The following is a 288,358-nucleotide window of genomic DNA, read 5'->3' as shown; positions in this document are numbered from 1 at the left end:
TGCAACCAGCCAGCAAACTTTTGGCCTTATTGATTTATTCTATTATTTGTAATATATAGCCCATTGATCTGTAATTTTTCTATTTATTATTACTTTTCTTCTGTGTTCTCTCTGTTTTATTTGCTAATTTTTTTAGCTTGATATGAAAGTGTAGATAATTGATGTTGAATCTCTATTTTAAGCATATAATCTTATACATATCTCCTCTAAACACAGCTTTATCTGCACCCCACAAATGTGTTGTAATTTCATTAATGTTCAGTCCAAATTAGGTTTCAATTTCTCTTGTGTTTTGTTTTTTATCCCATAGATGATTTAAAATTGCATGTTTTCCAAATGTTTTGACATTTTCTAGATTTATTTTGGTTATTTAGTTCTAATTTACATCTAAGATGCTCATAAAAGACACTTTGTGTGACTTCAAGACTTAACAATTAATTGAGTCCTGTTCTATGAGAAAATACATTATCTATCTTGGTAAATATATCACGGTTACTGGAAAAAAATGTGTATTCTGGAATTTTTTATATGTGTTGGTCTTTAAATGTCAATTAATTCAAATTGCTTAAAGGTTGTTCAAATTTTCTATATAATTACTGATTTTTTTCCATCAATCAATGAGAGAGAATTAACAAAATCTACAATTTGTGAATCTCTATTTCTCTACGTGAACCTGACAATCTTTATTTCATTCACTTTGAAGTACCAATAAATCACATATTCATTTAGAATTATTATATTTTAATAACAACACTTGCATTAATATACAACCAACTTCGTTATCTCTGCATAAAGAATCTACTTTGGAGTCTTTTTTCTGACATTAGTGTAGTCATTTCAGCTATCCAATGATGACTTTTGCATGATATTTTGGTTTTCATCCTGTTATTAATAAAATGATTGTTTTTAGATGTTACTTGCATTCCTTATAAACAATATTAAGTCAGATATTTCTATTTAATCTAGTTAGTCTCAATGGTCAATATGGTTGAATTTATGTCCATTATTTTGCAGTTTTCTATTTGTCCCTACTGTCTATTTATCTTTTCTTCCTTTTCTTTTTTTTCTTGGTAAAGTCAATAACTTACTGTTTTAGTCTAACTCACATTTTGACTTTAAATTTACATCTCGATAGTTTTAAGTAGTTTCTCTAGAGATTTTCTGTGATATAACTTATTGCATACTGTCTTGATTTCATGTAATTTTACATAATATGTAACAAACTGGTTACTCTATAATTACATATCTAGCTATACCCACACTTTGTGCTACTGTTATGTACTTTACACCTACATACCTTACATACTTCACATTTATTTGTTATGACTCTTGCTTTAAGTAATTTAAAGTTTTTAAAGATAGAAAACTTGTCTAATATATTTATCCATATATTTAACATTTCAAGTACTATTCCTTTTTTTCTGGGGAATTTACTTTCCATGTGGTGTCATTTTCTTTCAGCCAATAGAGTATTCTTTTGTTTTTGTTCTGGGGTGTGTGTGTGTGTGTGTGTGTGTGTGTGTGTGCATTTGTGCATGTTTGTGTGTGTTTGATAGTACAGGTCTGCTTGTGAAAAATTCTTTCAGCTCTCAGTCTATCCAAAAATGTCCTTATTTTGTATGTATTTTGAAGAAAAATTTTACAGGATATAGAGTTCTACATGAAAATAATTCTTTCAACACTTTAAAGTTGTTACGCCATATTCTTCTGGCTTTCATTACTGATGGAAATTCAGCTTTCAACAATATTAATGTTTTATCATACATTTTTTTTCCTCCTCTTGCTTTTAATGGTTTTTTTCTTCTAAAATTTGATTATGATATTCCAAGGTAAAATCTGTTTTGAACTTCCATGGTGTTTGCTGAACTTCTTGGATATGTAATCTCCCCTTTTTGATCATACCTGGGAATGTTTTAGCCAGTATTTATTCAAAAACTTATTACACTAATCTTCTCTTTTGATATTTCAAATATGTATTTATTAACTCATTTGATAGTGTCTCACCAACCAATAAGCTTTCTTGATTTTCCCCCTCTAGATTTATTTTTACCTGTTTCCTGGTTCACTAATATGCTCACCTACTGTTTATAATTTGCTACTCTTTTTTTAGATTTTGCAATTTCTTCATTTCTAATATTTCCTTACAGGTAATGTTTATAATTTTTAGCTTTGTAAATTTATAGTTTTATAGTTGTTATAATTTCCAAATACTTTCTGAAAACTTTACTTTCATTTATCTTTTTATACAGATTCTTTCATATATTTATTATAGTTATTCTAAAGCACATGTCTGCTCATTACAACATCTAGATTGTTAGTACATCTACTTCTCTTTCATAAATTTTCTGACAATGAATCAAACTTTTTCTGTTTTTTTTAATCCTATATTTATTGTATTCCAGAAATAATGGATGACACGTTATATAGACCTCCCATATTTTCTTATCTTCCCCTAAAGAATGTTAAGTATTGTTGTATTAAGCAGTTGAATTACTGATAAGTCACTTTCAACCATTCATAATTTAGTTTTATGTTTGTTAGGGTAAGTCTACTTTGCTTTTGCTGTTAATTTTAAGATGAACGTATTAGTTTTGGCTTTGTGCCTAATGTCTTCCTAGAATTTACTCAAAAGGTTGGCTTTTTCTTGGTGGGGGTGGGGGCATTTTAGTGGAAAGTCTAATACACTTTGAAGTCCTGCTAATTTTATGGGACTTGAACTCCAAACTCTTTTATCCCTGTAGTGGACAGCAGCTGTAATCTATGCTCACTTATTTCAGTCTTTTAGTTATTGTCTCTTTCTAATATGCTTATAATCTCAGCTGCACATGCCTAAGTGTCAGCCAATGATTTAAAGATAACTTATTTTCATTTTGAGGCCTTTCCTTCTTGAAGATTCTTCCTACATATATTGCCCTGAAATTGCCAGCTTTTCTGGTTTTTATATTTCCGTCATTTGACTTCTAAGTCCACAAACACTACAACCCTCTGCTTGAATTCTGGCTGCCTCATGTTATATCTTGAGGTGCTGCCCTTGGGGGGAAGCTATATACAGATTGATTTCATCAATGTGGTTTTCTTTCAAAGGACGCATTCCTTGTAGATTCTTTCTGCTTTAGTCACTTACCTGTGCCTTCACACAGTTTGTTTTTAATACTTTTCCCAGGATTTATGTGTTATGACTGGGGGGGGGGGGGGTTAATTCAATTAAACTATTCTGTCATCACCAAAACCAAATCAGAATCACCTTCTTCATGTTGTCTAGTTGTGTCTCTTTTTGTCTTCATTTGTGTGTGCATGTATGTGTGTATTAACTTCTGTTTCTTTCCTCTCCCTGACTCGCTTTCTCTCTCTCAATAATAGTTGCTGAATTCATGTATACAGAAGGACTTTTGTTGTTATTTTCAAAAAATTCTCTTAGAAACCAAAAGATATGGAGCAGCATAAGATCTATTTCCTGTTATTAGATTTTTTAATTTATATAATCATACCACAAAAGTCTCTTGTGTGACTACTATATAGAGAATTATGCTAAGTAATAGAAATATTAAAGAGATACAGATGTAAATGAATAAATCAAAATTTTACAGAGTAATATATTAAATATCTGAATTCATATATATAAGATTTCAAACATCATTTGAATGTGTAATATGTTATTTAATGTACAATGACTTTTTGTATAACCAAGATGTCTGTATTTTATAACTATGACTTATACTTGTTACTCCTTTTACTCTCTAAGAAATATTTACAAAATCAGTTTCCAGGGCCCTACCCTGTAAGATTTTAGATTATGATAATATTTATTTATTAAGCTCCCTGAGAGATTCTGATGTATAATTAGATTGGTGAATCACTTTTCTTGATTATATATACATATCAAGATACTTTTGCCCCAAAACCTAAGAAAATTTTATTACCCAAGTATTGTAATCAAATAAACATATTCTATTTTCATCTTTCATGTGTGTGTTGAAAAATATCTCCACACTTGAGCTAACAGTCTGATATCCCTAGCTCTAATATTTTGCAAAGTTATATGCCACAGTAATGGCTTAAAATTATTCTAGGCCGGGCACGGTGGCTCAAGCCTGTAATCCCAGCACTTTGGGAGGCCGAGACGGGCGGATCACAAGGTCAGGAGATCTAGACCATCCTGGCTAACACGGTGAAACCCCGTCTCTACTAAAAAAAAAAAATACAAAAAACTAACCGGGCGAGGTGGCGGGCGCCTGTAGTCCCAGCTACTCGGGAGGTTGAGGCAGGAGAATGGCGTAAACCCGGGAGGCGGAGCTTGCAGTGAGCTGAGATCCGGCCAATGCACTCCAGCCTGGGCAACAGAGCAAGACTCCGTCTCAAAAAAAAAAAAAAAAAAAAAAAAAATTATTCTAAAAGACTCAATAGAGGAAAAGTGGATTAAAAAATAATGTTCATAAATTAAAAGTGTTTTTGTTTTCACTATTTTGGTCTATACCATGGTGGAAAAAATCTCTTTCCTACCTATCTGTATATTTCATTGCTAGAATCAAAATAATGTTAAAATAACTATTATCAGAGGAAACCAAAATATTACTCTCTAAAATACTGGAGATTGTTTAGCTAAAAAGAAAGACTAAAATGCAGGGACACACTCTGACACGCTTCTCTGTCTTTCCCACCTAAATGTAAGTCCATTTACAACACTTGCTGATGAGCTCAGAAACAGAGCTCAGAGACAATGGCACCAGAGGATCTAAGAACAGACTTTAGTCTTCCCCTAAATTTACCTTCACACATTTTCTTGCCATTGAAAAGCCTCAAGATACTCTCTTCTTTGTCACTATATATGAGTTATGACTCTTTACTAAACCGCTACTTAAACAAGGCCCCTAACTACTGCCTTAAGAGAAAAATACTTTTAAGCTGAGGCTTCTCCCACATGACCGGTACAGCACACATTAATGAACTTCTGGGGTGTTGCTGTTATTGTTGGTAATCTGACTTTTGTTTTCAGGAAAGTGTTTCAACTAAAATCCTAAAAGGAAAGAAAAAATATTTTTTCTTCTCTACAGTTTGGTGACCCATATGGCACTAACAGGTTCACTTTACTCACCCTGAGACCCATAGATGGAATCGAACTGGGAGAAGCCTGCAGAGAAAGGCAAAATTTCTCACCAAAGTAAGCTTCTCGAGGCTTCTATCTGTGGTACCTGGTCAAGAAAGGAAGGTAAAAAGTGTTTCTTGTCTCTTCCTTTCTAGTTTCTGATTGGCGAAAACACATTTATAATCATTATCTGTTTGGGGTACCTATTTTGTTATTGATTTTTAGTTTTCCAAGGATCTTTGTTTTCCTTGTCTCTGTCTCTTTTTCGTGGTTTGTCGTGAGGAATAAAATCATAATAAGGTTCTATGTTCATTTTGTTTTGTTTCTTGAGAAACTTGGCTTGGTAATAAGTGAATTAATTCTCTGATTTCTACCACCCTGGAGGACATAAATTGTCAGGTTCATGTCAGTTAGCCAGCTGGGAGGCGAGCTGGGAGTCTGAAATGTCTGTTTGTCCAAATGCACCAACTCTCAGAAATATGCTTTAATTGTCTCAACCTTCATTGCCTTGTTAATAATGAGGGTCTTTACTTAGGGCCCCTAAGCTACTGCCTTAAAAGGAAAATACTTTTAAACTGAGGCCTATCCTGTATGATGTATTTAAAATACTTTTAAACTGAGGCCTATCCTGTATAGCACACAATTATAGCTTTTCTTTATTTTTATTTTTAAATTAACCTGACTTTTGTTTTCAGGAGCATATATTAAGTATAAACCAAAAAGGGAAAAAATATGTTTCCTTTCCTACAATATTTGAGGTGAATGTCTTATCTAATTTTCAGCATTTTATAAATAAACTAGACGATGATCATGGCAGGTATTGCTTTTCCTGAACTCATTCTGCCACAATTGACATCTTCTCCTGGGACTGAGAGAAAGAAGTGTTGTTTGATTGATTGCTGGCTAAAGAACTTTGAAGTAAGAGCCTGGTAGTGGGTAAAGAAATTATATTAGACAAATTGTGATAGGAGTCTCAAAAAAAGAATGCAGAAATGCATGCCTGAATATAATAGGTACTCTACAAAAATAATTAAATAAGACCCCTTTCTTAACAGAAGCTAATCAAGAATTTAGCCACATTCTGGAATTTCATTTACTTCCTGCAAAAGTGCCACAGTCATATTGATGTCCCCTCTGTGGGATTAAATTATAAAGATGTACATATAAAGGATTTCGAATGATAAATATAGGATGAAGCTGTCAAATATTACTATTTTTCAAATTGTGTTGATTTGGTGTATCTTAAGAAACAGATTACCTAATGGTAGGTAATATGCAAGTTTTCTCTAACCATCTTTTTTTTTTTTTTTTCTTTTCAGAGAAATTTTAAGAATGTTAAAATTCTAATGATAGATTCAATGAAAAAATAGGCTAGTAGATCTCAGTTATGGCCTCGGTCATGAAGTTTCTAGTAATAAGTTGGAAGTTTCAAGTCTCTCTTTGTAAAAGAAATAAACACTCTGAGACAGCTGGTCCTTTATAGTGTTTCAGTGATGATGTGTGACCTTCTATACTACATTACACTTTAAAATACTAATGCCAATATTATTTAATGAAGGTGTGATACTTACATTTCCATGATAAACTAAAACAAAAATCTAAACAGTAATTTATATAATTTTTCATGAAAAAACAATCAATTTTCATGAATAAGTTTTATTCTCTAAATGGAACTCAAAAGTATGGGTTGTTTATATCCTCTGGAAAAAAAAAATTCATTATAAAAATAAAAATAGGGGGCGGAGCAAGATGGCCGAATAGGAACAGCTCCAGTCTCCAACTCCCAGCGCGAGCGACACAGAAGACCAGTGATTTCTGCATTTTCAACTGAGGTACTGGGTTCATCTCACTGGGGAGTGCCGGACGATCGGTGCTGGTCAGCTGCTGCAGCCCGACCAGCGAGAGCTGAAGCAGGGCGAGGCATTGCCTCACCTGGGAAGCTCAAGGGAGAAGGGAATCCCTTTACCTAGCCAGGGGAACTGAGACACACAACACCTGGAAAATCGGGTAACTCCCACCCCAATACTGTGCTTTAAGCAAACAGGCACACCAGGAGATCATATCCCACACCTGGCCGGGAGGGTCCCACACCCACGGAGCCTCCCTCATTGCTAGCACAGCAGTCTGTGATCTACCAGCAAGGCAGCAGGAGGCTGGGGGAGGGGCACCCGCCATTGCTGAGGCTTAAGTAGGTAAACAAAGCTGCTGGGAAGCTCGAACTGGGTGGAGCTCATAGCACCTCAAGGAAACCTGCCTGTCTCTGTAGACTCCACCTCTGGGGACAGGGCGATAACAAACATAGCCGAAACCTCTGCAGACGCAAACGACTCTGTCTGACAGCTTTGAAGAGAGCAGTGGATCTCCCAACACGGAGGTTGAGATCTGAGAAGGGACAGACTCCCTGCTCAAGTGGGTCCCTGAACCCTGAGTAGCCTAACTGGGAGACATCCCCCACTAGGGGCAGTCTGACACCCCACACCTCACAGGGTGGGGTACACCCCTGAGAGGAAGCTTCCAAAGCAAGAATCAGACAGGTACACTCGCTGTTCAGAAATATTCTATCTTCTGCAGCCTCTGCTGCTGATACCCAGGCAAACAGGGTCTGGAGTGGACCTCAAGCAATCTCCAACAGACCTACAGCTGAGGGTCCTGACTGTTAGAAGGAAAACTATCAAACATGAAGGACACCTACACCAAAACCCCAACAGTACATCACCATCATCAAAGACCAGAGGCAGATAAAACCACAAAGATGGGGAAAAAGCAGGGCAGAAAAGCTGGAAATTCAAAAAATAAGAGCGCATCTCCCCCGGCAAAGGAGCGCAGCTCATCGCCAGCAACGGATCAAAGCTGGACGGACAATGACTTTGACGAGATGAGAGAAGAAGGCTTCAGTCCATCAAATTTCTCAGAGCTAAAGGAGGAATTACGTACCCAGCACAAAGAAACTAAAAATCTTGAAAAAAAAGTGGAAGAATTGATGGCTAGAGTAATTAATGCAGAGAAGGTCCTAAACGAAATGAAAGAGATGAAAACCATGACACGAGAAATACGTGACAAATGCACAAGCTTCAGTAACTGACTCGATCAACTGGAAGAAAGAGTATCTGCGATTGAGGATCAAATGAATGAAATGAAGCGAGAAGAGAAACCAAAAGAAAAAAGAAGAAAAAGAAATGAACAAAGCCTGCAAGAAGTATGGGATTATGTAAAAAGACCAAATCTACGTCTGATTGGGGTGCCTGAAAGTGAGGAGGAAAATGGAACCAAGTTGGAAAACACTCTTCAGGATATCATCCAGGAGAACTTCCCCAACCTAGTAGGGCAGGCCAACATTCAAATCCAGGAAATACAGAGAACGCCACAAAGATACTCCTCGAGAAGAGCAACTCCAAGACACATAATTGCCAGATTCACCAAAGTTGAAATGAAGGAAAAAATCTTAAGGGCAGCCAGAGAGAAAGGTCGGGTTACCCACAAAGGGAAGCCCATCACACTAACAGCAGATCTCTCGGCAGAAACTCTCCAAGCCAGAAGAGAGTGGGGGCCAATATTCAACATTCTTAAAGAAAAGAATTTTCAACCCAGAATTTCATATCCAGCCAAACTAAGTTTCATAAGTGAAGGAGAAATAAAATCCTTTACAGATAAGCAAATGCTTAGAGATTTTGTCACCACTAGGCCTGCCTTACAAGAGACCCTGAAGGAAGCACTCAACATGGAAAGGAACAACCGGTACCAGCCATTGCAAAAACATGCCAAAATGTAAAGACCATCGAGGCTAGGAAGAAACTGCATCAACTAATGAGCAAAATAACCAGTTAATATCATAATGGCAGGATCAAGTTCACACATAACAATCTTAACCTTAAATGTAAATGGACTAAATGCTCCAATTAAAAGACACAGACTGGCAAACTGGATAAAGAGTCAAGACCCATCAGTCTGCTGTATTCAGGAGACCCATCTCACACGCCGAGACATACATAGGCTCAAATAAAGGGATGGAGGAAGATTTACCAAGCAAATGGAAAACAAAAAAAAAGCGGGGGTTGCAATACTAGTCTCTCATAAAACAGACTTTAAACCATCAAAGATCAAAAGAGACAAAGAAGGCCATTACATAATGGTAAAGGGATCAATTCAACAGGAAGAGCTAACTGTCCTAAATATATATGCACCCAATACAGGAGCACCCAGATTCATAAAGCAAGTCCTTAGAGACTTACAAAGAGACTAAGACTCCCATACAATAATAATGGGAGACTTCAACACTCCACTGTCAACATTAGACAGATCAACGAGACAGAAAGTTAACAAGGATATCCAGGAATTGAACTCATCTCTGCAGCAAGCAGACCTAATAGACATCTATAGAACTCTCCACCCCAAATCAACAGAATATACATTCTTCTCAGCACCACATCGTACTTACTCCAAAATCGACCATGTAATTGGAAGTAAAGCACTCCTCAGCAAATGTACAAGAACAGAAATTATAACAAACTGTCTCTCAGACCACAGTGCAATCAAACTAGAACTCAGGACTAAGAAACTCAATCAAAACCGCTCAACTACATGGAAACTGAACAACCTGCTCCTGAATGACTACTGGGTACATAACGAAATGAAGGCAGAAATAAAGATGTTCTTTGAAACCAATGAGAACAAAGATACAACATACCAGAATCTCTGGGACACATTTAAAGCAGTGTGTAGAGGGAAATTTATAGCACTAAATGCCCACAAGAGAAAGCAGGAAAGATCTAAAATTGACACTCTAACATCGCAATTAAAAGAACTAGAGAAGCAAGAGCAAACATATTCGAAAGCTAGCAGAAGGCAAGAAATAACTAAGATCAGAGCAGAACTGAAGGAGATAGAGACACAAAAAACTCTCCAAAAAATCAATGAATCCAGGAGTTGGTTTTTTGAAAAGATCAACAAAATTGAAAGACCGCTAGCAAGACTAATAAAGAAGAAAAGAGAGAAGAATCAAATTGACGCAATTAAAAATGATAAAGGGGATATCACCACCGACCCCACAGAAATACAAACTACCATCAGAGAATACTATAAACACCTCTACGCAAATAAACTGGAAAATCTAGAAGAAATGGATAATTTCCTGGACACTTACACTCTTCCAAGACTAAACCAGGAAGAAGTTGAATCCCTGAATAGACCAATAGCAGGCTCTGAAATTGAGGCAATAATTAATAGCCTACCAACCAAAAAAAGTCCAGGACCAGATGGATTCACAGCTGAATTCTACCAGAGGTACAAGGAGGAGTTGGTACCATTCCTTCTGAAACTATTCCAATCAATAGAAAAAGAGGGAATCCTCCCTAACTCATTTTATGAGGCCAACATCATCCTGATACCAAAGCCTGGCAGAGACACAACAAAAAAAGAGAATTTTAGACCAATATCCCTGATGAACATCGATGCAAAAATCCTCAATAAAATACTGGCAAACCGGATTCAGCAACACATCAAAAAGCTTATCCACCATGATCAAGTGGGCTTCATCCCTGGGATGCAAGGCTGGTTCAACATTTGCAAATCAATAAACATAATCCAGCATATAAACAGAACCAAAGACAAGAACCACATGATTATCTCAATAGATGCAGAAAAGGCTTTTGACAAAATTCAACAGCCCTTCATGCTAAAAACGCTCAATAAATTCGGTATTGATGGAACGTACCTCCAAATAATAAGAGCTATTTATGACAAACCCACAGCCAATATCATACTGAATGGGCAAAAACTGGAAAAATTCCCTTTGAAAACTGGCACAAGACAGGGATGCCCTCTCTCACCACTCCTATTCAACATAGTGTTGGAAGTTCTGGCTAGGGCAATTAGGCAAGAGAAAGAAATCAAGGGTATTCAGTTAGGAAAAGAAGAAGTCAAACTGTCCCTGTTTGCTGATGACATGATTGTATATTTAGAAAACCCCATTGTCTCAGCCCAAAATCTCCTTAAGCTGATAAGCAACTTCAGCAAAGTCTCAGGATACAAAATTAATGTGCAAAAATCACAAGCATTCTTATACACCAGTAACAGACAAACAGAGAGCCAAATCAGGAATGAACTTCCATTCACAATTGCTTCAAAGAGAATAAAATACCTAGGAATCCAACTTACAAGGGATGTAAAGGACCTCTTCAAGGAGAACTACAAACCACTGCTCAATGAAATAAAAGAGGACACAAACAAATGGAAGAACATACCATGCTCATGGATAGGAAGAATCAATATCGTGAAAATGGCCATACTGCCCAAGGTAATTTATAGATTCAATGCCATCCCCATCAAGCTACCAATGAGTTTCTTCACAGAATTGGAAAAAACTGCTTTAAAGTTCATATGGAACCAAAAAAGAGCCCGCATCTCCAAGACAATCCTAAGTCAAAAGAACAAAGCTGGAGGCATCACTCTACCTGACTTCAAACTATACTACAAGGCTACAGTAACCAAAACAGCATGGTACTGGTACCAAAACAGAGATCTAGACCAATGGAACAGAACAGAGTCCTCAGAAATAATACCACACATCTACAGCCATCTGATCTTTGACAAACCTGAGAGAAACAAGAAATGGGGAAAGGATTCCCTATTTAATAAATGGTGCTGGGAAAATTGGCTAGCCATAAGTAGAAAGCTGAAACTGGATCCTTTCCTTACTCCTTATACGAAAATTAATTCAAGATGGATTAGAGACTTAAATGTTAGACCTAATACCATAAAAATCCTAGAGGAAAACCTAGGTAGTACCATTCAGGACATAGGCATGGGCAAAGACTTCATGTCTAAAACACCAAAAGCAACGGCAGCAAAAGCCAAAATTGACAAATGGGATCTCATTAAAGTAAAGAGCTTCTGCACAGCAAAAGAAACTACCATCAGAGTGAACAGGCAACCTACAGAATGGGAGAAAATTTTTGCAATCTACTCATCTGACAAAGGGCTAATCTCCAGAACCTACGAAGAACTCAAACAAATTTACAAGAAAAAAACAAACAACCCCATCAAAAAGTGGGCAAAGGATATGAACAGACATTTCTCAAAAGAAGACATTCATGCAGCCAACAGACACATGAAAAAATGCTCATCATCACTGGCCATCAGAGAAATGCAAATCAAAACCACAATGAGATACCATCTCACACCAGTTAGAATGGCGATCATTAAAAAGTCAGGAAACAACAGGTGCTGGAGAGGATGTGGAGAAATAGGAACACTTTTACACTGTTGGTGGGATTGTAAACTAGTTCAACCATTATGGAAAACAGTATGGCGATTCCTCAAGGATCTAGAACTAGATGTACCATATATGACCCAGCCATCCCATTACTGGGTATATACCCAAAGGATTATAAATTATGCTGCTATAAAGACACATGCACACGTATGTTTATTGCAGCACTATTCACAATAGCAAAGACTTGGAATCAACCCAAATGTCCATCAGTGACAGATTGGATTAAGAAAATGTGGCACATATACACCATGGAATACTATGCAGCCATCAAAAAGGATGAGTTTGCCTCCTTTGTAGGGACATGGATGCAGCTGGAAACCATCATTCTTAGCAAACTATCACAAGAACAGAAAACCAAACACCGCATGTTCTCACTCATAGGTGGGAACTGAACAATGAGATCACTTGGACTCAGGAAAGGGAACATCACACACAGGGGCCTATCATGGGGAGGGGGGAGGGGGGAGGGATTGCATTGGGAGTTATACCTGATGTAAATGATGAGTTGATGGGTGCAGCACACCAACATGGCACAAGTATACATATGTAACAAACCTGCACGTTATGCACATGTACCCTACAACTTAAAGTATAATAATAATAAATTAATTAAAAAAAAATAAATAAAATAAAAAAAATAAAATCAAAGCTGATAAAAAAAGTAAATAAATAACTCACCCATGAATGGAGAGCCAGTCTCTGCCTGCAAAGGCTAGAGTGTAAAAAATGGCCAGATGGCCTATAATGAGGCAGATTTTGATAATTATATAACGATTAAGGGTTTGAAATAAAGATTATGGAATTGCAAATAAATAAATAAATAAATAAATAAATTTAAAGATTCAAAGTCTAAAGCTAAGCAATAAATTAAATAAATATAAAAGTTAAAATAAGTAATTTTAAACATACTAAAAATGTCCAGATTTGAACAGAAAAATGTATCTGTCTTAATACTTACTGTGACATTTGACTTTATAATGGGACATAATATTGAACAAAACACAAAATTATTGCCACATAAGATAATATGGTGTCAAGAGAGAAATGACCACTTTGACTTTTATTAGTATTATCGATCACTAATGTCAGGCACAAAGCTGTGATTTGGCACATGTTGATTATCTAAATATTGCTGAACGAATGAATATTTAATGGAAGTCAATTGGCAAAGCAGATTAGGAAATGTCTCTTTTAACCACTAAGGTTATTTTAATGAAGTGTTTTCTGCCCTAGGAAATCTGTGAAACAAATAGTAAGCAAGGGATTATTAAAACCAATAGTTTAGATTCATTCAGGCAGTTCATCATTCTGATTAAAGGGATTTCTTCATAAGAGAGGAATTTATTTGTGCTTTGGATTTTTTTCTTTTATTTCTTTTCTTTTCTTTTCTTTTGAGAGAGGGTCTCACTCTGTCACCCAGACTGAAGTGCAGTGGCATGATCTCGGCTCACTGCAGTCTCTCCTGGGCTCAAGGGATCCCCAAACTCAGCCTCCCAAGCAGCTGGGACCACAGGTGTGCTCTGCCATGCCTGGCCTGGCTATTTTTTATTTTTGTAGAGATGAGATTTTTCTATGTTGCCCAGGCTGGTCTTGAACTCCTGGGCTCAAGAGATCCACCCACTACCTCGGCCTCCCAAAGTAGTGGGATTACAAGCATCCAGCCAAATTTTCTATCATCTTAATTTTTTTTTTTTCATAAGAAGCTTAGTCTGTCTGAATGACAATGAAAATTCCAGTCCAGGTCAAATTATCTAGCATTATTCTAGAAGTCTGATTAGATATTTTAGAAGTTTATAGTTCTATCCGTTCTAGCTGCCTTCACAGGATATCATTATACTTCATGTAATCAACAAGTGTTTTTTGAATAAATAAATGCAAATTCCTGTCAATTCCTTCCCCACAATATATCTTAGATTAGTCTATTTCTCTTTATATCTACTACACTATCCTGATCCAATGAAATAGCTTCCTAAACGGTCTCTTTATAAGCACCTTTAACCTATAAAGCAGGCAAGCTTCCTCTGAAAACACATCAGATCACATTACCCTTTCTTCAATTGTTTCCCTTTGCACTGATAAAATTGAAAATCTTTACTGTTACTCAAAAAGTCACTTAGAATTCTAACTGTGTCACCACATGTCACATGTAAGCTTCAATCACGTTGATCTTTTATTTTTTAAATTTCCTCAAAGAAACACTGCCCTTTCCAAAGTTATGGTTTGGATTTTTGTTGTATTTTCTTCCTAGAAAACTCTTTCCCTGTGATAACATGGCTGAATTTGCTTTCTGCTCTGTTTATAAACTCCCTGTCAGGCCTCTGAGCCCAAGCCAAGCCATCACATCCCCTGTGACTTGCAGGTATATGCCCAAATGGCCTGAAGTAACTGAAGAATCACAAAAGAAGTGCAAATGCCCTGCCCCGCCTTAACTGATGACATTCCACCACAAAAGAAGTGAAAATGGCCAGTCCTTGCCTTAAGTGATGATATTACCTTGTGAAAGTCCTTTTCCAGACTCATCCTGGCTCAAAAAGCTCCCCCACTGAGCAACTTGTGACCCCCACTGCTGCCCACCAGAGAACAACCCCCCTTTGACTGTAATTTTCCTTTACCTACCCAAATCCTATGTAATGGCCCCACCCTTGTCTCCCTTCGCTGACTCTCTTTTCGGACTCAGCCCACCTGCATCCAGGTGATTAAAAATCTTTATTGCTCACACAAAGCCTGTTTGATGCTCTCTTCACAGGGACGCTCATGACACTCCCCCAAAGCGCCTTTCCTGACTACCATATGCATTTCTCTCTTCTCACGTTTTCCCTTTCTCCCTATCCCCCATCACATTATTATTTTCCGTCACTGTATGAAGAACATCCCGCTACCAGCACCAGACATACTGATCCCCTTGAATTCTCTGTGAATGACCCCTTTGGATCAGAGTATGTATGTACAACAAAAAGGACATGTATCTTCCTTTTATATATACAGCTCATGCTATACTGCTGAAAGAGTAAATGGTGTGCCATCCCAAAATGCACCAAATTAGTATATTGATTATTTTGAGTTAAAAAATTGGAAACAATGTAGTTTCAAAATAGATTAGCTGACTGCATGCATACTGCATGCAACAAGTTATAAAGATCCCTTTGGGAGGGATATCCTCTTCATACCAGGGTGGGAAAATAGCCCTTATCACCAGAGACTGGGAATTAGTGGCTGCAATGAAGCTGAACAAATATGCATAATGAAGGAACTTTTATCTTCCACTGGATCTGCACCCCCACCAATATATTTCCTACTGACTCTTCTAGACATTTACTGTCCCAGTCAGCTTTTCTTTGTTCCATTATTTCCTCTCAAATGTATCATTCTTTGTCTAAGTGTATAAAAGCATCTTGCCTTGGCCAATTCTTTGGAGTTCATTCTCTTGTGAAGATCCCTATGTACATGTAAAACCAAAAAAATTTGTATGCCTTTCTCTCGCTAATCTGCCTGGAGTCAGTTTGGTTTCTAGATACACCCAAAGAGCCCACATAAGAGCTAGAAGATTGGCGATGATCTCTGTCTCCCCTACACTGTGGGAGGAACAATACAGTTGGCTCCCGGAACTAAAGCCGGGACAAACTGGTTAGGAAAATCCCTGCCAGAGGTCATAAACATGTCAGAAGAGTAACTGAAATAGCACGGATGGCGGGAGATGGCGGGAACCAATCAAGAACAGCCAACTCGCACTGTTCAAATATCAACCAATCCCAAGCCTGCGCCGTTCAAAAAGACCCCTATGACTCTGTACTTGTTTACTGCTGACTATAAAAGACAGTTCCTGACCCTCCTGTGGGCTCTCACCGGACATTCGGCCGGGGGTCCAGGTTCGAAGCTGCAATAAAGATCCTTGCCGCTTGGCTTTGACTGCAGTCTCTGGTGGTCTTCTTTGGGGAATAAACGGACTAGGTACAACACCACCATGCCTCTTCTGTTATCTCTGCTTATATAATAATTGGTTACATTTTAAATCCATGCTATTTCTTCATTTATGTGTTTACTCTGGCTCCTCTTTTAGCCTGGAAACTTCCTAAGAACAAGAATCATGCTTGTTTACGTTTGCATAAATAGGACTTGGATGTAGAAATCCCTCAATAAGTATTTGTTAAATAGATAAATGAAAAAATATAATTTGATAGAGTTAAGATACAGAACAGAGCAAAATGCAAAATTTCTAAATTATTTGTAAGAAATGACAGGTTTTTCTTTATTTTTGCAAAAATAAATGTAAAGTTTCTTCAGAGCTTATCAGAGACTTCACTAAACCACTGTTTAAGAACTTGGACTTTGGTCTTACCTCTTCAACACTATATTAAAAATCCAAAGTGTTTTAAATTATGTAGATTCACATTCATTTGAGTTATTTTAGGTAAAATTTTTAACAGGAAAGTCATCCAAAAAAGAAATGTTAAATTAAAATTTAATTCAGTGTAATTATATTTTTCAAGCTCTGATTTTAATTCTGGAAATGTTGCCTTCAACCTGCCATGTGAAAATTTTTGATAAATTGTAAAATAATTAGATTTAGAGAACACTTTTTATGGAGAAACAATCACTCTCCACATATACTCACAACTATTACCTGACTAAGCCAAAAGAATAATGGTATTACTAATGGCTAGGTAAATATCTTTCCAATAATGTGTTTTCATTAGCACCATATTTTTGATGTTTTTACTCTTTTAATTGTGTGGAGCACTGATGCTTTTTGAATTAGCTCTCAATGTCTGAAAAAGGTTACTTTGGTTATACAATTTTAACTACTGCAAAGCAGTTTAAGCAGTTAACAGTGGGGCAGGGGAGCAAGAAAAATAATAGGATATCTCCTTACAATAACAAATTTGGATTTTATTTCAGTTTTTAGTTTGATCATTTATATTCCTGTCTGCAGAATTTTGACAAAGCTTAACAAATTATAAGTGGATACGTTACAAAGTAAACAAAATACTATATATCACAGACTATCTTAAGTGAGTTTGACTGATTCATCTGGGTGGGCAAAGTAGAAGTTTTACATTGGAAACATCTTAGGCATAGACTACACGACAGGAAAAAATGATAAAACAAATTTAATTTCAAATTAATTTACTAAGCAATTAAGAACTGCCAATTGAATAGTCCAAAGTTACTAAACTACAGCCTGTGGATCAAATTCAGCTCACCTACCATTTTTGTAAACAAATTTTTATTGGAAAAAGCCATATTCATTTGTTTGTGCCTTGCACAGGGCTGCTTTTGGCTACAATGGCAGTACTGGATAGTTGTAAGGAAGACGACCTGGCCTACAAAGCCAAAAATGTTTACTATGGAGTCCTTCAGTGAAAAGTCTGCCAACTTATAACAATTAAATGGTCTCACTTTATGGCAAATGGCACTGTGTGCTTAGATAATATATTCTGTTAAGATATTTTTTCTGGGATCCCCATAATGATTACAGGGCTCAAAAGAGAAATTAATTTTTCCATTTGTTGCGCTAAGAAAGCCATCAGCTAAATGGTACCTAAACAAACTGAAAGAATGAGTCATCTTTCACAAGTCCTATTGTAACCTCCCTGTATATGTGACAGCACTTGAGCCAGGACAGGGATAAAGAATAAATAATTGGGTAAGAGGTAGTCGACTAGGAGAAATTCTGTGCTAGGTGGGAGTTCAGCAAACACATAGAAACTTAGGCTTTCACAGATCCTATACTCAAAAGTTCAGTTTGGAGAGAGCAATCCATCAGGCACATGTGGATACCGGAAGCTGAGATAAAACGCACCTCAGGAATGCAATCCAGATGAGAATAGAAAGGCCTAAAGGGAAGGCAATGTAAGGGACCAGCATTCACACAGGTGATCAAGAAGCGAGAGGCCCACAGAAACGAAGTGCAGGAGAGAATAGAAGAAGACATAAATGGAAGCACCAAAGGAGGGCAATCTAATTACTCAGGCTTCCATTATGAACAGGTGTAATAGCCTGGCCGGAGCTTAGCAGAAAAACCCTCTGTGCTGAGCAGAAATCCAAACACCATTCTAGCCTTGCCTTCACCACTGATTGTACCCTCACCCACTCAGCTGGCAGCTCCTTTAGACCCTGGCTGTTTTAATCGTTACTCACTTTCTTCTTTCCACATTCTTAGAACGAACGCCCTTTGAATTAACCAGCCAGCCACTTGAAACCGCTTCTGCCACCTGACTCCAGTTGAGTCAGAAAGCCATTTTTTCTCTTTTTCAGTTTTTGCCCTTTAGTTTTCCATAATTGCTTCATTTATAATAGAACAATGATTCTTAATCCTTGCTGGCCTGTGTCCTTCTTTAATAACTTTATGATACAAAGCCCTCTTTAGCATTCTAATGGAATTTACAAAGAATATTAAATACTTATTCATATTACTTAAAAATCAATATAATATCCTAACAGTAATCTAGCAATCTATAAAAGAAATCTAAAAATAATTTATCATAATTTGTATTCAATATGTAAATGCTGTGTCATGGCTACTAGAAAACATAATGGAATGATCATATGCTTGCTTCTGTATATAGGATTATTAATGAACCACACATAAATGCAAATTGAAAGTTATATTGATGACTCAAATATCCCAAAGTGACCTTTCTACTCATGTGATTTTCTCTAAATGGTAAACCACTCCTGTTGAAATTTCGAGCAATAGAAAATATAATATTCTATCTATTTACATGCTATTTTTCCTGGAAAATTTAATGAATAAATGATGAAAACTACTATAATTTTAACAGTTATATGAAGACATGTTTTAAGATTATATTTCTACAGACATGACTTTCACACTAATAGGCACAAATATATTTAGAAGTTCCATGGAATGATGTACCATGTTTTTGATAGGTTGAGTATTCCAGAACACTGCAAGAATACTAGCATATTCCCTATTTCCTCATATCTTGAGAGCAGTACTCCCCTAACTGTGACAACAAAAAAATACCCTGAGGACATTATGCCCCATTGAGATAGAGTAAGTAGTGAGGAACATGGATTCCTGGCTCAGCCCTCCTGTTGTCTACTCCTATCCTCTTGTTACGGTTTTGAGCTCTAACTCAAAGATTTCACACTGTGGGAAATAAAAGTACTGAGGAAATTTCAGAAACAAGCCAATTTTCCTGTTATAATATTCTGTTTCTTGACTAGGAATTAAATTTAGAAACGGGGGAGGGGTTAATAATGACAGGAAGGAGCACAGTGAAAAACAAGGTAAGTCCAGCATAAAGGGTGGCAAGGCCATGTGGATATACAATTATTTCACTCACAAAAAACTGCATTGACAATAGGCTTAAAGTAGGACCTCAGTAAGTACTCATTGATAATTTATATCAGAAATTCTAGGTAAAGGAAACAGACCTGTTGTTGATAACTTCATTGGTTTGTACTTAGTTTCTGTTCAACATACTGGTAATGACACTGAAAGACTAAGAGCCACAAATGCACTTTTCAGGAGATGATAAAAGTCACATTTGTGAATTTGCCTTCTGTTTAAATTCTAATTAGAAAGCAAATGTTAATAAGTTTATTTCTGCTTTATGCCTGAAGCACAGGTGTTATCAGTAAAAAAGCATGACTTCCTGAGGTGAATACAAAATGGTGAAATTCCAACATACTTGTAAAACCCAAGATGATTTTATTTATTAATCTACTTCTGAAGCCTGAAATAAAATCATAACATATACAATATAGAAAAAAGGAAAGGGTATGTGAGTTAGAAATGGGAACACAGGATAATTCATGTATTTGTAATGTCCTTATCCATAGAGATATCTGCCAGAAAAATTGATCAACCTTCAAAAATCACTTCCCTTCTATTTTACTCCTACTTTTAGCCTTACCCTTACGATACATGCTAAATTCTAAATATTCTCCCTTTTTTCTGGGTTTTGGTGAGAAAAGAAAGTTTAAAAATTCACTAGCCCTGCAATCAACTTTAGCATTTCTAATTTCTCTCACAGTATGAAATAAGGTCAAAATATCTCATTTTAAAATTTCAAATATCAGTATATCATACTGAAATCTTAGAATGAGCAGAAATTGTGAACTTTAGTTTTCAATACCACATGTCCACTCTTCTTAAAAGTAAAAAAAAGGAATACTCAAGAGAACGTGGCAGGTTACCATGTGAAACGGACAGGCATCGTGGGAGCCCATGTGGTGGACATCTGCCCACACCTCCTCTATATATGCCATGGGGTACCACCTGAGGGTTAGGCAAAAAATAGACATAAGCAAAAATAGAAGCTAATTCTGCATCTTTCAGTCAGACCTGGGATAAATCACTTAACACACACATCCATTTCCTTGTTTTAAAATGACAAAATGCTTTTTCCCCCAGAAAAAAGTAACTAGAGGTCTTTCAATGAAAGACTGTGAGTCCTATTTTATTAATAAAGTATTATTTTTCTTCTAAGAATAATGATTCTGAGGCACTTATCCCCCAAGCCATCATCCATCAGGGAAGGATAAAGCATTCATAGTGGTTGCCTGTATTTCAAATGATTTATTGTTAATGCTGAATATATATCTTAATGACTTCAAGCTTGAGCAGTGCTGTGAAACCACAAAACTTGATGTTTGAGATTTATTTTTCTGTTCAGATAAAATTTCAAGTGTGTTACAAGCAATTAAAGTATGGGGAAAACCTTTGTTTCCATTTAGACCTTTTACAAACTTTTAAAATTATATCACCATCTCTCCAACATGAAATAGTCTCCAGCTGGGAACCTATGTTAGAGTAAAACAGTGGTGTCTGTGTCAGGTTGAAAAGCTTGCCTGCAGAGATCACCTACCAACTTTATAAGGCAAAGCACAGGAAAAACATCAACATCACAACATTCTGGCCTTTGGATATAACTAAGTATTATTAGGCAGGATGACATCAGCCTTGGATATGAGAAGGACAGAAACTACAATGCTCATTAAAATTGTCTGCAAATAAAAATGCTAATAAAAGAGGGTAGAAAAAGTTTTACAACCAGAAGTGATATCTGAACATTTGTATGTCTAAATACATAATTGACGGGCTACTGGGCATTCTTTACTTATAAAACATTTTATCGTGTTTCAGGGATATTAGGGACCAGGTAAGAATCCCAGGCTGTGCATGCTGCATTTATATCTTCTCTAGCCCAAGAGTTCAACTCTCTCTAGCTTGTTCAAATCACATGAAGTGCCTTCTTATGTTTTGCAAAGCAGTAAATTAAATTAACATGTTTGCACAAAGATTTCTCAAGTGGTTCTTCTATTACATCATTCTATCATTTTATTGTTTTCCTCCCCTGTACACATACACACATACTGTTCTTTACATTTGGTCTCATTTGAATCAATGCTAAAAGCCAAAAATATATTATGCAAATGTAGGAGAAGTAGAAGGACAATATACCTTTAAGAAAATTTAGAGATAACAATTGGAATTTAATTTTTCATTGCTATTTTGACACAACATAAAAGGGAGCAAAACATATTTATTCTTCTTAAAATGTAAATTTATGGACGTGTCAGATATAAAAACATTTGAAAATCATCATTATGAAGACCAATGTTACTGGCTTTTAGGACTGGTGATATGTATTAGTATTAATCTAGGTTTCATGTCCCCAACAGGAGACTAAACTGAAAATTACAAAATATGCATTAGTTAATATTCAACAGCAACCTTTTCTTCTATACAAAATTATGCATTAAAAAAGTGATGAATTAAAACTATATGTGGGCTCTGTACCTTGCTCTATCAGAAAATAACAAAGCAACATAGAACTACTCAGTTTCCCTGACTGGCTGACCTAACTTTACCCTGCTTCATCACTGATTATAACTTATTTTATGTACATAAACATATTTCTGTGTAATACAGGTGACCTGTTTTACATTGGAAGATCTAAGAACTAGAGTCATGTGTTCTCTGAGAGTGGATAATTAATCACATAAAGAAATGCAGAAATTAGGTAATGTCAGGGAAAGTGGCAGGGAATTCTGGGGGTTCATTTCTCCTCATAAAAACACTAAAAACTCTAACAGAAACTATCAAAATCAATTCTACTAGAAGTCAGGGAGCTAGTCAAAGATTTAGAGCAACCAAGTAAACACTTAACCAGAAGAAAGGCAACTTAAGCATGGGATATGATCTTTGTAGCATTTAACTAACCTTAGCTTCCTCTCCTTCCAAACACAGCAGTCTTGGAGACTGTATTAGTCCATTTTTATGCTGCTGATGAAGACATACCTGAGAATGGGCAATTTCCAAAAGAAAGAGGTTTATTGGACTTAATAGTTTAACGTGGCTAGGAGGTCCCATAATAATGGTGGAAGGTGAAAGGCACGCTCACATGGCGGCAGACAAGAGAAGAGAGTTTGTGCAGGGGAACTCCCCTTTTTAATACCAACAGATCTCATGAGACTTATTCACTATCATGATAACAGCATGAGAAAGACCTGCCCCGTGATTCAATTATCTCTCACAAGTCCCTCCAACAACACGTTGGAATTTAAGATGAGATCTGGGTGGGGACACAGTCAAACCATATAAGAGACTGTAGCCTACGTTCCCAGTGTGAATACTTGATTTCTGAATGAGCAGAGCAGCCCTGTTTCCAAGAAATATTGGGGGTTTGTTTGTTTGTCTTACCTGACAATTTCCCCGAAGTATTAACATGAGGAAATTTTTTGTTTTTGTAAGAATTTTATCAGGCAGGAAAGGCTATGAAAACATTTAAAGACAAATGAAAAGGTGCTGCCACCTGGAGCAAAAAGTAACAGATGGGGCAAATATCTGACATACTGAAAGGCTTGAAGGAAAATCTGGGAAGTGAGAGTTTTGAGGAATAAGTTTGTGAATAATAAGTTTGAGGAATAAGTTTGTGAAAAGTTCCTACATATACCAAGTTAACTAAAAGGCCATACACATGAACAGGGTAAGATACTCAGAAAAGACTTGAAGAGATCATAAGTTTGACCTCAGCTAAACTTTAAGCTCCACACTAGCAAGAGGTAAAGGCTAAGACAGAGTCAAAAATGGGCAGGCTAAGCCCCCAAACAGACACAATTTACAAGGACCGAGGGAATTTTTTTTCCGGCTTCCTTCTTTCTTTCCCTTCCTTCCTACATTTCTTCCTGCCTGCCTTCCCACCTTCCTTTCTCTCTCTCTCTCTTTCTCTCTTTCTCTTCACCCCCCTCCCCACCCCGCCTTCTCTCTTTCTTTCTGTCACTCCAAGCATTTAAAGAAAGTCACTGACTAACTGGTGAGCTAATGGAACAGACAGTTTAGTAACCACATACAAAAAGAAATACAATATTTGCAAAAACAGTCTGAAAAAGCCACTTGAAAACATAGACAACTGCAATCTACTATAAGCAACAAGAACTAACCCTGAAGAGTGGGGAGAATCTGATTTGCACAGTTACCACATTTTAAAATTCAAAATAAAAGATGACTAGCTGAGCACTAAAAGAACAGAGACCACAAATGCCAAATGCAACAAAGAATGTAGTATCTACCAAAATACTAAAAATGGAAAGTTTCATAAAATAAATATGAGGCTTTCAAAGAAATTTCAAAGAAATTTTCTTTCTTTGAAAAAAAAATTTCAAATAAGAAAATATAGTTCAATCAAATAAAAAAATAAACTAATATAAACTGACTCTGAGGAATCAACATCATAGGACATACTGGACAAGAACTTTAAATCAACTATCTTAAGTATGTTTAAATAGACAAAAAAAACTCATAGATGGATAACTAAAGGAAAAGAGGAAAATTATAGCTCAACAAATAGAGAATACAAACAAAGATGAAAATTATAAAAGAAACCAAATAAAAATTTTGAAGCCAAAAAGTACAATAAATGAAATGAAAATTTCACTGAAGAAGTTCAACAGAAGACTTCAGTAAGAAGAAGAAAAATGAGCAGATTTAAAGAAAGGTCAAGTGAAATTATTCAGTGTGTGGAGCAGAAGGAAAAAATAATATTGTAAAATAAGTAGAGCCTAAGAGACATGTGGGAGACCATAGACATAAGGGAAATTCAAGAAAGAGAGAAAGGGCAAAAATATATTTGAAGGTATTATGATCAACAACACTCAAATCTGATAAAACATCTAAGAATCTCGACAAAAGTTTATAGATAGATAGAACCAGAGTGACACACACTATAATAAAACTGTTGAAATCCAAGAACAAAGAGAATCTTAAAATCAGCAAGAGACAAATGACTCATCTTATTTAAGAGATCCTCAATAAGATAAACTGTAGATTTCTTATCAGAAACTATGGAAGCCAGAAGGGAATGTGATGACATTTTTAAAGTACTGAAAGAAAAGCACAGTGAATAAAGAGTTTTATATTCTACAAAACTATGTTTCACAAGATATATTAAGATGGTATCATATAAATAAAAGCTCAAGGAGTTTTCTACTAATACACCTGTTCTACAAGAAATGCTAAAGGAAGTCTTTCAGGCTGAAATGAAAAGACATTAGACAGAAATTTAACATCACATGAACAAAGAGAACTATGGTTTAGATAAATGTAGATGTTGGTATTATTGTATTTATGTTTTGTAATGCTATATTTTCTATATTATATAAAAGAAAAATAAATTGAAAAATAATTATAAATCTATACTAATGGTCACACAATGTATAAAGATGTAATTTGTGACAATAAAAACATAGGAGTGAGATGTATAGGAGTAGAAATTTTGAATACTATTGAAGTTAAGTTGTTATTAATTCAAATGAGGTTTTTATATGGTTAAAAGGTTCATTGTAATTTTTAAGGTAGCCACAATAAAATAAGTAAAACCTATATACGTAAAGCTAATATAATGGAATCAAAATGATATACTATAATAAGTCAACTAAACATATAAGTATGCAGTTTTGGAGGAATTCAGTAACCAAAAACACATAAGACATATAGAAAGCAACAGCAAAATGGCAGAATTCCTTCCTTATTGGTAATTACTTTAAATGGAAATTAATTAAACTCTCTACTTAAAATGTAGGGATTGGAAGAATGTAATTTTTTTAAAAAAGATACATCTCTGTGCTGGATAGGAAAGATTCACTCTTTATTCAAAGACACAAATAGGTTGAATGTGAAAGGATGGAAAAAGATATTCTCTCCAAGTCATAAGCAAAAGAAAACTGGAATAGCCAAATATCACATAAAAGAAAAATGAAGTCAAAACTGTTACTAGAGATAAAGGGCATTATATATTAAGAAAAGTATGAATTATTCAAGAGCACGTAACAATTATAAACACATATTCATTTAACAGCAGAGTCTGAAAATACATGAAGAAAAAATGAAATTAGACAATAGACAATAAGACAATTAGACAATAATATTGAACATTTCAATAGCTTGTTCTAATAATGGATAGAACAACTATATGCAAGATCTACAACGAAATAGAGAACTTGTGCAATGCTGATACATAGCACTTCACTCCAAGCAACCAGAACGTACATTCTTCCCAAATGCACATGGAATATTCTTTAGCATAAATCATATTCATTCACCAAATGAGTCATTTTTTGATTTGAGCTTAATTTATCTAGCTACTGGTTAACTAGCTATTAATCATCTATCTAACAAGCCAAACATATAATTTTATTTTTTCAACTTTATTGATATGTATTAGATATATAAAGTTATATACATTTAAAGTGTATAATATGATTTATGTATACATTATAAAATGATTTTCATGTTAATTACATCGATTACCTCGCAGTTATTATTTTTTGCTTGTTTATAGTGAGAACAGTCAAAATCTACTCTATTACCAAATTTCAAGTATTATTAACTATAATCACCATGCTGTACATTAGCTCTACAGAAGATATCCTTCTAAGAACTTAAAGTTTTCTCTTTTTGACTAGCATCTCCTCAATTCCTCCACTTCCCAGCTCCTGGTGACCACTATTCCACTCTCTGTTTCTATGAGTTAAACTTTCTTAGATACTACATTTAAGTGAGATCATGCAACATTTGTCTTTGTCTGGCTTATTTCTCTTAGGATAATGCACTTCCCATCCATCAATGCTGCTGAAGATGGCAAGATTTTTGGTTTTTTATGGCTGAATAATATTTCATTACATGCATAAACACCACATCTTCTTTATCTATCCACCTGTTGAGAGAAGCTAGGTTGTTTCTATATGGTGGCTACTGTGAATAGTGCTACAATAAAAATGGGAGTTCATATATCTCTTTGACATACTGATTTGATTTCCTTTGGATATGTAACAGAAGTGGGAGTGGTTAAAGTTTACTCACTATCACCTTGTCTGAATTTCAGTATAAAAAAGAGGAAAGGGAGGAAGCAAAAAATAAGCAACTTCCTTTTCAAATTTTATTTTTATTATTACTTTCTTTAGAGACAGGGTCTTGCTGTGTCATCCAGGCTGCAGTGCAATGGCGTGATCATAGCTCACTGCAGCCTCAAACTCCAGGGCTCAAACAATCCTCCCCTCTCAACCTCCAGAGTAGCTGGGCTTGTGGGTATGAACCACTATATCTGGCTATATTTTTAAAGGATATGACCTGGAAAATAAAAACATAACTTTCTTTTACCTTCTAATGTCCTGAATGTAGTCACATGGCCACACCTAGTCAGATAAAAACAATTCCTAACCTCTATCACACATGCTTTTGCACATGTTGTACTCTATTTCTGAAATTCTGTATTTCCTCTTCTTTGTGCCCATAGCAGCTGTAAGTGCCTTCTATTCTGAGAAATCTTTCTGAACTTCTCCTTGGAGACTTATTTAATAGCTGCTACATTTTAGAAATTTAACACTTCCACTTTAGAATTTATCATTTACTATGCATCTCCTTGAAGACCAGAAACATATAGTGCTTATACATATTTTTATTTTCAGAGGGTAGGTCAGTGCATTTTTTATTTAAAATATCAACATCGTAAGAGTGTATTTTCACTCCAATTTACTATCAGATCACAGAATATATATCATGCTCATTAGTAAGATGGAGGCATATTGAAAAGCATTTGTTAGGAAAGGAAGCTGCTGCACAAAGAATTTTGCCTTCATCTCCTGTCTCTTAAATGGGTTTATTGAAGCTTAACAAAGAAAATTGGTTTTCCAAAGACACCTCTGGATGCAAATTTTCTTTTATAAGAAAGTTTTGGCATTCTGTATTAAAACCTATACTGCGCATGGGTGTATTGTTAGGAGACATCCAAACACAGAAGTTTTCTAATGAGGGCTTTGCACATGTGTAAAGAATATTTAAGGGACAACGCCGCAATAAGTCAGCATGCAAGCAATATATTTCTTCTGTTACTGGTTATGTTCCAAAGCACAGCTGAAAGCAAAGACAGCTGATAATTGAAAAAGCCATTCTGTGCATTTGTACTTCAATATGGTGAATGCAATTTCTATTAAACATAATATTTTTCCTTCACAACAAACAATAACAAGTAAAATCAGTCACTACTTGGCCTTTCAAAACTTCATAGTTGTTTTTTGTCTAATGCAGTTTGCTGCTGTTAAACTACTATTTAATGATTGAAACAGCTCCCGGGGTAAAAATAATAATAATAATAATATATAATTAATACAATAAAACAGGTGCAAGTTGACATAAATAGTTTCCTCATACCAGCTTAACTAATTTTGCTCAATCAGTTAAAACAGGCAGAAAAGGAATTTAAAAAAACCCAGCAATTTTCATGAAACTTGGAGACTAGTTTTGTGTTCCTTAGGTAAGACCTGAGAATATCTGGATAGAAATTAAAAATTCAGTCAAACTACTAACTTGGTTTCATATAGGCCACAAAAATATTGTTGGACTAAGTAGTCATGGGATCTATTTATTTTTTGTAATTCTGAATTCATGTAAAAATTATAAGTAAAGACTCATCTAGATGTTTTAGAGAAAAAGCTCAGTTACTCATCTTTGTGTGTCTGTCTTCCTCAGTACAACTGAACTTCTGAAAAAAATAATGTGTTTTACTGATTTTTGAACCTATGATAATCTTTCTAGTATCTTTTTGCTGGTCTTCAGGCTCATGAAGACCTCCTCTTTTTTATAGAACTAAGTGGACAGTCCATGTCTTTTCAACGAAACTTGAAAACTGTCACCAGGACCCTGGATTGAAAAGAAAAACAAAAAAAAAATTTTTGAAAAGTGCTGTGCTGCCCAATCTAGTTAGAAATGTTGCACTATAGCTAAAGAGAATGTCCTAGTGTTAATAACAAAAGACTCAGTGTTCTAGAAAATCCTAATAGATATTCACAAATATTAAAACATTTTATATATCCATACATACATTTTCTGGGCAACACATTTAATAACTCACTTGTTTCATATCTCAGTAAGAGTTCAACAATAATATTTTTAAAAGCAATATATAATTATCTAAGATTAAACATTGGTTTTAGAAGATATTTTAAAGACTCTTGCAGGTAAGTGTGCCTGTGACTTGCTAGATGCTCAATTAAAAAGGTTTATTGGTAACTGTCTTCTTTAGGGTTGAGCCGATTATTGTATAAAATGAAGTAAAATGTAAGCCCCATCTCAAAATATTTTCCAAACTCATTCTAGTGCTTGATTTTACCCATATTTTATATCACATTCTTCAAATTTAATTGAAGTTAATTGAAGATTTCATTCAAAATGTCTTTTTGATTAAACCTACAGTGCTTTATCTTCTTAAGTTCAATATTCTTTCTTTTTAATGCTTTTTGATGTTCCTAGTTTCACTTTCACAGAATTTGGACTTCCAAGTGCATTTGGTCTCACTATGTATCAATGAGGACTCAATCAGTACTATTAATACTGTGAGTCTTACAGAATAAGGAATTCGTCATGCAAATTTAACAATAGGGGAAGGAACTATAAAAATAAAGTCATCAAAAGGAATTGGAAGGATCAGAGAAAAACCCCTACCCAGCTTTGGCACAGTCAGTTTGTAACGAAGTTAGAAAGAATAGGCACATCCAGCTGCTAGAGTGGAACTATGAAGAGGGGTTGAAGGCAGACTCTTGGTTCTATAGAGTTTGCACATCTAAGTTTCTAGAATTGTGTAGTGGTTAGCCTCAGGTCACTGTTGGTCGTAGGGGTGGCACTCTCACAGGAAAGCTGGATACAGACCAGACAGGAGCAAGTAAACATTACAGTCCTCTGGAAACTAAATTTGAAGTTTACTACTTCTAACCAACAACCTGCAAAACATAAAGGTTCTGTTCTTTTATCTGCCAAATCTCACACAACTGCGACTTTTGTTAATTCTAACCTGAAACCACAGAGTTAAGGGGATTCTGGAAAATATTTTCCCCAACATAATGCAGCTGACAATTAAACAGTCCAGTTCAGCTCATCCTTTGTCAAACTGACATTAACACATACCTTTTTTTTTTTTTTTTTACCATATTTAACTTCCAAATAAACGCAATAGTAAAGTCATGCTTCTTCCTAATGTGAACCAATAATCCTTGCTTTCACACAATTCCAAACACTATGACACTCTCCCTAAACATAACACCTCAAAGTTCCATTTATCTATCTGTTGATGATGTTCATTTCTTTTCTAGTAATCACACTATTTCTCCCAACATTCTACAACTTAATAATGAGATATAAAGTTAACCACTCTAATATATCCTATGCTTGATATGTGTGTGTGTGTATGTGTGTGCATGTGCACACATGTGATATGATTTAGCTCTGTGGCCCCACCCAAATCTCTTCTCTAATTGTAATCCCCACATGTTAAGGGAGGGACTTAGTAGGAGGTGAATGGATTATGGAAGTGGTTTCCCTTATGCTGTTTTCATAATAGTGAGTGAGTTCTCCCAAGATCTGATGGTGTAAAGCTATTTGGCAGCTCCCCCTTTGCTCTCTCTCTCTCTCCTGCCACCATGTAAGACATGCCTTGCTTCCCCTTCACCTTATGCCATGATTGCAATTTTCCTGAGGACTCCCCAGCACTGCAGAACCATCAGTCCATTAAACCTCTTTTGTTTATAAATTACCCAGTCTCAGGTAGTTCTTTATAGCCACGTGAAAATGGACTAATATTCTGTGTGTGTGTGTGTGTGTGTGTGTGTGTGTGTGTGTGTGTGTATGTGTCTCATAAGTATTATAGATCTTGTTTCTGGTCATATCTGCTATTTACTTCCTTCTTCCACTACCCTATGCAAAATTAACTCATTTCAAGATAAACTTATTGTCTTAAGGAGATTGAATTCTGCTGCATGTTAAGGAAAAGATTTGCTAATTTAAAAAATCTACAAATATATTGTCATAACTGATAATCAAACCTCTTGTATAAATTTTTAGAGAAGGTCTCCTCGGTTGAGTGTGGTTCTTCAATCAACAGCATACATGGGGCTATTTTGAACAAAGTTTTCCTAGTGTTCTAAGCCAGTATTTCTTAACCATGGCTGCATATTAGAATCACCGTAGGGAGTTTTGACACTATTAATGCATTGGCCCTGTTGCTTATAGATTCTATTTAATTAATCTGGGATGGGGCCTGGGCATGAATATAATCTGAAAGTGCAAAGGTGACTATAAAATACAGTCTGGGTGGAGAACTAGCCACAGCTCTATACCCATCCTGAAATATCAAAATATACTTTACTCTGTCAGAGAAGAGTAGTTGGGCAAACTGGTTCAATTATTTGAATTTTAATTAAAGTATTCTAATACTTCAAAAGTAAAATTGTCATTTCTTCACTGATTTTTCACTTCATTTGATCCTTCACCAAGATATTTGGGGGAAAAAAAACACTACTATTTAGTAATATCATTTCCTGCTTTTTTCCCAATAAATCATCAAATTCATCACCTTGTAATATGTTCCATTTTCTCGTATCTGATTGGGTGCATTACTGAAAAACCATCATTAAACTCTGTATGGGCAAAACCCAAACATCTTTCCAATATGAGATTCTTCATTTTTCATCTTTTGGTTGTCTTTGAAACACAATTTAATCCCTTTGATTCTGACACACTTGCTTTGGACTCATTGCAAGTTGTATTGAGGTAATAGATTTGGATAGTCAAAATGCTTTTTTCAATTATTAAAAAGTGCCTTTGAATTCTCTTAATTAGGAACCCCAGCTGGATTGCTCTCTCTCTTTTTTAATCTGTACTGAGTCCTGACAAATAATTAAATAATTAATGGTAAGTGCCAGAGAATTCCAAGTGAGTTTTCCACTTTTCCACTTACTAGAAACCTTGCTAGAAGGTTTTATTTATTTATTTATTTATTTTCTGACAATGAAAAGACAGAGGATTCTGTTTTGTTTGGTTTGGTTGTTTTGCCAGATAGATAGATAGATAGATAGATAGATAGATAGATAGATAGATAGATAGATAGATAGATAGATAGATGATAGATACTAAGGGTGTGATTTCTGAAGAAAGGCTAGTTGGTAATTTATCCTTTCTAAGTTTAGTAATTTCTCCAAAAGCTCCTCCCCAATGCTCTTTTATTTTGTAAGCAGAGATATTTTCAGTGAATTATGAGTATTGACTATAACTTAAAAACCCTTCCTTTGCAATAAATATCTTCAAATGAAGATATTCACCTCCAAAATATGACCAATAAGCCTGCAAAAGGCAGTGACCATAATATAATTGCACTACTCCTTATTAAAATGCTCAACCATTTGCTACAGATGCACAGTTCATGGTTACAGAAAGGGGTAATTTGTTTAATAATATATTCACTCAGTTACACATAATGTAATTTAATCAGCACATTATATGCAGGCTTCAAATATAAAGTATCTCAAATGATCAAAATGAATTATTAACAGTTTACAGTCATCAAGTCCTCTTGTGGGGAGGGAGACATGGAGATTTATCTTATCCCCTTATAAATCTTTTTACCTTTCAGCAGCATCTAAAGACAAGTATTCTGAAAATTACCTGCTATATAAATATATAAAAAAAAAAAACAGAATAACTGGTCTTATGATTTGATATCAGTTTGTTCACACTGTAAGTTCATTTCATTTAAGAATAATGTATCAGTCACTTATTTTTCAGGCCCAAAACTTCCCTTCCTTTATACCCCATATTGAATCTATTATACATTCTTTAGCCCTACCTGCAAAATGTAATCACAAACTGACCATTTTTCTATTGCTGTTACACTGAACCAGGACACCATCTTTTCTTACTTGGGTCATTGCTACAGACTCCTGGTTTATCTTTCTACTTTTGCCCTTGTCTCTTTTAAGTACATTTTCAATTCAAGATTCAGAATGATGCTATTAAAATGAAAGCCAATTCCTGACATTCCTTTACTAGAAATTCTCCAGCAGCTCCCCATTTAAATAAGAATAAAAATCAAAGCCTTAGAATGACCTGAAAACTCTTCTTGTTATCAGACCCCTACTATTTCTCCGACCTTATATCCTATTACTCTCCCCATGGTTCATACGGTGCTCTTCTAACTGGCCTCCTCTAAGTTTCTTCAACATATCAGACATCTTTCCACGTTCAGTCTTGCACAGACTTTGCATCGGTATGGGATATCCTTCCCTCAGATATCCTAATGCTTTACTCCCTCATCTCCTGCAGGCATTTATGAAATGTGGCCTCCTTAAAGAGGCCTTCCCTAATGGCTCCATTCAAAATTGAAAGTCCTTGGCTTTCCCATTTCACCCTGCCTTATTTTTTTCTCAGTGCATATCACTTTCTGCTTTTACTTATATATCTAAGGTATATATTCTTATTTAAATATTTTGGTGTTATATCTCTGGCATGTGGCACAGATTTAGTAACTGTACTGGATTAGAAACTTATTGAATTCATGACTGTGCTGGAAACAGTGAACATCAGCAACAAACTACCTCTAGACCTATGGCTTGAATGTGCCCACAAATATGACTGTTTTCTTTTGACATGATGGCAATAGTGACAGAATTGTCCCCAGATTTGAATCACCAGTTAAGAATTCCACTATGCTATATTAGTTATCAATTGTTGAATTAAAAATTACCCTTAAAACTCCATAGTTAAAACAATAAGCATGTATTTAGCTTTTCCTTGCTGGACTTGGGATTAGTTGAATAGTTCTACGGGTTTATGCCAGGTTCACCTGATCTTGACTAGCGTCACTCATGGGTCTATGGTCAGCTGGTTGGTTGATTGTGAGAACTGACTGATCTAAGACAGTGTGAACTGGGATGATTTGGTATCACACCACATAATTTTTAATCCTACAGCAGGCTAATCTCGGTATGTTCACATGGTGTTCTCATGGGGCAAAGCGAAAGAGTAAAGCTCACCCAGCCTCTTGGTCTAAGTTCGGTCTAAATTTGGAGTAGGCACATCTTAATTTCATGCACATTCTATTAGCCAGTGCAAGTCACAAGGAAGCCCAGATTCAAGGGCATGAGAAAAGAGATTTTTCATTGATGGAAAAGCTGCAAAGCCACATTATAAAGAGCATCTACCACATAAAGATTTCAACAATATCACTCAGGGTCATGAATCATTAAATCCTTACAGTAATGTAGAAAGTTTGGGAGATGATCTCTTTGCATACCACATAATGGTAAAATTGTTTTTACCCATTCTTAATGGAATATGTATACATATCCCCATTGTGACCAAGATCTGGTTATACTGGTATATATACAAAATTTTCTTGTTTTATTTTCATACTCTTAATAGAATCAGTATATATAATATTTTCTTAAAGAAGGGTAATTAGCTTAAGTCTTTTATTACTAATATGGAAAGATACAGTGAATGAAAGTATTTATATGCAACTTTAGCAGGGACTTTGCAAAAATATCTTGAATGAAGCACACATCAAAATCATACAAGAGAACTTGGCATTGTTTGCTAATTATACATCAGAATATTTTAATGGGGGGAGCAGTGGTCTTGAAAAAAAGGTGTAATTGTTCTGTAACTCTTGCCAGAGTAAGCAGTTAGATGTGAATAAAAAATATGTATTCTATTTGTCTTTATATACATTTAAGTATATGTATTTTGGTTATTGATATTTCCTGGGTTTTGTTGTTTTTTTGTTTGTTTGTTTTTTGACATGGAGTCTCACTCTGTCACCCAGGCTGGAATGCAGTGGCAACATCTTGGCTCACTGCAAACTCCGCCTCCCGGGTTCACACCATTCTCCTGCCTCAGCCTCCCGAGTAGCTGGGACTACAGGCGCGCACCACCAAGCCTAGCTAATTTTTTGTATTTTTTTTTAGCAGAGACTGGGTTTCACTGTGTTAGCCAGGATGGTCTCCATCTCCTGACCTCGTGATCCACCCTCCTCAGTCTCCCGAAGTGCTGGGATTACAGGTGTGAGCCACCATGCCCAGCCTATTTTTTTATTTTTCACTGATTATCTATTCTTTTCTTGTTTGATTTTTCTGCCTTTTCTCTATGGTGAACCATAATTCTTTTTTCTTCTCACTTTTCTGATCTTGGAATAGGGTTACTCTTTTCTTTCTATCGTATTCCCTTTTTAACTGGGTTGGAAACTTGAGTTTGAAGGAAAGGCTGATTTTTGCCGTATTCTGAAGATATTTAAAGTATCCTAGGGGGTGAGGCCAAGATGGCCCACTAGAAGCAGCAGCCATCAGAGGCTGTCATGGAAAAAAAACATAATAAGCTTGTGAATCCTTCATTGGCAACCATGGTATCCAGGTTCTCTCATCAAAACTGACTAGAAGGTTGGCATAACCCACAGAGAGAAAGAAGAGAAGTGTGGTGCTACTGAGAGAGGAGACCACTCCTCATATTGTCTTATACTTAATTTCTTATTTGCTGAAAAAGGAGAAGTTAAAAGAGTAGGCAGAAGTGAAAAACATAGTCAGACAACCAGGTGCCACATTTCAGGCCTGGTAGTTAAAATTCAACCCCTGACCTCACTGCTGTGCTATCTATAGATTCCAGACATTGTATGAAAAATCATTATGAAACTCCCTGTTCTGTTGTTTCATTATGATGACTGGTGCATGCAGCCCCCAGTCACATACCCCTCACTTGCTCAATTGATCATGACCTCCCCCTCACACAGCCCCTTTAGAGTTGTAAGCCCTTAAAAGGGACAGGAATTACTTATTCAGAGAGCTCGGTTTCTAAGACATGAGTCTGCCGATGCTCCCAGCAGAATAAAGCTCTTTCCTTCCACAATCCGGTGTCTGAGGGAGTTTGTCTACGATTCCTCCTGCTACACTATGGCCTACATGACAGCCACGAGGGGAAGGAGAACCTCTGCTCCCAGCCAAGGGAGGCAGTGTGTGAGCTCGCTACGCAGCCAGGGAAACTGTGCTTTTTCCATTGAACTGGATAATATCCTGAAGTGCAAGCCAAAGATCAGAAGATCCCATTCACGATCTCACACCACCGAGGCCTAGCGTCCCAACCCTGGAACTGGCAAATTCTTGCAGCCTCTCAGCTAGAATCTGCTTAAGCCTACTGAACCCCCTGAGGGAGCGGCAGCCAACACAGGCTGCAGCTGCCCTCTGTCTAAGCTGTTTGAGCTCCTTGCGGGAGGGGCAGCAGCCAGCACTGGGGCTAGCAACTGCCTAACACACTAAGCTCCCTGGGCAGAAGGTGGGGGGCACCCATTTCTATAGCTCCAGGCTGTGCTTTTCCCCTACTAGAGCCAGGGAGGCTGGACGGCTTGGTCCTAAGACTTGTCCCCACAGGTGAATACACCAGCTGTGGCAATCTGCAACCAGAGTGCCTCTTCAGATCTAACCCTTTCCTCAGTGGGTGAGGCTTCCCTGCAGGCTCTCCAATAACTCCAGCCAGAGGCTCCGGGACAGAATTCAGATATACCTGGGCCTGAACCCCTAGAGGGGAGGGATGGCCACAATCTACAAAGCAGCAGACTTACCCTCTCCTCCTGGTAGTTCTGAGGAATCCAGGCATCCCAGATGAGTGGGTTTCCCCTCAGTGAAACATACCCTCTCCACCATGGGACAAAATGCTTCGTTAATCGGATCCTACTTCTCATGCCACCCAACTGAGTGAGACCCTCCAGTAGGGGTTGTCAGACACCCTACACAAGAGAGATCCTACTGGCATCAGGTTGGTGCTCCTTGAGGTCAGACGTCCCAGAAGAAGAAGCAGGCACCCAGTTTTGCTGCTCTCCAGTTTACTTGAGGGATATCTCCAGGCATGGGAGCGAATCAGATGCATAGGGCCTTAAGTGAACCCCCAGCAAACTGCAACAGCCCCAAAGAAGAAGGCCCTGACTATTGCAGGAAAAATAAATAAGCAGAAAATGACAACAGCATCATCAACAACATCATCAAAAAGTCCTCCACAAAAACCCCATCCAAGGGTCAGCAGCCTCAAAGATAAACTCATGAAGCCACTAGACAAACTCATGAAGATGAGAAAGAATCAAGGTAAAAGTACTGAAAACCCAAAAGGCCAGAGTGCCTCTTCTCCTGCAAATGATCTCAACGTCTCTCCATCAAGGGCAAAAAATTGAGCGGAGGATCTTATGGACATATTGACAGAAGCAGGCTTCAGAAGATGGGTAACAAAAACTATGATAAGCTAAACATGTTCTAACCCAATGTAAAGAAGCTAAGAACCTTGATAAAAGGTTAGAGGAATTGTTAACTAGAACCTGTTTAGAGAGGAAGATAAATGACCTGATAGAGCTGGAAAACGCAGTACAAGAACTTGGTGAAGAATAAACGAGTATCAACAGCAGAATCAATGAAGTAGAAGAAAGGATGTTGGGGTTTGAAGACCACCTTACTGAGATAAGACATATAAACAAGAATAGAGAAAAATGATTAAAAAGGAACGAATGAAGTCTCTGAGAAATATGGGACTTCATAAAAAGACCAAACCTACGATTGACTGGAGTACCAGAAGGAAACAGGGAGAATGAAAACAAGCTGCAAAAGACACTTCAGGATATTATCCAGAACTTCCCCAACCTAGCAAGACAGGCCAACATGCACATTCAGGAAATACAGAGAACACCATTAAGACACTCCATGAGAAGATCAACCCAAGACACACATTCCTCAGAATCTCCAAGGTTAAAATGAAGGAAAAACTGTAACGGGCAGCCAGAGAGAAAGGCCAGGTCACCTACAAAGGAAGTCCATCAGACTAATAGCAGACCTCTCAGCAGAAACTCTACAAGCCAGTAGAGATTGGGGGACACTATTTAACATTACTAAAGAGAAGAATTTCCAACTTAGAATTTCATATTCAGCCAAACTAAGCTTCATTAGTGAAGGAGAAATACAATTCTTTCCAGACAAGCAAATGCTAAGGGATTTCATTACCACCAGGCCTGTCCGCAAGAGCTCCTAAAAAAAGCACTAAATATGGAAAGCAAAACCTGGTACCAGCCACTGCAAAAGCAATAGAAAGACCAATGACACTATGAAGGAACTGCATCAACCAATGTGCAAAATAACCAAATAGTAGCATGATGACAGGATCAAATTCACACATAACAATACTAACCTTAAATGTAAATGAGTTAAATGTCCCAATTAAAAGACACAGATTGGCAAATTGAATAAGGAGTCAAGACCTATTGGTTGCTGTATTCAGGAGACCCATCTTACCTGAAAAGACACACATAGGCTCAAAATAAAGGGAGGAATGAAAATGTACCAGGCAAATAGAAAGGAAAAACAAACAAACAAACAGCAGTACAGCAGTTGCCATCCTAGTCTTTGACAAAACAGACTTTAAACCAGTAAAGATCAAGACAGACAAAGAAGGGCATTATATAACGGTAAAGGGATCAATTCAACAAGAGTTAACTATTCTAAATATATATGCATCTAATATAGGAGCATCCAAATTCATAAAATAGGTTCTTAGAGACCTACAAAGAGACTTAGACTCCCACACAATAATAGTCGGAGACTTTAACACCTACTGTCAGTATTAGACAGAGCAACGAGACAGAAGACTAACAAGGATAAATAGCATTTCATTGTGTGTATATACCACACTTTCTTTATCCATTCATCTTTTTATGAACACAGGTTGACTCTGTATTTTGGCTATTGTAAATAGTGCTGCAACACATGGGGTGCAGCTCTCTCTTTGATACAGTGATTTTCTTTCCTGTAATATTGTAAATACACAGTAGTGGGTTTGCTGGATCATATGGTACTTCCATCTTTAGTTTTATGAGAAGCTCCATGCTTTTTTTCTTAATGACTGTACTAATTTACATTTCCATTAACGACGTATAAGAATTTCCTTTTCTCTTCATCCAGGATAGTGAGATTATATCTCATTGTCATTTTGATTTGCATTTCTTTGAATAATTAGTGACATTGAACATTTTTTCTTATACCTGTTTGTCATTTCTTTTTTTAAGAAATGTATATTCAGCTCCTTTGCTGAATTTTTAAATCAGATTTCTTTTTTTAACTGTTGAATTGTTTGTTCCTTGTGTATTATGGATATTAGTCCCTTGTGGAAAGACTAGTTTATAAATATTTTCTCCCATTCTACAGATTGTCTCTTCATTCTGTGGACAGATTTTATTGCTGTATGAAGACTTTTATATTTTAAATAATACCATTTGTCAAATTTTGGTTTTGATGACTGTATTTTTGAGATCTTTACCCAGACCAATGTCCTGAAGCACTTTCCCTACTTTTTAAAAATATTAGTTTTATAGTTCCGCGTCTTACATTTAAGTCTTTAATCTCTTTTGAGCTGATTTTTGCAAATGAGGAGAGAACAGGGTCTAGCATCATTCCTCTGCAAATAGACATCCAGTGTTCCCAGAACCATTTATTGAAGAAATCTTCTTTACCCAATGTATGCTCTTAGTTCTTGACAGTCTTGTCAAAAATTAGTTGGCTGTGAGCATGTGGATTTATGTCTGGGTTATCTATCTCATTCCATTGGTCTATGTGTCTACTTTTATCCTAATAGCATGCTATTTGGTTACGATTACATTGCAGTGTATTTTGATGTGTATTTGCAGTGTATTTTGATGTGATGTGTAGTGTATTTTGCAGTGTAATGTGATGCCTCCAGTCTTGTTCTTTTTGTCCAGTGTTCCGTTAGCAATTAAGGGACTTTGTGGTTCCTTACTAATTTTAGAATTTTATTTTTTCTATTTATGTGAAGAATGTCATTGGTATTTTGATAGGTATTGCATTGAATCTACAGATTGCTTTAGATAGTATGGTCATTTTATGAACATAAATTCTTCTAATAGATGATCATGGGATGTCTTCCCAATTTTATTATGCTCTTTATTTATTATCTTTATTATATCCTTTATTATGTTCTTTTCTATTTTTTCATCAATGTTTTATAGTTTTTATCATAGAGATTTTTCACTTCCTTGATTACTTTTATTCCTATGGAGTTTTTTGTTGGTATAATAAACAAAATTGCTTTATTTCTCAGGTATTCGTATTGGTATATAGAAATGGTACTGATTTTGGTATATGTATTTTGTAACCAGCAACTTTACTGAATTTATTTATCAGTTCTAAGAGTTTTTTTTTTGTCAAAGTCTTTAAGTTTTCTATATATAAGACTGTATCATGTGCAAAGAGGGACAATTTGACTTTCTCTTTTCTAATTTGAATGCTCTTTCTTTCCCATGCCTATTTTCCTGTCTAGGACTTTTTGTACTGCATTGAATAACTGGGGTAGAGGAACACATCTTTGTTTTGTTCTGGTTGTTGGAGAAAAATCTTTTAGCATTTCTTTATTCAGTTTGATGTTATCCGTGGGTTTGTTATATAACCCTCACTGTGTTGAGGTATGTTCCTTCTATATCTAATTTGTTGAGAGATTTTATCATAAAGGAATGTTGAATGGTGTAATTTTTTTCTTTATCTATAGAGAGAGTTATCATATCTCACAACAACAGAATAAAAGACAAAAACCATATGTGTATGTTGAAGCATCCTTGCATTTCTGGGATAAAATCTGTGTGATCATGGTATGTCACATTTTTGATGTGGTGTTGGATTTAGCTTGCTAATATTTTGTTGAGGATTATTGCGTCTATGTACATTAGGGATATTGGCCCATAGTTTTTTGTTGTTGTGTCCTTGTCTGGTTTTGGAATCAGGGTAATGCTGGCCTTGTAGAATGAGTTTAGAAGTATTCCCTTTGAGTCTGTTTCTTGAAAAGGTTTGAGAAAAATTGCTACCAGTTCTTTAAATGTTTGGTAGAATTCAGCAGTGAAGCCATCACGTCCTGGACCAGGTGAACAGTCCTCCAGCTGTTGCTCAGCAAACCTGAGCTTCAATGGTGGCTGTGGCAGGTCCCATGTGGGCTGGTTCTCAGTCTTTAGGCAACAGGCAGGTGCACAACAGCCAGCTGCTATAGCAGATGGAGTCTTTGGTAGCCCTGAGAAGGTGGCTCTTAGGTTTTTATAAGCAGATACTATGGCTCCTTTCGTCTTGATGACAGCTTCCCCTATGTACTGGACAGCGTCTTCTCTGGGGTATAGAGTACAGTATGGGCTGGGATGGTGGGAAGGTAACTGCACTGCTGGGCCCATCTGGTGTTGCAACGCTTCCAGCCCTTTTGGTGTCTGTGGGGAAATGGTGGAGTTCCAGGGATTTGGAGATGCAGATGCTATTGTGCCTCAGGGCTAGAGGTAGTCTGATGTTTGCTCATCTCTCAAAACGGTGCTACAAAGCAGCAGCCTGGGTCTCAAGGGTAAGGAAGGCCTAGCATGAATTTTTCTCTCTGGGACAATGCAGTCACAGGGACTCCAGGCAGTTGAGGGCCTGTGAGGGCAATAGGGCTCTCCTGTATCAGGAATGCGGGTATCCATTGTGGGAATGTGGCAGGCGGCTTGGCTTCCCTCTTTACGCTGCCATATGAAGTTTCCATGCTTCATGGGATCGGGATCTTTGCTATTTCCTTGATTTCCAGTGTTTTTTTCTCAGAAGCTCTACTGGACATGTGGTTATCAATTTGTTGCTTTGGTTCTTCTTTGTGGAGGACATGAATGTTGAATGCCTCTACTCAGCCATCTTGATAATGCCTCCTAAAAAAGATCTCTTTCAAAAATTCTGACAGCTTGCCACTTAGTGTTGCTACTAAGAAACAGAGAGTGTGAGCCTATTATACTTATCTCATCTCAAATGAGGTAATGAAATTTGATTGGATATCATAAATGCAGTAACAGGTGCTCTTTGAGAGATGAGGAAATTGGTTAGAACGCCTCTACATTTGAAGCGGCTTCCCTGTGTGTGTAAAATCCCCGGGGTATGTCTCTGAAAAATGTATGGTGATTTATATAGGCTTAAACGCATAACACATAAATGGATCTTAAAAGCAAAAGACTGAAAAAATGTGTTATTTCATCTGAATGGTGTGCAGTACTGTGCTGAGTAGTGAACAAAGGGGCTGATCTGTAAGTCTTTTACATTCCTCACATTTAACTAATTGTTTATGAGTATTATATTAGGCAGTAGATACTGCTTATGATGACTCTGAGACATATAATATTATAAAAATGTAGTAAATAGTTTCAATAATTTGCAAACATTTCCTATTAATCTATAATTGCAATTTAGGCTCCCACTAGATCAGTACATTTCCAGAACAGCTATCAATTCTACTTGATGATGCTGGGTCACAGTATCCAAAAGTCAGAGGTCACAGCCACTTTAAAATTTCACCCCAGACCCAGTCAAGCTCCATCCTACTTGGAGAGTCCGGCTTTATCTGGAAATCATACATAAAAAGAACCATCCTAGAAGTCTTGACTTTACTGGAATGTAGGAACAGGGGAACTATTAGCTGTATCTTCCCATGCTTAATTAGCTTCTGGGCACCCCATTTCTATGTTTCCTCTCTGGTACTTTAATGTTCCAGACAGTCACTGGGCAATAATTCCTAGTAGGCTATGTTTGTATGCCTTGGGAGCAGGAACCCATTTTCTGTTCTTGCTAATATTCTTCTCGTTCTACTTCATGCACCCAATAAACTGGTTCTGTGCCCTCTTTTGGACCTGAAGGGCCTATTATCCCTTCCTCATTTATGGTGCCTGGGTATATAAATTATTTCAGAACGTGCTTATCCAAATTTCCTATTCTAACCCACCTGTTCTTCAACTTTTCTTTTCATGCTACAAATTTCAAGATCCAATTCAATAGTGATTAGTAGGCTTTACTGAAGCTTTCAGTTGTAACTGTGTGCTTCAACTCAACCTGCTTTACCTTGGCCTACTAACTCACATATTAATAAAATACTGTTTGATTTATCTACATTCTGCTGTTTCATGTGTGCTTAATATGGGTTAATACATGTGGGGAGACACTGTGAGTTACGTTTTATTCGTCTCTGTGTCTATATCTATACATTAAATACAATCAAATCCAGTTAGCAGAATTAAGGAGAGTAGTAGGGAAGTGGCTTGATATTTGAATATGCAGGCAGAGCACACAGAAATAGTTCTTGTGTTTGTATTGAAGCTTTCTCTAACTCTCAAAGTTCTCTTTATAGGACAATGCCATTCCCAAAGTCTGGGCAAAATTTTCCACACCTCACCAGTAGTATATTGAGACTATTGAGGGTAGAATTCAGATCTAGGAAAGGAAAATGTTTTCTTCTCTAGCCAGGATACTCAAAGGTCTAGCAAAGTAAAACGAGGCATAAATGTATATTAAGCAGTAATAAATCTATAATGTACATTTAATTCAAACTAGACATAGCTCCCAGAAACACAGGGAACTAGCTGGCAATTTTGGATTGCTGTTTAAAAACCAATTCCTTAGTCTTTGTTTGTTTTTTGGCTTTGTTTTCCTGTTCATATATTTATTTACGTTTTTAATGTTGAAGAACAAAGCCATGAATCAAAATTCCAGAGTGACAATTCAGACATATAGGCATGTAATTCTTCACCTTAGGATACTCAACCAATGTAACTCTTTCTGCCACAGTGGCCTTGCCTTCTTCCAACTCCTCCTTTCTCTTTGTTTTCCCTTTCCTTTCCTCTCCATTTCATTCTTTTATCCTTCTTCTTTATCTTCTTCCTCCTTCTCTCCCTCTTCCTATTCTCCCTCCCTCTCTTCCCTACATGAATTCTTCCCCTTTTTTCCTCTTGTTCATTCTCTGCTCTTTCCCCATTGTTTTCAATTTTCTTGGATTTTCTTTATATGCTTCTTCCTCTTTTCATCATTTTCCCCTTTCTCTTTTTTCCTATGTGTGCTCCTTCTGCTCTCTGCATTTCTCCAGAAGAATCACTCTGCTCTTGCTGTTCTAACACTTTAGTCTCGTTCAAAATGAATTAGAATGTCTGTCTTTAAAAAAAAAATTCAACATATGCATATAAATTATTTAATATTCTCTAGTAGTTTTGATCAGTGAAATTTACCTGAAGCAGACGCTAATGGACTTTAAGGTTTTAATATATGCTTTATTATGCTTTCATATAACATTTTCCTATTATCTGTTACAGATGAAAAATCTCTAGACATTTTTACCAGCTTAATGAAGCAATAGAAATGAATAAGAATCATACAATTAGCTGATAAAATTAAGAAAATATGGAAGAACCATAAACCTTTTTATGGATTATGTTTCTATAAACCTCTAGGTGTAATAAATCTTATTTAACTGTAAAATACATTTACCAAAAAAGTCTTCTTTTTGTTAAAAATAATGAAGCCTAATAATAACTTAGCATAATTGTAAAACTATAATAAAACATTCATATACGATTTTTATTAATCTTTCCTTTTGCGACACAGCATTTCACTGTAAAATATTGAGATAATTTCCAAAAGATCTCAGCCTATATGCACTTTTAAAGGATAAAAGATAGTTAAACAAGTTGCCAGAAAGTCAGTAAGATGATAACATGCTAAACAGCAACCTAGACTCTTTAAAGAATTTCCCATTTAATAATAAATACTCAGAATTGGTTTAAATATTGTCAATGAGTGAAATTTTAGATGATTTGTGTAGTTAGAGTCCACCAATGAAACTGTTGCCTCCAAATTAAATTACACATGAATAATACAATTAAACAATTAAATTGAAGCTAAACAATAATTATGATATCTCAATAACTCAAATTTACCACATGAATTATCTACTCCAAATGCTTCAGATAATTATAGATTAAGCACATTGTTTCCTAATAAACAGTTCCTATACAACTAATAATAACCCAAATTATACCGGAACATTTAACAATCTTCACTACTTTTCAGTGAGGCTTCTGGGCCCTTCTGTTTTGAGTATGCTATAAAACATGCGTATTTACCAAAACGTAATGAGAAAAGGGTAAGGAGAAAATAAAGGAATGTTTTGCAGGCACACAGCTCCTAAGTGCTTCTCTGTGTCTGACCACACTTTGTGTGGCAGGAAGTGCTGCTGGCATGAGAATGTATACGTGAGTCTCAATGAAGAAAGACCTACTTGTGAATTCCAGACTTAGCTTTATTCACCATTTGTGCCAAAATAAATTGCTACCTAATTTTATCTAGCAGCTGAGACAAGTGACAAGACATAGATGTTCCATATGTGAATACAGCTATGAAAGCACAACATAATCTTATGAATCACAAGCAGCAATATTTACATATTGCGACAAATGCCAGTGTAGATTAGTTGAAAACATCTCAGTGACTGCTTTTCCAATATCTTCTATTCTCCATTTCTGTCTTTGTGAGTGTGTCTGACTTTCCAATTGGTTTCATCTCTTATTTGTTGTTGTCCCATTTTTTATCATTTCTATTCTCCTTTATTTTCTTTAAAATCTCTACCTTTAAATTTGAAAGAATATACTAACAAAATAGATTATTGTTTTAACTTGAAAAATAGAAGAGTATAAACATCTAGGAGTCACTCGGTACTTCTAAAGTTTCTATTTATACACATAAACAGCTAGAAGTACAGAATCTGCCAAATATTTAACAAATCAAATATGAATTTATTTATCTAAGGAAATATTCCCTGTGAGACTTTATTTTCCTTCCCAGTGGATCTGTTGCTTTCAAATAAATAACTAACTAAATAAATTATTTTTTTAAAAAAATATGCAGGTATATGAAATATAATTATTTTTACACAGAGGTATAAAGTGCAATGATGAGGCATTAAGTCCTGTTCTACTTCTTAGATTTAAAAAGTACAATTTGCAGCACACATTTGTTGATTCATTTTTTTAGTGGAGTTAACTTTATATGGCACATTTCTTATGTTATTGGTCTCAGTTTATGATACTACGTAAAATTTTTTCTCATAACTTCTTGAAACACATATTCTAAAAATGTAGGTCTTTAAATAGCTACACCTTGTTATGTTTCTATTAACATTAACTTTATTTGAATTTGTTAGCAATTTACTATTATAAAAAGTAAACATATTATTAGCATTTTAATAAAAATAAAATACATCTACATGTGAGATCTCAATGAACTTCAATTTGATGGAGTATCAATATTTTCCCATCAAATTTTTTAAGGGTGTTTCCTAATACAATCCTCATGCTTTGGTATTCTTTCATCATTTCAAGCATTAATGTTTAACAGAAGAGTACTTACCATATTCCAGGTAATCTGTTAAAGAGTTTACATTCATTTTTTCCTAGTTCCCAAAACAATCCTAGACAGAGATCCTACTATTTCCACTTACAGCTGAAAAATCTGAGGCTCTGTGAAATTAAGTAGCCTAATGAAATTCACAGAATCATAACTTGAATCTAACTCTGTTTGGCTCAGAAGTTCTTCCCTCTTTACTTCCCTAATTTTACAACTTTTAAAAGTTGATTTTGACTTAGATACGTTTTATTATTTCTAAATCAATCACTGAGGAGTAAAATGCAATAGCTATAATTGTCTGAGACAGTTGTTTTTAACTCGGGGACAATCTTGCCTCCAAAAGTACATTTGACAAATTTGGTTAGGACAATTTGGTTGTGACAATTAGCTGGGGCTGGGATTCTGGGGAGAAGGCTACTAGTATCTAGTGAATGGAGGTCAAGCATGCTGCTAAACAAACTACAATGCACAGAACATGCCCCTTCCCCCACCAGAATAGCTCATAATGTCAATAGTAACATTGTTGAACAACCATGCTTAAGGGCTTCGATAAATGTGCTGTCATATCACTTCCTAATCAAATACCAACTGACTTCCTCAACATGCCACAGTATATCCACAAAGCAGACTATAAGGAGATAAATTATTAAGAAACAGAAGTCAAAGCGACTGAAAGAGCAAGCTTCAACTATTGATTTTTTTCAAGAGTGTATATTAATCAGCCAGGTATCTTATTTTCTGCCCTGCCTTCTCAGAGATACCTGTAGTATGTTAATACATGTGACCTTTCAGGAATTATACTCCATATTAATTTCATAAAATGTTTATGGTTAGTATGCTATTTTATTTCATAGCATTACTTAGAATACCTGAAATACAAAATAAGCATTTTTCTGAAAAAGTTTTGTAAGTACATGTAAGTAATAGAAAATATAATACAGATATTACGCATTAAGTTTTTAGGCTATACATAGGCATTAAGTTTCCAGGGTGCCTTCAGTATAAAAAGTCATTCAAATGAAACGTAAACATGGAATAGTTTCTTACAGGGGTGAAAAAAATATCAAGATTTCAGGGTTCATTTTCTTCAACATCCAGCCTCCTAGAATTTCATACTTAATGAACATTTTATATCCTGAAAGCAGCAAAGAATTTTCTTTCAGCTCTGTATCAAACTGCCATTTTTCCTTCTACTATTGTTATTTCTACTGCATTGTTGTATTTGATTTGTGATCCCTTTGTTTCCTGTGATCCAAAAGACAAAATCCAGGCAGTAGCAAGTGACTTTCTAGACTTACACTCCAGAGGCCCTTAAATTATACGAGGAACAGAGGTATTGCGACCTTCTCTGGGACCCAAGGACAAGGAAGGGCAGAATCGTGATCTTTCTGCTGGTAGTTGCCAACTTACTTTTTCTCTCTTCCTTACCTTTTCTGTCTTAACCGGAGAATTCTTTTCTACTCACAGTTTAATCTCTGATGAACTATTTAATTTTCCAATATTCCTATATATTATACCCCATATTATTGTTTTCATATGCTGCAGTAACAAAGGCTTATATCATGGGTCTAATTAATAAAATATTTTGTCTAGGAAATTAACACTAAAACCTAGGGAGAAAGTACAAAGCAAAACATTCAGATATATAATTTATTACTCATCAGTAATAAATTGGAAGATCTCGGAACATTATCTCTAAAACATAAGCACAATTTGTATATTTAAAAAAACAGCTCCTTCAGCTAGGTGTAGTGGCTCAAAGCCACAGTCCCAGCATTTTCGGGGACCAAGGTGGGAGGACCGCTTGATGTCAGGAGTTTGAGACTAGCGTGGGCAACAAAGTGAGACCCTGTCTCTACGATAAATAAATAAACCCCAGCCCCACCTATAATGAGTGTAAACACTATCAAAAATGAAGTGTGCTGATATTGCTGAATGAGTGCTAAGAATTATACAAATGAAGCTTCAGGACCTGATTTCCTAGTATTTTACATCAACACACATGCCAAATATAGAACTAACAGTATAAGTGATGGTGGTTATTCCAGTAGAAAATAGATGCAATGTTTAACCAACCACATCTATTAGCTGAATCATTTAATGCATGAAGTAGAGTGGTAATTGTAAACTAATGCTATTTCCAAGACATATAATAAAAATGAATTTTAAGAAAAAATCATTTGATTAAAAACATTTCAAACCCTATTTCACTAATGTGATTTTATCTGTTAAATAAGCTTCTGTGTACCATCAGTCTTCAAAGAAATATATATTAAACTATTATTTTTTACAATGCTGTTTATTCTAACATTTTCAGAAATTTCTCTACAAGTAGTAATGAAATTGCCCACATTAAGTTTATTTTATCCACATTTCAAATTTTATATTTATGCCTGAAATTCTTAACTGTTCTGTTTTTCTCTGCTAGTCACTCAGCTTGAAAAGCTTATATAGATTAGTCTTGCTGAGCTAGTATCTTTTCCACACAAAAGGAAGGAATTATCCAAAAGAATGAACAATGAAAATAGGCCTTTATTAAAATCTTTGAGTATATTGAAGCTGGGATATTTAGATTTAATGAGATGTATGTTATTTAGGTATAAATAGCATACATCACATTATTTGAGAAAATCACTACACTCAATTTCCATGTGCCTTAGTTTTCTAATTGCTAGATTACAAAATATTTACAATATTGTCCCTTTTTCTTTAATTCATGTGAAAAAGGAAAAATATACCTGATATAAAAAATTTCTTCACTGAATTCAAGCAAATATTTTCTTGTTGATTCGGATTTAGTTTACTAAGCCTGTAACGACTAATTTAATGGCGCCTAAAATTGCAGTTTATTCCAACAACGGTAAATAGTCAAATAATTTTTTTAACTGGTAAATTAAATTGTAAAATGCCTTTCTTATATACCCTTATTTTGCTTCTCCTTTACTAGTTGCAATCAACAGCATATGCAAATAACAATAACTAACCTGTACAATCCAGGGGCTGCTGCTATGAACATTACAGATGAGGTTATCACTACTTATATGCCTGGGAATAGGCAATAATATAAAAACAACATTTCTTGTTGGAAAAATCATATGAGAAAAACTCATACATTGAAACATGAATCAACTTTAATGAAAAGACTCAGTTGTGATCCATCTAAACCAACATTTACTGGTTGAATATTGTATATCGAACATTAAACTAGTTACTAGAAATACAGAGATACAGATAACACATTTTCAATCTTCTAAGACTTTAAAAATCAGAGAAAGAGAAAAATTGCTAATATTTATTGAGTGTTTACTAAGTAGTTTGTGTCCTTGTAGGCAGAGAGCTTTATTAATAAAAAGAATAGAGTACATTGGCTAAGTGTAAGTCGTTTGCCACAGCTGAAGCAAATGGAATTATTAACTTCATTTGAATAGTCATGAGTCAACGGCACTTAAAAAAGTAGATGCTGATACAAGCACTAATGCATATGCAGATATCACATACACCTAACAGACACATGCCACCATAGGATAGTCATGTTTTCAGTCACTATCTCTACCACCTGTTTATATTAGTGACTTCTTTTAAGTCAAACCAAAAGAACTGAAAGTTGATATCCAGGATCATCAACCTAGCCTTCAATGTTTTGTGGTATTGATTAGATTTAGAAATTAGATTTAGAAATAAAACATGTAAACAACTAAACATATATTAATGCATGTTCTAAATAATACTTTGTATATTAACGAGTGTTCAAATTCTAAATTGAGCCTGAGTCTTATACGTATGCAAAATGAAGGGCTAATCAGTCACTGCCACCCACCAAGTAGTTCATTTTGTTTTTTTGTTTTGTTTTGTTTTGTTTTATAATTTATGTTCTACGGTACGTAGGGAGGAGGGAAGTAGTTCATTTTGAGCTTTCCTCTTGGGTATACAATTCTGCTTTAATGTTCTATGTTAATTTATGTAATCATGCCTTTGTTCAAAGTTCCACCAAGTCTTCATTGCATCCTTTCTCTGAATATGCTTCAGTATTCAGTTTGACAACTGAAAGAGAAATTTTTGAAAGAAATTTATTTTAACAAATTTCTTAACAAAACTCTGATTCAGAATACAAACGGAACCAGTCAATGAGGGAAGGATATTATCTGAAAGGAGCAAGGACACAGCTTGTAGGAATAGTTAGAAATGGCAGTGACCAGAAAAAAAGAGCAACAGTGTGGTCTTTGCGGAAAAGCACAGAGATAAAATAAAAAGAGAATGAAGGAATGAGAGCTCTGGACCAAAGAAAAACTCCCCCACTTCAGTTCTAAGCAGACACACCACATCTGGCCCTTATTAATGAGAAAATGCTGCTATAAAGTCAGTATATTTGCTTTAGAAAGGCCTAAGTTGCTTTAGACGTTAAGCCACTGCACTCCAGCCTGGGTGACAGAGCGAGACTCCGTCTCAAAAAAAAAAAAAAAAAAAAAAAAAAAATAGGAATTACACCCACTTAAAGTTCAGAGATGATACTTTTGTATCATACCATATGTGTGAGAACTAAATTGTTTGAAAATTGTAACATGGCGTAAATGAAAGTTTTATTGACCTAAAACCTCAGGGGAAAAACGTTATCTTCTTTTACTTCAATTTTGCTGACAGAATTTGTATAAACTTTTTATTCTGAAAGAGATGCACAGGAAGTTCCAACGGTAATATAGCCCATGTACACTCCCTCAGTTGTTCCCACTGGTTGCATCTTATATAACTAAAGTACAATAGCAAAACCAAAAAATCAAGTCTGATAATAGGGCTGTGTAATTTAATCACATGTGTAGACTCATGTAACCTCCACTGCAATCAAAGTACAGAATTACTCCATTACCAGAAAGATTTATCTTACACTGACCTTTGCATAATTTTCTGTGGCTGCTATAACAAATTGACATAAATTTGGTGGCTTAAACCAGTAGACATTTATTTTCTTTCAATTCTGGAGGCTAAAATTCCAAAGGTGTCTGCAAGGCTGCACTTCTGTGGAAGCTATAGGGAAAAATCAGTCCTTCCTTGCTTCTTTCTGCATCTATCAGATATCAGCATACCTTGTCTTGTGGCCATATCTCTCTCTGCTTCATTTTCCCATCTCCTTCTACTCGGCGTGTCTTCCCTCTGTGTGTATATCTTATGATATTTGTGGCTGCCTTTAGGGTCCACCCACAGAATAAATTCTTCATCTCAAGATCCTTAACTAATTCTATCCTTTGTCATAAAAGATAATATACACAGGTTTCAGGATAAGGATGTGGACATACATTTCTGCAGGTCACCATTCAACTCACCAGTCCCTTTATAGCTATATATATCCCCATCTGTCCCGCTTCTAATCTCTAGGATAGCTAAGCCCTGACAAAAACTAACTATGTAACATCTCTAAAATAGCATCATTTTATTAATGTTAAGTAATGGATTTGCACAGTACCTTATCTTTTGATATTCAGTGCTTTCATTTAGTATAATGTCCTTGAGCTCTTTTCAAGTTGTGTGCATCAATATTTGTTTCTTTTTACTGATGAGTAACATTCAATGCTATGATGTGCCAGTTTGTGCAACCATCAACCTACTTTAGAGGGTTTCCAGGTTTGGGTTTCTATAAATAAAGCTGTTATGAGCAATTATGTAAAGGTATTCGTGTGAACATATATTTTCATTTCTCTAGGATAAATATCCAGGAGTGTGATTTCTGAGTCACATACTAAGTGTATATTTAGTATTTACAAAATCATCCAACTATTTTTCAGAGTGGCTGTAACATCTCACATTCCCACCAAGAATATATGAGTGATCCAGTTTCTGTATGTCCTTGCCAGTATTTGATACTGCCAAAACTTTACATTTTACCTGTTCTAAATAGATGTATAGTGGTAGATCTTCATTTCCCTAGTGGCTAGTGATGATGGACATCTTTCATATGCTTATCTACTATTGGTATATCTTTTGGATGAGATGTCTCAATGTCGTTTGTTGATTTTTTAATTGAAGTATTTTATTTGTTTTGTTTTGCTTTTTATTTTTCCTAAATTTTGAGAGTGTATTAGATATGTTGTTTGAAAATCTTGTCTCCTAGTTGCTAGCTTTCTTTTTCATTCTCTTATAGCATTTTTTTTTCTTACAAAGCAAAGGCTTTTAATTTTAGTAAAGTCCAGTATATTATTATTATTTTATGAATCATGCTTTTGGTATCATGTCAAGGAACTCTTCACAAAGCCCTAGGTTCTAAAGATTTCTTCCTATGCTTTCTTTTAAGTTCTTATGGTATAATTATTATATTTAAATTTATGACCCATTTTGAGTTATTTTTTGTATAAAGTATGAGGTTTAGGTTGAAGTTCCTTTTTTTGCCTATCAATATCCAATAATTGTTCCAGTACTATTTGTTGAAGTTATCTTTTCTCTATTGAATTGCTTTTGCAATTTTGTTTTAAAAAATTGACAGGTTGTACCCACATGCAGCTAGATATGTGTTCTCTATTCTGTTCTGTTGATCTATATATATCCATTCTTCTGCCAACACTATGTAGTGCTAATGACTAGTTACATAAATAAGTTTAAAATTGGGTACAATGATTTCTTTCACTTTACCCTTCTTTTTCAGAATTTTCCTAATTCTAATCCCATATAAATTTTAGAATAATCTTTCCTATATCAATAACAAGTATTGCTGGAATAGAAATTTGGCAAGAATTGACATCTTTACTGTATTCAATTTTCCTTACCCCCAATTTCCCTTTTCATTTTCCTTACCCCGAATTTTTAGCCTTGAGCAATTTCAAAGTTCATACTCCACTCAACCCCAAGATGTACAGAATCACTGATCTCCTTTCTGTAACTAAAATTTTAATTATTTTTTTCTAGAATTTCTGATAAATTGAATCATACAATATGTATTTTTGTGCTTCAATTGTTTGGGTAAGCACAATATTTATAAAATTAATCTTTCATATTTCTGAGTAGGATACCTTTGTGTGTATAAACCACAGTCTATTTATCTACTCACCTGTTGATGGCCATTTGGGATGCTTCCAGTAATTTGGGCCATCATAAGCAAAGGTGAGTAGACATGTGTTTTTATTTTACTTGAATAAATATGTAAGAATTGAGTTGCTGCATTGTATGATAAATGTGTGCCTAATTTTATAAAGCATTGCCAAAATGTTTTCCAAAGTGGTTATATCAATTTACATCAACAGCAGCAATGCATATGAGTTCCAAAAAATAAAAATCTTCTTACTCTAAAAGAAGTTATCTTCTGCTCTGCTCTGCTTAGGAATTTCTTCCTAACTGTATTATTCCTATCATTGTTAAACCCTTTATATTGGTTATTAGGTTATTTCTTAATCCTTTTTTAAATATCTGGATACCGCCAGTCTCACAACCATTAGTCAATGGAAATTAACATTAGTCAATGGGTCAAAAGCTGGTCAACAAAATGAATTTCTGTCCTTGCTCTCCATGTCATTTCTATAGGATATAACTCTTTTTTCTTGATAGCATCTTCTCCAATGTCTTTCATTACAAAACTTATGAATCAACAATTGATTAGATGGCATAATATGAGGGATGAACATAACTTTTTTTCCCAATAATTACTTGCATTGAGCTTAGAGAACCATTTTGAATCTTAAACTCTTTTACATTTAAGTGGTTCCATAATAGAATACAGATAATTTTGAGGGACATTACTAAGATGAATTAGAATAAAATTTAAAGAGACAGATTTGATTCAATATAATTGTATTAGGATGTAGTCTTTCTTAGCTTGTGCTGGTATAATAAAATAGTATAGACTGGGTAGCTTAAGCAAGAGATAACACTTCTTGATGTTATAAATGAATAGTTCTTAACTTTCTAAGTTCTGGAGTCTGTGAGGTTCAAGATCAAGTTGCCAGCTGGAGGATCCCACTCTCAAGACTCCATCAAAATCTCATTACCTACCAAAGACTCCACCTTCACATATCATTGCTTAGGGAGCTGTGGCTGAGCATATGAATTTTGAGGAGACACAAGAATTCAGTCTATAACAGGATATATCTTAATATTAACTCCCTCTCCTCTTTCTGCTTTTGACAGACACATATTTCCAGAACTTGTCGCAAATCAAGATATTTTTTCAAAATGAGCCACTTGAAATATTATTTAAGCAAGGAAAATATATGTAAAGCCTTTTAACATACAACATTTAACATTCAAGTGTTATTCCAGTTTGACCAGTTATCATGTGGGTCAAGAGAGCTAGATGACAAAAAGTCAGGAATATTTTCCTTTGGCATCATGAGACACTTGTTCTCAGCAGAAAAGTGAAGTTCCTTTTAATTTCAACCAGGAATACCCCAAAACTGAATTTCTAGAACCTGGCCAGAGGGTCAAGGTGAAGAGAAATCTTGATAATTTGGGAGAGCCAAGGCATTAAAGAGACACAGGGGCTCAGGAGGGAATAATGAAGCAGCATTCCTCTAGGAAAATGCTCCCCTATCCAAAATAAAGATTAAAGGAAGTACAAGTAAGATACAAGTGAGACAAGCTAAACAAAGTAAAAGTGCCTCTCCTAAACCCTCTCAAAAGATATGTTTTGCACGAACTGCAGTTCTCAACCAAAGTCTGAAGTAAGGAATTGCATTTCTATCCTTATTGATTGTCTCTTGTGTGTTGGTTTGGCTAACAGTAACATTTTTATTTTTTGATGTAAGACTATATTAAGAACTCAGTCTCTAGATATGAACATAGTTAAGTGCTTTCAGGAGAAGCATGATTTCAACTTTTACAGCTGTTGGTGAGATTGTGAATTATTTGACAGTAGATGTATTTGTTTTCAAGCAATGGGAATTGACATGCACTAGTAGAATGAAAAACTTACATATTTGGAAACTGCCTCCAACAAAGAGAAATAATTCTGAACAGAGAAAGTATAATACAGATAAATATTAATAATAATAGCAGAATAACCATAAAGGTATAAGAAAAACACAAAAGATTAGGCTAGAGTTGAGGAGGCATAACCAAAGAATGAACCACACAGGTGGAGAGGAGCCCTCCTACAAGACTGGAAATCAGACCTCATTGGAAAATGCATGCTATGGACAACTTGATGGTGGAGATGTTCACTGGGATGCCCATGCCAGAGCTGGTCCACAGACACTAGGTAAGGAGGAAACACTTCTGGAATGTCAGTGGGCAAGGTTAGTGAGCCAGCATGCAGAGAAAGTTGGCACATTGGGAGCATACAGGGCAGTAGTGCCCAGCCTGGGATGTGCAGTCTTCACATCAGAAGGGCTACAAGAAGCAACCTGCAGGCTGGAGGCAGGCAGAAGCTAAGGGGAGACACACAAAAAGGATCATTGTGTCAGACACACAAAAAGAATCATTGTGTCAGAAGCTCACTCACTGGAAGCATCGCACTAAGCCTGGATTAGTGTCCACTTCAAAATAATTGCAGTAACGTGATCAATGGGGTGTGACCAGATGTCCAAGCTTAGAGAGGGTGTGTACTCTGGTTTCACAGCTGAAGCAAAATGCCTCTGGTTTTGGCATACCAATGTGAAGAAGAAGAAGAAGGAGAAGGAAGAGGAGGAGGAGGAGGAGGAGGAGGAGGAGGAGGAGGAGGAGGAGGAGGAGGAGAAGAAAAAAAAAAAAAAAAAAAAAAAAACAGACATACAGCAACAAAGAGAAAACCCCTTTTCCTAGAAAGCCCTCTGGCAACCTCAACTGACACCATGCTTACTGCAAAGAAAACGTACCTAAAAGGTCCCAACCAATAATTACAAAGCAAATGATGAAAGTGTGAACTTGGAGCTGAAAGGCAATAAATTGACAGCTGGCACAAAATTTAAATGCAGTTCACCTTTGACTAGGCATGTGGTCTTTTGGCTCTGTAAGGGGTACTTACAAAGAAAATGAAAATATATAAAATGTGATTCACACAGAGTAGTGTGCATGTCTCTCTTTAACTACTTTTAATCAGATATTGGCCTGCATATTAATCAATTGCAGTATTCTAATATAAAATTAGACAAAATATCATCTTTAAGATATTAAAGTAAACTATAGATGACTATAACTCATGAAAATTAGATGCAGAGTTCTAAAAAATAGCAAATCAAACCAATGATATAGAGAAAACACCATAAATAATAATCAAGTAAGCTGTATCCCAGGAAGATTAATGTAACCCTAGAAAAAATGACCACTATAATTCACCATATTAACAGACTGAAAACAAAAACAATATGTTTTTTTAATAAACACATAAAAATATTTGACAAAATCCACCATTGTCATCTTATAAAAACTCTCAGCAAACTAAAATTGAAGGAAACTTCCTGACCTTGGTAAAGGGCATTTACAAAAAAAAAATAATAATCTCCATCTCACACCATACTTAATGGTAAGAGACTGAATTCTACTAAGACTGGGCACAAGAGAGCATATCTGCTCTTACCACTTTCATTCAAACTTGGACTAGAGTTTCTAGCCAGTGCAATCATGCACCAAAATAAATAAATAAAATGCGATGTGGAAAGGAAGTAAAATAGTCTTTATTGTCAGAGAACATGATTTTCTGTATGTAAAATTTTATAAAATCTCCCAAAAAAGCTACTAGAATTAAAAAGTGAATTTGGCAAGGTGGTAGGACACAAGAACAATATAAAAACATCAAATGTATTTCTATATATGAGAAACAATTAGAAATTGAAATGTAACAAAATTCAATTAATCACAAAAATATGATGTTTCCTTAAAATATGTGCATATGAATATTCATAGGCGCTTCATTTGTAATTGCAGTAACTGGAAACAACGCAAATATCTATTAACAAGCTAATGAGTAAACAAACAGCAGTATATCCAAATAACTGAATACTACTCAGCAATAAAGAAAAGAATGACTATGACATTACCAAATCTTAAAATAATTATCCTGAGCTTAAAAGGTAGATAGAGTATATACTCTATGACTCATAAATATTATAGAAAATAGGAACTAATATTTAGTACCAGAAAACAGATAAGTGGCTGCTTGGGAAAGTGAGGAAGTAGTTGAAGACTGATATTATACAGAGCCACAAGGAAACTTTTAGGGAATGGATATGTTCGTTATCTTGATTGAGGCCACAGTTTTACAGACCTAGAAATGCATCAAAATCATCAAATTATGTATACCTTAAACATATGTGGCTTAATATATGTCAAACTTATAAAACTTAAAAACAAAGAAGAATATCTTTACAGCTCTCAGAAACACTCTTATTCCCTCTCACTCTTCAAGTCAATCATTTATACTTACTTGAGAATCTTTTCCCAAATTTCCTGGGTGAAGTTAAATCCTTCTATGTCATGCTTTACTACTGTTTGTATCTACCTGGAGCATCGCAGCAGTCTGTAACCTGGTCTCTCCAGTGCCTCTTGCTCTCCCTACAATATATTTCCATAGAGCACCCAGGGTGATAAAATCAGATTACATCACTCTTCTGTTTCAAAACTGTCAATGATTTTCTTAGCTAATGATTTAGAATACAATTAAATTCCTTAACATAGTCTACAATAATGCACATGTTGTCTATCTTTCTGAGCTGATTTCTTATATTTTTGCAGTGTTTATTTAGTATACAACTCTCATTTGGTTCTTCAAATGCTCCAAGTTTATAAAGCTTATATTGTCTTTAATGAATAGTTCTTAAGAGCACTGCAAATTAATAAATTACTCTGAATAAAAATTATTTAATTACGAGACAGGCACTATTCACAATAGCAAAGACTTGGAATCAACCCAAATGTCCATCAGTGACAGATTGGATTAAGAAAATGTGGCACATATACACCATGGAATACTATGCAGCCATCAAAAAGGATGAGTTTGTGTCCTTTGTAGGGACATGGATGCAGCTGGAAACCATCATTCTTAGCAAACTATCACAAGAACAGAAAACCAAACACCGCATGTTCTCACTCATAGGTGGGAACTGAACAATGAGTCACTTGGACTCAGGAAGGGGAACATCACACACCGGGGCCTATCATGGGGAGGGGGGAGGGGGGAGGGATTGCATTGGGAGTTATACCTGATGTAAATGACGAGTTGATGGGTGCAGCACACCAAGATGGCACAAGTATACATATGTAACAAACCTGCATGTTATGCACATGTACCCTACAACTTAAAGTATAATAATAATAAATAAATTTTAAAAAAAAATTATTTAATTGTATGGTGATTATTTGTGTAACTTTCTGTCTTGCAGATTCAAAGTGCCTAAAAATACTCCTTTTGTCTTTGTAGCTATGACCTTAGCAGTATGTCTACTAGAGATACTATTGATGAATGCTTGAAGAATTATACTATGATTAACGTTGATTCTGTCACTTGTTATCATTAAAACTCTTCAGCATCTTGAGAATTACCTTATTGCTGGAATGATAATACAAATGTCCAAATATGAACCAATGCTCTCATTGTTTCTCGATATTCTTATAATTCAGTTTCACAATTTCCTCAAACACAGGTCTTTCCTTCTTAATTGATAATTTTATTGCCTAATAGTCATCATAGGTTTCTCTTCAACATAATGCTGTATCTCTGAGATCTTCATTTTTATGGTTTTAGAGATACATTTTAAAAATATGTTTTAGAATTGTGTATTTTATTTCTTCTGCATGTAGTAACATTTACATCTAGAAATATGGACCAGCATAAGTATTTCATTTTCCATTAATGTATCTGTAAAAGTGAAATAAAATTATTTAAAATTTTTGGCTAACAAAAAACCCAATTCTTCCTCTCCAGATTTCAGCATACTTTTCTGACTTCATTATATTTTTCTTCACTTTCGCTCTTGCCAGCAAGAGGTATGTGATTTTTAATGCCACTTTTAGTTTGCATTGGGGATAATTATTTTTCTGTGATATGATAGGCATGCAATTCTACTATTGGAAAAGCTGTTATTTTTTTTTTCTTTTCCAATGTTGTTCTCTTGCCATCAAAATCCAGGGGTGGAGAATGTAGCAAATTTCTAAACTGAACTCACATCAAGTGTGGTTCCTGTTATTTTGGGAGCTTAATACAATTTCCAACTCTTATCTCAGACCCGGATCAGCTTGATAACTATATTTTCCTCCTGACTTTCCTCCTCTGATCTGTAATTATTGTCTGCCACGCTCACTGGTGTGCAATTGTAACTTCTCAGATGTTTTCTCTCTGACTTCTTTGCATACTGAAGCTGACGTTTACCAGTCTACTTTCCTTGATAAGTCACAATTCTACTTAATTTTATTTAGCTCTTGCAAATTTGTTATAAAATAACAAATCATACCAAAAATACAAATAATAATTTAATTTATATAATTATCAGCAAGGTCTCAAGCTTAGTATTTCCCACATTTTGGTCTACTTTTAAAAAAATGTTTTAAATTGACTTTCAAACACAATGATAATTGCCTTTAAATATTTCACTATTTTTCAAAATATAAAACATTTAATTGAAATGTCGCTATATAAACATAATTTTATTACCACACAACGGAAAATTAAGAATAGTTCTTATCATAATCTAATAACAGTTCCTTACTTAAATTTCTCCAAATTTTTCCAATGAATCACTTACAAATGATTTGACTTTGGTTACACTTTTTAAAAATAATTAATATAAAATAGACCCACATGTTTCATAGCATTGATTTGTTGAAAATCAGGTCATTTTTTCCCACAGAATTTTCCAGCTTTATGATTTTGATGACTGCTTTCTCGTAGTGCCGTTGCATTTGTTCCTGTATCCTACATTTCTCGTCAATTGAAATTAGATCTAAAGATGTGATTAGTTTCAGATTAGACAATTTTGGCAAGAATAGTTAATAGCAATTCTATATAGTTGTTTTGTGTCATTGCAGTCAGGTGAAATGTGGCTGTTCTACATTGTTTATACTGATGAGTGGGTTCAAATTACAGCTGTTTTACTTATTTTTGTTTTTGTAACTTTATTTTTTATACATTTTCAAGCTTCAGACAAGTTGTGAGAATAAAACAAGTAACACACATACATACTCTTTACCCAGAATCATCAACTGATTACATTCTGCCTTTTTTGTCTTATCTTTCTCTTTCTTTACACATACATACATACACACACACATATGCGCACACTTAGATATTTAAAACTTTGATCTGAGTAATTTGAGGGTAAGTTGGCTCTAAGTGCTTTATTCCTAAGTACATTACTGTGTACTTATTAACCAGGACATTCTCTTTCATATTCTACAGTAATTACAATCAGTCAATCTAACTTTAAAGTAATATTATTAGTATTTATTCCAGAAACTAATTTCAATTTTTGTCAATTATCTCTATATCCTTTGCCTGTATATATTTTCTAGTCCAGAATCCAGTTAAGTATTATGCATTGTAAATGGTCGTGAAGCTTTTTATTCTCTTTTAGTCTAGAATGGTTTTTCTGCTTTCCTTTATGCTTTATGATGTTGGTATCTTTAAAAATCCTAGGCAATTAATTTTCAGGATATCCAGTAAGTTGGGTTTGTCTAATGTTTTCTAATAAATGTATAAATTCAGAAAGTCAGATTCACTCTTAAAAATGCAGATTGGTTTAACAATCAACTAAAACCCAGATTAGAAAATGCTTAGCACACTTCATTTCTTCTTTTCTACTCCATGAAAGATAATGCTAACAAGCAAAGGCTCTCTTTTCTACACAACTAAATTTGAATTCAGAATACTTCCTAAAACAGCGCTTCCTAAAGCCAAAATAACTCAAAAAGAAATACCTATTTGACACTTTTTTTTCTCAGACTTTTTCTGCTACTCAACATATATGGTTACTTTTCTCTATTTTGCCTATTTCACCGTATTCTACAGCCACTGAATGCAAGATGTCCCATAAGAAAGTAGTAGTGCAATAAGCATTGCTTAAATGGCATAATAGGGAAACAGTATGATTTGGGATGTAAACAAGCACTAGAACTTAATTTTACTGGGAGATTCTATCCCAGTTAGGGCATTGTCATTGTAGGGAAATGACTTATTTGTTTTTAATCTCAATGTTTTCATCTGTGAAATAAATGGTATTGCTTATCTTTTAAGGTTAATGTGAAGAACAGCGATATTGAATATATACCTTAAGTATTGTAGGGATTGGGCAATTTATAATTACTATTGTTAGTTTTATTATGTGCTAGACTAAGCTCTAGAAGTTATTTTGAATTCTATCTTAATATTTTCTACTAACTGGGATTGAGAGATAATGCTAATGAAGTCATATCAAAAAGCACATGGAAAACAATCATGCACAATTAGCTACGGAGATTGTGTAAACAATCAGAAAAATGCGGAAAATATCCTGGGAGCCCTTAAACTTTGATGCTGTCTAGATCTTCATTGCAGTAGCTTAAAAGTTTATATTGATAGAGAGAATAATGTTAAGCAATGTGGTATGATTAAAATAATACATAAATTGAAGTTAAACTTGTATTTGAATCTTATTTTGGTTACTTATTGGCTTTTAACTATACACAAAAATTGTCTTTTACCCTTAATTTTATCATTTATAAAATACAATTATTGCTAAAATTAAGTGATATTTTATATTTTTGCAAAGGATCTTACATATAGTGATCCTTCACTAATACATAAGTATTATTTATGGTTACTGAAAAGATTAAATTTATAAAATTTCTTAGGGCATATATTTAGCATTTTTATGAAGATGTCTAGGATCATATGTCTTTTAATACTTATACCATTTATATATCACATAATCCAAACCTCAATTTGTAAGCAAAGCAAGAAATAATCATACCAAAATTTTAATAGCTTTCATATCTTTATAGATATATCTGACAAAGTGAACTTGAAAACTTAGTTTGTACCTTGGCATTTCTACCTCTCTGAATGAATCTTGAAATACTAAATTAATATTTAAAATGTATCCTATTGTTCTGCTTCCTGTGAGATAACATTTATTCTAGGATTTTTCAGTGTAATTTAATAGGCAAAACACAACAAGAGGCAAAACATATACTACATATGAAAACGGAGATAGAAATTTACTAGCCATACTCAATTTGATGACAACAGATTATCTAATTACCTGAAGACAATTAGAAGATTCTTTCAAATTGTGTGTGCTAATCACATTGTATCTTCTGTTTTCCTGTGACCTATCTTCCCAAGTAGAAGCTTATGGATGTCCTCAAAACAGGTAGAGCCATATCAGTCCTTTCCTCAAGACCAACATGCTTTGACTATTCATTGTCTTTCCAGCTACTAACTGGCTATCTATCCGAAATTCATTCACTCTCCCCACAGGTCTTTGCTAAGCAATCACACTGCAGTGTTCAATGCTGTTTCTAACTTTCCAAGAGCAATAGTCCTACTTTTCTTTTTATTTTCAGCATCTTACTCTTTTTTTAAACCTCTACCACCTGAATTTTCTTGAATACACCAATCATGTTGATTTCCTAACACTGAACTAAACACAGAAAAAAATAAATAAATAAATAAACTCAATCAGTGATAAAACTGTTGCTAATATTAGGAGCTTAATGTTCCATTTCGTAGTACACTCTTGCTTTGTACCAGGATTAATAAACTTTACTGATCCCAATATCAATGACGAAATGTTGTGTCTACTAAGGACCCTACACTTCACAGAACTCTTTCAAAGACTATTTCATTTTATCTTCAAAGACAGTTCACTGTTGTGCTCAAGGCGTAAATTATTGTATACATCTTAAAGATAAATAATCTCAACCTAGGAAATTTCAATGAATCCAAAGTATCAGAGCTAGTAAATTGATCAGGCCACAAACTGGTCTTTTGAACTCCATACACTGTGCTATTTCCACTATATAATTTTAGTTGATCACTTTATGGTTGCTTTCGGGTTTCCTGAAGTCCCTAAAAAGAATCTGATGTCTATGAAGCATAAGAGAAAGTTAGACTCAGACATGCCATTTGTGTGGATACAATGAAGAATTTGGGATCTTTACTCCTAATTCTTCTATCCTTAGCAGTAGTGGATACTTATCTGTATTGCGGCTTCTTTCACACATCAATTTTCTCTATGCATGACTCTTTGAACTAAATTCCTTGGATCCCTTATCCTCAGCTTGAGATAATTTGGAAGGTAGAAAGGAACTAATGACAGAAATCTCTCAGGTTAAACAGAAATCAACTCTAATTTTTTAAAGCAAGAAGAAAATAAATTATCTTACCTACTTTCACTAACCACCTAAATTACCATGTCAGGTCCCATGGCTTTAAATACCTTCTCTATGATGAAGCATATTTCTAGCCCCACCACCCAACAACTCCAGACTTGTATGCCCAACTGCCTACATGACATTGCTAACTGTATGTTTAAATAACATCTCAAAATTAACATGCCTCAAAACCAAACTCTTGGAATATATTCACCTCTAAAAATATCCTCCTCTCCTAACCACATTTTTCCACATCTCAGTAAACACCAACTCCATGTTTCCACCTACTCAGATAAAAGTCTTGGATTGATCCTTAACTCCAATCTCACACCTCATATACAATTTACCAACAGGCTCTGTATGTCCTGTCATTAAAAAAAAAAAAAAAAAAATCTGTTACAGAATCTGTTTCTCCACCACACCAAGGGCACCCAGGTGCAAGCCATCATCATTTCACACTTTAAATGTTGAAATAATCTTCTAAAATGTCTCTTGCTTCTACCCTTGTCCCCATGTCTAGTCCATTGGCAATGCAAAAACCAAACTGATCCTTTTATAATAAAAGATGTCACTTCTATCATCAGCACCCCCCAGTAGCTTCTCCTTTCATTTAGAGTAAAAGCCAAAGTTTTATAAATGGCTGACAAATTTCTCATAAATCTGCTCCCATCCTAACCCTGTTACCTTACCTCCTACAACTTTTATCCTGACTGATTCTCTTATGTTTATCAAATATACCAAGCACATTCCTGTCTCAGGACACTTGAACTTGCTGTAACTTTTGCCTGGACTACCTATTTCCCAGATATGGTTAAGACTCACATCCTCACCTCCATCAAATCTGTGTTCAAATGCCACCTTATCTGTGAAGGCTTCCTTAATTGCCCTATTTAAGATGGCTAATCCTTCTTCCCCAACTCTCCTTATTCTTATTATGTAGCTATTTATCTCACAGCACTTTTCACTACCTGATAAACAATATATTTTACTTATTTGTTGGTCAATGGTTTACACCAGCAGAGCTGAAGCTCCTTGAAGGAATATTTGTTATTCAATGTATTCCTAGAACCTAGAATAGTATCTAGTCCATAGTAAGCACTCAGTACATTTCAACTTAATTTAATATAATTTTTTGTTATGAATTTACCTTATGATAAAACAGATCAGTGATAATAGGTAACTTATTCAAGGGGATACAGTATAATGACCGACAGTGACAAGACTGATAGGGAAGAATGAAAACCCTAGTTCACAAGGACTGCTAGCTGACTAGGCTTAGGTGTCCCCAGCAAACATAAACTGCTCAGACTTGATTCAATCATGAAGGTCAGTGGTTAAATGTCTACTCTCATCACTTCTATTGAGTTTTTTATGAGCTGTGCTAAATTAACATTGAGTGGTACAATGGCAATAAAAATGTTATTTGAGTTTAGAAGAAGAGAGTTGCATATTAAAGCATATAATAGTTACAATGTTTCAAATCAGACAATGCTTACTCAAAGCTGACCACTAATCAGAGAATTTATTAGTTTAACATTATTTAACCTTGATGACATACTAGTAGAAGAGAATGATACATTTGGTTTAATGACTTGGAAGAATATATGAGAAAAAAAAAAAACCTCGAAGCAGGAGAGTGACTACAAATGCTTTCTTCTGAAAAATAGGAAAATTTAAATTTCAAAAATAATTTGGTTGCTACGAGGAAAAAAGTATTATAATGACCTGTATGGTAAAATACTCAGACAATATAGGCATTTCAAGTAAGAAATAGTGTTCCCTTTCTGCCAGAACTTAGTAGGCAAAGCCACAGCGACAGCCACAGAACTCATAGCTAATCAGAAAAATATGCAAATCATTTGTACATTATAGTTAACTTGTCAGTTACCTTTGGTGTAAAATATTAACTTAGGAGAATAAAAAAGGAAGTAGCTATAAATAAATACAAAGTGTTTGAAAATAGTTTATCCAGTAAAAACTTATTAAATCCTAGGACTTGGCAGATATAAAGCTAAAAGATAATTCAAGCTATTGGGTTAAGATTGATACATAAGCTTATATACTTTTCTCTTTTTTTAATCTTTAAATTGACAGTGATGAATTTTTAAGGCAGTAAATCTATAAAAGAAAATAAATGAGAGTGGGACCATCAGGAAATAAGACATTTTACTACATGTTTTAAAATTGAGGCAAAAGGCAGAATGTTGTCAGGTGAAATAGCAACTCCACCCAAATTTGCCCAATATGTACTAATTGAAGAAAGAAGGATCTCAAAACTCTGGACTTGGAATCTACTTGTGTGATGAAAGATAAAAGGGAGATGGGCTAAAACAGGATAATTCAGTATCAACATAACAATAAATCAGAGGTTAAAGAATAGAACTTAATTAATATTATGTCATTTGGAAAGTTGAATAAAGAGTGTAATATAATCTTTATTAGGTCATTTTAAGTAGAAAAGGCATTTGTAGGAAGAGCCCCATGTAGCTCACAGAATTTCTGGGAAGGCTGGAAAAAACAGAAATTAGAAAGAAAAAAAAAAATTGCACAATGCGATTCCAGGCAAGCAAACTACATTTCAAATTATCTTTTAGAATAAGCCTGTGTGTAGCAGCACCACTGAGTATTGAATTTGTAGCTGTACTGCTGCTGGAGAGAGTTGATAATGACTCTCCAAGAATGAATTATCCACTTTTAAAATCTTTCTTACATCACTAACTCTACAATGAAACTCCAAGACAACACATTGGGTACAGTGTACACTGCTCAGGTGATGGGTGCACCAAAATCTCAGAAATCACCACTAAAGAACTTATTCATGTTACCAAACACCACCTGTTCCCCAAAAACCTATTGAAACTTTTTTTAAATGCAGTATTCAAAGAAAAAAAAAAAAACTCCAGGACTTTACAGCTATATAGCTGAACCCAGTTCATATGTGAATGCCCTGACTATGGGAATTATAAGGTAGTAGGATCTGAGGGTCTGTTTTCAATAGAGATGAGGCAATTTCTGCTGCCAACACTTCTTTAGTGAGTTTCAACATTAGGTAAACAAATGAATATAAAACTTAAACATTGAAAAACAACCAGTAATTGCTAGCACTATTCACAATAGCAAAGCCATAGAATCAACCTAAATGTCCATCAATGATAGATTGGATAAAGAAAATGTTGTACATATACATCATGGAATACTATGCAGCCATAAAAAGTAACAAGATGATGTCCTTTGCAGGGGCATGGATGGAGTTGGAGGGCATTATGCTTAGCAAACTAATGCAGGTATAGAAAACCAAATACTATATGTTCTCACTTATACATGTGAGCTAAATGGTGAGAATACATGGACACTTAGAGGGAAACAACCCACATTGGGGCCTATCAGAGGGTGAAGGGTGGGAGGAAGAGGAGGGTCAGGAAAAATAATTAATGGATACTAAGCTTAATATGTGGGTGATGAAATAATCTGTATTAAAAACCTCCATGACACACACATACCTGTGTAACAAACCTGCACATCCTGCACACGTACCCCTGAACTTAAATAAAATTTAAAAAAATTGGGGAGAGGTAAATGAGAGAGTCTGTGTGTGTGTGTGTGCGTGTGTATTAATATTTTACATGCAGTAAGAAATAATTTAATCTATGTTTATGTCTTTGTACAAAAAGTTAGACATAGATGAACTTGGTTTGGTTTGTTAGTCTAAGATAGAGAAGACAAGGAGGGAATATCTGGCTGCTTCTTATTAAAAGTTTTGCTTTTCTACTTGATTTTGTTTTTATTGCATCCATATATGTGACAAATAAGTGAATTTAAATATAATGCATTTGATCAATAAATGGTGAGTTTTCACAAAATTAAGAGAGATTGAACTAAAGATTGCCCACTTCCAAGACTCTGACTTGGTTTTCCATGATTCTGTGGAATTATGATTCCAAATCACAAGTCTAGAACCCCTTGCAGTTTCTGGCAGCCCTGCCTTCTTATCTGAGGCTGCTGCCACTGGGGATTTTAGAAATATCTGCCCTGCAAAACACAGAAGGAAAATTGTTTCATTTTTAAAGGGAAAACAAGTTCTATTTCTGGCAAGAAAGCATGAGGAGCTCTCCAGATTCACACGCAACTAAAACTGGTGAAAATTGCTAAAAAATAAAAATAAATAAACTATTTAAACTGACACAAAATACCCCAAAACCTAAAATAAAAAAGCAAAAAATTAAGATAAAAAAATTAAAGGCAAATTTAAAAAATAAATGATTTAAAGTTTCTGGAAATATACCTAAGGTCATGCAGCAAATGAAGGAACATTTACTCAAAAAAATGACCAAAATTCCATAAACACAGCAAGAGCCACCTACCTTTCATTTTTTGTCTCAGAGATCTGGACACTATCCTCCAGATGGATATAGTCAAGAGCACAGGACTCCCTTTCCCCTAACTTCTCAAAGGACTATCATTCCAGGAGGGCCTTATATCAGTATTTCTCATTCTGCTCCCAGATAACTGTTGCTCAGACTAAGTTCTGGGCAAATGTACCTGGGAGAAAAGAGGGCTCCCTTCTCCTGCCCAGCCACTACCTATGCAACAGAGATTCCACTTTGAGTGCAATGCCATTAAGAATACTGGGGCCTGGATCACTCATATGCAGGCTGAAGTGGTGAAGATTTCATAGTGAGAGGGGCAAGCTGAGGGGACCTAGAACTACTGCTTTCCCCATCCACAGAGCACTCAGCTTCTAAAGCAGGAGTGTCACTCAGAGAAACTTGATGTCATTTTCCCTGCCTACAGCACCAGGCCTATTGCTCAGAGATTTTATCTGATGGAAAAGTAGATCATAAAACCATATTTAAAATTTCTCCCCTAAGCAACTGACTTTATTTACAACAGAGTATGGAGAAGTTTAAACCTATGAGCATTCTCAACAACAGTGGAGTTTGTAGTAAAAGACAATGTGAAGGAGATTAATATATCCACTGAAGATATCAGCTAAACTATGAGCCAGCTAGTTTGCTTGAGAGAAAAGTGGGAGACAGATGGAAGTAGCCCTCCTTGGATCAGAACAAATTTCAAAGACTGACTTCAGAAATTATTTCTTCAAGCAAATCTAACTTTGGTTAATATGGGAAGCAACTTATGCTTCCAGATATTGTCAAAACAATAAAAAAAAGCTGAAAATTCATGGACCTTGACAGTTGGGTGTAATCAGGGAATGAGACAGACAAACGGAGCTCTGGCAAAACCACTGACAACAGAGTGACTATTTACTTATTGAAGTCTTTGCCACTGAGAAGCAATCTCAGAGACGTCACACTGCTGGTGAGGGTGGGGTGAGGGTCATAGCCTTTACTACAATAATCCAGTTAATAACTAAACAAGTAAAAACTCAAATAAAAATAACAAGCCTGGCATGAGAGGGAGTACCAGTACCCAGATAATATATTGCTGCAATATATTATTTAAAGAGTTCAGTTAACAACAAAAATTATGAGACACACATAGAATTTGAAATATAACTCATTCACCAGAAGTTAGGCAACAGAAAATGCCTGTGAAAGTAATCATATGTCTTATATAACAGACTAAAGCTTAAAAGTAGCTATTATAAATATATTGAAAGACCTAAAGGAAATGATAATTAAGAAAGTAAATAAAGGTATGACAATGGTATTGCATCAAACAGAGAATATCAACAAAAACATAGAATGTATTAAAAAAGAAATTTCCAGATGGAAAACCTGGAGCTAAAAAGTACAACTTAAATAAAAAAAAATTAATAGAGGGAAACAACAGTCAATTTGAACTGGCAGAAGAAAGAATTGTTGCACTTGAAGATAGATTAATTCATACTATGTAACCTAAAGAACAGACAGAAAGAGGAATAGAGAAAAAAATAACAGAGCCTAAGAGAAATATGGGACACCATTAAACTCATCAACATAAACATAATGAAAGTATCTAAGAGGAGAAAAAGACAAGATAAATATTTGAGGAACTATTGGCTAAAAACTTCCAAATTTATTGAAAAGCATTAATGTATACATACAGGAAGCTCAGAAAGTTCCACGTATAATAAATTAAAAGGGTTTCACAAACAGATACATCATAATAAAAATGCTGAAAGCCAATCACAAGGAGAAAATCTTGAAAATGGCAAAGAAAAATGTTTCTTTATTTAAAAGTGAACCAAAATAAAATTAACAGTTGATCTGTAAGTAGAAACAATGACGGCTGAAAGGCACTGGGAATGAAGAAACAATGAAGGCTTAAAGACCTGTAAGTAGAAACAATGAAGGCTGAAAGGCTCTGTTATTTTTTGAAGTGCTCAAAGAAACAAAAGTGCCAATCAAGAATACTACATCCATCAAAGCTATCTTTGAAAATAAAGGTAAAATAAAGAGGTTCCCTTATGAACAAAAACTGTGAAAATTTTGTTACTAGCAGACCCACTTTAAAAGAAATACTAAAGAATGCTTCAGGCAAAAAGCAAATGCAATAATTCAATGTTTGAAATCATTAATCATCAGGAAAATGCAAATCAAACCTACAATGAGATACCATTTCACACCTACTAGGTATAATAAAAAAGTTGGATAATAGTATGTATTGATGAGGATGTAGAGAAATGAAACATATGCAAACTGCTGGTGAGAAGGTAAAATGATTGTATTAGTCCATTTTCACATTACTATAAAAACTTCCCTGAGACTGGGTAATTTATGAAAGAAAGAGATTTAATTGACTCAGAGTTCCACACAGCTGGGGGGGGGGTGGTCCTCAGGAAACTTACAATGATGGCGGAAGGGGAAGCAGTTACCTTCTTCACAAAGTAGCAGGAAAGAGCATGAACATGTGAAGGAGGAACTGTCAAACAGTTATAAAACCATCAGATATTATGATAACTCACTGTCACAAGAACAGCATGGTGAAAACCACCTCTATGATCCAATCGTCTCCCACCAGGTCCCTTCCTTGACACATGAAGATAATGGGGATTACAATTCAAGATAAGATTTGCATGGGGACACAGAGCCAAACCATATCATTCTGCCCCTGACCCCTTTCAAATCTCATGTCTTCACATTTCAAAATGCAATCATGTCTTCCCACAGTCCCCAAAAGTCTTAACTCATTTCAGCTTTAACCCAAAAGTCCAAGTCCAAAGTATCATCAGAAATAAGGGAAGTTCCTTCTGCCTAGCAGTCTGTTAGATAAAAAACGAGTTAGTTACTTCCAAGATACAATGAAGATTCAGGCATTGGATAATTGCTCCCATTCCAAATGGGAGAAATTGGCCAAAACAAAAGGACTACAGGCCCCATGCAAGTCTTAAATTGAGCGGAGTAGTCATTAAATCTTAAAGCTCTGAAATAATCTGCTTTGACTCCATGTATCACATCCAGTGCACAGTGATGCAAGAGGTGGGCTTGCATAGCCTTGGGCAGCTGTGCTCCTGTGGCTTTTCAGGGTATGCCCTCCTGGCTGCTGTTACAGCTGGCATTGAGTATCTGAGGCTTTTCCAGGAGCATGGTGCAAGTTGTCAGTGGATACACCATTCTCATATCTGGAGGACAATAGCTCTCTTCTCACAGCTCCCATAAGCAATGCTCCAGTGGGGACATTGTGTGGGGGCTCCAACCCCACATTTTTCTTCCATGCTGTCCTAGCAGAGATTCTCCATGAGGGCTCCACTCCTGCAGCAGACTTCTGCCTAGACATCCAGGCATTTCCACACATTCTCAGAAATCTAGGCAGAGGTTCCCAAAGTTCAACTCTTCTGCGCACCCTAAGGCCCAGCATCACATAGAAGCCATCAAGACTTGGGCTCACACCCTCTGAATCAATGGCCCAAGCTATACCTTGGGCCCTTTTTGGCACACTGGAGTGACTAGAATGCAGGACACCAAGTCCCTAGGTTGCACACAGCAGAGGGAGCTTGGACCTGGCCCACGAAACAATTTTTTCCTCCTAGGCCTCCATGCTTAGATGGGAGGGACAGTCATGAAGGTTTCTGACATGCCCTAAAGACATTTTCCCCGTTGTCTTGGTAATTAACATTCCCAGCTCCTTGTTACTTATGCAAATTTCTACAGCTGGCTTTAAATTTTCCTCAGAAATAGGTTTTTCTTTCCTAACACATGGTCAGGCTGCAAATTTTCCAAACCTTTATACTCTCTCACCTCTTAAACACTTTTCTGTTAAGAAATTTCTTTTGCCAGGTGGTACTGAATAAATGCTCCCATTCCAAATGCCAAGTGGCATAAGAAATCCACTTCTGTGAGGTGGCAGAAGGAATTTCTTAGCAACAAAGTGTTCAAGAGGTGACAGAGTATATTCTGGAATAAATAATCTCTTTTTATTTTATGTTGGAATAAATGTATATTTAAATATATATATTTAAATTATCTTTTTTATTTTATTTTGGAATAAATCATCTCTTTCAAGTCCAAAGTTTCACAGATCTCTAGGGCAGGGGAAAAACTCTGCCAGTCTCTTTGCTAAAGCATAGCATGAGTGACCTTTGCTGAAGTTCCCTCAGCCTAAACCTCCTTGTCTATATCACTATTGGCATTTTGGTCAAAATTATTCAACATCTCTCTAGAAAGTTCTAAACATTCCCAGATCTTTCTGTCTTCTTCCAAGCCCTCCAAACCATATCAGTGGTAAGGCCACTTTGGAAAACAGTCAGACAATTCTTCAAATGTTTCAACAGAGTTATCATATGACCCAGAAATTCTACTTCTGGGTATATAACCAACAAAATAACAACACATGTCCACACAAAAACTTGTACAATAATGATACTATGCATGATGGCCAACCAAAAAGTGGAAATAATCCAAATGTCCATTGACTGAAAAACAGATAGATAAATTTGTGGTATCCTCATATAATTGAATATGTTTATACTACAAAGGGGAACAAAATCTTGATATATGCTACAACACGGATGAACCTTGAAAACATTATGCCAAGTTGAAGAAGCCAGACACAAAAGATTACATTTGATATGATTCATTATATAAAAAACATCTAGAATAGTCAAATCTATAAGCCAGAGAGTAGATTTGTAGTTTCTTAGAGGTTGCAGGGTTGGAGACTAGGGAGTTTGACATCTAAAAGGTATGGGGCTTCTTTTCGCTATAATAAAATATTCTAAAATTGAGAGTGATGGCCATTGTATACAATTATATAAATACATTACAAACCATCACATTTTATATTGGGATAATGAGAATTATTTCTCAATAAAGATGTTATTAATAACAAAAAAATTAAAAGAAAGAAGAACACACAACTGTCTGATGGTGAGTTATATAAAATAACTTGTAGAGAAGAAGGAGATCAACCTTCAGTCCTTGTACTTGAAAAAATAGTTCAATATATATTACAGACATGGAAAAAGCAATCTGGGGAAATAATTAAGCAGTGGTTTGACTCAAATGCACTTCTGGTTAAAGTTATAAAGAGAATAGTCATTGAGCCCTTCTTAGCGTGAAGGAGTTTCAAAATACTGTCTGCCATTGCTCAGGGGTTCTGGTTAAAAGATACAAATGTAAAGAAACCTACAGAGTTTTGTGGTCCAGATGGGTGCCAAACTTTGGGAATAATAAAAATAGAAACAGATTTTTTCTTCTTATAACTAAATGAACTGATTTTCAGGTTTATTTTTTTAAAAATCAAGTATAGCCAAGGGAAAATGTAATGACAATATTATTATTCTTATAAGATACTGAAATGCTTAGAAAATTTATAACAAATAAAACAGTATAGTACTGGCTCATAAATAGATATGTTAATGGAACTAAAAAAACTCAAGAAAAACTCAGTATATAGGGATATTTAGATTTTTTTAATATTTCAAATCAGTGGGGAAAATTTGGACTATTCAACAAGTGATATTCAAACAATTTGGTAGTTATCTAGAAAAGGAAATAAGGTTGAATCAATTTCTCAAAATTTCGATTCTATAAATTCCAGTTTTCATAAAAAAATTAAATGCAAAAATATAAATATATGAAAGTACAAGGTGATATAATAAAACACATTTAATTTCTCTAAATTTGGAGAGAACTTTATACATGTGACACAACTCCAAAAGAAAAGATTGACAAATTAAATCTCAAATATATCCTGAATAACAGAAATCATCACCCCTAGAGGAGTTACAACAAACTGGGCACAATACTTGTAATTATACTATATACTATATTACACATTATATAATACACATGTGCACACACGCACACTTTATATTAAATGATTAATTAAAAAGTTATCTAATGCATAGTTTCCTAAAGAATAAGTAGAGACTAAATCAACAGAGACAAAGGAGTGAACATAGATACAGGCAGCTCAAGTGGAAGGAGAACACTGAAGACTTTTGATGAGTTGAAAGAGAATGACATTGGTTTACAATTAGAGTATGAGCATTATATGGAAGAGCAATAAGGACTCTTCAATTATTCTTATGAAAAGGCTTATTCTTTCTAAGGCAATGGCTCTGATCTTACTTTGCCCCTTAGGAGATACAATCAATCTCAACCTGACTCAACCATTCCTAAGCAAAAGAGAGATTTTTGAGGATTTGGATTATATTAGGAATATTACAATTTCAAGAATATTTCTATTTATATATTTTCATTACCTGTAAATACGGGGGAGATACACATATATCTTATTTTTGTATTTGTACAAATTTATGCTTATATATTTGAGTGTATTTAATGTTACCCATAAGTTTCATTTTCCCCAATAACACACGATAAAAATCTGCTAAGTAAATTACCCTAATTTAAAGTTTTTTGACCTATATTCACTCTTTTTCCCTAACAGCTATACTTTAATACATGTCTGTGAAACATCTAAATGGTGAAAAACACTACATGAATTTAATTAAAATGAAAATGTTGCTTATGAAAGGAGCAATGTATGATTTTAGAAAGTCATGTATATTCAATATGTTAGCTGTTATATCTCCACATGCATTTCTGTATTCCTAATACTGGAGCTGTTATCTGGTGGTACATTTAACAACTTCATGCCCTGTGTTTATGCTATTTTCTTGCCTGCTTTTACAGATTTAGCACCTATTTATGTTCAAGCAGACGGGGTCTGTGAAATGCTACCATTGCAAACAAAAGGAGACTGTGGGAGACACCATTTCACATCGTTAGTGATAGCAATATGGCAGGGGTCAGTAGACACAATTCTCTGAAGACACAGGTAAATCTTCAGAAGCTGATAAGCCAGACTCTGGCTAACAGCTCTTCCCTTGCTGATTTCTACTATTAGAGATACTGACCAGTTGAACTTTTCTAGAATGTAAGGTCTATGTATGTGAAGATAGACTGACCAGCTTGAAAACTGCTAGTTATTTGACTTTGAGCATGTTATTTAACCTCACTATGCCTCAGCTGCATCATTTTCAAAATGGTGCTAGTAAGTTTCTTGTCATGATTAACTATCTTCATGAATCTAAAATACCTACAATGGTGTCTATAAATTACACAAAATCAATCTTATGAACCATTTACATAAAAGAAAATGATGAGGCACTTAGCACCAGAAGAGCAAATCTGAACATACAGATTAGATTGAGTATATAGGAAAGTCTCCATTTGCATGGTCTGTAGCATAAGTTTAAATTAAATAATTGACATCTTGAGAGATAGCATACTATTTAAATACAAATGATCTTAGAAATCAGACTCTCCTGACTTTCAGTTATAATTCTGAATTTTTTCAGCTCTGTGGCTTTTGGTGAGTGTTTTTTATTCAATTAACAAGTATTAACTTAGTGGTCATTATATTCATAGTATAGTAACAGGTGCTGGGGATAGAGAAGTCAACACAACTGTGAGAAACTTAGGATTATAATCAGCTTTTGGCTTGACGTTTATAATCTCAGACTCAAAACTCAGGCACATTCATAAATCACTGACATGCTTCCTGTGTACATTAATCTGCATGAGGATGCTGGCTAACTCTTACCTTTGCACAATTGTGGAAGAAACTACTTGCCTAACATAATAAGATCCAAAAATATATAAAGGATAGCAAAAGAAAAACCAGAACCCAGGAAGAAATATACTCATACAATGATCATCAAGAAAAGAGAAAGACCCTACCCAAACAAAATAATCTTATTACAATAATTCATGTTCTATTGAACATATTGGGGAACCGATATGCACAGAGATGGACAGGGCAAGGTCTTTGCCTTCAGGGAACTCAGAGACTAGACAAGGTAGTCAAAATGTGAATAGATGAGTTAAGACTGAGCATGTTCATTCTGGCTGACATATGGACAAAACACAATATTATAGGAGTACACAGAGGGAATTTCTCTTTTTAAGAAGGGAAGGCAGATGGACATAATATAGAAAGTTACATGTGAGAAGACTGGAAAAGAAGTCTAGGGATTATCAGACAAAAATAAGCAAGGATCTTTCAGATAGTAACATATGCAAAGCATTAAACAGCAAATGACTGGTGAGTTTTAAAACGATGAGAAATTTTACTGACCTTCACCCCAACATTTAGTAATCACCTGACTCCACACAACTCCAGCTGTTTACAACGTCATCAAAGGGGAATTAGATGGATTTGGTTGGAGCCTAAGAGTGTGCAATTAGAAATCAACAGCTAAGTCTGGAGACTTAGGTTAGATCAACATTGTGAAGTATTGTATATGCCATTATTGAGTGTGGACTGTATATTTTATATAACAAGACATCATAGAAGGCACATAAGCAGAGAAGTAAATACATTAGTACTCACTATAATCCCAGTAGCAACTTGTGTTATAGACATTAAGCTGAAGATTGAAGGGGTGTAACTATTGTAGACAGTAACGTGATCATTTGAAAGAGATGGATGAGTTCTTATTTAAGGCAGTGGTACTAGAAGAAAAAAAAGCACGAACTGAAGATAAACTAGCAAGAATAGGTAGTAGGTTATATTTTACTTATTCAACCAATAATCATTGAACATCTACTTTTACTTTAAGCGTTTTTGTCTTCTCATTATTCCTTTCTCATAGAGCTATGCTTTATCACTTGTCTCTGCAATGATTATGTGGTGAAAAATGTCATTTAAATTTAATTAAAATGAAAATATTACCTATTTAAAAATCAGTGAATGATTTTTAAAGGTATGTGTTTTCAGTATTTTAGCTATTATGCCTCCACTGCATGCTCTAGTTTCTGAGATTTAGCTAAACAAGATGTATATAATCCCTGCCCTCATGCAGCTTACATTTTAGTGATCTGAAAGCTAGGGAAACATCTAGCACGTGATAGTTACTCAATAAATATTTTTGGAAGAATGAATAGTTGGTTTGAATTAATTCAAAGATAGAAAATGACTTCAAGTTAGGAGATTGGTTAAATATTAAGACCGTTACCTACAGCAGATATATACTAAGCATATTTATTATCACTGGAAGAGAAATAAAACTAAAGTTCTGTGCCTCTTCTTCATGAGATTGTCCTTTAACTAAAAAAACAAGGTTGAGGAGTTGGGGGTGTGCACTCTAGAATGAGGAGAGTGAGAGATAGAGGTGGGGTAGGGGGAGAATGTACAATTTAGGAATTTCAATGAAATGTAAGTACCAAATAAAAGACATAAGTGTTTCTCTAGTGATTCAAGGTGGAGAGTAAGGTCATTGTATAACAAGATAAGTTTCACAGAGGAACTGAGACTTAGATTGTGATTGTGATTAAATTTGAGGAGGTACAGGTGGGAACATTAAGTATTATACCAGACATGGGAACAGTGTGATCAAAATACGTGAATATAAGGAATAGCCAAGTACATTCTTGAAGTAAAAAAGGGAGTTAGTGGGGTAAAGACAATGATACAAGACAAGTGGGACAGATGCAGTTGAAAGTAGGAAGCAAATTTACGGTGGTGTTGATGAAAGAAGTTTTGTTTTGTTTTGTTTTGTTTTGTTTTTTTAAATTATAAACCTTGCTTATATCTTTTTTTCTTTTGATTCTTAGGGAAACTAACATCAGGCAGAATGTGTCCAAAATTATGTTCTGCCTCAGCTGTTTTTTGGTAGCCATCACACCATTAACAACTAAAATGTTACATATGTTTACATGTGCCAGTATCCTATAACATAAAGTATAATAAAAAATAGTAATAACTAAAATGTGAGAGGCTCTCCCATTGTCGTACTTCCAGGCATAATATTGGACTACAGAGTGTCTACTTATATTTTAACTTTAAATACACCATACACACATTTTTAGTATACATATGTTTCATGAAATATTTAGTATATACTTAGACTAAAAAATCACTTAGCTATTTAATTTGACAAATTTAATCCATCTACTGTGGATTAAATTCAAATTTAACTGGTCCTATATTTTTGATTGCTAAGTCTGCTAACTCTTCCTAAAACTATGAAAGCACTGGACTTGAAGCAGTTCTCATCTGTTAGTGAAAAGATAACAAGAATAGAGTATCTATAACAATCTTCTTTAAATTAAACTCATTTAATGTTTGATATGGCCCATGTATGAGAAGAATAAATGATTTTCTCCATAAGAGTTATCACTTTGTAATAATTTGTACAGGGATTTTTTAAGTTGAAAAGTCAAGGGACAAAAATAAAGCAAAAGAGGAAGAAAACATTTCAAAGTGAAGTGATTTCAATATGACAAGTACCATAAGCAATTGCCAATTGTTTTTCCTCATTGTGGGCTAAGTTCATAAAAGGGTTAAGCCTCAAAGTTCCCTTCAGCTTTTTGCCCTTGGACTCCTGTTTACTTTAATGGAAATCACTTTTCCAAGGCACCACACAGAGATTTGAAATGCTTGGTTAAAGGTCATCCTGCAACTCAAAGAATAATAAATTTGCAATTTGTACTTTCCTGACCTCTAGAAATATTTTTAGGTGTTTGAGGCCAAAGAAAACAAAGCAGTGCTTTGAAGGGACTGGGGAGCTATCAATTGATCAATTTAAGTGGGATTATCTGATAATTGGGTAAATACATTGTTATTGATGTGCAGAAGGAGGAAGATGTGCCAAGAAAACATTAATGCCTAGGCCTAGATTTATCTACTAATCCTTGAAGGAGGCAGTGTACTGAGGACAAGAGTAATTGCTCTGCTAACAGATTTATTCTTCATTTAGGCCCCATTTGGGGCTTAAACCCTCCCCTCTCTTTCCAGCAACTCAAAATGTGGCCCGAATCCCACTGCCCACAGTGTCAGACTTTGCAAACCCTGCTAGTCATGTTCAGATTCCCATTTCTTTGCCTTTACATGCACTGCTACAGCTATGCGTTGGTGCTCTAGCCAGATGTGCTTTATCTGAATGAACTTTCAGGAATTTTGCGGTTGATTGGCTACCTGGAGAGACTTGCCTCTTTTCTCTAGTCATATTTTAACCAGACTGTTTTTAAATAGACACCTCAGGACAACAAGGTTTAGTGGGAAGATCCCTGGGTTGGAAACCAGGAAAACAAAAGTTCTAGATTTAATGCTGTCCCTAATTATTATGACCTTGATTAATCTTTTACATTATCTAACTATTTGGCCTTTAATTTCTCATTTGTGAGTCAAGGGAGTAGAGCTGAGGTTGCTTCCAGATCAATCAATGAAAGAATGAAGTAATTGATCTACATTTTATTTTGAGCATGTAGACCCAACTACCAAGACTTTTTATTATTCTCATTTGTATCCTTCCTGATGATAGCCACATGTTATTTCTACAACATGAATCACACTTGGGTGATCTTGCAATTATCACTGGGAAAATTAGGAAAATTGCAAAGTAGGAAAATTTTTTATTTATTCAAAAATTTTTTGTACATGTTCCTGTGACTATTAAACTATTCTGGAATCCAACTATATATGGTTCATTCTATTACAGGAATAAGGTCCTTTTAGCAAAATTATTCCCCAAGCCAAATATCTAAATATGTGTGTATAATCTTCCCCTATAATCCCTCATGTTATGGTAACTTATTTAAAATTATAAAAATATGTATCTAAGTGATGATTCTTTGTTTCATGGATTTCTTGATCTGCTTGGGCAGATTTCATGCCTCAACTCCATAGCTACCCTTTCCAGAAACATCTATGATTAAAGTTGGCCATACTCAATTAAGCTTCTTTCTTCTTTTCTCTCTCTCTTTCTTACTTTTTTTCATCTATCTATGTATCTATCCACCTACTTATCTATGGGCTGAGTTGGATTTAATAAGTTTGAGATATTTAAAGCTATCTTAATTCGCAAGGTCAAATTTAGTACCATGATATTAAGAGACATTTTTTCAGCATACATCTTTTTAGTGAGCAAAAAGTCTTAACAACACTAACATTTCATTTGAGAAAAATCTAAAACAACCCATCATACAATCTGTTTAAAAAAAAAAAAAGTCATTAGATGATGTAAAATATATTACAGAGTACATTAGTTATGGAATAGGCTAAGCTTCTTAAGAACCAGGAAATAAGAACTATTGTAGATGAAACAAGATAGAAGTTTTTCAAATACCAAGGTTGACAGGAAGCATAAACAAAAGGCATGTATGTGTTGAAGCAGTTAGGCAATGTGCAGGGAGTAGGTGAAGGGAAATTTGTCAGAAGCCAGGGTGGAGACCAATGTTAAAAGGGAATCTCTATCGCATGAAGTCATCCAAGTCATTACCTTCCTTACGTCTTGTTCGATATTCACTAGAGTATTCCTCTTACCTGAATAATAAATGCTGGCTTTCATTTCAGCTCTATATTTCACCAGATGAAAAAAGTAGAGTAAACAACTTATTGATATACAAGTGACACAGAAGTATCATATATCATTTCTGTCCACATCCCTAAAGCAAAAGCTTAGTCATATGGTCACTACTAACAGCAAGGAAAATGAAAATGTAATCTTTGCCTGGATGTCTATGCACCCCATATTCATTCTACACTTCTTTATTGTAACAGATGTGTTGTCAAAATAGAATTTAAAGCTGAAATTTCTATTGCAATAAAACAGTGGAGAATGAACATGGAGTGCATATAGAAGTCTCTAGTACAGAGATATGTCACATTCTCATATTTCTAAAGAATCTCTTCATCAGTTAGCAAAACATTTTACAATCATTCTATGAGAAATTCAGTGATCGTAAAATCTTGATAATAATGGTAATATTTCCAAGACTAATAATATCTCCAGTTATTAAAAGGGCAAACTTACGACAAATAATTAACTTGAGACATTTCTCACCAACATAAAAACCTCCAAACTCTTAAGAGAGGTTTGCTTTGGGGATATTCTTCCAAGTCTTCTTGGTGTTGCTAAGTCTTTAATTATTGAATTCATTTTCAATTCAGATGCATATACTTTATATTTGTGAACTGATGTTGAAACATTTTTCCCCCAACTAGACAGATGTTAGACATATCTTAAAGATTATAGTCTTATTAATCCTTAGAACAGGGAAGAACCTAGCTCTAAGGGTAAATTACATTCACAGTCTTTCTTTCTTATAGCATCCATATTCCTCTCTATGCATTTGTTTCATTCATTTTCTACTCCTGAACAATCGGCCTATGTTCCAAATTGTAGAGAAAACAATCAAATTTACATGGTTCGTATTTGGCATAGCTCTTTGCTGGTGCTCATCCCATAGTCACTGGATAATTTATGGAGTGACTGGCCCTGGGCCAGGTGTAACTTCCAGAATAATCGTTTTCCATAAATATCATGAAACATTAGAATTCCTGAACAGGTGGCTATTAGTGGGGTAGTGTTATCTCAAAGGGAAAGTTAAATATTGTCAGGTATTATTACAAATAAAATTAATAGCATATTCTATCCAAGTTGCCATTGATTTAAAGATACATTATTATTTTACATATTACCAAAAAAGAAAACAAATGCTGCTGTTTAAGCACATAATTGATAAAACACAGTTATAAAATTATTGAAAATAGTAGAGTTGAAAACCACCAGTTTTAAGCATTTTCTGTGTCGCAGAGGCTGTTCTATGTGATTTATGTTCTATGTCGCAGAGGCTGTTCTATGTGATTTATTAAATCACTTGATTACCAGAACAATCTTATGCAGAACACAAGATATTTAACAAAAAATGCAAAAATTACACTTAATACATCTCTGATAAGTAATCACTCATGCTTTTAAAAATAAAGATAGGGAAGCATACTATCTCACATGTAGAAAATTCATGTTTGAAGGCTCCATTACTTTGACAGTTTTTTTTTCTCTCTTGAGCTTAATAAAGACCCTCAAAAATACTCTCTCTAAAGTGATTTTTATTTATCTTTCTTACAAGTGAAGTCTTCTGGGTAAATTATTTAAAATTTGCCATCATACCACTCCTTGATCCTCTATGACAATCTCCCTAGGACCTACAAATGTTTTTCAAGCCACATAGCAGCCAGATTGGTTGTGATTCTTTTTACCCTCCGCTAGTCAGAGTCCATTAAATCCTCCAGCTGGTATCTAAGGCTAGGTTTATAAGTCTCATTAATGAGTTGGCTGGCTACCTAAAAGAGTAGTCATATCTTAGGGATTCTCCTAGGGCACTGCCATTTAACTATGTGCCACAAGCTGTGCCCCTCATGCCAAATGGGAATTAATCTTTCAGTAACTCAAGTGACTTGAGTTGTAGAGGCTACAATAGAATCTACACTACATCAACCATCTTGATAAGCATGTAAATATATTTCTAACCCACATGAATTAAATGACATAAAAATTGAGAAGTGGCTATTACTTTTGGTTATCTATCTGCTTTGCAATTGAAGACAAAAAACTACAAAGGGACTCAAAACTAGAAAGTTGTTAAGATAACTGTTGTGTTAATTATAATAAACAGATTCAAAGGTACGAGGATGTTTGTAATTATTGTTTCCTAAATAATTCTTATCTAAAGTGTTTCATGATAAAGGGGAAGATAATTCACCTATATTTCAGAGCATCAGAAGGTGAGAAAATAAAAAAAAAATCTAGAAATACAGTCTATGTATTCATTTCTCCTATGAAATATCATACAAATTATTTTCTCAGCCTCAACTTTCTCTTTTATGGCCAAGAAAATAACTCTATCTGATGTGTGCCTCACAATTCCATCACTAGTTAATGACTCATTAAGATTTTATCCTTTTGATGACATGCTATTGAACCTATTCTCCTCAGGCTGGTCCAGTGATTACAGACGCAACTGGCAAATGCTTAATCACCCACTTTATTGTCTCATTAATAATAAATACCAGAAGAAAGGTGTATATAATTACATTGCTAGTTTAGAAGTGACATGAAAATGGTGGCAATATTGGAATAGTAATGTAATTTGAACAGTATCACATTGGTACTTGGGGCAACAGATGTGTTGAAGCATGAGAGAATATAAATACCTGTATTTTCAACCAAGAAAACAATTGGTACATTAGTGATGCTTTATTGAATGAGCGATCCTTTCAATGGAACCTGGAATGCATCTAAATATTAGTGTTTCCTTAAGTAAACTGTTGCACAGTCTCTCAGATGATCCTGGCTTCCAGCATTTGGAAGGTTACAGTATTAAAATGGCTCATATATGTCAAAGATATAGAGGTTCCAGATAAGGATTGTCCTGAAAATATTAATTTACCTACTTAGTTATCTTAATCTTTTTATTATTAAATGTGGATGGTAATAAGACAGAATTTTAAATAAATGTGTGTGGTTCTTCCTACAAAATAAGGTAATATCAATGTGTACTTTCCTATCAAAGTTATTACAACTAATAATATAATTTAGCATGAAGAAGTCCTGTATTCAGAGCCCAACCTGCCTAATGGGTGGACATTCTTTCATTCAATCAAGTATTTTTTGAGTCCCTACTATGTGTCAGGCATTAGTCTCCACCAGAGAGCAGTCTAAGATTTATACTACTATTACATATGTAAGCAATGACATTCACTTATGACAGATGGAAAATCCGGCATGAAGAAGCAATGGCTTGAGCTAAAGCCAACCCGACATTTGTCTATGTTACATGCTTCTCAATATGAAATTCCATGAAATGCCAGCTATTGCTCCATTTTTCTCTGGAATTCAAGGAATAGAATTGACATGTAACTGAATACTGTTACTCTACAAATAATATTGAATATTGACCTTACCTTAATTTATATGACATGAATATTGAGTACTTAAAACCATCTAAGTAGCAAATTGCATGTAACACACCAAGACTTACTAGCACATCAAAACACTGCTGCCCAGAACCAAAGCTTTATAAGTCCTACGCTGCCTAGAACCAAATCTTTCCATGTTCTGTAAGTTCACTTGAAATCCCCCTGATATCTCTACATGTAACAATTTCATTCTTGCTTCTCTAACTTTGTTCAAAGTTATTTTCATATCCTAAAATTTCCTTTTTTGTATGTAAAGAATCTAGTATCTACCTATCCACCAAATCTCAACTCAAATCTTCTTCTTCTTAATTCTATCCTAATTATTAATGCAAATAAAAATCCATCCATTTATTGAATTCCCATTTTAAGAGCTTATTACATATCTACAATGTATATAGCATGATGCAACTGTCCATTTGATTTGCACCAATCACTACAATTTAAATTTTTTCAATAGAATTTCTTCTATTAAAAAGTTAATCTATTTTTTTTTTGACAGGGTCTTGTTTTGTCATCCAGACTGGAGTGCAGTAGTGTAATCATAGCTCACTGCAGCCTCAATCGACCAGGCTCATGTGATCCTCCCACCTCAGTTTCCAAAGTAGCTGGTACTACAGGTGTGTGCCACCATGTCTGGCTTATTTATTTATTTATTTTAAGTAGAGGCAAGGTCTCACTATGTTGCCCAGGCTGGTCTCCTGGCTCAAGCAATGCTCCTGCCTGGGCCTCCCAAAGTGTTGAGATTAGAGGCATGACTCACCGTGCCTGGCCAAAAAAAATTAATCTCGCTTTTTAATTACCATGATGGGAAGTATACGCATATGACTTATACTTCTTTTTTTCTTACAACATAATATAGTCAAGAAATACACCGTGTTAAAATGTTCATAGATTGATTAATGCTGATAATATATTCTCTATCCATCTATACTACTATGACTAAAAGGTAAATTAAAGGTAGGAATCCCAACATCACCTGGGAGATGGTAAGAAATGTAGAATTTTGAAAATCACTCTTGATTAAATAAAGTAGTTTTTGTATTTTTAAAATATCCTAAGATAATTAAAATGCACAGTAAGTTTCTGGGGCACTGATTAAACTAAGACACAAAATGTTCTAACTTTCCAATATTCAATTTATCTGAATTTGGTAATGGTATTATTCAAAAATAACTCTTTACCAGAAAACTGAAGTAAAAGTGGAAAAGATTATTTTCTATTTTTAGCCAATATTTTTTAACATTAATAAGCACTTCATATCAACATTAGTACATCCACCATATAACATATGCAGTCCAACATTCTCCTGCTGATTAGTAGACTAATATATCTAAAAATGGTATATGACTTGGCAAAATGCACAAAACCAGTGACTGACACGTTGAATTTTAGCTCGTTGTTTGTAAAATTATTATTTAATATACCCAGGAAGCCTATAAAGTTAATATTACTACTAACTCCATTTCTATAATAAAGTAGTTAAAGCTTAAAAATGATAAGAAGCCAAGTGCAGTGGTGTAGTCTCAGCTACTCATGTGGCTGAGGTGGGAGGATCACTTGAGCCCAGGAGTTTGAGGCAGCCTAGATAACATAGCAAGACCTCATTTCTAAAAAAAGAAAAAAAAAAAAGAACATAAGGAATTTCCTTTAAATTATAAAGCAAGGAAATGTATCAGAGATTCACACATGTCTCTGTTATTCAATACCATGATGTTAATCATGTCATTCTATGATCACAACCATCCATACCATAGATTTCCAAAGATGTGAAATAGAGAGAAAGCATGGCAGATGAAAAAATGTCAGAGGAGGCTAATTTAAAAAGAAAGCAAAGTGGAATAACATATGTTGATGCTGAGAAGGAGGAAGTCTTTATTTTATGACCAAGTTACATATTTATATCTTCCTCAAAACAGTAGTGAATCACTTTAAACAGGAATGTAATATAAGTAGTTTTGAGTTGTGAACAGATTACCCTGGCAGCATTATGGAGGACAATGAGGAAAGAAAAATAGAAAATATGCAGAAATATGTGTTATTATTTCATTGCCAACGTCTAGTCAAAGGTTAATGGCTACTTGGACTAGTGAGTTTGGCACTGAAAATACAGAAGTAAACAATGAATTTGAAGACTATTTGGAATTAAATTAATAGAAATTGAAGATACATTTTGGTATGTTGAGTGAAGGTAAAAAGAAGTCTCAAATAACATTTTTAGGTCTTTGACTTGCTATTTGAATAGAAGAGGGTATACTTCTCTGATGAAGATAAGAAGCCATGAAATAATAATAGATAAGGACATCTGAGTTCAACATATTGAATTTGAAGTGCAGTTCAGCCACTAAACTTCAGCAGATACTTGAAAATATAGGTCAGTGAATCAGAGGATATTTTGTGCTAAACACAGTAGTTATTTGTGTATGGAATGAAAAGTATTGTGGCTCTAAGATTGAGGGTTGAGTAATGCCAACAGTAATAATTCTGCAACAGAGTTTTAGAAGTAGCAGACAGAGTGGGAAGAAAGTTATAAGGACATGTTACCTTGGAGGTCAGTGGAAAAGTAACTAAAAGGACCTGAGTAAGGTAAGTACAGAAATATCTTCCTTGGAATGAAGCCTACAGCTATCATTGGTAATTACTTTGACAACTGTTTTAGTTAAACAAGAGAAAGATATAAAGGGCATCCAAGTAGAAAGAGAGGAAGTCAAACTACTCCTATTTGCAGATGACATGATCTATATCTAGATAATCCCATAGTCTCAGCCCAAAAGTTCCTTAAGCTGACAAAAAACTTTAGCAAAATCCCAGGATACAAAATCAATGTATCAAAATTACTAGCATTCCTATACCCCAACAAGAGTCAAACTGTGAGCCAAATCCAGAATGCAATCCCATTCACAATTGCCACAAAGAATAAAATACCTAGGGATACAGCTAACCAAGGAGGTAAAATATTTCTACAAGGAGGACTGCAAAACACTGCTCAAAGAAATTAAAGATGCCACAAATAGATGGGGAAACATTCCATTCTCATGGATAGGAAGAATCAATATTAAAATGTCCATACTGCCCAAAGCAATTTATGGATTCAATGCTATTTCTATCAAGCTACCAATTACATTCTTCACAGAACTAGAAAATATTGAAAAATTCATATGGAACAAAAAAAAGAGCCCGAATAGTCAAGGCAATCCTAAGCCAAAAGAATAAAGCTAAAAGCATCACACTACCTCATGTCAAACTATACTACAGGGCTACAGTAACCAAAACAGCATAGTACTGGTACAAAAATAGTCACAAATACCAATCGAACAGAATTGAGAGCCCAGAAATAAGGCTACACACCTACAGCTATCTGATATTCAGCAAAGTTGACCAAAACAATCAATAAATGTTGCCGAGATAATTGGCTAGTCATATAGAGAAGACTGAAACTGGATCCCTTCTTTATACCATATTAAAAAGTTAACTCAAGGTGGATTAAAGACTTAAATGTAAAACTCAAAGCTGTAAAAACCCTGAAAGACAACCTAGGCAATCTCTTTCTTGATATAGAAATCGGAAATGTTTCATAACAAAGATGCCAAAATCAATTACAAAGAAAAGCAAAAGTTGACATATGAGATCTCATTAAACTAAGGAGCTTCTGCACAACAACAACAACAACAACACAAACTATCAATAGAGTAAACAGACAACCTACAGAATGAGAGAAAATTTCTGCAAACCATGCATCTGACAAAGATCTAGGAACCAGCATGTAAAATGAACTTAAATGAACAAGAAAAAAAAAAGAAAAACAACAACAATCCCATTAAAAAGCGGGCAGAGGGACATGGACGGATACTTTTCAAACGAAGACATACAGCAGCCAACACAAATGTGAAAAAAAATTCAACATTGCTGATCACTAGAGAAATGCAAATCAAAACCACAATGAGATACCATCTCATACTAGTTAGAATGGCTATTATTAAAAAGTCAAAAAATAATAGGTGCTGGTGAGGTTGCAGAGGAAAAGGAATGCTTTTACACTATTGGGAGTATAAATAGTTCAACCATTGTGGAAAACTGTGTGGCAATTCCACCAAGACCTAAAAATATAACCACCATTTGACCCAGTAATCCCATTACTGGGTAGATACCCAAAGGAACAGAAATCATTTTGTTATAAAGACACATGCACATGAATGTTCACTGCAGCACTATTTACAATAGCCAAGACATGGAATAGACCTAAATGCCCATCAATGGTAGACTGGATAAATAAAATGTGGTACATATACACCATGAAATACTATGCAGCCATAAAAAGAAGAATATGGATCTAGCTGGGAGGCCATTATTCTTAGCAAACTCACACAGGAACAGAAGATCAAAAACACCTGTTCTCATTTATAAGTGGTAGCCAAATGAGAACATAAGGACACATCCAGTGGAATAAAAGACACTGGGGCCTATCAGAGGGTGCAGAGTGGGAGGAGAGAGAGGATCAGGAAATATAATTAGTGGGTACTGCGTTTAATATCTGTCTGGGTCACAAAATAATCTGTACAACCCTTCCCCCGACACAAGTTTACCTATATAACAAACCTGTACGTGTACCCTGAACTTAAAAGTTTAAAAAAGTACATACTGACTCTAAAATGTGATTTGAAAGTATGATTTCATATGTTTATGTTTTGTAGGAATACATGTTTGTGGAGAGCAAGTATATTGTGTAAACATACATTTGAATGGTATTTTAGAGGACTTTCAAATATAATGTCAACTTACTGACTCTTTATACTATGGAAGATAAACACTAGAATTGTGCCTATACATAGTGGAAACTCAGCAAATATTCATTGAGTAGTTGAATACATAAATGCATAATTTTCAGGGATTAGATATATTGGAATGGAGGGTGTCAAAGGTGATTAAAGGGCTCTTATCTTTTAATAGAATCAGGAAAGTTTGTCTAAAAACCTCTCTGGCAAGGCCACTAATAATACTTTCCTGGAGGAAATAGGGAACGAAGAACATTTATCTTTTAACATATGATACAATATATTTTAATTGTTTGCATATGGGATTCTACTGCAGGTAACAGAAACATAGTAAACTTCAAAAAGAAAAAGGAGGTTGTTTCCATAATGACTTCTGAAATTTGAACAGATAAACTCACTAATGGATTTCCCTTAACCCATTAAATAAAGCAACACCACAAAATTAAACTTGTGAGGTTTAAAAGAAAAAAAAAAAACTATTCTTGTTTATTTACATTTCTTATATCTCTGTATCTCAAAAATACATCATTCTTCTTATCCAATCAAAAATGACATGGATTTCCTTATTATCTGAAGCACTGCCAATATCCTAAAAAGATAGTGATTACTACTATATCAAGAGCTTATTGCTCAGTTTATTACTTCTAAGGCCTTCGGAAAGCTAAATTTTCAATTTCCTCTTCTTTTTATATCATATCTGATCATTAGGATCCTTTTATACTATTCTTTTGTTTTCCTTCAAACTTTTTCATAATTGATGTGTACCAGGTTATTTTTCTGTGGACCAAGGGCCCTTTGTTCCCCAATTATATTTTCCTCCAGCCTGATTTAGCTAATGTTTGCAATATCACAGTTCATCACCATGGAGATAACTATAATGTGACAAATATTGAAACAAATTAAATGGAAAAAGAGTAGTTAGAAAGCAGAAGTAATCCTTTTGAGAGAATAGCCCTCACAGTAATCAACTCTGTGTGTGTGTGTATGTGTGTGTGTTTGTGTGTGTGTGTATACATGTCTCTTTTATCTCTTTCTCACTGAAAAAAAAAAAACAAAAACAAACAAACAAAAAAACTTGACCTGACTACATTAATACGTATCCAAGTATACATTCCTTTTTAGAATAATTTTTTAATTTTACTTTTAAAATAGCAATAGAACTATATTATGTAGTAAAAATAGCATTTTCTTAAGGATCTTTCTAAATAATCCTAATAAAAACAGAAAGTTGACATTTGGGAGTATATTTGGAATTACTTCTCAACCTACTGAGGCAATGTGCTATATTGGAAAGACAATGTTAGAGAAGAGACACTTGGGTTTCATTGTCGACTCCATTCACTAGGGTTACTTACTAGTTTTATAACTTTCAGAAAGTGTTTTGTAGTGAACATGAGATTAAATCACTTGAAATATATATAGTATATAAATGTGTGTGCGCGTGTGTGTGTGTGTGTGTGTGTATATATATATATATATATATATATATAAATCCCAGAGACATGGAGACTAAAATTTTTATAAATACTGCATTTGGTATGTTTTACTTCTGGGATAAAACAGTAAAAAAATAAAATAAAATTATGATCTCCAATCTTTTGTTTTCCTGACACAGAGATGACAAGCTTCCATCAGCCTGAATGCTGGAGTGACCATGTGGATCAGAGTACTTGCCAAATGTTCACCAGACATACAAAGTGAGCAAGAAATAAATATTTGTTACATTAAGTCAGTGAAATTATGGATTAATTTTTTATACATTTGTAATTACTACCTATAGTATTACATATCCTACAGAATATGCTTGGTAAAAAAATAAATCAAAATGTAAAAGATACATTAAATATATTATTAATTCTATACTTATGAATGTTTTTGGTTCATCTCACTTCTCATTACTCAGTATCCTTAGGAGCTTATTCTTTTTCTATATCAGCCAGTTTTGTACATTCCTATCAGGAAGACTTCTGTTGACTGCCAGGAAACACAACAAGCATTATCAGTGTTTTTTAACTTGTTCCCTTGTAAGTTGTAAAATAAAGTTTTGTTATATTTAGCTTATAACTAAACTATTTAGTCATAATTATTAGTACATATTACTATATTGTCCTAATAATTCAAATATATAATCCAATTATTCTTTTTCAACATAATAGTTTTATATGTTTGCTCAACCTATGTTCTCTCATGGCAAGACTGCTAGCAAGTGGCACCCTTTCTGCAGAAAGTAAACTAGCCTTGCTGAGAGACCCTTTGTCTCAGTGTTGATTTTTGCGACACCAAGCACCATTCCCAACAGTGAATATACATACCTAAAATCACTTACTTTCTTGTTAGATTATGCTAAATCCATTTTTGTAGGATTGAAGAATGAAAAAATATATGTACAAAATTAATTTAAAAATAAATACTGACTTTACAATTTTTAAGCAAGTTGCAATTGATCATTTAACTGGCATAATATATATTTTCAACTTTTATCACACACGTGAGTACTGTTATTCAGATAAAATAACTGTTTTGTGGACTAATTTTGCTCTTTCTTATTCCAAGATTTTTGTGCACATACTAAAATGACATAATAACTGGTTATTCATTGGTTTCATTAAAATAAATTTCCACACAATTACAGGGTAATTATTTTATATCAGTGGCATGAAGTACTTAGAATAAAATATCAATTATTTCCAATAATTAATCATTTCTATATCATACTTGTGGACTCAGATAAATTTTTTAGAAGTCTTATCTGTTTAAGAGAAAACATCAATATCATTTTCAATGTAATTCATTTAAAAAGTTTAGTATTAGATAAAAATTATGAATTATTTTGGTAAAGATATGGATATAAATTTTGATGTAGCACAGCATCCTGGTAAAAATAACATTCTCATCAAATTAAGAAATTTGTGAGGTAGAAATTACAAAGTATTCAGATTTTGTTGCAACAATTATACAACTCAAAATTTCATCTAAAGAATTTTAAATATTTCAGAAATTAAAATAGAAGCCACAGTTGTCAAACTTAAAAAATTGTCATATATGCATAGTTAATATAACTGTGAGTATACTGATGTCTATTAAAAATGTACTGCAGCATGACCGTTCATGTTTTCTGTCTTTGTTGCTAGCCAATTAAATGTTAGAAATGTTTGAGACTTTGGAAACTACACTTAAAATAAATATTAGTATCTTAGAATCACTTGTGTTTTATAAATTAATAAACTTTAATTTTTAGAGCCCTTTTAGGTTCAGAATGGAAAGTACAGAGATTTCCTATAAACCCTCTGTCTCCACATATGCTCAAACTCCCCAACTATCAACATCCCATACCAAATTGTTATATGGGTTACTGTCAATAAATCTACATTGACACATCATTTTAACCCAAAGTCCATAGTTTACATTAGAGTTCACTGTTAGTGTTATACATTTTACAGGTTTTGACAGATGTTTAATGACAAGTATCTACTATTACATTATCATAGAAAATAGTTTCATTGTTGTAAAAACCATCTGTGCTCTGCCTGTTTTTTCCCCCTCCTCCCTAAACTCTGGCAGCCACTGATCTTTTTACTGTCTCCATTGTTTTTCCTTTGCTAGAATGTCATATAGTTGGAATGGTATAGTATGTAGCCTTTTCAGACTGGCATCCTTCATGGTAATGTGCATTTAAGTTTCCTCTGTGTCTTCTTATGGCTTGATAGCTCATTTGTTTTTCATACTGAATAAAATCACATTGTTTGCAGACACCATGTTTATTTGTTCATCCATCTACTAAAGGGCATTTTGGTTGCTTTCAAGTTTTAGCAATTGTGAATAAAGCTGCCATAAACGTTACGTGTGAAATTTTGTGTGGACATACATTTTTAATCCCTTTGGCTATATATTAAATAACTTGATTGGGTTCTGTGGTAAGAGTATGTTTGGTTTTGTAAGAAACTATGACGTTTTCTTCAAAAGTGTACATATAATGTTTCATTCCCACAAGGAATAAACAACAGTTCCTATTGCTCCACATCCACTCCAGCATTTGATGTCAGTGTTCTGGAGTGTGGTCATTCTTATAACTGCATAGTGGTGTCTCATTGTTTCAATTTGCAGTTCCCTAATGTTATATGTTGTTGAATATCTTTTTATATGCTTACGTGACATCTGTAAGTGTCTTTGGTAAAGTGTCTTTTTGGGTCTTTTGCCCACCTTTTAATCAGGCTGTTCATTGTTTACTGTTGAATTGTTAGTTCTTTGTATATTTTGAATAACAGCTTTATTTCAGAAGTGCCTTTTGCAAATATTTTCTTCCAATCTGTGGCTTACCTTCTAGTTTTTTTAGTCATTGTTTTTCACAGAGAAAAATTTTTAGTTTTAATGAAATTCAGCTTATTGATTGATTTTTCATGGATTGTGTTTTTCATATTGGATCTAAAAAGTCATCAAAATACTGAAGGCCATCTAGGGTTTCATTCATGTTACTTCCTAGGAGTTTTGTAGTTTTGCATTTTACATTTAGGTCTATGATCCATTTTGAGTTACCTACATTTTTTCAGAAGGGTGTAAGGTCCATAGTTAGATTTGTTTGTTGCATGTGAATTTCCAGGTTTTCTATCACCATTTTTTATAACGATCATCTTTGTGCCATTGCATTGCCTTTGTTCCTTTATCAAATATCAGTTGACTCTTTTTATGTGGGTCTATTTCTGGCTTTCTACTCTGTTCCACTAATGTATAGATATATTGTTTCACTAATACCACACTGTCTGGATCACTGTATCTTTATAGTACATTATAAAGTTGGGTAGTCCATCTTCAAATTTTGTTTTCATTCAAGATTGAATTGCCTGTTCTTGGTCTTTTGCTGGAATGTCTTTTAAACATAGCCTCTAAATATAGTTGCCCCATATTCAAAATGAGTTAAATGTGTTAAATATAAGTATTCAACAAATGCTATCACAGAAAACATTTACTTGCAACAGAAAAAATTTAAATAACTTGAGCTCAAATAGTGTAAAATTTTTAATTTTGAATCCAATAATTTTAGTTTGGAATATTTCAACTTGTGAAAAATATTTAATGAAATTCTTAATTTTATATCAATCAATTCATATTCTGTGCCAGAATAAGATGAAGGTAAAAATATATCCATAAACTCAAATGACATAAAGCTTCCAAAATCATTATAAGTAGACAAGAGAGTGGTACTCTGATGAAAATGAAAACCAGAGCCTGTGAAGATATTTGAAATAAAGTATCAACTATCTATTCATTGCAATATAAAACAAATTTAATTAAAATATGTTTGATTAGAAACATTTTCTGTGAGCTGCCATATAACCCGACATGGGTGGAGAAAGTATTTTCAATTAAAAACAACGTAGTTTATAGCAAAGAGTTTAAAAGTTTTTTAAAAAATTAAAGAAGGTTGTAGATTAGAATTCACTAAACAACATGGATCTCTTTCTTTTTTAGTTTATCTATAATTCCAAGTTTCCAAGAAGTTATTAAAAAATCAGAAAAAAATTTATTAGTTCTTGTATTAGGATTCTCTAGAGAGACAGCAGTAATAGGATAGACATATACATGAAAGGGAGTTTATTAAGGTTTATTTACTATATGATCAAAAAGTAAAGTCCCACAATAGGCCGTCTACAAGCTAGGAGCCAGGAAGTCATTCCAAGTCCTAAAAATTCAAAAGTAAGGAAGCTAACATTGAAGGCTTCAGTTTGTGGCCAAAGGCCCAAAAGACCCTGGCAAACCACTGGTGCAAGTCAAAGAGTCCAAAAGCTGAAGAACTTGATGTCCCATGTTCAAGGGGAGTAAGCCTCTAGCATGGGAGATAGATGAAGACTCAGCCAGTCTAGTCCTTCTACTTTCCTCTGCCTGCTTTTATCCTAGCCACGCTAGCAGCTGATTAGATGGTACACACTCAGATTGAAAGTGGGTCTGCCTCTACCAGTCCACTGACTCAAATGTTAATCTCCTTTGACAATGCTCTCACAGACATACCCAGAATAATACTTTGCATCCTTCAATCCAATCAAGTTGACACTCAATATTAACTGTCACAGTTCTACATTTTTATGTATTTATGTTTTTAGATAACATCACAAGTTGGGTTTCAACATGGTGGCATAGAAGCAAACTGGCTTCCCCATGTCTCATGATTTCTACACTGGAAAAAATGAAATCAAAATGGACAACCAGTTTTCCCACATTTTGGGTCTCTTGGCAGAGAACGTATCCCTACCTCAAACAACAGGAAGCATTGGGAGTAGTTGAAGGGAGAAATATCCTTGAGAATAGCTAGAAAAAAGGTGGAAGTGGGACTACCATCCTTGCCCTGGAAACTGCTATGTAATTCAGCCAAAGGAGAGTACCAAATTAGAATGGCTGTTGTGGAGCACCACACTGCAAGAGGTTTGTTTCTAAGGTCCCCTAAACACAAACCCCTAGCCAACCTTCCCATATTGGGGAATATCCCTCACCATTTAGGATGGGACAATCTGATTGTTTATTAGAACCAAAGCAAATCTGTGGTTAAGGGGCCATTGAGTGCAGAAAAGAGTCAGTGATCTAGCATAAAAATAAGGAAGGAGAGGAAAGGAAAGGAGAGGAGAGGAGAGGAGAGGGAATCAACAGATAAGTTAAACAAATCTCTAAGCAAACATTATAATAGAAACCAAAATATGCCATAGAGAAAGAGAAGACTAGAATAATTAACTAAACTTTCAATGCAACAACACAGGCATACATCCACAAGGAACAACAGCAAGTCACCACCAGTAACTGACCAGAATGAGATGGCAATATGTAAACTACCTGACCAAGAATTCAAAATAGTAGGTTTTTTTATTTTTATTTTTATATTTTTTTGAGATGCAGTCTCTCTCTGTTGCCTGGGCTGGAGTGCAGTGGCGCAGTCTTGGCTCACTGCAAGCTCCGTCTCCTGGGTTCATGCCGTTCTCCTGCCTCAGCCTCCCAAGTAGCTGGGACTACAGGCACCTGCCACCGCACCCGGTTAATTTTTTGTATTTTTAGTAGAGATGGAGTTTCACCATGTTAGGCAGGATGGTCTCGATCTCCTGACCTCGTGATCCGCCCGCCTTGCCCTCCCAAAGTGCTGGGATTACAGGCTTGGCAAAATAGTAGTTTTAAGGAAACTTAGTGGTGTCCAAAATAACACAAAAAAATAAAAGCAATTCAGAAATTTATTGGAGAAATTAACCAGAGATTGAAATAATTGAAAAATCAATCAAAAACCTTGGAACTGATAAATATATTTGCATAAAGAAAAAAATCACTAGAAGCTCTCAACAGCAAAATGGATCAAGCAGAGGAAAAGAATTAGTGAGCTCAAAGACAAGATTTTTAAAAACACAGTCAAAGGTGAATAAACAGAATGAGAAAGAAGAAATATCAACTAAAAGATATAGAAAATATCTCAAAAAACAAAACAGATCTAAGAACAATTGGTGATCAAAGTTCAGGTGAGCAAGAGCAAGGGAGAGAAAGCTTATTCAAATAAATAGTAGGAAGTTTTCCAAAACTTGAGAAAAAGATAAATATCCAGGCATAGGGAGGTGAGAGAATGCTAGAGAGTTTGACCCAAATAAGACATACAATAATGAAACTCCCAAAGTTCAAGGACAAAGGATTCTAAAAGCAGCTAGAGAAAATATTTAAACAAATAACATACAAAGGAGCTCCAATTTATCTGGAAACGGACTTCTCAACAAAAACCATACAGAGGAGGAGGAATTGGGATGACATTTTCAACATGCTGGAAATAATAAAAAATAAAACTGCCATCCAAGATTAATGCATCCAACAAAGCTATCCTTCAAATATGAAAGACTGATTAAGTTTTTTCTCAGATAAACAAAAAGATTAGAGAATTCCTCACCATCAGAACCATCTTACAAGAAATGCCAGTGAGTTCTTCAACTTGAAAGCAGAAGAAAACAAAAACACTAAACTGCAAAACCAAAACACTTTTCAAGGTAGAAAACCCAACTGCTGACATTAAGTACACAGACAAACCAGAATATTAAAATGCCATAGTTGTGGTGTGCAATCCACCTGTAAGTCAAGTATAAAACCCAAAGGAAAATATATATTAAAAACAACAATAGCTACAGCAACTTGGTAAGATATATGAAATATTAAAATATGTAAATTGAGACAACATAAAGCAGAAATGTTGAGGATTTGGAGTTAAAGCATAGAATTTTATTTATTTCATTTTTTGATTGTTTCTATTCTTTTCTTTGTGATCTTGTATAAGACAAGTTGTCATCACTTTAAAGTAACTTTGTATATCTTTAAGATTTTTTTTTGTAATCCTCATGGTAACAAGAATTCAAAAACCTAATAAGAGATTCACTAAAAATAAAGGCAACGAATTAAAATATATTACTGGAGAAAATAACATAATCACAAAGGAAACAGGAAGAAAGGAAGAAATAAATAGAGAAGTTAAAAAACAACCAGAAAACAAGCAACAAAAGGGCAGTAATGAGTCCTTATGTATCAATAACAACACTGACTGTAAATAAACTCAGTTCTCCCGTTAAAAGGCATAGTATTGCTCAATGGATAAAGAAAGGAGGAAATTTTATACTTTCTACAAGAAACTCACTTCACCTATAAAGGCACACATAAAGGAAAATGGAAGGAAAAGAAGATATGACATGTAACTAGAAACCAAAAATAAGCAAGATTAGATATGCTTCCACCAAATAAAGTAGATTGCAAATCAAGGCGAGTGAAAAGAGACAAAGAAACTCATTATATAATGATAAAGGGGTCAATTCAGCAAGACGTTATAAAAACTATAAATATCTATGTACACAACACTGGAGCACCCCAGTACATAAAACAAACATTAATAGATATAAATGAATAGACGGACTGTAACACAACAATAGTAGTAGATTAAACACTCCACTCTCAGTAATAGACAGATCATCCAGACAGAAAATCAACCAAAAATAAAGAAGTTAAATCACACACTAGAAAAAAAATAGGTCTGACATTATAGAATATTTTACCCACTGAATGCAGAATACACATTTTCTTCAGAAAATACACATACACATGGAAAGTAAATAATATGATCCTGAATAGCCAATGAGTCAAAGAAAAAATCAATACATTAAGAATTTTCTTGAAACAAATTGTATTAGTCCATTCTCACACTGCTGTTAAGATAACAATCAAGATTTGGTAATTTATAAAGGAAAGAGACTTAATTGACTTAGAGTTCCACAAGGGTAGGGAGGCCTCAGAAAACTTACATTCATGGCAGAAGGCAAAGCAGACACACCTTACATAGCAAAAGGCAAGAGAGAGAAAATGTGTGTGCAGGAAAAATGAGCATTTATAAAACAATCTGATCTCATGAGAATTCAATCACTCTCATGAAAATATCATGGAAGAAACTGCCCCATTATCCAATCACTTTCCTCCCTCAACAGGTGAGGATTATAATTCAAGATGAGATTGGGGTGGGGACACAGAGCCAAACCATATCACAAATGAACATGGAAATATAACAAACAAAAATCTATGGGATATAGCAAGAACAATACTAAGAGGATTATAACAATAATCACCTATATCAAAAAAGTAGAAAGTTGGTTTAAATAAACAACATAACTAGGAAATCAAGAATAAATAAAATCCAAAGTTATTGAAGAAAAATAATAATAAATATCAGAGCAGAAATAAATAAAATTGAGAATAAAAGCAAACACAGAAGGTCAACAAAATTAATAATTGGTTATTTGAAAAGACAAGAAAAAAATCTGCAAACCTTGAGCTAGATTAACAAATTATAAAAGAGAAGACCCAAATAAATAAAATCAGAAATGAAAAAGAAGATATAACTAAGATCACAGAAATACAAAGAATCATTGATGACTATTATGAACAACGATATGTCAACGTATACCGGCAAATTGGAAAACCTGGAAGATATAGATAAATTCCTGAACACATAACCCACCAAGATTGAACCATGATAAAATAGAAAATCTCAGCAAACTAATAAGAAATAGAATTGAAGAAACAATAAAATGGCTTCCACCAAAGAAAAGCCCAGGATCTGATGTGTTCACTGTTGAATTCTACCATACATTTAAAGAAGTACAAACACAAATTCTATTCAAACTCCTCAAAAAAGATTGAAGGTGAGGGAATACTTACAAAATTATTCTATGATGCCACAATTACTGTTATACCAAAACCAGACAAGGACACACACACACACACACACACACACACACAAAGAAAAGTAGAAACCAGTATTATTAATGATCATAAGTGAAAAATACTCAACAAAAACATAGAAAACCAAATTCAACAACAAATTACAAAGATCATTCACCACAATCAAGTGGGATTCATCCCAGGTGGTTCAACTTATGCAAATCAATAAACATTATACATCACATTAACAGAAACAAGAATAAAAACTATACGATCATTTCAACAGATGCTGAAAAAGCATTCAGTATATTTAACAACCCTTTATGGTGAAAACCCTCATTAAGCTATATATGGCAAACCCACATCTAACATCATACTGAACAGTGAAAATGGAAAAAAAAACTTTTTCTCTAAGATCCGGAAAAACACAAGCATGCCCACTTTTAACAATTTTTTTCAACATAATGCTGGAAGTCCTGGCCAGGGCAATTAGGCAAAAGAAAGGAATAATGTGCATCCAAATGGGAAAGAAAGAAGTGAAATTAACCTTGTTCATAGATAACTCCTTATATTCAGAAAAACCTAAAGACAACACCCCAAACCTGTTAGAACTGATATTCAGTGAAGTTGCAGGATACAAAATCAAATAAAAAAATCACTAGCCCCTAATATTTCAGTAGCAAACAATCTGAAAGAGAAGTTTAAAAAGCATTCCATTTGCAATACTTAGGCAAAAAAAAAAAAAAAAAAAAAAAAAAAAAAAAAAAAAATCACAACCTAGGAATCAATTTAACTGCAGAAGTGAAAGAGGTATACAAGGAAAAATTATGCAACACTAGTGAAAGAATTAAACAGGACACAAAAAATGAAAAGATACTCCATGCTCATGGATAGGAAAAATTAACATATGAATTTAAAAATTAAATTTAAATTAATATGTTAAAATGGCAATACAAACCAAAGAAATTTATAGATTCAGTGAAATTACTATTACATTACTAATAACATTCTTCAAAGAAAAAGGAAAAAAAATCTAAAATTTATATGTTATAACAAAAGACCCTGAATAGTTAAAGCTATCCTGAGCAAAAATAACAAGGCTGGAGGCATCACATTACCTGGCTACAAAATATACAAAGCTGTAGTAACCAAATCAGCATAGTACTGGCATAGAAACAGACACATAGACCAAGGATCAGAATAGAGCATTCTGATATAAATTCACACATGTATAGCCAACTCATCTTCAACAAAGGAGCCAAGAACATACAGTAGAGAAAGGAGTTTCTCAAATAAATGGTGCTGGGAACACTGGGTAACTATATGCTGAAGAATGAAAGTAGACACCTATCTCTCTTCATATACCAAAATCAAATCAAAATGGATTAACCACTCACTCTATGCCCTGGAACTATGAAACTACCAGAAGAAAATGTTGTGTATACGCTCAAAGACGCTGGTATAAGCAAATAATTTTTGCATAAGACCTCAAAAGGACAGGCAATTAAACAAAATAGTTAAATGGGATTGTATCATGCTTAAAAGCTTCTTCACAGCAAAGAAAACAATCAATGAAGTGAAGAGACAAGTCAGAGTAAGAGAAAATATTAATATTTGCAAATAGTTCATCTGACAAAGCGTTAATAGCCTGAAAATATAATGAACTCAAACAACTTAATAGCAAATAATAATAATAATTTGATTTAAAATGTGCAAAATATCTCAAGAGACATTTCTCAAAAGACATACAATAGCAAACAGGTATATGAAAAAGGGCTCAACATCACTAACCATCAGAAAAATACAAATCAAAACCACAATGAAATACCATCTCGCCCCAGTTAAAATGAATTGTATCAAAAAGACAAGCCAAAACCAATGCTAACGAGGAGGTGGAGAAATGGAAACCCTGGTACACTGTTGTTGGAAATGTAAATTAGTACAGTCACTATAGAAAAGGTCATGACGGTTTCTCAAAAAACTAAAAATTGAACTACGATATGATCCAGCAATTCTATTACTGGATATATACCCAAAAGAAAGTAAATCAATACATTGAAGAAATTTCTGCACTCTGTTTCTTGTAGCATTATCCACAATAGCCAAAATATGAAATACACCTAAGTGCCTATTGATGAATGAACAAAGAAAATATGCACAATATTCTATATATAAATATTATTTAGGCAAAAAAAGAATAAAATCCTGTCATTTGTAGTAACATGGATGGACGTGGGGGTTAATATTGTAAGTGAAATTAGCCAAGCACAGAATGATGAATATCATATGTTCTTAGTCATATGTGGGGGTTAAAAAGTTGAATCTCATGAAAACAGAGAGTAGACTGGTGATTTTCAGAGGCCATGAAGGATAGCAAAACAGAAAATGTAAAGAGGTTAATTAATGGGTACAAATATAAAATTCGATAGAAGAAATAAGACCCAGTGTTTGATAGATGAGTAGGGTGACTATTTTTACAATAGTCTACTGCATATTTTAAAATAGCTAGAAGAGACTAATTCAACTTTTTCTAGCATAAAAATGACAAATATTTAAGGTAAGAGATATTTCAATCATACTGGCTTGATTCTTATATCTTATATGAATGAATACATTACATTATCATATATAGCCCTTAAATACATATAAAAAAGTTACTCTCCACCTGCCCATGTACCACTGAACTTAAAATACAAGTTAAAAATTTAAAAAGTTACTCTCGTTTGTCTTCTCACGAGAAAGGACATGATTGTTTAATCTTATAGGAAGGTTTAACTGATATTACCCTTTCATATTAGTTCTGCAAAGAAAATCTGTCTTTTGAGAAAGTAGTGTTCCAATCCATATAAATAAATCTCATGTGGGTGAATTTCAGCATTATTTTAATAACAGGTATTATTTAAGATATTAATATATTCAAGACTTTGTGTAATGCAACAGGACACAGATATATACCAATGACTCTAATTTCAATAAGCTTATCCTCACAGGAGATAAATTGACATAAGGAATTCATGTATATCTCTATCTATATCTATATATAAAATCTTTAGAACCTAATCTATCTATCTATCTATCTATCTATCTATCTATCTAATCATACATAAATATATTATGTGAAAAATATTTTAAAATCTAGAATATTCTCTCCAGGATACTGGTAGAATTGGCTTAGGTTAAGTCTTTTAAAAAACTTGAGTTCTGCACGCTAAATCTAGAGAAGAAGTAGAAAGGTAATAAACAGGAAATGAATCCAGAAATTCAACAATCTAGCAGACTATATATGAAACATAATAAGCAGGATCATTGTTCTGCATAGCTTTGGAGCACCAGTATCCTGGATAGACCTAGCTTTGTTATCAGATGTCGGGAAGCTGGGAAGGATGTGTTTGTTGCGGAGTGGATGGAAGTGGGAGGTGGAGAGATTAAGATAGGTAGGATAATACGTAAGTACAAACATACATTTCGATGGAACATGTAAGTTCTAATGTTTCATAGCAGAGTTTATGACTAGAGTTAACAGCAGTGTATTGTGTATTTCAAAATAGCTAGAAGCGAAGATGTGCAATGTTTCCAACACATAGAAATGATAAATTCTTGAGGTGATGAATACCCTAAACACACTGACTAGAATATTACACATTCTATGCATGCAACAAAATATCACATGTATCCCACAAATAAATACAAATATTATATACCAATAAAAACTGTAATAGCAATCTTTGAATATATACAATTTTAGGAAAATATTTTTATACCAGGAAAACATGAATGTATTAGTAGGAAGATAAAAATAAAGATGATGATGATGGTGAAAAAAAAAAATCCAGTCCGCCTTAAAGGGTAAGTTTTGATGGGGATAAAAATCAGTTGGTGAGGGGGAACAGGGCAGTAGAACGGCAGAGGTTTAATCATGGTATCTAGAATCAATTAGACCTGTTTAGATAAAGAATACTGGTTATCAGCAACATAAATTACGACAAGTTATTTAATTTCTCCTAGACTTAGTGTCTTCATATTAAATAGGTGCAAATAATAATATTTATGTTATGTTTTAATTAGATAAAATACAAAGTTCTAGGCACCGTGCCGGGCACATACCAACTATTTAATAAGTGCCAGTATTATCATTTTAGAGGAGAGAATAACATGAGATGGGGACAATATATAAAAACAACCACCACTATAAAAAATTGGCTTATCTGTGACCTGAAATGTCTCATCTAACTTACCTTTATGAGAGTAATAACTTTCAATTAAAAAATATTTGAAAAATGAGCACTGTGATTCTGGAAATTAATGGAATAAATTCAAGCAGAATTCAAAAGTAATTGTATTTGGTATTTAAATGTAGATCACCTTTCAATTACTTTGCCTTCTCCCTAATTGCTCTCTGGTATGTGTAAAGTTTTGTAAATCTCAAGAGTTTCAGTGGCTTATATTATGGAGAGAAACTTGAGATTTGATTTGGATTTAAATGGTTTCTGAAATATGTATCTTGGCAGAGGCATAAATCAAATTCCTGTTTATCTAGACTGGTCAGGGAATACAATGTTCTGGTTGACTGAATATTTAGGTTAACAGGTCATTAGAATGTATGCATACCATGAGTTAATTGCATATTTTCAACACATACTAAAAAAAAAGTGAAAATAATTAATCTTGTTTTGAATGTTTATGGCTCATTTGAAGATCTTACTGTGTCTCGCATTCTTCATATGAATGTCACTCATCTCTTACCTAAGATCTTTTCCAAATTGAGCTAACATAGACTCAATGATTTTTTACCTATTTCTTCATTGTCTTTGCTTGGTCAGAAAGCCTCCCTTCCTCTATCAATGTAACATGGCATATCTTCGGCTCTAAATTGGGGTTCCTAAGTATTCCTGCAGAAAATAAACATATCATGAAGAACAGCTTTCAGTATACGTTTATGGCATCCAATCAAGTATGTATCCTCAATCTTGCCAATTATTTTAATTTTAATCATAATTATTATTTTTAGAAAGGACAGTTTTTTTCTCTCTTCTTCTCCACAGTTACTCCAAATGTTTACTATTTTTCTCAAGTCCTCTGCATCTTACTGCCATCATCTCTCTCTAAAGGTCAAATGGCCTTCATTTTTGTATAGAGCAGAGAGAGATTACGTGACATGCATGCATATAACCTCCTAGACCCACCTACATATTTACCTGTATCTACCCTAATTCTTATCTTCTTAGCTGTCTCAGAGGGAGAACTAGGGCCCCTTCTATTTACTCACATAAATCATTTTGAGGAAGTACAATTCTCCATGCATGTCTATAAACTCAACGGGCAAGTCACCCACTTAGAAATTCTGCACCAAAATATCTCAGGCATTGTTTTTAAAATTTTGTTCTAATGGACTCAAACTTCAATTTCATATATTGTTCTGGTTTCCAACTTCTATTTTCCTGTCCCTACAACATAATAAGAAAAAGATTTTTAAAAGATTATACTTTTAGTCATTCTCTCTATGTACTTTCTTTTTGTGGATGGATAAATTATTATTGTACTCACACAAGTAAAATATTGTCAACCTTTGGAACTATACATATTTGAATTAAAATATATCAACATATGTATGTGTTTATAAGAAGAGTTATTCTTTATCCTTGAAAGAGGATTGACTATGAAAAGTGTTTGGTTGAAAAAAAGAAAAGGCCTGGTGCAGTGGCTCACGTCTGTAATCCCGGCACTTTGGGAGGCTGAGGCAGGCGGACTACCTGAGGTCAGGAGTTTGAGACCAGCCTGACCAACATGGTGAAACACTGTCTCTACTAAAAATACAAAAATTAGCTGGGCATGGTGGTGGGCACCTGTAATCCCAGCTACTCGGGAGGCTGTGGCAGGAGAATCTCTTGAACCTGGGAGGCAGAAGTTGCAGTGAGCCCAGGTCATATCATTGCACTCCAGTCTGGGAGACAGAGGAAGTCCCCATCTCAAAAAGCTATGCTCCCCACAATTTTTTTTCTTAGTTACATTATTTGCAGTTACACTTCTATCTTTCTAGTCCTTTCCACTTAAACTAGAAAATCTCTAATCAATAGATTTAACAACCTTTTGTTTAAAGTAAATTTTCTTAAGACTCCCAACTTTCTGAATAATTTCAGCATATTTTGATCATTTTAATAATTTGTAAAAAACTAAATAGTATTTTTCTCACATAAATATTTCTCACTCACATACAAAATTACATAATATATGATTTATATATTTTGTATACACATATCAAACAGTACAACTACTCTTTTTTTCTGATTAAATTCTCACCTGTGCCTAACCATAAAAAAAAAACTGCAAAATCAAAAATGTTACTTGAGTTTGGGAGAAAAATGCATAGAATTTCCAAAGTAAAATTCATCACAGGAAAATAAGTAAATCTAATTTTCATGTTTGGTAATCAAAAACTTCTGGCAAGTTTCTTTTAATGAAGCATGACTCAAAATTTGTGAAAATCTTAGTAAATTAAGTAATTCAAATGAGTACTGTTGCAAGGATACAAAAATGTTAAAATTGCAGCAAAAATACTAATTATGTTAACATTATGAAAAGATTAATTATATTAACATAATAACAGTTTCTATTCCCATGGCTAATCTGACTTATTTACATAGTGGAAGTGTATTGGCCATTATAAACTTGGGATTCCATTTCCTTTTATAGTTAACACATAACTGAATACTTTATACCAAATTATGAAGGTCTATTTGAATTTATATAATGCAGCTTCTGCCTTTTTCATTTTACTCAGAAGATCAGACAAACTGTAAGATCTCTATTATGTACACCCTGGAGCACCTCCTAAGAGGCTGATCTCTGTAACCCCTATTTTCTTTGTCTTTTCAAAACAGTAAGGTAAAGATCTTTGAGTTCTTAACACGAAATATTGTTTTAAAGCCTCATTAATTTAAAGATGCCAAACCCTTCTTATAAAAAAACATGAGAGATATAGTATTATGAAAATTGATTCCTGAATTAATGACATTTTGATTACTTGTTGGTAGTGGATGTGGAAGAGAGCCACCCAAATACCACTTCAGGACTGAGTGATTCCATTTTTCACCTTTCAAGGGCAGTGGCTACTGATGCATTAATTTTGAATCTTTTGCTGGGAAAGCCACCATCATGCAATAACTGATTGATGGGGCAGTACAAAGGTGCAGGTGCTTGCCTTGATAGAGAACAATTCTATAGGGCTGTTCCAGCTCCAGAGCTCCCCATAGGATTGATTGAGGTCACTGATATGAAATCTTGTAGCTCAACCTTTCCCTCTGCCCAGTCCTGCTTTCCTCACTCCCTCACACATTTATTCCAGAGATAACCCCCTAATCACGCTCTATTAAACCTGCTGCATGCAAATCTCAGAGTCTAAGGGTCTGTTTCCCTTGGAACCCAAACTGACATTTAGTGTCCAAAGTAGTAGCAGGAAGGCAGATCCGAGAATGACACTTTGGAGCTGAATGGCAATTAGGAAAAGGAATTTTTAAACCATTCATGGATGATGAGATTCAATGGGACAATGATGAAAGGAATTGCACTAGCAGGTGTAATATCTCATGCCATTGTGAAATACTGAAAAATAGTAATTGTAAGGATTAAACGGTCATAGAACTGTTGCTAGGGCAATTGATACATTATAGAAAGTCTATGAAAAACTGAGGGCAATTAATCATCGATTTAAACTCAGTCTCTCACCACATGAGGGCTTCCTTGGCAGTAAATATATTCTTAGCTTCCTTAGCCAAAGGACAAAACAGCTTTAGGATCAGGCCAATGACTTCAGATACAGTGACAATGTATCTGAAAATCTGATACACCAAGATCAGACATCTAATATGGAAGTAAGTGGACTCTGAGACACTGGGTAGAGACACTTGGGTGGGACTCTGAGACATTGGGTAGGGACAATTTGATCTGTCTACAAACTAAAATATCTTAAATCCCCATGATCTCTTGAACCCTCTGAGACTGTTGAAGTTTCTCACTTTATTGTGGCTTATGGGCGATTAATCCCAGTGGTTTTCTGATAAGTACTTAACAATCTGAGAAGAAAATCAAACAAATGGCCAAAGCCCTGATATGTAGCATTTGCTGCTTTGCATGATGTAAATAAAAACATCATAATTGATTTCAAGCTACCAACAGTTTAGCAATTGGCTCACAAAATTTCTGAAATGCTTCACAATTTTCTTCCACGAGTTGGTACAAGCCAGCTCCAGTGTATCACTAGACCAAATAACATATGCCCTACTGAGGAATACTTTTCCTTGCAATCTGAAGAAATGTAAGCCACCACACCAATTTAAGTCATAATATAACCTGAGGAAATTATTGGCCAAGAGAAGAAAAGGACTTTATCCAGGAGTTGCATAATCTTGACAATGTGTACAGTCAAGCATATAGATTGACAATATGACACAAACTGACCACACACTGGCTAAGGAACTGGATTCTAGTGTGGTTGGGCCACAGTGAGATGTGGCAGAACATACATTTGGATAAAAGAGAATTTATTAATATGGGAGAACTATTCTGTGACACACATTGCTGTGACTATCTTAGAAACTTGAAGAAAGCAAAGACCCACAAAAAATGAAATAGAAATTCCAGGACTTCCATGACAGAAGGGGAAAAATGATAGAAAGCCTCAGAGAAATGGGCATACCGAACATACCTACTACGTACATCAAATGATTACAGTCCATAAAAGGATCCAGACGACACCCTATTTACCAAAAATTATAGGGGTGCACTGGTGAGAGAGGCATGGACACTCTTAAGAAACCAATTGGTGACTGTTCTTTGGAGGCTAAGGCTAATAATAGGAGATACAGTTTTAGAACTAGGCTCCCTGATAACAATGGGGATCATAGGATTATAAAATATTAGAAGCCAGGTGGTGATGCTTAACTGACAGAAGGAGGACTAGTGCAATTATCAAAATAAATGGCAAGGTCAGAGTGGCAGCCAGGATGTCAGACTCATAGAAAACTCTGAAATGCTTCACAGAAAGTGTGGTAAGTACAATGATGACCTTGATAAGATATATACTCCAGGAATGGGGACTGGAAATGATACTGAAGGAGATTCAGAGGCCTGTCATATCAGGTAATATTTTAGGCATCCAGTAGTCTGGGACATTACAGAACATTCTTTTCAAATTCGAGTATAATGTCAAATGAACCTCCTTACCTTCTGAAGGTGTCGCATTCCACATTTTGGAATCTGACCCAAATCCATTTACTGAGTGGTATAAAAGACTGCCTTTTTTGAGTTTGATCAAGCATATGATCAAGCATAGAATAGGGCTCTGCAGCATCTACAGACTGTGATATACCCTCTTTCATGAGTCATATAATTTGGCCTCCAGTGAATTATCAAAGGTATTTGTTTTGGAGAAACTTGTCTTTTGCAGCTGATGGCAAGCTCCAATAGAAAAATCACAATGTAAACTTGCAGGATTCTGGAGTGGGATGATGCAATCAGTAACAGACAATTAGACACTATTCAGAATATAGCCTGTGGCATCGACTGGGTCCTAGTAGAGATGGAGTACCTGGCTACTGAACATCAACAGACTATACAGCCAGACTGTCCCTCATAGACTGGATTCTGTCAGAGTCAATAAGTCTTATGTTTGAGCAAGCTCAACAGCATCCATCATAAGATGAAAGTGGCATGTCTTGGTCCAAGGTTGAACACAGCCAAAAAACACAAATAAGTAGCATGGCTGTGTGACTCAAACTCCCGTATAATCCACTATAATTGCACCTGTGACTCTCCTGCAGTTTACACATATGGCAACTTCTTAGGGAGTTCCTCTATGAGCAGCCGATGAAGAAGGGAAAAAGCTAGATGTGGATCAGAGAGGGTTAGCTCAAAGCGTGAGTGGAAGGCGAAAAGAAGAGTGTGGCTGCACTTTACCCTTACACAGGGATCTCTTTGAAAGTCACTGCTTAAGGAGTATATTCCCAATAGGCAGAGTATTTCTCAGTGAACCAGTTTGATCAATTGGTTCCCAATTTGATGAGAAAAAGAAGTATCTGGGGTAAAAATATATGTAGAATCAGAGACAGTGCTTAATGGCTTGTCTTGTAACTCAAGTGCTTAGAAAGAAAAAAAAATGAAAGGCTGAGGACAAAGAGTTTTAGGGAAGAATCACATAGATGGGTTAATGGAAGTGGGTACAAAGTGTGAGAGTATTTACCATGGAAAACGGATTTCACATCCAAATAAACTGAATGTCTCAATCAGTTGACACCTGTCAGCCTCTGACATCTGCCACCTCAGTGCTAGCACACTAGGCTTATGAACAAAATAGCAATGGTGTCAAGAACAGAGGTCACATATGGCCCCCCAGGGATGTGTTTTCATACACCAAGGTTTCTGTAACTACTCTGCTGCTGAACATCCAGACTTCCAGCCAAAAGGAACAATGCTGAGCATTTGAAATGCCACCATTTCTTCAGGAAACCAATCAGCTCTGTTGTGGCAAGTTGATTATATTAAACCATTTTGCTCTGATGTGTCAGTAATTCATCTTGAATATATTTAGTGCAGGTTTGTTTCTGCTTTTCTTGTTTCCCAGATCTCAGTCAGCACCGCTCTCAGATAACTTAAAACATGTTTGATACATAAGTACATGATACTACATAACCTCATTTATTAGTCGATTCCCGAATTGCTATAAAGAAATACCTAAGACTGGGTGATTTACAAAGAAAAAGAGGTTTAGTTGGCTCATGGTTCCACAGGCTTTACAGTAAATATGATTCTGGTCAGAGGAGGCTTCAGAAAACTTAGAATCATGGCAGAAGGCAAAAAAGGAAGCAGACATATCTTACATGGTTGGAGTACTACCCTGAGAGAGAGGCAGGAGTTGCCACACACTTTACAAACAACCAGATCTCACAATGACTAACTCAAAATACAGTATCAATGGGGGATGGTGCTAAATCATTCATGAAGAACCACCATCATGATCCATCACCTCCCACCAGGCCTCACCTTCAACACTGGGGATTACAATTCAACATGGTATTTGTGTGGGGACACAGATCCATACCATGTTACCTCATATCAGACCAAGATATCTACATTAGCAAAAAAGGTGCAATGGTGGGTAAATGACAAGATTATTTATTTGTTCTATCTACAAATTGGATGTTATAACATCCAATAAGCAAAGTGTTACAGGTACAATTGAAGCACCACCTTGGAAATGGTACCTGAATGATTACAGCCATCTCTCATGATGCATCATATATCTTAAATGAACAATTACTGTTTGGTACTGTGTCCGCATTGTGAAGATTATGTAGATTCTATGTTCAGACAATAATAGGAATAGTCTCATTACCATCACTCTGAGTCATCCACTTGGGAAATATATGCTTAATCCTCCATAATTCTAGACTCTGTAAATGGAATGGAATACTTCCATTTGGGACAAAGAGTCTCATTAAACTGTAATCTATGGAACCCATATAGTCCCTTGAGACTCCTTGTAGCAAAGAGACTTACAGGGATAGAAATGGCAGGAGTTACCATGCTAGCACAGAAAATTGGCTCTAATTACAATAAGCCAACACTGGCATTATGAATGGATGTTGTGGTTGGTCACTGTATCAGGAGGGGTTCAACTTGAGGAGCAGAACCAGTAGGAGATACATCTGGAGGAATGTGTTGCAAGAAACTGGTTTATATGATTCTGGAGCTGCCTAGGAAAGCACAAATTTGTAAGGCAGGTTGTCAGGAAGAGTAGATGTGAACACTTAAGCATGGCTTAAACTGCTATTACAGATAAAACTTCTTCTTTATGGAAGCCTCTGCTGTGCTTCTAATGCCTTTCAATTAGCTGAGTCAGGACTACTCACATCATTAAGGATGATCTCTTTTAACTTAAAATAAACATATGAACATTAATCACATCTAAAAAGTATCTGCAAAGCGCTACCCAGAATAGTGTTTGATTGAGTGAGTAACTGAGGACTATAAATGAGAAAAGTTGATAACGCAAAAAAAAAAAAAAAAAAAAAAAAAAAAAAAAAAAAAAAAAAAAAATCACAGCCACCATTATTCCATTTAAGACTGAAGATTGCTGCTGAGTGTTCAAAGCTATGTACAGAAATTTCCCTTAGCCAAACAAAGCTGCTTTGCTCAGACTGTAGCTGTCATCTGATGACTGGTCCTTCTGAGGATACAGTTTCAGAAGTCCCTGTGGGCAAAAAGTTTTGGGAGGATCCTCCTAGAAACAACAGCATTAAAAAACAATGGAAGCAGGATTAGGAAGAAGGAAGGTTTAACTGCCCTGAAAGGACAATAGTGGCATTAGCCACAACTGCAGGGAGTCTGTTTCCAAGGGAACTCAACTTATGCTATGCATATAATTTATAGCACAATGTGTATTTAAGTTAAAAAAAAAAAACATTTTGGTGCCTTCCCACATTCACCCATCAAATAATTTAGAGGTGGAATAATGGACTGCTAGTTCAACTGCAATCAGAAAGATAACGAGCACTATTCCAGCGAACAATTTGAGAAAAAAAGAAAAAATGAGAATTCTACAATAACAACAAAATCCGCAAATGTTGAGTTAGTCCTTACCTATGTAATTGCTGGTATTTGATATTTTCCCATCCCGGCCAATTTTGTTCCCCAGCAGAGTGGCCATGATGGGATGGAGTAGTTGTTCACAAACACTCTTATCTGAGCTGTCAGTGCCTTTTGTTAATGTAGTCACACCCTAACTCTCTTTCCTATTTGGTTATACGTTAATGCTTCTGCATGTATTTAATATCTCCTCTCATATTTGTCATAAACCCTGCCTTTTTGCTGTTGCAAAAAGAAATATCATGATATTTCTCTTAGGATTTTTTTTGTTGTTGTTGCTGATAAAGCTACTTCCTAGCATAACATGCATAATGCTTGTTTCAGGACAAGTTGATTCTGAAATCACCATCCAGAAACAAGTCACCTAACATCACTCTCAGGGTCGTGCCCTGCTCCAGGTTCTAGAAGTGAATACTGTAACACAACCATTTTTATAAGGGTATTTTCTGTCCTTCCAAAAAGAGATATGACTTGGGAACTCTCTCTTAACTTAGGAAAACCTGCTTCTCAATGCTTCTTACTCACTGTTCACATGGAGGAAAAGTCCCATTAAATAAAAAAATACCCACTCTCTCATTTACGAGGCTAAGTATTCCCGTAAGTCTCACTTTTCAATGTCAGAAGATATAAAAATGTGTTACACAGTGTGCACAGCTGGGGCCCTTCTGTTTGAATTATCTGTGGTAAGTATCTCAGGTGGCCCACTTAAATACAAAATAAACACATATTTAATCACGGATACATGCATTTCCTGATGTTTCTTCAAATATTTTTCACTGTATGGAAATGAAAATAATAAATTAAGTAGTGGCTGTTACTTATTCACTCTATAGTTTTTAATGAGTCAATTTACTCAGCTTTATCTTTGAGATGAGGGTAACAAGACTTTTGTGACCTTTACAGCAGATCATGTATATGACAAAATTTTGTAAAGTTCTATATAAATAGTTTGTATTATCATTACCATATTTGTTGAGTGACAAGTAATAGAGGCCTGCAATTTTCTAAGATGCTGGATGTAGTACTGATTTAGGCTCAATTAAAGAGCACATGGAGAATGATGTTTGTTGAGGCTTATGGAAAAGAAAAACAGGTCATTTTCTTTGAGCAAAAGCTCTGAATTGATGAGATTAACACACCTGTTAAGGAAGAAAGCCTCAAAGCTTTACAAGTTTTCTCACCTTTCTAAGAATCTGGGCCAGTAGATTCTTATAAATAAATAACTAGCTCAACAATGAATAAGTACTGTGATGTTGTAAATGAAATCAGATAATATATTCACTTTCTAAAAACTATTTTAAAACCCGTAGCATAATTCCCAATTTGAACTTGAGAGCAAACCACAGGGCAACTATTTGTGGAATACATACAGAATAAGGCAGACAGGTCATAAAGAAAAAAGTCCAGCTGAATGGTTTCCCTAGCAACAATCTATAAAAGTAATTTCTCCCTCTCCTCCTGTTTTTCTTTGAAAAATAAAAAAAGTAAACTATAATATTTATATCTGAAAGTTAACAGACTCTAATCTGAGTTTGATTCATTATGACAGACAGTGGGTGGTATAAATACCAGGAAAGATGCCATATTCATGCAAACTGACAAATTCTTAGCTTCGCCTCCAAGCTCAGATGTCTCTCAAGCTGCCTGGCATATCTCTGTACTGGGGTTTTGAGCCATATGTGTCCCTCTCCAGTAAGTTCAGGAAACATCTGCCCTATCATTCATGAATAAAGATAAGTACTCGGATATAATTTTCTTCCACCAATACAATTTAATCGTCCACCCTAAATAAAGTAGCCATTTATTGTGCTCCCACAAAACTTATTGACCCATTTCATAAATTATATATGTGTTCTTCAGGCATAAGGCCATGTCTTTTAGTTTTCACAACACAATGTTATATTTCCTTAACGCAAATATATCACGAAAAGGAACAGAGGGCAAATCTTCATTTAAAAGCCATTATAAGGAAACATCCAATCCATTTGAATAGTTAACACGGCATAGGGTTTTTCTCTTGCTGAACTCTAAGTCCTATGTGTCCTCAAAGTCACAATGTCTTCAGGCTAAATTTGTAATTTTTGAAGTTACCATTCCATAGCAGCGCCTTCAGGACAAGTAAGTAGGTGCTTTCCTGGAAATATATATGAAGAAGCAACGATTCTCTATCATTAAGAAGAGCTATAGAATTTCAAGCAAGAAGGTGTTCTTTTATTTATTTCTGAATAGTTTTAGGTAATATTTGGGAAACCAATATTAATTTCCATAAAATACCCATGAGACTTGTCAGAGAAATGATACCATTAAAACTGCTTTAACTAAGAATATTTGTTAGGAAAGGAAAAGAAAATTATAGGCTAATAATTAATATTACATGTAGAAGCTTCAGGGAACTATAAAGTAGATTTTATAGAGCTTGGAGAAAATCTTCCACCATGATAATTGCCATGAAGAGTTTTATGACAATATGACACCATGTTGTAAACTCCTTAAGAGCAGAGACCTTGAAAAGTGTCCTAAACGCTTCTTGAACTGTTTAAGCTGGGCTGGATACCCTATTGTTCTCAGAGCAGTAGTCATCATAAAGCCATGTCTGTCCATTCCTTGGTGACATATTTCCCTGACATTTTGGTTATTTCCAGTGTGAAGAAAATTTAACTAAAGATTTAACTAAAGACTTCCTTCACCTTTAAACAAATGCCCTCAAAAAGAGATTCTTCTCAGAAATATTTAGCCATCTCCTTTTCTAGCCTTAGGTCAAGGGCATAACTTGGCTCTATCATTCATAAACTATAACTCACAAAAATCTCCTTTTATATATAACTCAAAAACTAATGTACAGACCTTCCCTCTCTAATCCACAAGACACGAGGTAATTCTATTCAGCTCATCCCAGTATAACCTGTGATTCATGGGCAGCCCCTGTGTAATAGCGTTTGTTGTCATTGGGTTGACTCAGAGTTGAAGCCCTCTTAGTAGCTGGTCAGTACTCTTTCTGAGTAGCTGATTAAGACCAGACCCCAACCATTTCCCTCTCACAATCCAGGCTGCTATGTACCAGACCTAATCTTCTTGGGGCTACCCACCAGACAACCAGAGAAAGCTCTTATGCCCAAAAGCCAGAGGAATTATTGAAATTAGCCAGTCCACAGGGTGCCTGAAAAATCTATCTAACTCCTACCTGACTTGTCATATATAACTACCTCCTAATGTTCCAGCATGCTATTATCCTGTCCTCAGGTAGAGCCTCCTGTGTGGCCTTGCCTGGTAGCCTTCTTTCCCTTGTTGCTGTAATTGACAAAGAGTTCTGCCTTTCATCTATTCAAGTGTCATTGTGCTGTGTCTCACCATCAAAACAATCTTTAAACATTACAATACACACTCTCATCAGCATTATAACCTCCAATTTAAAAGCAGCCCTTCCATTGTCCATAATCCAGCAGCACTATCACCCAGCTTTCTACTTCCAACCAGAAATTCCATAACGTTGTGTGTTCCCATTATGCATACAATATTTTATTTTATGAAACGCTTACTTGCAATATACTGCTGATTTTTATTGATTCCATTCATTCTTCTATTCATTACCATTCTTAAAAGCTATAGCCTATTTATAAGTAAAGACAATCTTCTAGGTAAATACAAGGTTATTAACTGGGGTCTTTTTTTTCAAGACTCAACACTATGATCTACCTCTCTTTTTGGACATGGCACTGCCGTATCTTAATTATTTTTTTTTTCCTAGAATGTATTCCTTCATTATAGTTTTACTGGTGCTTCTTCTCACTTCTAATCTGATGGGTATCAAATAAGTCATTTTCATAAATCAATTATTAAATATCATTCTAATTCAACAAGCACTTACTAAATATTTACTATGTGCCAGACACTTTGCTAAACAGGAGATATAACATTAAAAAACAGACCATTGTTCCTACTGCTAAACATTTTAGTCTGATGCGGAAGTCAAGGATTTACTACCAATATGTATTGGATTACAGATAGCATCTCCCTCAGCTCTTAACTTGTTTCCACAGAATTCCTAAATAAACAATCTTATTCTATTCTCCCCTAAGGAATATTTTCATATTCTCATTCATTTATTCATTGTCTTTTCTCAAAGAGGTTCTGATAAGCATCAGTTTTTTTCATACTCACTAATACAACCGTGCTTTTCTCTAAAACCTCTGTGAATTTACTGTTCTGCTGATACCTAGGTGATACATAATACACAAGTCAACTAATTTTTAACTTAAATTTTGGTTTCCCATTTCTCTAGTGTAGGTATATGCATGTGTACATGCCTATATAGCGTACCTGACTCTAAGGGCAAGATTTGTCTAATTCTCGGTTACTTCCATATGGAAGATACAGTCAGTGACAGATAGTTCAATATCTTATTTTAAATTTAGTTGGTACTCAATGCATGTTTGTCACATAGACATGTTAGATGATTATTATTTTTCACTTTATTCTGAATCAAATTGGATATAAATATAAGATTTGGTTGTTCTTGTCAATCTTTATGGCTATATTTTTAACAACAACAAAAAAATTTACTTCTCTTTGACCAATGTTGGCCATTTATATATCTCTTTGTCAAAGAGAAATTTTTATTTCTCCCTGACCAATGTGGTTATTTATATATGTCTTAAATATGTTCATACCTCTTATATTTAAAAATTCAGATAAATTAATATTTAACCTATTTTATAACTTCTATTCTCCTGTTCTCATTTTTCCCACATAAACTTTTTCAAAGAGGCAAATCTCCACTTGAAAATTAAAAGTTAAAAATTATGCTGAATTTATCCAGTGAACTATTATGTAGCTATTTAAACTGACGGCTAGTAAACCTATGCAGCACTATAACATGTGCTTAGGATATCACAATCAATGAAACGTACACATGTATCATAATATGCTCTGTTACAATTGTAGAGAAATTGTCTTAGGAAAAAAATTGGAAATTGGGAGAAAACACTCAGATTTTATTAATACATATTTAAATGGTGGATGTATGGGTAGTTTTTTATGCCTTTTCCTTATTTTGGAATATTTGTGGTAGAATATTACTTTTATATTTAGAAAAACAAATGTAAAAGTAATAGTGATGCAGTCTTATTGTGAAATATGGACCAATTTACTTTTCAAAACACTAAACCTTTTCATAAGAAAATAATATAGCTAAAGAGTTCAGGAAGTAAAATAATGGTTTCACTAAATTGGCCTTAAGTGCAGGCCAATTTATAAATGACTTGAAGAGTTTAAATTTATAGGTGGTCTCCTTATTCCAATACCTGATTCTATATTAGCTTCTACAACTGAATAAATTCGTCAAATGCATTGCAGAGATTGCAACTAACACTTCTGTTTATATTGTAGAGAACCCCAGGTCATCAGAATATTGCTGTGATATGATATAAATATGCTCCAGTCTCAGCAGCAGAAAATTTTAGTCATTACACTATGATGTTTATTTTGGAAACCAGTAATAATTTATTCTTGACCTATGTAAATAAATTGTGAATTGCCTCTAATGACTGCATAGGGTTCCCAAGGGTTTCAAGAATGTATATTCAAAGAAAGAAAAGGAAATCACTAGTAATTGTGCTGACAACATAAATAAAAGTAACATGCCCCATTATTAAACTCAAATTAAATTACAATCTTGAGATATATCAGAGAACTCTACCTGACATTTAGCCACTACATAGAAATTTACTTCACAAATGCACTACACTTAGGGAATGGCATCAGGGATACAGAAATAGGAAGTTACTCTGTGTGTGTGTGTGTGTGTGTGTGTGTGTGTGTGTGTCCACATTAAACATACATACACACATATATAAAGTTACTATCTTTTTATTATATGTATGTGTGTATATATAATATGCATGCATACATTTAATAAGCATATATATGTTAAATTTTACTAAATTTATTGTAGTTTTCTGTTTATAACCTACCTCAATTCTTATTAATAACCTCTAATACTATGTTTTCTATTTCTGTTTCTAAAAAAATAGAAATACATAAAAGCCTGAAGGCAAAATAAAAGCAGCTCTTAGCCCATTCTGCTCCCCTTGTTCAACCTTTACTCTTTCTCATTATGCAGTATTAGTATATTTAATCAATATTCTACAGAGAAATAGAACCAATAGATATGGATAAACACACACACACTATATATGTGTGTGTGTATATATATATACACACACACACAGAGAGAGAGAGAGAGAGGAGTGGGAGGGGAGAGAAAGAGACAGAGACACAGAGAGACAGAGACACTTCTTTTAAAGAATTGGCTCCCATGACTATGGAGGCTGGGACGCCAAGATCTGAAGCTGCCAAGCTGATGACCCAAGAGAACTGAGGGTATAAGTTCTCATTCAAGTCCAATTGTTTAAGAATCAGGAGAGGTGTATTAGTCCATTCTCACACTGCTATGAAGAAATATCCAAGACTGGGAAATTTATAAAGGAAAGGAAATTTATAAAGGAAAGGGGTTTAATTGCCTCACAGTTCCTCATGACTGGGAAGGCCTCAGGAAATTTACAATCACGGTGGAAGGTGAAGCAAACACATCCTTCTTCACATGGTGGCAGGAAGGAGAAGTGCCAAGCAAAGAGGAGAAAATGTCCCTTATAAAACCATCAGATCTGCTGAGAACTTATGACAAGGAGAAGAGCATGGAGGTAACAGTCCCATTGATTCAATTACCTCCCACTGGGTCCCTCCCACCACAAGTAGGGATTAAGGGAATTACAACTCAAGATGAGATTTGGGTGGGGACACAGCCAAACCATATCGTTTCACCCCGGTCCCTCCAAAACCTATGTCTTTACATTTTTAAACACATTAATGCTTTCCCAACATCTCTCAAGGTCTTAATTCATTCCAGCCTTAACCTAAAAGTCCAAGTCCAAAGTCTCATTGGAGATGAGGCAAGTCCCTTCTGCCTATGAGCCTGTAAAATCAAAAGCAAGTTAGTTATTTCCCAGATAAAATGGGGGTATATGCATTGGGTAAATACACTCACTCCCAATGGGAGAAGTTGGCCAAAACAAAGGGACTACAACCCCATGCACATCTGAAATCCACTGAGGAAGTAAATAAATTTTAAAGCTTTGAAATAATGTCCTTTGACTTCATTTCTCACAATCAGGTTACTCTGATGCAAGAGGTGGGCTCCAATGGCCTTGGCAGATCCACCCCTGTGACTTTGCAAGATACCCTCTTGGCTGCTTTCATAAGTGTCTGCAGCTTTTCCAGGTGCATGGTGCAAACTATCAGGGAATCTACCATTTGAGGGTCTAGAGTATGGTGACCTTCTTCTCACAGTTCCATTAAGCAGTGCCCCAGTGGGGACTCTGTGTGGGCATGCCAACTCCACATTTCCCTTCTGCACTGCCCTAACAGAGGTTCTCCATGAGAGCTCTGCCTCTGCAGCAAACTTCTGCCTGGACATCCAGGCATTTCCATACATCCTCTGAAATCTAGGCAGAGGTTCCCAAACCTCAGTTCTTGAATTCTGTGTGCCCACAGGCTCAACACCATGTGGAAGCTGCCAAGGCTTGGGGCTTGCACCCTCTAAAGCTAGGCCTGAGCTTTACCTTGGCCACTTTTAGCCACAGTGGGAGCAGCTGGGACACAGGGCCCCAAGTCTCAAAGCTGCACACAGCAGAAGGGCCCTTGACCTGCCCATGAAGCCATTTTTCCTGATAGATCATCAGGCCTGTCATGGGAGAGGCTGCCACAAAAGTTTCTGACATACCCTGTAGACATTTTCCACATTGCTTTGGTGATTAACATTGGGCTCTTTTTCACTTATGCAAATTTCTGCACTAGCCTTGAATTTCTCCCCAGAAAATGGATGTTTCTTTTCTATTTCATCATCAGCCTGCAAATTTTCCAAACTTTAAGCTCTGTTTCTCCTTGAACACTTTGCTGCTTAGAAATTTCTTCTGCCAGATACCCTCTCTCTCTCAGGTTCAAAATTCCACAGATCTCTAGGGCAGGGGCAAAATGTTGCCAGTCTCTTTGCTAAGGCATAGCAAGAATGATCTTTCTTCCACTTCCCAAAAAGTTCCTCATCCTCATCTGAGACCACCTCAGCCTGGATTTCATTATCTATATAATTATCAGCATTTTGGTCAAAGCCATTTAACAAGACTCTAGGAAATTCCAAACTTTCCCACATCTTTCCATCTTCTTCAGAGCCCTCCAAACTGTTCCAGTCTCTGCCTGTTACCCAGCTCCAAAGTCACTTCCACATTTCTGGGTGTCCTTAGGGCAACACCTCACTATCTGTAGTGCCAATTTACTGTATTAGTCCATTTTATGCTTCTATGAAGAAATACCTGAGACTGGGTAATTTATAAAGGAAAGAGGTTTAATTGACTCACAGTTCTACATGGTTGGGGAAGCCTCAGGGAACTTATAATAATGGCAGAAATGGAAATAAATTCATCCTTCTTCACATGGTGGCAAGAAGAAGAAGTGCCCAGTAAGAGGGACAAGAAAAACCCTTATAAAACCATCAGATCTTGTGAGAACTCATGCACTATCACAAGAACAGCATGGAGGTAACCACCCTCAGTGATTTAATTATCTCCCACTGGATATCTCCTATGATATGTGTGTATTATGGGAACTACAATTCAAGGTGGGATTCGGGTGTGTTCACAGCAAAACCATATCAATAGCTGATGGTGTAAGTTCCAGTCTAAGGACAGGTGAAAATCAAAGTCCCAGCTCAACCATTAAATCAGTGCAATTCTCTCTTATTTTGCCTTTTTTGTTTGATTTAGGCCTTCAAAGAGGAGGGTAATCTGCTTTACTTAGTCTACCAATTTAAATATTAACCTCATCCAAAACACCCTGTCAGACATACAGAGAATAAGATATGAGAAAATATTTGGTCACCCCATGGCCCAGTAAAGCTGACCCAAATAACTAACCATCACAATCAGAATCTAACTGGCTTTTAAACCTTTAATTATGACCATTATGTACCTATCATACTTGAGATCAATGGCTTTAACCATTATTTGACCATTGTTCATAAAATTATTGATTTGGACCAAAATTTAGCAACAGCAGTTAGGAACAGAATTTTGCTCCCTTGACTTGTGACTACAAAGCTACCAAGTTCACACCTAGCTTCTAATTGCATTCTGGCTCCTCCTGTTCCTGGCTACTAAGTGTAAGCACTCCAGTGCATACTGCTGGGCAGTGACCCCAGAAGGACTACCCCAGAGATTTTTGTGCACCAGTAAAATTACCTTAGCAAGAATACGACAGCTTCCATAGCAGTGTATGTTATGATCTTAAACCATAATTCACTGTGTTTATTTCCTTTTCTAAACCATAATTTTGCAGGAGGAAGCCTGCAAGAGACCAACTCAAGAATTGAGTCTGGTAACTGAGGAAAGTAAGGATATATTTAATGTTAGAGGGAATGAGGAGAATTTGCGTTGTGCATGAACAGACAGAAACTTTCCTGAAGGTCATGGATGGTAGGCAGATCACTATATAAATTCAGATTGAGGGATCAATAGGATTATAATAGTACAATTACCTCAAGATTACAAATAGGATCTAACCAACTCCACTAACACTGGACTGGTACTCCAGTCAATAATGTAATAAATAATCTTAGTTTAAAAATCAGCATTTAAGATAAGTCTTGAAATGTGCATGTGGTGATTCATGAAAATACTAATAATTTTATATTTCCATTTAGAGTTATAGAAAATATTAAGAGATTAGGATTTTTTGTAAGTATAGATATAATTAATCATTGGCACTCAACTCTGTTTCTTGGCAATATGAGTAGTTATAATGTAAAAATAACACCATTAGTTAAATAGAAATCTTGGGGGAATATTTACTTTTATGTTAATTCATTCTTAATTTTAATCCAGAAACAAGACTTGCTTTAATTGACATAATAACTTCTATGTTTGAGCTTAATCACTTACAAAAATATTTTTCTTTAGTTATTAAATTTGTCAATAATTCTAAAATAATTTTGAAAAGTAAAAGAAGTACATAATGTAAAATCATTATTACATTTTGGAGTTGAAAGAACAATGTCTATATCATAAGGAAACAAACAGAAATAAAAATATAATCTTGGCCATTTACATCAAACCAATCGCCTGGTTTTCTGTATTAACCGAATTGTTTTGCTGCTTTGTCCTTCTGTGGCTATGCTTGATAAAGCCATAGTACATCTGCTTTCCATTGTGGTAAACTCGTGTTTCAGAATCCAATACAATGGTGAGTATAAGTGTTAGTACCTTGAACATGAGTAGGGCTTCATAATTTTTGAGGTAAATAAGACAAATTTGTATAAGTTTTTAGTATACAAATGAAGTAGCAAAACATTCAGGAGAGACTTTTAATTTTAAGTTAGTAAAGGCATATTCTTGTTATGGGTGTTCTATAAAGTTATTTGACATTTTGACACCAAACTATTATTTTTATCTTTTCTGGACCCTCACTCTTTCTCATTCATAAAATGTAATGTTTTTCCAAGTGGACACAAGGAGATATCCAAACCTTTCAAAGGGCATGTGAGATCCAAAGTATTTTAGAATAGTACTAAAATATTATTTGCTTTTTTTATTGTGTTAACATTTGTACTGATGATGCAAAAATAATGGTAAGTAAAAATATTGGTTCCTTAGTATGAGTCAAGGAAATGGCACCCAACCATACTAGTAGTTATTGTTTTCACTACCATGTTTTGGATGAAGTAATAAAAATTACTCAACTTTTAAATCTCTACTCTTACTTACATAATTTTCAGTTAATATTCTGCATGATGAAATGGTAAGTACATATAAAACATTTCTGTTGTATACCAAAGTTTGAGGACTATCTTAAGGAGAAGCAATTGGCAAGTCTATACTGTGCCAGCTAAACTAGCTGCTTTATTCAGGGAACAAAATTTTTACTTGAAAGAACAGACAGAAAAACTATAGTATTCAAACTTAGGATTGTGATCGATATTGTCTTGAAAATGAACAAAGTAAGACCATTACCTCAAGAAAAGAAGTTAATATTTGTTACTAGAAATTTTTGTATTTTGTACTATGTTTAATTTTATGAACAATATTTGTTACATAAAATTCATGTTTTCAAGCAAAAATTAGAATGTTGGAAAAGCTGTACTTGCTACTATAGCTGGACACCTTTTCAATATAAAGACTTCTTGGTAGATAAACAGTAATATTAATTATAAAATATTGTATAATAAAGTGTGTTAATATTTGGAAGCTCTGCATCACTACACCAAGCAATATTACTTACATGATCTATGCACGTTACAAAATCATTTTCATGTGAGAAAAACACATTTTTAATAAAAAATATTAAATGTATATTGATATGGTCTCAGATTACACATTGCAATTGTCCTTTGAAATCAACCACTACTTGAATTTTGGTGTAGCATTAAAAAAGAACACAAATATCTCAAAAAGTTAGTAAAATAACCTCGTATTTCAAACTGTATACTTGGATGGGGCTAGATATTCTTTACATGTGTCAATCAGATCAACACTGTCATAAATTTAATGCCAAATTCGATAAAAATATTCAGCTTTCTTACAAAACCAGACATTAGAGATTAACAAAAATAAGAAATGGTGTCTCTTTTCTCACCATACTATATTGGAAAATATTTATTATCAAAATATGTTATTTACATTAACAGGTTAATAGGTTTATGTAAACAGTTTTATCTGGAGTTAGCAAAGACCAAATCCAGCCTGAAGGAAATCTAGCTTCATGCTTATTTTTGTAAATAAAGATTTTTTTTAACACAGTTACACTCACTGTTTTATATATCGTCCACAGTTATTTTTGTTCTGCAGCAGCAGAATTGAATAATTACAAAAAAAATATGGCTCAAAAAACCTAAAGTACTTATTATCCAGCTATTCGCAGAAAAGTGTGTGGTTCCGAGTTACTTATTATTATTTTAAAATAAATCAATAAAAGTTTTAAAATTGCCTGTTATAAATTCCAAATGGTAAATATCAAGAGATATCACTGATATATTCTTTGGCATCTCACTATTTTTAAGACCATATAACAGCCCTAGAAATGCAAAGATTGAAAACCACTGACGTAAACAACTAGAATAAATCTTATCTTTCTGGAACATAATTGGGTACTCAGTAGCCATCAGCTTTCTTTCCAAAACTATTCAAAAGTCCTTAGGCTGACTATCCTTTGAAAGAAACCCACTACTCTCTAGGTTGCCTAACATAACTGTCTTTTCAGGTTTCAGAGACCCCTTCCTTTTCTTGTCCCTTTGGGTCTTAGTGTGGTAACAGCTGATATTATTTGTTCAGAGTCCTGTGCTCCCCTCTAGTATCTCTGAATCACACCCACACCTGTGTTGTTAATTTCTTTGATAATAATCTCATCTTCAATTATTCTAATTTAAGTGTGTTATGTATACTTCCCTGGGACTCCAACTAAGAGTATTTATACAGTCACACCTCACTTAACTGAACACATTCTGAAAACTTTGCATTAGGCTGTTTTTCATTGTGTGAACATCATAGGGTATACTTACACAAACCTAAGTGGTATAGCCTGCTATGCCCCTAGGCTATATAGTGTAGACAACTGCTCCTAAGCTACAAACCTGTACAGCACCTTACTGTCTAAATAGCATAGGTCACTGTAACATCATGGTAAGCATTTGTGTTTATAAACACATCTAAACATAGAAAATACAGTAAAAATATGGTATCATAATCTTATGGGGCCACTGTGAAATATGTGTTTTGTCATTGATGGAAACATTGTGATGTTGCACATGACTATATATATACTTGCATATATGCTACATATATGTCTGTGTATATGTACACAAATATGTATATACAATTATACAATATATACCTTTTAATTTGCACTTAACAGAGATAGAAAATGAAACACACAAGGTTTGAATAGTGACTACTAGGACAATAAGTTAGTGTATGCAAAATCTGAGACCAATATTATATTACAAGCTGTCTCACTGCAGAGCTCAGATAATCAACCTCTTAAATAATTTCCATTGTGTTAAACCAAAGTCTTATCTATATATCAATCATATTATTACCCTTAGAAATAAATTACTAATTACATTTGTTTATGATCATAGTATTAGCTTCACCAACATACATCAGCAATTCATAATTGTATTTTTTATTATACAGCATGTTTGTTAGGGTTTTTTTTTTCATGTATCACCAACCAGTAGTATAATACAACAAGAAAAAGGGAAAGAAGCAAGAAAAGAGCTACTAAAATAAATTACTTCAACATGAACTATGATATGTGCAATAAAATATCTATTTTATGGTTTGATAAGGCACTTACAATTTATTATTAGGCATCAATGTAAACTTTCCTATTCCATATGTTATTTCAACTTATATAAGCATCCCTCATTTTATTGTGCTCCACAGATACTTTATTTTTTACAAATTGAAGATCTGTGGTGACTCTGTGTCAAGCAAATGTATTGGCACCATTTTCACAATAGCCAGTGCTTACTTCATGTCTCTATGTCACATTTTGGTATTTCTCACAGTATTTCGAATGTTATGACTACTTCTGTTATGACAGTCTGTGATCTTTGATATTACTATTATAATTGGTTTTGGGTGCCATGAACTGCACCCATATAACATGGCGAACTTAATCAATCAATGTTGTGTGTGTTATGTTCACTCCACTGACTGGGTGTTCTATATATGGAACAATAAAACTTGGATGGCAGCATTATCTGTTTACAATATGGTTTACTGAATATTTTAAAGCCACCATTTAAACTTACTCCTAAAAAAAATAAGATTTCTTTCAAAATATTACTGCTCATTGACAGGGCACTTAGTTACCCAACAGCTAGGACACGTACAAGGAGATTAATGTTGTTTTTGTCCCTCTAACACAACATTCATTCTGCAGCCCATGGATCAAGGAGTGATCTTGACTTTCAAGTCTTATTATTTAAGAAAAAATATTTTGTATGGATATAGCTGCCATAGATAGTGATTCTTACAATGGATGTGAGCAAAGTGAATTGAAAACCTTCTGGAAGAGATTCACCATTCCAGATGCTATTAAGAACATTTGTAATTCATGGAAGGAGGTCAAAATATCAACACTAACATGAGTTTGGAAAAAGTTGATTCCAACCGTCATAAATGATCTTGAGGGGTTTAAGACTTCCATGGAGGAAGTAACTGCAAATGTGGTGGAAATAGCAAAAGAACTAGAATTAGAAGTGGTGCCTAAAAATGTGACTGAACTGCTGCAATCTCATGATAAAACTTTAATGGATGTGGAACTGTTTCTACATTGTTGAAATGACAACAAAGGACTTAGAATATTGCATAAACCTGGTTGACAAAGCAGCAGCAGGGTTTGAGAAAATTGACTCTAATTTTGAAAGAAGTTTTACTCTGGGTAAAATAGTATCAACAGCATCACATGCTACAGAGAAACTTTTCATGAAAGGAAGTCAATGGATGCAGCAAACTTTCCTGTTCTATTATTTTAAGAAATTGCCACAGCCACTCCAAAATTCAACAACTGCCAGTCTAATCCATCAGCAGCCATCAACATGAAGGCAAGACTCAAAAAAGATCATTAGCACTTTTTAGCACTAACGTATTTTTAAGGAAGGGTATATACAATTTTTAGACAAAATGCTATTGCACACTTGTAGGCTATAGTATAGTGTAAATATAGCTTTTATATGCACTGGGAAATTAAAAAAATTATATAACTCTCTTTATTGCAGTATTCACTTCATTGCAGTGGTCTAGAACCAAACCCACAGTATCTTCAATGTATGCTATACTGCATAAATGTATATTCTCTGTCTTTAGTGTTTTGTTTTCATAAGTGAATCTAGTATTACTCTATAGGGTCCAGGAAAAAAAATAAACAATTTATTGTTTTGCAAAATGCAGGGAATAGTGTTCATTACAACATGGGCAAACAAAATCTCTTAAGCTGCTTAAATGCTTCAACTATAAAACAAAAGAACCATTTGTCACTTTAACTGTTAGTATTGCACTTTACCAGAAATACAAGGAATAGGTGTGTTTCTGGCAGCTGAGGTGTAAGCTGTGCGGGAAAATCTCTGTGCTTTCTCCTGGCAGCATCATGATTTCCCTCTTTTTCCATTACATTCTTAATCATAATTTTAAAGTATTTTAAAACATAAATTCCAAGTGAACCCTTGAATTCCTACAAAAATGGTATACTCACATAATCATTCTTCACATTCTCCATGTAATTCAGGACATTTTTTTAAACGTAGGGCTAGAAAGTTGCCTTTCCTTCCCCGTGATTTCAAGAGCCTTAAAAATAGCTTCTTATGCATTCTTCCCACATTTCTCACCTGCCAGTTTTCTGAATATTTTATTCATAAAACTAACCAGAAGGTAAAAACTTTTCTCCCACATCCTAAACTAAAGCTAAAGATGCAAACTCGCCAGGAAAGAAAACACTATAAATTAAATTCATACTCAGGCATCAATGACTGATTTATATTTTTTTTCCCCCAGGGAGTAGGTTTTGACATGACAAGAGACCTACAGGAATACTCCAAAAATGGTAGAGAAAAGAGGTTTACATATCAAATAAAAGGTCCACATAAAGAATATCTGGAGCCATCTCTAAATCATGACACGGTGTAACATTTCCAAATCTTGCCTGGTGATAGAATGATCTAAAATAACTGTTGTTAAATCGCAGCTTTCTGGCCTCACTCCAGAAATATTGAATCAAAATTTCAAAGGAGAATCCTGATAATTTTATTTTATGTTCTACCCAAGAGGATTTCTTGTAATCAGGCAATTTTTGGAAGCACTGGTGTAGACAGTATGGGAAATGTGGCTCTGTTAGCAGCTAGAGATGTGGTCCTGATCATGTTGCTTAACCTTCCTTCGCCTAAATTTTATTATTTAAATATTAATAAGAATTCTTAATTCATATAGTTGTTATGAAAACTAAATAATCTAATGCATATATAAGTGCTTGGAAATTAATAAGTATGTAATAACAATCAATCCCCTTCTTTCACCTCTGTCATGGTCTCATTACAAATTAGCATGATTATTAGTGCTGGGCTTCTCTAAATACTGTAGAATATTAGGCACTGACTGACAAGAGGCTCTCTAAGGCCTTAGTACCAAAAACAATCATTATTAACTTGCTATTTGAGATAGATTACAGTATCTGTTATCAATTATGTGACTCTAACATGCTTCAACTGACTTCAAGTGATCATTTTAATATTTTTCCCATCACATTTTAGAATTTGAGGTAGCACAAATTAACATTATGTATAATTCAAATTACCCTCAATTCCTTGTCTCTTTCAGGGCAAATGGTTAATGTATAATTTCCTTTTGTATTTTCTTTTGAAAAATTACATGAGGGCTTCAGAGGAAAAAAACAAGAAAAATCTAAATAGGTGAAAGTGCCGTCTTGTGCTACTTAAGAAAAATCCATTGCACCCTAAATAAGCAGTTTAGTTCTAGTCTGGGAAGCAGGCCTAGACATGGCACTGATGATAAAAAGTGTAATGTCCTTAAACTGTTATTGCACAAAGAAGGCATTTGGTAAATTTTATTGATAAACTAAACATACATGAATACTAATCAGTAGTAATAACAGACATGGATACTAATCAGTTTGTCACAGTAACACATTTTCCCAGAGCTTCACTTTCTACCCTTAATATATATTGTATTCTACTTGAGCATATAATACATTTAGCTATATGCAATTCTTTTCTTAATTAACAGATATTAAGTTCCTTGAAGGTAAAAAAAAAAAAAAAAAAAAAAAAAAAAAAACCGTGGAATTCATCTTTGCGTCATGTAGAAAGCATCTTATTCACAGTATATGCTCCATGAACTTTGTCAAATTGACTCAAAGTAGCCTCCACAAGCTACTGCTTGTCTTACTAATTTATAAGAACTACGTTTTTCCATTTTTACTTAATAAATTCAATTAATTCAACCCGATACTATTATCTTGCCATAACTATTTTTGTTTCTTGACTATGAACAGTAGCTGTTCATGTTCTGTTTGTAACACAACGGTACCAATGAAAAATACATCACGCCAGATATGTTATTTGGTGGATACTGGTTAACCTAATGTAAGATATTCAGTTTTCTGGCATTTATTCCAGTGTGATACTTATTTCATGATGCTATAAATCATTGAGATAGGAAACAGTCTAGAGAGATGCTCCTTCCTTGCATGGGAAGAAGGTATACGTGCCTACCACATTCCATATGTTGTAAGAAATGTTTACATATATATGATGTTGTTACATCTTCACCTCAATTCTAAGAAGTTTAAATGATTATCCTCATTTTGCATAAAAGAAAATGGAAGCCAGAAAGATAAGTTGAATCAAGTTATGTAGTTAATACTACAGTTGGGATTTGAAACTTGTTCTGTCCTATTCCAAACACAAATCCCTGTCCTCTTCTCAAGCCAACCTTTAAGTACAGATTAGAATCACAATGAAAGGAATACGTGATTTTCCCTTCCTCCTCCAAGGCTATCTATTGCCATTTCTTATTATTTTCTTAAGCAACTCGTGTCTGCTCATCTGATGGCATAGTTTTTCTCCTTTTATAACCTTCTTCTTTATCTGTTTGTTGCCTTCTGAAAAGTGCCATTGCCAAGCCTTTAAAATGTATCTTTTCCTTTGTTGCCTCATATCCTCTATTCTATTGGTCTTTTGATGCCCAGTTCTGTAATTAACTGAATGGGCACCTGATTGCTTTCTATTTTCAAATATTTTAAATCCGATGTGCTTAATTTGCTGTAGGCAACATAACATCATTGAGAAACACGTCCGCAACAACTGTAAATGAAAAGACATCATGTAGAATTGCTTTGGGTTCATTTTTTTTTCCAATTTTAATTTAAATTGACTGATGGCCCATTGGGCCAATGAAATACTCAATTTTGCCATTTAAATAGATTTCAAATATCAGAAATGTGTATTTTCACAGCTGAAATAATAAATAGCATTGCACACTTTCCTGCTAGTAATAAAGTTCAAGACACATTCATCTAATACCACCTGTTTATAAAGCAAGGAGAGAGTACTTATATTTGACAGTTAACACAGGGTAAATTAGAAGTATTTTCAAGTGAAAAAAAAAAGAATTTAAATGTAGAACAAAATTACATAGAATTATATCAGCAAAATATATGTGGTGATGATGGGTAGGGAGTATATCAGTCTGGTTTCATGTTGCTAGTAAAGACATAGTCAAGACTGGGCAATTTACGAAAGAAAGAAGTTTACTGGGCTCAGTTCCTTGTGGCTGGTGAGGTCTCACAATCATGGTGGAAGGTGAAATGCACTTCTTACATGGCAGCGGCAGGAGAGAGGAGCTGGTGCAGGGAAACTCCCATTTTTAAAACCGTCAGATCTTGTGAGACCCAATCACTATCATGAGAACAGCACAGGAAAGACCTGCTCCCATAATTCAATAATCTCCCACTGGGTCCTTAACACACATGTGGGAATTATGGGAACTACAAAATGAGATTTGTGTGCAAACACAGAGCCAAACCATATCATTTTGCCCCTGGCCCATCCCAAATCTCATATATCACACTTCAAAACCAATCATGCCTTTCCAACAGTACCCCAAAATCTTAACTCATTTCAGCATTAACTCAAAAGTCCACAGTCCAAAGTCTCACCCCAGACAAGGCAAGTCCTTTCAACCTGTGAGCCTGTAAAATCAAAAGTACGTTAGTTGCTTCCTAGATACGAGGGGGATACAGTCTTTGGGTAAATATAGCCATTCCACGTGGGAGAAATTGGACAAAAGAAAGGGGCTACAGGGCTCATGCAAGTCTGAAATCCAGCAAGGCAGTCAAATCCTAAGCTCCGAAATGATCTCCCTTGACTCCATGTCTCACATCCAAGTCACTCTGATGCAAGAGGTGGGTTCCCATGGTCTTGAGCAGCTCTGCCCTGTGGCTTTGTAGGGTACAGTCTCCCTCCTGGCTGCTTTCATGTGCTGGCATTGAGTGTCTGTGGCTTTTCCAGGCACACAGTGCAAGCTGTCAGTGGATCTACCATTCTAGGATCTAGATGACAATGGCCCTCTTCTCACAGCTCCACTAGGTGGTGCCCCAGTAGAGAGTTTGTCTGGGGGCTCTGACCCCACATTTCCTTTCTTCACTGCCCTAGCAGAGGTTCTCTATGAGAGCCCTGCCCCTGCAGCAAACATCTGCCTGAATATCCAGGTATTTCATACATTCTCTGAAATCTAGGTGAAGGTTCCCAAACCCCTATTCTTAACATCTATGCACTGTCAGGCTCAACACCACGTGGAAGCTGCCAAGGCTTGAGGTTTGCACCCACTAAAGCCATGGCCCATGCTCTATATTGGCCCCTTTCGGCCACAGCTGGAGTGGCTATTACCCTGGGCACCAAGTCTCTAGGCTTCAAACAGCACGGGTATCCTGGGCCCAGCCCATGCAACCACTTTTTCCTCCTAGGCCTCCAGGCCTGTGATGGGAGGGACTATTGTGAAGACCTCTGACATGCCCTGGAGACATTTTCCTCATTGCCTCGTGATTAACATTCAGCTCCTCGTTACTTATGCAAATCCCTGCAGCCAGCCTGAATTTCTTTTCAGAACATTGGATTTTTTCTTCTATCACATTGTCAGGCTGCAAATTTTCCAAACTTTTATGCTCTGCTTCCCTTATAAAACTAAATGCATTTAACAGCACCCAATTCACCCCTTGAATGCTTTGCTGCTTAGAAACTTATTCTGCCAGATACCCTAAATCACCTTTCTCAAGTTCAAAGTTCCACAAATCTCTAGGGCAGGGGCAAAATGCCACCAGTCTTTTTGCTAAAATATAACAAGAGTCACCTTTGCTTCAGTACCCAACAAGTTCCTCGTCTCCATCTGAGACCACTTCAGCCTGGACTTTATTGTCTGTACCACTGTCAGCATTCTGGGCAAAGCCATTCAACAAGTTTTTAGGAATTTCCAAACTTTCCCACATTTTTCAGTCTTCTTCTGAGCCCTCCAAACTGTTCCAACTTCTGCCTATTACCCAGTTCCAAAGTCACTTCCACATTTTCAGGCATCTTTTCCACAACACCCCACTCTTATGGTAGCAATTTACTGTATTAGTCTTTTTTTACACTGCTGATAAATACATACCCAAGATTTGGCAATTTACAAAAGAAGGAAGTTTATTGGACTCAGAATTCCACCTGGCTGGGGAGGCCACACAATCATGGTGGGATGCAAAAGGTGTTTCTTATATGGTGGCGGCAAGAGAGAAAGGCTGGTTCAGGAAAATTCCCATTTTTAAAACCATCAGATCTCTGGAGACCCATTCACTAATACAAGAACAGCATGGCAAAGACCCACCCCCATGATTCAGTCATCTCCTACCGGGCACCTCTCACAACACATCGGAATTGTGCATGCTACAAAATGGGATTTGTGTGGGGACACAGAGCTAAATCATATCAGGGAGGGGTTGGGATGGATGTAGGTGGCTTTCCAGACTTTGCTTACTGTTTAAAAAAAAGAAAGAAAGAAAAGAAAAAAGAAGCTTGATTCTAATAATTGGGTAGATTCAACTCTTTACAAATGTTTTATATAGCAATACCTGGATAGCTTTTTAATTCAACACTTCATAAAGATAACACAGACCAGTTGTTGGAAATCATAAGAAAAACACTGTATATAACATAGTATTTTAATATATCATCTACTGTAGTCATTTTAGGAAATAAAGTGTTTTTATTCAGCTTCAGAGTTTTCAGTTCTTTTTTGGTAATGGCACTTAAACCCGGGTGCTTAAAAGAACAAGCTCTATGAAGGCTAAAAAGGGATCCACTCTGAGGGCATCAATGTTGTTTGAATCCCCTATAATCCTCCCTGCCTCAGAATTATTTTGCTGAACAGCAATAAATGGTTTTTTTCTTTTTTAATGAGCTGCAGTTTTCTGCCTCATTAATCAGAGGGTTCTATGAATATAGTTCACCAACCAGCTACACACGCTTTTTGGAATTTATATTTTTATGTGCTCAATGCTTGTTAGACTCAATTTTTTGTTGTTGGAATCATCATCTTTACAAATATAAAGAGTTTTTGAGGTTTTTGGGGGGCTCAAATCAGGAACAACCTCCTGATTTGAACCCAAATTTGAATATAGATCTTCCACTTTCTTAATACAATAGTACTTCCCCTTTAGCATCTGTAAGCATTGCTTGGGAATACAATATGTTGGAGCATAGTCTATTTATCACTTAATATAAAAATGACTTAGTTGTTTATTTGTAAATATGACACTGTTAGGAAAGAGTGACTTCACCCAACTGAATAGTTTGGATTGAGAAATATGGTTTTTTTTTCTTTTCTTTTTAATAATGGCATTGTACTCCACACAGCAAAAACACTTAAATAAATTTTTGAACTCTGTACTCAGAAAAAGGGACCACGAAGTATATGCCATTAGGCATCTTTCTGTCTAAATTTACTTAGAAACATGGTTCCTCCAAAATATGGTCCAATATTCCATGCTGTTAAACTCAGATTTTAAAAAAAATTGATGACAAATAAAATGGAAAAATATTAACTAAGCACAAGGTCTTTAATTTTGATTTAAGCACATGAGCAGATGTGACAGGGAGGAGTCTAGACTGAAATAAGTTCCAGATGGGGTGCCTATGTTAATAAAAGAAACCCTTTGAAGAGTTAGTGGCAGGTGAAATTCCAGCACTTGAAGACTGAACATTTTTAATCACTCTAATAATAAAACATAGCTGACAAGCACTAAGGTATTGACCAGGTTGGGATATTTTCATTATTTTAATACAATTTAAGCAATAAGAACAATGAGGAGATTCAAAAGTGGTCAGAGAGCAAAAGAATACAAAATTGTTAGAGTTAAAAGCAACATTAAAATTTATCTAGTCAAGTAAGCTTACTTTTAAAAAATAAAGAAATGTATAGGTTATGTGTCTTCACTATATGAGAGTATAAACTAGTGACAGATCAGGTTAGAAATAATTTCCAGTCCAATTGTGAGGATGAGGTATTCTAGATTTATTTTAGTTTGTTGTATGTTCAGTGTATTTTTGAAGGCATTGTCTTCATGTGATACCTGCTATAATGAACATGTGTTTCCTGAGAAAAATGGACATTCTGAGTCATTAGAGTCTAAGTAAAGAAATGAAAATGATGCAAGAAATCCAAGTCTGGGGCCTATGGCATCAGAGTAAGAATTCTCATTGTTTTCCATGTTGAGGACTGTGGTCAAAATGATTTATTAATAGAGGTATATGATCAGAAATATTTGACTTACACATCCAGAGTTAGAGTGACATTTCTAAAATACCATTATGATTATACCATTTATTTGCTTAAAACATTTACATGCTTACCCAACTTTTTAGGATGAAATTCAAACTCGGCCATAGCATTCAAATAATTTTATGGCATGTTCCCTGATTACTTCTCCACATGTAATATTTCACTTCCCACACTAAATACTGCATATTTACTTAGGCCTGCACATCAACTCATTTCCTGCCCTTTGGAGGTACCAAAAAACTATAGAAAATGCTGTCATTCTTTACAATTATGAAACAGGTACTTTTAGAAATTAGTCTGTGGAAGCAAATGTGGTTGGTATAGTAAAGAATAGGTTTCACGCCATGAATTTCAGCATACAATTAGCAAAATTTTAGCAATAATATTAAGGAATAGGAAGCTAAATTAAGAACATTAATTACCTTTTACATGCCACATTCTCCAGATTCAACGGTACTATCTCTTCAATGGTACTTTTTCAACAAGTTAATTCCTGCCCCATCTTTAGACCTCAACCTGCATGTCAACTTTTTCTAGGAAGCCTTTTCTGACATAAGATGTCTGTTATGTGTTCCTCTGGTGACCTCTGCTTATCCTCGTACGGGCACTTGTGTTTTAATGAAGTTGTGAACTTCTTCCTGGCACTTTACATGTCTAATTTATAGTTGTATCTCTAGAATCTAGCACAGTACCTTGAACATGGTAGAAGATTAATTTATATTTATAGAATAAATGAATACAAATTCAGCATATTTTCTCTTAAAAATAATGGTTTCAATTTCAAGGTTAAACAGAAGTAAATATGAGAATCTAAGAATATTCATCTTTCTCGCCCTTCCCTTTTCCTTCAAAAGCCTTTTCCACTTCTAAGCCATCCCTCTCTTGCCTTGTAACATCTCTCCCCCACCAAAACATTACTCAAATCTAACTTTGATTCAGAGGCTAACCTCTGAATGGGAACAAAAGGAGTACTTCTTCCAACTATTATTTGATACAAATAGTTTATACAGCATTTTGCTATTTTCATGGAACTTCATGTGCATTTAATGTCAAGAGAAATATATATATCTATGACACTGGAATGACAGGATTTAGGACAGATGTTGCTGGACATGTGGCTCTTCTCTGTCTGAAGTAGGGCAATGACACTAAAATAAACTTCCACATTTGTGAGGTACTTACCCCAGATTTTCTTAACAAATGTCTCAATGAACACTAATAATAAGTCCATCAAATACACTAGGACAATTCATTATCTTTTTCCTCACCCATGCAGATACATATAGGGGCACACAGACACAATTTATAGCTGAGAAAAATTAGGGTTAGAATTTAAGCCACTTGACTGTGTCCATGGAAACAGTATGAGTTAACATCCTGGGCTTCCTGATAACTAGTTCAGGGTTCATTTCATTGCATTAGACTAGAAAGTTATAGCTCTTCTTTCTTCTGGCTTAAGCAAATTATGTAACCATTACATCTTCTCATCCCATCCACCACATCAGTGCAAGAAAATTAGCGCCATGCACAGAACAGCCCATGTGAATCACTGCTCTGTAACTGCAGAGAAAACGTTGTGCTGAGCAGTGGGAAGCAGCAATTTTTCCACAATCCCCTGTCCATGCTTAGATAGTATACCACATTAAAAGTGAAAGCCTTGATCTACAGAAAAAGAGCTGCCCAATTTCTAATTTGTGACAGTCAAACAAGAACAAGCTGTGACATGCTCATTCATTAAAAGCTCTCATTACATATTAATCACGCCAGGAAATTACACCAAAGTTGTGAAGATATCAGTATAGTTATCCATTTGTAATTTCAGAGAGAATTAAAGGAAAACGGAGTGGTAAAACCTAGTTTAGTCTCTTCTATAGAAGGAAAGTATCTGAAGTTATTTTTCATCAACTGAATTGTATTAGCTCTCTTGACAAAAACTCACCATTATATTACTTATGTAAAAATACTGTTATATACAAACATGTCATCCCAGGCACTGCCTTATCATTGTTACATATACCTGACTCATTTTTTTCAAATAATTTTCCGCATCTCTATTTCACAAAGGATAAAATTGAAGCCTAGGCAGGTTGTCCATTGATAGGAAGTCATGAAGATTCAAGCCCCAATTTTTCTGACATCCAAGTCCTTCCTCTTAACTACATTCACATCGTGTTTTGCATGAAATAGGACACAAACATGATTGCAATAGAGAGAGGTGTTTGACTTAATAGAGCACTCTAGTTAATAGGTTTGTTCACTGTCACACAAAGATCATTGTAAGGAGTATCTCCCCTCAAGATGAACTATGCTTACATGTGAGTGGACGGCACGATATAAAGTGTGAACTATAAAAGGGTAACTGTTTTGTTTTGGTCTCGCCAGTAGGCTCTTCTCCCACAAGGACACCACCCTTGCCCAGCTGAGGTCATTCTCTTTGCTGATTGCCCTCAGGTATTTCAGCCCTTTTTGTCTCCTGAAAAATTCATCTTTCAGTTTTTATTCAACCTTAGGCTGCAGAGAAGTAGAAGAGGCACTCACGTTCAAAGGATCCTCTCCAACTTTCCAGGGCATAACACAAATGCTGTTTTCCAAGTTCTTTCTGGATCCATTGTCTTGAACACCTTAGCACCTTAGGATCTCCAGCCTAGTCTCTGGTGATGCTTTCCTCACTCTAATTCAGAATTTTGTGTTAAGACTTCTATCTAACACCTGGCCCTTTGCAGTTTGATCATAACTAATATATATTATGTAAACCCTAGATTTCCTTTTTCCCTTACTCCATACTTTCCTTATACTTTCTTTCTGAAGGAAAAAATCAAGGGAAAAAGCATTCAGAAGAGAAAGACATTTTGAAGGCATACTAGTACAAAGAAAATAATGCAGTGAAGTTTGTTCAGTATCCACAAGGGAATGATGTTTTTTTGTTGTTGTTGTTGTTATGTTTGCTTGGTTTTGTCTTGTAGATATTTTGCCCTGAAGGTACTAAAGGAGCTAAAATGCCTTCTAAGATTTGAGTCTGTTTACAGAATAGTTATAGGAGTGAGACAGAAATATAGTCTTATGCTGCTTCTCCAGGCAAGAAGCAGGATTCAGGGAGGGGGTAGAGGTAATAAAAGACAGAAAAAAATAGAAAAAAAAAATGAGAAAATAAAGGGAGATGAGAAAAAAGAAACTGATAAACAGAATTTCTTTCTGAAATTATTAAACATGAAGAGCAAACAAATAATTGTTTTGTGCCATTTCCTAGACTCTATCTGTATCTATAACTACAAAGTAGAATAATTATTATTTTTCAGATAGAGATTTAATTACACTAAATATACTTGAGATATTATAAACCTAAATAATTTTGTGTGTGTATATATATATATATTATGTGTATATGTGTATTGGTATCTGTCTATCTATCTATATCACTCCTTAAAAAGGGCTTAGAGAGTTGAAAACGAAACAAAAGAATCTCATCGCCAGTAAAATGGAAGATCAAAACCTGACCATGTCAACGCCTCTCTCTCTGAATTATTATTGTATGTGGCCACTCTAATTAGTCTATAACATATGTTTCTATACAGCATATGGACATCCTTTTGTTAACTATTATCTTCCTCTTTCACTTTCCCTCTGTTTCTTTAACTTAGAAATGATAAGTAAATATCATTATATTGAGTGGTGTGTGGGTAGATATGTATGTGTGTGTGAGAGAGAAAGAAAGAGAGAGAGATGGGAGTATGGGGAAGAGAAACAGCATGTGTGTCTATATAAATGGGAAATCTTTGGCGGTGCTGAGACAGTAGAAGTCATATCAAGGAGACTGGGCCAATGTTTTATGGAGTAAGAAAGAGCCATGGCTAATTAATCAGATGCCTTGGACAATCTGACTCTATTATAGGAACTGATGGATATTAGGAAGTTATGAGAGCATTTGCAGAGGCTTTTAGCTTCAGATATTTTCCCAGCCTCCTACAGAAAAGGAAGAGATCAGAGTTAAAGCAAAATCTCTGTATCAGACAAGGGACCTACTGGTATATTTTCTTTGGTACACAGTGAACTTTGCTGTCTAACTCCCACAGAAGAAACATAAAGCATTAGCAAGACATCTTCACCTACTCCTATTTGGCATTCTTCTTCTACTACAAACTAGAAGAAACCATCTTTCTGTTCAAAACTAAATACTATTGCTGATTTTGCTTCTTTTCTAAAAGTGTGAAGTCCATAACCAATCCAGATAAAATTAAAGACATATTTTTTTCTATATTTTTCCTCTCATTTTTTACTGCAATAATTTTTTTTATAGCAGTATCCCTGTGAAGGAGTGAAACAGTTGCACCTTTCCCTTAAACTCAATCATTCTGATTTCACCTTTTAGGTTGATCATTCAAAAGTGTTTCTGTGCTGAACACAATTTTACTAAGGGCATAAGAAGGTAAATATCATAAACATAAGAGCAATTTGGGTCATTCAATCTATTTTGCAGAATATATGGCGTGACTGTCTTTCCCATTGGGACTATCAATCTTTGGGTTCTGGTTAGTGTTTCTCTGACTCTCCTTTATGACATATTCCTATTTTTTTTTGCTAAATTTCTCTATATTATTTCTAATATCTAATTACAATATTTTAACTTTATGTGATAAGACACATTTTGTTTCTAGTTTTCAAAATACCTCATCCCCTCTAATTATTTCAAGTCCATTTATTTTATTTACTTAGTTATTTGAGAAACTAGACATTTGGTACTCAATACCAAAATAAAAGATATATTCAATGTTCAAAAAAAAAAGTTTTCATCAGAATTGTAGCTCATTTACCTTATTAATCAATAAAGGCAGTATTATCTAATATACTATATACTTTGCTTAATCATTTTGTCTATTGTCTTACAATAGACTTACTGAGAGTAGGAAAGTTTTTAATGAGTTGTCAACTATATAGCTATCCCTAGAGCAAAAAATTGTGCCAGACACAAAATAAAGTAGCTACTCAATCAATATTGCTTTGATAGCAGAATGGATAATGACTGAGTCCTAACAAGTTATGTGAATTAATAAGGCACAGTCAATGCCATAGATAATTTATATTCTTAGAGAGAAATGATGGAAGTACATAGTAATGAATACTTATAATTAATATTTATTGAGCTTCTTGGCACCTTACTTGTATTTGATAAATTGAAAATTAACTATAAAAACAATAAAATGTTATTTAAATTTAATATGTCAAACAGTCTTTCAACGAAAAATTAACATAAAAATTATTAATATTACTGAGTTTGGCCTACTGAGCCATATGATCGCACTCACATGATAGAGAAACTAGGAAATGTAACTTTTTATTATTGCTGTGGTTGTGGTAAGAACAGAGCTTATTGCTGTCTTCCACAAAAGTGGAATTTTGTTAGTGAGGAAGGGGAGAATGGGTACCAAGTGTTCAAACCCTGCCTCCTCTGGAAGTGTTCCCTCATTTCTCCTTCTCATACTGACCATTCCATCTTTTAACACAAATTCTGACTATGTGGTTTGTACAGATTACTACTTGATTTCACACTGTCTTGTAAACACTATTAATTTTGTGGCAGTTTATTTCCTGAAATAGATATTATGTGACACTTTTGCAGAAAGAATGATATTTGAGTTCTGAGTTAACTACAAATGTCTCATGAAACAAAGAATGAAATAGCATTCTTACCTTGTTATTTTTAGAATTTCTACTGAAGACATTGTCTCTAAGGACTCTTATAAAGGGAATGAAACATATATCCTCATGCAAATCACAGAGATGTAGCTAATGGTCCTTTGACACTGTCTTCCTGCTTACAAAACCAAAAGACTAGATGTGCACAGTCATTGATTGAAGAAATGAATTATTAGCCTGGGGGAAAGTGTTTTGTACAGATTCCTTCACTCCCTCACAAGTAGAGAAGGACTCCTCAAAGCAAGTGAGAGGACTCCAGGAGAACCCATGAGAGAGGTCATGATTACTTGAAAAAAGAAGAGTTAGGCAATACACTCCCTTCGTAGATGCCTATTTAATCTAGTTTTTACAATGTCCTCATTATGTGTCCAGTGCAGAACTTAATGCTTTTCTAAGTGAGCTCAACATGTGTCTTCTGCAGTTTGGGGGGCATACATTAACATAAAAGCTGGAATCTGCTTTCTCCCTAAAGGATTTTGAAGCAAGAAGCTGGTAGAAAATTCTAGTATTTGTCCTGATGACACGTGAATTTTTACTATGTGGATACTAGACACTTCTCAAAAGAAGACATTTACATGGCCAAAAAACATATGAAAAAAAGCTCAACATCACTGATCATCAAAGAAATGCAAATCAAAACCACAATGTGGTACCATCTCATGCCAGTCAGAATAGCGATTATTAAAAAGTGAGAAAACAATAGATGCTGGCAAGGCTGTGGTGAAACGGGAATGATTTTACACTGCTGGTGGGAATGCAAATAAGTTCAACCATTGTGCAAGACAGTATGGCAATTCCTCAAGGATCTAGAGAAATTGTATCTAGAGGAATCCTCAAGGATCTAGAAACAGAAATACCGTTTGCCCCCAGCAATCCCATTACTGGGTGTGTACCCAAAGGAATATAAATAATTATATTATAAAGACACATGCACATGTATGTTTATTTCAGCACTATTTACAATAGCAAAGACATGAAACCAACACAAATGCCCATCAGTTATAGACTGGATAAAGAAAATGTGGTACATATACATTTATAATACTATGCAGCCATAAAAAAGAATGAGATCTTGTTCTTTGCAGGGACATAGATGAAGCTGGGAGCCATCATCCTCAGCAAACTAACACAGGAACAGAAAACCAAACACTGCATGTTCTCACTCATAAGCAAGAGTTGAACAATGAGAACACATGGACACAGAGAGGGGAACAAGACATACCAGGGCCTGTTGGGGGGTCAGAGTTGAGGGTAGAGAATTTAGAGGACAGGTCAACAGGTGCAGCAAACCATCATGGCACACATATACTTATGTAACAAATCTGCATGTTCTGCAGTTATCTCGTTTTTTCTTTTTTCTTTATTTTTTAGAAGAAATTAAAAAACAAAACAAAACAAAAAAAACAATGACTAGGTTTATACCATCTTGACACTACCTGCACAAGAGGGTGGGCACTACTGACTTAAAACTGAAGTTTTGATTTGAGTTAAAGAGAAATTTTAATACATATAAATGAGTTTTAATAAGGAAAATGAGACTGTTGTTATAATTAAAAGAGATAAGAAAGTAATGATAACTGCCTGAGATATAGTCAATGTAGGGAAGGATTATTCAACAGTAGGGAAGGGTTATTCAACAGAATGTATATGAAATTAATGGTGGGAAAAAAATGAAAGCATTTTCTATTTCTACCCAATTGAGTTTCATCTTTTAAAAAATGCCCGCCTCTATAAATGAATAAATCAGAACTACTTGCTCAACATAAGAATAAGTTTTTCTTGTTTATTTGCGTAGAGGTGTTTCCAAACACTGCATGTTCTCACTCATAGGTGGGAGTTGAACAATGAGAACACATGAACACAGGGCAGGGAACATTACACACTGGGGTCAGTCAGGAGGTGGGGGGCTAGGATAGTGGAGGGATAGCACTAAGAGAAATAGCTAATGTAAATGATGAGTTGATGGGTGCAGCAAACCAACATGGCACATGTATACCTATGTAACAAACCTGCACGTTATGCACATGTGCCCTAGATCTCAAAGTATAATTACATAAAAAAGAGTAAGTTTTTCATACATGCCCAAGAATATGCTTTCCTTTTCATGTTTTCTGCTCATTAGAGAGGCTGTCTTCAATTTCATCTCCTCCTATTGTTTATCTCCCAAAGTTCGTCTCAAATGCTACTTTATCCATGAAGCAGTGTTCGATTTCGACTCCTCTCCACCTCTAAGCCTTTACTTATGGTATCCATCACTTCCTTCAAAAACACTTGTTAAGCACTTACTTTTATAACCTCCTTGGCATTTAACGTAGAAATTAAAAAGAAGTAAATGGCATTAAGAAGCTTAATGTTTAATGGAGACACAGTCACATAAAAAAATCATTTCAGTGTAGTATATAGGTGAATGCACACAAAGTGGCAACCCAAAGCTGTTCTCTTCTGTAGGCTGAAGGACAAGCAGAAGTCAGCATTAAAGAAAGCTTCACAGAGAAGGAGGTACTGGAAGTGGGTTCAGAAGGACATTTTTGGATAGCTATATATATTTCCTTGCTCTTAGATAATTTCTTAAATAAAAAATAACTGCTGTCCATCTAAAACTTAAAATAATCTGGAAATAGAATATGGTCCATATGAAAAGTCTACAACAATCCAATGACATGAAATACAAATTTTCAGAGGTATCGGATCTGTGAGGAGAGAAGTTATTTAGTAGCATGACACACAGAAATGAGACATGAGAGTTGAAGCTAAACTACATTAATTCCAGAACACCGGAGTTAAATTATGGAATCTATTTTTGCTAAAGATCGTAGAGTGTTCTTGAATGCAGAAGTTCACTATAGCTTCCATCCTTACACAGCCTAGCATTTTCCCTGTTCTCTTCTTGAGTAGGTTTGAGATATTTCTTAAGTTCTTTAAAGTCAACCCCCTCTTCTTTAGCCATATTATATGGGTTTCTGTTGCTTGTGAATAAAACATGGTAACATATATTTAAACAGATAAATTAGATAAAAAGTTGCATACGACAAATGTTATGAGTAGAGATAAAAGCATACCTTAGTGAAAGAAGAGAAAGTTAATATATTTTAAGTATCCTGAGGGTCAGTAGCATCTTTTATGTCTTTATTATTATGACCTATATGTGCAGAAAAGTATCTTGCAAATTATCATTTCTCTACTAATGTTTATAAGAGTTTCCTTAAAATTAATTATTAGTGCACACTTTTGTGACCAGGTAGTATAGAGAAGGTGAGGATATATACCTAATAAGACATAATCATTGTTTTTAAGAAATTTACTATCTTTCAGGAAAGGGAGATACCAAATATATAATATTAATGCAGGGCAAATGCAGAGAGAGTAGCAAAATCCAAATAATTTAACATCCCTAAAAAGAAATGTTTGCTATATAAAGGTAAAGGAAGGTATTAAAAGACTTCTTTGTATATTTAATCTTGATTTCTCTAATATGTGACTGTTTCTCCACAGGCTTCCTCACTCACACTTTTTTTTTTTTTTTTTTTTTTTGAGACGGAGTCTCGCTCTGTCACTCAGGCTGGAGTGCAGTGGCTCAATCTTGGCTCATTGAAAGCTCCGCCTCCCGGGTTCACGCCATTCTCCTGCCTCAGCCTCCTCAGTAGCTGGGACCACAGGCGCCTGCCACCGCGCCCGTCTAATTTTTTTGTATTTTTAGTAGAGACAGGGTCTCACCGTGTTAGCCAGGATGATCTCCATCTCCTGACCTTGTGATCCACCTGCCTTGGACTCCCAAAGTGCTGGGATTACAGGCGTGAGCCACCACGCCCGGCCCCTCACTCACACATTTTAAAAAGGGTTTACCTTCTGAAAGATTAAGTCATGAAGTCCCAACTAGCAGCTGCAAAGTTTTGTGAACAACATATTGGATGAAGGACAGAGAATATGAATTTCTGTAACACACATATGTTTCAGTAACAAGTTGGTTATTAACTTTCTATCTGAGATCAACCAAATCTTATCAATGAAGAAGAAATGCAACAGACTTCCTCCCTCCTACCTGCTCCTATGGTCCTAAAGTATGAAAATTAAACCAAACTTGCAGTTTCATAATGACTATGAAATCATTTACACAGCTGTATCAATATTCAGAGTAGACACAGACAGAGTAAAAAACTCTAACCTCAATTGGGAATGTAATACAAGTACTTATATAGCCTTGGTTTTAATTTTAATAATTCAGAATAGCATAACTGCTTTACATGGGCTGTATTAGAATATCTTGAAACTAGAGGACTTGACTAAGTGATTTTTACAGTCCCATTTTAGCACTAAATAAACTTACAAATCTTGGTTATTATTTCTCAAACTAGATTTTTGAGAAGCCCCAGAGGTGATTGGATATTTTTACACAAAATGCTTAGAAGGCATTTTCTTCCTGATGGACCCAGAACCAGTTGGTAATAACCTTTCTTGATTTTCAGCTTTTTATAGTAGTAGATATTTCTGTGTAAATTTATGAATTTAAAGTTATCATATAAACTCCAAATATTTTACTCATTAAATCATAACATGAAAGATCATTCAAGGATAAAATTTTCTCTAAAATTAGTGGAAAAACAAGGTTACCATTGTTTTTAACTTTATTGGAAAACTTTTAATTTATCAAAGGAAGTTTAACAGAGTAAAATAGCTGTCAGTAAGTTAAGAGGGTGCCATTTCATTAACAGATTTATCTTGGTCTAATACTGAGAAGGAATAATCATAGTATTGTGTTTGTTTTGTTTTGCTTTTTTGTAAAATATAATTTTAAAATTATTTTTACTGCTAACCTAATTTGTTAGGTGGCTAGATCCTTCAAAGTCCAAACATATAACAGCTCAGGAAGATAAAAAGCAAATGAAGTATATGGAACATTAATAAAAGTTCGAATATCTTGAAAGTTCTTTTTAACCCTAAAGTTTTATTAAGCTTCCCTGTACTTTTATAAATTTTGGGGGAAATAGTTATTTCTTATGCAAGTCAATGAAGCTCATTATAAGGTTCATTACAGTAAAAATCAGATGATAAAAGACCATGAGGCATTTATAATTATAATATTATATATCAAACCATTACCAATAACGTCAAGTGTTAGAGTTCTTTTTACTTATAAAAAATTTCAGACATAAAATGATTATCTTTCTCTTTTCTACTTTCCTATATCCATGTCCATACATTTGAAGTAAAGTATTACAAATCAGGCATGTAATTGCTTTGATGTCTTCTTTGAATTTCTTTATAAAGTACAAAAGTTAAACTCTTTAAAACCTATATGACCTATATAAACTAAAACATTTTGAAATTTGGAGGAATCAGAGAAAGAGTTCTTTGAAATAGAAAATTGTTCTATCTCCTTGGGTGAAGCACATCAGAGGAAAGTTGTACATTTATCAGACAGAAGATATTTATAGATTTTCTTGTTCTGAATAGCTTTCAAGAAGTGATAGACTTCTTGCCCGGGTCAAATATTTAGCTTTTCTTAGTAATCTTAGCTTTTTTAACTTCCATAATCTAATTATGTCAGCAGAATTTCAACTCACTGGAACCATTAGAACTGTTTTTTGTTGATTGCTAAAATATCATTCCCTGTTTCTTCTAAGTATAATTTGATATATACCTTCAAAATGTATATCGAATGGATATTCAGAAAGATATTTCCACATTAAGCTGCTGAAGCTCTCTCAACATTGATACTGGATATAATGGGAAGGAGTAAGCTCCAAATGGAGATCATAATATGAAGCTAGTCCTCATTTGAGTTCTTACCTGAAATTTGCAATACCTGTAAAGGTAGAAGAAAACCTAAAAAGAGAAATTATTTTAAAATGGCTGTCATACTAGACTGACAAAAGCACAAGTAGTATTAGTATGTAATAAAACACTCTATCAAAAATGATACAGATAATTACACCAAAGTAATATGAGCTCACCATCAAAAATGTGAAGAAAAAGAATACCACAAGTAAAAAATAGCAGAAACAGTAGACACAGAATATAGGCAATGAATATTTCAGATACTGAAATGATGAGATAAAAGATAAAAATAGTTATATTTTGTGATGGTTAACATTGAGTGTCAACTTGTTTGGATTGAAGGATGCAAAGTATTGTTCCCGGGTGTGTCCATGAGGGTGTTGCCAAAGCAGATTAACATTTGACTCAGTGGACTAGGAAAGGCAGACCCACACTCAATCTAGGTGGGCACAATCCAATCAGCTGCTAGCACTGACAGAATGAAAGCAAGTGGAAGAACTTGAAAAGAATAGACTGGCTTAGCCTTCCAGCCTACATCTTTCTTCTGTACTGGATGTTTCCTGCCCTTGAATATTGGACTCCAAATCTGAAGAGCTTTGGGACTTGGACTGGCTTCCTTGCTCCTCAACTTGCAGACAACCTACTGTGGGACCTCAACTTGTGATCATGTGAATCAATACTTCTTAATAAATTCCCCTTCATATACACATCTATCCTATTAGTTCTGTCCCTCAAGAGAACTCCGACTATTACAGATTTTGGTGCCAGGAGTGGTTCTAGTGGAACAGAATATTAATAATGGAGTACTTTGATTGGCTTGGGGGTTTCTAGAGTTGGCTGCTTAACATGGCTAGGCATCAAAATGCAAAGGACTCTACTTCTAGTATTATGGAGAACACCGATAGTCCCTGGCATGAACGGTTTAGAAAGTTATGCAAAATAAATGCCTTTAACATTCCTGATTCACCGTTCATGAGAGGCAAGGAGTTTAGTGACTCTATACATAATACCTTTGACCATATGTGGAGAAATACAGAATATAATGAAGTTGGTTAGTTCACTAAGTTCACTGGAAAAAGTGATGAAAGAAAATGATGAACTCAGGGAATCTTACTCCCAGCTTCAGAAGCAGATACTGAGCCTCAAATTTTCTAAGCCTGTCCTGAGTGAAAGTCTTATCCTCTGTAGAGAAAGAGCTAAAATTGTAGAAAAACAGACACAAGCTCTTATCATGCAAGTGGCTGACCTGCAATGAAAGGTACATGCACAACCTTGCCTGGTGTCTACTGTTAAAGTAAGGGCATTGATTGGAAAAGAATGAGACTCTACAATTTGGAATAGGACATGTGGGAGGACCCTGATGAAGCTGCAGACATTGAGCTTGTAAACTCTGATGAACAATTTTTTGACAGAAGAAACAGCTTCCCCATCCCCAGTGATGGCAACATCCCCTCCCAGACCCATGCTGCCATCAGTCTTTCTACCTTTGTCTGAAGAGATAAGCCCTGCACTGCCTAAGGCAACAGTGATGGCCTCCCTTGAGGCAGTTGCCAGGCAAGATGATGTTGATTCTCTTCAGGACCCACCCCAACACCCCTATTTGCTTCTAGACCTATAACTAGAATAAAGTCCTGGCAGGCCATTAGAGGTGAGGCTCAGAGTGTGACCCACAAGAAGGTGTGCTATACTCCACAAGCACTGCTTGAGTTTTCTGACTTACATAAGCAGAAATCTGGAGAGCAGGCATGGGAATGAATACTAAAGGTGTGGGGAAATGGTAGAAGGAAAGAACACAGAGTTGGATCAGGCTGAATTTATTGATTTGCGCCCACTAAAAAGAGATTCTGCATTTAATGTTGTAGCTCAGCGAGTTAAAAAGGGTTCTAATAGTTTATTTGCTTGATTAGCTGGATTAAATGTGGATTAAAGGATGGCCCAGTGTGAGCAAGCTGGAAATGCCTTATCTCCCACGGTTTAATATAGAAGAAGTGATACAAAGGCTTAGGGAGTCTGGGATGTTGGAGTGGATTATTCACTTTAGACCTACTCATCCCAGCTGGGAGGGTTCAGAAGATATACCCTTGGCCAATGTTTTGCAAAATAGATTTGTAAGGGCAACACCTGCATCATTGAAGAGTTATGTGGTTGCTTTTCTCCCTATGCCAGATGTAACAGTGGGAACTCCAGTTACTCAAATATATGCCAAATTATACTTAGAAGAGATAGAGATTGGTATTTTAGCAATCAACAAAAAACAATTCTAATGGTTCCAGTGAGTTTAAACTCTGCTGACATAATTAGACTCTTACATCTCAACTACAAAATTTAAATGCAATGGGAATAATTGGATTCCAAAGTATCAGGGGCCAAGTGGCAGCACTCAACTGTCAAAGGCAAGGTGGGTGTAGCTACTATAATGGACAGCCAAGGCAAAGCAGCAATCAGAATAGTCTGAATCCTGTAGAGCTCTGGCATTGGCTAATTAATCTCGGTGTTCCTAGAAGTGAAATTGATAGGAAGCCTACTCCATTCTTACTTAATTTACATAAGCAGAAAACTTCAAGGTCAAGTGAACAAAAGACAAATTTGAATTGTAAAAACAGAGAATCAGGGTCCCTCAATCAACTTCCAGACTTAAGCCAGTTTACAGACCCAGAATCCCTAGAATGAAGAGGAGGCTAGGTCCCCTTGAGGAACGACCCCACTACACTACCAAAAATTTGTGCTGTTAATCTTTCTCCCATCCTCTCTCAAGGAGACCTCTGGCCTTTTACCAGGGTAACTGTGCATTGGGGAAAGAAAAATGATCAGATATTTTTGGGGACTACTGGACACTGGCTCTGAGCTAATGATTTAAGGGGACCCAAAAGGTAACTGTGGTCCTCCAGTTAAAGTAGGGGCTTATGGAGGTCAGGTAATTAATGGAGTTTTAGCTCAGTTCTGACTTACAGTGGGTCCTGTGGGTTCCTAGACTCATCCTGTGGTCATTTTCCCAGTGCCAGAATGCTAATTGGCATACACATATTTTGCAGCTGGCAAAGCCCCTACATTGGCTCTGTGACTGGTAGGGTGAGGGCTACTGTGGTGAGAAAGGCCGAATGGAAGCCATTAGAGCTGCCTCTACCTAGAAAAATAGTAAATCAAAACCAATATTTCATCCCTGCAGGGACTGCAAAGATCAGAGCCACCATCAAGGACTTGAAAGACACAGGGGTGGTGATTCCCACCACATTCCCATTCAACTCTCCTATTTTGCCTGTGCAAAAGACATATGGATCTTGGAGAATGACAGTGGATTATCGTAAGCTTAACCAAGTGGTGACTCCAGTTGCAGCTGCTGTACCAGATATGGTTTCATTGCTTGAGAAAATTAACACACCTCCTAGTACCTGGCATGCAGCCATTGATTTGGCAAATGCCTTTTTCTCCATTTTTGTGTTTAAGGCTTACCAGAAGCAATTTGCCTTCAGCTGGCAAGGCCAAAATATACCTTTACTGTCCTACCTCAGGGACATATCAACTCTCTGGCTTTGTGTCATAATCTAGTTCAGAGAGAACTTGACCGCTTTTTGCTTCCACAAGATGCCACACTGGTCCATTACATTGATGACATTATGCTGAATGGATCCAGTGAGAGAGAAGTAGCAAACACACTGGACCTATTGGTGAGACATTTGTGTTCCAAATAATGGGAAATAAATATGACGAAAATGCAGACACATTCTACCTCAGTAAAATTTCTGGGGGGTCCAGTGGTGTGGGGCCTGTCGTGATATTCCTGCTAAGGTGAAGGATAATTTGCTGCACTTGGCCCCTCCGACAATCAAGCAAGAGGCACACTGTCTAGTGGGCCTATTTGGATTTTGGAGGCAACACATTCCTCATTTGGGAATGTCACTCCACCCAAGTCATTCAAAAGGCTGTCAGTTTTGAGTGGGGTCCAGAATAGGAGAAGGCTCTGCAACAGGTGCATGCTGCTGTGCAAGCTGCTCTGTCACTTGGGCCATATAACCCAGCAGATCCAATGGTGCTTGAGGTGTCAGTGGCAGACAGCAATGCTGTTTGGAGCCTTTGGCAGACCCCCCTCGGTGAATCACAGCAGAAGCCTCTAGGGTTTTGGAGGAAGGCCTTGTCCTCTTCTGCAGGTAACTACTCTCCTTTTGAGAGACAGCTCTTGGCCTGTAACTGGGCTTTGGTGGAAACTGAACATTTAACTATGGGTCATCAAGTCACCATGCAACCTGAACTGCCTATTATGAACTGGGTACTTTCTGACTCATCTAGCCATAAAGTTGGGGGTGCACAGCAGCATTCTATCATCAAGTGGAAGTGGTATATATGTGATCAGGCCTTAGCAGGTCATGAGGAAGTAAGTCATGAACAAGTAAGTTACATGAGGAAGTGGCTCAAATACCCATGATATCCACTCTTGCTGCCCTGCCTTCTCTCCCCAAGCTTGCACCAATGGCCTCATGGGGAGTTCCCTATGACCAGTTGACAGAAGACTAGGGCCTGGTTCACAGATGGTTCTGCACGATATGCAGGCACCCCCCCCAAGTGCACAGCTGCAGCACTACAAACACTTTTTAGGACATCCCTGAAGGAGACTGGTGAAGGGAAATCTTGCTAGTGGGCAGAACTTCGAGAACTGGTTGTGTACTTGCATGGAAGGAGAAATGGTCAGATGTGCAATTATATACTGATTCATGTGCTGTAGCCAATGGTTTGGATGGATGGTCAGAGACTTGGAAGAAGCATGATTGGAAAGTTGGTGACAAAGAAATTTAGGGAAGAGGTTTGTGAATGGACCTCTCTGAGTCGTCAAAAACTGAAGATATTTGTATCCCAGGTAAGTGCTAACCAACAGCTGACATCAGCAGAGAAGGATTTTAATATTCAAATGGATAGAATGACTCATTCTATGGACACCACTCAGCCTTTTTTCAGTCACCCTTGTCATCATCCAATTGGCCCATGAACAAATAGGCCATGTGGCAGAGATGGAGGTTATGCATGGGTTCAGCAACATGGACCTCTACTCACCAAGGCTGACCTGGCTACGGTCACGCTGAGTGACCAGTTTGCCAGCAGCAAAGACCAATTCTGAGCCTTCAATATGGCATCATTCCTCGGAATGACCAGCCAGCTACTTGGTGGCAGGTTTATTACATTAGACCTCTTCCATCATGGAAAGGGCAGTGATTTGTCCACAATGGAATAGACACTTACTCTGGCGATGGGTTTGGCTGTCCCGCATACAATGCTTCTGCCAAGACTACCATTCATGGACTCATGGACTGTCTTGTCTACTATCATGTTACTCCACACAGCATTGCCTCTGACCAAGGCAGTCACTTTATAGCTAGAGAAATGTGGCAGTGGGTTCATGCTTATGGAATTCATTGGTCTTACCTTGTTCCCCATCATCCTGAAAGAGCTGTATTGATAGAATGATGGAATGGCCTTTTGAAGGCATAATTACAATGCCAACTAGGTGACAATACTTTGCAGGGCTGGGGCAAAGTTCTCCAGAAGGCTGTGTATGCTCTGAATCAGCATCCAATATATTTCTGTTGTACTGTTACTCCCACAGCAAGGGTTTATGGGTCTAGGAATCAAGGAATGGAAGTGGAAGTGGCACCACTCACCATCACCCCCAATGACCCACTAGCAAAGTTTTGCTTTCTGTTCCTGTAACATTACGTTCCTCTGGCCTAGAGGTCTTAGTTCCAGAAGGAGGAATGCTGCCACCAGGAGACACAACAATGATTCCATTAAACTGGAAGTTAGGATTGTCACCTGGACACTTTGGGGTCCTCTACCTTTAAGTCAGACAGCTAAGAAGGGAGTTACAGTGTTGGCTTAGGTAATTGACCTGGACTAGCAAGATGAAATCAGTCTACTACTCCACGATGGAGGTAAGGAAGAGTATGCATTGGAATACAGGAGATCTCTTAGGGCCTTAGTATTACCACGCCCTGTGATTAAGGTCAATAGGAAACTACAATACCCTAATCCAGGCAGGACTACAGATGGCCCAGACCCTTCAGGAATGAAAGTTTGGGTCACACTACCAGGTAAAAAACCACAATGTGCTGAGGTGCTTGCTGAAGGCCAAGGGAATACAGAATGGGTAGTAATAGAAGGTAGTCATCAATACCAGCTACAACCACATTACCTATTGCAGAAATGGGGACTGTTATTGCCATATTTCCTCATTTTGTTAAGAACATATTTGTGCACGTATACACTTGTCTTAAAAAGTTTTCATTTTATTTCCATTTTTCTTTATCATGTGACATAAGATTTATTGACTTCATAAGTGTGTTAACATTATGTAATAGTATTTGGGTTGGGGATTGGTGCGTTTCTGGTTGTACAAAGGACAGTTGTATTATGTTAGGTATAATTATGGCCTTATTATTGTTGTTATTTGAAGATTATGTAAGATTTCAAGAGATGTGTATGGGTTCAAGTTGACAAGGGGTGGACCTGTGATGGTTAATATTGAGTGTCAACCTGGTTGGACTGTGGGATGCAAAGTATTATTCCTGGTTGTGTCTGTGAGGGTGTTGCCAAAGCAGATTAACATTTGAGTCAGCAGAATGGGAAAGACAGACCCACCCTCAGGCTGGGTGAGCACAATCCAATCAACTACCAAAGCTGCCAGAATAAAAGCAGGCAGAATAACCTGAAAAGACTAGACTGGGTTAACCTCCCAGCCTACATCTTCCTTCTGTGCTGGATCCTTCCTGCCCTTGAACACTGGACTCCAAGTTCTTCAGCTTTGGGACTTGTACCAGCTTCCTTGCTTTTCAACTTGCAGACAGCCAATTAGGGGACCTCACCTTGTGATCATGTGAGTCAATACTTCTTAATAAGCTCCCCTCTATATATACATCTATCCTATTAATTCTGCCCCTCTAGAGAATCTTGACTAATGAAGTTTACTATGTCTAGATATTTAAAAAAATTACAAAAGTAATAAAAGACATAAATATGATCCAAGAAACTACCAAAATGAGCAGATTCAAAAATAATTTCCAAGGCAAGTAAAATAAATGAAAAAAAAAATAAAATTTAAAATGATATGGACAGTTTAAAAACCAATTTGATTCTCTGAAGGATGAAATATTTATCTAGAAAAGATAGCATAATAAATTTATTGGAATATATCACAGAAAAATGAAGTGTTTAAAACCGTTTCAAAATAAAAGTGGAGACCGGGCGTGGGGGCTCACGCCTGTAATCCCAGTACTTTGGGAGGCTGCGGCAGGCGTATCACGAGGTCAGGAGATGGAGACCATCCTGGCTAACACGGTGAAACCCCATCTCTACTAAAAATACAAAAAAAAAAAAAAAAAAACTAGCCGGGCGCGGTGGCGGGTGCCTGTAGTTCCAGCTACTCAGGAGGCTGAGGCAGGAGAATGGCGTGAACCCGGGAGGCGGAGCTTGCAGTGAGCCAAGGTCACACCACCACACTCCAGCCTGGGTGACAGAGTGAGATTCCATCTCCAAAAAATAAAAAATAAAAAACATAAAAGTGGAAGTAGGATACATGGGAAAAAGAGTGCAGAGGATCCATGTATATCCAACTGGAGAGCCAACTGGAATAAAAGAGAGAGGAAGATGCACAATATTTTAAAAAGCAAAGGGTGATAATTTGCTAGAAATCGTAAAACATTAATAACGAAAATCAAATAATCTAACAAATTTTAAGTCTATAATTGATAAAGAGTGTATGTACATGTGTGTATGGTGTTTGTATGTTTGTGAACTAAGCTGTAGCATAACAATAACAACAGTAAGGACTTAAATCAGTTAATAAAAAAGATAATTTAACAAGCTGAATTCTCAAATGTAACAATGAAAACTAAAAAGAGAGTAATAATATTCTCATAGTACTAAAAGTAAATGTGTTAACTTAAAATTGTATAACAAGCAAAGCTAAGTTTTAAGAAGTACACAAAATACTTTTCAGCTAGTAAAAAGTTGAGTGTATGTAATCAATCAATCTTCACTAAGGGAGTGTCTAAAAAATGTATTCATCAAAAAGGATGAGGACCAAAGACAGACGTTCTAAGAAGCGAAATGATTGCTAAGAAACAAAAACAAAAATTGTTAAACGTGTAAGTAAATATAAATAAATACTGACTGTATAAAAAGATAATAATAATTATTTTTTGATATTTAATGACAAAGTTAAAATACTGGATAATTTTGGTTAATGTAGAGATCAGAGTGAAAGTGCTGATTTCCATATAATAAATTGTATACAAGTAATTTAAATAACTTTAGAATTTTTAATCATACAAAATGAAACATCTGGTATAACTAACAATTCAATAGAAAAAATAATGTAATAATGTAAATTTCAGATTGTAAGTGGGGAAATAATTTTAAAAGGCTGCCTGTCTGTCCAAGAAAAAGAAAAAAATATTCATCATCCAAAAGATGGCAAAACAATACAAAATAAAAATGGGAAAATGAATAGATTGAAAGTGAAAACTAAAGTGGTAAAAAAAAAAAATCAAAGTATATCAGTATTAAAAAGTAAAAATCAGGCCAGGCACGGTGGCTCACGCCTGTAATCTCAGCACTTTGGGAGGCTGAGGTGGGCAGATCACGAGATCAGGGGTTCGAGACCAGCCTGACCAACCTGTGAAACCCCAGATATACAAAAATTAGAATACAAAATTTACAAAAATACAAAAATTAGAAAGCTGTGGTCATGCATGCCTGTAAACCCAGCTACTCAGGAGACTGAGGCAGGAGAATCATTTGAACCTGGGAGGCAGAGGTTGCAGTGAGCCCAGAACACGCCACTGCACTCCAGCCTGGGTGACAGAGCTAGACTCTGTCTCAAAAAAATAAATTAATAAAATAAAATAAAAAAGTAAAAATTAAACTAACCACTCTAGTTAAAAGAAAACAATTATCAAACTGTGGAAGGTAAGTTTCACAAGAAAAAACCCTGATACAGAGTTTATCATGAAGGATTTTTATTATGGGCAGTCCTTGGGGACAAGAACACTAGAAGGGAAAGAAGAAGCAAGACTGGGTGCAGCAAAGTGTTTCTTTCAATTCAGGGTTAATGACAGCTCTGGCTAACCCTATGGGGAGCTCTGGAACTAGAAAAGCCCTTTTGAGTTTTCATAATTTGAGTTGTGATGTCCAGGTTTGTACCATCAGTCAGTGGATGGAGATCAATCTAGGAGGAGGCATAAACTTAGGTTCTTTGCAACCTAAAGAGGCTGATAATATGGATGTTTCATTTTAGGATATTATTAATTCTCTAATTATGATTTTTATCTAGAATCTAGAAAAAAAGAAGAGAAAAAATACAAAGTAGCAGAAAGAAGAAAATAGTAAGTAGAAAGGCAGAAACCAATAAAATTAAAAACAGAAACAATAGAGAAAATTTTAATAGAAAAATCAAAGAACCATGGAGCTTGTTCTTTGAAAAGATCAATAAAATTGACGAACTTCCACCAAGTCTGACAAATGAGAGAAGACAGAAGACACAAATTACTGATATCAAACATGAAATAGGGGCTATCACTACAAATGCTGAAGAATTTGAAAGAATAATAAATGCTATGAACAACTATACCCATATGCATTTGACCAATTAAGACTATATGTTGTTGGTGGAGGAATAGAACGTAAATCCATGGAACAAAATAAACAACCTAGAAAAGGAACCACAAAAATTTGCCCCAAATTTGTTTTGGATAAAGCTGCAGAAGCAATTCAATGGAGAAAGAATAGCCTTTTCAACCAGTAGTGCTGAAGCAATTAGATGTCCTTTGGAGGGGTTGCGGGGGTAGAAAAACCTCAACCTAACTTTCACATCTTATATAAAAATTAACTCTAAATAAAACACAGATTTAAATGTACATTGTAAAGCTATAATTTTAAAAATATAGACAAAAATTTTCAGAATCTAGAACTAAGGGAAGAGTTCTAAACTTGACACCAAATGAATGATTCATCAAAGAAAAATAATCCAATACACTGGACTGATCAAAATAAAAAAGAAAGACTTGGACCCTGAAAAAAGACCCTGTAAAGAGGATTAAAAAGACAAGCCACAGAGTGGGAGAAAATATTTGCAAACCACATCTGATAATGAACTAATTCATAGAATTTATAAAGGACTCTCAAATCTCAACAGTAAATAATAATAATAATAATAATAAACCCAGTTAGAAAATGTTCAAAGATATGGACAGTCATTTCACCAAAGATGATAGTGTATAACAAGCACATAAACAGATGTTAAGCACTCTGAGCCATTAGGAGAGTGCAAATTAAAATGACAGTGAGATATCACCATATACATATCAAAATGGCTGAATTAAAATAATGACAACACCAAATGTTGGCAACGATGCACATCATTCATTAGTTGCTGCTGGGATTACAACTCTGGATAAATGGTTTGATAGTTTCTTAAACTAACTAAAACATGCATCTAACATACAGCCCAGTAGTTGTATTACTAGGCATTTATCCCAGAAAAATTAACATTTTTGTTCATATAAAAACCTATATATTCATGTTCACTGCTGCTTTATTTGAAATAGTCAAAAATGAAAAAAAAAAAAAAACTAAATTTCCTTTCTCAAGTGAATGGTTAAAAAACTGTTGTACACTTGTGTCACAGAATACTACTTACAATAAAAAGGAATGAATTATTGGTATACAAAACAACTTGAATGACTATCTTGAGAATTATGCTGAGTGAAAAAGCCAATCCCAAAGGTTACCTACTGTATCATTCCATTTATATTACAGTCTTGAAATGACAAAGTTACAGAAATGGATTCAAGATTACTATTTTCCAAAGGTCAGAAATGAGAACAAGTGAGTATACAGAAATTAAGGAAGTGGGTGTGGCTATCACAGGGCAATATGTGTGAAGGCAGAGTAATGCCCACCTCTCCCCCAACCCCCTCCAAAAAATATACGCGATCTAATCTTCTAAAATTGTAAATATATTATGTTACTTCGTAAGAAATAAGAAATAATTAATATTGCAAATAAAATTAAAGTTGCTAACCGACTGACCTTAAATGAAAGAGATAATCTTGTATTGTCTGACTGGGTCCAGTGTAGTCATGAGGGTCTTTTAAAGAGTGTGGAAGATGAATGTAGAACAACCAGCATCACAGTGATAGAGTATGAGAAAGACTCAACAGGACACTGCTGGCTTTGAATGTGGAAGGTGCTCAAGAGCTAAGGAATGTAGGCAGCCTGGAGAAGCTAGAAAACTTCACAACATGGAATCTTCTCTAGAGACTCTGGAAAAAAACATGACCTCATTAACACCTTTACTTTAGCCCAATGAGACCCATCTCAGATATCTGACTGCTAGAACCATAGATAGTAGATTTGCATTTTAATCCATTAAGTTGTGGTAATTTTTTTAAAGCAGCTATAGGATAGAATTACAGAAAGATCTTGGTAGGGAAGGGAATATTCCATATCTTGAATGTTTTGGAAGTGCTGGAAGAAGTACTATTGGGGAAAACTAGGTAAAGGGTGCATAAGATTTCTCTGTATTATTTCTTACAATTACATGTGAGTGTATAATTGCTTTCAAATAAATGTTTAAAATATGTAATTATTATAAATAAAATATACATTTACATAAAAAATTTAATATATAAATACATGTTTAAAATACATAATTATTAGGGAATATATAATAAACATATATACATACATTTGTTTACATATATGTATAAAGATATGTATATATACACATATATTACATATAAATATATGTATACATAATATAAAATATACATATATGTCAATAAATATGTACGTATATTTGTGCAGGTGTGTCACATAGGTAAACTAACCTTTGTATACTGGTATATAAATATATTTAAATGTCAAACTCACATTTAAATGTTAAACTCACTTATGTCTATGTGTGTATACATATATTTATATATCTTTATACATATGTGTATAAATATATGTACACACATATTTATTTATATATATTTTACATTCCTTAATCGTTTGAAATAAATTTAACTTTAGAATTTTATTTATATTGTGCCTAAGAGCTTAAACACTTTTTTATTTGAAATCATTTTATGAAGCTTGTGACTTAAAATATAAATCACAGCATTATGTTAATCATAGTCTTGATGTTAAAATGTTTTTCCAACAATTATTCCAATTTAATAAACTGATAGTTGCTTGTTTTAATGAAAAAAATAATTACTACATGGATATTTTCATGACTGTATTTTATAGAGAGAAGTACTATAATTTATGAAAGAACTAACTTCTGGAATTGTATGACTTTTTTAACATTAAGTTTAGGGGTACATGTGCAGATTTGTTATATAGGTAAACGTGTCAGAGAGGTTTGTTGTACAGATTATTTCATCAACCAGGTATTAAGCCTATTACCCATTAGTTATTTTTCCTGATCGTCTCCCTCCTCCCAACCTCCATTCTCCAACAGGCTCCAATGTGTGTCATTCCCCTCTATGTGTCCATTTGTCCATCATTTAGCTCCCACTTATAAGTGAGAGCATGCATTATTTGGTTTTCTGTTCCTGTGTTAGTTTGCTAAGGATAATGGCCTCCAGTTCCATTCATGTCTCTGCATAAGACATGATCTCATTCCTTTTTATGGCTGCATAGTATCCCATGGTGTATATGTACCAACTTTTCTTTATCCAGTCTATCACTGATGGGCATTTAGGCTGATGCCATGTCTTTGCTATTGTGAATAGTGCTGTAGTGGACATATGGGGGCATGTGTCTTTATAACAGAACAATCTATATTTCTTTTGGTATATACTCAGTAATGGGATTGCTGGGTCAAATGGTATTTCTCTCTTTAGGTCTTTGAGGAATCACCACACTGTTTTTAAAGCCAGTCTCAGCCTTTACTATCTAGTTTATTTAATCTTGTACAAATTACTTAAACTTTATGAACCTCAGTTTTCTCACCTATAAATTGAGGATAAGGATAGGATGCCTTGAAGTGTTTGCTCATGGTAGTGTCAGTAAACGACAGTGCTATTTTTTGTTAAAAATATGCCACATCTACATTGATATCAGATGAAACTTAAGAATATAGTGTTTGGATTATTATTGAATAAAAATGAATGAAGAGTTATATGTACCACTCCCTGCCTACTCAGTCCAAAATTTAAATTTTTGTGGGCTTCATCAGAAAGGGTTTTCAAAGTGGCTCCAAAAGACTGTTTCCTCATTTACCTTTTTTACAGTGAGAAGGCCAAGTGATTTAGGGCATTTAGAAAGTGACTTTTGACTTCATGATGGGTGACATGGTTAGGATAGATCTCTACAAATATTCAGAAGTAATAGGATTCTCTGTGTTTATGCTCTGACATTTTTTAATGTTTCTGATTTACAGAGAAGGTTCTTTTTTTCTGGCAGTGTTCAGCTTCTTCAGAGATCAAGTAAAACTTATTTCCTACTAGAAAGAAGGTAAATTGTGGGCTATCTTTAGGGACACTACAGGCACCTGAGACACACATACTTTTCTAATTATTTAATGTCATTTTAGAAAATAAAAGATATCCATATAACTTTAATTCTAATGTGCACAGCTATAAATTAGATTTTAAGTCCTTTCAAAGATACAGATGGAAATCATTAAAGTTCCCTTTGAGAAAGAAAAAACCTAATGAACAGTAATTTGATTTGTAACTTCTCTTCATGAATTCATTAGGTGTTAAATGCCATTGCATTTAACTGGATGGTATAGTTCCATAGGGTATTATTATCATGTATTCAAAACTAGAAACAGCACATGAAAATCAGTTCCTTGACTTTTGAGATAAGGGTGCAGAAGCTTGCATAAGAGAGAATCCTACTGAAATTCAATTAATTCTCCTCTTTTTCCAATGATTATGCTGAGGAAACCAATTTAGTAAGATGGAGAAACCCAGATCAAATGAGAGTTTCTCACTCTGGGAGCACTGTTTACTGGAATCTGTGCATGGTTACAAAAGGGTGCATGGATGGTTTTGAGTCTCTGGTCCCCCTGGGATGCAGACATCTCAGTATGTGCAGTTGACTCCGCCTTCATCAGTACTAATATTGTGCCCAAATTGGCAGGAGGTTCAAATTATTATTTAAAACTATCAGCTACTATGAAAAAGAAAATAGGTCACAGGAAAAGGGCTAGGAAGATACAGTGTAGTTACAGATGCATTTGAGGCAGAGGGAGATTGTGGCAATGACAGCACAACAACAACGTAACACATTCAGAAAACTTACATAAAACTTTATAGTCTGCTGATAATATAGACAAACGAACTAAAATACCCCTTTGCCTGTATAGAGATAGAAAAACAAAGTGACTACTGTGGGTGAACACAGGAGTGATGGGCTAGGGTGTGTCATAAAGCTACCTCAGGGAACAATAAGTGGAACGCAGGAAGAATACAACTATTTAATCAGTTATTGGCTGCTGTAGCCTGGACCTTGCTAGCTTTGACATTCCTTCACTTCCTTTAGTCCATAATGGATTCAGACAAAAATCATAAGAAAAGCATTGAACACTAGCAAGCTTATTTTTATTATGGGATTCCTTCTGTATTTCCAGGTGGGCCTGTAACTCAGGGACTCGCTACAGGTAGAAAGCTCAAAGTTACTATAATAAAGTCAGCTCTGCCCTGGAACTTTCAGGGTAACATTGACACTTGGAGAAGATTCTTTACAATCAGCTATTCAAAATGTTACATTCCACATCAGAACCTTCTGTATGGTTTTATGAAAGTGTTTTGCTGCACTCATGAATTTTGTGTATTCACTTCCAGTGTACTTTGAAGAAATTTTCCTGGTGAATAGCAAATGTCATAAAAATGTCTCTTTTTGTGGTCGTTGTTATAATCAAGCAGAAAACTTACTTTTATCAAGTATAACACTAGTTCTGGGACTAACCTATAAACGAAGCAAAATGTATCCAATACAGTCGCCTCCATTTTTTTTTAATCCAACAGATATTTATCCAACAGATATTAATCCAACAGATTTGATCCAACAGAGTGCCCACTAAATACAAGATACTATTAGAGACACAGGGAATTGTTCAATGAGCAAATCCAAATAGTCCCATGGACTTATATTTCTAATGGGTGAAATATACAAACAAAAATATATATGTCAGTTTGAAGTAAATGCTATGAACAATAATGATTATAGTAATAAAAATAATAGTAATACTATATGCCAAATATAATTAATATTTTTAAAATACTATTATTTTTAATTCATCTATAGGAAAGGTACTATTAGTATTTTCATTTTAGAGATGAGGAAAGTAAGGCACAGAAAGATTAAGTAACTTGATCAAGTTGGGAATTATTAAGTGACAAATCTTCCAGTCCAAGGAAACTGACTCCAAACTTTAATAACAAATAAAGAGAGGTTAAGGGGGATTAAGAGAGATGGATGGTGTGTTATTTTACATAAAGTGATTTGAAAAGTTTTCCCTAGTAACAAGGTATTTGATCAGAAATTTGAGGGGAATACAAGAGCGAGGCATGGAGATGTGGCTGGCACACAGGTGTCAGGGAGAGAGTTATAGGAGTCGAAGTCAAAAGGCAAAAGCTGGAAACATTCCCCTTGAAAACCAGCATTAGACAAGGTTGCCCTCACTCAGCGATCCCACTCAACGTAGTATCGGAAGTCTGGCCATGACAATCGGGCAGGAGAAAGAAAGAAAGAGCATTCAAATAGGAAGAGAGGAAGTCTCTTGAAGTCATAAAAGTAGTGAGGGGGTGAGAAAGGCTTCAAGACTTAAATGTAAGACCCAAAACTATAATAACCTTAGAAGAAAACCTAGGTGCTCTCTCTCTCTCTCTCTGTCTCTCTGTCTCTCTTTCTGTCTCTCACTTGCTCACTCTCACTCTCACTCTCACTATTTCTCTCTCTTTGAGGCATTTGTTTGGAAAAAATTGTGGAGATGCCCAAGAACCTGGGATAATTCTTTACTTTTTTTGAAATAAAGGAAAGGAAATTCAGACTCCAAAAAGAAAAAAAAAAAAAAAAAAAAAAGAAGAAGAAGAAAACCTAGGCAATACCATTCAGGATATAGGTGCAGGCAAATATTTCATGACAAACACACACACACACACAAAAATTGCAGCAAAGCAAAGATTGACAAATGGGATCTAACTAAACTAAAGAGCTTCTGCACAGCAAAAGAAACTATCAACAGAATATGCAGACAACCTACAGAATGGGATAAAAGTTTTGCAATCTATGCATCTAGCAAAGATGTAATATCCAGCATCTATAAGGAACTTAAACAAATTTACAAGAAAAGAAAAATGACCTCATTAAAAAGTGGGCAAAGAACATGAACAGATACTTCTCAAAAGAGGACATACATGCAGCCAACAAACATGAAAAAATCTTCACATCACTGATGATTAGAGAAATGCAAATCAAAACCACAAGACATACCATCTCACGCCAGTCAGAATGACAATTATTAAAAAGTCAAAAAAACAACAGATGCTGGTGAGGTTGTATAGAAAAAAAAAAATGTGTGTATACTGTTGGTGGGAGTGTAAATTAGTTTAACCATTCTGGAAGACAGTGTGGTGACTCCTTAAAGACTTAAAAATAGCATTTGACACAATAATTCCATTAGTGGGTATATCCCCAAAGGAATATGAATCAGTCTATTTTAAAGGCACATTCCCGCGTATGTTCATTGCAGCACTACTCACAACAGCAAAGACATGGAATCAATCTAAATACCTATCAATGATAGACTGGATAAAGAAAATGTGCATATGCACCGTGAAATACCATGCATCCATAACAAGGAATGAGATAATGTGCTTTGCAGGGATGGCTGGAGCTGGAAGCCATCATCCTTAGCAAACTAATGCAGGGACAGAAAACCAAAGACCGCATGCTCTAACTTGTAAGTGGGAGCTAAATTTTGAGAACACAGGGACACATAGAGGGGAACAACACACTCTGGGACCTGTCAGAGGGCAGAGGGTGGGAGGAGAGGGGGGAAGAGGAAGAAGAGCTAGTGGATGCTGGACTTAATACCTAGGTGATGGGTTGATCTGTACAGCCAACCACATGGCACACTTACCTATGCACATCCTGCACACATACCTCAGAATGTAAAATAAAAGTTGGAAATAAAAAAGAAGATTTCTTAAATTGTTATTGTTTCTGCTTTAAATGGTCTCTTTGATCTTCCTTTATTTATTGGCTGTGGGTTTGTCATATACGGCTCTTATTATTTTGAGGTATGTTCCCCACTAAAGATATCAAACATATCATCAAGACAGAAAACTAACAAAGACATTCAGGACTTGAGCTCAGCTGTGGATCAAGTGGACCTGATAGATATCTACAGAACTCTCCACCCAAAAACAACAGTATATACATTCTTCTCATCACCATACGGCACTTATTCTAAAATTGATCACATAATTGGAAGTAAAACACTCCACAGTAAATGCAAAAGAACTGAAATCATAAGAGTCTCTTGGTCCACTACACAATCAAATTAGAACCCAAGACTAAGAAATTTAGTCAAAACCATTCAACTACATGGAATTTGAACAATCTACTCCTGAATAACTCTTGGGTAAATAATGAAACGAAGGCAAAAATCAAGAAGTTATTTGAAACTAATGAGAACAAAGATACAGGGTACCAGAATCTCTGGGATGCAGCTAAAGCACTGTTAAGAAGAATTGTTTTAAAAATTAAATGATGCCCTTATTTCTTCTCTATTGTCTCTCTGTAATGAGTTGGAAAAGCCATACATAAAATAAGCAGGGAATGTGAACTACTGTAAATGAGACTTCTGAACTCTATAAATCAAAATCTCTACCAAAATGTTGCTAACTGAAAACACTGTTACAGGTTTCATAGCCTGTAATTATTACTAACTAACTAATCATTTAAAGAAAGTAATTTGCATCTTAATCTGGTATATATTACCTTGTATCATGTTAAATGAAGGGCTCCCACATCACTCTTGATAACTTTATTCATAGATAAGCCTCTCTCAGATGCCTATCTCTAGACTGACACATCCACTAGGACAATGTTATTTACTTTTTATGTAGCCAATTAGAATTTTTCAACTAATAAAAGCATCAATAATTCATAAAGTTTTAACAGTAGGAGAGTCTCTTTACTGACAATAACCACTAAAAGCATTGCAGGACCACTCTAAACTAAACTATTTAGAATAATCATTTTCAACTGTATTTTGTCTACACATTTTTTCATTTTAATAGTTTAATAAGCCAATCCAAAGAAAATACATAGTACAAAGCAAATTCCATATATTACCGACCAAAATTTACATTTTTCTACATTTGTATAATTCAAAGACCAAATATAAATAAAATATAAGAGAAAGACATTCATCCTTAAGAAGCATGTGTTTATTTAAAAGTCTATAATCAACTTTCTAAAGTATATTGTATCACTTATTAAGAAATTAAAACTTGTTTCATTTAGAATATTCATCAAATTTTAGACCTTAATTTCAAATTATGTCAGCCTGCTTTTGTGCAGAATAAGCCAAATAAAGCTGATCGTAGGGGAAAAAAAAGAGAGAGGAGAGAAAAAGAGAGAGAAGAAAGGTAGAGAGAAAGAGTGAGGGTGTGAAAGAGAGAGAAAGGTATTTTAGTCTGTCTCATGTTATTTGTAACAGCAGAAGTGCATACGGAAACTATTAACCTACTTTATATATAAGTGACACCTGGGCAACTATTTGAAATTGGAACATGCAGAAAATATTTAGTTGAAGATAAATTTAGATTTTCTCTGGGTGAACAGAATGAACACTGTAAAATTTTCAAACACTATATAAACAGAAATCTCATTATTATTATTATATTATGTATATTCATTAGAACTGGTGCTTCACTATTCTCTCAACTACAATACCTTTTCGCCACCTTCTACCCCAGTCCATTTTATCTTATTTGGCACTAAAATTCCCTTACCACTCTTCTTAATAATATAACCACAAACGTGGAGAGGTCATAAAAGTTTTCCTTGCATAAGATAGGTTCTCTTCTCAAGACTAGATCATAAGCTGAGAAAATGATTCACTTGCTCACTTCAGTACTCATGGAATCTCATTTGAAAGTGAAAATGTCTTCTCTTGGCAACAAAGGAACACAATATAATGATATACAAAAGTACTATTGGTTAATTAGGCTTATATAGGCAAACTGGTCACCTAACTAAAATTTATAAAATTGATTTCATGGGTAAAATATTTTGATTTAAAACCTTTATTTTCAAGTGAATTATTATAATATTATACATTTTCCTGGTGGAATCTGCTGTACTGACATGGTACTGCCACTCCCTTTTATCATAAAGAGCTTGTTAAATTGTGGGTATCTTATAAAAGGGAGAAAACATATATGTTGAGATTAATTTTATTTAAAACATTAATTTGTTTATGAGATTACTCATTAGTCATCTGATAGGGAGCAAATATCTGATGGTGTGACTAAAGGGAGAGCTGAGATTTAAAGAATCAGGGAAAAGGGCTGTTGAAGAAAAAGCAATAAATTTCTGGAATCCAAGGGATTCTGACATGGGGTAGGGTTTACAAACGTGGTGTTACATGTGGCACAGTTGTAGAAGAAATCACTGGGCCAACAGAAGGAAGAGGATAAAGAAGAGAAAATTAAAGAATCTTTGTGGAGAATACTTTCATTTGCTTAGATATTTTGTCTGGAGTCACCCTTGCTAATGTATAACTAGTCTACGAAGACTGTGAAGACTGGCATTAAACAAATATGAAGGCTGGAATTAAGCAGCCAGTAATTCTTCCTATGATAAGAATTGTCTCTTCTCATTGTCAAAACATTTTCTGTCTTAAGCGGTTTTTTTTTTTTTTTTTTTTTAATTTCTAATGCTAAATCCCCAAATTAGTTCTATTTCACCTAGAGTAATAATTTCTTTGTTGACTCTTGGGATTACCAAAGTACTATATGCTTTTTAAAAGTACATTTACAAACTAAATATACACCCTTTCTTTGCATCAAATGATGAATCTGGTGATATTATTGGAACAATTAAGTTATTTTAGGTTATTTAATAGCTTCTTAGTAAAAGTGTTCTGCCTTTATCATTTCAGTCATTTTAAACTAGATTAGACAAGTTACTGGGGAATACACTGTGAAAAGCTGCCTCCTGACTGTGAACTAAATAGCCAACTACAGCAGGACTTTACTCTCTTTAATTTTGTTACGAGTGACAGCTGTGTTCTGAGTGCAAAAATAAGAACTTAAAGCCACCCACGGAGTTCTCTTTCAAAATAACCTGTTTTCAAGAGTTCTGAATCTGAACTAGAAGGTTTTTTTCTTTTACTGCCGATCAAAACTTGCTTTGGTGATTTTTCTCTTAAAATATTTGTTTCCAATTCTTTCATTTGAAGTTAATAGACTATCTGGTTGTTATATAATATATTAAGGACAGAGTTAGTAGAAAGAGAATTAATTTAACTGGCATTAAACCTTTAAACACACATTAGTTTTTAAAAAGTTAAATATTAGATCATCTCAAGGCAACTTACAAACTAATGATTCAAATGACAGCTCTTCCACTACTTTTCTGAACAAACTGAGTAGCTGGTTTAAACAGTCAGTAATACTTCATATAAAGCCTTGGTAAGTCAAGACTGTCTTCCTGGTATAGAAGGAAGTTTGGGGGTTGTAGAAATTGACAGAGTACCTCCTTGTGGATTGGCTGGTACCAGAAGAACGATCTTTTTCATTGGATATCTTGTCAAGATGGAGTTGCTGGTACACTCTGAAATTATGACTTGCATCAATAGGGCATTCCTTTGCTACACCTACTACTCTGGTTTTTACCTCAAATCTCTCTGTGCTCATTTGCTGATGGTTTTTTACACACCTTCCATGCATATTCAATCAAAAAATATGTTTTTGAACGTCTTCTTGGAGTTTCAGACCTCATCAGTATAGAATCTCTTTTCAAGGTCTTTATTTAATTTAATAAAGAATAAACTGTTTAATTAAACCTCTGCAAAGACAGATTTAATGAGTCTAGCACGGTGTTATCCAATATTGTAGCTGCATATAGCTATTTCTATTTAAGTTTAAATTCAGACCCTCCAGCACTCACACTAGCCAAAATTCAAGTGTCTACTAAACATATGTGGGTAGTGGCTACTATATAAAATAGCACGGTTCTTTCCCCACAGACAGTTCTCTCGGATATTGCTGATCTACCAAAAAGTGACCAATATTTTATTCTAACCTAACTAAGGTAGAGACATCAAAAGTCAAAATACAAAAGAGATATGGTCCAAACGCAAAAGAAGCTGGTCTTAAAGATATTTGTAACCTAGCAGCCAGAAGAAACACCAAGTGCCCATTCTTCAAATATTTCAGTAAGCTTTATTTCTAGGACACTCATTCAGTTCAAACAATTGAACAATTCTCTGTTAGAATTGTTCTTCTTAATATGGAACAGTGCTTCCATATTATGAGGATCTTGCACTTATTTGGGTCAGCAAACTTCTTAAAACAAATTAAAGACCTTGAAAAGAGATGGACTATATACTTGTTCCTCAATATTCAAGGGGGATTGGTTTCAGGACCTCCCACGGATACCAAAATCCATGAATGTTCACGTCCTTGATATAAAATGGTGTAGTATTTACATATAAGCTATGCCCCCCCTCTTTAAATCATATACTTAAAATCTCTGAATCATCTCTAGATTGCTTATAATACTTAACAAAATGTAAATGCTACATCAATAGTTCTTCTGTATTGTTTAGTGAATAATGACCAAAAAAAAGTCTGCACATGTTCAGTGGAGACAAAATTCCTTAAAATATTTTTAATCCACAGTGGGTTGAATCCATAGATGTGGTATCTATAGAGATGGAGGACCAACTGTATCTGGAAACTTATAATTTGCAATAAAAGGGTCTCTTTTTGTTGGCATTTCATTGTTCCAAAAATTGGCTGAGTTATTAGTGATAAGAAGAGGTGGTAACCAATTCAACAAATCCATTAGTAAACCGGAAAAATATGTTCTCCTTGACCCATCTATTAAATATAAATTTGGATGGAGAAACATATCTAATGATCATCCCATTCAACCTGGGGAAATTTGGATTTGCACCCCAGAATCAGGGTAGTTATTTGTATCTTAAGGAATTATGGCACACATCTCTGCATGGTTGGTGTTTTAGCCATACAGGCCATTAAAGATCAGAGTTGACTTCAAGAACTGCAAATGAACTCCTACTTTTACTAGATACCTGGATGTTACAATGCTGATTGGTCACTTTTATTTCAAAAGTATCCTGACAGGTGGAAATCAAATTTGATACTTAAAAAAAATGAAGAAATTTTATATGCTTTCAAGACTTGAAACTTTTACAAAATGAGATACAAATGATTGCCTATTTCTAATAATATATAAGCAACTATTATTATTAAAACTTAGTGGGATTGGAAAACAGCATCACGCAGGGTTTAAAAAGTGCAAAGATCATGTAGTTCATTAGTCCCTCCTCTGGAAAAAAAAATCCTTTTCATTACATTATTTGCTTAAACACATCCAGTTACAATAATTTGAATGTAAGTATACTTCATAAAAATATTTTCCTAATTAAGAAAATAATGCATGTTTATTGTGGAAATTTCAGAAAACACAAAGACAGATGTGGCAGGGTCATATATTAAGATGTTAATTTGCATATTATTTTAAAAATATTCTTATAATCCTTATTTCTTTTCTTTTTTTCTTTTTTGTGACAGAGTCTCGGTCTGTCACCCAGGCTGGAGTGCAGTGGCATGATCTCGACTCACTGCAACCTCCGCCTCCCAGGTTCAAGCAATTCTCTGTGTCAGCCTCCCAAGTAGCTGAGATTACAGGCACCCACCACCACCTTGCCTGGCCAATATTTTTAGAGATGAGGTTTCACCATGCTGGCCAGGCTGGTCTTGAACTCCTGACCTCGTGATCCACCTGCCTCGGCCTCCCAAAGTGCTGGGATTACAGGCGTGAGCTATCGTGCCTGACCCCAATCCTTATTTCAAGAGAGAAGCTAGAAGTCTTTGTTCTTCCTCACTCAGGAAAGATTTCTGTTACAAAACTGAAAGCTGAAGTTGTTTGCAGACAACTTTATTTCCTGGATTTAGTTTTCAGAAAGTCTGAGCTCCTGGGGCAAGAAGTTTCTCTTGGGAAACAAGATGGATGAGTACTTTAAAGAAGAAATAGTGGCTGCAATGGGCCTAAGGCTGAAAGATGGTAAAATAAATGCAAGATCTTGGGTTTGAAAGGGATTGGGCCACGTGACTCAATTATCTGCAGTACTTTAGGAAAAGGTGGCAGCTCTAGGGGATTGAAAGATGTAATTGGGAGGTACCACAGCTTAAAAATATTCTTCAACCACAGAAAAATACAGAGCTCTCTTAGTTCAACAGATCATACAGCTGCATGCAATTGACATCTTATCAGAACAGTGTGGGTCTGAGACCAGAGAGCTTCCCAAATGTTTTATGCCAAATGTTTTACTCCTACCTGGAGTAAATACGACTTCTGTGGAGTTGTATACCAAACACCACAGAATCTTTCACACAGCTTGTGGTAAGGGAATGGTTGTAATAATAATTGTGTTGGAATTTCTTATTATCTAGAAATAGGGCTTGGAGTTAGATTCAATTTAATTAACATAAAATAATATGACATTTCTTGCATGTTTGCATTTGCGGACTAAAACTTAATACTCTAAATTCACACAGAACAAAACTAAATCTTAACATTCAGAGTTCCATATCTGTTCTAGAACTAAAATAAATGAAAATAATTGAAAGCAATTAATAACTGTATTTTAAAGATGAGTATAAACTGAAAAAAATACTATAGCTTTTTTTTTTTTTTTTTCCATAAAGATGCTTCCCTTGAAATTGTTTAGTTAGGGCAAATAAACATATAACAGTACTAACATGTTATTTAAGAATGTCTGTCCTTTTTACTCATCCATTATTGGCCATTAGTCAATTAAAACAAGTTTGGACTTCACAGTATGCTATCAAAACCCAGCTTACATTTCCATATGTGTATATGCATAACCAAGAGCTAAGTAAAATGCTATTTAAACAATTAAACTCATTTTTGTGGGATTACTATTACTTGGATAATTCACAATGTGGTTTCGCTCAACACCTTTAGAGAGAAAAGCATATAATTCATGTTTTCTTCTTTTCTGGATGAAATAACAGTTCTAGACTTCTGGCATATTTCCAACCTTTTCACTTGCTGCTCCAATTCTGGAAATATGAAAAAATTCAAGTACTTGGTATAGACTTATTATTCATATATATACATATGTACACATGCACACACATAAGTACATTGAACTTGGAATAATTGTGTATATCAAGAGGCTGAGAATGTTCCAAGCTGAGTAGACAAAAGGGCTCAATATACATCCATCTCAATCAGTGTTTTTAAAGCTTGAAGTCTGTAGTTTGACTTATTCCACAAAATGAAAGTGAAAGCTTTACTCATTTTCTCAATGGAAAAAAATCAATGTCCCTAAGAATTAGTAACCTGCAATGAAAAACGTTGTGTCATTTAAGGTAAGTAGAGGCTGGTCATGGTGGCTCACACCTGTAATCCCAACACTTTGGAAGGCTAAGGTGGGAGAAGCGCTTGAGGCCAAGAGTTTGAGACCTGCCTGGGCAATGTAGCATGAGCCCCATCTCTGTAATAAATAAATGAATACAAATAAAATGAAATAAAGTTGACTTTAAAAAATATGCAATGACTTAATTTAAAAATGAGAACAGGACTTTGAACAAAATCAGAACTCCCTCTAGTGTTCCAAGTTGCCCTGCACCACTATGGAAAAAAATAAAACATAAAAGAAACAGCATAGGAATGTTCCCTTTCCTTCTGACCAGACAACTAGCTTGTTGCCCTATTTGGCTCTGTATCACAAGTATATTGGGAGGCCTTGGCAATTACTGATAGACTAGGAGGCTACCAAAATGGCTCTCTTATGACCTTGAGCCAAGATCACCAAAATGCCAATTTTGGCTCTTGGAAACAACTGCCCTTCTCTTTGTGCATTTTGATGCAAATGGAAAAGAGCATATTGGTGCTATTCCAAAGAGTAAGCACTAATGCTATGCAGCTGGCAGGAATTACCTTCCTTCTTGAGACTTTGAATTCCCTGGTAGCATATGTTATTCATCAAAACACAGCTGATTTCACATGTTAACAATTGTATAATGAGCATGTAAGCTTATAATGACCCCCACACATACCAATGACTCCCGAGTCAGAGGAACACCACCACCCCCACTCTCCTTTTGTCTCTTTACTGCTTTGTTAAACCTGTTCTCAAGGTAGTGCCACTCTCCTTTCTCTTTTCTTTTTTTTAAGAAAACTCCAATTTAGACTTGTCTGTCTGTCAAAGCCAAAGTGATGTTGTGATTTGTCAGTTCTCAGTATGAGGGGAGACAAGGAAGACAAATCAATAAAAATCACCCACAAGGCAATCTACACAGATGTATTCACCTTGAGCCAAATGCTCCTTCAGGGTTCCCTAGGAGTTCAGTGTGAATTGTTTGATGGGTGGACAAAGTGGGGGCTATATGAAGGTAAATGATACTGATCAACTAGTCCCCAGCAGGTTTTTGGCTGTGGTTCATTATCAGGGGCATCTCCCTGATTTTTCTCCCACAGTTGTTCCTTTGTTTCCCTGTAAGGAGATGTGAATTTTCACATGTCTGTGTTCTTAACACAAGCATGATATCATGGCACTGGATACAGACATTTCAGCTGGAGTTGTAGTGATGCTTTCTTTCTGAAGCACGTGTTTTAAGAACTTGGGGCTGAGCGCGGTGGCTCACGCCTGTAATCCCAGCACTTTGGGAGGCCAAGGCAGGTGGATCACGAGGTCAGGAGATTGAGACCATCCTGGCTAACATGGTAAAACCCCGTTTCTACTAAAAATACAAAAAAATTAGCCAGGCATGGTGGCGGGCGCCTGTACTCCCAGCTACTCAGGAGGCTGAGGCAGGAGAATGGCGTGAACTCGAGAGGCAGAGCTTGCAGTGAGTCGAGATCCCACCACTGCACTCCAGCCTGGGTGACAGAGTGAGACTCCGTCTCAAAAGAAAAAAAAAAAAAAAAAAAAAAAAGAAAGAACTTGGATATTTGTGTAGTAGTGAAAGTGCTGTTTCGCCTGCTTTTTATATAAAGGCATTTTAAAAATCTTTAGACAATTCTGAAGCTTCTCTAGTGTATAAGAATATACGTACATGTTATTACTTATTCAGGAACAATGTTGTAGTGGGCACTCATAATATCAAGGCAAATAAAACTTATCCGTCTTACAGAAAGCAGGTCAAGAGAGGTTTTGGAATAAGTGTGGCTTGAAAAAGAATTACTTTGAATAATTAAAATTAGCAAATAACTTATATTTAGTCAGCATGAATCTCTTCACGGGGAAGTTAGTGGGATAATAAGCGTGAATTCATATTCTTGGTGACCATCTGTGTTTTTAGTAAGCCTGGACTTTCCTCTGAGGTGTCCTGTGTAATCTAGTTCTTTAAGGCTTTTCTTGTCTGAGAAATATTGAGATTGGTGTGATCCTGAGGTGATTTTATTCTACCATCCTATGTGTCTCCAGGTGAAGTAGGGTCGTATTAATTAGTATCTTTGATACAGGAAAGGAACTATAAAAACCTAAGTTGAGGGCTGAAAGGAATTGTTAAAGAAGAAAGAGGAAATTCTTTTCACTTTGTCTCTAGGTTAAGTTTAGGGTTGTGAAAATTGAATGAGATGTTTCAAATAAAGAAATCAGCACAATGACTGACAGGTAACAAAGGTGCAATAAACACTAACTGGAGTAATAGAATGTTAATTCTTATCCCTTCCTCCCTTGGCACCTCTCTACTTTGGAATCAGTGTAAACAAAATAAGTAGGAAGAAAATGTTAGCTTTAGTTTTGATAGGCTAGAAAAAGAAAATATATCTTTGACCTGCAGACAAAAAGGCTTACTAGCATTATTCCCCAGCCCCTGCAAGTATGTAACTTGAAAGCACAATCATGGAAAGTCTCAGTCTACAGAGCCTATCCCCTTACCTGGCAATGCAGTCTCATACTAATCTGGGGAAGATAGGAAAGAACAAAGATAATGAATTCTCAATGATTTCCACAGTTTAATAAAATACCTCAGAAATGCGTACCAATGAATTTCACTCAACAAATCCCTGGGAGTATATTGCAAGTCAAAATTCTTTCACATAGATGTATCAGACTAGGGAGAAATAAGTTACACTCCCCAACTTTAACTATTACTACTACTACTACTACTACTACTACTACTACTACTACTACTACTACTACTATGTTGGTAATTGCAATTACTTTTGCACCAACCTACTACTACTATTACTATAAATGTACTGTGTGTCCATTACTTGATTGCTCAGCTAAAGATTTAGAAATAAGAAAAGCAAAATACCTGAATTAAAGGAGTTTAGCAGAAGCTGTCCTTGAAAGCAAGGAGGATTTAACTCCTATTACATACATTATCGCATTAAGGTCATTTTTCACACTAGAGTTGTTTTCAAACAAACTCCAGCCTGGCTCCTCCTTTCTAATTTATTCTCCAGCTGCCACGATTCATGGTCCAGCAGGATTGGCCTCTACCAGTGAGAGTGAGTTTCCAGAGCAAAAGGAAGTAAAACAGAGTAGGGAGAACCAAAAGTCAATATGTAGAAAAATAGCCATGTCCTTTCATTTCAGGGATAAGAAATTCTTGCCAATGACTACCTTTTATGTGAAAGTGTTAAATTCTCCAACTACAAGAGGAGAAGAACAGGGGAGAGTTGCCGGTAGCCGGAAGATAAACAGCACTGCCCTTTTCAGCCATGAGCACGCGGAATAAAACTTGAGAGTAGAAATTAAAGGAACAAAGATTTTAGACTAATTTGTGTTAAATGAGAAAAATTAACATCTGGAGTGGAGAAGACTTCAAGGACAAAAGATAAGAGCACTACAGCAAAAGGCAACGTGCTGACTAGTAGCAGGGATGGGGGTGCTAAAATGAGTGGAGTAATAAAAATGGAAGGTAAATATGTTTAAAATGAGGCCAGGTGTGGTGGCTTATGCCTGTCATCCCAGCACTTTGGGAAGTCGAGGCGAGATGATCACTTGAGGTCAGGAGTTCCAGACCAGTCTGGCCAACACCGTGAAACTCTGTCTCTATTAAAATACAAAAATTAGCCAGCCATGGTAGCGGGCACTTGCAGTCCCAGCTACTCAGAAGGGGAGGCAGGAGAATCGCTTGAACCCAGGAGGCAGAGGTTACAGTGAGCCAAGATCACACCACTGCACTCCAGCCTGGGTGACAGAGTGAGACTCTGTCTAAAATAAAATAAAATAAAATAAAAATAAATGAATAAAAATGTTATCAAAGAACAGAATAACTTGATCTAACATCTTTTTTTTTTTTTAATTTTCCATTGTGGTAAATTACACGTTACAAAATATTATTTTAACCATTTTACTATGTACAATTAAATGACATTTAGTATATTGAAAATGTTGCACAAGCATTACAAATTGTCTCCAAAGCTGTTTCATCATCTCAGAAGAAAACCTCATATCCATTAAGCAGTTGCTCTCCATTCCCTCTAGCCCTGAGCCTTGGTCACCACTAATCCATTTTCTGCTTCTATGCTGTATTTACCTATCCCAGATATTTCATATAAATGAATGCCTTGGCTTGAATTGTGTCCCCACAAAAAGATATATTGAAGTTCTAATCCCCAATAATGTACACTTCTTTGGAAATAGGGCTCTTGCAGATATAACTAGTTAAGATGAGGTCATAGTGGAATATGACTCTTCATCCAATATAACTTTTGTCCTTATCAAGAAGAGAAGAGACATATATATGGACAGAATGCCATGTGACAATGGGAGCAGATCAAAGTGTCGCAGCTGCAAGCCAAGGGCTGCCAAGAATTGCTGGCAAATTGCCAGAAGCTAGGAAGACGCAAGGAAAGATTCTCCTCTAGGGTTTCAGACGGAACACTGATCTCAGACTTCTAGGCTCCAGAACCATGAGATAATAAATTATTGTTTCAAGCCACTCAGTTTGTAAACTTAGTTATGGTAGCCCTAGGAAACTAATCATGTGATCATGAAACAGGTGATCTTTTGCATTTGGCTTTTTTTACTGCATGTAATGTGTTAAGCTCCATCCATGCTGTTGCACGTTTCAGAACTTGATTCCTCAATATGAATGAATAGTATCCCATTGAGTACCACAGTTTTTATACAGTCTCAGATTGCTGAACTAACCTAACTTAAAGTATTCTTTAACTGCAAATGTGTATTAACTTTAATTAATAGAAAACACATAACATGTAAAAATCTGAAATTTAAAATCAGAGTACATAAAACTAAATCGTAGCCCTACTAACCAGTTGATTGGGTATGTTATTTAATCATTTTAATACTTTGTATCATTTTCATCAGAATGGAAAAAAAAAACCTGCTTTGCTTCTAGAATTTTTTAATGAATCATTTTCATAATTCACCTTACATCTAGCCCTTCTGAAACACAGATCTATCCTACATCTCTGAGTTAGGAACCATCCTTAGCTGTTCACTCTCTATGGAGCTCTATCTCAGGACTCACCATACCATGTTGTAACTGCTTATTCATTACTATCTTTCTCCTTTAGGCTTTGAGATGAAGAACTGTATCTTATTCATTTTTGTATCCCTTTGTATCCTTGGCACATAGTGAGTTCCCAATAACTGTTTACTGATTGAGTGAATAAATAAATGAAAAAGCCCAGTCTGCTTGGAAGAATAACATTCCTGAGTATACCATTTTTCCTGAGTATACCATCGCTTGGCAGCAATACCAAATCCTAGACTCATACTACCCAAGAGGGATGAATGGTCAGCTTCAGGATTTAAGAAGCTGAGCAATGCTCACTTATTAGTGTTTATGGCTACAGGGCAGAATGTTTAATTAGCTTCAATTCTGAGTTTTCCTTTGGACATTCACATCTCTGCTTCAGTGTATTTATTTTTATATCAAGGTCAATTGTGTTTAGTCATAAAATGCACATTTGCTTTTAGAATATTTTTTTGAAATCACCATACTTTAAAAAATACTGAATTAATCATCAAGAGAATACAAGTTCTTTTGGAAAGCCAATGACTGCCTAGAAATTAGGGGAAAAACATAAAGGGCTGTTAAATCCATGGGAATATGATAAATTAAATGCAATGCTTTCAGCAATCATTGAATACTTACTCGATGCAAGGCACAGGGATGAACCCTGTGTGGGGTAAAAAGATAGATATAATATGACCTTAGGGCTCAACATTCTGGACAAAATAGACAATTACAAAATCAGTGGCAGCCTGAGACAGAATATAATATATTTTTGGCTAGCACAGAGGTATAAGCAATATATTCTAAAGACTCAGAGGAAGGAAGCACAGTATTAATTCTCAATAAAAGAAAACTTCAGAATGTAAAGCTTCAAAGAATAGCATCTGTTTGAGCTGGCTTACTTTGAAACACAAATGACAAAAAGCAACTTTTATTGTATGCTTGCTATGCTCCTGGTTCTCTGCTAAGAGCCTTACATTCTTCATTTATTTAATTCTTACAGTCATGCTTGAAGATAAGACTATCATCACCATTTAACAAATGAAAAGCAGAGGTTCAGATAAGCTAAGTAAATTTGTCTAAAGCCATATTGTTTTATAAGGTAGGGCCAGAATTTAAATCTGAGATAAATTTATAATAAACTTTAAATTCTTGGTTTTTAAAAGTGTTATCTCATAGTTCCTTGGATTGACTCCACTAATAGAGTTACCACACCTCCTGTTTCTTTGGAACACTTAACTGTCTCAATGAAAAATAAAGTATATGGTCACCCTACCTAATAAACCACAATGAGTGAAGACCAAGTCTCCTCTGAAATCTCCCAAACATGGCTGTTTTCCCAGTGTTATTTAGCAAGTAGCTCATTGGTTTAAACATGTGCCTTCCCAAACAATCTACCTCAGCCTTGCATCATCTTTCATCCTCAACTTGTGAGTCATTTTAGACAAAAATCAAGCAAATAAATTATGTATTTGTGTGTATATTTGTGTTTATGTATTCTTCTCTGTTACTCAAGATGCAATAATTTAACATCAATTCCTCATTTGAAAAACAAATGTGATTTTAACGTAGGCTCCAAGGCCAGTCTTATATCCAGAGTAAGACCTGATGTCAGAAGAAAACATAACCTTCCAACCCTGTTTGTTTATTTTTTTGTTTCCAGTCAAAACTCCATGAGAGACTCCTATCTGAGGAAAGGGAAAATAATGAAGACTACGTTTTGTAAATTTTGACTTCCAAACTAAAGGTTTTTTTGCCACTTATGACCTGGCCTCTTGGAAAGAAGGACAGAACAGGATCCTTTCTTCTCAGTTGATACACATTTTAAAATACTAAAAAATATCTGTTTAAGATCAGGGGAAGGTAGGAAGTCACAAAAATTCTGTAGCACTTACAACAACTTTTAGTAATTTTCAGAAGTTATGACATTTTTAGAACTTCTTCCCTCGAGAGAATTTTTAAAAATTCGATATTCTTTGATGCAGTCTTTTAACATTTCCTGTAACTACAGTATAATCTCTTACAAAACAGTGTGGCCTATGAAAATATGGCCAAATCTTTTTCTGTGACCAATTCAAATATTATTAATCAACCTTGGCTCACTTTCTGTGGATGGTTATCACTGAGAATTGCCTTCATTAAACTAGTCCTGTGCATGTGTATATGTGTGTATGTTTCTATGTATGTATGTTATACTGAAGTATTTTACCATAATCTCCCTATTTCCTTCTCTTCTAAGTGGTAAGGGTGAGGACGTTACACTTTACTCTTTTTAATGTAGGCTTTTTTGTTTTCCAAAGTAATTTACAAATATATTTTTACAGAATAAATTCTACTGCATTCAAATATATTCTCCTCTTACTTAATATTTTAAAAGTATTCTAATATATAAAAAATATTATATGTATGCACACATATGTACACACACATAGACACAGACACATATGCACGCGCACACACACACATTAGACCTCAAATAAGTGACTGAAAAGATTTGAGAAAACCGAAAACGGTAAAATACACCTTTGAATAATAAAGAGAATATTCTCTGAGAAAAAATCTGCCCATATAAATTCACGCAGCACATATGAAGTCTAATTACATATTTAATACCTTGGAATCATTTTCACATTTTAAGAGAATATTTACAAGTCAGCTAAACTTCTAAACCCTTCCCATTGGTAAGAAACACTACAGTGTGGAAAAGAATGGTATCCAGTATTTCCTAGCACGTCTCTTTTCATTGATAAAATTAATCTTAGTGAAATATTTTTAGCCAAAACTTTTGAATTATAATGCAGTTTCTTTTTTTTTTTTTTTTTTTTTTTTTTTTTGAGACGGAGTCTCACGCTGTCGCCCAGGCTGGAGTGCAGTGGCGCGATCTCGGCTCACTGCAAGCTCCGCCTCCCGGGTTCCCGCCATTCTCCTGCCTCAGCCTCCTGAGTAGCTGGGACTACAGGCGCCCGCCACCGCGCCCGGCTAATTTTTTGTATTTTTAGTAGAGACGGGGTTTCACTGTGGTCTCGATCTCCTGACCTTGTGATCCGCCCGCCTCGGCCTCCCAAAGTGCTGGGATTACAGGCTTGAGCCACCGCGCCCGGCCTTTATAATGCAGTTTCATAGTTAGTGGTGATCACTGTGAAATCTGTTTACCTATTGGTGGATATCTGTGTTGTTTGCAAATAAAGCTGCTATCAACATTTTTTTTATTATTATTATACTTTGAGTTCTAGGGTACATGTGCATAACGTGCAGGTTTGTTACATATGTATACTTGTGCCATGTTGGTGTGCTGCAGCCATCAACTCGTCAGCACCCATCAACTCGTCATTTACATCAGGTATAACTCCCAATGCAATCCCTCCCCCCTCCCCACCCCATGATAGGCCCCGGTGTGTGATGTTCCCCTTCCCGAGTCCAAGTGATCTCATTGTTCAGTTCCCACCTATGAGTGAGAACATGCAGTGTTTGGTTTTCTGTTCTTGTGATAGTTTGCTAAGAATGATGGTTTCCAGCTGCATCCATGTCCCTACAAAGGACACAAACTCATCCTTTTTGATGGCTGCATAGTATTCCATGGTGTATATGTGCCACATTTTCTTAATCCAGTCTGTCACTGATGGACATCTGGGTTGATTCCAAGTCTTTGCTATTGTGAATAGTGCCGCAATAAACATATGTGTGCATGTGTCTTTATAGCAGCATGATTTATAATCCTTTGGGTATATACCCAGTAATGGGATGGCTGGGTCATATGGTACATCTAGTTCTAGATCCTTGAGGAATCGCCATACTGTTTTCCATAATGGTTGAACTAGTTTACAATCCCACCAACAGTGTAAAAGTGTTCCTGTTTCTCCACATCCTCTCCAGCACCTGTTGTTTCCTGACTTTTTAATGATCGCCATTCTAACTGGTGTGAGATGGTATCTCATTGTGGTTTTGATTTGCTATCAACATTTTTATAAAAGGTTGAGAGTTAATAAATATTTCTAATTTTTTCAAGCTTACTACATTATTTTACATTTCCACCAGAAGGATGAGAAAATCCCAGTTCCTCCATATATTTACCAATGCTAATGCAGACAGTTTTTTGTTTGTTGGCCAATTTTGTCATTCAAGTGGGGTTAAGATATCCTTGCAGTTAAATTTGCATTTCTCTCATGACTAATGAGATTGAGCAAATTTCCTTGCATTTATTTCTCATTCTTATAGCTTCTTACATATTGTGCCCATTTTAAAAACTGGCATCTTTTTAATTGTTATTAATAAATTATGAGAGTTTATTTCAGATATGAATCTTTTGTCAGATATATGATTTGAAAATATTCTTTTGAAGTCAGGTGTTTTATTTTGAAGGTCTAAAAATTTAAATTTTGATGATGTCCAATTTATTTGTTCATGTATGTTTGTTTGTTTGTTTATTTATTTATTTATTTATTTAGATGGAGTCTCACTCCATTGACCAGGCTGGAGTGCAGTGGTACAACCTCAGCTCAGTGCAACCTCCACCTCCCAGGTTCAAGCAATTCTCCTGCCTCAGCCTTCTGAGTAGCTGGGACTACAGGTGTGTACCTCAACATCTGGATAATTATTGTATTTTTAGTAGAGATGGGGTTTCACAATGTTGACCAGGTTGTTCTCAATCTCCTGACTTCAGGCTATCTGTCTGCCTCAACCTCCCAAAGTGCTGGGATTACAGGCATGAACCACTGTGCCCAGCCTATGTTCTAATGCTTAAATAAATAATTCCAACTTTTTCCATCACTGGAAAATATTCAGATATTAAGACATTTGGATTTTTGCATAGTTTGTGTTTTTTAATCACACTTTATAATCTTCATTGAATCCAAAATAATTTATATTTTCTTCTAAAAGTTTTATTATTTTAGTTCTTGCATTTAGGGCCATCTCCAGTTTATCTATATATATGATTTGAGGTAAGGAATGAAGTTCGGGACAGAGGATGGATAGATTATACTTTGCCTATTGGATTGCATGGGACGTCAATGAACATCAATTTAACATGTGTGTGTGAGCCTCTTACTGGATTCTCTATTGTGCTTCATTGATCAAATTTTCTACGTTTATACCAACACCACATGTTTTTGATTACTATAGCTTCATTTGTAGTTTTTAAATCAAGGAGTGTGAGTTTTCCTACTTTGTTCTTCTTTGCAAATTGGGTTAGATTAACCTAGGTCTCTGCATTTTGATATAAAATTTAGAGCCAGCTTGTCAATTTCTACAAAAACTCCATCTGAGATTTTTATTAGGATTGCCTTGAGTGTATAGATCAGTCTTGAGAGAATTTGCATGTTAAAATATTAACCTTTCCAGTCCATGATTATCAAGTATCTCTCTGCTTATTTATCTTTTCTTTAATTTTTTAATCAATGTTTTACATTTGTCTCTATATAAATATTTAATATTTTTTGTTAAATTTATGCCTAAGTATATTATGTTTTTAAAGAATTTAAAAATTTTAAATATCACCTATATTGCTTCTTTTTAAAATAAAAATGTACTGTTAATTTTTAATAATGACCTTGTACACTGCAACTATGCTGCATTTACTTATTAATTCTAGAAGTTTTATTTTGTAGATTCTATAGAGTGTTCTACATAGAAAATAATGTTATCTGAAAATAAAGACAAGTTTACTTCATTCTCTTCATATTCTTTGTCCTCTTCGAGAAAACTGTGATTTTTTTTTTTTTTTTTAAACAGAGTCTCTCTCTGTCACCCAGGCTGGAGTGCAGTGGTGCGATCTCAGCTCACTGCAAGCTCCGCCTCTTGGGTTAATGCCATTCTCCTGCCTCAGCCTCCTGAGTAGCTGGGACTACAGGTGCCTGCTACCACGCCCAGATATTTTTTTTGTATTTTTAGTAGAGACAGGGTTTCACCATGTTACCCAAGATGATCTCAATCTTCTGACCTCATGATCTGCCCTCCTCAGCCTCCCAAAGTGCAAACTGTGGTGAATTTTTTATAATTTCATTTTATTGTTGTTATTGGCTTATTAGATATAACTTTCTTTTGTTATTTATGTTATTGATTTGAAGTTTATTGTTAAAAACTTTAACTCATTATAGTCTACCTTCAAATGACATTACACCACTTTACATAGAGTATAGAAACTGGCAAACAGTGTACTTTCATCCATTCTGCCCAACCTTTGCCTTACACTTTTCATAAATTTTATTTTTACATATGTGTAAAATCCTCAATAAATTGTCTATTAAATTATAAAATATCTTTTAAAGATTAAAATTAGGAAGAATGTTATTTTATATTTTCTGACATACCATTTTTGGTGCTCTTCATTCCTCGGTATAGATTCAGATTTCTGCTATAATTTTCATTCTGCCTAAAAAATTTACTTTACTGTTACTTGTAGTGAACGTATGCAGGTGGTAATGTTTTTCTGTTTTGTATTTTTGACCTTCATTTTTGAAAGACATATTACCAATACACAATTTCAGATTGATTTTCTTTTTATTACTTTGAAGATATTGTTCCACTATCCTCTATATTGGATTGTTTCCAATAAGACATCAGCAGTCTTTCTCATCTGATATGGTTTGGCTGTGTCCCCACCCAAATTTCATCTTGAAGTGTAGTTCCCATAATCCCCATGTGTTGTGGGAGGGGCCCAGTGGGAGGTAATTGAATCATAGGAGCAGTTATGCTCCTATGCATAATAGCAGTTATGCTATTTTCATGAAAACAGACTAATACAGAACATTGATACTGGGTAGTAGGAGTGGGGTGCTGCTGTAAAGATACCTGAAATGTGGAATTGACTTTGGAGCTGGGCAACAGGCAGAGGTTGGGACAGTTTAGAGGTCACAGAAGAAGACATAAAGATGTGAGAAAGTTTGGAACTTTCTAGAGACTTATTGAATGGCTTTGATCAAAATGCTGATAGTGATATGGACAATGAAGTCCAGGCTGAGCTGGTCTCAGATGGAGATGAGAAACTTATTGGGAACTGAAATAAAGGTGATTCTTGCTATGTTTGAGCAAAGAGACTGGTCGTATTTTGCCCCTACCCTAGAAATCTGTGGAACTTTGAACTTGAGAGTGATGATTTAAGGTATATGGCAGAAGAAATTTCTAAGCAGCAAAGCATTCAAGAGGAAGCAGAGCATAAAAGTTTGGAAAATTTGTAGTCTGACAATGTGATAGAATAGAAAAACCCATTTTCTGGGGAGAAATTCAAGCCAGTTGCATAAATTTGCATAACAAGGGGTCAAATGTTAATCACAAAGACAATGGGGAAAATGTCTTCAGGGCATGTCAGAGATTCTCATGGCAGTCCCTCCCACCACAGGCCCAAAGGCATAGGAGGAATACATGGTTTCCTGAGTTGGGCCCAGGGCCCCCTGCTGTGTAGTCTTAGGACTTCGTGCCCTGCATCCCAACCACTCCCGTCATGGCTAAAAGGGGCCAACATACAGCTCAGACCAGGCCTTCAGAGGGTGTAAGGCCTAAGCCTTGGCAGTATCTATGTGATATTGAGCCTGCAGGTGCATAGAAGTTAAGAATTGAGGTTTGGAACCTCTGCCTAGATTTCTGAGGATGTATGGAAATGCCTGAAGGTCCAGGCAGAGGTGTGCTGTAGGGGCGAGTCGCTCATGGAGAACTTCTGCTAGGGCAGTGCAGAAGGTAATTGTGGGATAGGAGCCCCCACACAGAGTCCCCACTGGGGCGCTGCCTTGTGGAGCTGTGAGAAGAGGGCCACTGTCCTCCAGACCTCAGAATGGTAGATCCACCAACAGCTTGCCCTGTGTGCATGTGCCTGGAAAAATGGCAGACACCGGCCCATAAAACAGCCAGGAGCGGGGCTGTACCCTGCAAAGCCACAGAGACATAGCTGCACAAGATCATGGGAGCCTACCTCTCACATCAGTGTGACCTGGATGTGAGACCTGGAGTCAAAGAAGATCATTTGGAACTTTAAGTTTTAATGACTGCCCTATTGGATTTCAGACTTGCATGGGGTCTATAGCCTCTTCATATTGGCCATTTTCTCCCATTTTAAATGAGGGTATTTACCCAACTTCTATATCCCCATTTTACCTACGAAGTAACTAACTTGCTTTTGATTTTACAGGCTCATAGGCAGAAGGGATTTGCCTTGTCTCAGATGAGACTTTGGACTGTGGACTTTTGAGTTAATGCTGGAATGAGTTAAATCCTTAGGGGACTTTTGTGAAGACATGAATGTGTTTTGAAATGTGAGGACATGAGATTTGGGATGGGTCAGGGTCAGAATGAGATGGTTTGGCTGGGTATCCACCCAAATGTTATCGTGAATTGTAGTTCTCATAATCCCCACTTGAGGTGGGAGGGACCCATTGGGAGGTAATTGAATTATATGGGCAGTTTCCTCCATGCTGTTCTCATGATAGTGAGTTATCACCAGATCTGATGGTGTTAAGGGGATTTTCCCCCACTTTGCTATCACTTCTCTTCCTGCCACCATGTGAAGAAGGACCTCTTTGGTTCCTCTTCCACCATGATTGTAAGCTTCCTGAGGCCTTCCCAGCTATGCTGAACTGAGTCAATGAAACATCTTTGCTTTATAAATTACCCAATCTTGGGTATGTCTTTAATAGCAGCATGAAAATGGGGGTGGTCGGGGGGTGGGTAATATGCTAAGAAACATCTGTGAAGATTATAATTCAGGGACTTTGGCCCACTGAAAGACTGAGACTTAACCAAAGTATTATAGAGTGCTTTCCTTCTCCTCCATCATACCCACAGACCTTTATGCATCAAAAGACAGTACTAACAGAATAAAAAAGTAATCCACAAAATGAGAGAAATATTTGCAAATCATATATCTGATAAGAGATTGATGTCTAGAAAATACATGAAATTCCTTAAACTCAAGTACAAAAAAATATGATTCAAAAAATGGTCAAAAGACCTGAATAGGCATTTCTCCAACGAAGATATATAAATGGCTAATAAGTACATGAAAAAATGCTCAGCATCACTAATAGTTATGGAAATTCAAATCAAACTACAAGAGATACCACCTCATACCCATTAGAATGGCTGTTAAAAAAAAAAAAAAAAAACAAGAAAACAAATAGAGGATAACAAACGTTGGTCAGAATGCTTGGAAACTGGAACCCTTGTGCAATGTAGGTAGGAAAGTAAAATGATAAAACTACGGTGGAAAACAGTGTGATAGCTCCTCAAAAACTATTATATGATGCAGAAATTCCATTTCTAGATATATCACAGAAGAAGGGAAAACAAAATCTCAAAGAGATGACTGTATACCCATTTCATAGCAACATTATTCACGATAACTAAAATGTGGAAGCAGCCCAAGTGCCTGTCAACAGATGAACAGATAAGTAAAATGTCAGATATACATACGATGAAATATTACTTAGATTTTAAAAGGAAGGAAATTCTGAAATATGCTACAACCTGGATGAACCCTACAGATATTACATTAAATGAAATAAGCCACACACACACACACAGACACACACAAATACTGTATTATTCTACTTATATGATACAATTAATCAAAACCATAAAGACAGAAAGTAGAATGTTGGTTCTAAGGGCCAGGAGAATGGCAGGGTAGGGGGGGATTTACTGTTTAATGGATACAAAGTTTCAGTTTTAGAAGAAGAAAGAATTATGAAGATAGATGGTGATGATGGTTAGAGAACATTATTAATATTTTAATGCTACTGAACTATACATATAAAATGGGTAAGATGGTAAGTTCTATGTTATGTGTATTTTACTAAAATAAATACATAATAAAATTTTATAAAAAAACTTGTTTGTGAAGATTATAACCCAGACACACAGGCCTACTAAAAGCCTGAGATTTAATTATGTGATTATAGCATATTTCCGCTTCCATATCTAATCACCACCTCAACAGGGCTCTAGTATAATAAAAGGGGAGTACAACTGAAAGAACTCTAAGATGCAAACTCGACTTAGGAATTCTCAAGATGACAAGACATATAAACACAAAAACAATTTGAAGAACTCTAATAATTTGAAGCCTCTGTCACAGCTATAGCAAACATTAAACACAGACCATCTTCTAACCAAATTAATCAAAAGACTCACAGTAAAAGACTCCACCTCAGTTCCTTACCCTAATACGGCATGCCCAGATCTCAATCAAGAATGACAAGGCATGCTGAAAGGCAAGAAAAAGACAGTCTGAGGAGACAAAGTCAGCATAGGAACTTGACTGAGATATGGATTTGGAGTAATCAGACAGGGCATGTGAAATAATAATGATGATTAACATGTTAAAGATTTTAACGGAAAAAGTAGACAGTGTGCAACAACAGATGGGTGATATCAACAGGAAGATGGAAATTCTAAGAATAAATAAAAAACATTGTGACAGAACTGAAGAATTTACTCCTTAAGCTCAACAGTAGATGAGCAGGCCAAAGGAAAGAATCAGTGCACTTGAAACAAAACAGAATAACTGAGACCTGTTGGTCAATTTCAAAAGGTGTAAAATATGCAAAATTGGATTAGTAGTAACAGAAACGAGAACAGTGCTGAAAAAATATTAAATTAGTAACAATTGACAATTTTCCATAAATAAATGATGGATATGAAACTCAAATCTAGAAAGGTCAGAGAACCAGCATAAAATACCAAAAATTTTACATTTACACATATTGTATTCAAACTGCAGTAAAACAAGGAAAAATAGAAAATCTAGAAAGGAGCCAGTAATCCCAGCTACTTGGGAGGCTGAGACAGAAGAATCGCTTGAACCCAGGAGGCAGAGGTTGCAGTGAGCCAAGATCCAGCTACTGCACTCCAGCCTGGGTGATAGAGCGAGATGCCATCTCAAAAAAAAAAAAAAAAAAAGAGAGAGAGAGAGAAAAGCAGCAGCAAAAATAAATAATAAAAATTTGAGTAGAAATCAATAAAATTGAAAATAAGAAACAAAAGAAAATCTGATTATTTGAAAAGATCAATAAAATTGATAAAATTCTAGCCAAACTAACTTTGATAAAAAGACCAACAACACAAATTAGCAATATCAGAAAATTTTTTAAAAAGTTTATTACTAATATACTCATGGACATCAAAATAATAATAAAAGAATATGAACAACTTCATGCCCAAAACATTTGACAACTTAAATGAAATGGGCCAATTTCTTGAAACACCAAAACTACCAACTAAGCAGGTCCAAATTCCACTCCCTTTCTCCTGTAATCTTCAGGCTATTGTGCTTTTTATGGGCACCACTTCCCTGTACCAATGGCAAGAAATTGTCACTGGGAATAAAGCTAGGGAAATGGAGTGGCACATGCCATTTATTTCACTTTTTTTGGAAATTACAGAGTCATATATCCTGTGTCTAAGTTATGAAACTATTTTCTACATTATGCTTATTTTTATAGCTGTTTATGGCAGGAGGCTATTCTTATCCCTGTACTACCTTGGTGGTAGACTTTTAATCTTATCTTTGACAAAATGCTGAATTTATATTACCTAGTTAACAAACTAAAGCATTTTTTGTTCATCTATACATATATTAGTATCCTAATGAAACTCAGAACATACAGCTTTGTTTTTCTTTTTAACCCCAATTATATCATAATCTTAGTACTATATGACATGTTATTATTCATCATCTAAATCCTCCTTTCTTTTGATAGGAAAATGGATCCAGAAAGTAAATTGAGTTTTCCACATTCAAGTAAATAAATGTGTAAGGGAGTTGAGATGCAAATCAAAGTTTCCTATCTCTTCTTTCCCTTCACATTGCATGGCCAATTTAAAACAAAAAATAAGATGAGTAAGAGGTAAAAATGAACAAGGAGAAACAACATTGCTTTGAAAAGGATTGTAAAGATACTTCTAAATAAGAAACAACAGAAAATCTTAGTCAAAAATAATTTGTGTGATGGTCCATTCCTTTTCCATCTACTGAATCATGTATTTCAGAATGCCCAGAATCTATAAGACATCTCAAATAGACTGTTACTTATTCAGTTGGTTGGGAAACAAGTTTACATGTGGGAGGGTCAGAGGAGATATTTTGCAGTTTCTCAGGTTCTATTGTCAAATTACAATCCCCTATTACTCAGTGTCTCTCTTTTTAAAATATTTTATTTATTTATTTATTTATTTATTTATCTATCTATTTATTTATTTTTTGAGACAGAGTCTTGCTCTATCACCCTGGCTGGAGTGCAGTGGCACAATCTCGGCTCACTGCAACCTCCACCTCCCGAGTTCAAGCCATTTTCCTGCCTCAGCTTCCATAGTAGCTGGGATTACACCACCATGCCCTGCTAATTTTTGTATTTTTAGTAGAGATGGGGTTTCGGCTTGTTGTTGCCCAAGCAGGTCTCAAATTTAGTGTGTCTCTTTAATCACCACTACAATAAACAAAAATTGTGTCTGTTCTAACCTAGGAGCCTCCATTTCCCAGCTGCTGATGTGTCTTTCAGCCTTATGACTCTCCAAAATCCCATCTTATTGCTCTTCTTTTCCTTTTTAAAATTAACACATAACTATCTTTCTTAATACAACCACTTAATGATGTTCCCAAGATGTTTACAACTAAGAAAAGCTACGATATACGTGAACAAGCAAAAATTATCTATTTATTTTACCCAACTATCAAAAACTTCTCCAAAGGATTGTCTTTTCCTCGTGAAAGCATCCCCAAGCTTTTAAGAATTTCAGAAATATAGCTTACTCTCGTGTTCAATAATAGCCTGCTTCTAAATTTGCCTGTCCTCAAGGAATAGGAAGCTTTGGCAGCTGCCTTAGTGCTCTGTGATCACGAGGAACTGTGTCACACTAGATGCAGCTGTCTGAAATGCTCTCCCTTAATTATGAGTATTGATTGTACTTACCCAGCTCCATCGAGAATTCCATTTCCATATATAGGCCTAAACTCCCTTCTTTTTGTGAGGATTTAAAGAACAGACAGATGTCTGCTCTTGGGCTTGATATAACTTCCCAAGGAATATTTCCTTAGGCTTTTGCCTTCACCCTCCCAAATATACATAGCATGGGACATGGTTTGTATATATAGCATTTCTGCAGGCAGCACCACATTTGCACAATGATTGCTCACCGGTTTTTTCTTCCACTCACGCATTCAAGCATAAGTCTGAGATTGAGTCAAAAGTTACTTTTCAAGAGTTGCTTTTGTTTGAACTGCTTTCATTTCACTAATAATCCCAAGACCTAGCAATGAAAATGAACAATGCTTTACAATTATTTTTGTCAATGATTATATTTTCTTGAATAGCAGTTATAATTTGTGAGATTTGTTATTAATGTTTTCTTGTATGAGTAGTTTCATCAATACATGCTTTTAAATTATTGTGTCTATGCCAGAAAGTATTAGACACTGAATTCTATGTTGATAAATTACCCCAAGGTGCAGGCAGGACAGTCCTGTAGATAGACACTACTCCTTATGCAAGTGTGATTTAAGAAACTGAGAAGTGTTCTCCCTCACATAATCTAATATTCTCATAGCCATTTAGAAATATATTTTGTTAAAGCACAATTTTGTGAGCAGAATGCTTGCCTGGTTTTTCCCATTTAGGTTAACAGAATCTTCACTCTTGTCAAGTAGGGAGCACATAATGTGAGGACATAAATGTTGAGGACATAAATGTGAAAATCATCTAATGAGAATTTTTTTAACTATTAGGAAAATTATAGTCAACACAAAACTTCACTGTGTAATGAATGACGTATTCAGTTTAATATGTGTTAGTATATCAGCATGTATTAAAGTATGTTAGTGGATACTTATGATATTGACCTTCGTCTGTAGGAAATTCACCTCTGACTCTCTCAGTACACTGCTTCAGAGTCAGGGCTGGCATGTTCTTATTTATCCGAGCCATTAATCACAGTCAATTTAAAGACGGTCAACAAACCCAAGTTGGACCAATCAAAATCTTTCCTCAGAGTTTTTGAAACTGAAATTGAGAATAAAAATTGTGTCGTTGTCTGATGGCACAAACTTTAGTGAAGTAAGACTTGGCAATTATTGGAAGCTATTGCCTGCCATGTGAAGCAGCTGGCCTGTAATGAAAGAACATGTAGCTGACACAAAAGGAAACAAGAAATGAGAGCAAGAGAGAGACATGGAGCAAAGCAGATGGAGAAGAGAGAAACAAAGAGAGAGAGAGAGAAAAAAGAGAGAGACCTTTTCCTAAGCATTTGAGCTCCTGGTTGCAAGCATCTGGAGGCCCAGCCACATTGCTGTTTTCTCTTTAGTTGGGTGGTTTAATATTCTTCAAATTATTCCCTTTCCATAAATTTCCATTTTCTAATGCATGTTCATTTCTTCTTAACAACTTTTACTCTCTAATACTGTAGTAAACATTTTTTTCACTAGTGTATACCTAGTGCCTAGAGCAGTGCCTGGCATAATATACACTCAATGAATATTTCTTGAAAAAAAATGAGGGAAGAAATGACTGATACATGGTATCTCAGTATCATTGAAAAATTCCTCCAAAAGTTAGTTCCAATTGGTTCAAATTGTTGCATGCAACAGTTTAGATCAGTCCTCTAAAAAATTTTAATTATATAGATCCATTTCTTTCCCTCTAAAAAATCTATTAAGAAATCATTTACTGAGGTAAAACCAGGGATTCTCAACCTGTGAGCCAACGGAACTGGAGGTATCATTCAGAAGAGGCTAGATTATGCTGCAAAAAGAAGCAACCTCATAATTCTAGTGGAATAATAAAATAAAATTATATTTCCAATACATAATATGTGCCCATAGTAGGACATCAGGAGACTCCACTCATCACATATGTTTCTGAAGACCAATCTCAGCACATGCATCTAAACTTACTGAGGCAGTGTGAATAGGGCATGGCAAGTAACGCCCTGACTTCTACTGTTTCGACCCAGAAGGAACACATGACACTTTTGTTCACATGTTATTAACAAAAGCAAAACACAGTGGTCATGCCTTATTTCAAATGGAATAAAGAAATAAAACCTAACATGGGGCCCAAAGGAAATAGAATAATTTGCAAAAAGCAAAAATGAACACTACACTGAGGTTCTGTGGAAGCATTTTCAGTAATTTACAACTCCATATTTATATGAAACATCACTGTCTATAGTAGGGGTCAGCAAATTATGGCTCAAGGACAATATCCAGCCTATTGCTTGTTTTATAAATAGTGTATTACAACATAATCACAGTCATTTGTGTATGCATTGCCTATGCTTGCTTTCACACTACAATGACAGCTGAATAGTTTTGAAAGAGACCAATATAGCCTGCAAACCCTAATATTTACTACGAGTAAATTAAGCCTGCCTTACATTGTATATTTTCTACCCTTTTAAATTTTTTTTTGGTTAATACATTCTTAACATTTTTGCTAATTTCTTATTAGTTTTTGTTATTTAGTTATTTCCATCAATATGTTAAAGCTTTTTAGGTAAAAGAGGGCTTTATTAAAAAAGAAGCAAAAATTAGTAATCATTTATACTTCTTGCTCTCTTATGTGGATTCTGGATTCTGCTTATTCTAAAGTTTTATGATTATCTCTAAGTGACCCATAGAGGTTCTCATCCAAAATATAATTAATATTGAGAATTAACATTTCCTGAACAGATCACTTTTGAGACATTGTTTTTAGTATGCCACTCTTGATATCTTTTTAAATCCTCTTTAAGAGGCTCTACCTCTACCACAAAGACATGGGCAGGTAGGTGACTCAAGAAAATCCAATGTGGGTCCTTCTGCAGGGATTAACATGATTATTGGGAGACAGTCTCTCTCTTTTGGAGACAGTAAAATTTAGGAAGTAGATATGACTGGACTTGTGGTGAGAGATCTTTCACAGGAGAATCTGTGAAAGAAAGAATCTAACATTGAAGAAAACAGAGACTAGAAATGGAAAGGGAGGCAGAGATAGTCCCGAATACCTTGTTTCTGCACCTGATTCAGCACATCTTACACTGTACAGTGACAAATTAATACCTTCTGATCCAAGTCTTTTCAGGTCTTTCTGAAAATAAAATATTTCTGGGGAAAGTAAAATGTTAAGCCTTAAGCAGAAGGGAATTTATTATAACTTTTTCTAATTGAAAGTTTGAACATTGAGCAAAATAACAGGGTTAAAAAAGCACCAGGCAAGAATCATTCCTAGAAGAAGGTGGAACATGAAAGATTAATCTCATAGGTTTTCCCCAGTCCTAGGAAATAACACTGAACCAATAACTGGTGCTTGTAAGGGGGTAAGCTCTACATATAGGAGACAGAAAATCACCTATATGGTGAACATAAAAAGCAACAGAAATGACTCTTGTCTCAAATGCTTCTAATTCCAGCAGCTTTGTGTTGCACTGCAGTCTAAAGCCAAACTTCTTAGATTTTCATCCAACCTTTGATATGTGTCCAAACGCTATGTTTTTTTGTTTGTTTGTTTGTTTCTTGGTGCATCTTTCCTACTTAATACCTAGACTTATTATTTGAGGAAAAAGAGCCCCCATTCTTTAATCTTCAGTACCTAGCATGTTGTAAGCCACCTATGAATTTCTTCAATATAACTGTATTATTAAAAGCATTAATAATTGAACATATTTTAATAAGAATAAATTTTGACAGAAAATTTTAAGTGCTTAGCCTAAAAGATAATTAGTTGCAACCATTCAAACTTGGTGTGATGCCAATAGGAAACACGTTTGGAGATATCGAACGACTCTTGCTAAGTGTATTGAGAAGACTATATAGTTTAGAATGAGACAGTTCTGTACTCATTCTACCTCCACTATCAACTAGATGGAAAAAGTGGAATAAGTTGAATACATCTGAACCTCAGGGTTTTTTTTTTTTTAACCTTTATTTTAAGGTCAGGGGTACAATGGCAATTCTGTTATATAGGTAAACCCATGACATGGGGGTTTGTTGTGTAGATGATTTAGTCACTACTACCAATATTAAGCCTACTACCAATTAGTTATTTTTCCTGATCCTCTCCCTCTTCCTACTCTCCACTCTCTGGTAGACCCCAGTGTTTGCTGTTCCCGTCTCTGTGTTCTTGTGTTCTCATCATTTAGTTACCATTTATAATAAGAACATGCAGTGTTTGGTTTTCTGTTCCTACATTAATTTGATAAGGATAATGGCTTCTAGTTCAATCCATGCTCCTGCAAGGACATGATCTCATTCTTTTTTTATGGCTGCACAATACACAATATGTACCACATTTTCTTCATCCAGCCTACCAATGGCGTGGGCAGTTAGGTTTATTCCATGTCTTAGCTATTGTGAATAGTGCTGTAATGAACATACACATACATGTGTCTTTATGATAGAATGATTTATGTTCCTTTGGGTACATACCCAGTAATGGGATTGCTGTGTTGAATGGTAGTTCTGTTTTTCAATCTTTGAAGAATTGTCACGCTGCTTTCCACAATGGTTGAACTAATTTACATTTCCACCAGCATTGTATAAGCATTCCCTTTTCTCCACTACCTCACTAGTATCTCTTAGTTTTTAACTTTTTAATAATCGTAATTCTGACTGGTGCGAGATGGTATCTCATTGTGGTTTTGATTTGCATTTCTCTAATGATCAGTGATAATGAGGATTTTTTCATATGCTTGTTGGCCACATGTATGTCTTCTTCTGTAAAGTGTCTATTCAGTGTCCTTTGTCTATTATTTTTTGTAAATTTTCTTTTCTTGTTTAAATTCATTATAGATTCTTGGTATTACACCTTTGTCAGATTCATAATTTGCAAAATTTTTCTCCCATTCTGTAGGTTGTCTGTTTACTCTGTTGACAGTTTCTTTTGCTATGCAGAAGCTCTTTAGTTTAATTACATCCCATTTGTCAATTTTTGCTTTTGTTCCCATTGCCTTTGGCATCTCCATCATGAAATCTTGGCATGTTCCTATGTCCATATTGGTATTGCCTACGTTATCTTCTGAGGTTTTCATAGTGTTGGGTTTTACATTGAAGTCTTTAATCCACTGAGTTGATTTTGGTATATGGTGTAAGGAAGGGTCCAGATTCAATCTTCTTCATGTGACTAGCCAGTTATTCCAGCACCATTTATTGAATAGGCAGCTATTCCCCCATGGGTTGTGTCAACTTTGTTGAAGGTCAGATGGTTGCAGCTGTCTAACCTTATTTCTGGGTTCTTTATTCTTTATTATGTTCCATTAGTTTATGTGTCTGATTTTGTACCAGTACCACGTTGCTTTGGTTACAGTAGCCTTGCAGTGCAGTTTGAAATCAGGTAATGTGACACCTCCAGCTTTGTTCTTTTTGCTTAGTATTGCCTTGGCTATTCAGGCTCTTTTTTGATTCCATATAAATTCCAATATAGTTTTTTTCTGGTTCTATGAAGAAGGTCATTGCCACTTTGATAGGAATAGCATTAAATCCGTAAATTGCTTTGGGCAGTTTGGTCATTTTAATGAAGTTGATTCTTCCTACCCATGAGTTTGGAATGTTTTTCCATTTGTGTATGTCATTTCTTTGAGCAGTAGTTTGTAGCAATAATTGCAAAGATCTTTCACCTCTCTAGTGAGTGGTATATCTAGGTATTTTCTTCTTCTTTTTTTTTTTGCAATTGTGAGTGGGATTGCATCACTGATTTGGCTCTCAGTTTGACTGTTGTTGGGGTATAGGAATGTTAGTGATTTTTGTATGTTAATTTTGTATCTTTAGACATTGCTAAAGTTCAGCCTAAGGAGCTTTGAAGCCGAGACTATGGGTTTCTCCAGATATAGAATCTCGTCACCTGCAAATAGAAATAGTTTGACTTCTGTTGGCTGTATGAATGCCTTCTTTTGAGAAATGTCTGTTCATATCCTTTGCCCACTTTTTGATGGGGTTGTTTGTTTTTTTCTTGTAAATTTGTTTGAGTTCTTTGTAGGTTCTGGATATTAGCCCTTTGTCAGATGAGTAGATTGCAAAAATTTTCTCCCATTCTGTAGGTTGCCTGTTCACTCTGATGGTAGTTTCTTTTGCTGTGCAGAAGCTCTTTAGTTTAATGAGATCCCATTTGTCAATTTTGGCTTTTGCTGCCATTGCTTTTGGTGTTTTAGACATGAAGTCTTTGCCCATGCCTATGTCCTGAATGGTACTACCTAGGTTTTCCTCTAGGGTTTTTATGGTATTAGGTCTAACATTTAAGTCTCTAATCCATCTTGAATTAATTTTCGTATAAGGAGTAAGGAATGGATCCAGTTTCAGCTTTCTACTTATGGCTAGCCAATTTTCTCAGCACCATTTATTAAATAGGGAATCCTTTCCAACAGACACATGAAAAAATGCTCATCATCACTGGCCATCAGAGAAATGCAAATCAAAACCACAATGAGATACCATCTCACACCAGTTAGAATGGCGATCATTAAAAAGTCAGGAAACAACAGGTGCTGGAGAGGATGTGGAGAAATAGGAACACTTTTACACTGTTGGTGGGATTGTAAACTAGTTCAACCATTATGGAAAACAGTATGGCGATTCCTCAAGGATCTAGAACTAGATGTACCATATGACCCAGCCATCCCATTACTGGGTATATACCCAAAGGATTATAAATCATGCTGCTATAAAGACACATGCACACGTATGTTTATTGCGGCACTATTCACAATAGCAAAGACTTGGAATCAACCCAAATGTCCACCAGTGACAGACTGGATTAAGAAAATGTGGCACATATACTCCATGGAATACTATGCAGCCATCAAAAAGGATGAGTTTGTGTCCTTTGTAGGGACATGGATGCAGCTGGAAACCATCATTCTTAGCAAACTATCACAAGAACAGAAAACCAAACACTGCATGTTCTCACTCATAGGTGGGAACTGAACAATGAGATCACTTGGACTCGGGAAGGGGAACATCACACACCAGGGCCTATCATGGGGAGGGGGGAGGGGGGAGGGATTGCATTGGGAGTTATAACTGATGTAAATGACGAGTTCATGGGTGCTGACGAGTTGATGGGTGCAGCACAGCAACATGGCACAAGTATACATATGTAACAAACCTGCACGTTATGCACATGTACCCTAGAACTTAAAGTATAATAATAATAAAAAAAAATTAAAAAGAAAAGAAATAGTTTGACTTCCTCTCTTTCTATCTGGATGTCCTTTATTTATCTTGCTTGACTCCTCTGGCAAGACTTCCAATACTATGTTGAATAGGAGTGGTGAGAAAGGGCATCTTTCTCTTGTGCCAGTTTTCAAAGTGAATGCTTCCATCTTGTGCTCATTCAGCATGATGTTGGCTATGGGTTTGCCATAGATTACTCAATGTTTTTAGGTATGTTTCTTCATACCTAGTTTATTGAGAGTTTTTAACATGCAGTAGTGTTGAATTTTATTGGAAGACTTCCTGCATCTATTGAGATAATCATGTGGTTTTTGTCTTTAGTTCTGTTTATCTGATAAATCACATTTATTGATTTGCATATGTTGAACCAATCTTGCATCCCAGGGATAAAACCTACTTGATCATGGTGGATAAGCTTTTTGATGTGTTGATGGATTCTGTTTGCAAGTATTTGTTGAGAATTTTTGTATTGATGTGTTCATCAAGGATATTGGCCTGAAGTTTTCCATTTTCTCTTATATCTCTGCCAGGATTTGGTATCAGGATGATGCTGGCCTCACAGAACAAGTTGGGAAGGAGTCCCTACTCCCCAGCTTTTTGGAATAGTTTCAGTAGGAATGGTACCAGCTCTTCTTTGTATATCTGTTAGAAGTTGTCTGGGATTCCACCTTGTTCTGGGCTCTTTTTGTTTGGTAGGCTAGTAATTGTTGATTTAATTTTGGAACTCATTATTATTCTGTTCAGGGATCCAATTTATTTCTGGTTCCATCTTGGGAGGGTGTATGTGTGCAAAAATTATTCATTTTTTCTAGATTTTTTGCTTTGGTACGTAGAGGTGTTCATCATATTATCTGATAGTTGTATTTCTGTGGGGTCAGTGGTATAACATCCCTTTTGTGTTTTAATTGTGTTTATTTGAATCTTCTCTCTTTTCTTCCTTCATAGTCTAGCTAGCAGTCTATCTGTTTTATTAATTTTTTTCAAAAAAGCAACTTCTGGATTGATTCATCTTTGGAATGTTATTTTTTTTCTCAAAGTCCTTCATTTCAGCTTTCATTGGGATTACTGAATGTTTAGTGCTATAAATTTCCCTCTTAATGCTTCCTTAGGTGTGTCTCAAAGAATCTTCCATGTTGTATCTTAGTTCTCATTAGTTTCAAAGAATTTCTGCCTTAATTTTAAAAGTCATTCAGGGAGCAGGTTATTCCATTTCCATGTAATTTTATAATTTTGAGCTATTCCCTTAGTCTTGAATTCTATTTTAATTGTGCTGTGTTCTGAGAGAGTGCTTGCTATAATTTCAGTTATTTTGCATTTGTTGAGGAGTGTTTTACTTCCAATTAGGTGATCAATTTTAGAATATGTGTCTTATGGCGATGAGAAGAATGTATATTCTGCTGTTTTGGGGTGGAGAGTTCTGTAGATGTCTGTCAGGTCCACATGATCCCATGCTGAGTTTGGGACCTAAATGTCTTTGTTAATTTTTTTGCCTCAATGATCTGCCTAATACTGTCAGTGGGGTGTTGAAGTCTATCACTATTATTGTGCAGGAGTTTAAGTCTCTTTGGAGGTCTCCAAAAACTTGCTTTATGAATTTGTGTGCTCCTGTGTTGGGTGTATATATATTTAGGATAGTTAAGTCTTCTTATGGAACTGAACCCTTTACCATCATGTAATGACCTTCTTTGTCTTTTTTGATCTTTGTTGGTTTAATGTGTATTTTGCTAGAATTAGTACCACAATTCCTGCTTTATTCTGTTTTCCATTTGCTTGGTAGGTTTTTCTCCATCCTTTTATTTTGAGCCTATGGGTGGCATTGCATTCAAGATGGTTCTCTTGAAGACACCATACCAATTGGCGTTGGTTCTTTATCCAGCTTGTCACTCTGTGCCTTTTAATAGGGGAATTTAGACCACTTACATTCAAGGTTCTGTCATCATGTTAACTGGTTATTATGCAGACTTGTTTGTGTGCTTCCTTTATAGTGTCACTAGTCTGTATACTTATATGTGTTTTGTAGTGCCTGATAATGGTGTTTCCTTTCCATACTTAGTGCTTTCAGGAGCTCTTATAAGGCAGGTGAAGTGGTGATGAATTCTCTCAGCATTTGCTCATCTAAAAAAGATCATATTTCTCCTTTGCTTGTGAAGCTTAGTTTGGCCAAATATGAAATTTTTGGTTGAAATTTCTTTTCTTTAAGAATGTTGAATATTGGTCCCCAGTCTTTTCTGGCTTGTATGGTTTCTGCTGAGAGGTCCACTCTTAGGCTAATGAGCTCCCCTTTGTAGGTGACCAGATCTTTCCATCTTTAATATTTTTTTTTTCATTTTGACCTTGAATAATCTGATGATTACATGTCTCGGGAATGACCTTTTTGTGGGGATCTCTGCATTTCATGAATTTGAATGTTGGCCTCTCTACTTAGGTTGGGGAAATTCTCATGTATGATATGCTAAGATATGTTTTCCAAGTTGCTTACATTCTCCCCATCTCTTTCAGGGACACACCAGTGAGTTATAGATTTGGACTCTTTCCATAATCCCGTATTTCTCAGAAGTTTTGTTCATTCCATTTCATTCATTTTTCTCTATTTTTGTCTGAATGCCTGATTTCAGAAGGTCAGTGTTCAAGTTTGGAAATTCTTTCTTCTTCTTGGTCTATTCTGCTATTAATAATTGCAGTTGTATTATCAAATTATTGTAGTGTGTTTTTTAGCTCTATCATGTTGGTTATGTTCTTGTCTATACTGGCTATTTTGTCTTTTATCTCCTGTATCATTGTAATATAATTCTTAGCTTTCTTGGATTAGGTTTCAATGTATTCCTACATCTCAATGATCTTCATTCCTTCCATATTCTGAATTATATTTCTGTCATTTCAGCCATCTCAGCCCAGTTCAGAACCCTTGCTGGAGAGGTAGTATCATCATTTGGAAGAATGGAAGCATTCTGACTTTTGTGTTGTAAGGGTTCTTGTGCTTCTTTTTTCTTGTCTTTAGGAGCTGATGTTCCTTCAATCTTTAAAGTGGCTGCCCTTCCGATTTTTTGGTATTTTTTATTCAATTTATGCTCTGGAGGATTTGATTGTGATATAAGGTGGATTCAGTCAACTGGCTTCACTTGTGTAAGATTTTACAGTCAAGACTCCGCTCCCAATTCTTGGACTGCATGCTCTAACTCTGGGTAACTTGTATCAGGCCTTGAATTTGTTTTCTGGCTTCTCAAGATTAGGAACCCATTTCTTGTTTCTCTCAGGTTTGTCAAAGATCAGATGGCTGTAGATGTGTGGTATTATTTCTGAGGACTCTGTTCTGTTCCATTGGTCTAGATCTCTGTTTTGGTACCAGTACCATGCTGTTTTGGTTACTGTAGCCTTGTAGTATAGTTTGAAGTCAGGTAGCGTGATGCCTCCAGCTTTGTTCTTTTGACTTAGGATTGTCTTGGAGATGCGGGCTCTTTTTTGGTTCCATATGAACTTTAAAGCAGTTTTTTTTTTCCAATTCTGTGAAGAAAGTCATTGGTAGCTTGATGGGGATGGCATTGAATCTATAAATTACCTTGGGCAGTATGGCCATTTTCACGATATTGATTCTTCCTATCCATGAGCATGGTATGTTCTTCCATTTGTTTGTGTCCTCTTTGATTTCACTGAGCAGTGGTTTGTAGTTCTCCTTGAAGAGGTCCTTTACATCCCTTGTCAGTTGGATTCCTAGGTATTTGATTCTCTTTGAAGCAATTGTGAATGGAAGTTCATTCCTGATTTGGCTCTCTGTTTGTCTGTTACTGGTGTATAAGAATGCTTGTGATTTTTGCACATTAATTTTGTATCCTGAGACTTTGCTGAAGTTGCTTATCAGCTTAAGGAGATTTTGGGCTGAGACAATGGGGTTTTCTAAATATACAATCATGTCATCTGCAAACAGGGACAGTTTGACTTCTTCTTTTCCTAACTGAATACCCTTGATTTCTTTCTCTTGCCTGATTGCCCTAGCCAGAACTTCCAACACTATGTTGAATAGGAGTGGTGAGAGAGGGCATCCCTGTCTTGTGCCAGTTTTCAAAGGGAATTTTTCCAGTTTTTGCCCATTCAGTATGATATTGGCTGTGGGTTTGTCATAAATAGCTCTTATTATTTGGAGGTACGTTCCATCAATACCGAATTTATTGAGCGTTTTTAGCATGAAGGGCTGTTGAATTTTGTCAAAAGCCTTTTCTGCATCTATTGAGATAATCATGTGGTTCTTGTCTTTGGTTCTGTTTATATGCTGGATTATGTTTATTGATTTGCGAATGTTGAACCAGCCTTGCATCCCAGGGATGAAGCCCACTTGATCATGGTGGATAAGCTTTTTGATGTGTTGCTGAATCCGGTTTGCCAGTATTTTACAAGAAATGGGGAAAGGATTCCCTATTTAATAAATGGTGCTGGGAAAATTGGCTAGCCATAAGTAGAAAGCTGAAACTGGATCCTTTCCTTACTCCTTATACGAAAATTAATTCAAGATGGATTAGAGACTTAAATGTTAGACCTAATACCATAAAAATCCTAGAGGAAAACCTAGGTAGTACCATTCAGGACATAGGCATGGGCAAAGACTTCATGTCTAAAACACCAAAAGCAACGGCAGCAAAAGCCAAAATTGACAAATGGGATCTCATTAAACTAAAGAGCTTCTGCACAGCAAAAGAAACTACCATCAGAGTGAACAGGCAACCTACGGAATGGGAGAAAATTTTTGCAATCTACTCATCTGACAAAGGGCTAATATCCAGAACCTACAAAGAACTCAAACAAATTTACAAGAAAAAAACAAACAACCCCATCAAAAAGTGGGCAAAGGATATGAACAGACATTTCTCAAAAGAAGACATTCATACAGCCAACAGACACATGAAAAAATGCTCATCATCACTGGCCATCAGAGAAATGAAAATCAAAACCACAATGAGATACCATCTCACACCAGTTAGAATGGCGATCATTAAAAAGTCAGGAAACAACAGGTGCTGGAGAGGATGTGGAGAAATAGGAACACTTTTACACTGTTGGTGGGATTGTAAACTAGTTCAACCATTATGGAAAACAGTATGGCGATTCCTCAAGGATCTAGAACTAGATGTACCATATGACCCAGCCATCCCATTACTGGGTATATACCCAAAGGATTATAAATCATGCTGCTATAAAGACACATGCACACGTATGTTTAGTGCGGCACTATTCACAATAGCAAAGACTTGGAATCAACCCAAATGTCCATCAGTGACAGATTGGATTAAGAAAATGTGGCACATATACTCCATGGAATACTATGCAGCCATAAAAAAGGATGAGTTTGTGTCCTTTGTAGGGACATGGATGCAGCTGGAAACCATCATTCTTAGCAAACTATCACAAGAACAGAAAACCAAACACCGCATGTTCTCACTCATAGGTGGGAACTGAACAATGAGATCACTTGGACTCGGGAAGGGGGACATCACACACTGGGGCCTATCATGGGGAGGGGGGAGGGGGGTGGGAGGAGGGGGGAGGGATTGCATTGGGAGTTATACCTGATGTAAATGACGAGTTGATGGGTGCAGCACACCAACATGGCACAAGTATACATATGTAACAAACCTGCACGTTATGCACATGTACCCTACAACTTAAAGTATAATAATAATAAATAAATTTAAAAAATAAAAAAAAAAAAAAAATTAAAAGAAAAAAAAAAAAAAAGATTAGGAACCCACTGTGCTGGTGAGTTGAGGTGCTCCCAGACTGCAGGTCTGTACATTCCAACAGGCGGTGTCAGCTAAAGCATTTGACAGGGTGGTAGCAGCAGGATCTGTGTTGTGAACCTAAGTTCCTTATAAAACTCATGATTACATAATATATAATATGTGTTTTACTGCTCATAATGCTAAGCCTTCATTAAAAAATATGTTTAATGTAGGTGTTATCTAAGTATTAGTTTATTTTTAAGTTTAAATAAAATATATGTAAGTCATCAACACTCTGTCTTGTATATGGTAGGTATTCAATAAATTTCTATTTTCTTTATCTACTTTTCTCTTACACAACATTACAAAATAGCTGCCTATTTCATTTTATTCAATTGTGTTCTAATTTGAAAAGCATCTAGACTTAATCAGAATTTTTCTTTAGTAGCTCTGCCACCTCCTTCATAGTTTCCTCATAGTAACTCACATTTTGTGGTGTTTAACAGTTTATAAGGTGGGTTTGTAAGTTATTACCTTAGGCAGCAGTTATGTTATTATGTTATTTTCCACATTTTATAGATAAAGAATATGATCTCTGAGAACTGCCTTGTAATGTGAATATGATCTGTTGGTTATGTGGACTTTTTGGGAAAATGATAGTAATCTTATTTCTGGTCAGTTGCATACCTTTCAGTATCTTTGGTAATTTTTTTGTAAAGTCTGATATTGCTGATGCTTTTAAAAAATAATAATTTGCTTAATTAATTTGTAAATTAAATTTCCCCTTTTTTTCCCCCACATTTAGCAATGTTTACAGCATAATACCTTTCCCCCAGACTTGGATATTTCTTTAACTTTTACTTGGTCTGCATTCCTGAAACAGTGCAGATGTTTGCAGTGAAACATCTGGCTCAAATAAGAAGACTTTTCTCTTATGCATATGGAAGCAATTGAATAAAAATACATCAAAAACTCTCTTTAGGTGAGAAACTCAAGATTCACATATTTATTCATAAACTCTAAAGTATGGTTTTGGTCATTTGTTTTTGACTATCTATAAAATCTAAAAGTTTGACAATGTCTGTGGGAAAACAGACAATCCTATATGATTTTGATAAAATTTGAGTTGGTTCAAATATTAGAAAGGAAAATTTGGTAATGTATATCAAAAGTTAAAATATTTTTTAATCAGCTATTAAATCAACAGCTTTTGAAAGTTTATCCTATAGATATACTTACACACATGAGAAATAAAGTATGCATACAGATTTTTTTTTGTATAATTGTTTATGATGGCAATATATGAAACCAACCAACCCCACTCAAATGCCAATGACAGGTGACTGGGTGAGTAAAATATGATGGCTAATACAACACCAAAAGCATAATCCATGAAAAATTTTGATAAATTGGACTTCATTAAATTAAAAACTTTTCAGCAAAATATATGCTTAAGAGATTGAAAAGGAAACCTTAGACTGACAAAATATTTGCAAAAAAAATATATTTGGGCTAAAGGACTGGCACCCAAAATATATGAAAGACTCTTTAAAAAACAATAGGAAAATGATTTCTAAGGACATCATCAGGATTATACACACAGATTTATATGAAGAACGTTTACCACAATATTACTTAAAATTTAAAAAAATAAAATTATAAACAACCTATAAAACCAAGTTAAATACTTTAGTCTTATTTCATATCAACAAAAGGGAATATTATGCAAACATCAACGTTATCTTGTGTAAAGTAAAACTACAGCAAGACACCACTACATATCTATTAGAATAGCAGAAATCCAAGACACACAATATTAATTGCTGGCAAGGATGCAGAGTAGTAGAAACACTTGTTCATTACTAGTGGCAATGCAGAATGGTAAAATCACTTTGGAAGACATTTTTACAATTTCGTATAAAGCTAGACATAATCTTACCATACAATCCAGCAATGAAGTCCTTAGATATTTATCCAACTTATTTGAAAATGTAAGTCAACCAAAAAGCTTTCCTATAAATATTTATAGCAGCTTTATTCATAATTGCCCAAAACTGAACACAATGGATAATTATTCAGCAATGAAAAAGAATGAGCTGTCAAGTCACTGCAAAAGTATACACGAATCATAAATACTTATAAGTAAAGTGGTGTGAAAACGCAAGATATTGTATTTCCTTTATGAGACAGTCTGGAAAAGGCAAAGCTATAGAATAATAAAAAGAACAGTAATTGCCAGAAGTTGGGGTGTAGGGAGTTGAACAGGTGAAGCACATATAGTCTTTGTAAGAGTGAAAGTATTCTGCATAGTACTTCAATGATATATACAGGGCAATCTGCATTTCTCAGAATCTATAGAACTTTACAGCATAAAAGTGAATCTTAATGTATGCAAATTAAAATAAAAATAAATTCAGGGGTTAGGGAAATCTCAGGATGGAATACATACTGTGACAGATGTATCTAATTTTATTGCTGATGTATAAAACATCCTCACTGAAGGGGTTAGGGGAAAAGATGCTGAATGTGAAATTACCGACAAGGAAGCAGAGAAAGCTAGATTTGTTCATCTGATATTGGAATAAGGATAGAGACATTAGTATGAATTATGCTTAGTTTAATTTATATTCAGACGGATGACTATGCAAATATTTATACAGATATGTGTACATATATATGTGTGAGAGTGTGTGTATGATATCCACACATATATTTCCTTGATCTCTTAACTGAAAGGGTCTAGAAGCTACACTATCTCAATAGCAACAAATAGTGCCCGAATCTTGGTTTCTAATACCATTCCAATAATAGGATTGGTTGAATCCTAAATAATAGGATTATTGACTCCCAATAATAGAATTCAAGATTCCAGGGAAAAATGACTGATCATAATACTGGGGAAGGACATATATAAGATAGGCCTCAAGCATCTTGTAGTGCCATAAAACAAGTAAGTCACAGTGATGGAGGTATACCAGGGAACAAACTGGAAAAAAAAACATAATCACAGTGATGGAGGTATACCAGGGAACAAACTGGAAAAAAAAACAACAACAACAAAAACTGAAAATCATTCAATGGCCAAAACTGAGACAATTTAAGCAGCACCAAAAAAAGTTACTGGATTACAACCAAAACTATAAAAGAAACATCCACAGGCCTATTCGGATACAAATAATTGCATGTATCAATAAATAAATGAGGGAGGATAAACCAATCTCCAGTGTAAAAGGATGCCAAAAAATTATGTAGATTTTCTGCCCTCGAAGAGTGGAGCAAAACTCTCCACTTCTTAAGATTGAGCTGTGCATAAAGACTGTCTTCCAAAGAGCTCGATATGGAAAGAGTGGGGAAGAGTAACATTATAGTGAAGAAACCTGATAAACATTATTTAGCCATGTGAACAAGCATGATATCAGTAGTGAAAAGTAATATTGACAGTATATGCCTTTGATGTGTTATGATAATAATGACACTTAGCACCTGTGATCTTTCTACCCCAAACCCCTAATCCCAATCTAATAATGATTAAAAATTATGTAAGTATGAAATGAGGGACATGCTACAAAATATCTAATGAGTATCACATCAAGAAGAGCCTAAGGAGACATGTTAACTAATCATAATGTGGCATCCTGGATGGGATCCTGTAACAGAAAAAGGGACGTTAGGTAAAAACAAAGGGAATTTTTATAATATATGGACTTTAAGAATACTGTGTCAATAGTGATTCAGTAATTATTACATATACACCATACTCATTTAAAATGTAAATATAGGGAAAATTGGGGGTGAGAAATGTGGAAACTGTCTGCATCATCTTTGTGATTATTCCCTTCAACTAATCTCAAATAAATAGTTAATGAAAAAGTCATGTAGGTGAATATCCAATATAATGTATATGCATGTACATGCAGTATATATATGTATATATGCACACACAAATATGTGTGTATATATGTTTATGTATATTTGAAAATATATACCTCAAAATATTGGGAGTAGTTATCAATGTTTAAATTATTTTATGCTTTCATTGTATTTTCAAATTTTAGTAATTAAAATATTTTATCCTTTAAATAATTAAAAATATTATATTTTTAAATATTGTAGATTAATGTTATCAGTTATTGTGCATAACATAAAAAAAACTATCATCAGCAAGAACAGCAGTATGGTTTTGTGTGGGACAAAAAATGGCTCAAAGGGTATCAAATCCCAGACCAAGTTACATTATTTTATATTGTACAATCATCAACTGAGAACAAAATTTATTTATCACCCACCATATGCCAGTCATGAAGTAAGTGTTCAAGATTCAAAGATATGCCTGTTTTCTAGACATTCAGTCTATGGGTGAAGTCAGGCAACTAAATTCTAATGCATTATAAGTGCTCTTAGACAGAGTCAACAGAGAGATTTGTAAACCAAAGCATGGATCTTGACCTTGAATCTCTCATGGATATATAGAAACTTCTTGACTACTTTGCTAAACAAAACAAATTGTTGGAAAATCCTATGTAACCTGATTCAGTGGACTTACTGAAAATTTATTCATATGTCTCTCATGTTATATTTTTCTTGCTTTCCTGTATCATCCAGCTACCACCAAAACCATTCTATTTTATGATACTTCATCTAGGATATTCCCTAGAGAAATAAAATGAGATAATTTCAAGGATATTATCTCTATTTTGAACCCAAAACTGTTATTGAATGTGGAGAACACATAAATGTACGTGTGTGTGTGTGTGTGTGTGTATCTATCTCTATAAAGTCTTGGTCTCAGAGCATGAGGTTGAGAATAGAAGAAAAATATATCTGCCTGGGTAGGAAGAAATAAGAAGAAAAGCCCCTTCATAAACAAAGCTGATGTAAAATTACACCAAATAAACTACAACTTTGCCATGGCATTATAAAATAGAATTTCAATGTAGAGCTTAAATTTATGTTTTCATTTCCCTACACAAATACAGTAATTGTATTATGTGATGTCTGTTTTATGTACTGAGTAGAAAATACCCATATAATATCAGCCTTCAAAGACAATTCGATTGATATTTCCAATTGTTAGGCATGTTATCATATTTAAAGATTTCTTGAGATATTCTTTCAAGATTTGAGATCTTCCAGAAATCTTTTCGTAGTTTACTAGTTAATTTTTTTATGCTTGCCTCTAAAGCATCTGAAAGCTTTGATCCAGATTTCTTGATACTTTAAGATACTACCGCCTGGCTGAAAAGCAAAAACAACATGGAGAGTTTATCAGTGATTGGTCACAGTTTTTTCTTTAAATTATTTGCATCATAAGTTATCCTTATTGAGATTCAAATACTTGGATAAATAGAGAAACATATCCTGTGCTTTTCAGCCTTTTCATCAACCTTCTTCTTTCCTTGGAGAAAAATAAATTATAACATCACAATATCCTTTATCCCTTAATACAATGATAGAAAACCTGTATTTAACCTACAATACACTAGTATGTAATTTTTGGCATGGGACTTAATTTATCTAAGTCTCAATTTCTTTGCCCATAAAATGGTAAAAATAATGGATATTTTATAGGTTACTGTATTACATAAGTAGTACATCAAAATGCTGTGTCTCGCACACAGTAATAATCACCCAGTAAACACTGCCTTTTAAATTTATTATTATTATCATAATTATTTTTGGTTGGTGTGTCTATTATGAGTACTTTTTGGTAGTTTAGAGTAAAACATGTCATGCTATACTCAAATACCTAGGGTTTAAAATAAAGCAAAATGAATAAATTACTTATAAAGTACAGTAATGAAGAAGCAGCATGAACATGGAATTACACTTCACAATGTCTTTGTTTCTGCTGGAGAAGTAGCAATCATGTACCCTCTGCTAGGGTAGAATTACTGCCAACCAAATTATAGTTGGCAGAGAGCTGCAACTGCATTCATCTACAACAGAGGGAAGGTGCCAAGTGTCAGTGAATAAAATAGACCTATAGTGGCTAACAACCCCATGACTTTCTTTCTACTTCTTAAAAAATCTTATTTTTATATCTCACTGTTCAAAGTTTATTAATTTTCTTTATCTCATATATTTGTGAGATATATTCTTTATCTCATATATTTATATGTAAGCTACATTTCTCTATTGTTATCAGTTTTTCAGATTAAAGTTTTCCTGCTTTAGAAATGGTGCCACTATGAAGAGAGAAAAACATTTATTTAATTATTAATGAAATGGAGTATTATTTGGTTAATAAAGCAGCATCCTCTAAGTAACTTTAACACTTAAGTCACTCCCACAAGCATTCATTTATGAATCTAATTTAGGGGAGACATCACTAACAGGAGTAGAAATATATGCATCGCTTTATTTTATAAATAGTGCTTATTTATCTCGATGAGTCTTTAAGAGTTTTTAATTGTAAGAAAGTTGTATATTTTTTTATCTTAAATGTCTATTCTAAGGGTACCTTGCATAATGCATGACACATAAAAGCTTCCTAATAAAAAGGTACTAATTAAGTGATTTCACTGATTTCTTCCATTTGTCTATGAAATGTATTCCAAATAAATATTTTATCATTACAGGCTTTAGACTCATCGGTGTTAGAAAAAGCTCTGTTTCTTAAATAAAATCCAGAATAGCTAAATTAGTACAGGAAATCAGTTGAGAAAAATCAGTTAAAGTATTTCCTTGTGTTTCTTTAACTCTCTTTCAGGTTTTCTTGACTTTGGTATCATCATCGAAATCAGATTTAAAAGGCACTGCTGCTCCCTCTTGCCCTCTCTGAACCTAACATGTAATAAAATAAATGTCTTTCAGATAATCTCCTTCAGAAAAATTGAGACTGGCTGTATTTTTTTAATTCAGTAAAATACTAGAGAATAATCAAATAAAAATGAATCCAAAACATACTAGTAATGAACACAATTGTGCTTATAGACTGGAATTTTTAAAATTTAACATTTCCTCTCATTTTGAAATATCATTTCAAGTTCTAGTACATTTCTTTCATGAGCAAAAACATTGTAACACCCTATTCTTAAAGTATACTTTTAGAAATCATGTCTCTGTAAAACACAGAGCAAGAAATTCATACACTCGCTATAAATAAGAACCACCCAACCACATCCAGAATCCTATCTTAGAGACACACTTTTATCCATGAGATTGCCTCCTGGAAAAGCATTTTGCTTAGGTATTTCCATATGCACTTACTGTGAGAGTGTGGATATTACTTAAGAGAACAATGATATATATTAATGCAAAAAGTATAGAAATAAATATATATGTGTGTGTATATATATATATACAGTAATAAAATAATCTCCTTTTTTCTCTAGTAATTTGATAAAATACCTTTTTAAAAGGAATGGTCACCTGCTGGTGATGCACTTCCTCTCCTTGCTTCAGTTATCTGAATCCTACTTTCAGGCCTGTCATTCATTGTTTGCATCTATCTTTTTCTCCCTCCATTTATAATCTTGTCATTTGTCTTTGCAGAATCCGGGGCTCCTCTAACTCATATACACCTGTCTTGGTCACCAGTTCCCATGGTCACATCCTAGGCCACTATTTTTCAAACTACATGTTTTGGTCTGTGCAAATATTTCTTGAGTAAGACCTCAAAAGCACACTCAAAGAAAGCAAGCATGGACAAATGGAATCACATCAAGCTAAAAAGCTTCTGCATATCCAAGGAAACAATCAACACAGTAAAAGGACAACCCACAGAATGGGAGAAAATATTTGCAAACTATCCATTATTTCTAATCTCGGATCACAAGCCAAAAAGTTCGTTAACTACTATCATAGACTTTGTTATTAATAACTACATCACCAGTAAAATCATAATGTAAGGAATCCTACTTTCTAACTGCAAAATCCTATTGGTCCAAGTGATGCAGTGTTAAACAACAGAATCTTCAGTCTTGAAAATTTTAGCCATTTATTTCTCCACATGTCTTCACATTCTTTCTTACTTAGCTTAATTTCAATTACCAGTGTTATAGTCATTTACTTGCCCATAGCTTCACTATGTTGGCATGCTCTCTCTCTTGCTTCTACTTACCTCACAAAACTTAACTTTTGTATAATTCTAACTATCCACTTAGTCTTTGCCAGTCCTCAAATGGCTTAAACTTTCTAAAGACAATATATAACCATAAAGAGTAGTAACCAGTCTCACTTCCAACATATGGCTACAAACACCAAACATGTATTTCTCTATATAGTCTGCTGGTCGATCTACTTACCCACTCATGTGATTGTGTATGTTATACCTCCTTTTATCCTCTCTAACCTCTCATAATGCTTTCTTACAGTCAGACTTCTTACTTCTTATGACAATATAATCTTCATATTTCACTAGAAAGTAGGTACAATAAGAAGGCAGTTTCAAACCACTTCAACTACAACACATGTAAACCTATTTGTATTTATACCTATATAATCTTTCTTCCTTCCATAGATACAAGTTTGTGTTCCTTTTTGAGGTCAATTCTTTCTTAAAAAAACTGAATCCCAGCACCTACAGGCTACGTAGAAAATTTGCTTCTGTTATTTATCTGTTCTCCAGTTTTGACAGATGCCAAATGTAGAAAATATTTTTTAAAAATTGTCAAATGCTGCAGAAAACCTGAATTAGCTGAGGCCTATTCGAGATTATTCAATTTGGCAACATAGAAACTATTGATGACAATTATTGGTGACCTTGGCAAAAAAAAAAAAAAAAAGTTTCTGTAGTAAAAGATAATAGTAGGAATAAAGTTTTCTTAACTGGATAACTTTTATAAAATGGAGGGAATTGTCTAATTTTAATTAAATAAATGTCTTTATAAAGAGAGGGGATAAATAACAAAGGCAAATTTGTTAAGTAGCCTGGACAAACAGTTGATCAGGTCATGAAGGCTCTCCCCTCCTGAATGGAATTAGCATCTTTATAACAAGGCCTGAGAGATCTTTTCTGTCCTTATTGCCCTGCTGTTCGTGAGGACACAGCAACAAAACGGCACCTATGAAGCTGACAGTGAGCCTTTACCAGCCACCAAATGTGCCACCACCTTCATCTTGGACTTCCATGTCTCTAGGACTATGATGAATACATCTCTATTATTTATAAATCAAAGGTATTTTGTTATAGCAGTAAGGAATAGACTATGTATACTTTACAATGTTATGAAAATTAAATTACTATAAAACAATTAATAAAAATAAAAAGAGAAATTGGCCAGACACAGGAGCTCACACCTGTAATTCCAGCATTTTGGAAGGCTAAGGCGGGTAGATCACCTGAGGTCGGAAGTTCGAGACCAGCATGGCCAACAAGGTGAAACCTCATCTCTGCTAAAAATACAAAAATTAGCCGGGCATGGTGGCGTGTGCTTGTAGTTCCAGCTACTCAGGAGGCTGAGGCAGGAAAATCACCTGAACCTGGGAAGCAGAGGAGGCAGTGAGCCAAGATCAAGCCACTGCACTCCAGGCTGGGTAACAGGGTGAGACTCCATTTCAAAAAAAAATAATAATAAATAAATAAATATATACATATATATATTTAAACATATATATATATTTAAATATATATTTAAAAAAGGGAAATTAAACAATGAACTTAATTTGTGTTCATTTGGTAGCATAAATATACACAGATAAATATTTCAAGTGATCATTAAAAACTATTATTTGGTTGGGCACGGTGTCTCATGCCTGTAATCCCAGTACTTTGGGAAGCTGAGGCAGGCAGATCACAAGGTCAGGCGTTCAAGACCAGCCTAGCCAACATAGTGAAATGCCATCTCTACTAAAAATACAAAAAATTAGCCGGGCATGGTGCCAGGTGCCTGTAATCCCAGCTACTCAGGAGGCTGAGGCAGGAGAATCACTTGAACCTGGGAGGCGGAGGTTGCAGTGAGCTGAGATTGAGCCACTGCACTCCAGCCTGGGCGACAGAGCGAGACTCCATCTCAAAAAAAAAAAAAAAAAAAAAAAATTAACTCTATCTTCCTTAAGCACAAGAGAAAAGCTAAAATATCTTAAACTGCTCTAGGTAATTATATCTATGGTGGAGTGATGTTTATACTTTTATTCTAAGACAATTATTTCATTTGTGCATCCACATGCGCACACATGCCTAGGTACACACACTATGGAAATATCAGTGAAGAAATGACATTTATGTTTAAGAATTGAGTGTTTCAGAGTGGTTAAAAAGAGAGAAAGTAAAAAAATTAATATATTGTGATAGCTAATTTTATGTTTCAATTAAACAGAATCAGAGAATGCCCAAGTATCCAGTTAAACATTATTTCTGGGTTTGTCTATGAGGATGTTTCTGGATGAGATTAGCATCTGAATAGGTGAACTCAGTAAAGTGGTTTGCTCTCCCCAGTGTAGATGAGCATCATCTAATCAATGGCTCAAAAGTCAAACCAAATAAACTCTCACTGGTCAAAGTCAGGACAATTTAAATATCAAATATATTTAAATTCATAAGTTCATAAAGATTCAAGCAAACGAACAAATATATGCGTCCTTGGTCACTTTCAGAGAACATTTAATAAAAGGAAAGACTGTAATACTTATCTGTCCCCTTGTGTAATCAAAATGTTGATAAGAGAAAGGATCTCTTTACAGTAGTATTTCAGCCAAAAATGAAGAAGAAATTTGAATTTTCAAATTAGTGAATCATAAAGTTATAATTAGCAACTAATAATTATAACCCTTACAAAATCAAAGAGAACAAGACATCGGTTATCACATGATAGTGATACATCACACAATCTCTATAGTACCCTAGCCCCCAAAAAACAAAAAATCAATTAGTATTATCAATTTACAGGATATATAGATATGAATTTCAAACAGAAAAAGAAAAGAAAAAAAAAGATTGGGAGAAAGAGAGAAAGAGAAGAGTAGTCTCAAATCAAAAGAAACTTATCAGGCACATCAATAAATTACAATGTATAGATTTTCCTGGATTTTTATTCAAATACACATAAGTAAAACCACATTGTAAGTCATTTAGAGAAATATAAACACTAACTGAATTTTGATTTTGCTATTGTTAATTTAGTGAGATAATGATATTGCAATTAAAACATTTAAGGAGTTCTTACATTTTAGAAATATACATTGAAGTATTTATAGATCAGTAATGAGATAACTGGAATTTGCATCACAGCAATTCAAAGGAAGAGCCAAGGGGTATCTGGAACAAGCTTGGCTATGTTTTCAAGTTATGGAGGTGAATGGTGCATAAATCAATGTGTTGTCTTTTCAACAGTTGCATGTATTTATGCAAAAAAATAAATACAAGATAAGTTCAAGAGATAAACACAAGATTCAGGGTTAATTTTATTTCAAAACACACATTCGATCTGTCAGATAATTTTCTCCACTTTACTTCCAAAATTGTTCAGAATCTCATCATTTTTACCAAGGTTTATTAGTGTCACTAGACCAAGGTTTCGTTATCTCTTTGAAAACTTTGAAACAGCATTTCAAAGTTTCCTTGAAACTTTCAGGCCCTCACCTCGCCTCCCTGCTTTTACTCTCACCTTTCTATAGGCTGTTCTCAAACCAAGAGTTTGAAAATGTAAGGCCGGTTTGGTAGCCCTCTGCTCACAATTCCCCAAGGGCCTCTCATTTGGACTATGTTCCTTAATATGGCTCTTAGTGCTCCTCCCCGCACTACCTCTTCCACGGCATTTCCTACTACTCTGCTTACTTTCTCCACATTCTGGTTTTCAATCATTTGCAGCACACTATGATCTTTAGGCTTTGCCTTGCTTTTTTCTCTATTCTTACACTCCTTCTCTTACTATATGCTTGGCTTGCTCCCTTGTGGCTTTTAGTTCGTGGTTCAAATGTCACATCTTCAGAGACATTTGCCTGACTACCCTATGTAAAATACTACTTTGCAATCTCTAACCACTTAAGCTGCTTAATTTTTTTATCACATGTTGTCATGTATTTATTTGTGAACAAGAACTTTTTTTGTTGTTCACCACTGGACTACTGGCATCTAGAGTATCATCTGACACACAGGAATAATCAACAAATATTTAATGGAGAGAGTGAATAAATAGATTTGTTTAACAGAATAATAGTTCATTAGTAAGAACTTGCTTAAGTGTTTGTAAGGCATCTGGAAGAGTATTTGATATTTTGCATAATTATCTCATTTAATCTATATATCAACTCTGTGAAGTAGGCACTATGATCATGTATTTTTATTAAGAAGAGAAAATAACTGACACTCGTGGCGTTTAAAAATACCAATAACCCCATAGGGGGAAAAATGGTATAGCATACATTTAAACCTAAATGACTGTAATTTCAAAGCATTTTGTCTTTTTACTGTATCATTCTACCACAAACAAAGCACGTCAGCCAGGTTCGGGCTTTCCAAAAAAAAAAAAAAAAAAAAAAATGCATCAAATATCTGTTAAAACAAAGAACAAGTGATCAAACGGAACAAATGGGTATGATGTTACCCCATTAGATATTTATCTGTTTATTCATCACCACTGAGGTATTCTCTTTACAGCTGGTCTCTTTGGGAGCCTTAAATCTCTGTTTGATATGTTCTTTCTGTGAACCCACAAAAGAAACCAGCATTTACCTGATCTCAAATAATGAAAGTGCAGAAAAATCAATAATGGTAAAAGAATAGCTACCTTCCGATTATGTTTTCTAGCAACAACTGCAGTAAAAAGGAAAAACACAAGGTTCACTAAGATGCCTCTATTTTGTACTAATCTGATATTTTTAGGATGTGCTCTTTGTGGAAAATTGCCCTGTCTTTTCCAGCATTGACTTGCAGTAAAGATAAAGCCAAAGTTCACATATGTTTGCCTTAGATCTTGTAAGATCTACTGGCTCAAGCAAAGTTTTGTAGTCTCGGGTTCCAGACCTGCATCTACCTTTTTGGATTTTCAAAGAAACGACATTTCAAAGCCTACTTAGCTACAGAGTATTATGAGAATAAAGTAAAATAAGAGGCCCAGGTAAAGTTTCAAGAACTAATTGGTAGTTATTATGGGCCTTGACATATTTTATGTTGTTTAATTCACACAAAAGTTCTCTTACAGGTATCTTAGAGGAAATACAGATGACATATCAAGGCCTACCAAAGGTCTCAATAAATACATTAATATCCAAGTTCTAAAATTAATAATATCATGCAATATATAGTTTTTTTCTTAAGCTTATTGTTTTCAGATTCTACATAATTTCCTTCAAGAGTCGTAATTTCAAATATCACGAAGAGGTAGGCAAGACCACAGAGGTGGGTCTGGGTTAAAGCTTTAGCAAGAATGATCAGTTAGGCAAGGTTTCAGCTTGTTTTCTTGTCGTTTTACTATTTAAACAGTGTACAAGGAATGCAAATAATGTATATAAGACCAAGAATACAAGGAAATGTACCCTCATTTTTACTATTCCCTAGTTCGAAACAGTGTGCCAGGGAGTTCAGTGGTTTTAGCCACTTGCTTGGTCAGAGGAAGCCAGGACTTTGACTTACATTTAAGACCTGAAACTATGAAACTACTAGAAGAAAACATTGGGGAAAATCTCTAGGACATTTGTCTGGGCAAAAATTTCCTGAGGAAAATACCCTACAAGCACCTACAAGAACAGGCAATCGAAGCAAAAATGGATAAATGGAATCACATCAAGTTAAAAGGTTTTTCTGCACAGCAAAAGAAACAATCAGCAAAGCAAACAGATAACCCACAGAATGGAAGAAAATCATTGCAAACTACCCATCTGACAAGGGTTTAGTAACCAGAATATATAAGGAGAAAAAAACCTAATATAGGGGAAAAACCTAATAATCTGATTAAAAATGGACAAAAGATCTGAAAAGGAAAGACTTACAAATGAAAAACAGTTAGATGAAAATGTGCTCAACATCACTGATCATCACATAAATGAAAATCAAAACTACAATACGATATCATCTCATCCCAATTAAAATGGCTTATATCCAAAAGACAGGCAATAACTTGCAAGGATAGGGAGAAAAGGGAATCCTCATACACTGTTGGTGGGAATGTAAATTAGTACAACTATTATGGAGAACAGTTTGGAGGCTCCTCAAAAAAACTAAAAATAGAGCTACCATATGACCCAGCAAGACCACTACTGGGTATACACCCAAAAAAGGAAATCAGTATGTTGAAGACATATCTCCATTCCTATGTTTCTTGCAGCATTCTTCACAATAGCCAAGATTTGGAAGCAGCCTAAGTGTCTGTCAACTGATGAATGGATAAAGAAAATGTGGTACATATACATGATGGAATACTATTCATCCATAAAGGATAATGAGATCCTGTCATTTGCAGCAATAGGGATGGAACTGGAAGTCATTATGTTAAGTGAAATAAGTCAGACACAGAAAGAAAAACATCACATGTTCTCACTTCTTTGTGTGATCGAAAAATCAAAACAATTAAACTCATGGAGATAGAGAGTAGAAAGATGGTAACCAGAGTCTGAGAATGGTAGTGCTGGGGTGGGGGACTGGTGGGTATGGTTAATGGGTTAAAAAAAAGAAAAAAGAAAAATTAGAAAGAATGAATAAGACCAAGTATTTGATAGCAAAACGAGGTGATTATAGTAAAAATAATTTCTGTGTACATTTAAAAATAACTAAAAGAGTGTAACTGGATTGTTTGTAACACAAAGGATAAATGTTAGAAGAAATGGATATTCCATTTTCCATGATGTGATTATTGCACATTTCATTCTTGTATCAAAATATCTCATGTACTGCATAAATACATATACCTACTATGCCTACTACGTACCCACAAAAATTAAACATTAAAAATATAGGCCGGGCGCAGTGGCTCACGCCTGTAATCCCAGCACTTTGGGAGGCTGAGGCAGGTGAATCACGAGGTCAGGAGATCGAGACCATCCTAGCTAACACAGTGAAACCCCGTATCTACTAAAAATACAAAAAATTAGCTGGGCATGGTGGTGGGTGCCCTTAGTCCCAGCTACTCGTGAGGCTGAGGCAGGAGAATGGCTTGAATCTGGGAGGCGGAGCTTGCAGTTAGCCGAGATCGCGCCACTGCACTCCAGTCTGGGTGACAGAGATAGAGTTTGTCTCAAAAAGAATTAAATTAAATTAAATTAAATAAGGCATTTGATTATACTGTTTATATTCTACGCTCTGCAGGAAGAACTGCATTTTATTTTATCTCATTCTATTTCATTCTATTTGAGATGAAGGTCTTGATATGTTGCCCAGGCTAGCCTCAAACTCCTGAAGTCAAGCAATCCTCCTGCCTCAACTCCTCACCTTCTCACCCCAAGTAGCTGGAATTAAAGGCATGCAATACCGTGCCCAGCTTGAGAACTTAATTTTGCATGTGTGTGACTCTCCAATATTTAGAAAAATCTCCCTTGATACAATATCTCTAATAAACCAATATTTTCTTAAAGCTGGAATTTTTCCAGCTTGCCCCTAGAGTTCAGTACTCAGACATGTATTGTTACATGGTATTAATATTACCCTTAATGAAGGCACTATTCATCACGTATGTGGTAGATATGATACAACCAAGGGACTGAATCAAGACCTCAAAATATCAAAAAAATGCTGAATAATAAGCTCAAATACACAAGACAATATTTGTGGGCACAAATGTAATCTTGTTCCCTCAGGTACAGAAGCAAATTCTCACAGAGAGAGGATGGCATTTATGTGGCATGGTATAAATGTTATCATCATCACTTTCACTATCATATTTCTTGAATAATTTCTATGCGCCTGGTACTGAATATGTCTGTACTATATGTGGTAGATCTGTTATGTTTATCTTACAGATTAGGAAATAGAAGCTAAGCGTATCTGCTGAAGTTTACACTTCTAAGGATCTGGGATTCTAATGCACATAGTTTTTCTCCAGGGCCTGCAATCTTACAGGCTATGGTAAATTAATGGGTTTTATGTATGTCACAGCTGCCATAAAAACGAATGACACCATAGGCTACATAAAAAGAAGTACATGAATTGATGAGACAAAAGGTTCACAGTTTACAGTAACCCAGGTAATTTGCCACAAGAGCCAGGTTTGAACTAGGATTGCCACAATTCTAACCATGCTTTTAAACATTCTGTTATGCTGCTACAAATGTAATGCCACCTCTAGAGTCAATTTAGTGTCTTTTCCTTATCACAGGATTCTTACATCTATCAGAGACTTTAGAGAAATAAGTTCATAGGATTCATTTAGAATTAATATTCTGATATAATTAACCTTAATTTACCCTAGACTATATACTTTCTAAAGTATACTTTGTGATTATTGAAGGTCTTCCCTTCACAGAAGGGGACCAAAGTTTGAATACTATCCACTGAGAACTTCTCCCAGTGTGAGAAATTTATCATCAGAGGACTTGTACTTATAAAAATGGCTTATTACTGTTATGTCAAAAATGCATAATTCAGAGCATCTAGGCAAATTGTGCATTTTTAAATTTTTGTTTGAAAGAATGCTTAATAATAATACCCAAGAGCATTAACATCTCTATTTGAAAAAACAGCTATCTTCAATTAAAAAATACATATATGAATCATGCTATGTGCTTGTCGGTATCATTCTTAAAAATAAGATCTAATTGCAAAAGTTTTGCATCTAAATGCAAAAAAATCATCATTCTAAAGTATTCTTTCATTATCCCTATAAAATACTGCACATTTAATACATGTGGTATCAAATGGGATTAGATGAAGAAATGCTTCAGTGAAATCATTGCAAAGACAGTTTTTGCAAAATGCCAAAGTAGCAACATCTTGCATAACGACACTGAGATCTAGATATGCTACATTATATACCGAGAGTAGCAGTACAGTCAGTCAGGATGCTTAGAATGCCACAGTTTTTCCTTCAAAATCTGTCTGTTATTATTGAGAAATAAAAGATACTATCTATAAATACAATGATAAAGAGAGATGTAAGTGAAATATTTCATATTATAATTAAACACTTCATTGGTCAGAGATTGTTCAAAACCAAGAAATCTTGGGATGAAACTTGTGGCATACACACAAAGAAACTCTAGAATGTGAGTAAAAAAATGAAGTATTCCTCATTAGAGTGAAAAAAAAAAATTATGTGTTGTATTAGTTTGCTTTCATGGTACTGATAAAGACATACCCCAAACTGGAAACAAAAATAGGTTTAGTTGGATTTACAGTTCCACCTGTTTGGGGAGGCAGAGGCAAAAGGCACTTTTTATGTGGTGGCAGCAAGAGAAATTTGAGGACAAAGCAAAAGCAGAAACACCTGATAAACCCATCAGATCTCATGAGGATTATTCACTATCAAGAAAATACCACAGGAAAATCCAGCCCCCATGATTCAATTACTTCCCCCTGGGTCCCTCCCACAACATGTGAGAAATGTGGAAGATACAATTCAAGTTGACATTTGGGTGGGGACAGAGCTAAACAATATCATTCTGCCCCTGGCCCCTCCACGTCTCAATTCTTGACTTATGTCCACCCACAGGCTCAACACCACATGGAAGCTGCCAAGGCTTGGGGCATCCACCCTCTGTAGCCACAGCCTGAGCTCTATGTTGGCCCCTTTTAGCCATGGTTGGAGTGGCTGGGACACAGGGCACCAAGTCCCTAGGCTGCACATCACTTGGAACCCTGGGCTCAGCCTACGAAACCACTTTTTCCTCCTGGGCCTCCAGGCCTTTGATGGCTGGGGCTGCCATGAAGGTCTCTGACACAGCCTGGAGACATTTTCCCCATGGTCTTGAGCATTAACATCAGGCTCATTGCTACTTATGCAAATTTCTGCAGCTGGCATGAATTTATCCTAAAATAAAAAATAGGTTTTTCTTTTCTACTACTACATCAGGCTGCAAAGTTTCTGAACTTTTATGATCTGTTTCCCTTTTAAAATGGAATGCTTTTAACAGCAGCCAAGTCACCTTTTGAATGGTTTGCTGCTTAGAAATTTCTTCCACCAGATACCCTAAATCACCTCTCTCAAGTTCAAAGTTCCACAGATCTCTAGGGTCCATCTGACACCACCTCAGCCTGGAGCTTATTGTTCATATCACTATCAGCATTTTTGACAAAGGCATTCAACAAGTCTCTAACAAGTCTCTAGGAGGTTCCAAACTTTACCACATTTTCCTGTCTTCTTCTGAGCCCTCCAAACTATACCAAACTCTGCCTATTACACAGTTCCAAAGTCACTTCCAATTTTCAGGTATCTTTTCAGCAATGCTCCACACTACTGGTACCAATTTACTGTATTAGTTTGTTTCCACACTTCTGATAAAGACATACCAAAAACTGGGCACAAAAAGAGGTTGTATTGGACTTACAGTTCCACATGGCTGCAGAGGCCTCAGAATGATGGCAGGAGGCAAAGGGCACTTCTTACATGGTGGTAGCAAGAGAAATGAGGAAGAAGAAAAAGGAGAAACCTCCGATAAATCCATCAGATCTCATGAGATTTATTGACTCTCATGAGAACAGCACAGGAAAACCCAGCCCCCATGATTCAATTACCTCTCCCTGGGTCCCTCCCACAACACATGGGAATTCTGGGAGATAACACTTCAAGTTGAGATTTGAGTGAGGACACAGCCAAACCATATCATATGTTAACAATGATTTATTAATCAATTAAGGCTTTTCCCAATAGTCATAATAATATGAGTTTTTTAAATAAAAAGATGAACACTTGAAAAAATTTTAAACAATACCAAGTATAGAATCAAAATCAGAAGAATGAAGAAAATGCAAATGCTATGTTCACCATTATTCTCTTTCCATGTGCTTTTTAGTTAAAAGAAAGGTAGATATATAGCCTTTGAGAATTAAAATTTAATATCTCAGAAAAATAACTGAAAATAACACTAAAATTATAATTCACTGGCATGATTTAGATTCTACCACCCCCAGCTAGTAGTGTACAAATAACTATTGGTCCATTTGTAAAATCAGAATTATATATTCCTTACAGTGTCGCAGGGATGGAATTAGATAATGGATGTTAAGTATCTAGCATATAACAATCATATCACAATGAATGAAAGCTTTTGTGAAGCTAATGGAGGCTTATGGGAAACTGCTAGTATAATATTTCTAAGAATAAAACAGAATTACAGGAATTGCATTTATAAACTGACTTTTTTTTTTTTAAAGTTATCTGTAGTAAAAGTCTCTGTTTTGGTATAGAATCCCATGAGTTTTAACACTTATAGATTCATGTAACCACTACCACTAACATAAGGCAGAATAAGTCTAGCACCCCTAAGGATTTCTTCATGATAGACTCAACCTCAAGCCCTAATCCCTGGAAACCACAAAAAGTTTCACTATCATTAAAGCTTTACATTTTTCAGTATATCATGTGAATGGAATTATACAGTATATAACATTTTGAGTCTGTCATCTTTCACTTAGCATAAAACATTTGATATTTATCCAAGTTATTGCACACGTAGGAACAGTTTGTTCCTTCTTATTTCAGAGAATATTTCATTATATGTATATGTCAAAATTTATCAATTTAGTCATTAAGGGACATTTATGTTGTTTCTAGTTTTTCGTGGTTAGAATTAATGCAGCTATAAGCTTGTATGTACAGCAGGGTTTCTCAAAGTCAGCTTTATTGATAATTTGGGCTGGATAACTCTTTGCTATGGGGAAAGGTTTTGTGCACTATAGGATGTTTAGTAGGATCCCTGTCTTGTACACACTAGATGCCGGTAGCATCCTCCTCTCCAGCTGGGATAGCCAAAAATGTTTCCAGACAATCTCTCATTGGGTGAAAATTACCCCCAGATGTTCAGGTTTTGTGTGAACATATGTTTTGCATTCTCCAGAATAAATAGTTATAAATGTCATTATTGAGACATATGATAATTCTATTTTTAACTTTGTAATTAACTGTCAGACTGTTTTCTAGTGTCTGTAGCATTTGTATTCCTCTAGTAAAGCAATGCAGGAGCTATTCAGTTATCCTTCGTTCTTACAGTCCTTGTTGTCAGAACTCTTTTTTTGTTGTTGTTGTTTTCTCTGTTATCCATATGTGACAAATGCCAATATTTTTATAGTAACTACTTGAATAAGTGGTTACCCGGGCTAGGGTGTAGGGGTGCAATCTTGGCTCACTGCAACCTCCGTCTCCCAGGTTCAAGGGATTCTTCAGCCTCAGCCTCCTGAGTAGCTGGTATTACAGGCCTGTGCCACCATGCCCAGCTAATTTTTATGTTTTTAGTAGACACGGGGTTTCACCATGTTGGCCACCCTGGTCATGAACTCTTGACCTCGGGTGATCCATCAGCCTCGACCTCCCAAAGTACTGGGATTACAGGCATGAGCCATCGTGCCCAGCCTACTTTTGATTTACTTCTTATTTTCTGTATAACGTCCTTTAGAGAACTTTTTTTTTTTTTTAATTTTGATAAAGTCTAATTTGTCTTCTTTTTTTATTTTTTGGGTGACGCTTTGAGTTTGCATTTATAATCTGCTTAACCAATGTCATAAAGAACTTTTTCTATATTTTCTTTGGTGTTTTACATATACAGTTAAATCCATGAACCATTTAAAGTTAATTTTTGCATATGCTTTTACAGGTTCATTATTTTTGTATGTTAACGTCCAACTGTTCCAGCACCATTTGTTGAAAATTTTGCTCTTCTCCACTGAAGTGTCTTTGCACATTTGTCAAAAACAGTTGGCCACCATATTTGAAGATCTGTATACTGTTCAATAGGTCTATATGTTTTATTTTGTCAATACTACACTGTCTTCATTACTGTAGCTTCATAATATAACTTAATATCACATAACTCTAACTTTATTCTAATTTAAACAATTGTTTTGACAATTTGAGTTTTTGAGATTTACATACAAATTTTTGGAATAAAGTTTATGTATCTACCAGGAATTCTGCTAAGATTTTGACTGGGATTCCATTAACTCCATACATCACTTTGGAGAGAAGTGATCTTACTGTATCTTTCAGTCTTTTAACAAAGTAAAACATTTCTCCATTTATTTACATTCTCTCTGGTTTCTGTCATCAGTGTTTGTAGATTTCACCATATATATTTTGCAAATATTTTGCTAGATTGGTACCTAACTATTTTATTAGGATGGGAAGCATATTGTGAAAGGCATTCCTTTTTTCTTTTTTTCTAAGTCCCAGTTTCTAATTTTTAATTTTGGTGTATGATTGATTTTTGTTTTTTGGCCTTTCTAAATTTACTTATGATCTCTTAAAGCTATTTAGTGTATTCATTGGTGTATTTTACTTATAAAATCATTGTATTTGCAAATTAGGTCAGTTTATTTCCCTTAACAATTAGAATACATTTTATTTATTTATTTTTTACTTTAGTGTACTTTCTTGAACTTGCAGCACAATAATAAATAGGAGAGATCAAGAGTAGTTATACATACCTGGATCACAGGGGAAAGTGCTCGGTCTTTCACTGCATGACAGTATCTGAAAAAAAAAAAAAAAAAAAAAAAGATATTCTTCTATTCATAGGTTCTTCAATTTTTAAGATTATAAATGGATTTTGAATTTTGTCAAATGCTTTTTCTGCAGCTATTGATATGATCATGTTTTTCCTTATTTAGTCTACTAATATAGTGGAAACCAATGATTGGTTTTCAAATGTTGAATTAGTATTGAATTCTGGTGTAAAACTATTTGGCCATGGTGTATCATACTCTTTATATATTGCAGTATTCCATTTTATAATATGTGTTGAAGTTGCTCACACTCGTTTAACATATGAGGGATACTGGCCTGTAGTTTTCTTTTCATTTGTTGTTGTTTTGTGGTCTTGGTAGCAGAATAATGTTGGCCTCATAAAATGAGTAGGGAAGTATTTCTTCTGCTATCATAAAAGATGATATAGAACTGACATTATTCCTTAAATGTTTGATAAAATTCTCCAGCAAATTCATTTTCTTTTGAAGTGTTTTCTTTTGTTTGAAGTGTTTTTAACTAAAAACTTTATGTTAAAAATATAGAATGATTTAGATATTAACCTATTTTTTATTGAATTTCAGTGGTCTCTGTCTTTCAAGGAATTGGCTCATTTCATCTGGGTAGTGGAGTCAATGTGCATAGAGTCATTCAAGCTATTTTGTTATTATCCCTTTACCATCTATATTAATATTATTCTTCTTGTTGGCCATGTGTCTTCTTTCTTTTCTTGTTGGAGAAACTGTCAAGAGGTTTATCAGTTTTACTGATGCTTTAAAAATATTTTTGGCTTAATAAATTATTCTTTTGATTTTCTGTTATTAATTTTAGTGATTCCTACTTTCATCTCTCTCATGTCCTTCTTCCTGCTTGATTTGGCACTAGCTTTCTCTTCTTGTGCCTTAGGTGGTGTCTTAAATTGTTGATTTAATATCCTGTTTTTCTAATATAAGCATGTATTGCTATACATTTCCATCCCTGTAATATTTTAGCTGCATCTCATAAGTTTTGATATATTCTTCTATTTTCAAAATATTTTCTAGTTTCCTTTGAGACATATTCTTTGACATATAGATTTAGTTCTGTGTTAATTTCCAAGTAGGTGTGGACTTTCCAGACATCCTGTTATTGATTTTTAGTTTAATTTCCATATGATCAAAGAGTACATTTGGAATAAATCCAATTATTTTATATTTATTAGTGTGTATTTTATGACCTAGAATGTGGTCTATACTGCTGAATGTTTTATGTGCACTTTGTGTTAATGTGTATTCTGTTTTGCTGAGTGGAGTATTTCAGAAATGTCAGTTAATTCATCCTTGCTATTTTTTTTTCTGTTCATTCTATAGATTACAGATACGTGAGTATTGAAGTCTTCCAATATAATTGTAAATTTATCTATTGATCTTTCCAGTCTATCAGCTTTTGCTTTACGTATTTCAGAACTGTGTTTAGATGTATATAAATATAGAATTATTATATTTTCTTAGTGAATTGACATAATCACTTTGTAATATTCCTCTTTGTTCCTAATAATTTCTTCATTCTAAAACTTGCTTTGCTTGATATTACTAAAGACACTTGAGTTTTTTTTTTAAATGGCTAATGACATATTTTCTTTACCATACTATTTTAAATCAATATGTTTCGAGTATATTGCTTATAAATAGTAGAAAAAAGGATATTTTAAAACATAAAATTAAAATGGCTTTTCTTTATATTTGGTATGCTTAGACTTACCTCTGCTATTATTGATAGATTAAAGTCTACCATTTTATTATTGGTTTTCTCATGGGCCCTTCCTTTTTATTTCTGTTCCTCTGTGTTCCCTTTTTAAATTTTGCTTGTATTTTAATGTTTTTTAGAATTCCATTTTGTCAATTGTATTTAAATATAGTTGCTGCTTTAGAGGTTACAACACACATACAAAACCACTTCTTATGACTAAAAACAGTTCCTTACCCTCTTACCTTTTTGATGTGCCATCTGCTTACGTTGAAACTCCCATCAGAAAGTGTTATAATTTTAGCTTTCAACAGCCATATATAATGTAATAAACTTAAGTGGCAAAAAATGACCTATTTTACTAATCAGGTTTGGTTCTGTTATTTTATCTGACAATATCTTTATTTTGGCTATATTCCAGAAAGATATTTTTGTTAGATGTAGGAATAAGATAACGTTTCTTTTCTGTCAGTGATTCAAATGTTGTTCAACTGTCTTCAATCCTCATGGTTTCTGGTGGATAATCTGAAGTAATCTGAATCTTTGTTTCTTTGTATGATATGTACCACTTTTATGTTGGATGCTTCATAAAGATGCGTTTTTTTTTATCTTTGGTTTCCAATAATCTGACTTAGTGTGTCTGAGTGTAAACTTTTTGAATTTATCCTGTTAAGTTCACTGACTTTGTTGGATTTTCCAACTTGTTTTTCCTCAAATTTGCAGTTTCGGATCATTATTTCCTCACATATTTTTTGCACACTTATCTCTTTTTCTCTCTTCTGACAGTCCGACACCACGGTAAGACTTTTTGATCCTGTTTGATAGTTGCCTGAGGCTGTGTTTGTATCTTTCACAGTTTTTACCCTCTCTGTTACTTAGGTTGGACAATTGATGTCGATCTGCCTAGAAGACCACTTCTGATGTTTGATCACTGCTACCACCTCTGCCTTGTGTATGGTGTGGAAAGTGAAAAAAGACTCTGCCCTGTGAGGTAGCCTCCACTAAGTCAGAGACAAAGGGGTGCTGGCTCATTTAAAAAAAAAAAAAAAAATGCTCTTTTTTCACAAGGTAGTTTAAGAGTAGAACATGTAATTCTTACAAGTATAGCCATACTGCAGTTGAGAGCTCATCTATAGATTTGTGGTAGGCCTAAAAGAGACCTCCCAGATAGAGGCACTGAAGGGGAAAACTTCTTAGTGAAAGAAAATGATTCCCTTGCCTGAAATATGAGAATAGAAATCTTGGATCAGGAAGAAGTGGATCAGGTGAAGAATAAATTTTCAATAGGCATTTAGTGTACAATTTATCAACATAAGGTGGAAAACTATTTGGGTGGAATTGAGGACTTCTTCAAAAATGTAAAATAAATAAACGTTCTATTTGCAAGATCAGTCACGTATTTTAAAGCCTTTATTTTTACTTAAATAAAACCAAGAAGTATGAGGCAGAGAAAAACAGATTTCCCTTTTTTTAAGAAATGGTTTTATAGAGATTATAATGCAGGAAACAAGACCGCCCTGTGAGGTGAAAAGTTTCCCATCCTGAATGTTTTAAGATAGTCCAGCAGAAATTGGGCAACCACCTTGCAAGAGCTGCACAAAGGGAGCTGCCACCCAGAGTTGAGAAATCAGTAGATGGTCAAACATCCCTTTCAACTTGAAAAAGCTAGAGTGATTTTAGTGACCCAAACAAAATCATTTACAAAAGGATAAAACCCAGAACACAAGTAGTGACTCCGAAAAATTTAAAATACTTGGTAAAAGTAAATATTTAAAAGAACACATTGTTTTGCTTATTTTCAAACTTCAGATCTGAAAGTTTTTGCCACTGAATCCCATAAATTAAATACCTGTAGTATCATCTCTTACCAGCCAATCTATGTTTCATTTGGTTTATGAGTAATAAATAACACAATGTCTAGTATGTTACACTTATTGTAAGAAGTAATATCCTCCATAATATGTAGAGATAAATGTACTGATGAATATGTTTACATTTTTTTAACATTGCTGATTAAATTATATGTGAGTCAACAGAAGAGTCTATCATAATTGCGAATATATATCTAATGTTTTTTAAAAAGCATACTTACTAACCATTTTATTTTTACTTGATTTGCAAATAAAAAATGAATAATTTGATTTCATTATGCAAACTGTCCTCATTTTTTAAAAGTCAAGGATCTTTAATAAATACCAATGCACACCCTTAGTATTCCACAGCCTCAGTCTCTAAGGAAAATACAACAAAAGATTATTTATACTCCTATAATATTTTAACCAAGACTTATTTTTCACCTAATATGTGCCGGATGCTCTCATAGGCACTAGGTTATGAAATAAGGATATAGTGACTATTCTGAAGGAATCTGCAATCTAGGTAGATATACAAGCAAGAAAGTAAAGCTATGATAACAGTTATTTGAGAGTTTTTAAAGTGTGGATTACACTGTGCTGAAGTATTTTTATGTATTAATTTATTTGAGATTATAACAGTACTGTGAGGTAGGCCCTGTTGATATAAGCTGATTAAAAATCACAGACATGCTGCAGTAATACTATAATCCTTATCTTCTGCAGGGGGTGAGTGCTACACATAAATTCCTAGTGGGCACAATGAAGGGGCATATGTCAGATTCTGTGCTCACCACTTTTTGGCATGCCGTTCTCAGTGGAAAAGACACAGAGATTAGCGTACTTTAAAAAGCTGAGTTTTCTGCTCCACTGTATAACTGGCATCCCATATATGATTTAGGATCCACCAATAATATTGCTTATATAAGCTTCAAAAAGTACTAAATTATTTGGAGAGAGAGGCAGACTGCAGAAAATTTCTATTTTGATGATATATATCAACAAGCTGTGTAGTTCCAGAGTGACCACTTCTAAATAAAGCACTTGACCCTGATTTGGCAGCCACCCAATTATGGCAGAGGTGGCTTGTTCTAGAGCTAGTGGCCACAGCAGCAGTTTCTTGGGTCTGCAAATACTGGTAGAGGTAGCAGCTCCCTTGGCTTTGTTGAGTTGCAATTTGGGTCGTTTTCCTGGAGGTTTAGCTAAGAGTCCTTTTTGCCAGTCTTCCTTGAAAACACTGTGAGCTCTTCCTAAAAATACTGTAAGCTGTTGATAACACTTAATAAATTCTTTTCTGCTTAAACTATTGTTATAAATTTGCTTAATACAGTTGCTGCCTCAGCATCCATTTTTAGTCCTGACATAAACTGTTTAAAACAATCATATCCTGTCACGTTTAGCTTAGTAAAAACTTACCTACCACGTGGGTGTGTTTGTGGGATAGCATTATTCCTTGTCCCACTGACCTGAAATCCAGCACACTCCCCAGCTGCTGACCATGATAAAACCAGAGTCGTGAAAATGTTTCCTCTTCCACATGTGTTTTTTAAACTACCCAGCCCTCACCTCTTATGGGAAAGCCTAAAAAATAATGCTCATGGACTTTAATAAAGGAATAGTCCCACAGGTCCTTTCTCTCTCTCTTGCTCCCTGTCTGCTGGTTGAGCTCCATGCTGCCTCCAGACTTTTCATGCCTCACCTCTCCATTGACAGCACTAACCTCTCTGAGATCTGAAAATAATAAATTGCTTTCTGGTTCATGCATTTTGGTTTCACCTCCTCATTGTGTCTCACCTAACTGACACACCTGAACCTAACTTTCCCTCTGTCAGGGTTCTCCTAGAGAGGGGCTCTCTTGGCTTATGGTGCCTCACAACAGAGAGTCCTCAAGACAAAATGAAAAAAATCAAAACATTAAAAATCACAACTCTCTAGAATGTTTCTAAATGTCTCTATTTACAATTTCTGACTAATTTTGAGCACCCTGTCTAGTCTCAAGGGCAAGGAAATGGGATAAAGTAAGGACCTTGGAAGAAATAACTTCAGGGATGATCTTAAAGAAAGACTTCAAGAAAAGAAGACTAATAAGTCATCTGTGAAGTAACAGTGTGTAATAGGTTCAGATGCATCAGAAAGTATCACATCCAGGGGATCATAAGTACTGGAATATTCACTATTGACATAGGATTACCTTGAAGTTTTATTTGAGACATGAAATTTCTCTTGAAAAGATTATGCAGTATATCCATATCACTTAATTAAAGCTTTCTGAGTTGTGCTGGCATCAAAAGACTCAACAATAGAATCTGATTAATGTAATTATAGCTTGTTACTTGTATGATTAAGGACACATTTGTTTGATATAGCACATCTCTAAAAGGAATGCAATTTGAGGTCAAATTTTTTTGCTGCTGTTCTAGATTTTTTTTTTTTTTTTTTTTTTTTTTTTGACCAAGAATTCCCATTATGCACTTTGTGCATTATCAGTGATATCAATGCTTTGGCAAATAGATTTTTTTTTTTTTTTTGTCAACCTGTATAGGACCACATTGAAACTTATTCAATTCTGTTTCCTTTTTTTGAACAACGATTCACTGCCAAATTTTGCTCTCAGAGTTCAACAGCCTACTTCCCCATCCACTTACCTTCTCTAGCCTCCGTGTCTTGTAGATCTCTAATTACCCTAATATCCCACTCTATTCCACATCAGAGAAAATAAAGCCCAAAAGGTTAAACAATTTGCTCCAGTTCATATAGAGTCAAAACCAGAAAGGTTTGCCATATTCCAGAGTCCTCGCCTTAACTACCAAGTTTAGTTGCCATGTTAACACCCAGAAAGAAATCATCTTAAGACAGCTGAAGATTCTTTAAAAAGAAGCACTTTGAATAGCTGTATTAGTAGCTAATCTAAGTCAAAGTAATTCTTCCTCTAATGTGGTTCAGCCAGAGATATATTTTCTCCAACCAAGATTATTCTTGATCACTAGACTTAACAATATAAACAAATAGAATCATATAAATCTTTACATGAATGTTCTTATTAAAAAATAGTCTTTTATTTGAAATAAGATGGGAGGAAATGGGAAAGGAGAGAAAAATAATTGTTATAGAAACTCAGTTTACCAATTTTCTGTCTGATAATTCTTTTTATTTATTTATTTTGAGGTGGAGTCTCGCTCTATAGTCCAGGCCGGAGTGCAGTGGTGCAAACCAGGCTCACTGCGACCTCCTGTCCCGGGGTCAAGTGATTCTCCTGCCTCAGCCTCCTGAGTAGCTGGGATTACAGGCACATGTCACCATGCTCAGCTAATTTTTGTATTTTTTAGTGGAGACGTGGTTTCACCATGCTGTTCCGGTTGGTCTTGAACTCCTGACCTCATGATCCGCCCACCTCAGTCTCCCAAAGTGTTAGGATTATAGGTGTGAGCCACTGCACCCTGCCTAATTTATTATTATTATTACTATTATACTTTAAGTTCTAGGGTACATGTGCACAACGTGCAGGTTTGTTACATATGTATACCTGTGCCATGTTGGTGTGCTGCACCCATTAACTCATCATTTACATTAAGTATATCACCTAAGCTATTCCTCCCCCCTCTCCCCACCCCACAACAGGCCCCAGTGTATGATGTTCCCCACCCTGTGTCCAAGTGTTCTCAGTGTTCAATTCCCACCTATGAGTGAGAAAATGTGGTGTTTGGTTTTCTGTCCTTGTGATAGTTTGCTCAGAATGATGGTTTCCAGCTTCATCCATGTCCCTACAAAGGACACAAACTCATCCTTTTTTTATGGCTGCATAGTATTCCATACATGTATATTTGCCACATTTTCTTAATCCAGTCTATCATTGATGAACATTTGGGTTGGTTCCAGGTCTTTGCTATTGTGAATAGTGCCGCAATAAACATACATGTGCATGTGTCTTTATAGCAGCATGATTTATAATCCTTTCAGTATACACCCAGTAATGGGATGGCTGAGTCAAATGGTATTTCTAGTTCTAGATCTTTGAGAAATCGCCACACTGTGTTCCACAATGGTTGAACTAGTTTACAGTCCCACCAATAGTGTAAAAGTATTCCTATTTCTTCACTCTCCAGCACCTGTTGTTTCCTGACTTTTTAATGATAGCCATTCTAACTGGCATGAGATGGTATCTCATTGTGGTTTTGATTTGCATTTCTCTGATAGCGAGTGATGATGAGCATTTTTTGATGTGTCCGTTGGCTGAATAAATGTCTTCTTTTGAGAAGTGTCTGTTCCTGTCCTTTGCCCACTTTTTGATGGGGTTGATTTTTTCTTGTAAATTTGTTTAAGTTATTTGTATGTTCTTGATATTAGCCCTTTGTCAGATGGATAGATTGTAAAAATTTTCTCTCATTCTGTAGGTTGCCTGTTCACTCTGATGGTGGTTTCGTTTGCTGTGCAGAAGCTCTTCAGTTTAATTAGATCACATTTGTCTATTTTGGCTTTTGTTATTTAGTCATGAGTCCTTGCCCATGCCTATGTCCTGAATGGTATTGCCCAGGTTTTCTTCTAGGGTTTTTATGGTTTTAGGTCTAAAATTTAAGTCTTTAATCCAGCTTGAATTAATTTTTGTATAAGGTGTAAGGAAGGGATCCAGTTTCAGTTTTCTACATATGGCTACCCAGTTCTCTCAGAACCATTTATTAAATAGGGAATCCTTTCCCCACGTTTTTGTGAGGTTTGTCAAAGATCAGATGATTGTAGATGTGTGGTATTATTTCTGAGGGTTCTGTTCTGTTTCATTGGTCTATATCTCTGCTTTGATACCAGTACCATGCTGTTTTGCTTACTGTAGCCTTGTAGTATAGTTTGAAATCAGGTAGTGTGATGCCTCCAGCTTTGTTGTTTTGGCTTAGGATTGTCTTGGCAATGAAGGCTCATTTTTGGTTCCATATGAACTTTAAAGTAGTTTTTAAAAATGTTTGAAAATATGGAATGACTGATGTGTTATTCATCACATTTGTTTTGTTCAATTTCAAAAGTAATTATTGTTTTAAATAACTTGTTATAATATTAAACTCAATAAACACCATTTACTTTTTGATAGCTTAAAAGTAGAGGCAATAATGTATCTCAGTGTCATTCTGGAATAATTTTTTAAATAGCTACTTTTTAAATTATTTTTACAGGGAATGTATACAAGGCAAAACTCTTCTCAGGAGAAAATAATATATGAATATTGTAAGTCTATTTTAGAATATGGTTAAAATCTATGTGTTTTATAGTATATTAAGAAAAATGGTCTTTTAAAATAAAATATCTTTGAAAATTCCTAGGCTTAGAAAATAAGGCAGCCTACTCGCAGGATTCCTCATCACCGATAGCATCTCTCCCACTTTACTTCCCCAAATAACAATATCACCCCACCTAAAACTCTCAGCCCTATACGTGACTGCTCTAGGATTTCTAGTAGCCCTAGACCTCTCTCTTATAACCAGTAAACTTAAAATGAATATTCCGCTCCACACATTCAAATTCTCTAACATATTAGGATTTTATCCCCTTACAATTCATGGGTTGTGTTTCCTGTGAAGCTCTTCACACCCTGAAACTAGCCACACAGCAACTCACATTATACTGTGCTGTCGTTTTAGGTTATTACTGTGTCATATTACCTCATCTAATTGTGAAGATGCCATTTCTGCATTATTTTACATGAATGAAATACTTAATAACGTATTTCATGTGACAGATCAAAGAAAATCCTGACAGTGTCCGTACTATAAATTAAAATAAATGAGAGCTTTTGATCTCATCAAGAAAATTATGAGTCATCATGACCATTTTATCTTAAATTGCAATATTTTCTTGAAACATGATGCAATGTTCCCTTTTGTTCACACAGGAGGCCATCAATGGATATTCGCAATTGTTTTCTTTAAATAAAAACTCTATTTTGGTTTAATGATGTGTTACATTTTTATATGATAATGAAGTCCAGTGATACTGGGTAAAAGTCACTGGGCAGTATTGAAACATGTGTGACTTTTATTTTGTAGAACCAATTTTTCCTCATAAATATCGGCAACTGCACCAATATTTCTGTTTTTATCCACTAGAGTGCTAAACACATGATATTCAGTTAAGGAGTGGAAATATAGCTGGCTTCCAATAGGAAGGAGCTGGTAAAGCTTTTAGAAACAATGTCAGAACAACAAATGTAATCACCTTATGAAAGTTCCACAGGGAATGGTACATAGTTTGGGTGAAAAAGATATTTCATTTTATATACATAGGAAAGTAAATGAAATACATAAAATAAACAAACATATTGTGGTATTTTAAAAACAAAACAAGTATGTCTAGTGGTAAACACATTTGTTTTTATTATTTTGAGAGATTCTTACCTAGTCTAAATATAGAAAAAACTGTAGAGTTTTTCCCCACTATTACCACCACTACCTTCTGTCATGCTGATAATCGACACCACAAAGCATGCCATTAGGAAATCTTCAGTGAAATTACATCTCTAATGTGTACTCAAAGCATGTATTATGATTTTTTCTTAATAGAAATAGTATTCAAGATTTTTCCATTGTGAATCATATACTGGACAACATGGACGATCAACTCAATAACTCCCATCTTACAGTCAAATAAACTATTCTGTGGTTGAGTAACATTGAAACTATAGTGACATCTAGCAGTAAACATAATCAACATGATGAATCTTATATGAGAGTCCTATAAATGCATAAAATGTAATTAATTCAAGGATCCCAGCCTTTTCTCAAGGTGACAAGTATAATTTTATCAAATAGTTCCTTAAATAAGCATCTTTTATAAAGTAAATGAAATAAATCATATTTGATTTCTGCCTCCCAAACTACAACTTGTTTTACACATTCAAATAAGAGTGCAATGAATGACTTTGATGTTAAGCTGTATTTTTACAACAGCTGTTGTTGTATTATTGAATCTATGTGCATTGCAGATTACCTTTAACATGGTGCATGTTAAAAAATAAAAGATGCTTTTCTGTTAGCATAGTTAACTAGCTGCTTCTGAAATGTAATTTATTTCACCCACATGGCCTGGAAATAAACAAGTTTGATATTTTAGAGAAATATGATAAAATCAGAATTGCAAACTTAAATTTATAATTTTATGTGAAAAAATCATTTTCCTGACTATAGATGGACAGATATTTTAAAATATTCTAAGAATTTTTTTCCACAATATAATATAAATGTGGCAAAACTGTTTAATTTCTTTCTTCAAACAGTATAAGAATTTGATTCATATAAATTGCCTCCAGACTGTGCCTTTTCCTTGGTTTAGATTTTGCGTTACTGCAGATGCTTTTTTTTTTTTTTTTTTTTTTTGAGACAGAGTCTAGTTCTGTTGTTGCCCAGGCTGGCAGGCTTGAGTGAGGTGGTGTGATATTGGCTCACTGCAACCTCCACCTCTTGGGTTCGTGCATTCCTGCCTCAGCCTCCTGAACAGCTGGGATTGCAGGCACCTGCCACCACATCTGGCTAATTTTTTTTTTTTTTTTTTTTTTTTTTTTTTTTTTTTTTTTTTTTTTTTTACTAGGGACAAGGTTTTGCCATGTTGGCCAGGCTGGTCTGGAACTCCTGACCTCAAGTGATCCACCCGCCTTGGACTCCCAAAGTGCTGGGATTACAGGCATGAGCCACCACACCCGGCCCAGATGCTTCTAATTAGTGTAGGAATCTAATTCCAAGGGCTTTAGTGGAGCAATAAATTTGGAGAGGATCCCTACATTTGTGCCAGTAGCTTCCATTAGGATCTCAACATTGAGAGCTTGTATTGTGTTATAGAAAATTAGACTTTGCTAACATTGAGGTTTATGTGTTACATTAAAATAATTTCCAATTATTCCTGTTATTATGAGAAAAAAAGAGAGAAAAACATTTTTCCTCTCTAGAAGCAAGTATTAAAATTTCTGTCAGTCTCACATGAAGGTGGTAAAATGTATTTTATTTTGCAAAAACTCGCCAAAGTATCATAGATGAAACTGCCAATACAAAGAAATGAAAAGGAAAGTAGAAGCATGCCAAATGATGAAAAATGTCTTGAGGGTTTTTTTATGCTGTTGAGAAGTTTGAGGGGTGATAAAAAGAAAGCCTTTTTTCTGCCTCTCCTTCCATTTAAAAAAAATAAACAGAAGCAAGTTTATATGAAATTTACATTATATAGTGGACGGGTTCCTCTTTTTGAGAATTTGTCAAGTGCAGATTATGTACTTTTTGGAGAGCAAAAAACTCATCTGAAATTAGCTGAGAAGAGAGAGAAGAAATGAAACAATACAGACTCCATCGCTGTTCTTAAAGTTTTATGCTGTCTATCCACTGAGGCTGTCTGCACAGCAAGACCAGTTCTTTATCTTTGATCTGTTAGCGAAGATCTTCAAAATCCGTCTGCACAGATGATAAACACAACAGATTACTGTGAGAAAACAGACGAGCTTTTGAAAGGAAATAGAGGAAAGAGAAGTGAAACAAATACCTAAGCCATATTAAAAATATATAAAGCTCCATTACAAATATAAATGTTTAGCAGAGAGAAAGAGTAGGTTTAAAACATTTAGACTTAATAACAGTGATCATTTACTAATAGCTAACCATTTGAGCCCTTTAAATGGGCCAGGAGCTCTGTTATGAACTTTACATTTACAAACACATTGTTTCTCACCACAGACCAAGTAAGGTGCATACAGATTATTCAGCTAACACGTAGTAGAACTAGGATTCACATCCAAGTAGTGCTACACTTAATAATCACTAGAACAGACCACATCTCAAATTTATGGGTCATTTTGTGTGGCAAGCACTGGATAAATAAGTACACATATCTAATTCATATTAACTTTGGGAAGTATGCATTTGTCTCTATCTTATAGATGAGAAACCGGAGATTAGAAAAGAAAGCCCAAAATTCCAGTAGCTTGACAGAATTTCAGTGTCTGATATTCTTCCTATTATATTCTTAAAGAAAATGATTATTTTATGACGGTTGTTTCCTGATATAGAATATAATTGAAGAACTAGTTGTCATCTATGTGTTTTCTGCTGCCCCCAGATAAGAATTTATTATTAAAAAGACATCCTGTGACTAATGGAAAAAATACAGACTTTAGAACCATATCTCACCTTTGCCACGCTCTGGCTGTATTTTCCTGAGCATGCTTGTTAAATGTGCTGAGAATCTGTTTCCTTAAGGAGAAAAACTGATTCATATGTTTCTCAGATCATTGTTAGAAAAATTTGAGCTCAATTAAAAATGTGTTTATCCTACAGAAAGTGCTCAGCTACTTTGAAATTTTAATCATGGCATTTATTTGTCCTTTTGTTCTAAGGATGGCTCCAATTTATGTGAGATCCTCAAAGAAATAAAGAACATTCCAGGAAGAGCATGAATGCTTGAGACAGACTGGCTGGCTGGTTTTATAGACAGAAATTAGTCTAGTAGAAATGGATCCCATTAATATTTTAAAAAGCAAGGCCTATATATAGAAATAATTATAGAGTGTCAATCAGCAGCATTATGTAAATAACAATGTAGCTGGACCTACTGTCATAGCTGAAGAAAAGATTTTCAATACCTCCACGGTGCATGTTTCAAAACATTGCTCCATGCATCAGGGCCTCATTTCCATTAACCTGATGGAGCCTGGTGGCTGGAATTGTCTGCTCTAAAAATTTCATGAGAACTACTTTTGAATGTGCTATTTGGCAGTTTTTCTTTTGTCCTCTAACCACAACTAAATTATCTTTTCTTAAAATCACCTCTAACTATTAGGCATCAGTGAGTGAGACCCAGATTAAGAATATAGTGGGAGCCCACTTGCCAGCAGGAAATACATTAAAGAAAACCTTCTAATGGCAAGAATATATTTAAGCTGTGTCTCCCAAGGGAAGTGGTTCAAGGCCCATTGCCTAACAAAATTAAAATAAGACTGAACAAAAGGCTGCAACTTATTCATTGGAGGATCATTCTACAAAAACAATGACAAGCATAGGTATTGTCTTTCATTGAAGTCTTAAATTTCTAGAATTTTATTCTTTTCATTTAAGCCACTCTATTAAATGCATAAGGTTATTTAAATTCTATACATTTATGACACCATATATATATAAATTCATTCATAATTTATGAATGAATTATCTGATCACATATCCTGATTTTAAGATTATAATATTGTCAAGGTATATAGAAAACTAGCTAGCACAATGATAGAACCTATTTATATTCAATTATTTGATTTTCTACTTAGTCAGAAAATAGAAAGAAAATTATGTCATGTCATTTCAGTTAAGTCCAGTGATAAGATGTCAAAATGTGTGTTGTTTATGCTGCTTGGAAACTTGCATGCTTTTATCATTTTAATGTGATGTTTCTGCTTGAGAAAATTATTTTCAATTTTTTATTGTTTCATGGTCATAGATTATTAAACGGACTTGGAGAATTAACTTATGTCTGAGGTGTAGACTGAAATCAGGCTACTGTAGAGGAAGGTATCTCGATTTCCACTTTCGTATGGAAATATTCTTAAAAGAGTTAAATTGCGAATCCTGAGTCTTATGTGCTATTGGAAACCCAGAACTTTCTTTACAAATACAAGTTGAGAAAAACTGAATGCACAAGAATTTTTCTCCATTTCATCCTCCTAATTTTCTCCTCTAACATGATTTGACATGTTTTTTTTACAGTTCTGAATAAAGAAAATTCAATAACAAACAGCATATGGAGTGTTAAATTGCCTCTAAAGAATAAACAGTTTCTACATTCTCACAAACAAGGTGGGTAACAATTCATATGGAATAAAACAATTTATAATTAGTTTTTTAATTGCATGTTGGTTAGTTTGGAGTCTGTACAATATCTATTGCTTCTAAATCATGTAATGAAAAGCATAAGGCTTGATTTTTAAAATAAATCTGAATCATAGAAAGGTACAATTATCTAATCATTCTCACTAGTAATCATTCTGATCGATAAATGTGACAATAAAACTCACTTTAATGGGCAGGTAGCAGTTACAACCATAACTGATTATTTTGGTGGAATAATCTCAGAGATAAAGAAGGATTTCTCACTTTTCTCAACTAAAGAACGTATCATTCAACACCCTGGAAAGCTAAAAACACACAAGAAGTTGTGTATCACCTCATCTGTGATTTTTAAAAATTTTCTTTTTCTTAAGGAAATTGAGATGAGTATGTGGCAAATAGAAAGCTTGAGATGAATCTTTGACCCTTAAGATTCTCTTTTTTTTTTTTTTAAATTTATTTATTATTATTATACTTTAAGTTGTAGGGTACATGTGCATAACGTGCAGGTTTGTTACATATGTATACTTGTGCCATGTTGGTGTGCTGCACCCATCAACTCGTCATTTACATCAGGTATAACTCCCAATGCAATCCCTCCCCCCTCCCCCCTCACCATGATAGGCCCCGGTGTGTGATGTTCCCCTTCCTGAGTCCAAGTGATCTCATTGTTCAATTCCCACCTATGAGTGAGAACATGCGGTGTTTGGTTTTCTGTTCTTGTGATAGTTTGCTAAGAATGATGGTTTCCAGCTGCATCCATGTCCCTACAAAGGACACAAACTCATCCTTTTTGATGGCTGCATAGTATTCCATGGTGTATATGTGCCACATTTTCTTAATCCAATCTGTCACTGATGGACTTTTGGGTTGATTCCAAGTCTTTGCTATTGTGAATAGTGACGCAATAAACATACGTGTGCATGTGTCTTTATAGCAGCATGATTTATAATCCTTTGGGTATATACCCAGTAATGGGATGGCTGGGTCATATGGTACATCTAGTTCTAGATCCTTGAGGAATCGCCATACTGTTTTCCATAATGGTTGAACTAGTTTACAATCCCACCAACAGTGTAAAAGTGTTCCTATTTCTCCACATCCTCTCCAGCACCTGTTGTTTCCTGACTTTTTAATGATCGCCATTCTAACTGGTGTGAGATGGTATCTCATTGTGGTTTTGATTTGCATTTCTCTGATGGCCAGTGATGATGAGCATTTTTTCATGTGTCTGTTGGCTGTATGAATGTCTTCTTTTGAGAAATGTCTGTTCATATCCTTTGCCCACTTTTTGATGGGGTTGTTTGTTTTTTTTCTTGTAAATTTGTTTGAGTTCTTTGTAGGTTCTGGATATTAGCCCTTTGTCCGGTGAGTAGATTGCAAAAATTTTCTCCCATTCTGTAGGTTGCCTGTTCACTCTGATGGTAGTTTCTTTTGCTGTGCAGAAGCTCTTTACTTTAATGAGATCCCATTTGTCAATTTTGGCTTTTGCTGCCGTTGCTTTTGGTGTTTTAGACATGAAGTCTTTGCCCATGCCTATGTCCTGAATGGTACTACCTAGGTTTTCCTCTAGGATTTTTATGGTATTAGGTCTAACATTTAAGTCTCTAATCCATCTTGAATTAATTTTCATATAAAGAGTAAGGAAAGGATCCAGTTTCAGCTTTCTACTTATGGCTAGCCAATTTTCCCAGCACCATTTATTAAATAGGGAATCCTTTCCCCATTTCTTGTTTCTCTCAGGTTTGTCAAAGATCAGATGGCTGTAGATGTGTGGTATTATTTCTGAGGACTCTGTTCTGTTCCATTGGTCTAGATCTCTGTTTTGGTACCAGTACCATGCTGTTTTGGTTACTGTAGCCTTGTAGTATAGTTTGAAGTCAGGTAGCGTGATGCCTCCAGCTTTGTTCTTTTGACTTAGGATTGTCTTGGAGATGCGGGCTCTTTTTTGGTTCCATATGAACTTTAAAGCAGTTTTTTCCAATTCAGTGAAGAAACTCATTGGTAGCTTGATGGGGATGGCATTGAATCTATAAATTACCTTGGGCAGTATGGCCATTTTCACGATATTGATTCTTCCTATCCATGAGCATGGTATGTTCTATTCTAGAACTACCACTCTTCGCTGGAACAAATGAAATGATCTCAGAAAGATGGGCATCTAGGAAAAGTCATATAGTCTTCATCTATTAAATGATTGTAAAACTTTTCCTGCTTCTCCATAATCATACAATATTTATCAATTTTAAATCACATCAGTTTAAATGAGTGTCTAGGAGACTTATTACATCATCCTCTCCTAATTATTACAGGTAGGTGGAGTCCCAGGTAGGAAGAAAGAAGATATTGACTAAATAATCTAGAGGGTAAGGAGTGTTGAATTTCTGAGCCCAAAATTAGAAAATAATATTAATATTACCAACTTAAGAAGTGAAAAAGGGAAAATGAAGAGTGATCAAGTTAAAAGAAAATAGCTAACGAGGTCAGATGGATCTAGGTGTAAACGTCCATTTGGCCACCTATGATCTGAGAGATTCTCACAAATTTAACTCTTCTAGGTTCAGATTTCCTTTCTGAAGAAAAAAATGGGTCTAATATTAACATACTAAGAATGTATTTGATGACTAAACTTTTAACATCACATCATGTATAAAGCACCTTACAGAGCACAAATGATACTTTTGATAAATCGACTTATCTTTGTCTTTTTAGTCTTTTTGTTTGTTTTAGAGATTGTAGTAGTTTTATAAGATTTTATAACTTTGGTGGACTATCCCTTTGTGTATGTTTCTAATTTCAAAAATCATTGCTTTTTATTTTTTATTTTTGGACCATAAGTGTATCTTCTTCCTTGGGAAAATAACTTTTTCTCCCTTGATCTAAACCCCCAACTCATGCCAGCCCTCCCTTTTCCTGGCTAATTAGCTTGCATTTTTACTTTCCCTATGTAAATGTTATTTCCTCAAGGATCATTTCTCTGATCACCCACCTTGCCATCTAGATAAGTTTAATTTACCTGTCACAGCTCTCACAGTACACTGTGTTTTATTATCTATACTGAAACATTTTCATTTATTCATCCAAAGGTAGTGGGCACTTATAATTGATTTATGTTTGTGATTTTAATTTAATGTCACCTCAGCCATCATTGCATACTCCTAGAGAGGCTGTTGAGAATACTCCCCTTTATACCTACACATCTAGTGTGATGCATGCTACACAGGTGGGTCCAATAAATTATTGGGCATTTATGGATGTTGAATATTTTATACATATAAAATCAAATTCTAGGATCATCAATGCTATTTTAAAATACTTAAAATCAATATTTTATCTAGTATTTGATAATAGTTAAAGGATCTATGCTAAATAATCTAAGGCACAGTTACAATCATAATTGCAAGTTAAGTACTTTGCGATTAAACACACATTCTCGGGATTTTTTTAAGTCACATGAATTTTTTAGCCATAAAAATCAGTTAATCTCTCTCTCTCTCTCTCTCTCTCTCTCTCTCTCTCTCTCTCTGTTCCTCTCCTCCCCCCTCTCTCCCTCTACCCCCGGTCTCTGTCTCTCTGTCTCTGTGTCTCACTCTTCCCTTCTCTCTAGTGCACATGTATACACACAATTATACACAAAAACACACACAGGAAAGGATTAAGAGTATAAATTTTCAGGTAGATAATCATTTCAGCCTTCAGTAATGTGGAAATGTGCAATTACAGACATGAAAGCATCACCTAGAGGATAAATAAGAAAGGAAAATCATTATATTGTAATTTCTATGAGTTGCCTATTAGATAAGTCTATTTAGTGAAGACCTATATTTTTTTCCATTGTAATCTAGATCATATTTTACGTTCATGATTTACATCACATTTTCCTTTTCTATTCTATTATCTTCTTTTCCTAAAACAAACAACAAATTATAATATTTAATGTAGTGTAAGAAAGAAATGAGATAACATTTTAGTTTGGATTTCAAAATTTGGCTTAATCTATTCCAGCATCTGCACCTCTTCTAATTAGAGATGACTATAAAACATCTTGGCTGCATGCAAATAACACCAAATCTAATAGTGTTATAATGACTTGCTCTTCTACTCTTGAAGATAACCCTCAAACCTAAAATAGCTAAACTTGGTAAGAAATTGGCAGGCAAACTTGATAAGCACTTGCCTTGTAGGTAATCCATAGAATGCCTTTTTTCAATGTTAAATTACCTTTACAAAGAATCTAAACAGTCTAAATCTTAAATTAATAAGAAAATCATTTCATAAATCTGCTATTAGTATAAAGGTCACTATAACAAATATCTAGACATAAACTAGTCTTAGAATGCAGCTCAGTCTATTCAAAAATTGATCTGCTGTGGGTTTCTATTTTTTGAATATATGTTGAGCCTTAGACACCTATGCATCAGACCTTGCTGTTTCACCTCCATTACCAGTTAGTGCTTTGCCTCTGGAGCTTATTGACTACTCCAATATATTATAAGATCTCTACCTGTTTTCAGGGAGAGATGTCATAAAAAATATTAGAAATTCTTAAAAGTGAAATAAACCAACTGTTATTGATTACTCAAGAAATATAAGAGAGCATTTTTAGTAGTTTGAAGTGTCCTTAAGGTTACTCATTAATAACAAAAGCTAATGTGTTCTAACACTCAGCATTTTGCTTAGTGTTTAAATTATTTAGAAGTAAGAATGAAGAACACATGAACAGCAGGCCAGGGGCATGAGTTGCTAAAAGCAATGCTAATTATTAAACACGCTTGAAGGTAGCAATTAATATCAGAAGATCAATTTTACTTTGAAATATTTTAGTTTTTAAAACTATTGAGAAAGTATATATAAAACTACTGTATAAGTAAAACCACTATTAAAATCCTCAATTTGTATATTATTAATTGGTTCTTAAGATACGGTCTAGAGTGTATTTTCACAGATTATAATGGAAATGCTTCTCTCACATAACAGAGAAAGACTCTTCACCTTGTAAGATTCCATCCTTAGTACACCAGGCTTTTAAAAGGATCATTTGAGATCATGATGTATTTAAATCAATGAATCATTCAATACTTATGCCAGAATCAATCACTTCACATGCAGTCGAGTTTGTAAAAGAACCACTCAGCTGCCATGCACCCTAATCTGTATTTTCAGCTGAAAGCCTATATACAAACTACTGGCCAAGATAAGAATTATACACTATGAAATAGATGGGGAAGAGTAATTTTAGAGAGCAGAACCCTGGGAAACACCACCTCCAAGAGTTGATGAAGGTCAACATTAAATGTGGTAACTCCTGTTAATAGTATATATCCTTGATATGATGTGATAAAAATCGCACTTTGCTTCTGTGATTTTCCTCCTCAGAAACCAGAACCCCAAAATAATTGTGATAAAAAACCATCAGATAAGTCCCAAGTGAGGGATGCTTTACAAAATATCTAAGCAATAATTCTCAAAACTGTCAAGAACAACAAAAGCAAGGAAAGTCTAAGAAATCATCACACCCAATAGTAGCCTACAGACAGGATAATACAATGTAATATGATATCCTAGTGGAATCCTGGATCAGAAAAAGGACATTAGACAAAAATTAAGAAAAACTGAATAATGAATGCACTTTAATAATATACAAACACTGCCTTATTAATTATGGTCAATGAACCATACTAATATGTTAATAATAAAATAGATGCTGAATATATGGAAACTTTCTGTAGTATATATGCAATTTGGGGGTAAATCTAAAACTCTTCTAACAATAGTTAATGTTCAAAACACCATACAAAGACCAAAGATGCTGAAGGTAAGTCTGATGACTCACAGGAAACAGCAGATCTAGAATGTTTTCTCTTCTTAACAATGCTTAAAGGAGTTAATTTGGCTCAAGATTTCTTAATGACTACAGAAAATAAACTGAGAATATCCTTATACAGATTATACAATTAACTGTATCAGCTGAATCCATAGCCCTGGTATATACCCCTTTATATACGAGTTAAATTATGCAAACACAAACAAAACTAATCCTCAGAACCATTGCACTGAATGATAAGCATGCTTAAGATTTAACATTGAAATGCACTTTAGTTTATCTTTCACTCTTACTTTAAATATATTTCTTAGTATAACAATTTATTTCATTGACTCCAGATAAAAATTTTGGTAGCCCCATGATTTGTCTGATTCATTTTATGAAATGAAGTATACTATGATTATTTCTAGTCACAATTTCAATTTGTTACTCATAGTATGCAAGTAATATGCCAAATTTCATTCTCGCCTATAAGTGGCAACTTCTCTGTTCTCCCAGCTTAGCCTTGCTCAAATTACGGAAGTGAAGTGTGATATGTCTTCCTCCTTCCCCAACGGACACTTCTGAATTTAGCCTCATTTCTCAATTTGCTTAGTGATTTCCACTCCTCTAGAGTTGGAGCAAAATTAAAGGGTAATAAGAGTAGTAAGAAAGTTTTTACTTAATGGATCCTAGCATCACATCTTAGATTGAAGCTTCTTGAGTCTGGAAGGTGTTGTAACGTTATTGGTTCTTAAGGTACCTTTCATTTCTGGGTTTAGAGTAAATGTAGTGTTTTTTTTTGTTTTGTTTTGTTTTGTTTTGTTTTGTTTACCCAGTTAGTTATTCCTGTCTGCAGCCCACGGCATCTGGTGTTATTTAGCTTATTATTGGTAAGTTTTATTTCATTCTCCAAGTGATCCTCTTGGATTAAATCAAATTAATCTCATGCCAACTGTATTGCATGTACAACCTATATGTATATGATGAAATACTTTGGCGCATCCCTTGCTCTGACAAACTCTGCTGAACATCAAGCAAGTTCACGAGCCTACCTCTGGTCCTTAGTAATTTCCAGACAAGAGACAATAAGCCATGCACTGATATGGTTTGGCTGTGTCCCCATTCAAATCTCATCTTGAATTGTATTTTCCTTAATCCCCACGTGAATTGGGAGGAATCCAGTGGGAGGTAATTGAATCATGGGGGCAGTTTCCCCATGCTATTCTCATAATAGTAAGTTCTCATGAGATCTGATGGTTTAACAAGGGACTCCCCCTTTTGCCAAGTTCTTATTCTTCTCTCCACTGCCACCCGTGAAGAGGTGCCTTCCACCATGATTATAAGTTTCTTGAGTCCTCCCCAGCCATGTGGAACTGTGAGTCAATTAAATCTCTTCTCTTTATAAATTTCTCAGTCTCAAGTATTTCTTCATAGCAGCATGAAAATAGGCTAAAATAGCCACTCTTTCTCTTTATTTGAAAAGTATACTTTTCTCTACAAAACTGCCTTCAAAAGAGAAGTAACCCCACCATTCCCTCTTGTGATGAAGTTTTAATTCAAATCAAATCATACCAAAATTTCTACCTAAATATACTCTTTGAGTCCTTTTTTTCTTGAAACACTTCTTATTCCATCCTGTGTTTCTGGTAGAATGCTTCACCTTTTCCTTTAGGAGTGTTCAATTAGGTTCATGAAAAGCTCTAATGAAACCTTAAAGAAACATCATCTCCCAATTTTTAACTCTCAGTCCCTTTGTATACGGCATATAATTGAGGAGTAGACAGTAGTAAATGACAAGAAACTACATTTTCAGAATTTCCTTTGTAATTACTTCAGAATGATGCAGTGCCTCTTTTGAAATGTGCTACTAATTGTTTATCAATATCTCAACCAAAGCTTCCATTTTCAGATTCTATTGTGTGTGTGAGAATGATAAGCATCCTTATCGTTCAATGCAATGGTTCTATGGATTAGTTTTGTTTGTGTTTTCATACTTTAACTCATATATAAAGGGTATATACCAGGGCTATGGATTCGGCTGACATAGTTAATTACATAACTGTATAAGGATATTCCCAATTTATTTTCTGTAGTCGTTAACAAATCTTGAGCCAAATTAACTCCTTTAAGGCTTGTTAAAAAGAGAAAACGTTCTAGATCTGCTGTTTTCTGTGATTTATCAGACTCACCTTCAGCATCTTTGGTCTTTTAACACTATCGTTAGAAGAGTTTTAGATTTACCCCCAAATTGCATACATACTACAGAAAGTTTCCATATATTCAGCTCCTAGTTTATTTTATTAACATTATATATTAGTAAGGTTCACACTGATTTGAATATAAACAATTTACATACTAATACTTTATAAACAACTTACAAAAATAAACTTACAGTGGGTTCTAGATGGAAATACTGACACTTATTTAGTGGAACAACGGTTCTCAAAGTGTCTTCCTAAGACCAGTGGCAACAATATGTCATGGGACACAGGTTTGCCAAATAAAATGTAAGCTACCCAACTAAAATTCAGATAAGTAGTGACTAATTATTTAACATGAGAGTGTCTGAAATATCATATACTTCTGTAAAAATGTTTTTTTGTTATTTGCCTGAAATTAAAATTTAACTGCATTTTATTTGCTATCCCTGGTAACAATAGCTGAGAACTTGATAAACATGCAGATTCAGAAGTAATTCCACAAACTTACTGAGTCAGATATTTTAGGATAGGAGTTCAGCAGTTTGTGTTTTAACAGTGCCTGTAGGTGATTCTGATGTGCTCTCATGCATGAGACCCGCTGCCCCAGGGTATTATGAATCTTTCAGTGAGCAGTCTTGAAGCTGTCCCCAATCTGGTCCTTCTTTCACAAGATACCAGTAGACTTATGCTTGTCAAGTGCCTCAATTAAAAATAATGATGAAAATAAATGATGGTAAAAGTTGCATAATTCTTGTTTCAGTAAAAGGTGTCTGAAATGAAAAGGAGTCTGAAATCACTGGTGACTGAATTTAAATTTCTTAGTTGTGACTCACTGTGGGTGGGATGAGTTTTCCTTAGTAATATTTTGCCTGATTCATTGTTCCAGATTATTTTCCAGTTGAAACAAGAGTAGTTCATGAAATATCGCTCCTCTAAAACTTTCTCCTATGTTTGGTGTTCCTGGAATTGACTGGGATGCATCTACTTAATCTAAAACAAAACCATTCAACTAAGGCTGAGAAAAACTGCCACCTAGAAATCCTACTATTGTGTACTGCTTTTCCTTAATTTGTTTCCTTTTAATGTGATGTTTCCTGTTTGGTTGGTTATATGGACAATTGGCTGCTTACAGAGAAGCTCCACTGTTTCATTCAGTCCTCTTCCCTTCTCTGGCATCCTTTGTCCTGTACTAAATGCATTTTGCCCTAATTTCTTTTGTGGCAAAGTCTGAGTTTTACTGTCTAGAACGACTCAAAGTTCAGTGTGTAAAGTATCAAATTTTCTGACTTAACCACAATAGCTCATCAAGTATATTTCTAGTGCCTTATTTATTTCTGAGACTAATTGCTATTGAACAAACCTTTACTAATGCAGGAAACTGAAGAGGTATTACTCTCCTTGGATACAAATGCATTTTATCACAGAATTCTCTACAAAATGTTTTCTGTTTAAGGTCAGAGAAAGGAACAAAATTGACATTTATTGAAGGTTGAATGTATACCTAAAACTATACTAGATGGTTAAGGTATTTATCTCAATATAGAGTTTATTTATTTATTTATTTTTTAACTCTGATCTATCTTTCTTCCATTACTTGAAATCTCTTAATTTGCAGACTGGTGTTTTTAGCCTTCAAATAACTAGAAAGGATAAAGAGAATCAACAATGTAGATTTCAATGATGCAAAAGGAAAAAAATGAGAGATGAATTACTAAGAACTGAAGAAAGAGATATTTTTATCTGAAAATTCATAGGTCCTAGTGAAAGAAAAGCAAAACTAAGAGAGCTCATGCAACATTCCCCTCTCTGAAAACTGGATGACGTAAGAAAGAAAGAATGAGAAAAGAAAGATTAAGAATGAGTAAGAATGAGAGAATAAAATATGAAAACAAAAGTATGATTTTGTAAATGGTTTAAAGTAAAATTTAGTCTCAAGATAAATCACTAGGTAGGCACTCTCACATGTGTCTATGTTCTATATTCTGGATGGAAATGGTCTTTAGAATCATGAGAATTCTACTACTCATCCAAATTGAGATATAAGGTATGATCACATTATTATTATGTAAAGATGAGAGGAACTTGAAAAATTATGTTTCCACACTTTAAAAACGATGTAGATTAATTTAGCAATAAATTATTCCCAGAATCATGCTATGAGACTAAAAGCATTTGCTCTGAAGTAGCAAGACAGGTTTTCATTAGCTATTTAGAGTTTTGTAACTACTTAGCCTAGAGCCTCCTAGAACACAGTCTTCCATGAATATTTGCTAAATTAAGAGAAAATTGGGAAATTATTTGTTATAAAATACATTGCCTCAAATTGATCGTATATGATTCAATTTTTCTTTTTTTTTTCCTAGACCAGAGAAATAGTTGGGTCAACGGTATATAACAGAGGATCACTTGTAGGACTGGTTAAAACAAAGATTGCTGGGCCTCATGCCTCACAATTATGATTCAGTTGTCCTGGGGTCTGATTTGAAAATTTTCATGTCTGAAAAATTCCTGCTCAAGTTTACACTTTTGTTCTTCGGACTTTACCTTGAGAACTATGAATTTAGATCTCTAATACTTTTTCCATTAGCTCCAACAGGTGAAAGAACAAACTGGGAAGAAGGGAGAAAAGAAAAAATAAATAAAGAGACTCCAACAATCTTTAAGACTTACAAGCAATGAAAAATAAAGTACGCTGCTTTTTCATAGAATTCAGATTTTTATAAAGCTTTTCATGAGTGTTTGGTTAAAATTCCAATTGGCCATTACATGTAGATTCATTCATTTAAAAACAATACAGCACTTTGGGAGACCAGGTGGGTGGATCATGAGGTCAGGAGATAGAGACCATCCTGGCTAATACAGTGAAACTCTGTATCTACTAAAAATACAAAAAAAATTAGTCAGGTGTGGTGGCGGGCACCTGTAATCCCAGCTACTTGTGACTGCATTTGACATAATAAAGTTGTTAAAATTAGATGAGAACCTGAGCCCTGGTCTGATAGGATTACTGCCCTCTTGAGAACAGACACCAGGGAGCTAGTGCTTTCTCCCTTTTTCTTTCTATCTCTATCTCTCTCTCTCCCTCCCTCCCCCCCCCTTCCCTCCCTCCCTCCCTCCTTCCCTCCCTCCCTCCAGGGAGCTAGTGCATTCTCTCTCTCTCTCTCCCCCCCTCCCTCCCTCCCTCCCTCCCTCCCTCCCTTTCTGTGCCTTCTGAGGACATAGTGAGAAGACTGCTGTTTGCAAGTCAAGAAGAGAGCCCTTACCAGAAATCTAATAGGAGAAGCACCTTGATCGTGGACTTCTTAGCCTCCAGAACTATGAGGAATAAATTTCTGTTGTTTACATCATCTAATATATAGTATTTTGTTATATGAGCCAGAGCAGACTAAGACAAAATGGCAGCTAAATTTTATCTCATGTGCAAACTCCACTTGATTTACAGTAATTATCTGAAGATTTCTGTTGAGAAGAATTCTGATCTCAAGTTTGCCTTGTCCAATATTGTGGCCATTATCCTGGTGTAGCTTTTTAAATACATATTGATTTAAACCAATTAAAATTTAAAATTCATGCAAGACTCATCACTGCCTACTGCCGCCTCTCCATCAAAGCATTTTTGCTGGCACTCCTCTTTGGAATGTAGTTGCCAGTGGATTGGAAACACCTCAGCCCCTTCAGCATAGCAGGTGCTTAACATTGAGGAGCCAGAGAAAAACGTCATGGGCCTGCTTCCAGCAATCCAGGGTTACAACGCAAAGTCCAGGTGTACTGAGCTGAGCCTTAACCCTCAGAAATCATCCAGAAACAAATCCAGTTGACTTAACCCAACAATACCATGATCAAATACTCAAGGGTATCCAAAAATATGAAAGCATCCAAAAATATGAAAGTAAAAAGCTTCATCTGAAGGACAGAAACTTCAAAGATTAAAGGAACATCAGGCCACACAGATTAGGGAAAAAAAAAACAAAACAGTGAAAGAACTCTGGCAACTCTAAAAGCCAGAATGTCACCTTACCTTCAAACAACCACACCAGCTCCTGAGCAATGGCTCTTAACCAGATTAAAATGGTTGAAGTGAAAGACACAGAATTCAGAATCTGGATGGCAATGGAGATCAAGATTCAGACAAAACTTGAAATCCAATCCACGAAATCTAAGGAATCCCATAAAACAACACAAGGGCTAAAAGACAAAATAGCCTTTTTAAGAAGGAATCAAACTGATCTTTTTAGAGTTGAATACTCACTACAAGAATTTCATAATACGACCAGAAGTTTTAGTATCAGAATAGACAAAGCTGAGGAAAGAATCTCAGAGCTCAAAGAGCAGTTATTCAAATCAACTAAGTCAGACAAAAATGAAGAAAGACATATTTTTAAAAATTAACAAAAAATATGAGAAATATGGGGTTACATAAAGAGACAAAACCTATGAACGATCAGCATCCTAGAAAGAGAAAGAGAGCAAGCAAATTGGAAAACATATTTGAGGATGTTTTTCATGAAAATTTCCCCCAACCTTGCTAGAGAAGTCAGTGTGAAAATTCAGGAAATTCAGAGAACCAGCAAGATGACCATCTCAAGACACATAGTTGTCAGATTCTCCAAAATCAAAATTTAAAAAGTAATATTAAAGGTAACTAGAGAGAAGGGGCAGACCATCTACAAAGCGAACCCCACTAAGATAACAGTAGACCTTACAGCAGAAACTTTACCAGCCAGAAGAGATTGGGGGCCTATATTTAGCATATTTAAAGAAAATAAATTCCAATCAATAATTTTATATCCAGTCAAGTTAAGCTTCATAAGCAAAGGAGAAATAAAATTATTTTCAGACAAGCAAACACTAAGGGATTTGCTACCGTCAGGCCTACCTTACAACAGGTTCTTAAGAAAGTGCTAAACATGGAAACAAAAGACTATTACATGTCATCACAAAAACATACTTAAGTACATAGACTATTGACACTATAAAACAACTATGCAATCAAGTCTACATAACAACCAGCTCCCAACACAACGACAGGATCAAGTCCTCACATGTCAGTATTAACCTTGAATGTAAACAGGCTAAATCCATACTGAAAAGACACAGAATGGCAAGTTGGATGAAAAGCAAGAACCATCTAACTACTGTCTTCAAGAGACCCATTTCACATACAATGAGAACCGCAGGATCAAAATAAAGTGATAAAGAAAGATCTAATGGAAAACAAAAGAGAGGAGAGGTTACTATTCTTATTTCAGACAAAATAGACATTAAGCCAACAATATTCAAAAAGGACAAAGAAGGGCATTACATAATGATAAGGGGTTCATCTAGGAGGCTGAGATGGGAGGATCATCTGAGTCCAGGAGGATGAGGCTACATTGATCCATGATTGTACCACTACACTCCAGCCTGGGTGAGAAAGTGAGACTCTGTCTCAAAAAAGGAGGGTCAGGGAGGTTATTTCAACAAGAAGATTAACTGTCCTAAACATATATGCACTCAACACTGGAGCACACAGTTCCATAAAACAAGTTCTTTGAGATGTATGAAGAGACTTAGATAACCACAAAATAATAGTTGGAGACTTCAACTTCTCACAGACATATTAGACTGATCATCAAGTCAGAAAGCTAACACAGATATGTGAAAACTAAATTCAGCACTTGACTGAATAGACCAAACAGCCATCTGCAGAGCATTCCACCCTATAAAAACAGAATACAAATTTTTCTCCTCTGTACATAGTATATGCTCTAAGATTGAATACATGCTCACACAGAAATGAATTTTTAACAAATTCAAAAATACCCCAGATATAACAACCACACTATTGGATCACAGCACACTAATTCGAGAAATCAATACCAAAAAGATCTCTCAAAACCATAGAATTACAAGGAAATTAAACAATCTGTTCCAGAGTTACTTTTGAGTAAATAATGAAATTAAGTTAAACGGTATTTGTAGTTCTAGATCCTTCAGGAATCACCACACTGTCTTCCACAATGGTTGGACTAATTTCTACTCCCACCAACAGTGCAAAAGTGTTCCTATTTCTCCACATCCTCTCCAGCATCAGTTGTTTCCTGGCTTTCTAATGATTGTCATTCTAACTGGCATGAGATGGTATCTCATTGTGGTTTTGATTTACATTTCTCTAATGACCAGTGATTATAAGTCATTTTACTATAAAGATACATGCACACGTGTGATTATTGTGGCACTATTCACAATAGCAAAGACTTGGAACCAACCCAAATGTACATCAATGATAGACTGGATAAAGAAAATGTGGCACATATACACCATGGAATACTATGCAACCATAAAAATGGATGAGTTCACGTCCTTTGCAAGCAAGAACATGGTTCAAAAGTATCATTCTCAGCAAACTATCACAAGAACAGAAAACCAAACCACATGTTCTCATTCATAAGTGGGAGTTGAACAATGAGAACACATGGACACAGGGAGGGGAACATCACACGCCAGGGCCTGTCAAGGGGTTGGAGGCTAGGGGAGGGATATCATTAGGAGAAACACCTAATATAGATGGGTTGATGGGTGCAGCAAACCACCATGGTACGTGTATACTTATGTAACAAACCTGTATGTTCTGCACATGTACCCCAGAAATTAAAATATAATCATAAAAAAAAGAAAAGATCAAGGATGGGTGCAGTGGCTCACGCCTGTAATCTCAGCACTTTGGGAGGCCAAGGCGGGCGGATCACGAGGTCAGGAGATTGAGACCATCCTGGCTAACACGGTGAAACCCTGTCTCTACTAAAAAAAAAAAAAAAAAAAAAAAAAAATTAGCCAGGCATGGTGGTGGGCACCTGTAGTCCCAGCTACTTGGGAGGCTGAGGCAGGAGAATGGCGTGAACCCGGGAAGCAGAGCTGACAGAGCTGACAGTGAGCCAAGATCACGTCACTGCACTCTAGCCTGGGTGACGGAGCGAGACTCCGTCTCAAAAAAAAAAAAAAAAAAAAAAAAAAAAAAAAAAAAAAAGATCAACATAACAAGGCCAAAAAAAAAAAAAAAGAAAGAAATTAAGGCAAAAATCAAGAAACTATTTTAAACTCATGAAAACAAGGATACAACATACCAATATCTCTGGGACACAGCTAAAACAGTGTTAAGAGGAAAATTTATCTTTCATCAAAAATCAGAAAGATCTTAAATTAATAAACTAACATTACATCTGGACAAACTAGAAAAACAAGAGCAAATGAATATCAAAGTTAGCAGAAGAAAAGTAATAACCAAAGTCGGAGCTGAACTGAATGACTCTGAGATGCAAAAATCAATACAAAAGATTAACAAAACTAAAAGTTTATTTCTAAAAAAATAAATAAGATAAATAGATTGCTGGCTAGACTAATAAAGGAAAAAAAAAAGAGAAAACCTAAATAAACACAATCAGAATTGACAAAGGTGACTGATATAGCTTGAGTATTTGTTCCCACCAAAATCTTATTTTGAATTGTAATCCCCAATACTGGAGGAGAGACATAGTGGAAGGTGCTTGGAGCATGGGGGTGGCACGCTCTTTTGTGATAGCGAGTTCTAGTGAAATCTGGTCATTTAAAAGTACGTCACACCTCTCCCCATCTATATCTCTTGCTTGCTCCTGCTTTTGCCCTGTGAAGTACCTGCTCCCATTTCACCATCTGCCATGACTGAAAGTTCCCAGACTCTTCACCAGAAGACAAGGATATGTCAGCACCATGCGTTGTATAAAGCCTGCAGTCATGAGCCAATTAAATCTCTTTTTTAAAATAAATTACCCAGTCTCAGGTTGTTCTTTATGGCAATGCAAGAATGGTCTAATACAGTTGATCTAATACCAACCGCACAGAAAAACAGAAAACCTTAAGAAACTGTTATGAAAAGGCCCAGGCACACAAATTAGAAAACCTATAAGAACTGAATAAATTCCTGGATATACGCAATTTTCCAAGACTGAACCAGGAATAAAATGAATACCTGAAGAAATCAATAAAGAGTCACAAAATTGAGTAAGTAATTTCAAAAAACCTACCAATTAGTAAAAACCCTGGACCAAATGGAGTCACATCTGAATTACATTAGATTTATAAAGAAAAGCTAGTACCAATACTACTGAAACTATTCACAAAATTCCAGGAGGAGAGACTCCTCCCTAACTCATTCTATGAGGCTAGCATCATTCTGATACCAAAGCCTTAACCCAGCAACATCACATTACCTGACTTTAAATTATATTAGAAAGCTACAGTAATCAAAGTGCATGGTACTGGTACAAAAACAGAGACAAAGACAAATGAAACAGGCTAGAGAATCCCTAAATAAAGTAACAAACCTACAGCTATCAGATCCTCAATAAATTCTACAAAAATAAGCAATGAGGAAAGGACTTCCTATTCAATAAATGCTGCTGGGATAACCAGTTAGCCATATGCAGAATAAAACTGACCCTGTTCTTTTACCACATAACTTAATTCAAGATTTATTAAAGACTTAAACATAAAACCTAAAGCTATAAAAACCATTGAATATAGCCTAGGTGATACCATTCTGGACATAGACCTTGGCAAAGATTTTGTGACAAAGACTCCAAAAGCAATTGTAACAGAACCAAAAATGGACAAATGGGACCTAAGTAAACTAAAGAGCGTCTGTACAGTGAAAGAAACTATCAATAAACAGGCAATCTACAGAATGAGAAAATATTTGCAAACTATGCATGTGACAAAGATCAAATATCCACAATCTATAAGGAACTAAAACAAATCAACAAGCAAAAACCAAACAATCCCATTAAAAATCAGCAAAGGATATGAACAGACACGTCTCAAAAGAAGACATATACATGACCAGTAAGCATATGAAAAAAATGATGAATATTGTTGATCAACAGAGAAATGTAAATCAAAACCACAATGAGATACTATCTCATACCAATCAGAACAGTATTATTAAATATTCAGAAAATAACAGTTGTCGGAGGGTTGTGGAAGAAAGGAAATTCTTATACATTGCTGATGGGGATGTAAATTAGTTCAATCACTGTAGAAAGCAGTTTGGAGATTTCTCAAAGAACTTAAAACAGAACTACCGTTCAACTTATCAATCCCATTACTGGGCATATACTCAAAATAATATAAATCATTCCAGGAGGCTGAGGCAGAAGAACTGCTCGAACCTGGGAAGTGGAGGTTGCAGTGAGCCGAGATTGTGCCACTGAACTCCAGCCTGGGTGACAGAGTGAGACTACGTCTCAAAAAAAAAAAGAAAAGAAAAGAAATCATTCTACCATAAAGACATATGCATACATATGTTCACTGAAGCACTGTTCACAATAGCAAAAACATGGAATCAACCTAGATGCCCATCAACAGTGGAAGAAAGAAAATGTGGTACATATACACGATGGAGTACTATGCAACCATAAGAAAGAATGAAATCATGTCCTTTGCAACAATATGGATGAATCTGAAGGCCACTATCTTAGGAAAATTGACAGAGGAACAGAAAAATCAAATTGCATGTTCATACTTATAAATGGGTGCTAAACTTTGAGTATACATAGACACAAAGTGGGGAACAATAGACACTGGGGCCTACTGAGGGTGGAGGATAGGAGGCGGGTGAGGATTTAAAAACTGCCTATCGGGTACTATGGTCACTACCAGGGTGAGGTCAAATCATTTGTTCACAAATCCCAAGCCACACAGTATTGATCCATGTAACACACCTGCACATATACTGCCTGAACCTAATATAAAAGTTGGGAAAAAAAAAAAAAAAGAAACAAAACTTTAGTTCCTCTGTCATTTTAGTAGTAACATGTGTTTTTTAAGTGCATTTATTTGCTGCTGTATTGGAAAGTGAAGAATATAAAACATTTTCATCACTAAAACATTAAGTTACATTGGGCAGCACTATTCCACTTAAAGAAGAAAGAAGTAGTCAGGATTACTGAAATTTCCTTTCCAAAGAAACAGTAAAAAGAAAGAAAAAACAAAAAAAGTACTCAATCTTTGGCCAGAAAAAACATAAGCAACTTTTTTTTTTTTTTTTTTTTGCCAAAGAAATTGGCATAAAACAGCAGGTTTGTAAAGGAGTAGAAGGTTTAGAAGGATCAATTCTCCCTACTCATCTACACAGAAGCATTATAAAAGAAAGAATATATGTGTTCACAGTCCTAAAATATTCAATAAAATTCACTGAATTGAAAATATGTTTACCAAGATCATGAGTAGGGAGCCCACAGAACACCCAACAAAGACTTTATTTAGAGTCAAAGGAATCTTTACTTCCTCACAGTCTCAGCAGGCACAGGACTTCCCTACTACAGAGGAAAGTTAAGAGCATAGACTGCAATAATATCAATATTGAACCAATTCTCTTCCAAATACATGAGGCAGAAGTACAAAAAAAAGAAAGAATTATTTCAGAGTTTCTCAACAAGGATGCTATTGGTGTTTTGACTGGAACAGTTCTAGAATGTACAAAATTGTCTAGAACTTTATAAGATGTTTAACATACTTGAGCTTTGGTCACTAAATGTCAGTAATGTCCCATTGAGACAATCAGAAATGCCCCTTAAAATTTCCCAAAGTTATCCTAGACAGTTAGTACTATTAAGCCAGTTGAGAAAATCAAGAATTCTGAACTTCAAAAGAGGCCAGATAGGCGTTACTGTATCCCCATGGATTAATAACATAGAACCAAGTTTGAGAAAAGAACAAGACACCATTAGGAGAAGCAGTCAATTTAACAGAGATATTGGTAACTTATTGAATATATTTATCTGCTTAATATTTAAGCCAAGTTTGAGAAAAGAACAAAACACCATTATGAGAAGCAATCAATGGCCAGAGATATTGGTAACTTATTGAATGTACTTATCTCCTTAATGTTTTTGAAACAATTTTAAGGCTGTACAGTCATTGAAACTTAATTGCTCAATTAATTGCCAAGTTAGAGCTACATTTTAATTTATTACACCAATTTTTTAACCCCAAAATTTTCAGACATCAGTCAGGATTTTCTCATAATTCAAGTAAACCTGTCAGAGACAAGTTATAGTTTAAATTTCATAAACATTTCCTATACTGCCACAACAAATAACCACAAATTTAGTGGCTTCAAATGATACAAATTTATCATCTTACAGTTCTAGAAGTGAGAAATGGTTTTCCTTTGACTAAAATCAAGGTGTTGGCAGGCAGGGCTGTAACTTTCTGCAGGTGTTAGGGGGACTTCCTTGCTTTTTTCCAACTTCTGGAAATTGCTCATATTCCTTCACTCATGGCCCCTTCTTCCATCTTTAAGTTAGCAATGCCAGGCCAATTCCTTTTCACATGATTTTCTTTCTCTCTCTCTCTAGTCTCCTTCTTCCACTTCATAAGGACCCTTGTGATCCACTGGCCCCACTGAAATAATTGAAGATAATATTTCCATTTCAAGGCTAGCTGGTTAGGACCTTAATTCACCTTTGCCACGTAACCTAATACATCCACAGATTCTAAGGATTAGGAGACCCGTATGTTGGGGAGTTTAGAAGGGCCTGTGGCAGATTATTCTGCTTATCTCAACAGCATTTTTTTTTCATTTACTTAAAAAGTTTAGAGTGTTAGGATCTTCTTGCAATTTAATTCAGATTGTCCTAGTTAGAGACAAGATATAGTTTAAACTGTATGTTAAATGACATTCTTAACATTTTCTGAAAATTCTTAGGTTTATTCTATCTATGTAGTTATCATAAAGAAAATCACTTAAATGAATTTAAATATTTTTAAATTGCCTAGCAGAAAGAAAATAGAATGCTTACATTGTAAGACAGTATTATTTTTAAACTATTATACTATTTCATGTGGGTCAAAACCAAAATTTAGATTTTGACTGTTTCCCAGAAAACTGAATTTCAACTTTTGTTTCCAGCTCTAAAACACACACACACACACACACACACACACACACACACACACACACACACAATGGAACAAGGAAAGGATCTAAATTTCAATAGGAGTTAATTATACATTATTATAATATGAATTATGTAACTATTAGAATATTCAGGATATTGGATCTATTATTCCCAGCAGTCTAAAATTGCCATGTTTCAGAGAGAAAATAACTTTGTTTATATGAAGATAGTCTGCTTGATCTAAGAACACAAAGATTGATACTATTGTCTTTGGTGCCCTCTAAAACTACATATGAGGATCTGTACTGAATTTAACTGAATTTCCAGTGAAATATATACTTTAAAACTTATATTATTGATTTTAATTATATTTTTCCTCAATCTTGTTTCAGAGAATTTTATTGTCTCTATAGGTGCTATTTTGTTATGCTTCTTATCATTTCATTGTATCATATAGATCTCTAATATCACATGAAATTTTATTAAATATTTTGAACTTGAACAATCTAATTTATTCCAGTGAAAAAACAAAAGACACCTCCCAGTATGTGGTTCTCTTTGAGCGTCAAAGGGAAGATGACTAACAATATTACAAATATTATATTTTCATTGTTTTTTGTCTTTAGATCAGCAATTTATTTTAATTTGTTAGCCTGTTTGCCCACTCAAAATTAGGATTGTTGCTACTGACTGGATTTTTAAAAAGTAATTTAAAATCTCTAACTATATTCTCACTCACAGAATAGAACTTAAATGGCTAACAAATAGATAAAAGTAATCTGTAAATTGTAAATTACTATTTGAATGTTATATGCAATTATAAAATGTGTGTTCATGTCTGAATTATGTAGGTGGCAACTAAGAATGACCGAAAATAAGATCTGGTGAACTTTATGCCTCATTTACACAATATTTTGTCAGAAACCCTATTTTATCTGTGTTATTGCCAATATTTCTCTTAGAGGAAATGTAAGTAGTGTATTATTTTTAGAGAATTAGAAAATGTTGAGGTTTGCTGGAAAGAGTTTTTCAATAGGACTATAGTAGTTTATAGTGTCTGAGGACCTGACATCAAGTAGAAAAGTTAGCATTTCCTCTTTATCAAAGTTAACATGCAATGTATGAAAAATAAGCCTATCTCACAAACGTGGTCTTCCACATCATCACAAATTTTGCACACTTTCAATTTCTCTTGTAGGACTACATTTTGTCACTGTGCTTTGTTTTGTTTATATACATTTTGTTTTCTAAACTTTTATTTTAATTTCAGGGGTATATGTGTAGGTTTGTTACACGGGTAAGTTGTGTCATGGGGGGTCTGTTGTACAGTTTATTTCATCACTCAAATATTAAGCCTAACTAAGCTTTTATTATTATTTTCCAGATTTTCTTTGCTTTTATTTTTAAGTTAAAAAACTATAAATAAATAAATAAATAAATTGGCAGTCTCTTTACAAGTACATACTAGTTGAGAGAACTAAGGGAGGGGTAAAACTTCCATTCTTGAGGTATAGTGTCAAAAATTATTGGAATCATTTTGGGAATAACCACTACTCAGAATAATAATATATCAAAAAACAGAAGAATAGGGCAGAAGGAGAGTTCCTGTAACATGAGAACAAAGTTGACAATTGGTCACATGAACTGGAAAGACTTACAGTGAGTAAAACCGAGGTAAAAAATAAGACTGAATATGGTTGGCAAATTTCCTACTCATACACAGGATCAGTTGTTCTATAATACAAAAACAAGAAAAAAAGTTGACAATAAATTACTACCACAAGTAACTACCTTTGCAATAAGGCCTCAAGTAATAAGTTAACATTTTGATGGCCATCCTGAACAGCAAGTCGGACTCGCAAGGAAAAACCTGAGAATCACTCAAAATGTTCTAGTGTTTTATCACATTGTCACTAGAAGTAAAGAAGTAAAGAATAAAGCACTTGATCTTTCATTAAAAAAAAAAAAAAAAAAAGTGTATGGAAGAAGTTAAGGAGAGCAAAAAGTATTTTACACTCCTATGACATTTTCTATGTCATCAAAGTCCTTTAATTTTATAGGCCCTGAGATGCTTTCAAAAAATTACCAAGAGTATGTTTCATTATCTTCAGTCTATTATTGAAGAGTTGGAAGTTAGTTGGCCAGCCAGATGCAACATAGCAAGTCACTAAAAGATCTTGTATCAAGTCTTTCAAATCTCGTATCGTTTTTTTGTTTTTTTGTTTCTTTTTCCCCCAAGATGGAGTCTTGCTCTGTTGGACAGACTGGAGTGCAGTAGCACATTCTCGGCTCACTGCAACCTCCACCTCCCAGGTTTAAGTGATTCTCCTGCCTCAGCCTCCTGAATAGCTAGGGACTACAGGTCTCAAGCTCCTGACCTCAAGATTCGCCTGCCTCAGCCTCCCAAAGTGCTGGGATTATAGGCGTGAGTCACCACACCTGGCCTAAGTATGCTTTAAAAAAAAAAAAAAAAAAAAAAAAGTAATAATGTTTTTAAAAACTTGAGCTCATTAAGGAGTCTGTTACCTAATAGTCCAACATTAGCATAAATTAGTTAATTATTTCTCTAATAAGCAGAGTAAAAGCATTAGATCTGTCGGACTCTTCTAAGTTCAATTTCAGCAGTGCCGTTTTTTAGGACACTGGCAGTCATAGTCACACTACTATTTTTTAATAGCAATTTGGCAAAAGAATAAAATAAGAAAACATAACAGATGCTTCACACACTGTGTTAGATACTGCGATTTAAAAGAGAAATAAACACTGAGCCTAACCTAGATGGGCATATAGTTAAGTAAAGGAGACAAGGGTAAATAAATCGTTAAATCGTATCTTTCCTAGTATACCTAGAGGTATAACTATGAATGACTATGCCTGCAGACAAAAACATATGGCTTCTTAGAAGACATGCATTACAGTGAAATCATAAAAGATATTCCAGGAGAGAACTTTCACTTCTAATTTTTTTAAGTTGCAAAAGTATGTCCCTCCCTCACAAATAAAGAGAACAAGTAGAATAAGAAATGAAATCATAGGAACTCAGTGAGTCCAATGCATCATGCAAATCTGCACTCACTCAATTGTTTTCCATAGGCCTTTACTGAGAGCACGTAAGTAGTAAAGTGAGGACCAGATAAAGCAAGAGCTGAGGAAGCTCCTTAGGCAGACAGGGACATTCTCAAGTACTAGGATGAAGTCAACTGAAAACTGGGAGCAAGACAGAGAACCTCAGAGAATGACTTTCAAGTATTCCAGGTCTTGATGGGTATAAGAAAGTGTCTCTGGAAGCCTGAGAATTCAGAAAAATTCAGCTGATGCACATTGCTTTCAATTATACTTCAGAACCACCACCAGATAGACCATATATTGGATGATACAATATGTATCAAAATTTCCAAATGATAAAGATAATACAGAATGTGTTTTGTTTTCTGATCGCAGTGGTGTTAGACTGATAATTAGTAACCCCGGAATATTTAGAAAATCTCAAAATATATGAAAATTAAGCCTCAGAACTCTATACAACTTGTAAATAAAAAATACAATCACAGGGGAAATACTAAGACATTTTAAATTAAAAGGTACAGAAAACACAAAGTATTAAGCTCTAGAGTTAGGAGCTATTGAAGTTTTAGAATGAAATTTATAGCGTTAAATGCCCAGGTTACTTAAAAAAAAGAAATGTGTAAAACCAATAATCTAAACTGCCAAATTAGGAAGGTAGTGAAAGAATAGCAAGTTTAGCCTACAATGTGACACAACACTTTTCAAGCACTCTTAACCTCAATTTATATCCAGAAAAGTGTTTTTCAGTGGAAATCAGCATATTCTCAGATGAAGAAAAATAAGATATATCATCACTAATGCATCTAACCTGCTAAATGAAGTTCCCTGAATGAAGATGATTTAAAAAGGGGATCTTGGAACATCAGGAACACTATTTTCATTTAAAACAATGAAAATAGTTTTAAAATGAGTAAATATAATTTTATTCTCATTAGTTTTCTAGGTTATATTTCATTATTAAACCAAAAATTATAACACTGCCTAATGTATGTCTCAATGCATATAGAGGGAAAAAAATAAGGTAGTTGTATCTTCTTAGTTTTTAGAAGATATTTACACTGAGTAAAAAATTCTAGGTTAACAGTTTCGGTTTTCTTGTGTTTCTTTTAGCGTTTTAAAAAACTACTCTAATGTCTGTCTGATTGCATTGCTTCTGGCAAACTGTTGTATTACAAAGACACACACACTAATATGTTTATCGCTGCACTATTCACAATAGAAAAGATACGGAATCAACATAGGTGCACATCAGCCATGGACTGCATGAAGAAAATGTGGTACAGGGACACAATGTACCCATCATTTGTTTGTGTCATCTATTATTTCTTTGTCAGCAGTGTTTTGTAGCTCTCCTTGTAGAGACTTTTCAACTCATTGGTTAGATATATTCCCAGGTATTTTATTTTGTGTGTGTGACAGTTGTAAACAGGTTTATGTTCTCGATGTGGCTTTCAGCTTGAATGTGTGGAAATGCTACTAATTTTTGTCCACTGATTTTGTATCCTGAAACTTTACTGAAGTATTTTATCAGGTCTATGAGCCTTTTGGCAGATACTTCAGAATTATATCATTGGTGGAGGGAGAAAATTTGACTTCTTTTCCTATTTTAGTGCCTTTTATTTCTTTTTCTTTCTTTCTCTTGCTTAATTGCTCTGTCTAGGACTTCCAATAATATGTTGAATAGGAGTGGTGAGAGTAAGCATGCTTCTCTTGCTTCTGATTTTAAGGAGAATGCCTCCAGGTTTTCCCCTTTTAGTATGATGTTGGCTGTGGGTTTGTCGTAGATGGTTCTTATTATATTAAGGTTTATTTCTTGATGCCTAGATTGTTGACGGGTTTTACCATGAAAGGATGTTGGATTTCATCAAAAGCATTTTTCACATCTATTGAAATGATATGATTTTTGTTTCTAGTTGTTTACGTGGTAAATTACGTTTATAGATTTTGGTTTGTTGAACCAACCTTGTGTCAAAGGAATGAAGCCTACTTGATCCTGGTGAATCAACTTTTCATGTGCTTCTGGATTTGGTTTGCTAGTATTTTATTAAGGATTTTTGTGTCTATTGCCATCAGGAATATTGGCTTGTAGTTTTCTTCTTCATCATGTCTTTGCCAGGTTTTATATCAGGGTGATGCTGGCTTTGTAGAATGAATCAGAAAGAAGTCTCTCCTCCTTGATTTTTGGGAATAGTTTCAGTAGAATGGCACCAATATGCATTGTACATCTGGTAGAATTTGGCTATAAATCTGTATGGTAGGGGGCTTTTTTCGGATGGTAGGGTTTTTAAAATTATTGATTCAATTTCAGAACTTGATATTTGTCTGTTCAGGGTTTCAAATTCTCCTGATTCAATCTTCCTGTATGTTTCCAGGAATTTATGTATTTCCTCTAGATTTTCTGGTTTGTCTGCAGAGACTTGTTTGTAATAGTCTCTCAAGATCTTCTGTATTTCTACAGTATTGGTTGTAATGTCACCTTTGTTTCTGATTGCGCTTATTTGGATCTTTTCCTGTTTTCTTTGTTATCTGATTAGTAGTCTATTGATCTTGTTTATCCTTTCAAAAACCAATTTTTGATTGTGTAGATTTTTTGTATGGATTTTGGAGTATCAATTTCATTTAGTTCTGCTCCGATTTTAGTTAATATTTTTCTGCTAGCTTTTGTGTTAGTTTGTTTTTGTATTTCTAGTTCCTAGAGGTGTGAGAGTAAATTGCTAATACAAGATCTTTCTAACACTTTGATGTAGGCTTTAACACTGTAAACCTTCCCCTTTACACTGTTTTAGCTGCATCCCAGAGATTTTGATATATTGTATCTCTATTTTCATTAATTTCAAATGAGGTTTTGATTTCTGCCTTAATTTCTTTTACCCAAAAGTCACTCAGCAGCAAGTTGCTTAATTTCCATATAATTCTGTGGTTTTGAGAGATCGTCTTGATATTGATTTATATTTTTCTTCCACTGTAATAATATGAGAGTATGTTTGGTATGATTTCAATTTCTTGGAACTTGTTGAAACTTTACAACTGAGCATGTGGTTGATCTTAGAGTATGTCTTATGTGTAGATGAAAAGAATGTATATTATGTGACTGATGGGTGGAGTATTCTGTAGATGTCTATTATGTCTAATTGGTCAAGGGTTGAACTTGAGAGTTTTTTGTTAGTATTCTGCCTCAATAATATGGCTAATGCTGTCAGTGGGGTGTTGACATCCCCCACTATTATTGTGTGGCTGTCTTTTCATAGGTCAAGTACTTGTTTTATGAATCTATGTGTTCCAGTGTTGGGTTTCCATATATTTAAGATAGTCAAGTTTTCCTGTTGAATTAAACCCATTATCATTATATGATGCTCTCCTTTGTCCTTATTACTGTTGTTGGTTTTTAGTCTGTTTTATCTGATATAAGAATAGGACCCTCTGCTCTTTTTTTGTCTTTCATTTGTGTGATAGGTCTTTCTCCAATCCTTTACTTTGAGCCTATGGGTGTCATTACATGTGAGATGGGTCTGCTGAAGACAACAGATGGATGGTTCTTATTTTTATCCAACTTTCCACTCTGTGCCTTTTAAGTGGGGCATTTAGAACATTTATATTAATGGCTAATATTGATATGTGAGGTTTTGATTCTGTCTTGAAGCTTTTAACAGATTGCTTTGTAGTTTCTATTGTGTGGTTGCTTTATGGGGCTATGGGTTATATACTTAAGTGTGCTTTTGTGGTAGCAGATATTTTTCTTTTTTTTTCCATGTTAAGAATTCCCTTAAGAAGTTCTTGTAAGTTTGGTCTAGTTTTAACAAATTTCCATAGCGCTTACTTATTTTTAAAATTTTTTTTTTCTTCTTCACTTATGAAGCTTAGTTTGGCAGGATATAAAGCTCAGTTGGATTTCTTTTCTTTCAGAATGCGGAACAGGCCTCCAATCTCTCCTGGTTTGTAAGGTTTCTAATGAGAAGATCGGACTTTCTTTTCTCTAACTGCCTTTAAGAATTTTTCTTTAGCATTGATTTTGGAAAGTTTGGTAACTATCGCTCTTGGTGATGTTAATTTTATAAAGCATCTTTTAAGTGTTCCCTGGATTTCTTTTAGCTCGATATCTACACCTTTCTACAATTAGGGAAATTTTCTGAATTATTCATTCAAATATGTTTTCCAGGTTGTTTATTTTTTTCCTTCTTGCTCAGGAATGCCTGTAATATGTAGCTTTGGTCACTTTACATAATCCCATATTTTGTGAAGACTATTTTTTTTTAAAAATTTTATTTTTGTCTGACTGGATTACTTCAAAACACTGGTCTTCAAGCTCTGAACATCTTTCTTCTACTTGATCTAGTAATATTGATAAAGCTTTTGAGTATATTTTAAAATTCTTTGAGTTTTTCAATTCCAGAGCTCTAATTTATTTTTAAGGAATCTCATTGATCTTCCTTGCAATCCATGCATTGAATTCCTTATTTGTCACTTCTAAGTTTCCATTTTTGTTAGGGATCATCGCTGGAGAGCTCATGAAATCCTTTAGTGGTGTCACTACATTTATGTTTTTCATGGTGCCAGAATTCTTGCATTGGTGCCTTTCATTGGGAGATGCTAACACTTCTAATTTTTGTAATTATTTTGAAGCAGATAATTTTTTTTTTTTTTTTTTTTTGAGACGGAGTTTTGCTCTTGTTGCCCAGGCTGGAATGCAATGGCACGATCTCGGCTCACTGCAACCTCTGTCTCCCAGGTTCAAACGATTCTCCTGCCTCAGCCTTCCTGAGTAGCTGGGATTACAGGCATGTGCCACCATGCCGGCTAATTTTGTGTTTTCAGTAGTGACAAGTTTTCTTCATGTTGGTCAGGCTGGTCTCGAACTCCCGACTTCAGGTGATCTGCCTGCCTTGGCCTCCCAAGGTGTTGGGATTATAGGCGTGAGCCACTGCACCTGACCGTTTCTTTCCTTTTCTGTATTATCATCATTTTCTCTTTTACTTTCCTTCCCTTTCCCTCCATACCCCATCCCCAACAGAGGGTGTGATTATAGAGAATGTTGGGCAGGGTCTTCGGATTTTGCTTCTGTAGCCCTATGCAATTCTGTCAGCAGGATTTTTATTGGGCTTTGCTGTTCAACTAACAAGCCCATAGACGTTTATGAGTAAGAGCTAGCTGTGGCCAACATGGCTGAGTATATACTTGATCCTTGTTTATTAGGAGAAGCTCTCATTTCGTGAGGCAATGGGCTAATCATTGGGTTGCAAAGTGGGCTGAGCTCCATGCTCAACCTCAGGGGAGGGAGCCAAGTTGGGTGGGGCTTCTCTGGGCGGGCCCACCTACAAGTCCCCCAGTGGCAGGCACAAGCACCAGCACAAGGGGAAAATCCAGTGTCAGTCACAAAGTGCCAAGACATATGCCTAACTGTGGCACTAAGAAACCTCCTTGGCTCCAAGTTTTCTGCATGAGTATGGGGGTCATCTAAACACCTAATCCAGGAGAGTGAGTTCCCCAGATGCCTGAAGATCTGCCTAGGTGTGAAGTGTAGAAGGCTTTGCTTCACCACAGTCTCCGTACAGGAAGGCTAGAGTGTCTCAGGCTGTGGTTTTAAGTGAGTGGGTGTTCTAAATGCCTGGAGATCTGCCTGGGATAGAGTACAGAAAGCTCTACTGCACCATGGTCTATGCACAGGTAGAGAGGGGCGGGTAAGTCTGCTGACATACCAGATGAGCAGATGCTCCAAATGTCTGGAGATTTGCCTGGGCATGGAGCAGATAGGGCCTTAACATACCATGATCTCAGGCGTGAAGGCTGGGATACCCAGCAGTGACACAAGCTACCAAGCTGGCCGTGGCTTCATGTCACCAAGCTAGAAGAAACTGCAGCAGTAGCAGCTCTTCTCCAGCCCCAGGCTTGTGATGAGGGAAGGCACAAATCCAGCACCTACTACTGAGGAATTTCCCACAGTTCGGTCTGTGGAGGCCCCCATTCCACTCAACAGCAAGCACTCCAACCTCTGGTTCAGGATTAAAATACCTGCGTAGCCACACTGCTGGGTTACTAAAGAGTGACTGACATTTTACGTATCTGAATTAAAAATGGTATCCTGCTCTCGGTCCCGGGTCTCGGAAGATGCCTGCAACTTTTCCCAGTCTCTCTCTCTCTCTTTCTCTCCAACTTTTTCCCCAGGTTAGCTCCAGGGCTTTGGAGAAACAGAGTCCTCTCCCTTGTCCTGGGTTGCTCAGTGCAAAAGTGAGTCACAGAGGTAAGCTCTCTGCCAGTCTCACCTACTGGAGCTTCACTCACTTTTATCAGCCAGACACCATCACTGCGACAGTCTGCCCACCTTCTTTTTCCCAGGATCTGGGATGTCTTTCACAATTGCAGTGATTTCCTGTCTGTCTTCTTGAATTAAAGGTCACAGAGTTGATTTTTATGCACTATTTTGCTACTTCCAAGTGGCCGGGGCACACTAAAAGCCTGTAATCTGCCATCTTGGAAAAAAGGCCGGGGGCGGTGGCTCACGCCTGTAATCCCAACACTTTGGGAAGGCGAGGCCGGCGGATCACAAGGTCAGGAGATTGAGTCTATCCTGGCTAAGACGGTGAAGCCCCATCTCTACGAAAAATACAAAAAATAAAAATAAAAATAAAAAATTAGCAGGTGGCAGGCGCCTCATCCCAGCTACTCAGGAGGCTGAGGCAGGAGAATGGCGTGAATCCGGGAGGCAGAGCTTGCAGTGAGCTGAGATCACGCCACTGCACTCCAGCCTGGGCAACACAGCAAGACTCTGTCTCAAAACAAACAAACAAACAACAACAACAACAACCACCACCCCTGCATTTTTTACTACGGAAATTTTAGAATTTATCTCTGGAATTTGATTTGTATATTTTTTGGTGTCTTCCCTGTCATAATAACTATTCCATGTTACAACTATGGTAATATCCTCATCTTTTAAAATCCGTGTCAGTTTTGAATTAGTTTTGTCTAAATTTTCCCCTGAATAGTGTTTTCATTTTCTTGCTTTTCAGCTTGCAGAGTAATTTTTAAATAAATACTAAATATTAAGGATTTTGTAATTTAGGGGACAGATATTTAATATTCTTTTTAAAAAGTATTCAAAAGTTTCATTTTGGAACTCAAGTCAATGAGTTAGAGTTTGATTCTTATATGTCTTGCTAATTTTTAGAAGTCAAGAACAGTGTAGCATTTAGTCTAAGGTTACATTCTCCTTCTTACTAAGGCAGGCACCTGTGTTCTCTACCTACAGGAATCATGAATTTCTTGATTCTCTTTGGAACAGGCACTTGTCCCAGTCCTGTTTAAGCTCTAGTCACTGTTTCCTCTACTAATCCAGTCCGATGTGTTTCCTTCTCAGGGCTGATACAATTACTGTGCATGCATGAGCTTGTCAACACTCAGCTGAATACTTGAGGAGAATCCTCCATTGATCTCTAGAGTTCCTGCTCTTTGTAGCATTCCTTTCTCTCTGGACACTCTCTGATGTTTGCACAACAATGAAATTACCTAACAATGCGTTTCTCAGAAGGTATCCCTGTCATTAAGTGATGTATGACATATATTGAAATTATGTTTTGGACATATTGGGGTAAATTAAATAACTATTGAAATTAATTTTACCAGTCTTTACACTTTTATAGCATGGCAACTAGAAAATGCAAAATTTGCATTTGTAACTCACATTATATTCATATCGGACAGTACTTACATAAAGTGTTGTTTTTAACCTGCTTAATTCAGTGACTTCTGCATAATATATGAACTTTTTCTCAGTAAAAATGCATAATTTTCCCCACAGACAAATTTATGTAAATAACTCTATGGATTTCTTTGATATATTGAACCTGTCTGTGGGCCTAAGTTAAGAATTCCTATCACAGAAAGGTTATCATCATCATAGCAGCCATGCTATTTCAGAGTACAGAGAAGAGAAAACATCTGGCCTGGGGTTTTCATCAGGCTTCCAGGCTGGGACACACAACAACAGAGAAGTAAAAGATTTAAGTGTTCTGACATTTCCTACAATGATCTTGGCTTCTGTACCAATTGTTTTTCTCCTACCAAGTACTTGGCTCAGTGTAAAAGAAATACTTACATTTATAGTGTCTGCCTAACTGCAAGTCAGACTCCTGAGGGTAGACTTCCTTTGTCTTCTTCATATTTCAAAATCGGCCTACATGTATATATTTTTTTCAAACTAAATATTGTAGCTCTAGCCACAGAATTGAGTGATTTTTCATATCCTATTTAGTTTCAAGATCATGTAGCCTGGGCATTTGGGAATTACATTTTATAGCCATAAAATCACAACTGTGAAATATGAATTGTTAAAGCATGAACAAACCTCAGAGAAACTTGATTGATAGTGGTTGCCCAAGTGAGATTATCAGCAGTAAATGATCCAATGTTAATTTGATTGTGATTAGATGCAATGCCTTCCATGTCACAGTGTCACCTCTAAACAAGTCTTTCCATAATGAAGTAGAAATCAACCTAAGAACTAATCATGTGAAGAAATATGCTACTAGAATCATTTTGTCATTGGGTACCACCTTCTTAAACTAAAATCCAAGAAGTGCTATGAGAATTTGATAGCTACTGTATCCTAGAATGAAGACATGTAGAAATTCTTATTTGTTTCCTTTTAGACATTTATTCATTTTCTTATATGACTTACAATTTTTCAGATTGCAGTTAGTCAAATATTGCCAGTATATAATGTTGTATTTACAGAAAGTTCCTTATTATCTGCAAAATGTGTAGTACTCCATCCTTTTTCAAGCTTAATTCTATCATTTAAAAAAATAGTAAATATTTAACCTGTGCCCAATACTATAATAAGTACCATGACAAAGACAAAAATAAATAGAACAAATGTTCTTCATTTCTCCATACTTGCATTTCCCTTGCAGAAATAAAATATTTTGATTGAAATATAGCAATGACATATATAATTCAGTGAGACAATGGAGAAACATAACCAAAAAAAAAAAAAAAAAGATTTAAATGGGATGGCAAATATTAGAAATGCTACAAAAAGTCAAAAGGAAAAAAAAACTGTTGTGGAAACTATACATTAAAGAATCTGTTCTTGAAAGCTATGCAGCTTTGGATACCCTGGTTGAGCAGAGAAAGCAGAGCAAAGCACAAAATCTGTGTTTGCTATTATTTTTCATGAAATAGCACATATAAATATGGCAATACTTGTAAACTCATTAGGGTAAATGGAGAAACTGTCAGTGGGACAGACACAACCAACCGAGAATTCTAATTTTCCCAGGGCCTGCCTTGGTGCACTCCAGTCTGAGGGTTTCAATATCTTGGCATACTTAAAAGGTATTTATGATATATTTGTTGGAAATTGCTCATTTATGGAACAAGATCTTTCTGAGACATTACTCCTAAAAAGATTAATAGGTAAATTTTTGTGGGGGCAGGATGTTTTGTCTTTTTTTTTTTTTTAATTTAACTTCTTTAACTATAGAATTCCATTATCTGGCCCAGGGTAGCAATCTAGAGGCCGTTTGGTAGCTATGAAGTGTCCTTATGTAAGAAATCTCACCCCCACCGCAAAAAAAAATAAAAATAAAATAAATCTTAACCAAACTGCATCTGGCTAACTAAATCTTAAACCCTCTTAAGAAGGATTAAGTGTGATTTCCAGAAGATATATAAAATAGAGTAAAAAATAAAAATGGAGGGTTTTAAAGATAAAAGCAGTACAAGTTATAAGGGATAAAAAAAAAAGAATGGGTAAATATAAGCCATGAGAGAAATAGGGGAAAAAATGGCAAAAGGTGAGCAGAAAACACAAATGGGTAGAAAAGAATCACTAAATGGCAAGCTAAGTCAAAGAGGTAATATTTTCTTGAGAAGGGAGTAAGCTGTGCTATTGAATGACTAGAACTGCTCTCAGACCACAAGAGCTGCTGTTGACTCATGAAAGGCCATGTGTTCCCATTCTCCATAGAGTCTGACTGTGGTTTATCAGAGTGCTCATTCTGTGCCTTGTAAGCCATTGCGTTGGTTAATGGGTGTTACTAAATGGGCTGAGACTTGAAATATGCTTGTACATTGGGATATCTGCTGTTTGGAGCCATGAGGTTGTTGCATGGGAAAAAACCAAGGTATATCTACTAGAGGATGATACCACATGGAACAAAGACCAGACTCGTTGGCTGAAGATTTACTAGGAACAGCCATTCTGTCTACTGCTAAGCACTATACAGGGGATTATCTTTGTCTATGCAGCCCTAGATGAGCTGACTCAGACCAAAAGAAACATCCAACCCAAAGATCTCTGAGAAATAACAAAGATATGTGTTTTTTGTTTTTTGTTTTTTTAAATCTAGGCTTCTGGAAAGTGCCATATAACAATATTTTGACTTTGTGAATCATATGATCTCTCTCTCAAGCATTCAGCTTTGTAATTGCAGCAAGAAAACAGCCATAGACGATAATGTATGGATATGACTGTATGCCAATAAAACTTTACTGAAACATGATTTATAGTTCCAGTAAAAATACTGTTGCCATAGTTTACTGATCTTTGTTTCAAACTAGTAAGTTATGACATGCCTTGTTACATAACAAAAGCTAAAAGATACACTATTTTTACTGTAGTTTCCTCTCTCACCTTTGCAGTCTAGTTAACTACGCCTACTTGCCCTTTAAAATTCAGTAGAAGCATCATTTCAGAAAACCCAAAATAATAGGTTTTGGAATCAGACCAATCTGAATTTGAAGCCCGGTTCGAATTCAATGTTGAGACTTGGCAAAGTTAACCTAAGTTTTGGTTTCTTCAGCTATAAAATATGTCTTGCATAAAATACTTTAATTTTTAGGATAATTATAACGTTTTTATTTTTAGACAATTATAATACAGTTAAATATTATGTCATTATAATCTTACTACCTTCATTCTTGGTCTAGACTAGATGCTCTATAGTAACATATCCCATGCATATTCCTACAATATCACTTTTTACCATATATAAATTGCTAAGCTTTTCTTGTCATTTTTGGAGACAAAATAATTAATTCATCACTAAGAAGAACACTTCTTTCCTCCTCTGATGATTTCTTCCAAGAGGATACTTAGTTCTTGCTCACTCCTGGTCTCTCTTTGCCCATTTACTCAATTCAATATACTGAGCTCAGATCCCACCTTGTTCCTTTTGGAGAAGTGAATACCCTCTGAGAGCACACGCCCTCTTTTGCTTCTCTAGGTAACAGCATCACCTGTGGAGTAATCCAGTCCAAAGCTCCATAACCATATTAGTACATTGGTCTTATTCTAGGGTTCAAAAATAGGTATTAGAATGACCCATTTGCTTCTCACATCAACCTTGGTTCTGTAATTTAAAAAGGTTTAATTTAGACTCTCATCTTTCTGTTTCTTGGTCATATTTCTCAATTGGTTCCTATCTCACACAAGGAACAGAGATAAATTATTATCAGATCTCTGCAAAATCCCAACATACATGTCACATGCTTAGAACAGTTACTAAAAAACTAGTGCAATCCTTGTAGGAGTAAAGTATAGTACTTCTTTCTAATGCCAGCTAAGTAGAGAGGCTCCAAGAAATCAGATCATAAATATGGAGACTGTTTGCAAGAAGGAAGATGGGCATTTCACTCCTGGCTGCCTACTTGCTGAGCTGCTATTTGTTTGCATCAATCTGAATAAGCATGAGTGAGTTCTTGAGAGAATCTCACATATATCTCCAAGATCTTTTGAATGTAAGTTAAGTTACAGAGCAGAGCTGGAGGTTTGCTGGAGGAGACCTCATTGGCACTCGATGGACAAGCTGTGCCTCAGGTGCGTGAGTTTCCCCGTGGGCTAAGTGGCACTGTAGGTTTGTCCTCTTGCCATGGGTTTCCCAATAGAAAGAGGCCATAGGACACTGCTGAGGGGAAAGGAATTAACAAGGAGCATGAAGGTATCTGGAGAGTTGTTCATGAAGCTTGTTAGAAAGCAAGGTCATGAAGCTTTTAAGGGACAAGGTCCCTGCAAGAAGATTTCCAAATAAATCACCAAAGATAAATTGTGATGCTTGAACCACTGAGGAAGCGGGCCTTCTTTTTTTGTTTCTCTTTATCACTTTTCCTCCCCTTCACAACTCCATATTTTACTTAAGTTATAAAGCAAAGAACTAAGAAGAACAAAAGTAAAAAAAAGAACAAACCAAACGACTCTTCTTTCTCCTGAACTTCAAATTAGAAATTACATAGAGAGAAGAGGAAAAAAAAAAAAAAAAAAAGTTCAAAATCTTAGTTTAAAATAAATAGACTTTATAATGTCCAAAGTAGATTTTGTCATTTCAAATGAAAGAAACCAGATTTGAACATAGAAAGAATTAACCTGTTTCTTGCTTTAACCCTACTGAATATAGCCCATTAAGAATCAATACATAGGTGCATACAAACATTAATTATTTGTCTCTTTAAATAAGATTAGGTTGTTGAAATTATAGCAGAGCAATAAACATACTACCAACCCCTTTACTAGCAGAAAGAAAAATTGGAGCCGATTAGGACAGGTCAGTAAAATGAGTTTATTCAGTCTTATGTAAATCATAAAACATAATTTTTAATTACTGTTCTACAAACACCAAGGTAATTTGATCTTGCAAAAAAACTAAAACTGGAACTAAATTAGCAAGCCAGCTGCAAATTCAACAATTTATATGTTTTAAAAAAATACAGAGTGTATACCCTCAGAATACAGATAAGAGATAAAAAACTTAGTATAGCCACTTTTAGTCCATAGAAATAATAGCTAGGTCCCACACTTCAACATGCTATATTCTTTCAAAAGCATGATAAGGGTTCTCTAGCTGAATAGTTGTTTCTAATTTGCACTCTTTCATCCTTAAAAGATTTTGCAACCAATTTTGTTTTCTTCTTCGTTTGTTGTACACTTTCTATAGCATTGCTGGGCTAAACTTTTTATCACACTATTTTATCACCGCATTCCTATTTAATACAAAACCACATGACTTCTGAAAAGGTCTACAATAATTTAAGCATCTCTAAGCACACTATTTCTCTGACTACACACATTTTTTATACCCTAACTCTTATTGTAATGCTTATGATCAATAAAGATGCTTGCTCAGAAGTAGAATATATTTCTGAATTATTAATATTTAATGTCTCAGGCCTCAAATCATTGACCAATCTTACCTAAATAAAATTCTTTTGTGCTCTCAGTGTTAGCTTATGAAAACCAGGAGTAAAACATCAACAAAATCATTCCTATTTTTAGCACTTTTAGAAAAATCACTTCTACATATTTATGGATAAAACCAAGTTCTATCCAATTTATTCCTGCTGAAAGATGATGTGGAGAAAATGTATGTAAGGTTTATATAACGTTCAAGGAATTTGGATGAGAATTTTCTGCCTACAGAATGTATTTTCATGCTCAAATGTGCAAGGATTTAGCTAATTTAAGCAAAATAATAATAATAATATTTGATAAATGGATATAAGGAAGTAGAAATGCCAGAAAACAAAGCCCAGAAGTCAGAAGTGGCTTTAAAAAAAATGGCTAGGCGAGGTTGCTCATGCCGGTAATCCCAGCACTTTGGGAGGCCAAGTGGGTGGTGGATCACCTGAGGTCAGGAGTTCGAGACCAGCCTGACCAACATGGTGAAACCCTGTCACTACTAAAACTACAAAATTTAGCTGGACGTGGTGACACATGCTTGTAATTCTGGCTACTCAGGAGGCTGAGGCAGGAGAATTGTTTGAACCTGGGAGGTGGAGGTTGCAGTGAGAAGATATCGCACCACTGCACTCCAGCCTGGGTGATAAGAGCAAAACTCCATCTCGAAAGGAAAAGGAAAGGGAAAAGAGAAATACACCAAAAAGCAAAGAAAGAAAAAAAAAGGAAAAACAGTTAGGTGAGCTCAGCATCAGAACCACAATCAAGTAAAGCAAACAAATAGACCAGAGGCATGGTTATTGCTGGACATTGGTTGTTGCAAGCCACCACCAATGCTTACCCTTGACACTGCCTGTCACTCCACTTCCAGCACAGCTCCAGGATCCTGATGTCACTGCCAGCACCACTCAGTGCACCACGCAAACTGCAACTTTCCATAATGATGACACAAATACAAACCTAAACTGTAGTTTAGTCTTCAGATCACCCACTGAAGTGCAAAAAATATGTGCGAAACCTCTGATTGGCTGAATGTCAGACATCTCTTTACAACTTAACTTCCAAAGTTCTGCAAAAGCAAGTATCTCACCCATAGAACGCAGAATTTCAGACACATAAGGAAATTTCATTACCCAGGAAGTAAAAATAAAAAGAAATAACTTTCAATTACGATTAAATTATCTGTGAGACCTGTACGACTGGGGAGACAGACAGGAAGGGAAAGTGACAGATAGATAATTACATAGCGGTTAAGTGTCTGAGTTTTAGGGCGATATTACTAGGTTTAAGTACGAGTTCCTCGTGCCAATAGCTTTGTAGCTTTAGCAAGTTTTACAATTTTAGTCAAGATTTGTAATGTTTCTGTGTTTCAATTTTCTCATCTTAAAAATGGGCTTCATAAAGATTTCTGCTTTCTTTGATTATTGTGGGGATTAAACGGCATCATCCATGTAAAGTATTTATTACACCGTAAGTCAGTCTTCAATGTTAGGTGTTATTTATATTGTAATTTCCTATTTTCATACTCAACAATTTTTTTCATCACTGACGTGCACATAATAGATATAACATTATGCTATATGTATAAAATAGAGTGTTTCACCTTGAGGAGTACGTCTTAAGCTCTTTCAAATATTTGCTGTTTTCTTCTTCTGTCTGGATTCACATCCACTCTTCTTGCTCTTTCAAACTTCTGTCTTTCCTTTAGGAGTCTATTCAATTCCAGGTCCCTACTTCATAAATGCCTGGGAAATTACCACAAAACATAGAAAATATTTTTGCTATTCTAGTATAATGAATGTAAATACTACAATATTTTAACGATTAATAACAATTATTGGTTTAGTTATGTCTTTCTTTCTATTTATAAACTCTTTGAGGCAGCATTACCTAATTAGAGAAGGTATTGGATTTAGACAAACGGTGGTTCAAATCTTCTTGTGATTACTTGTGAGAACTTCAAAAAGTTAATTAAGCTCTTGAGCCTCAATTCCTATTCTATATATTGAGAACAATAATACATATTTTACAGAGTTGCTGTAAAGATTAAATGAGATTGTGTGTCTGTGTGTGTATGTGTGTGTGTCTATGCATGTTTGTATGTATGTGTGGGTAATTATCAAAGTATGGTAGTTATTGCTCAATTGATGCTTATGGCTCTTTTTACTACACCATTATATTACTTATTTTGCAGAGTGCCTGAAATAAAATAGGCACCTAATAACTACTTATAAAAATAATTCCTATACTTGAAATAAAAATGAAAATGAAAATTAATTTTTTATTTTAAAAATTAAAATGAAAGAAAATGAGTGTATAATACTCAATGCATAGAATATGCCTATAAAGTAGTCCTTTCTTATAAATGTACATGCATATCTATCAGGTTTCAGTTCCAAATAATGGAAAATATTGAAGCTGATTTAAGAATAACATTTAAAATGGATGCCCCACAGTACATCTCTCATCTCGTTTTCTTCAGTTCCAAATTAAAGTCCTCCACAAGTGCATCTGACTGGTAGAACCTAATTTATTTAATCACTTCTTCATTAATTGATCTGTCAAATAACTTATTGTGTGCCAGTCATATGTTTGGTGTTGTGGATAAAGACTTCATGGAGTTTACATTCCTGGTCAAAGAAGACACACATTAAAAAGTGCATAAATAGGTTAGGTACCATATTAGAACTTTAATATGATAAATTCTTTGGGAAAAAAATATAAGCAAGAAATGATGACAGTGAGTGCCAGATGATGGAGATTGTAATTTTAAAAGCATCGAGTAAAATTTATTGAAAGAGAGACATTTGAGCAAAGAATTAAAAAGGCGAGAAGCAAGCCATGAAAATATTTATATGAAAAGCACTTTAGGCCCAAAATATAGACAATGTAAAATCCTGAAGTAAAGACTGTGTTTAGTATTGAAGGAAAAATGAGGAGCTTCACATGGTTGGAGTGAGTGGGTCAGGGGTTCTGGGAAGTAGGAGAGGAGAAGAGCAAGATAGTGGAAGTCAGACCATACAGAGCCTATAGGCTTTAATGGGGACTTTAATTTTTACTCTGAACAAGATGAATATCCATGGCATAGTTAGGCCCTCAGATTGATACAATGGAACCTGTGTTTGAACAGGATCCCTTTGTCTAATGCATTCAGAATGGACTGAAGGGGAGGAGCAAGAACAGATGAAGGAGGGCAGTTAGGAGGCTCTAGCAATAACCCTACTTGATGATGATGGTGCTGTGCTACCAAGGGAGGTGATGAGCAGTAAATGCAGTCCTCAATACATTTTGAACATAAAGCACAAAGGATTTTCTGATGAAAAACAAGTGAGGCATACAGGAAGATTCCAAACTTTTTGAATGAGCAAGTAAAAGGATGGACTTGCTACTAATTGAGATGATAAAAAGTGAAGATAAATCTCAGGTCGTGAAGGGGAGCAAAGGTATTTGTTATTATTTGTTGTTTGGTGAGTCACACTAAATGTGAGATGTCTACTAGAAATACAAGTGGAGATGTCAATTGGCAAGCTGATCAGTGTCAATGTGAGACTTGAGATTAGGGTGTTCCATGTGACAAATGCACATTTGGGAGTTTTTAGGGAACACATCTTTTTGGAAGTCATGGGACTGGTAAAGTCACAAAAGACATGAGTGTAGATTGCTAAAAATGGTCACGGAGCAGGCCTGGAGCACCATGTTAAGAGATCAGGGGTAAGAAGGAGGACCAACCAAAGAAACTTAGGAAAGGCCAATGGGCTATGAACAAACACCAGAGGCTATGAGGTCCTAGATGCAAGCATGTTGGTTTCCTAGGGCTTCCCTAAGAAAGCACCACAAACTTGGTGGCCTGAAAAAAAACCCAAAAGTTTATTTTCTCACAGTTCTGGAGGCAAGAAGTCTAAAACCAAGTTGTCAGCAGAGGTATGTTTGCTCTAAAGGCTCTGAGAGAGGATTCCTTCATGTCTTTTCCTAGTTCTGGTGATTGCCAGAAATTTGTGAGTTTCTTAGTCTCTATCACTCCTATTTCTGCCTATGTATTTACATGGCCATCTTGTCTCTGAGTGTGACCCTGTATATGTTTTCTCTTCTTATGAGGACACCAGTTATTGGTTAGAGACCATACTAATCCAGGATGATCTAATTTTAGATAATGACACCTAAAAATATCCTATTTGCAAATAAGGTCACATGCTGAAATTCCAGGTGGACCTAAGTTTTCGGAGGGCACTATTCAATCCAATACCTCAAGTAAAAATTATGTAAGGAGGTTGCAGATAATGTTGGTAATACAAAATTGATAAATGGTGATATCTGATCACTATTAATAGCCACATGGAGGGCACTGAACCCTGGACAGTTTCATGTGGTGGTGGGCAGCAGCATGTAAGCCTTAATAGGTGCACTTAAATGAGAATAGAGATAACTAGAGACTCAGTAAACACAACTCTATTGAGCATTAAAATGAGAAAAAAATGACAGTAGAAAAATGAAGTGGAGGCAGAGAAGGATAAAGATATGAGAAAAATAACTACTCGCTTGCATGCTAAAGGGAAAAATACAGGAGAAAGAACAATATTGACACAATAGAATGTTTCCACTTAATATAATTAAGACATATTCACATAAATACAAAGCATGCTCACTCTATTTTGACTTTTTAATCTGCCTCTGCTTGAGTCTGACAGAATCTACTCCATTTATGGATCTGGAGGCATGCATGGATATCTCCTTTCAAGCCAGCCTTTTGAAGTCATCTTTATCTTCTTCAATGTAGGCAAACCAGATCCGAATGCTATAGTGACCCAGGAGTCTACCCCAGGAAATAGTCAGTTTTTATCAATGATAGGGTAAATCTCTCATCTCTTGTATCTGTAGACTAACAGAGTCAACAACCAGATTAAGAGTTTGATTCTGAAGGAGTCCTTGAATTACTAGTTTAAATTTCTCCACTCTCCCAGTTCTTAAAGATAATGTATTAAGAAAGAGTAAAACTCCCAAATTCCTGGGGCTGAAATCATGAGTATGTCCTCTGATAATAATATAATTATGCTGCAAATCAACAACAAAAATACAAGTAGGAAATCCTCAGGTATTCAGGCATTAATAAGTACATTTCTAAATAATCACTCGACCAAAAAAGGAAGTATAATAAAATTGAGATAATATTTTGAGTAAATAATAATGGAAATGTATATGAAAACTTGTGGGATGCAACTATATCAGTACTTAAAGGAAAACTTAATAATGTAAAGTCTGTGTTATAAAAGAAGAAGAGAAATTAATTTTTTAAAATCACACAAATAATAGATTAACAAAGAAAGAACCAACAAAGCTTGAATTTCTGAAAGGCAAATCTCTACAATTGAGCTGACTTTTCTGTATACAGGATAGGGATTGCAGGCCAGAAGATTTTTTATTAAAGAGAAATAGTATGTCTGTGTTTGCCTGTGTGTGTGTGTGTGTGTGTGTGTGTAATCTATGAGATTCTGAAAATGTTTAATGGAGAATAGTCTGGTCAATCCTGATTAATCCAGGGAACTGGAAAAAAGAATACCTACCAACATTTTTATTTTTAAGAAATAGGGTCGCATTCTGTCACCCAGGCTAATGTGCAATGCCACAATTATAGATCATTCCAGTCTCTAATTTCTGGGCTCAAGCAATCCTCCTAACTCAGCCTCCCAAGTAGCTGGGACTACGGATGTGTACCACTATGCCCAGCTAATTTTTATTTTATTTTTAAAAATAAGAACAGGGTTTTATTATGTTGTCAAGGCTGGTCTTGAACTCCTGGCCTCAAGAAATCCTCCCATCTTGTCCTCCCACAGTGCCAGGATTATATGCATGAGCCACCATACCTGGCCATCAACTATTTTTGATGACTAGCATAGCTTTGGTCTTAACATTCTACAAAGACACTGCAAGAAGACACAGAAACAGAAGACACAGCATTATCCCTCCTGAAAATTAGCAGGAGGGAATGTATATAACCTGAACTCAGCACTCCCATGATATAAATAGGATATATTATAGCTACCATTGAAGTAATAGATAATAGCACTGCAACTCAGGCTTAAATGAAGCCTATGCAAGTATTTTCTTTTTCTGTAAGCCATATTACAGTCTTCCTGTGTTTAGTAACACTAGATAGCATTTCACTATACTTGGTGGCCACACTAAATGTGATCTCACCCAACAAAAAAACATAAAAATTTGGAAAACATGGCACTAAACAGACTGCAAAAAAGGGCACTCTTTACAGTATGAGAGCTGAAAACAAGTCAGAGAATCACCTTTTTCAATCTTAGCTGGGAAGATGGGTATTGGATGACTTAAGTTTCTCATAACACTGAGTATGTCTCTGAATGACCACAAAAGTGCACAGAGTATTGATTTGGGGGTTACAAATACATTTTTTGCTAGTAGGATAATTTGCAAAAAAATCAAAATCCACAAATAATACATATCTACTATATATGTAAGCATATATCTGCAGAAATTATACTTAATGAGGAAATGTTGAAAGATTTCCTCTGAGATGAGGAATAAGACAAGGTTTCCAGCTATCACCAAAAATCTTCAACATTGTCAAATCTTAATTAGTACATTAAGTAAGAAATACTCAAAGAAAAATTGAAAAGGAATAAAACAGTGGTAGTTATTTTATTAGCCTTTGTCTCTCTAAAGTACTTGGATAACATATACTTCCTCTAAAGATAAATGGGATACTGAGAATTAAACTAACATGTGCGTAAACTCTATTCACATTAAGGAGAATAAAAGGATCATCCACTTTATAGATTGGCTTGCAATAACCATTTTTGAATTAAAATAATACTTTATTAAAGCAAATATGAACTTTGCATTACATTTCCTTAGTCACAGCCATGAATAAATGGGAAATTTCAGCACTATTCATAATAGCAAAGACATGCAATCAACCTAGGAGCCCATAAACAGGGGACTGCATAAAGAAATTGTGGTACATACACACTATAGAAGACTACACAGTCATAAAATTGAATGTAATAATGTCCTTTGCAGCAATATGGATGCAGCTTCAGGTCATTATACTAAGCAAACTGACACAGAAACAGAAAACAAAATATCACTTGTTGTTACTTGTAAATGGTAGTTAAATGTTGGGTAAACATGGAAACAAAAGTGGGAACAACAGACACAAGCTCCCAAAGAGGCAAAGGAGAGAGGATGACAGGGGCTGGAAAACTACCTATTGAGTACAGCATCTGAGTGACAGGATCAATCATACCCCAAACCTTAGCATCATACAATATAGCAATGTAACAAACCTGTACATATACTCCTTGGATCTAAAATGAAAGTTGAAATTTAAAAAAAAAAGAATTACCAGAAGTGAGTATAGAAAAAGAGACAAACATGTATGGTAGTGTGGTTTGCTACACATAAAGAGCAAGAACACACAGGGCAGTAGAAAGCGCTACAGCAGATAAGAAGGTACTAATCATAAAACTAGAATACCAATAAATATTAAAACATGGGCTCTGCTTTTACCATCATACACAGAGAGGGATCTGTCAGAGAGAGATTTATGGGAAGTTAAAGAACAGCAGTCAGTATAGCTCTGATCCTCGTGTCCATGGCTTCTCTGGCTTCCATTATAGTAAACTTAGGTGTACTTAAAAAAAAAAAAAAAAAAAAAAAAAGTCCATGATTTAGTTCATAATTCTGCTACTTTTTTGAAATAGCTTTCCTTTCTATCAAGAAACTGTTTCCAAAACCTTCTTTAAATATGTTTACAAAAAAGATAGTTAATTGACAAAAGATTGATATACCTTAGGTTTGTGCCAAGCACAATGTCATTCTGGATTTTATCAACTGCAGAAAGCAAAATCAAGAAAATATCTCTTTTTGTAGTTATGGGTTTTATTCTAAAACTTATCTGTGAGATAGAATGCTGTGAGACAATTGTATCAACAGCCCTTTTATTAACTCAAATATTTCATCTTGTTCCTAATGCAATCCAGTAGTTATTCAATTATTTAAATGAGATTCCTGTATTCAATAATTGAAACTGCTCTGAAACAACATCAAAGCCAGAGTCAATAGCATAAAAAGCAATAGTGATGTGGATCCTTACTCTAAACATCACTAAAGTATGGGAAGATATTGATCACCAACACTATGGGAAGGTAGAGTGGAATAAGCGGCACATAGGGAGTAACGAAGAGAATCATAATGAGGCGTGTGATGGGGAGGATACAGCACAGCAGGAGAAGGTGCTCCTGGACCCCAGGCACCTGGGCTGTACTCTGAATGGCACTGCTATCCAGTTTTCTAAACTTGAACAATTCATTTGATCTCTCTTGGATTCAGATGCTTATTTCTAAAATACAAAGGCTAGATTCGATAGTCATTACTAAATTTTTAGTATCTGTCAGAATTTTCCAGTATTCATAATGAGATATAAATACTTACAACAGAGAGAATATGTACTATATATGATCATTAGAAACAATGTATGGGCATTATGACCCTGTGGTTCTGGAGTACACAATATTATTATCCCTTCTGTACAGAAAATTTAGCTGAAACCATACAACTGTCAAAGGGTAGGTCTGGAATTTACCTGTAAGTCTGTTAGACTCCAAAATTCCTATTATTTTACCAAGTAAAATGAAAACAGGAAGTCTGAAAAGACTACATAGGTAATCCAGACCTCTATTATTGTTATCTTTATTATTATTCTCAACAATGTAGAATAATTTATTTCCTAAATCTCTGATCCAGATATTTTCTAAAATTATAAATTGAATTTTTTTCCACACTAGCTTTCTCAGACATGAAAACAAATGGGCAGATTATGGCAAGTGAAGGCAAAAGGAATGACATTTGCTAATATGTCAATACCATTTGTAAGTTAAATGCTTTTTAATTAGGAATTATCTATGTTGAGTGTTCATCATGCTCTTAACCCGCCGTAAGGCAACATAAAGATCAAGAATTAGAAGGCATGGGACTGGGAACAAATTTACAATGACTGGGAGGAGAATATTGGTGTATATAGAATAACAGTTAACACTACATGACAGAATGTATATGGAAACTATATAAACATACAAACTAACCAAATATGTATGTATATGAATGAAAGAGAAATCAGTGGGGCTAAACCAGTAAGGAAAGTCTTTAAGGAGAAAGAGAACTATCCTTTGAAGGGGTAAAATTTAGGTAAGCAGAAAAAGAGATGAAATAATCCTAGGTGAAGCTAACAGCATGATTAAAGCATAGGAAGTTTGAGGACAGTGAGGAGACCATTTAACAACTTCAAAAATTCACATACTAAGTTATAGAGTGGAGAACAAAAATCCTACTCTGAATTGAAGTGATATTAAGATTTTGGAAATGAAAATTCATAGGGCTTTTCAATAAGGGAGTATAGCATGATGAAAGCCATGTTTTAGGGAAACTAAGTTGATATGAAGACATGTAAGGTAGTGAGATGAGAAACCAAGAGACCAACAAAGAGATTGTTGGAATAAACTGGCTATGGGAATATGAGAACAAGCCAGGATTGGGAGGATGATTACACTTGGGCATGCCCACAGACTAACTGAAAATAGAATAATTATTGTTTAATGGAACATTTTTTCATCTCCATGTATCATTAAGTCAGAGTTGATGTTTAAATTCATAGACTGTTCTTGATAAATTTTAAGACAGGGAATTTACTGCCACCTAAAAATATTCTACTAGAACATATTTTTTTTCTGAATATTAACCCAGAGTTTAAAGTGATTTCCAAAGGTTTGTTTCCCTACCTCTTGCTAGAATTTATTTCAAGCCATGCCAGACAGATCGCTGTATATATAACAATTTAAAGATGATCTGAAAATTTATACAAAGATGTCACTAGAATGAGGATACTGAAATCACAGGAAAACTTATTTCTACCTAGAAACAAAGAGCTTTGACAATCTTCTAGAAAAAAAAAAGAAACTAAAATATCCGTTCATCATACAGATAGAAAGGTGTAAATAGCATATGTCAGCCTTTAAAAAACACATGGTGTATAAAAATTCTCAGTGCATAAAAATTAAGAAAGGGTACGATATCATTCATGTTATTACTAATTGGCAACTAAAAGAGAAAAAAAAAATGCTAACAAGGTAGCATTCTTTTCCAGCTAGCTCAAAATGCTGAACAGAAAGTAGCATAATAAAATCTATACTAAATCCATCCTGTTCTGTTTGCTTTTTGACACATGTCACCTTAGAGCATGTTGTAGAACTGAGCATGAGGGCATGGCTTTTTGTGTGTGTGTTTTGTTTAAATTCATCCAAAGTGTCTGGAAGTGGTAATGGTGCAGTTCTCAATGCGTATTTCTGATATAGTGGAGTGCCCCCAATACATAAATGTCACGGTCTTTTACATATCTCTTAAAAGATTAAAGATTTTTTCACTTCAAATATTCGACAGTGATAGCAAAGGCATGCCCCAACTCACCCATAGAATATTGACAAATCCTGTAGAGCATGCCATAGGATAACAAGGTTCAGAGCACTGAATTGAACTCAAAAGTTTAGCTGTGGTCTGGGTTGGGTGCTGATATCTAGTTATAGACCTTAGGTAGACCATAATGCTTGTCTGAATTTCAAAGTTCATACCTATAATATGAAACTAAAAATATGCATCAGGTTGTGAACCAGGTTTCTCACTGTTGGAGTTTACAGATAACAAAGTGGAAATGTGTACAATGGTCCATGTGGTAATGAATTAGAGTTGGCGACATTAGTATAAACTCATGTTTAGCTTAATGTAGATCAAGGTGCTTATAGAAGTATTTATAGTTATGTGTATACATGTGAATTGGTATACAAGCATATTTTCTTGCTCTGTCCATTGCGATGACTAGAATCAATGACACTGCAGTAGCTATAAGCCCACCTAGGACTCAGATCTTGATTTCTAATATTTATTCCCCATAAAAACAACCAGATATCCAGGGATCCTTGGAGAAATAACTGATTCTGGGACTGAGATAAGAAATGTCTAAGCTGAATCTAGAATCTAGATCATCTTGCAGATGCTAGAAAGTGGCCCCGCCCCCCACCACACACACACACTATATGTAAATAGGCATGGGAGCCAACTGAAGGACCTCCCAGTGACAAAAGCTGGAATAGTTTCACCAAAACAAACAGGTAAAATGTAATGTTACTCTGGTATTACCCTTTTATTATACTGGTAAAAATGATTAACTAAATAATTTGGGGAAAATAAGCATGGAAGATGAAAAATTCCAAATAAAGTATGTAGATATCCACTAGGAGATAAAGTATATCCTCTTAATCATGAGCAGTGACTGGGACTAGTTCCCAAGTGAAGAATACAGACAGGGGAGAGAAAAAAAGTAATTATAATGGAGAAATCTGACAAACATTACCTCAGCTGAGTGGTGAAGGTCAACATCAGTGATGCTAAGGCATGTTACAGTAGGGAACCTTAATATGATGTATTTAAAAATGTCACGTTACTTCTATGATCGTCTTTCAGAAACATGTAACTCCAGTCAAATCATGAGTAAGTCTAATTGAGGGACATTCTACAAAATATGTAAACAGTACTCCCCAAAACTGTCAAGATCATTAAAAACAGAGAAAGTATGAGAAAACATGACATCCAAGAGGACTGAAAGGAGACACTACAACTAAATGTAAGGGAATACCCCCGATGGGATTCTAGTAAGGGAAAATAAATAAAAATGAAGGAAGTATGAAAAAATATAAATCTTATTTAATAATTTACCAGTATTCGTTCATTAATCACAGTAAATGTACCATACTAATGTAAGAGAGCAATCATAGGGGAAACTGGGTGAGGGGGAATTCTTTTTACTATCTTTGTAAGTTTTCTGTAAATCTAAACTTTTCTAAAATGAAATATTTATTAATATATTATTACAGATGAGGTATTGCTCTGTTGCCCAGGCTGGAATCAAATTCCTAGACTCAAGTCATCCTTCCGCCTCTGCCTCCCAATTAGCTGGGATTATAAGTTTATGCCATTATGTCCAGCTTTAAAATATACGATTTATTTTAAAAAGTTATGCAAGTTATAGTCTAGAGTTGCTACATAAATCAAATAAGGTAAATGTGGTAAATATGTAAGATACAATTCAAATTGAAATTTCCTTTCTTTTTTCTATGTTTCTCCCCTTCACCCTCCCTCCCTCCCTCCCTTCCTTTCTTCCTTCCTTGTCATATAGGTATATGGTATAGGTGGCACTTGAAGAAAATTGGATTTAAATTTCTAGGGCATTTCATCATGTCAAGAATGCTTCTTCCTCTTAGGCTGAGCTAGAAATGGGTTGGTGGTCCTATGAAGTGTAGCATCAACCCTGGCTTCTGTTGAATTTATATGTGACTATTGAAATAGATTAGGTCATGTAATAGTAACAAATATCTTCCAGATCCCTATAGTTTAAACCAGAAAAACCTTTCTTGTTCACAATACATTTTAATTACAGTTTGATAGTTTCACAAAATCTTCACTCAGGGACACAAACTCAACTCCACCAACCAGAAACTCATCATTTTCTGTTACACTGTGGTAATGGGGAAAGACATGGTATATCTTAAAGACGCCTATGTCACAATGACACATATCACCTCAGCACACATTTCATTAACCAAAATAAGCCACCTGGCTGCATTTTACTTTAAGGAGGTGGAGAAAGAGAATCCTACCATATGTCTTCATGTAGCAGAAGCACAAATATCAGTGAACAGAACAAGTGACTACAACACTTTTTGATAACTCTCTCTGTTATACATTATTCATTCATTCAACCCATATTTAAGAACCAATTACATTTGTTCTGAATGAAATTGGAACATTTGTGTATCAGAAATTCATTCTTTCTAAGTTTAGTCTTCACTCACCAGATATGAGATTCAAAAATTCAGGATCTCAAAAACTTAAGCTAATATTCAAAATAGAACCTCCTTAGGTTATCTATCTGAAAAGCTCTGGATGAAAAGAACATGTTACTTTTTAGTAGATAGCCTCCTTTCAGGGACCAGGCATGATCCTGGCACCTTTCATAAATACATAATGACATGGCAAAGAAGAGAGACACAGCGGAAGCAATCAATACACTATAGTCAAGATATAGGGAGATTTTATGATGAAAAACACAGGCTTTGGTTCAAATTTCAGTTTTTCCATCTGCCTCCATTGTTCCTTCTCCCCCTTCCTTCTTTTTACTTTCCTTCCACCAAAATAATAAAATAAAAAACCTGAGTCAGATGTACCATGGGCCAGATGCAAAGACAGATAGAAAGCAAGTAAGAAATATAGCCCCTACTCCAGTGGCTCACAGTTTAGTGGTTTATCTCTGGTTTATGTCTCTCATGTTTGCTTTTGAAGGATACTGGGGTGATGGTGGGGTACATATTAGTACCTCAGTTGAAAACCAGCTCAGTCTCCCCTACAATTTCTCCTCTGTTCTGCAAATAATCAGTGTTCACAAGTTACACAAACCTGTTTAATGAGCAAGTATCATTTTCATGCTGTACAATTGTATCTTCTGGCAGAGTTTTCCAGAGACTATCAGTGTTGCATGTTGATAGTGTCTGAAATTTCACTATTACAGATTCGTTTCACTGGTGCTTGGAAACGTTATATAGGAGAGGAATTTTTAAAAGTCTGCAATGATAAAGTGAAGACCTTAGAAAGAGGAGTACATTAGGCCCCTATTAGCTAGATCTAACAAAATTATGATTTGACAGTGCAGACAGACCAAGGCCTTGGAGTACTAAATAATAGTAAGAATCCTAGAAGACACAAAATGGAAGAGACAGGCACTAAAAAAGGTTAGATGGGTATAAAAGGGAAGTCTCACGGACTCTACTACTTTGCCTAGGGCTAAACTTGCACAAAAGAAAGAGTGGTATAAACAAGAGAATAAAAGTTGCCTGCTGTTCAAGTTTTCAGTTAATTGACAGACCAATCTTTTCAGCTTAATATTTTAAAACTGTTTAATAAATCCTAAACATGTAGTATTAATAAATACATTAAGGAGGAAGAGAAGGTCCTAGGGAGAGCAAAATTCCTTTAAGTCATTTCCGTGCCATTCTTTTCAAGAAACACTATAGGATTTAATATGAGATTAGCATCAAAATCAAGAGAGGCCATTATAACTTTGTAAACGTTCTTCAATTATGCTTTTCTTGGTAGATTCCTTTGGCCTCCCACTGCCATTCTGTTTGGAGATAGCATTTGAAATCAAGGCGCTGCTCTGCAGGCCACCTGGCAAGGAGAAATTAGCAAGAACATAGCTAGACACAGGATAGAAGAATCTATTCATAGCTCAACAAGGCAAGCATTATGATTCCACAAACCAGATAAATGGGGCAGTGAGGAGATTGAATCTACATGAAAATATTTATTATTAAAATACATTTTAAGAGTTTCCAGTCCTTCAGGGGATTCCTGATGAGAAGTATTTATGATTAAAATATGAACCCTACTCTTTTGCAAACAAAGCTCATTTGATGAAACTTGCAAGGATGTGTCTGCCTCCAAAATGTGAAAACGCTTTCATTTTTTTTTCGTTTTGTCCCTGAATGACCATATATTTTCATTACTGTAAGCAACACTGGTCATGTAAGTCAGTGGTCATATTCATAGACTATTTGAAGGCTAGGCATGCATGTGTGTCTGCTTAGGACAATCCCAGATAATACTGCTGTCCTAGCATGGCTATTAATAGCACCACTTTTACTTTCAAAAGCATCCTGATTTATATAATAAATCACATGGTCACCCTACTAATAAGCAGCCTCTGTGACTGATTTTGGCTCAATATAAACTGATATCAGCTTCACACCAGTCATGATCAACACAGTTGTGTATTGATCATGTCATTTGATTTGAGCGCTGCATTCATGAGGTCAAAACCCTGAGTCATACCTATATTAGTGGCAGAGGGGAGTGAATCTATTCCAAAATCAAATAATTTTTTAATTAGTCTAACTTATAAATATATTCAGGGATATTTAAAGAGAATATATGTTTGTGAATATACACGTTGCATTTGAAGGACTGCCAGTCCTATACATTTCACTTGCAGTACTATACCTCTAAAAGGTATAGAGGTACACAGTACTATACCTCTAAAAGCCTGTTTTTTTCATCTATAGAACTGAGATAATAAAGAATTTTATTATAATTTAAATAAGAATTGAAAGAGTCAGGTAGACAAAGATCACTGAATTTGGAATCAGAAGACATCAGAGCATGATGCTATCACTTACTTGTTGTAAAACCTTGAACAACTCATTTTAAACACCCCATGCCTTATTTCCCTTTTGTGTAGATAGAGGAGTTGAAGGCCTTTCCTGTTTCAAGGTAGGAGCATGCATAGATGGTAATGGGGAGTGAAAACTGTGAAGTGTTTTGGCTACCTAGAGGGGACCACATGCTTAGGTTATCTCAAAGCTGGACATACTAATTATCAGTAAATGGAAGAGAATGCTTCTCGCTCCACCCCCTATTTGCCAATTTAGTCATATTTACTAAATGAATGTATGAATCAGTGGTCACCACTTTGGCTTCATCCTGCCATGCAGCTAGATTGGAGATCCAGTCCTGGGTCTCTACTCTGAGCAGGTCCTTTCATTTTAGTATCTTCCAACCCTCTTAGTTATATACTAGGCTCCACCAGATATTTGTATTTTGGCAGCAAAAGTAAATAGAGATGGAAAACTGCACTCTGTTGCCCTCTAAGCTAAGCTATTTTGCAGTGAACATCAGTTGTTTCTTCTCAGCTTTCCTTTCTCTTTCCCTTACTTCTGCAAACCCCTTTTTCTATGAAAATGCTCTCCAGCAACTTTGTGTGGTTCTGATGCAATTGCCAATCTCTGGAATCTGTCTTTCTGAACACAGGGTTAGGTGCATTGTATGTACAGCCCCCAAGAGGTACAATAATT

Source organism: Macaca thibetana, chromosome 14 (assembly GCF_024542745.1).
Source record: "Macaca thibetana thibetana isolate TM-01 chromosome 14, ASM2454274v1, whole genome shotgun sequence".
NCBI lineage: Eukaryota > Metazoa > Chordata > Mammalia > Primates > Cercopithecidae > Macaca > Macaca thibetana.
The sequence above is the reverse complement of the archived record's forward strand: the minus strand, read 5'-3'. Positions refer to the sequence as shown.